This window comes from Haliotis rufescens, unplaced genomic scaffold (assembly GCF_023055435.1).
Source record: "Haliotis rufescens isolate VD_foot unplaced genomic scaffold, xgHalRufe1.0.p SCAF_2, whole genome shotgun sequence".
NCBI classification, from domain to species: Eukaryota; Metazoa; Mollusca; class Gastropoda; order Lepetellida; family Haliotidae; genus Haliotis; species Haliotis rufescens.
In genome coordinates, this window is record NW_025963890.1 from 79,055,106 (window position 1) to 79,336,156 (window position 281,051).

General features: G+C 43.4%; 4 protein-coding genes across 8 annotated transcripts; 2 read left to right on the forward strand and 2 right to left on the reverse strand.

Annotated features, from left to right (window-relative positions):
- Nucleotides 1-52,466: 52,466 nt before the first annotated feature.
- LOC124123596 (transmembrane protein 244-like) lies at nt 52,467-73,328 on the reverse strand. Its single transcript, XM_046486800.2, has 6 exons — nt 73,135-73,328; nt 69,633-69,718; nt 69,049-69,140; nt 62,385-62,510; nt 57,195-57,239; nt 52,467-55,196 (listed from the first exon to the last, which is right to left on the reverse strand). The coding sequence occupies exons 1-6, from the start codon at nt 73,192-73,194 to the stop codon at nt 55,069-55,071; spliced, it is 537 nt and encodes a 178-aa protein (XP_046342756.2). The 5' UTR covers nt 73,195-73,328; the 3' UTR covers nt 52,467-55,068.
- LOC124123592 (ATPase family AAA domain-containing protein 2-like) lies at nt 73,304-135,965 on the forward strand. 5 transcript variants are annotated; one of them, XR_006859322.2, is made up of 27 exons: nt 73,304-73,442; nt 73,607-73,782; nt 84,342-84,463; nt 85,192-85,235; nt 86,228-86,580; nt 92,822-92,918; nt 93,415-93,525; nt 95,993-96,107; nt 96,337-96,450; nt 97,214-97,325; nt 98,180-98,321; nt 103,650-103,798; nt 105,329-105,668; nt 117,256-117,570; nt 118,478-118,646; nt 119,387-119,573; nt 120,195-120,380; nt 121,266-121,401; nt 121,790-121,867; nt 122,590-122,786; nt 123,252-123,411; nt 125,021-125,143; nt 129,322-130,076; nt 130,408-130,471; nt 130,952-131,199; nt 131,530-131,668; nt 131,838-131,976. XR_006859322.2 is itself a non-coding variant. In XM_046486794.2 (26 exons), the coding sequence occupies exons 2-26, from the start codon at nt 73,669-73,671 to the stop codon at nt 131,889-131,891; spliced, it is 4,485 nt and encodes a 1,494-aa protein (XP_046342750.1). In that variant the 5' UTR covers nt 73,304-73,442; nt 73,607-73,668; the 3' UTR covers nt 131,892-135,965. The 5 variants fall into 5 exon arrangements, 4 of the variants coding, with proteins under 4 accessions (XP_046342750.1, XP_046342751.1, XP_046342752.1 ...); XM_046486794.2 differs by lacking the exon at nt 131,530-131,668 and having other exon boundaries at nt 131,838-135,965; XM_046486795.2 differs by lacking the exon at nt 131,530-131,668 and having other exon boundaries at nt 86,249-86,580; nt 131,838-135,965.
- A 2,826-nt stretch (nt 135,966-138,791) lies between these two features.
- Nucleotides 138,792-171,161, reverse strand: LOC124123594 (trifunctional enzyme subunit beta, mitochondrial-like). Its single transcript, XM_046486799.2, has 14 exons — nt 171,013-171,161; nt 170,484-170,537; nt 168,567-168,702; nt 168,200-168,231; nt 163,271-163,338; nt 161,537-161,815; nt 160,953-161,045; nt 158,264-158,351; nt 152,262-152,386; nt 150,304-150,431; nt 149,169-149,256; nt 144,336-144,410; nt 143,908-144,072; nt 138,792-139,224 (listed from the first exon to the last, which is right to left on the reverse strand). The coding sequence occupies exons 1-14, from the start codon at nt 171,065-171,067 to the stop codon at nt 139,186-139,188; spliced, it is 1,425 nt and encodes a 474-aa protein (XP_046342755.1). The 5' UTR covers nt 171,068-171,161; the 3' UTR covers nt 138,792-139,185.
- Nucleotides 171,162-171,227: 66 nt separating this feature from the next.
- Nucleotides 171,228-235,301, forward strand: LOC124123593 (trifunctional enzyme subunit alpha, mitochondrial-like). The gene is made up of 22 exons (XM_046486798.2): nt 171,228-171,380; nt 178,059-178,103; nt 178,902-178,972; nt 198,978-199,111; nt 202,562-202,700; nt 205,379-205,498; nt 206,519-206,621; nt 208,932-209,001; nt 213,381-213,436; nt 214,668-214,786; nt 214,934-214,990; nt 216,141-216,250; nt 220,057-220,227; nt 222,661-222,796; nt 223,104-223,190; nt 223,328-223,415; nt 228,912-229,033; nt 229,432-229,627; nt 229,807-229,918; nt 231,232-231,322; nt 234,347-234,401; nt 234,924-235,301. Exons 1-22 carry the CDS (start codon nt 171,314-171,316, stop codon nt 235,067-235,069), a joined length of 2,295 nt encoding a protein of 764 aa, XP_046342754.1. The 5' UTR covers nt 171,228-171,313; the 3' UTR covers nt 235,070-235,301.
- The last annotated feature ends 45,750 nt before the right edge of the window (nt 235,302-281,051 follow it).

A 281,051-nucleotide genomic window follows, 5' to 3' on the forward strand; every position in this document is an offset into this window, starting at 1 on the left:
TTTATTATACTGGGCAGAGACACCGTTGTCTTTATCATACAGGACAGAGACACTTGTCTTTATTATACTGGGCAGATACACCGTTGTCTTTATCATACAGGGCAGAGACACCGTTGTCTTTATCATACAGGACAGATACACTTGTCTTCATTATACAGGGCAGAGACACCGTTGTCTTTATCATACAGGGCAGATACACTTGTCTTTATCATACAGGGCAGAGACACCGTTGTCTTTATCATACAGGGCAGAGACACCGTTGTATTTATCATACAGGACGGATACACTTGTCTTTATTATACAGGGGATAGACACCGTTGTCTTTATCATACAGGGCAGAGACACTTGTCTTTATTATACAGGACAGAGACACCGTTGTCTTTATTATACAGGACAGAGACACCGTTGTATTTATCATACAGGACGGATACACTTGTCTTTATTATACAGGGCAGAGACACCGTTGTCTTTATTATACAGGGCAGAGACACAGTTGTCTTTATTATACAGGACAGAGACACCGTTGTATTTATTAAACTGGGCAGAGACACCGTTGTATTTATCATACTTGGTAGAGACACCGTTGTATTTATCATACAGGACAGATACACTTGTCTTTATTATATTGGGCAGAGACACTGTTGTCTTTATTATACAGGACAGAGACACCGTTGTATTTATTATACCGGGCAGAGACACCGTTGTATTTATCATACTTGGTAGAGACACCGTTGTATTTATCATACAGGACAGATACACTTGTCTTTATTATATTGGGCAGAGACACTGTTGTCTTTATCATAAGGACAGATACACCTGTCTTTATTATACAGGGTAGATACACTGTTGTCTTTATTATACAGGACAGATACACTGTTGTCTTTATTATACAGGACAGAGACACCGTTGTCTTAATCATACAGGGCAGAGACACCGTTGTCTTTATTATACAGGGCAGAGACACCGTTGTCTTTATCATACAGGGTAGATACACTGTTGTCTTTATCATACTGGGCAGAGACAATGTTGTTTTTATTATACTGGGCAGAGACACCGTTGTCTTTATTATACAGGGCAGATACACTTGACTTTATCATACAGGACAGAGACACTTGTCTTTATCATACAGGACAGAGACACCGTTGTCTTTATCATACAGGGCAGAGACACCGTTGTATTTATCATACAGGACAGATACACTTGTCTTTATCATACAGGGCAGAGACACCGTTGTCTTTATTATACTGGACAGAGACACCGTTGTATTTATCATAAGGACAGATACACTTGTCTTTATTATACTGGGCAGAGACACCGTTGTCTTTATCATACAGGACAGAGACACTTGTCTTTATTATACTGGGCAGATACACCGTTGTCTTTATCATACAGGGCAGAGACACCGTTGTATTTATCATACAGGACAGATACACTTGTCTTTATTATACAGGACAGAGACACCGTTGTATTTATCATACAGGGCAGATACACTTGTCTTTACTATACAGGGCAGAGACACCGTTGTCTTTATCATACAGGGTAGATACACTGCTGTCTTTATTATACAGGGCAGAGACACCGTTGTATTTTATCACACAGGAGAGATACACTTGTCTTTATCATACAGGGCAGAGACACCGATGTATTTATTATAAGGACAGATACACTTGTCTTTATTATACTGGGCAGAGACACTTGTCTTTATTATACAGGGCAGAGACACCGTTGTCTTTATCATACAGGGTAGATACACTGTTGTCTTTATCATACAGGGCAGAGACACTTGTCTTTATTATACTGGGCAGAGACACTTGTCTTTATTATACAGGGCAGAGACACCGTTGTCTTTATCATACAGGGTAGATACACTGTTGTCTTTATCATACAGGACAGATACACTTGTCTTTATTATATTGGGCAGAGACACTGTTGTCTTTATTATACAGGACAGAGACACCGTTGTATTTATTATACTGGGCAGAGACACCGTTGTATTTATCATACTTGGTAGAGACACCGTTGTATTTATCATACAGGACAGATACACTTGTCTTTATTATATTGGGCAGAGACACTGTTGTCTTTATCATAAGGACAGATACACCTGTCTTTATTATACAGGGTAGATACACTGTTGTCTTTATTATACAGGACAGATACACTGTTGTCTTTATTATACAGGACAGAGACACCGTTGTCTTTATCATACAGGGCAGAGACACCGTTGTCTTTATTATACAGGGCAGAGACACCGTTGTCTTTATCATACAGGGTAGATACACTGTTGTCTTTATCATACTGGGCAGAGACAATGTTGTTTTTATTATACTGGGCAGAGACACCGTTGTCTTTATTATACAGGGCAGATACACTTGACTTTATCATACAGGACAGAGACACTTGTCTTTATCATACAGGACAGAGACACCGTTGTCTTTATCATACAGGGCAGAGACACCGTTGTATTTATCATACAGGACAGATACACTTGTCTTTATCATACAGGGCAGAGACACCGTTGTCTTTATTATACTGGACAGAGACACCGTTGTATTTATCATAAGGACAGATACACTTGTCTTTATTATACTGGGCAGAGACACCGTTGTCTTTATCATACAGGACAGAGACACTTGTCTTTATTATACTGGGCAGATACACCGTTGTCTTTATCATGCAGGGCAGAGACACCGTTGTATTTATCATACAGGACAGATACACTTGTCTTTATTATACAGGACAGAGACACCGTTGTATTTATCATACAGGGCAGATACACTTGTCTTTACTATACAGGGCAGAGACACCGTTGTCTTTATCATACAGGGTAGATACACTGCTGTCTTTATTATACAGGGCAGAGACACCGTTGTATTTTATCACACAGGAGAGATACACTTGTCTTTATCATACAGGGCAGAGACACCGATGTATTTATTATAAGGACAGATACACTTGTCTTTATTATACTGGGCAGAGACACTTGTCTTTATTATACAGGGCAGAGACACCGTTGTCTTTATCATACAGGGTAGATACACTGTTGTCTTTATCATACAGGGCAGAGACACTTGTCTTTATTATACAGGGCAGAGACACCGTTGTCTTTATCATAAGGACAGATACACTTGTCTTTATTATACTGGGCAGAGACACTGTTGTCTTTATCATACAGGGTAGATACACTGTTGTCTTTATCATACAGGACAGAAACACTTGTCTTTATTATACAGGGCAGAGACACCGTTGTCTTTATCATAAGGACAGATACACTTGTCTTTATTATACTGGGCAGAGACACTGTTGTCTTTATCATACAGGGTAGATACACTGTTGTCTTTATCATACAGGACAGAAACACTTGTCTTTATTATACAGGGCAGAGACACCGTTGTCTTTATCATACAGGGTAGATACACTGTTGTCTTTATCATACAGGGTAGAGACACCGTTGTATTTATCATACAGAGTAGATACACTGTTGTCTTTATCATACAGGGCAGAGACACCGTTGTCTTTATCATAAGGACAGATTCACTTGTCTTGATTATACTGGGCAGAGACACCGTTGTCTTTATTATACAGGGCAGAGACACCGTTGTCTTTATCATACAGGACAGAGACACTTGTCTTTATTATACTGGGCAGATACACCGTTGTCTTTATCATACAGGGCAGAGACACCGTTTGTATTTATCATACAGGACAGATACACTTGTTTTTATTATACAGGACAGAGACACCGTTGTATTTATCATACTTGGTAGAGACACCGTTGTATTTATCATACAGGACAGATACACTTGTCTTTATTATACTGGTCAGAGACACTGTTGTCTTTATCATACAGGACAGATACACTTGTCTTTATTATACAGGGCAGAGACACCGTTGTATTTATCATATAGGACAGATACACTTGTCTTTATTATACAGGGCAAAGACACCGTTGTATTTATCATACAGGGTAGATACACTGTTGTCTTTATCATACAGGGCAGAGACACCGTTGTATTTATCATAAGGACAGATACACTTGTCTTTATTATACAGGGCAGAGACACCGTTGTATTTATCATACAGGACAGATACACTTGTCTTTATTATACAGGGCAGAGACACCGTTGTATTTATCATACAGGGCAGATACACTTGTCTTTATTATACAGGGCAGAGACACCGTTGTCTTTATCATACAGGACAGATACACTTGTCTTTATCATACAGGACAGATACACTTGTCTTTATTATACAGGACAGAGACACCGTTGTATTTATCATACAGGGCAGATACACTTGTCTTTATTATATTGGGCAGAGACACTGTTGTCTTTATTATACAGGACAGAGACACCGTTGTATTTATTATACTGGGCAGAGACACCGTTGTATTTATCATACTTGGTAGAGACACCGTTGTATTTATCATACAGGACAGATACACTTGTCTTTATTATATTGGGCAGAGACACTGTTGTCTTTATCATAAGGACAGATACACCTGTCTTTATTATACAGGGTAGATACACTGTTGTCTTTATTATACAGGACAGATACACTGTTGTCTTTATTATACAGGACAGAGACACCGTTGTCTTTATCATACAGGGCAGAGACACCGTTGTCTTTATTATACAGGGCAGAGACACCGTTGTCTTTATCATACAGGGTAGATACACTGTTGTCTTTATCATACTGGGCAGAGACAATGTTGTTTTTATTATACTGGGCAGAGACACCGTTGTCTTTATTATACAGGGCAGATACACTTGACTTTATCATACAGGACAGAGACACTTGTCTTTATCATACAGGACAGAGACACCGTTGTCTTTATCATACAGGGCAGAGACACCGTTGTATTTATCATACAGGACAGATACACTTGTCTTTATCATACAGGGCAGAGACACCGTTGTCTTTATTATACTGGACAGAGACACCGTTGTATTTATCATAAGGACAGATACACTTGTCTTTATTATACAGGGCAGAGACACCGTTGTCTTTATCATACAGGACAGAGACACTTGTCTTTATTATACTGGGCAGATACACCGTTGTCTTTATCATACAGGGCAGAGACACCGTTGTATTTATCATACAGGACAGATACACTTGTCTTTATTATACAGGACAGAGACACCGTTGTATTTATCATACAGGGCAGATACACTTGTCTTTACTATACAGGGCAGAGACACCGTTGTCTTTATCATACAGGGTAGATACACTGCTGTCTTTATTATACAGGGCAGAGACACCGTTGTATTTTATCACACAGGAGAGATACACTTGTCTTTATCATACAGGGCAGAGACACCGATGTATTTATTATAAGGACAGATACACTTGTCTTTATTATACTGGGCAGAGACACTTGTCTTTATTATACAGGGCAGAGACACCGTTGTCTTTATCATACAGGGTAGATACACTGTTGTCTTTATCATACAGGGCAGAGACACTTGTCTTTATTATACTGGGCAGAGACACTTGTCTTTATTATACAGGGCAGAGACACCGTTGTCTTTATCATACAGGGTAGATACACTGTTGTCTTTATCATACAGGACAGATACACTTGTCTTTATTATATTGGGCAGAGACACTGTTGTCTTTATTATACAGGACAGAGACACCGTTGTATTTATTATACTGGGCAGAGACACCGTTGTATTTATCATACTTGGTAGAGACACCGTTGTATTTATCATACAGGACAGATACACTTGTCTTTATTATATTGGGCAGAGACACTGTTGTCTTTATCATAAGGACAGATACACCTGTCTTTATTATACAGGGTAGATACACTGTTGTCTTTATTATACAGGACAGATACACTGTTGTCTTTATTATACAGGACAGAGACACCGTTGTCTTTATCATACAGGGCAGAGACACCGTTGTCTTTATTATACAGGGCAGAGACACCGTTGTCTTTATCATACAGGGTAGATACACTGTTGTCTTTATCATACTGGGCAGAGACAATGTTGTTTTTATTATACTGGGCAGAGACACCGTTGTCTTTATTATACAGGGCAGATACACTTGACTTTATCATACAGGACAGAGACACTTGTCTTTATCATACAGGACAGAGACACCGTTGTCTTTATCATACAGGGCAGAGACACCGTTGTATTTATCATACAGGACAGATACACTTGTCTTTATCATACAGGGCAGAGACACCGTTGTCTTTATTATACTGGACAGAGACACCGTTGTATTTATCATAAGGACAGATACACTTGTCTTTATTATACTGGGCAGAGACACCGTTGTCTTTATCATACAGGACAGAGACACTTGTCTTTATTATACTGGGCAGATACACCGTTGTCTTTATCATACAGGGCAGAGACACCGTTGTATTTATCATACAGGACAGATACACTTGTCTTTATTATACAGGACAGAGACACCGTTGTATTTATCATACAGGGCAGATACACTTGTCTTTACTATACAGGGCAGAGACACCGTTGTCTTTATCATACAGGGTAGATACACTGCTGTCTTTATTATACAGGGCAGAGACACCGTTGTATTTTATCACACAGGAGAGATACACTTGTCTTTATCATACAGGGCAGAGACACCGATGTATTTATTATAAGGACAGATACACTTGTCTTTATTATACTGGGCAGAGACACTTGTCTTTATTATACAGGGCAGAGACACCGTTGTCTTTATCATACAGGGTAGATACACTGTTGTCTTTATCATACAGGGCAGAGACACTTGTCTTTATTATACAGGGCAGAGACACCGTTGTCTTTATCATAAGGACAGATACACTTGTCTTTATTATACTGGGCAGAGACACTGTTGTCTTTATCATACAGGGTAGATACACTGTTGTCTTTATCATACAGGACAGAAACACTTGTCTTTATTATACAGGGCAGAGACACCGTTGTCTTTATCATAAGGACAGATACACTTGTCTTTATTATACTGGGCAGAGACACTGTTGTCTTTATCATACAGGGTAGATACACTGTTGTCTTTATCATACAGGACAGAAACACTTGTCTTTATTATACAGGGCAGAGACACCGTTGTCTTTATCATACAGGGTAGATACACTGTTGTCTTTATCATACAGGGTAGAGACACCGTTGTATTTATCATACAGAGTAGATACACTGTTGTCTTTATCATACAGGGCAGAGACACCGTTGTCTTTATCATAAGGACAGATTCACTTGTCTTGATTATACTGGGCAGAGACACCGTTGTCTTTATTATACAGGGCAGAGACACCGTTGTCTTTATCATACAGGACAGAGACACTTGTCTTTATTATACTGGGCAGATACACCGTTGTCTTTATCATACAGGGCAGAGACACCGTTTGTATTTATCATACAGGACAGATACACTTGTTTTTATTATACAGGACAGAGACACCGTTGTATTTATCATACTTGGTAGAGACACCGTTGTATTTATCATACAGGACAGATACACTTGTCTTTATTATACTGGTCAGAGACACTGTTGTCTTTATCATACAGGACAGATACACTTGTCTTTATTATACAGGGCAGAGACACCGTTGTATTTATCATATAGGACAGATACACTTGTCTTTATTATACAGGGCAAAGACACCGTTGTATTTATCATACAGGGTAGATACACTGTTGTCTTTATCATACAGGGCAGAGACACCGTTGTATTTATCATAAGGACAGATACACTTGTCTTTATTATACAGGGCAGAGACACCGTTGTATTTATCATACAGGACAGATACACTTGTCTTTATTATACAGGGCAGAGACACCGTTGTATTTATCATACAGGGCAGATACACTTGTCTTTATTATACAGGGCAGAGACACCGTTGTCTTTATCATACAGGACAGATACACTTGTCTTTATCATACAGGACAGATACACTTGTCTTTATTATACAGGACAGAGACACCGTTGTATTTATCATACAGGGCAGATACACTTGTCTTTACTATACAGGGCAGAGACACCGTTGTCTTTATCATACAGGGTAGATACACTGCTGTCTTTATTATACAGGGCAGAGACACCGTTGTATTTTATCATACAGGAGAGATACACTTGTCTTTATCATACAGGGCAGAGACACCGATGTATTTATTATAAGGACAGATACACTTGTCTTTATTATACAGGGCAGAGACACCGTTGTCTTTATCATAAGGACAGATACACTTGTCTTTATTATACTGGGCAGAGACACTGTTGTCTTTATCATACAGGGTAGATACACTGTTGTCTTTATCATACAGGGCAGAGACACTTGTCTTTATTATACAGGGCAGAGACACCGTTGTCTTTATCATAAGGACAGATACACTTGTCTTTATTATACTGGGCAGAGACACTGTTGTCTTTATCATACAGGGTAGATACACTGTTGTCTTTATCATACAGGACAGAAACACTTGTCTTTATTATACAGGGCAGAGACACCGTTGTCTTTATCATAAGGACAGATACACTTGTCTTTATTATACTGGGCAGAGACACTGTTGTCTTTATCATACAGGGTAGATACACTGTTGTCTTTATCATACAGGACAGAAACACTTGTCTTTATTATACAGGGCAGAGACACCGTTGTCTTTATCATACAGGGTAGATACACTGTTGTCTTTATCATACAGGGTAGAGACACCGTTGTATTTATCATACAGAGTAGATACACTGTTGTCTTTATCATACAGGGCAGAGACACCGTTGTCTTTATCATAAGGACAGATTCACTTGTCTTTATTATACTGGGCAGAGACACCGTTGTCTTTATTATACAGGGCAGAGACACCGTTGTCTTTATCATACAGGACAGAGACACTTGTCTTTATTATACTGGGCAGATACACCGTTGTCTTTATCATACAGGGCAGAGACACCGTTTGTATTTATCATACAGGACAGATACACTTGTTTTTATTATACAGGACAGAGACACCGTTGTATTTATCATACTTGGTAGAGACACCGTTGTATTTATCATACAGGACAGATACACTTGTCTTTATTATACTGGTCAGAGACACTGTTGTCTTTATCATACAGGACAGATACACTTGTCTTTATTATACAGGGCAGAGACACCGTTGTATTTATCATATAGGACAGATACACTTGTCTTTATTATACAGGGCAAAGACACCGTTGTATTTATCATACAGGGTAGATACACTGTTGTCTTTATCATACAGGGCAGAGACACCGTTGTATTTATCATAAGGACAGATACACTTGTCTTTATTATACAGGGCAGAGACACCGTTGTATTTATCATACAGGACAGATACACTTGTCTTTATTATACAGGGCAGAGACACCGTTGTATTTATCATACAGGGCAGATACACTTGTCTTTATTATACAGGGCAGAGACACCGTTGTCTTTATCATACAGGGCAGATACACTTGTCTTTATCATACAGGACAGATACACTTGTCTTTATTATACAGGACAGAGACACCGTTGTATTTATCATACAGGGCAGATACACTTGTCTTTACTATACAGGGCAGAGACACCGTTGTCTTTATCATACAGGGTAGATACACTGCTGTCTTTATTATACAGGGCAGAGACACCGTTGTATTTTATCATACAGGAGAGATACACTTGTCTTTATCATACAGGGCAGAGACACCGATGTATTTATTATAAGGACAGATACACTTGTCTTTATTATACAGGGCAGAGACACCGTTGTCTTTATCATAAGGACAGATACACTTGTCTTTATTATACTGGGCAGAGACACTGTTGTCTTTATCATACAGGGTAGATACACTGTTGTCTTTATCATACAGGGCAGAGACACTTGTCTTTATTATACAGGGCAGAGACACCGTTGTCTTTATCATAAGGACAGATACACTTGTCTTTATTATACTGGGCAGAGACACTGTTGTCTTTATCATACAGGGTAGATACACTGTTGTCTTTATCATACAGGACAGAAACACTTGTCTTTATTATACAGGGCAGAGACACCGTTGTCTTTATCATAAGGACAGATACACTTGTCTTTATTATACTGGGCAGAGACACTGTTGTCTTTATCATACAGGGTAGATACACTGTTGTCTTTATCATACAGGACAGAAACACTTGTCTTTATTATACAGGGCAGAGACACCGTTGTCTTTAACATACAGGGTAGATACACTGTTGTCTTTATCATACAGGGTAGAGACACCGTTGTATTTATCATACAGAGTAGATACACTGTTGTCTTTATCATACAGGGCAGAGACACCGTTGTCTTTATCATAAGGACAGATTCACTTGTCTTTATTATACTGGGCAGAGACACCGTTGTCTTTATTATACAGGGCAGAGACACCGTTGTCTTTATCATACAGGACAGAGACACTTGTCTTTATTATACTGGGCAGATACACCGTTGTCTTTATCATACAGGGCAGAGACACCGTTTGTATTTATCATACAGGACAGATACACTTGTTTTTATTATACAGGACAGAGACACCGTTGTATTTATCATACTTGGTAGAGACACCGTTGTATTTATCATACAGGGCAGATACACTTGTCTTTATTATACAGGGCAGAGACACCGTTGTCTTTATCATACAGGACAGATACACTTGTCTTTATTATACAGGGCAGAGACACCGTTGTATTTATCATACAGGACAGATACACTGGTCTTTATTATACAGGGCAGAGACACCGTTGTCTTTATCATACAGGACAGATACACTTATCTTTATTGTACAGGGCAGAGACACCGTTGTCTTTATCATACAGGACAGATACACTTGTCTCTATTATACAGGGCAGAGACACCGTTGTCTTTATCATACAGGGCAGATACACTTGTCTTTATTATACAGGGCAGAGACACTGTTGTCTTTATCATAAGGACAGATACACCTGTCTTTATTATACAGGGTAGATACACTGTTGTCTTTATTATACAGGACAGATACACTGTTGTCTTTATTATACAGGACAGAGACACCGTTGTCTTTATCATACAGGGCAGAGACACCGTTGTCTTTATTATACAGGGCAGAGACACCGTTGTCTTTATCATACAGGGTAGATACACTGTTGTCTTTATCATTCTGGGCAGAGACAATGTTGTTTTTATTATACTGGGCAAAGACACCGTTGTCTTTATCATACAGGGCAGATACATTTGACTTTATCATACAGGACAGAGACACTTTTCTTTATCATACAGGACAGAGACACCGTTGTCTTTATCATACAGGGCAGAGACACCGTTGTATTTATCACACAGGACAGATACACTTGTCTTTATCATACAGGGCAGAGACACCGTTGTCTTTATCATACAGGGCAGAGACACCGTTGTCTTTATTATACAGGGCAGAGACACCGTTGTCTTTATCATACAGGGTAGATACACTGTTGTCTTTATCATACTGGGCAGAGACAATGTTGTTTTTATTATACTGGGCAGAGACACCGTTGTCTTTATTATACAGGGCAGATACACTTGACTTTATCATACAGGACAGAGACACTTGTCTTTATCATACAGGACAGAGACACCGTTGTCTTTATCATACAGGGCAGAGACACCGTTGTATTTATCATACAGGACAGATACACTTGTCTTTATCATACAGGGCAGAGACACCGTTGTCCTAATTATACAGGACAGAGACACCGTTGTATTTATCATAAGGACAGATACACTTGTCTTTATTATACTGGGCAGAGACACCGTTGTCTTTATCATACAGGACAGAGACACTTGTCTTTATTATACTGGGCAGATACACCGTTGTCTTTATCATACAGGGCAGAGACACCGTTGTATTTATCATACAGGACAGATACACTTGTCTTTATTATACACGACAGAGACACCGTTGTATTTATCATACAGGGCAGATACACTTGTCTTTACTATACAGGGCAGAGACACCGTTGTCTTTATCATACAGGGTAGATACACTGCTGTCTTTATTATACAGGGCAGAGACACCGTTGTATTTTATCATACAGGAGAGATACACTTGTCTTTATCATACAGGGCAGAGACACCGATGTATTTATTATAAGGACAGATACACTTGTCTTTATTATACAGGGCAGAGACACCGTTGTCTTTATCATAAGGACAGATACACTTGTCTTTATTATACTGGGCAGAGACTCCGTTGTCTTTATTATACAGGGCAGATACACTTGACTTTATCATACAGGACAGAGACACTTGTCTTTATCATACAGGACAGAGACACCGTTGTCTTTATCATACAGGGCAGAGACACCGTTGTATTTATCATACAGGACAGATACACTTGTCTTTATCATACAGGGCAGAGACACCGTTGTCCTAATTATACAGGACAGAGACACCGTTGTATTTATCATAAGGACAGATACACTTGTCTTTATTATACTGGGCAGAGACACCGTTGTCTTTATCATACAGGACAGAGACACTTGTCTTTATTATACTGGGCAGATACACCGTTGTCTTTATCATACAGGGCAGAGACACCGTTGTCTTTATCATAAGGACAGATACACTTGTCTTTATTATACTGGGCAGAGACACTGTTGTCTTTATCATACAGGGTAGATACACTGTTGTCTTTATCATACAGGACAGAAACACTTGTCTTTATTATACAGGGCAGAGACACCGTTGTCTTTATCATACAGGGTAGATACACTGTTGTCTTTATCATACAGGGTAGAGACACCGTTGTATTTATCATACAGAGTAGATACACTGTTGTCTTTATCATACAGGGCAGAGACACCGTTGTCTTTATCATAAGGACAGATTCACTTGTCTTTATTATACTGGGCAGAGACACCGTTGTCTTTATCATACAGGGCAGAGACACCGTTGTATTTATCATACAGGACAGATACACTTGTCTTTATCATACAGGGCAGAGACACCGTTGTCCTAATTATACAGGACAGAGACACCGTTGTATTTATCATAAGGACAGATACACTTGTCTTTATTATACTGGGCAGAGACACCGTTGTCTTTATCATACAGGACAGAGACACTTGTCTTTATTATACTGGGCAGATACACCGTTGTCTTTATCATACAGGGCAGAGACACCGTTGTATTTATCATACAGGACAGATACACTTGTCTTTATTATACACGACAGAGACACCGTTGTATTTATCATACAGGGCAGATACACTTGTCTTTACTATACAGGGCAGAGACACCGTTGTCTTTATCATACAGGGTAGATACACTGCTGTCTTTATTATACAGGGCAGAGACACCGTTGTATTTTATCATACAGGAGAGATACACTTGTCTTTATCATACAGGGCAGAGACACCGATGTATTTATTATAAGGACAGATACACTTGTCTTTATTATACAGGGCAGAGACACCGTTGTCTTTATCATAAGGACAGATACACTTGTCTTTATTATACTGGGCAGAGACTCCGTTGTCTTTATTATACAGGGCAGATACACTTGACTTTATCATACAGGACAGAGACACTTGTCTTTATCATACAGGACAGAGACACCGTTGTCTTTATCATACAGGGCAGAGACACCGTTGTATTTATCATACAGGACAGATACACTTGTCTTTATCATACAGGGCAGAGACACCGTTGTCCTAATTATACAGGACAGAGACACCGTTGTATTTATCATAAGGACAGATACACTTGTCTTTATTATACTGGGCAGAGACACCGTTGTCTTTATCATACAGGACAGAGACACTTGTCTTTATTATACTGGGCAGATACACCGTTGTCTTTATCATACAGGGCAGAGACACCGTTGTATTTATCATACAGGACAGAAACACTTCTCTTTATTATACAGGGCGGACACCGTTGTCTTTATTATACAGGGTAGATACACTGTTGTCTTTATCATACAGGGTAGAGACACCGTTGTATTTATCATACAGAGTAGATACACTGTTGTCTTTATCATACAGGGCAGAGACACCGTTGTCTTTATCATAAGGACAGAGTCACTTGTCTTTATTATACTGGGCAGAGACACCGTTGTCTTTATTATACAGGGCAGAGACACCGTTGTCTTTATCATACAGGACAGAGACACTTGTCTTTATTATACTGGGCAGAGACACTGTTGTCTTTATCATACAGGGTAGATACACTGTTGTCTTTATCATACAGGGCAGACACACTTGTCTTTATTATACAGGGCAGAGACACCGTTGTCTTTATCATAAGGACAGATACACTTGTCTTTATTATACTGGGCAGAGACACTGTTGTCTTTATCATACAGGGTAGATACACTGTTGTCTTTATCATACAGGACAGAAACACTTGTCTTTATTATACAGGGCAGAGACACCGTTGTCTTTATCATAAGGACAGATACACTTGTCTTTATTATATTGGGCAGAGACACTGTTGTCTTTATCATACAGGGTAGATACACCGTTGTCTTTATTATACAGGGCAGATACACTTGTCTTTATTATACAGGACAGAGACACCGTTGTATTTATCATACAGGGTAGATACACTGTTGTCTTTATCATACAGGGCAGACACACTTGTCTTTATTATACAGGGCAGAGACACCGTTGTCTTTATCATAAGGACAGATACACTTGTCTTTATTATATTGGGCAGAGACACTGTTGTCTTTATCATACAGGGTAGATACACCGTTGTCTTTATCATACAGGACAGAAACACTTGTCTTTATTATACAGGGCGGACACCGTTGTCTTTATTATACAGGGTAGATACACTGTTGTCTTTATCATACAGGGTAGAGACACCGTTGTATTTATCATACAGAGTAGATACACTGTTGTCTTTATCATACAGGGCAGAGACACCGTTGTCTTTATCATAAGGACAGATTCACTTGTCTTTATTATACTGGGCAGAGACACCGTTGTCTTTATTATACAGGGCAGAGACACCGTTGTCTTTATCATACAGGACAGAGACACTTGTCTTTATTATACTGGGCAGATACACCGTTGTCTTTATCATACAGGGCAGAGACACCGTTTGTATTTATCATACAGGACAGATACACTTGTCTTTATTATACAGGACAGAGACACCGTTGTATTTATCATACTTGGTAGAGACACCGTTGTATTTATCATACAGGACAGATACACTTGTCTTTATTATACTGGTCAGAGACACTGTTGTCTTTATCATACAGGACAGATACACTTGTCTTTATTATACAGGGCAGAGACACTGTTGTCTTTGTCATACAGGGTAAATACACTGTTGTCTTTATCATACAGGGCAGAGACACCGTTGTATTTATCATACAGGGCAGAGACACTTGTCTTTATCATACAGGGCAGAGACACCGTTGTATTTATTATACTGGGCAGAGACACCGTTGTCTATCATACAGGGCAGATACACTTGTCTTTATTATACAGGACAGAGACACCGTTGTATTTATCATACAGGGCAGATACACTTGTCTTTACTATACAGGGCAGAGACACTGTTGTCTTTATCATACAGGGTAGATACACTGCTGTCTTTATCATACAGGGCAGAGACACCGTTGTATTTTATCATACAGGACAGATACACTTGTCTTTATCATACAGGGCAGAGACACCGATGTATTTATTATAAGGACAGATACACTTGTCTTTATTATACAGGGCAGAGACACCGTTGTCTTTATCATAAGGACAGATACACTTGTCTTTATTATACTGGGCAGAGACACTGTTGTCTTTATCATACAGGGTAGATACACTGTTGTCTTTATCATACAGGGCAGACACACTTGTCTTTATTATACAGGGCAGAGACACCGTTGTCTTTATCATAAGGACAGATACACTTGTCTTTATTATACTGGGCAGAGACACTGTTGTCTTTATCATACAGGGTAGATACACTGTTGTCTTTATCATACAGGACAGAAACACTTGTCTTTATTATACAGGGCAGAGACACCGTTGTCTTTATCATAAGGACAGATACACTTGTCTTTATTATATTGGGCAGAGACGCTGTTGTCTTTATCATACAGGGTAGATACACCGTTGTCTTTATCATACAGGACAGAAACACTTGTCTTTATTATACAGGGCGGACACCGTTGTCTTTATTATACAGGGTAGATACACTGTTGTCTTTATCATACAGGGTAGAGACACCGTTGTATTTATCATACAGAGTAGATACACTGTTGTCTTTATCATACAGGGCAGAGACACCGTTGTCTTTATCATAAGGACAGATTCACTTGTCTTTATTATACTGGGCAGAGACACCGTTGTCTTTATTATACAGGGCAGAGACACCGTTGTCTTTATCATACAGGACAGAGACACTTGTCTTTATTATACTGGGCAGATACACCGTTGTCTTTATCATACAGGGCAGAGACACCGTTTGTATTGATCATACAGCACAGATACACTTGTCTTTATTATACAGGACAGAGACACCGTTGTATTTATCATACTTGGTAGAGACACCGTTGTATTTATCATACAGGACAGATACACTTGTCTTTATTATACTGGCCAGAGACACTGTTGTCTTTATCATACAGGACAGATACACTTGTCTTTATTATACAGGGCAGAGACACCGTTGTATTTATCATATAGGACAGATACACTTGTCTTTATTATACAGGGCAGAGACACCGTTGTATTTATCATACAGGGTAGATACACTGTTGTCTTTATCATACAGGGCAGAGACACCGTTGTATTTATCATAAGGTCAGATACACTTGTCTTTATTATACAGGGCAGAGACACCGTTGTATTTATCATACAGGACAGATACACTTGTCTTTATTATACAGGGCAGTGACACCGTTGTCTTTATCATACAGGACAGATACACTTGTCTTTATTATACAGGGCAGAGACACCGTTGTCTTTATCATACAGGACAGATACATTTGTCTTTATTATAGAGGGCAGAGACACCGTTGTCTTTATCATACAGGACAGATACACTTGTCTTTATTATACAGGGCAGAGACACCGGTGTCTTTATCATACAGGACAGATACACTTGTCTTCATTATACAGGGCAGAGACACCGTTGTCTTTATCATACAGGGCAGATACACTTGTCTTTATCATACAGGGCAGAGACACCGTTGTCTTTATCATACAGGGCAGAGACACCGTTGTATTTATCATACAGGAGGGATACACTTGTCTTTATTATACAGGGGAGAGACACCGTTGTCTTTATCATACAGGGCAGAGACACTTGTCTTTATTATACAGGACAGAGACACCGTTGTCTTTATTATACAGGACAGAGACACCGTTGTATTTATCATACAGGACGGATACACTTGTCTTTATTATACAGGGCAGAGACACCGTTGTCTTTATTATACAGGGCAGAGACACAGTTGTCTTTATTATACAGGACAGAGACACCGTTGTATTTATTATACTGGGCAGAGACACCGTTGTATTTATCATACTTGGTAGAGACACCGTTGTATTTATCATACAGGACAGATACACTTGTCTTTATTATATTGGGCAGAGACACTGTTGTCTTTATTATACAGGACAGAGACACCGTTGTATTTATTATACTGGGCAGAGACACCGTTGTATTTATCATACTTGGTAGAGACACCGTTGTATTTATCATACAGGACAGATACACTTGTCTTTATTATATTGGGCAGAGACACTGTTGTCTTTATCATAAGGACAGATACACCTGTCTTTATTATACAGGGTAGATACACTGTTGTCTTTATTATACAGGACAGATACACTGTTGTCTTTATTATACAGGACAGAGACACCGTTGTCTTTATCATACAGGGCAGAGACACCGTTGTCTTTATTATACAGGGCAGAGACACCGTTGTCTTTATCATACAGGGTAGATACACTGTTGTCTTTATCATACTGGGCAGAGACAATGTTGTTTTTATTATACTGGGCAGAGACACCGTTGTCTTTATTATACAGGGCAGATACACTTGACTTTATCATACAGGACAGAGACACTTGTCTTTATCATACAGGACAGAGACACCGTTGTCTTTATCATACAGGGCAGAGACACCGTTGTATTTATCATACAGGACAGATACACTTGTCTTTATCATACAGGGCAGAGACACCGTTGTCCTAATTATACAGGACAGAGACACCGTTGTATTTATCATAAGGACAGATACACTTGTCTTTATTATACTGGGCAGAGACACCGTTGTCTTTATCATACAGGACAGAGACACTTGTCTTTATTATACTGGGCAGATACACCGTTGTCTTTATCATACAGGGCAGAGACACCGTTGTATTTATCATACAGGACAGATACACTTGTCTTTATTATACAGGACAGAGACACCGTTGTATTTATCATACAGGGCAGATACACTTGTCTTTACTATACAGGGCAGAGACACCGTTGTCTTTATCATACAGGGTAGATACACTGCTGTCTTTATTATACAGGGCAGAGACACCGTTGTATTTTATCATACAGGAGAGATACACTTGTCTTTATCATACAGGGCAGAGACACCGATGTATTTATTATAAGGACAGATACACTTGTCTTTATTATACAGGGCAGAGACACCGTTGTCTTTATCATAAGGACAGATACACTTGTCTTTATTATATTGGGCAGAGACACTGTTGTCTTTATCATACAGGGTAGATACACCGTTGTCTTTATCATACAGGACAGAAACACTTCTCTTTATTATACAGGGCGGACACCGTTGTCTTTATTATACAGGGTAGATACACTGTTGTCTTTATCATACAGGGTAGAGACACCGTTGTATTTATCATACAGAGTAGATACACTGTTGTCTTTATCATACAGGGCAGAGACACCGTTGTCTTTATCATAAGGACAGATTCACTTGTCTTTATTATACTGGGCAGAGACACCGTTGTCTTTATTATACAGGGCAGAGACACCGTTGTCTTTATCATACAGGACAGAGACACTTGTCTTTATTATACTGGGCAGATACACCGTTGTCTTTATCATACAGGGCAGAGACACCGTTTGTATTGATCATACAGCACAGATACACTTGTCTTTATTATACAGGACAGAGACACCGTTGTATTTATCATACTTGGTAGAGACACCGTTGTATTTATCATACAGGACAGATACACTTGTCTTTATTATACTGGCCAGAGACACTGTTGTCTTTATCATACAGGACAGATACACTTGTCTTTATTATACAGGGCAGAGACACCGTTGTATTTATCATATAGGACAGATACACTTGTCTTTATTATACAGGGCAGAGACACCGTTGTATTTATCATACAGGGTAGATACACTGTTGTCTTTATCATACAGGGCAGAGACACCGTTGTATTTATCATAAGGACAGATACACTTGTCTTTATTATACAGGGCAGAGACACCGTTGTATTTATCATACAGGACAGATACACTTGTCTTTATTATACAGGGCAGTGACACCGTTGTCTTTATCATACAGGACAGATACACTTGTCTTTATTATACAGGGCAGAGACACCGTTGTCTTTATCATACAGGACAGATACATTTGTCTTTATTATACAGGGCAGAGACACCGTTGTCTTTATCATACAGGACAGATACACTTGTCTTTATTATACAGGGCAGAGACACCGTTGTCTTTATCATACAGGAGAGATACACTTGTCTTCATTATACAGGGCAGAGACACCGTTGTCTTTATCATACAGGGCAGATACACTTGTCTTTATCATACAGGGCAGAGACACCGTTGTCTTTATCATACAGGGCAGAGACACCGTTGTATTTATCATACAGGACGGATACACTTGTCTTTATTATACAGGGGAGAGACACCGTTGTCTTTATCATACAGGGCAGAGACACTTGTCTTTATTATACAGGACAGAGACACCGTTGTCTTTATTATACAGGACAGAGACACCGTTGTATTTATCATACAGGACGGATACACTTGTCTTTATTATACTGGGCAGAGACACCGTTGTCTTTATCATACATTACAGAGACACTTGTCTTTATTATACTGGGCAGATACACCGTTGTCTTTATCATACAGGGCAGAGACACCGTTGTATTTATCATACAGGACAGATACACTTGTCTTTATTATACAGGACAGAGACACCGTTGTATTTATCATACAGGGCAGATACACTTGTCTTTACTATACAGGGCAGAGACACCGTTGTCTTTATCATACAGGGTAGATACACTGCTGTCTTTATTATACAGGGCAGAGACACCGTTGTATTTTATCATACAGGAGAGATACACTTGTCTTTATCATACAGGGCAGAGACACCGATGTATTTATTATAAGGACAGATACACTTGTCTTTATTATACAGGGCAGAGACACCGTTGTCTTTATCATAAGGACAGATACACTTGTCTTTATTATACTGGGCAGAGACACTGTTGTCTTAATCATACAGGGTAGATACACTGTTGTCTTTATCATACAGGGCAGAGACACTTGTCTTTATTATACAGGGCAGAGACACCGTTGTCTTTATCATAAGGACAGATACACTTGTCTTTATTATACTGGGCAGAGACACTGTTGTCTTTATCATACAGGGTAGATACACTGTTGTCTTTATCATACAGGACAGAAATACTTGTCTTTATTATACAGGGCAGAGACACCGTTGTCTTTATCATAAGGACAGATACACTTGTCTTTATTATACTGGGCAGAGACACTGTTGTCTTTATCATACAGGGTAGATACACTGTTGTCTTTATCATACAGGACAGAAACACTTGTCTTTATTATACAGGGCAGAGACACCGTTGTCTTTATCATACAGGGTAGATACACTGTTGTCTTTATCATACAGGGTAGAGACACCGTTGTATTTATCATACAGAGTAGATACACTGTTGTCTTTATCATACAGGGCAGAGACACCGTTGTCTTTATCATAAGGACAGATTCACTTGTCTTTATTATACTGGGCAGAGACACCGTTGTCTTTATTATACAGGGCAGAGACACCGTTGTCTTTATCATACAGGACAGAGACACTTGTCGTTATTATACTGGGCAGATACACCGTTGTCTTTATCATACAGGGCAGAGACACCGTTTGTATTTATCATACAGGACAGATACACTTGTTTTTATTATACAGGACAGAGACACCGTTGTATTTATCATACTTGGTAGAGACACCGTTGTATTTATCATACAGGACAGATACACTTGTCTTTATTATACTGGTCAGAGACACTGTTGTCTTTATCATACAGGACAGATACACTTGTCTTTATTATACAGGGCAGAGACACCGTTGTATTTATCATATAGGACAGATACACTTGTTTTTATTATACAGGGCAAAGACACCGTTGTATTTATCATACAGGGTAGATACACTGTTGTCTTTATCATACAGGGCAGAGACACCGTTGTATTTATCATAAGGACAGATACACTTGTCTTTATTATACAGGGCAGAGACACCGTTGTATTTATCATACAGGACAGATACACTTGTCTTTATTATACAGGGCAGAGACACCGTTGTATTTATCATACAGGGCAGATACACTTGTCTTTATTATACAGGGCAGAGACACCGTTGTCTTTATCATACAGGACAGATACACTTGTCTTTATTATACAGGGCAGAGACACCGTTGTATTTATCATACAGGACAGATACACTTGTCTTTATTATACAGGGCAGTGACACCGTTGTCTTTATCATACAGGACAGATACACTGGTCTTTATTATACAGGGCAGAGACACCGTTGTCTTTATCATACAGGACAGATACACTTATCTTTATTGTACAGGGCAGTGACACCGTTGTCTTTATCATACAGGACAGTTACACTTGTCTTTATTATACAGGGCAGAGACACCGTTGTCTTTATCATACAGGGCAGATACTCTTGTCTTTATTATACAGGACAGAGACACCGTTGTCTTTATGATACAGGGCAGAGACACCGTTGTATTTATCATACAGGACGGATACACTTGTCTTTATTATACAGGGGAGAGACACCGTTGTCTTTATCATACAGGGCAGAGACACTTGTCTTTATTATACTTGGCAGAGACACTTGTCTTTATTATACAGGGCAGAGACACTGTTGTCTTTATCATACAGGGCAGATACACTTGTCTTTATTATACAGGGCAGATACACCGTTGTCTTTATTATACAGGACAGAGACACCGTTGTATTTATCATACAGGACGGATACACTTGTCTTTATTATACAGGGCAGAGACACAGTTGTCTTTATTATACAGGACAGAGACACCGTTGTATTTATTATACTGGGCAGAGACACCGTTGTATTTATCATACTTGGTAGAGACACCGTTGTATTTATCATACAGGACAGATACACTTGTCTTTATTATACAGGGCAGAGACACCGTTGTCTTTATCATACAGGAGAGATACACTTGTCTTCATTATACAGGGCAGAGACACCGTTGTCTTTATCATACAGGGCAGATACACTTGTCTTTATCATACAGGGCAGAGACACCGTTGTCTTTATCATACAGGGCAGAGACACCGTTGTATTTATCATACAGGACGGATACACTTGTCTTTATTATAGAGGGGAGAGACACCGTTGTCTTTATCATACAGGGCAGAGACACTTGTCTTTATTATACAGGACAGAGACACCGTTGTATTTATCATACAGGACAGATACACTTGTCTTTATTATACAGGACAGAGACACCGTTGTATTTATCATACAGGGCAGATACACTTGTCTTTACTATACAGGGCAGAGACACCGTTGTCTTTATCATACAGGGTAGATACACTGCTGTCTTTATTATACAGGGCAGAGACACCGTTGTATTTTATCATACAGGAGAGATACACTTGTCTTTATCATACAGGGCAGAGACACCGATGTATTTATTATAAGGACAGATACACTTGTCTTTATTATACAGGGCAGAGACACCGTTGTCTTTATCATAAGGACAGATACACTTGTCTTTATTATACTGGGCAGAGACACTGTTGTCTTAATCATACAGGGTAGATACACTGTTGTCTTTATCATACAGGGCAGAGACACTTGTCTTTATTATACAGGGCAGAGACACCGTTGTCTTTATCATAAGGACAGATACACTTGTCTTTATTATACTGGGCAGAGACACTGTTGTCTTTATCATACAGGGTAGATACACTGTTGTCTTTATCATACAGGACAGAAACACTTGTCTTTATTATACAGGGCAGAGACACCGTTGTCTTTATCATAAGGACAGATACACTTGTCTTTATTATACTGGGCAGAGACACTGTTGTCTTTATCATACAGGGTAGATACACTGTTGTCTTTATCATACAGGACAGAAACACTTGTCTTTATTATACAGGGCAGAGACACCGTTGTCTTTATCATACAGGGTAGATACACTGTTGTCTTTATCATACAGGGTAGAGACACCGTTGTATTTATCATACAGAGTAGATACACTGTTGTCTTTATCATACAGGGCAGAGACACCGTTGTCTTTATCATAAGGACAGATTCACTTGTCTTTATTATACTGGGCAGAGACACCGTTGTCTTTATTATACAGGGCAGAGACCGTTGTCTTTATCATACAGGACAGAGACACTTGTCGTTATTATACTGGGCAGATACACCGTTGTCTTTATCATACAGGGCAGAGACACCGTTTGTATTTATCATACAGGACAGATACACTTGTTTTTATTATACAGGACAGAGACACCGTTGTATTTATCATACTTGGTAGAGACACCGTTGTATTTATCATACAGGACAGATACACTTGTCTTTATTATACTGGTCAGAGACACTGTTGTCTTTATCATACAGGACAGATACACTTGTCTTTATTATACAGGGCAGAGACACCGTTGTATTTATCATATAGGACAGATACACTTGTTTTTATTATACAGGGCAAAGACACCGTTGTATTTATCATACAGGGTAGATACACTGTTGTCTTTATCATACAGGGCAGAGACACCGTTGTATTTATCATAAGGACAGATACACTTGTCTTTATTATACAGGGCAGAGACACCGTTGTATTTATCATACAGGACAGATACACTTGTCTTTATTATACAGGGCAGAGACACCGTTGTATTTATCATACAGGGCAGATACACTTGTCTTTATTATACAGGGCAGAGACACCGTTGTCTTTATCATACAGGACAGATACACTTGTCTTTATTATACAGGGCAGAGACACCGTTGTATTTATCATACAGGACAGATACACTTGTCTTTATTATACAGGGCAGTGACACCGTTGTCTTTATCATACAGGACAGATACACTGGTCTTTATTATACAGGGCAGAGACACCGTTGTCTTTATCATACAGGACAGATACACTTATCTTTATTGTACAGGGCAGAGACACCGTTGTCTTTATCATACAGGACAGTTACACTTGTCTTTATTATACAGGGCAGACACACCGTTGTCTTTATCATACAGGGCAGATACTCTTGTCTTTATTATACAGGACAGAGACACCGTTGTCTTTATGATACAGGGCAGAGACACCGTTGTATTTATCATACAGGACGGATACACTTGTCTTTATTATACAGGGGAGAGACACCGTTGTCTTTATCATACAGGGCAGAGACACTTGCCTTTATTATACTTGGCAGAGACACTTGTCTTTATTATACAGGGCAGAGACACTGTTGTCTTTATCATACAGGGCAGATACACTTGTCTTTATTATACAGGGCAGATACACCGTTGTCTTTATTATACAGGACAGAGACACCGTTGTATTTATCATACAGGACGGATACACTTGTCTTTATTATACAGGGCAGAGACACAGTTGTCTTTATCATACAGGGTAGATACACTGTTGTCTTTATCATACAGGGTAGAGACACCGTTGTATTTATCATACAGAGTAGATACACTGTTGTCTTTATCATACAGGGCAGAGACACCGTTGTCTTTATCATAAGGACAGATTCACTTGTCTTTATTATACTGGGCAGAGACACCGTTGTCTTTATTATACAGGGCAGAGACCGTTGTCTTTATCATACAGGACAGAGACACTTGTCGTTATTATACTGGGCAGATACACCGTTGTCTTTATCATACAGGGCAGAGACACCGTTTGTATTTATCATACAGGACAGATACACTTGTTTTTATTATACAGGACAGAGACACCGTTGTATTTATCATACTTGGTGGAGACACCGTTGTATTTATCATACAGGACAGATACACTTGTCTTTATTATACTGGTCAGAGACACTGTTGTCTTTATCATACAGGACAGATACACTTGTCTTTATTATACAGGGCAGAGACACCGTTGTATTTATCATATAGGACAGATACACTTGTTTTTATTATACAGGGCAAAGACACCGTTGTATTTATCATAGAGGGTAGATACACTGTTGTCTTTATCATACAGGGCAGAGACACCGTTGTATTTATCATAAGGACAGATACACTTGTCTTTATTATACAGGGCAGAGACACCGTTGTATTTATCATACAGGACAGATACACTTGTCTTTATTATACAGGGCAGAGACACCGTTGTATTTATCATACAGGGCAGATACACTTGTCTTTATTATACAGGGCAGAGACACCGTTGTCTTTATCATACAGGACAGATACACTTGTCTTTATTATACAGGGCAGAGACACCGTTGTATTTATCATACAGGACAGATACACTTGTCTTTATTATACAGGGCAGTGACACCGTTGTCTTTATCATACAGGACAGATACACTGGTCTTTATTATACAGGGCAGAGACACCGTTGTCTTTATCATACAGGACAGATACACTTATCTTTATTGTACAGGGCAGAGACACCGTTGTCTTTATCATACAGGACAGTTACACTTGTCTTTATTATACAGGGCAGAGACACCGTTGTCTTTATCATACAGGGCAGATACTCTTGTCTTTATTATACAGGACAGAGACACCGTTGTCTTTATGATACAGGGCAGAGACACCGTTGTATTTATCATACAGGACGGATACACTTGTCTTTATTATACAGGGGAGAGACACCGTTGTCTTTATCATACAGGGCAGAGACACTTGTCTTTATTATACTTGGCAGAGACACTTGTCTTTATTATACAGGGCAGAGACACTGTTGTCTTTATCATACAGGGCAGATACACTTGTCTTTATTATACAGGGCAGATACACCGTTGTCTTTATTATACAGGACAGAGACACCGTTGTATTTATCATACAGGACGGATACACTTGTCTTTATTATACAGGGCAGAGACACAGTTGACTTTATTATACAGGACAGAGACACCGTTGTATTTATTATACTGGGCAGAGACACCGTTGTATTTATCATACTTGGTAGAGACACCGTTGTATTTATCATACAGGACAGATACACTTGTCTTTATTATACAGGGCAGAGACACCGTTGTCTTTATCATACAGGAGAGATACACTTGTCTTCATTATACAGGGCAGAGACACCGTTGTCTTTATCATACAGGGCAGATACACTTGTCTTTATCATACAGGGCAGAGACACCGTTGTCTTTATCATACAGGGCAGAGACACCGTTGTATTTATCATACAGGACGGATACACTTGTCTTTATTATACAGGGGAGAGACACCGTTGTCTTTATCATACAGGGCAGAGACACTTGTCTTTATTATACAGGACAGAGACACCGTTGTCTTTATTATACAGGACAGAGACACCGTTGTATTTATCATACAGGACGGATACACTTGTCTTTATTATACAGGGCAGAGACACCGTTGTCTTTATTATATTGGGCAGAGACACAGTTGTCTTTATTATACAGGACAGAGACACCGTTGTATTTATTAAACTGGGCAGAGACACCGTTGTATTTATCATACTTGGTAGAGACACCGTTGTATTTATCATACAGGACAGATACACTTGTCTTTATTATATTGGGCAGAGACACTGTTGTCTTTATTATACAGGACAGAGACACCGTTGTATTTATTATACTGGGCAGAGACACCGTTGTATTTATCATACTTGGTAGAGACACCGTTGTATTTATCATACAGGACAGATACACTTGTCTTTATTATATTGGGCAGAGACACTGTTGTCTTTATCATAAGGACAGATACACCTGTCTTTATTATACAGGGTAGATACACTGTTGTCTTTATTATACAGGACAGATACACTGTTGTCTTTATTATACAGGACAGAGACACCGTTGTCTTTATCATACAGGGCAGAGACACCGTTGTCTTTATTATACAGGGCAGAGACACCGTTGTCTTTATCATACAGGGTAGATACACTGTTGTCTTTATCATACTGGGCAGAGACAATGTTGTTTTTATTATACTGGGCAGAGACACCGTTGTCTTTATTATACAGGGCAGATACACTTGACTTTATCATACAGGACAGAGACACTTGTCTTTATCATACAGGACAGAGACACCGTTGTCTTTATCATACAGGGCAGAGACACCGTTGTATTTATCATACAGGACAGATACACTTGTCTTTATCATACAGGGCAGAGACACCGTTGTCCTAATTATACAGGACAGAGACACCGTTGTATTTATCATAAGGACAGATACACTTGTCTTTATTATACTGGGCAGAGACACCGTTGTCTTTATCATACAGGGCAGAGACACCGTTGTCTTTATTATACAGGGCAGAGACACCGTTGTCTTTATCATACAGGGTAGATACACTGTTGTCTTTATCATTCTGGGCAGAGACAATGTTGTTTTTATTATACTGGGCAGAGACACCGTTGTCTTTATCATACAGGGCAGATACATTTGACTTTATCATACAGGACAGAGACACTTTTCTTTATCATACAGGACAGAGACACCGTTGTCTTTATCATACAGGGCAGAGACACCGTTGTATTTATCATACAGGACAGATACACTTGTCTTTATCATACAGGGCAGAGACACCGTTGTCTTTATCATACAGGGCAGAGACACCGTTGTCTTTATTATACAGGGCAGAGACACCGTTGTCTTTATCATACAGGGTAGATACACTGTTGTCTTTATCATACTGGGCAGAGACAATGTTGTTTTTATTATACTGGGCAGAGACACCGTTGTCTTTATTATACAGGGCAGATACACTTGACTTTATCATACAGGACAGAGACACTTGTCTTTATCATACAGGACAGAGACACCGTTGTCTTTATCATACAGGGCAGAGACACCGTTGTATTTATCATACAGGACAGATACACTTGTCTTTATCATACAGGGCAGAGACACCGTTGTCCTAATTATACAGGACAGAGACACCGTTGTATTTATCATAAGGACAGATACACTTGTCTTTATTATACTGGGCAGAGACACCGTTGTCTTTATCATACAGGACAGAGACACTTGTCTTTATTATACTGGGCAGATACACCGTTGTCTTTATCATACAGGGCAGAGACACCGTTGTATTTATCATACAGGACAGATACACTTGTCTTTATTATACAGGACAGAGACACCGTTGTATTTATCATACAGGGCAGATACACTTGTCTTTACTATACAGGGCAGAGACACCGTTGTCTTTATCATACAGGGTAGATACACTGCTGTCTTTATTATACAGGGCAGAGACAACGTTGTATTTTATCATACAGGAGAGATACACTTGTCTTTATCATACAGGGCAGAGACACCGATGTATTTATTATAAGGACAGATACACTTGTCTTTATTATACAGGGCAGAGACACCGTTGTCTTTATCATAAGGACAGATACACTTGTCTTTATTATACTGGGCAGAGACACTGTTGTCTTAATCATACAGGGTAGATACACTGTTGTCTTTATCATACAGGGCAGAGACACTTGTCTTTATTATACATGGCAGAGACACCGTTGTCTTTATCATAAGGACAGATACACTTGTCTTTATTATACTGGGCAGAGACACTGTTGTCTTTATCATACAGGGTAGATACACTGTTGTCTTTATCATACAGGACAGAAACACTTGTCTTTATTATACAGGGCAGAGACACCGTTGTCTTTATCATAAGGACAGATACACTTGTCTTTATTATACTGGGCAGAGACACTGTTGTCTTTATCATACAGGGTAGATACACTGTTGTCTTTATCATACAGGACAGAAACACTTGTCTTTATTATACAGGGCAGAGACACCGTTGTCTTTATCATACTGGGTAGATACACTGTTGTCTTTATCATACAGGGTAGAGACACCGTTGTATTTATCATACAGAGTAGATACACTGTTGTCTTTATCATACAGGGCAGAGACACCGTTGTCTTTATCATAAGGACAGATTCACTTGTCTTTATTATACTGGGCAGAGACACCGTTGTCTTTATTATACAGGGCAGAGACACCGTTGTCTTTATCATACAGGACAGAGACACTTGTCTTTATTATACTGGGCAGATACACCGTTGTCTTTATCATACAGGGCAGAGACACCGTTTGTATTTATCATACAGGACAGATACACTTGTTTTTATTATACAGGACAGAGACACCGTTGTATTTATCATACTTGGTAGAGACACCGTTGTATTTATCATACAGGACAGATACACTTGTCTTTATTATACTGGTCAGAGACACTGTTGTCTTTATCATACAGGACAGATACACTTGTCTTTATTATACAGGGCAGAGACACCGTTGTATTTATCATATAGGACAGATACACTTGTCTTTATTATACAGGGCAAAGACACCGTTGTATTTATCATACAGGGTAGATACACTGTTGTCTTTATCATACAGGGCAGAGACACTTGTCTTTATTATACAGGGCAGAGACACCGTTGTATTTATCATACAGGACAGATACACTTGTCTTTATTATACAGGGCAGAGACACCGTTGTATTTATCATACAGGGCAGATACACTTGTCTTTATTATACAGGGCAGAGACACCGTTGTCTTTATCATACAGGACAGATACACTTGTCTTTATTATACAGGGCAGAGACACCGTTGTATTTATCATACAGGACAGATACACTTGTCTTTATTATACAGGGCAGTGACACCGTTGTCTTTATCATACAGGACAGGTACACTGGTCTTTATTATACAGGGCAGAGACACCGTTGTCTTTATCATACAGGACAGATACACTTATCTTTATTGTACAGGGCAGAGACACCGTTGTCTTTATCATACAGGACAGTTACACTTGTCTTTATTATACAGGGCAGAGACACCGTTGTCTTTATCATACAGGGCAGATACTCTTGTCTTTATTATACAGGACAGAGACACCGTTGTCTTTATGATACAGGGCAGAGACACCGTTGTATTTATCATACAGGACGGATACACTTGTCTTTATTATACAGGGGAGAGACACCGTTGTCTTTATCATACAGGGCAGAGACACTTGTCTTTATTATACTTGGCAGAGACACTTGTCTTTATTATACAGGGCAGAGACACTGTTGTCTTTATCATACAGGGCAGATACACTTGTCTTTATTATACAGGGCAGATACACCGTTGTCTTTATTATACAGGACAGAGACACCGTTGTATTTATCATACAGGACGGATACACTTGTCTTTATTATACAGGGCAGAGACACAGTTGTCTTTATTATACAGGACAGAGACACCGTTGTATTTATTATACTGGGCAGAGACACCGTTGTATTTATCATACTTGGTAGAGACACCGTTGTATTTATCATACAGGACAGATACACTTGTCTTTATTATATTGGGCAGAGACACTGTTGTCTTTATTATACAGGACAGAGACACCGTTGTATTTATTATACTGGGCAGAGACACCGTTGTATTTATCATACTTGGTAGAGACACCGTTGTATTTATCATACAGGACAGATACACTTGTCTTTATTATATTGGGCAGAGACACTGTTGTCTTTATCATAAGGACAGATACACCTGTCTTTATTATACAGGGTAGATACACTGTTGTCTTTATTATACAGGACAGATACACTGTTGTCTTTATTATACAGGACAGAGACACCGTTGTCTTTATCATACAGGGCAGAGACACCGTTGTCTTTATTATACAGGGCAGAGACACCGTTGTCTTTATCATACAGGGTAGATACACTGTTGTCTTTATCATTCTGGGCAGAGACAATGTTGTTTTTATTATACTGGGCAGAGACACCGTTGTCTTTATCATACAGGGCAGATACATTTGACTTTATCATACAGGACAGAGACACTTTTCTTTATCATACAGGACAGAGACACCGTTGTCTTTATCATACAGGGCAGAGACACCGTTGTATTTATCATACAGGACAGATACACTTGTCTTTATCATACAGGGCAGAGACACCGTTGTCTTTATCATACAGGGTAGATACACTGTTGTCTTTATCATACAGGGTAGAGACACCGTTGTATTTATCATACAGAGTAGATACACTGTTGTCTTTATCATACAGGGCAGAGACACCGTTGTCTTTATCATAAGGACAGATTCACTTGTCTTTATTATACTGGGCAGAGACACCGTTGTCTTTATTATACAGGGCAGAGACACCGTTGTCTTTATCATACAGGACAGATACACTTGTCTTTATTATACTGGGCAGAGACACCGTTGTCTTTATCATACAGGACAGAGACACTTGTCTTTATTATACTGGGCAGATACACCGTTGTCTTTATCATACAGGGCAGAGACACCGTTGTATTTATCATACAGGACAGATACACTTGTCTTTATTATACAGGACAGAGACACCGTTGTATTTATCATACAGGGCAGATACACTTGTCTTTACTATACAGGGCAGAGACACCGTTGTCTTTATCATACAGGGTAGATACACTGCTGTCTTTATTATACAGGGCAGAGACACCGTTGTATTTTATCATACAGGAGAGATACACTTGTCTTTATCATACAGGGCAGAGACACCGATGTATTTATTATAAGGACAGATACACTTGTCTTTATTATACAGGGCAGAGACACCGTTGTCTTTATCATAAGGACAGATACACTTGTCTTTATTATATTGGGCAGAGACACTGTTGTCTTTATCATACGGGGTAGATACACCGTTGTCTTTATCATACAGGACAGAAACACTTCTCTTTATTATACAGGGCGGACACCGTTGTCTTTATTATACAGGGTAGATACACTGTTGTCTTTATCATACAGGGTAGAGACACCGTTGTATTTATCATACAGAGTAGATACACTGTTGTCTTTATCATACAGGGCAGAGACACCGTTGTCTTTATTATACAGGACAGAGACACCGTTGTATTTATCATACTTGGTAGAGACACCGTTGTATTTATCATACAGGACAGATACACTTGTCTTTATTATACTGGCCAGAGACACTGTTGTCTTTATCATACAGGACAGATACACTTGTCTTTATTATACAGGGCAGAGACACCGTTGTATTTATCATATAGGACAGATACACTTGTCTTTATTATACAGGGCAGAGACACCGTTGTATTTATCATACAGGGTAGATACACTGTTGTCTTTATCATACAGGGCAGAGACACCGTTGTATTTATCATAAGGACAGATACACTTGTCTTTATTATACAGGGCAGAGACACCGTTGTATTTATCATACAGGACAGATACACTTGTCTTTATTATACAGGGCAGTGACACCGTTGTCTTTATCATACAGGACAGATACACTTGTCTTTATTATACAGGGCAGAGACACCGTTGTCTTTATCATACAGGACAGATACATTTGTCTTTATTATACAGGGCAGAGACACCGTTGTCTTTATCATACAGGACAGATACACTTGTCTTTATTATACAGGACAGAGACACCGTTGTATTTATCATACTTGGTAGAGACACCGTTGTATTTATCATACAGGACAGATACACTTGTCTTTATTATACTGGTCAGAGACACTGTTGTCTTTATCATACAGGACAGATACACTTGTCTTTATTATACAGGGCAGAGACACCGTTGTATTTATCATATAGGACAGATACACTTGTCTTTATTATACAGGGCAAAGACACCGTTGTATTTATCATACAGGGTAGATACACTGTTGTCTTTATCATACAGGGCAGAGACACTTGTCTTTATTATACAGGGCAGAGACACCGTTGTATTTATCATACAGGACAGATACACTTGTCTTTATTATACAGGGCAGAGACACCGTTGTATTTATCATACAGGGCAGATACACTTGTCTTTATTATACAGGGCAGAGACACCGTTGTCTTTATCATACAGGACAGATACACTTGTCTTTATTATACAGGGCAGAGACACCGTTGTATTTATCATACAGGACAGATACACTTGTCTTTATTATACAGGGCAGTGACACCGTTGTCTTTATCATACAGGACAGGTACACTGGTCTTTATTATACAGGGCAGAGACACCGTTGTCTTTATCATACAGGACAGATACACTTATCTTTATTGTACAGGGCAGAGACACCGTTGTCTTTATCATACAGGACAGTTACACTTGTCTTTATTATACAGGGCAGAGACACCGTTGTCTTTATCATACAGGGCAGATACTCTTGTCTTTATTATACAGGACAGAGACACCGTTGTCTTTATGATACAGGGCAGAGACACCGTTGTATTTATCATACAGGACGGATACACTTGTCTTTATTATACAGGGGAGAGACACCGTTGTCTTTATCATACAGGGCAGAGACACTTGTCTTTATTATACTTGGCAGAGACACTTGTCTTTATTATACAGGGCAGAGACACTGTTGTCTTTATCATACAGGGCAGATACACTTGTCTTTATTATACAGGGCAGATACACCGTTGTCTTTATTATACAGGACAGAGACACCGTTGTATTTATCATACAGGACGGATACACTTGTCTTTATTATACAGGGCAGAGACACAGTTGTCTTTATTATACAGGACAGAGACACCGTTGTATTTATTATACTGGGCAGAGACACCGTTGTATTTATCATACTTGGTAGAGACACCGTTGTATTTATCATACAGGACAGATACACTTGTCTTTATTATATTGGGCAGAGACACTGTTGTCTTTATTATACAGGACAGAGACACCGTTGTATTTATTATACTGGGCAGAGACACCGTTGTATTTATCATACTTGGTAGAGACACCGTTGTATTTATCATACAGGACAGATACACTTGTCTTTATTATATTGGGCAGAGACACTGTTGTCTTTATCATAAGGACAGATACACCTGTCTTTATTATACAGGGTAGATACACTGTTGTCTTTATTATACAGGACAGATACACTGTTGTCTTTATTATACAGGACAGAGACACCGTTGTCTTTATCATACAGGGCAGAGACACCGTTGTCTTTATTATACAGGGCAGAGACACCGTTGTCTTTATCATACAGGGTAGATACACTGTTGTCTTTATCATTCTGGGCAGAGACAATGTTGTTTTTATTATACTGGGCAGAGACACCGTTGTCTTTATCATACAGGGCAGATACATTTGACTTTATCATACAGGACAGAGACACTTTTCTTTATCATACAGGACAGAGACACCGTTGTCTTTATCATACAGGGCAGAGACACCGTTGTATTTATCATACAGGACAGATACACTTGTCTTTATCATACAGGGCAGAGACACCGTTGTCTTTATCATACAGGGTAGATACACTGTTGTCTTTATCATACAGGGTAGAGACACCGTTGTATTTATCATACAGAGTAGATACACTGTTGTCTTTATCATACAGGGCAGAGACACCGTTGTCTTTATCATAAGGACAGATTCACTTGTCTTTATTATACTGGGCAGAGACACCGTTGTCTTTATTATACAGGGCAGAGACACCGTTGTCTTTATCATACAGGACAGATACACTTGTCTTTATTATACTGGGCAGAGACACCGTTGTCTTTATCATACAGGACAGAGACACTTGTCTTTATTATACTGGGCAGATACACCGTTGTCTTTATCATACAGGGCAGAGACACCGTTGTATTTATCATACAGGACAGATACACTTGTCTTTATTATACAGGACAGAGACACCGTTGTATTTATCATACAGGGCAGATACACTTGTCTTTACTATACAGGGCAGAGACACCGTTGTCTTTATCATACAGGGTAGATACACTGCTGTCTTTATTATACAGGGCAGAGACACCGTTGTATTTTATCATACAGGAGAGATACACTTGTCTTTATCATACAGGGCAGAGACACCGATGTATTTATTATAAGGACAGATACACTTGTCTTTATTATACAGGGCAGAGACACCGTTGTCTTTATCATAAGGACAGATACACTTGTCTTTATTATATTGGGCAGAGACACTGTTGTCTTTATCATACGGGGTAGATACACCGTTGTCTTTATCATACAGGACAGAAACACTTCTCTTTATTATACAGGGCGGACACCGTTGTCTTTATTATACAGGGTAGATACACTGTTGTCTTTATCATACAGGGTAGAGACACCGTTGTATTTATCATACAGAGTAGATACACTGTTGTCTTTATCATACAGGGCAGAGACACCGTTGTCTTTATTATACAGGACAGAGACACCGTTGTATTTATCATACTTGGTAGAGACACCGTTGTATTTATCATACAGGACAGATACACTTGTCTTTATTATACTGGCCAGAGACACTGTTGTCTTTATCATACAGGACAGATACACTTGTCTTTATTATACAGGGCAGAGACACCGTTGTATTTATCATAAGGACAGATACACTTGTCTTTATTATACAGGGCAGAGACACCGTTGTATTTATCATACAGGACAGATACACTTGTCTTTATTATACAGGGCAGTGACACCGTTGTCTTTATCATACAGGACAGATACACTTGTCTTTATTATACAGGGCAGAGACACCGTTGTCTTTATCATACAGGACAGATACATTTGTCTTTATTATACAGGGCAGAGACACCGTTGTCTTTATCATACAGGACAGATACACTTGTCTTTATTATACAGGGCAGAGACACCGTTGTCTTTATCATACAGGAGAGATACACTTGTCTTCATTATACAGGGCAGAGACACCGTTGTCTTTATCATACAGGGCAGATACACTTGTCTTTATCATACAGGGCAGAGACACCGTTGTCTTTATCATACAGGGCAGAGACACCGTTGTATTTATCATACAGGACGGATACACTTGTCTTTATTATACAGGGGAGAGACACCGTTGTCTTTATCATACAGGGCAGAGACACTTGTCTTTATTATACAGGACAGAGACACCGTTGTCTTTATTATACAGGACAGAGACACCGTTGTATTTATCATACAGGACGGATACACTTGTCTTTATTATACAGGGCAGAGACACCGTTGTCTTTATTATACAGGGCAGAGACACAGTTGTCTTTATTATACAGGACAGAGACACCGTTGTATTTATTAAACTGGGCAGAGACACCGTTGTATTTATCATACTTGGTAGAGACACCGTTGTATTTATCATACAGGACAGATACACTTGTCTTTATTATATTGGGCAGAGACACTGTTGTCTTTATTATACAGGACAGAGACACCGTTGTATTTATTATACTGGGCAGAGACACCGTTGTATTTATCATACTTGGTAGAGACACCGTTGTATTTATCATACAGGACAGATACACTTGTCTTTATTATATTGGGCAGAGACACTGTTGTCTTTATCATAAGGACAGATACACCTGTCTTTATTATACAGGGTAGATACACTGTTGTCTTTATTATACAGGACAGATACACTGTTGTCTTTATTATACAGGACAGAGACACCGTTGTCTTTATCATACAGGGCAGAGACACCGTTGTCTTTATTATACAGGGCAGAGACACCGTTGTCTTTATCATACAGGGTAGATACACTGTTGTCTTTATCATACTGGGCAGAGACAATGTTGTTTTTATTATACTGGGCAGAGACACCGTTGTCTTTATTATACAGGGCAGATACACTTGACTTTATCATACAGGACAGAGACACTTGTCTTTATCATACAGGACAGAGACACCGTTGTCTTTATCATACAGGGCAGAGACACCGTTGTATTTATCATACAGGACAGATACACTTGTCTTTATCATACAGGGCAGAGACACCGTTGTCCTAATTATACAGGACAGAGACACCGTTGTATTTATCATAAGGACAGATACACTTGTCTTTATTATACTGGGCAGAGACACCGTTGTCTTTATCATACAGGACAGAGACACTTGTCTTTATTATACAGGACAGAGACACCGTTGTATTTATCATACAGGGCAGATACACTTGTCTTTACTATACAGGGCAGAGACACCGTTGTCTTTATCATACAGGGTAGATACACTGCTGTCTTTATTATACAGGGCAGAGACACCGTTGTATTTTATCATACAGGAGAGATACACTTGTCTTTATCATACAGGGCAGAGACACCGATGTATTTATTATAAGGACAGATACACTTGTCTTTATTATACAGGGCAGAGACACCGTTGTCTTTATCATAAGGACAGATACACTTGTCTTTATTATACTGGGCAGATACACCGTTGTCTTAATCATACAGGGTAGATACACTGTTGTCTTTATCATACAGGGCAGAGACACTTGTCTTTATTATACAGGGCAGAGACACCGTTGTCTTTATCATAAGGACAGATACACTTGTCTTTATTATACTGGGCAGAGACACTGTTGTCTTTATCATACAGGGTAGATACACTGTTGTCTTTATCATACAGGACAGAAACACTTGTCTTTATTATACAGGGCAGAGACACCGTTGTCTTTATCATAAGGACAGATACACTTGTCTTTATTATACTGGGCAGAGACACTGTTGTCTTTATCATACAGGGTAGATACACTGTTGTCTTTATCATACAGGACAGAAACACTTGTCTTTATTATACAGGGCAGAGACACCGTTGTCTTTATCATACAGGGTAGATACACTGTTGTCTTTATCATACAGGGTAGAGACACCGTTGTATTTATCATACAGAGTAGATACACTGTTGTCTTTATCATACAGGGCAGAGACACCGTTGTCTTTATCATAAGGACAGATTCACTTGTCTTTATTATACTGGGCAGAGACACCGTTGTCTTTATTATACAGGGCAGAGACACCGTTGTCTTTATCATACAGGACAGAGACACTTGTCTTTATTATACTGGGCAGATACACCGTTGTCTTTATCATACAGGGCAGAGACACCGTTTGTATTTATCATACAGGACAGATACACTTGTTTTTATTATACAGGACAGAGACACCGTTGTATTTATCATACTTGGTAGAGACACCGTTGTATTTATCATACAGGACAGATACACTTGTCTTTATTATACTGGTCAGAGACACTGTTGTCTTTATCATACAGGACAGATACACTTGTCTTTATTATACAGGGCAGAGACACCGTTGTATTTATCATATAGGACAGATACACTTGTCTTTATTATACAGGGCAAAGACACCGTTGTATTTATCATACAGGGTAGATACACTGTTGTCTTTATCATACAGGGCAGAGACACCGTTGTATTTATCATACAGGACAGATACACTTGTCTTTATTATACAGGGCAGAGACACCGTTGTATTTATCATACAGGACAGATACACTTGTCTTTATTATACAGGGCAGAGACACCGTTGTATTTATCATACAGGGCAGATACACTTGTCTTTATTATACAGGGCAGAGACACCGTTGTCTTTATCATACAGGACAGATACACTTGTCTTTATTATACAGGGCAGAGACACCGTTGTATTTATCATACAGGACAGATACACTTGTCTTTATTATACAGGGCAGTGACACCGTTGTCTTTATCATACAGGACAGATACACTGGTCTTTATTATACAGGGCAGAGACACCGTTGTCTTTATCATACAGGACAGATACACTTATCTTTATTGTACAGGGCAGAGACACCGTTGTCTTTATCATACAGGACAGATACACTTGTCTTTATTATACAGGGCAGAGACACCGTTGTCTTTATCATACAGGGCAGATACTCTTGTCTTTATTATACAGGACAGAGACACCGTTGTCTTTATGATACAGGGCAGAGACACCGTTGTATTTATCATACAGGACGGATACACTTGTCTTTATTATACAGGGGAGAGACACCGTTGTCTTTATCATACAGGGCAGAGACACTTGTCTTTATTATACTTGGCAGAGACACTTGTCTTTATTATACAGGGCAGAGACACTGTTGTCTTTATCATACAGGGCAGATACACTTGTCTTTATTATACAGGGCAGATACACCGTTGTCTTTATTATACAGGACAGAGACACCGTTGTATTTATCATACAGGACGGATACACTTGTCTTTATTATACAGGGCAGAGACACAGTTGTCTTTATTATACAGGACAGAGACACCGTTGTATTTATTATACTGGGCAGAGACACCGTTGTATTTATCATACTTGGTAGAGACACCGTTGTATTTATCATACAGGACAGATACACTTGTCTTTATTATATTGGGCAGAGACACTGTTGTCTTTATTATACAGGACAGAGACACCGTTGTATTTATTATACTGGGCAGAGACACCGTTGTATTTATCATACTTGGTAGAGACACCGTTGTATTTATCATACAGGACAGATACACTTGTCTTTATTATATTGGGCAGAGACACTGTTGTCTTTATCATAAGGACAGATACACCTGTCTTTATTATACAGGGTAGATACACTGTTGTCTTTATTATACAGGACAGATACACTGTTGTCTTTATTATACAGGACAGAGACACCGTTGTCTTTATCATACAGGGCAGAGACACCGTTGTCTTTATTATACAGGGCAGAGACACCGTTGTCTTTATCATACAGGGTAGATACACTGTTGTCTTTATCATTCTGGGCAGAGACAATGTTGTTTTTATTATACTGGGCAGAGACACCGTTGTCTTTATCATACAGGGCAGATACATTTGACTTTATCATACAGGACAGAGACACTTTTCTTTATCATACAGGACAGAGACACCGTTGTCTTTATCATACAGGGCAGAGACACCGTTGTATTTATCATACAGGACAGATACACTTGTCTTTATCATACAGGGCAGAGACACCGTTGTCTTTATCATACAGGGTAGATACACTGTTGTCTTTATCATACAGGGTAGAGACACCGTTGTATTTATCATACAGAGTAGATACACTGTTGTCTTTATCATACAGGGCAGAGACACCGTTGTCTTTATCATAAGGACAGATTCACTTGTCTTTATTATACTGGGCAGAGACACCGTTGTCTTTATTATACAGGGCAGAGACACCGTTGTCTTTATCATACAGGACAGAGACACTTGTCTTTATTATACTGGGCAGATACACCGTTGTCTTTATCATACAGGGCAGAGACACCGTTGTATTTATCATACTTGGTAGAGACACCGTTGTATTTATCATACAGGACAGATACACTTGTCTTTATTATACTGGTCAGAGACACTGTTGTCTTTATCATACAGGACAGATACACTTGTCTTTATTATACAGGGCAGAGACACCGTTGTATTTATCATATAGGACAGATACACTTGTCTTTATTATACAGGGCAAAGACACCGTTGTATTTATCATACAGGGTAGATACACTGTTGTCTTTATCATACAGGGCAGAGACACCGTTGTATTTATCATAAGGACAGATACACTTGTCTTTATTATACAGGGCAGAGACACCGTTGTATTTATCATACAGGACAGATACACTTGTCTTTATTATACAGGGCAGAGACACCGTTGTATTTATCATACAGGGCAGATACACTTGTCTTTATTATACAGGGCAGAGACACCGTTGTCTTTATCATACAGGACAGATACACTTGTCTTTATTATACAGGGCAGAGACACCGTTGTATTTATCATACAGGACAGATACACTTGTCTTTATTATACAGGGCAGTGACACCGTTGTCTTTATCATACAGGACAGATACACTGGTCTTAATTATACAGGGCAGAGACACCGTTGTCTTTATCATAGAGGACAGATACACTTATCTTTATTGTACAGGGCAGAGACACCGTTGTCTTTATCATACAGGACAGATACACTTGTCTTTATTATACAGGGCAGAGACACCGTTGTCTTTATCATACAGGACAGATACACTTGTCTTTATTATACAGGACAGAGACACCGTTGTCTTTATGATACAGGGCAGAGACACCGTTGTATTTATCATACAGGACGGATACACTTGTCTTTATTATACAGGGGAGAGACACCGTTGTCTTTATCATACAGCGCAGAGACACTTGTCTTTATTATACTTGGCAGAGACACCGTTGTCTTTATTATACAGGGCAGAGACACCGTTGTCTTTATCATACAGGACAGAGACACTTGTCTTTATTATACTGGGCAGATACACCGTTGTCTTTATCATACTGGGCAGAGACACCGTTTGTATTTATCATACAGGACAGATACACTTGTTTTTATTATACAGGACAGAGACACCGTTGTATTTATCATACTTGGTAGAGACACCGTTGTATTTATCATACAGGACAGATACACTTGTCTTTATTATACTGGTCAGAGACACTGTTGTCTTTATCATACAGGACAGATACACTTGTCTTTATTATACAGGGCAGAGACACCGTTGTATTTATCATATAGGACAGATACACTTGTCTTTATTATACAGGGCAAAGACACCGTTGTATTTATCATACAGGGTAGATACACTGTTGTCTTTATCATACAGGGCAGAGACACCGTTGTATTTATCATAAGGACAGATACACTTGTCTTTATTATACAGGGCAGAGACACCGTTGTATTTATCATACAGGACAGATACACTTGTCTTTATTATACAGGGCAGAGACACCGTTGTATTTATCATACAGGGCAGATACACTTGTCTTTATTATACAGGGCAGAGACACCGTTGTCTTTATCATACAGGACAGATACACTTGTCTTTATTATACAGGGCAGAGACACCGTTGTATTTATCATACAGGACAGAGACACCGTTGTCTTTATTATACAGGGCAGTGACACCGTTGTCTTTATCATACAGGACAGAGACACTGGTCTTAATTATACAGGGCAGAGACACCGTTGTCTTTATCATAGAGGACAGATACACTTATCTTTATTGTACAGGGCAGAGACACCGTTGTCTTTATCATACAGGACAGATACACTTGTCTTTATTATACAGGGCAGAGACACCGTTGTCTTTATCATACAGGGCAGATACACTTGTCTTTATTATACAGGACAGAGACACCGTTGTCTTTATGATACAGGGCAGAGACACCGTTGTATTTATCATACAGGACGGATACACTTGTCTTTATTATACAGGGGAGAGACACCGTTGTCTTTATCATACAGGGCAGAGACACTTGTCTTTATTATACTTGGCAGAGACACTTGTCTTTATTATACAGGGCAGAGACACTGTTGTCTTTATCATACAGGGCAGATACACTTGTCTTTATTATACAGGGCAGATACACCGTTGTCTTTATTATACAGGACAGAGACACCGTTGTATTTATCATACAGGACGGATACACTTGTCTTTATTATACAGGGCAGAGACACAGTTGTCTTTATTATACAGGACAGAGACACCGTTGTATTTGTTATACTGGGCAGAGACACTGTTGTATTTATCATACTTGGTAGAGACACCGTTGTATTTATCATACAGGACAGATACACTTGTCTTTATTATATTGGGCAGAGACACTGTTGTCTTTATTATACAGGACAGAGACACCGTTGTATTTATTATACTGGGCAGAGACACCGTTGTATTTATCATACTTGGTAGAGACACCGTTGTATTTATCATACAGGACAGATACACTTGTCTTTATTATATTGGGCAGAGACACTGTTGTCTTTATCATAAGGACAGATACACCTGTCTTTATTATACAGGGTAGATACACTGTTGTCTTTATTATACAGGACAGATACACTGTTGTCTTTATTATACAGGACAGAGACACCGTTGTCTTTATCATACAGGGCAGAGACACCGTTGTCTTTATTATACAGGGCAGAGACACCGTTGTCTTTATCATACAGGGTAGATACACTGTTGTCTTTATCATTCTGGGCAGAGACAATGTTGTTTTTATTATACTGGGCAGAGACACCGTTGTCTTTATCATACCGGGCAGATACATTTGACTTTATCATACAGGACAGAGACACTTTTCTTTATCATACAGGACAGAGACACCGTTGTCTTTATCATACAGGACAGAGACACCGTTGTATTTATCATACAGGACAGATACACTTGTCTTTATCATACAGGGCAGAGACACCGTTGTCTTTATTATACAGGACAGAGACACCGTTGTATTTATCATAAGGACAGATACACTTGTCTTTATTATACAGGGCAGAGACACCATTGTCTTTATCATACAGGGCAGAGACACAGTTGTCTTTATTATACAGGGCAGATACACTTGTCTTTATTATACAGGACAGAGACACCGTTGTATTTATCATACTGGACAGATACACCGTTGTCTTTATCATCAGGACAGATACACTTGTCTTTATTATACTGGGCAGAGACACCGTTGTCTTTATCATACAGGACAGAGACACTTGTCTTTATTATACTGGGCAGATACACCGTTGTCTTTATCATACAGGGCAGAGACACCGTTGTATTTATCATACAGGACAGATACACTTGTCTTTATTATACAGGACAGAGACACCGTTGTCTTTATTATACAGGGCAGAGACACCGTTGTATTTATCATACAGGACAGATACACTTGTCTTTATTATATTGGGCAGAGACACTGTTGTCTTTATCATAAGGACAGATACACCTGTCTTTATTATACAGGGTAGATACACTGTTGTCTTTATTATACAGGACAGATACACTGTTGTCTTTATTATACAGGACAGAGACACCGTTGTCTTTATCATACAGGGCAGAGACACCGTTGTCTTTATTATACAGGGCAGAGACACCGTTGTCTTTATCATACAGGGTAGATACACTGTTGTCTTTATCATTCTGGGCAGAGACAATGTTGTTTTTATTATACTGGGCAGAGACACCGTTGTCTTTATCATACCGGGCAGATACATTTGACTTTATCATACAGGACAGAGACACTTTTCTTTATCATACAGGACAGAGACACCGTTGTCTTTATCATACAGGACAGAGACACCGTTGTATTTATCATACAGGACAGATACACTTGTCTTTATCATACAGGGCAGAGACACCGTTGTCTTTATTATACAGGACAGAGACACCGTTGTATTTATCATAAGGACAGATACACTTGTCTTTATTATACAGGGCAGAGACACCATTGTCTTTATCATACAGGGCAGAGACACAGTTGTCTTTATTATACAGGGCAGATACACTTGTCTTTATTATACAGGACAGAGACACCGTTGTATTTATCATACTGGACAGATACACCGTTGTCTTTATCATAAGGACAGATACACTTGTCTTTATTATACTGGGCAGAGACACCGTTGTCTTTATCATACAGGACAGAGACACTTGTCTTTATTATACTGGGCAGATACACCGTTGTCTTTATCATACAGGGCAGAGACACCGTTGTATTTATCATACAGGACAGATACACTTGTCTTTATTATACAGGACAGAGACACCGTTGTCTTTATTATACAGGGCAGAGACACCGTTGTATTTATCATAAGGACAGATACACTTGTCTTTATCATACTGGGCAGAGACACCGTTGTCTTTATTATACAGGGCAGAGACACCATTGTCTTTATCATACAGGGCAGAGACACCGTTGTCTTTATCATAAGGACAGATACACTTGTCTTTATTATACTGGGCAGAGATACTGTTGTCTTTATCATAAGGACAGATACTCTTGTCTTTAGCATACTGGGCAGAGACACTGTTGTCTTTATCATACAGGGCAGAGACACCGTTGTATTTATCATACAGGGCAGAGACACTTGTCTTTATCATACAGGGCAGAGACACCGTTGTATTTATTATACTGGGCAGAGACACCGTTGTCTATCATACAGGGCAGATACACTTGTCTTTACTATACAGGGCAGAGACACTGTTGTCTTTATCATACAGGGTAGATACACTGCTGTCTTTATCATACAGGGCAGAGACACCGTTGTATTTTATCATACAGGACAGATACACTTGTCTTTATCATACAGGGCAGAGACACCGATGTATTTATTATAAGGACAGATACACTTGTCTTTATTATACAGGGCAGAGACACCGTTGTCTTTATCATAAGGACAGATACACTTGTCTTTATTATACTGGGCAGAGACACTGTTGTCTTTATCATACAGGGTAGATACACTGTTGTCTTTATCATACAGGGCAGAGACACTTGTCTTTATTATACTGGGCAGAGACACTGTTGTCTTTATCATACAGGGTAGATACACTGTTGTCTTTATCATACAGGACAGAAACACTTGTCTTTATTATACAGGGCAGAGACACCGTTGTCTTTATCATACAGGGTAGATACACTGTTGTCTTTATCATACAGGGTAGAGACACCGTTGTATTTATCATACAGAGTAGATACACTGTTGTCTTTATCATACAGGGCAGAGACACCGTTGTCTTTATCATAAGGACAGATTCACTTGTCTTTATTATACAGGGCAGAGACACCGTTGTCTTTATCATAAGGACAGATACACTTGTCTTTATCATACAGGGCAGAGACACCGTTGTCTTTATCATAAGGACAGATACACTTGTCTTTATTATACTGGGCAGAGACACTGTTGTCTTTATCATACAGGGTAGATACACCGTTGTCTTTATTATATTGGGAAGAGACACTGTTGTCTTTATCATACAGGGTAGATACACCGATGTCGTTATTATACTGGGCAGAGACACAGTTGTCTTTATTGTACAGGGCAGAGGAAATGTTGTCTTTATTATTACTTGTGGTGGTGGAGGGGGTCATGTTAATCTCGAGGCAAAGGTCATGTTTTACTTGTGGTGGTGGGGTCATGTAAACCTTAAAGCCAGGGTCATGTATTACATGTGGTGGAGGGGGTCATGTAAACCTCGAGGCCAGGGTCATGTTTTACTTGTGGTTGTGGAGGGGTCATGTAAACCTCGAGGCCATGGTCATGTTTTACTTGTGGTTGTGAAGGGGTCGTGTAAACCATGAGGCCAGGGTCATGTATTACTCGTGGTGGTGGAGGGGTTCATATAAACCTCGAGGCCATGGTCATGTATTACTTGTGGTGGAGGGGGTCATGTAAACCTCGAGGCCAGGGTCATGTATTACTTGTGGTGGTGGAGTGGGTCATGTAAACCTCGAGGCCAGGGTCATGTATTACTTGTGGTGGTGGAGGGGTCATGTAAACCTCAAGGCAGGGGCGATGTATTACTTGTAGTGGAGGGGGTTATGTAAACCTCGAGGCCAGGGACATGTTTAACTTGTGGTTGTGGAGGGGTCATGTAAACCTTAAAGGCAGGGTAATGTATTACTCGTGGTGGTGGAGGGGTCATGTTAACCTCGAGGCAGGGGCCATGTATTACTCGTGGTGGTGGAGGAGGGGGTCATATAAACCTCGTGGCAGGGGCCATGTTATTCTCGTGGCAGGGGCCATGTTATTCTCATAGCAGGGGCCATGTTATTCTCGTGGCAGGGGCCATGTTATTCTCGTGGCAGGGGCCATGTTATTCTCGTGGCAGGGGCCATGTTATTCTCGTGGCAGGGGCCATGTTATTCTCGTGGCAGGGGCAATGTTATTCTCGTGGCAGGGGCCATGTTATTCTCGTGGCAGGGGCCATGTTATTCTCACCGCAGAGGTCATGTGAGCCTCATGGCTACCATCCTACCCTTCAAAGACAAATAAAACATGGAGGCATAAAACTGTTTATAACTTGAAGGCAAAAACAGGATCCTGTACAGTTCTAATAAAGAAAAGTACTTCAACAAGAAAATATATCAAATAACAGACACTTGCTGCTGACAAACATATGACACTGGACATTGAGTAATGTGAGAATTGTGATAAGAAAATTGTGCTGACTTCTAAACAATGTTATCACCAAGTTCATAACACAAGTTCTCAGAGAACAAAGTTACCATTAAACAACACATTTCTAAAATTCTGAAACAACAATAGACTTTTCAACCCCAAATCAGTAACTGGCATCGTCTGTAAAACACCAGCGTCACACTCGGCCTGAGCCAGGAAGCCAACCACTACCCCGATAGTTCCTAAATGGTCAGTCGGATGCCTGACGATGTACAGCTGTCGTACCGATCTGGTCACTGATGTGGCATCGATGTGACGTACTGATCTGGTCACTGATGAGGGATCGATGTGACGTACCAATGTGGTTACTGATGTGGCATTGATGTGATGTACTGATCTGGTCACTGATGTGGCATCGATGTGACCTACCAATGTGGTTACTGATGTGGCATTGATGTGATGTACTGATCTGGTCACTGATGAGGGATCGATGTGACCTACCGATCTGGTCACTGATGTGGCATCGATGTGACCTACCAATCTGGTCACTGATGTGGCATCGATGTGACCTACCAATCTGGTCACTGATGAGGGATCGATGTGACCTACCAATGTGGTCACTGATGTGGCATTGATGTGATGTACTGATATGGTCACTGATGTGGCATTGATGTGACCTACCGATCTGGTCACTGATGTGGCATCGATGTGACGTACCGATCTGGTCACTGATGTGGCATCGATGTGACCTACCAATGTGGTCACTGATGAGGGATCGATGTGACGTACCAATGTGGTCACTGATGTGGCATGGATGTGACATACCGATCTGGTCACTGATGTGGCATCGATGTGACGTACTGATCTGGTCACTGATGTGGCATTGATGTGACGTACTGATCTGGTCACTGATGAGGCATTGATGTGACGTACCAATCTGGTCACTGATGTGGCATTGATGTGACGTACCAATCTGGTCACTGATGTGGCATCGATGTGACGTACTGATCTGGTCACTGATGTGGCATCAGTGTGACGTACTGATGTGATCACTGATGCTGCATCTATGTGACCTACCAATCTGGTCACTGATGTTACATCGATGTGACCTACCAATCTGGTCACTGATGTTGCATCGATGTGACCTACCAATCTGGTCACTGATGTGTCATCGATGTGATGTACTGATCTGGTCACTGATAATGGATAGATGTGACGTACTGATCTGGTCACTGATGTGGCATTGATGTGACGTACTGATCTGGTCACTGATAATGGATAGATGTGACCTACCAATCTGGTCACTGATGTGTCATCGATGTGACGTACTGATCTGGTCACTGATAATGGATAGATGTGACGTACTGATCTGGTCACTGATGTGGCATTGATGTGACGTACTGATCTGGTCACTGATGTGGCATTGATGTGACCTACCAATCTGGTCACTGATGTGGCATCGATGTGACCTACCAATCTGGTCACTGATGTTGCATTGATGTGACGTACTGATCTGGTCACTGATGTGGGATCGATGTGACCTGCCAATCTAGTCACTGATGTTGCATTGATGTGACGTACTGATCTGGTCACTGATGTGGCATCGATGTGACCTGCCAATCTAGTCACTGATGTTGCATTGATGTGACGTACTGATCTGGTCACTGATGTTGCATCGATGTGACCTACCAATCTGGTCACTGATGTTGCATCGATGTGACCTGCCAATCTAGTCACTGATGTGGCATTGGTGTGACCTACCAATCTGGTCACTGATGTTGCATCGATGTGATGTACCAATCTGGTCACTGATGTGGCATCGATGTGACGTACTGATCTGGTCACTGATGTTGCATCGATGTGACCTACCAATCTGGTCACTGATGTTGCATTGATGTGACGTACTGATCTGGTCACTGATGTGGCATCGATGTGACCTACCGATCTGACAGCTTATTCACGAAGCGGTCTTAGCAAAACAAGACAAAACTAAATGCCTTACTATAAAAACAAGAGTTTGCCATTAACGTGGCGATATCCCCCGCCCCTGTTGCAGAATTTATGACATAATTAAATCTAAACAAACCGCAACCTTTTTTAACCGAGGTGGAACTTGTCATGGAAATTGTAAAAAAAGAAGAGTTTGAAACCTATGTCCATCTTGCTGCCATGGAAACGTAAAAAATAAAAAATGTCTAAAATTTCTATATAGCAAAAGGCACCAGTTCAGCATGTACCTGACAAACCTGCAAAGTTTCATGAAAAAATATTGAACGGTTTGAGTTATGCTCCGGAAACGAACCCTACCCTCACAGAACCTAAGTCCATCTTGCTGCCATGGAAACATTAAAAATAAAAAATTCTAAAATTTCGAAATAGCAAAAGGCACAAGTTCAGCATGTACCTGACAGACCTGCAAAGTTTGATGAAGAAAAAAAATATTGAACGGTTTCTGAGTTATGCTCTGGAAACGAAACGTGACGGACGGATGGATGTACGGACGGACAGAGCCCATTTCTATAACCCCGCCAACTTTGTTGGGCGGGGGATAATTATGACTGCCCTATGAGCCAGAAGTGGTCTTAAATCTTTCACATTATCTTACTCACGACACAAGTCACATTATCTTACTCACGACACAAGTCACATTATCTTACTCACGACACAAGTCACAAATCTTACTCACGACACAAGTCACAAATCTTACTCACGACACAAGTCACAAATCTTACCTCTTTTGTGATGGAGGCAAAATAAGCTTGGTGTTTCCCAATGACGTCATCAATTTATTCAGGAAATTCCCAAGATTGAAATTTTATAACTATTATTTATTAAATGTAATGTAAGTTTAAAAGATAAAACAATTTAACTGCTTTTAAAGATCAATGTTGATGTTATGATCAATGATGTAGCCTCATGTTACTGTGATGCACAATTGATCAGTGAAGGATATTACAGTAAAGCTGTTGTCCTTTATAGACAGATGTAGCAAGTATTGAAGACTACTGTAAGAATTTGAAAGGAAGATGCCAAAGGAAAAACGAAAATGAGATAAAGAAATATGCGTAAATACAGTTGCAATGATCGCAAACTTGCGACACGTGCAACAACGATTTTGCTTTCAGGGAATGTTGCATTAGCCATGTCGCAGTTGCAGGATGTTGCAAATATGTCATATTTTTGCGAAATATACGGGGACTAACATTTCACATTCTTTCATTCAGTTTAAAAACACACCTGCAACCAAAATAATTTGAAAACAAATCTTGGACAATAGCCGCGCACTGCTTCACCTAGAAACAACAATGCTCAACTAGGGCATTAAGTACTGTGAATGCTCCACAGGGAAATGATTCAACTGATATTGTTTACGATATTATTTCTGACTGCAGTGTGAGTGAGTGAGTGAGTTTATTTAGATTTATAGTCACATGGACAATATTTAAGCCCTATTATGACTAAGACTGCAGTGTGAGATAACCATTCTACCACTGGGGCTAGTGAACAATCACAAGGACAAGTAAAAGCCTTTGGACACTTTGCCAGTTGATTAAATATTCGTATTGATACTGATTTTATTTAACATAGACTTAGGCTATTTGCGCAAGTCTTCTGAGTGTCTTAATTAAAACCAATCTTCAACGCCTTTTCACAAGATGAAAATGACTGATACCCATTACATCCTTGAAACTCATGCAAGACTTAGCTTAGATTCTTTTGCCAGACACCATTAAGCCAATATTAGCGCTAAGACAGCTTCAAGAATAGACTTAGCTTAGATTCTTTTGCCAGACACCATTAAGCCAATATTAGCGCTAAGACCGCTTCAAGAATAGACTTTGCTTAGATTCTTTTGCTATGACACCATTATGCCAATATTAGCACTAAGACTGCTTCGTGAATAGGCCGCCTGGTCGCTGATATTTTACAGACATCGATAGTTTCATCCATCATGGCCACCAGGCAAGTGTCTCAGTCAAACACTGTGAACAGGACAATTATACAGGTTATGAATAAAACATGTATTAATTCTGGATAATCAAAGTTCTATTAACAGCAAGAATAATAAATGTGATAAGTAAAACATAAGTATTGTGCCATGTTATTATGTATCAAAAAATATCCAATGGACAAAAACTGATAAGAAATGTTGATGTTTGTAAACACATGGACGGAATAGCAGCAAACACTTCAGTAAACACATATCGGCAGTTTGACGGACGATGAGGACACAGCATGATGAAGGATAGCTCCAGGAAATGAGCAAGGCCACAAAGGTCAATAGTGCATCTTGGTCTTTGGATTAAGACTGGTCACAACCACTGCCAGTGTATCACATCAGCTTAGAGACTATTGCTCGACACTTCCTAGAGGGAGGGGACACACATCAGTCAGTAGTTTCAGAAGCCTCAATGAGAGTATGAATAATGCTTCATGTTGACTGGCTACTTCAATCCTATAGTTGTAATCGTGAAGCTTATCAACATGAACATGCATCAGTACCCTGTGCTTGGTAATCTCAGATAGCTTTCGCTTTACACACAATAATTGATGACTCTTATGTTGAGACAAACAATATAATCTAATTTTTCTTACTCTGGGAAACATAGAATGACCTTATTGCAACTGAAAGTTTCGGATCATCTGTCGGACATGAAATAGTGTTGGCAGTCCACGACCATGGCTGATGTAAGTTGTACTGGCAACATGAAGTACACCTCTCAAACACAAGCAGATACACAAGCAAGGAACCCTGTTCAGTTCTTTTCTACTCACACAAACAACACGACAAATACCTACTTCATAAGGTCAATGTTTGTGTGTGAGGTGTGTGGTGTATGTGAGTGTGTATGAGTGTGTGTGTGGTGTATGTGTGTGTATGTGGTGTGTGTGTATATGTGGTGGTGTTTGTGTATATGTGGTGTGTGTGTGTGTGTGTGTGTGAGGTGTATGTCAGTGTGTATGAGTGTGTGTGTGTATGTGTGTGGTGTATGTGTGTGGTGTGTGTGTATATGTGGTGGTGTGTGTGTATATGTGGTGTGTGTGTGTGTATATGTATGTGGTGTGCGTGTGTGCGTGTTTGTGTATATGTGTATGGTGGTGTGTGTGTATATGTGGTGTGTGTGTGTGTGTGTGGTGTGCGTGTGTGTGTGTGATGTGCATGCGTGTGTGTGTGTGATGTGCGTGTGGTGTGATTGGGTGTGGTGGTGTGTGTGTATATGTGGTGTGTGTGTGTGTGTGTATGTGGTGTGCGTGCGTGTGTGTGTATGGTGTGTGTGTGTGTGTATATGTGGTGTGTGTGCATGCGTGTGTGTGTGTGTGTGGTGTGCGTGTGGTGTGATTGGGTGTGGTGGTGTGTGTGTATGTGTGGTGTGTGTGTGTGTGTGTGTGTATGTGGTGTGCGTGTGTGTGTGTGTGTGAGAGGTGAACACAGAAGTCTCTACCCTGATCAGTTGTCACACTCCTTCAGTCCATGCGGCCCCAGGATCACACGACTTGCTGAACGTGGAGCCACTCTGCCTTCCAATACACATCCAATTATCATACATATAACACTGACCATTTGTGTTTACTACTGCATCACAAGTCTCTGTAGAATACATGATGCATCACCTATCTTGACAAGTATCACACTGTGGGTCAAACATCTAGACAAGTACTATGTCCTGGACATACAAGGCAGAGAACTGTCCTTTTCTCAAGTACATGTATGTACATATTACAGCAAAATATCAATTTAACATTGTAGAAAAATAAATAAGCATATACAATTCTTGCAGGCACATGGTTGGAAAGACGATGAAATCCATCTACTCATTGTTAATCTCATTGTTAATGTCCGTCATGTCTGTCATGCTTCACTGCCCATTTAGGTAAAATGTCTCCACAAGTATATATTCAGTGAAACCCTAACAAAACAAGATCAGCTTTTACCACCTGCCATTCTACTCTGCATATAACATGTTGTAGAATATCATCAAAGATTTACACACACTGAGGCTGAAACAATTCACTACAATAACAATTCAATGATACAATTCATTGTAAGGTTCATTCTGTATCACTATGTATTGTTTGACAAATCAGTGATGTATATCACTGACGTATCTGCTAGTGAACACACTGATGTATATCACTGACATATCTGCTAGTGAACACACTGATGTATATCACTGACGTATCTGTCGGTGAACACACTGATGTATATCACTGACATATCTGCCAGTGAACACACTGATATATATCACTGATGTATCTGCTAGTGAACACACTGATGTATATCACTGACGTATCTGCCGGTGAACACACTGATGTATATCACTGACGTATCTGCTAGTGAACACACTGATGTATATCACTGACATATCTGCTGGTGAACGCACTGATATATATCACTGACATATCTGCTAGTGAACACACTGATGTATATCACTGACATATCTGCCAGTGAACACACTGATATATATCACTGACGTATCTGCTAGTGAACACACTGATATATATCACTGACATATCTGCTAGTGAACACACTGATGTATATCACTGACGTATCTGCTAGTGAACACACTGATATATATCACTGACGTATCTGCTAGTGAATGCACTGATATATATCACTGACATATCTGCTAGTGAACACAGATGTATATCACTGATGTATCTGCTAGTGAACACTGATATATATCACTGATGTATCTGCTAGTGAACACACTGATATATATCACTGATGTATCTGCTAGTGAACACACTGATGTATATCACTGACGTATCTGCTAGTGAACACACTGATGTATATCACTGACGTATCTGCTAGTGAACACACTGATATATATCACTGATGTATCTGCTAGTGAACACACTGATATATATAACTGACGTATCTGCTAGTGAACACACTGATGTATATCACTGACATATCTGCTAGTGAACGCACTGATGTATATCACTGACGTATCTGCTAGTGAACGCACTGATGTATATCACTGACGTATCTGCTAGTGAACGCACTGATGTATATCACTGACGTATCTGCTAGTGAACGCACTGATGTATATCACTGACGTATCTGCTAGTGAACGCACTGATGTATATCACTGACGTATCTGCTAGTGAACGCACTGATGTATATCACTGACGTATCTGCTAGTGAACGCACTGATGTATATCACTGACGTATCTGCTAGTGAACGCACTGATGTATATCACTGACGTATCTGCTAGTGAACGCACTGATGTATATCACTGACGTATCTGCTAGTGAACGCACTGATGTATATCACTGACGTATCTGCTAGTGAACGCACTGATGTATATCACTGACGTATCTGCTAGTGAACACACTGATGTATATCACTGACGTATCTGCTAGTGAACGCACTGATGTATATCACTGACGTATCTGCTAGTGAACGCACTGATGTATATCACTGACGTATCTGCTAGTGAACGCACTGATGTATATCACTGACGTATCTGCTAGTGAACACACTGATGTATATCACTGACGTATCTGCTAGTGAACACACTGATATATATCACTGACGTATCTGCTAGTGAACACACTGATGTATATCACTGACGTATCTGCTAGTGAACGCACTGATGTATACTGATAGACATTTGATCTTTGAAGTCTGATCATGTGAGGCTGTATCAAATACTGCATTCCCATGACCTGACTCCAGACCAGCATGGTGGGTTACATACTACAGGGAGCTGGCTCTACAGTTCTCACATCATGGCAGCCTTGCAAGGCAGACAAGGCCGAAGTGATGCGGGTCTTACATGTTTACCCCTTTAATGAAACACAGTATCACAGACATATCCTCTAGTGGCCTCAGTGAATTGTTTCAGCCGACAGATACAGGGACATTCTACAGTGCAGAGTTGTGTCCCTTGCTTATGCCAGGATCACAGTCTTCTGTAGAGGAAGTTCATAGGTTCCTGTTCAGGTGACAGTGTAACACGAGCCAGCTTCTTCCGTTGTCTCACCAGCGCCACCAGTTCCCCGAGGCCAATCTGCATCAGCAGTCCACACCCTGACAACAGATGGGGAACTGGTCAACAATCACAGTACCAAATACACTGAAGCTTTCAATTCTATATCATTTCATATCTAATCAAAAACATGTTATTAACACATGGCCGGTGTGTGCCAAGTTTCAGCTTTATTGGAACAAAGTTTCAGAGCAAAATGATGACAACGCCCCAGACAAATGATACGGCGGTCTGTAAATAATCAAGCCTGGACCAGACAATCCAGTGATCCATGCCCTCAGGGTGCGATGACACACATTACATCAAGTCACTGAGTCTGACCACTTGACTCCTTTTGTCGCCTTCTACGACCAGCATCCCCAAACCCCACGGGGACACGTTGTCAAGACAAAGTTACAGATAACATTAGCAACAGGGCACCATGAGGTAATATACTGAATAGAATTATGACAACTTGATATGTCCTCACTTATAATAGCAATAAACATTACTGCAGTCAGTAACTTATTCAATGTAAACAACAAAGCATATATAGTGAACAACAAAAGTTCCTGTGACATTGAATAAGATTTAAAGAAAAGTTATGATTTTTCCCAAATCTGAAACAATTTTGGTTTGCAACAGATAAAAGACTCCTGTAAGTGTTCAAATGGTTTAATTTGCCATACTGACTTCAGAAAATGCGTGATTTCATAAAAAACATGAACATGCCAAAATGTCAATTTACAAATCAATAGTGTGTGTGTCCACCTCTGGTTGCAATGCAAGCAACAAATCTTCGTTTCATGGAATGGACCAGGCGTCGCACAAAGTCCTGTGGGATATCTGTCCGTATCTGCTGGAGCATGTTTCGAAGTCCCTGGAGTGTCTGTGGAACACGTGGTTGACGTCGAAGGCGCTGATCCATCTCATCCCACATGTGCTCGATTGGTGAGAAATCAGGGGATGACATTCACGTTGTTTTGTTGAAGAGAATCCTGAACAAGTCGAGCCATATGAGGCCGGGCGTTGTCATGTTGAAAGGTAATGCCTGGGCCATGACGATGCAAAATCAGTAGAACAACAGGGCCGATAATCTCGTCGCAGTAGCGCTGTCCATTGAGATTTCCCTCTACCACTATCAAATGGGTCCCCTTGCTGTAATCCCACACCATACCATAACACTGCCACCCCCGAACTGATCTTCTTCCATGACACAATGATTGACGTAACGTTCACCTCGACGTCGGTACACACGAATCCGTCCATCGCTGTGGCTGAGGTGAAAACGAGACTCGTCAGTGAATAGAACTTGTCCCCATTGCATGGCTGTCCAGCGTAGACGCTGTCTGCACCACTGTAGACGTGCTTGACGGTGGTTTCCTGTCAAAATGGGTCGTCTGGTGGGTCTTCTGGCGACAATCCCTGCACATCTGAGGCGACGACGTACGGTTTGTGAAGATATTCGTCGAAGGCCAGGGATGCTTCTTGCAGTCACTGTTGCTGGCTGGAATCGATTTCGTAGGTGTGTTGTTCGAATCCAGTTGTCTTGTCGATTATTGGTTACGCGTGGCCTGCCACTCCGAGGATGGTCTCTGACTGCATTCGTCTGTTGCTAACGTTGCCATAAACACCAAATCGTGTTTCTGTGGACGTTAAATTGTCTTGCAACATCACTTTGACTCGATCCTGCTTCAAGCATACAAATGGCTCGCAGACGCTTATTTTCGGACAGGCGTTGCATTTCGTATTGTTGAATAATTGCATAATTTTGTGGGTTTTCTGAGTGGTTGTTGTCAGCACAATGCTAAACAATGCATATGAAATCCAGTTAACGCACATATTTTCATACCCATTCTTGGATAGTGAAATGCATGGGGCTTGCATAAAAGTCGACTTTTGCATGGAATGCATGTTTTTCTGTAGCAGTTGCGTTTTTGTGACTTGATTCCATACATGTACTACAATATTGAAAACCAAACTTTAATTGTTTGAAAAATACACTAAAATATTGGTGTCACAGGAACTATTGTTGTTGAGTATATGTAAAATACTCTCACCTAAACAGATCCACCATGACCAGTTCACCGGGAAGTTCAGCATCACTGACAAAAGCAAAACATATTGTTATGTGGCAGATCACTGTATTGCGATATCTTATGATTGTTAGCAGAAGCAATTACATAAACCACTTGTACAATATCTGGTGGCCAACCTGCACCTGGAGTGTGATTGAGTTACCTCCCTTTGTTGTTGAAAACACCAGACAGACTACATCATTCTGGAAGTTTCATGAGGGGATGTTCTTGAATGCTGGAATTACGAGCAAGGTGTGGGCAGTTGAAGCCTTCTCCTCTCTGACTTGTGTCTCATGGACAGGACGAGAGAGAGAGGGATACCAAGGGATGAAACAATACATCGGTACACCCGTGCATCCTGAGTGTTCATGTGACAATACAATACAAGATGATACACTTGCTAAAAGAAATCTCTTACCCAGTATTACTTTATTACTCCCCAGTGTTTTTGTCAGTCAGATATTGCAAAATGTGTTGTAATTAGAGTTTCAAGTTCACTATTACAAAGAGCCACTGCACACATGAGTCTACAACTAGCTTTTGAACCTGCTCTGAAATATTTATAGTCAAGAAGTTTAGACATGATTTGATGTAAATACGTGTACCGCGATACGTATGTGTGGCCACTTTGAAGACATGCGACAGTGACAGATTTTGGACATTCGTGAGTGCATGGACGTATGTGACACATACATTGTGCTGCATTTTATACAACATCAGCACATTGTGTGAATTATGGAACAACACAGACATGCACAGGTTCACAGTTACACAGTTTATTCCTACTGAAATGCATCTGATACTGCTGAAACAGTTACAAAATTGTTTATCATAAGATAAATTGCTCTTAACAATGTTTCAAAGCTTAACCCCCTGAATGCCACAGGGACATATATGTCCCTCCTCTACAACCCTAACTTTGAAGTCGAATAAATTTCAAAATACATCACTCACACAAATACACTTCACAGTTTTGCATAAGGTGGGAAATTCCCTATTCAGTGATATCATCCACTGGCATTTTAGGCCAAGCAAAAGTACTGAAAATGACCTCAGAAAATTAGGTACATCTTAAATGTCACCATTTTTTACACATTACTAAATCACCACTCACGGCGTTATTTACAGCATGTTTTGAAAGTTTTAGATATTTACTCGGAGAAATGAATTTCAAAAATAGCATATTAGTGATCACGGGTATCTGTCTTTTATGAAATCACCAATGATCATTCCAAAACGTCTCCGATAACCCTAGAATCGTTTAGAATGTTTTGGAAAATACACAAACACGAACACCGAAGTGAACTTTCCGCCATATTGGATAGTGTTTACAAAATCACGTTTCAGGTACACCGGTTATGAGACGTCTGTAACATCCCGTATATTTCAAACTTAGATGCGATACATACATCCTTGAATTCCTCATACATTTTAGAATCAATTGACCAATGGTCTTTGTCACCAATACAAAGTGGCTGGATAAAATCAAGCAAAATAAGTTAGGTGTGAAAACGAATGCTGTGCTCGAAAAACTGCACTTGTTTGATATGTAAACAAAGCAACATACAAATTTTACAGTGTAGCATTTTCTCCTATTTTGAGCTATCCATTCGTCTATTCGTTCAAGATAATGGCTCAACATTTTCAGAATATGCATGGGATGAGAATCGTAGGAAGAATTAAGGAATTTAAAAATAGATATATTTCAATGATTTGATATTTTCAACAGAAATTGTCAAAGTTACCGTCCTGTGTGACGCCATGACTGACGCAAAATCACGCACAACGACAACAGTATTTATCAGAATTTCTGACTATTTCCGTTTGTTTCAATGCAAATTATAACAACAAATAACAGTACATACATTGTCAGAATGTTTCTGATTTCTTTCATGTCACATTTATGTATATACGATCCCTGAATCAACAAAAGTCCCCTTTTAAAATTCTGCGTACTGTTGACAGTGAACACGCCATTTTGTCGGTCACAGTTAGTGATGTCATACGTCAACATTGTTGTACATATTTGGTCATTTCTCTCAGGTGAAGGTCCTTGAATGAGTGCACACGATCACTGTATGATGCTGTTTACAGTTTCAGGTATGATGTAGATTTTGCATATCTTTTATAAATTTTTTCACACAATTAATTTCACTTTGGATATTTGTCAATGTTCAAAATGATATTTTTTATGCTGTTTGATACACAGAACAGTGATATCTAACGATTCGCCAGGTGCGCGTTAGTCACAAACAATTCACGAATTATTCCTCTCGTTTTTCATAATCAATGGGTTCATTCTTTTTTCAATATTGTGATCACAGGATATTAAACTGTTTACTCTATTTCTCCAGGAATTATCCTGATAATTCTATAGGAATAGAGCTTCTTCTCATCTTTTATTGTGTAATTCTGAGACGAGATGAAGAGAAATAATAACATAATAATGAACAGATATATCCAATATTGAATATAATTTTGGTTGTTTTGAAATATTGTTTTGGGTATTTCATTATGTACATTGATGCCAAACAGCTGCGTGTCTTGTCCAATAAGATACACGATAAACTATCTAAATGTTTACATATTCAAGACATTATTTACTTGGTGAAAGCAGTCATTTTATGTCGTGTCGAAAAAGCTTCAAATACCGTTTTACACATTGAGATTTTCCATACCATGAACGAAAATTAGGGGAGATTTATATTAATCAAAATACCAGTGTCGTCTTTCTCTGACGTTATCAAAGACATAAAACCAGCCATGACGTCAAATAGAATGGTGTTATGTTTTTGGTATTTCATTACATTTGACGGTAAGGCTAGTGCTCCATTAATAATGATGCAACATTAGTCAAATTACACTTACACAATCAGGAGAATGTTGGAATCTAAGGACTAAGTTATAGCTTAGATAGGGCCATCCATTTCTCTATTACCTCTTTTTTATGAAGTACGATTTCATCATTTCTTGTGCGTTTTTTTTAATAACTAAATGTAAATAGTTTCAATATCGATATTTTTGTAGAAATAGTTTGGTTTCCTCGTGAACAAAACACCACGAAAATATATTGTCCTTACCCACAGCTAATTCTCACCAAGTGACCTGAGTTACAATTAACTGGTGCTGAGCATAGCAGAGTTATGCCCCCTTTTCTTTGTATGTGTGTAACCTCTCTGTCGCCTTTTGACGTTATAAGAGAAAAATCAGTTTTTTGTCATTTATGGCATGCTATTTTTGTCATTGAATGTATGTCGTTATGCATACACATATAACTCCATTTGATATGTAGTTATGTCGTTCAGATATAAGGCAGTATTTTGTTTGCTCACAATTTCCGTAACGATTCTAAATAAAAAAATCGTCACACAGTACTTTTATCGGTGTACAATAAAAAGCGGAGAAATTTACTGTTTTTCCTGGTAGAATAAATTCTCGGTCAACACTTAGAAGTGTCTTTTTTTAAAACCGTTGTAATGTTTGCAGTTAAGGAAATTTAATATACATATAGTATAGTAATTTTATAGCCAGAGGTAGATCCAGTGCCACGTGAGCGCAATTCTCGCTCAACCTTCACTTTTCCGATCTCAGGAAAATGTGAGTCAGAAAAAAACCTCGGCATCCAAAGGGTTAAACAGCAGAAAGCACAAAAAGGGTTTATAATATCAGAAACAAAACAATACCAAGCACGTCTCCTGGTGAACCTGTCAGACACAAAACAATAGCAAGCACGTCTTCTGGTGAACCTGTCAGACACAAAACAATAGCAAGCACGTCTCCTGGTGAACCTGTCAGACACAAAACAATAGCAAGCACGTCTCCTGGTGAACCTGTCAGACACAAAACAATACCAAGCACGTCTCCTGGTGAACCTGTCAGACACAAAACAATACCAAGCACGTCTCCTGGTGAACCTGTCAGACACAAAACAATACCAAGCACGTCTCCTGGTGAACCTGTCAGACACAAAACAATACCAAGCACGTCTTCTGGTGAACCTGTCAGACACAAAACAATACCAAGCACGTCTTCTGGTGAACCTGTCAGACACAAAACAATAGCAAGCACGTCTCCTGGTGAACCTGTCAGACACAAAACAATACCAAGCACGTCTTCTGGTGAACCTGTCTGAAACTACTCCAGTCATATCGAGCTGTGATGATAAATGTTTCATGCTCTATCGCTGCAGGTGCAAATTCAGAGTTACCTCCCTTTTACACAAGTTGCAAGCCCCTTCCCAGCGCGTGACACCTTCGTTACACTCTCGGTAACATCGCTGCCACCTGTGTGGGCACAGCCATTACAAGAATCTTGAAATTTGCCCTCCAACCCCATATGTAGTAACGTTTATACTTTTGTTTATGTCTTTGGGAATGCCATCATATTTCAATTTGAAAAGGTTTACGACTGACCATGTTTTCCAGATGAATTTACTTTGTTGTTTTGATAATCAAATTGGTTCTAGATTGCAGACTAACGGAAAATCCACCAACTTCTCCCTTACATTCTTACTGTATCTATAACACGATAGTTTTAATGAAACAGAAATTCAAATTGACAAACGAAGAAAGTAATTTAGCAGCGATAAGTGTATTAGGCGTCACGACAGTCGTCACTTGTTTGTAAACATGACAGTCATTCGGTTGCGAGTTCAACTCCAAGCATGGTTGTGGCCACCTATTCACAGTCGGGAGTTTTGACTGGTGGCAGCGATAGTATAGAGAGCTCTGGGAACGTACTATCGATGTGAGGAGCTTGCACCCATTTGGTGTGCCATAGTTCTGGTGAATTGGCACATATTACTGTTCTTTATGTTGATTTCAATACCTAAACGTTTTATCTGACTAATTTCCATAGTCAGAAGTTCAGTGAAAAGAATGATTTTTTAAACTTATATTTGTCTGCATAACTTTTGGCCACTGATTTTTTATGTCTTATGGATGAGTTAAAATTTTGCAAACTTTTTATAAATTATTTACATAGATGCTGAAATCCTTATGTTTACATTTCTAGGGATTTAACCTTGAATCAACTCCTGTCTCGCGGACAGTACATCTGTTTCTCTTACAACAGGTCTGCCATTGAATTGCCATGTCTTCACACATATCTCCCCATGATTAAGGCCAAAGAATGTCTTCTACATTCAAACAGCAGTGAATGTTATGGACTCACCCGCGCTGCAGAGGAGGATGTGAATGATGATGGTGGTGACGGAGTAGTCCCACACCCAGTGGTAGCTGACACAGCTGTACCCCAGGCCACTCACAGCGTACGTCACCTCCATCGAGATCAGGTTCACTAGAAACACAGCAGTAAGGTAACTTCACAACACAGATGGAAGATGAGTCCCCTTGCCTCTTTCAATGATCCTCATGTTATACCTTCCTAGTCTGAACAACATGTTATACCTTCCTAGTCTGAACAACATGTTATACCTTCCTAGTCTGAACAACATGTTATACCTTCCTAGTCTGAACAACAACATGTTATACCTTCCTAGTCTGAACAACAACATGTTATACCTTCCTAGTCTGAACAACAACATGTTATACCTTCCTAGTCTGAACAACAACATGTTATACCTTCCTAGTCTGAACAACAACATGTTATACCTTCCTAGTCTGAACAACAAAATGTTATACCTTCCTAGTCTGAAGAACAACATGTTATACCTTCCTAGTCTGAACAACAAAATGTTATACCTTCCTAGTCTGAACAACAACATGTTATACCTTCCTAGTCTGAACAACAACATGTTATACCTTCCTAGTCTGAACAACATGTTATACCTTCCTAGTCTGAACAACAACATGTTATACCTTCCAAGTCTGAACACAACATGTTATACCTTCCTAGTCTGAACAACAACGTGTTTTACCTTCCTAGTCTGAACAACATGTTATACCTTCCTAGTCTGAACAACAACATGTTATACCTTCCTAGTATGAACAACAAAATGTTATACCTTCCTAGTCTGAACAACAAAATGTTATTAAAAACAACAACAATATGTTATAACCTTCCTAGTCTGAACAACATGTTATACCTTCCTAGTCTGAACAACACGTTATACCTTCCTAGTCTGAACAACAACATGTTATACCTTCCTAGTCTGAACAACAACATGTTATACCTTCCTAGTCTGAACAACATGTTATACCTTCCTAGTCTGAACAACATGTTATACCTTCCTAGTCTGAACAACAACATGTTATACCTTCCTAGTCTGAACAACAACATGTTATACCTTCCAAGTCTGAACACAACATGTTATACCTTTGTAGTCTGAACAACAACATGTTTTACCTTCCTAGTCTGAACAACAAAATGTTATTAAAAACAACAACAATATGTTATAACCTTCCTAGTCTGAACAACATGTTATACCTTCCTAGTCTGAACAACACGTTATACCTTCCTATTCTGAACAACAACATGTTATACCTTCCTAGTCTGAACAACATGTTATACCTTCCTAGTCTGAACAACAACATGTTATACCTTCCTTGTCTGAACAACATGTTATACCTTCCTAGTCTGAACAACAACATGTTATACCTTCCTCGTCTGAACAACAACATGTTATACCTCCCTAGTCTGAACAACAACTTGTTATACCTTCCTAGTCTGAACAACAAAATGTTATACCTTCCTAGTCTGAACAACAACATGTTATACCTTTCTAGTCTGAAGAACAACATGTAATACCTCCCTAGTCTGAACAACATGTTATACCTCCTTAGTCTGAACAACAACATGTTATACCTTCCTAGTCTGAACAACAACATGTTATACCTTCCTAGTCTGAACAACAACATGTTATACCTTCCTAGTCTGAAGAACAACATGTAATACCTCCCTAGTCTGAACAACATGTTATACCTCCTTAGTCTGAACAACAACATGTTATACCTTCCTAGTCTGAACAACAACATGTTATACCTTCCTAGTCTGAACACCAATATGTTATACCTTCCTAGTCTGAACAACAACATGTTATACCTTCCCAGTCTGAACAACAAAATGTTATACCTTCCTAGTCTGAACAACAAAATGTTATTAAAAACAACAACAATATGTTATAACCTTCCTAGTCTGAACAACATGTTATACCTTCCTAGTCTGAACAACACGTTATACCTTCCTTGTCTGAACAACAACATGTTATACCTTCCTAGTCTGAACAACATGTTATACCTTCCTAGTCTGAACAACAACATGTTATACCTTCCTTGTCTGAACAACATGTTATACCTTCCTAGTCTGAACAACAACATGTTATACCTTCCTAGTCTGAACAACAACATGTTATACTTTCCTAGTCTGAACAACAACTTGTTATACCTTCCTAGTCTGAACAACAAAATGTTATACCTTCCTAGTCTGAAGAGTGAGTGAGTGAATGAGTTGGGTTTTACGCCGCTTTTAACAGTATTCCAGTTATATCGCGGCGTGTCAGCTTAATGTGGGAGGAAAGCCCGGAGTGATGCAGGTCTCAGACGTTTACCACTTCGGTGAAACCCACGAGCACGGGTATGGTGCTGACAAACCTAGAAACATAATCGGGGCGAACCGGGATTCGAACCCACAATCATAGGTTTCTGGCGTGCCCAAGGGACGCAACTCTGCACAGCGAATCGCGGCGCCTTAGACGACTGGGCCACCCGTGCCCCCCCTAGTCTGAAGAACAACATGTTATACCTTCCTAGTCTGAAGAACAACATGTTATACCTCCCTAGTCTGAACAACATGTTATACCTCCTTAGTCTGAACAACAACATGTTATACCTTCCTAGTCTGAACACCAACATGTTATACCTTCCAAGTCTGAACAACAACATGTTATACCTTCCTAGTCTGAACAACATGTTATACCTTCCTAGTCTGAACAACAACATGTTATACCTTCCTAGTCTGAACAACAACATGTTATACCTTCCTAGTCTGAACAACAACATGTTATACCTTCCTAGTCTGAACAACAAAATGTTATACCTTCCTAGTCTTATCAACATTATAACACCAACCCAACTTTCACAAACCAACTTTTATCTTTGACATGTACCAAGTGATTTGAGCTAAGACAACTTTGACATGGAAACGTCAAAGATCACAGCTGGATAAACAATCAGAACATGCCCCGAAACACATTATTCTGCATGCTACAAAATTACTGTTGTGTATGCCAAGCTCTCTGCTTACCCATCTGTTGTGTAGGTCAAGCTCCCTGCTTACCTATCTGTTGTGTAGGTCAAGCTCTCTGCTTGCCTATCTGTTGTGTAGGTCAAGCTCCCTGCTTACCTATCTGTTGTGTAGGTCAAGCTCTCTGCTTGCCTATCTGTTGTGTAGGTCAAGCTCTCTGCTTACCTATCTGTTGTGTAGGTCAAGCTCTCTGCTTACCTATCTGTTGTGTAGGTCAAGCTCTCTGCTTACTTTTCTATTGTGTAGGTCAAACTCTCTGCTTACCCATCTGTTGTGTAGGTCAAGCTCTCTGTTTACCCATCTGTTGTGTAGGTCAAGCTCTCTGCTTACCTATCTGTTGTGTGTAATGATATCTGCTTACCTATCTGTTGTGTAGGTCAAGCTCTCTGTTTACCCATCTGTTGTGTGTAATGAAATCTGCTTACCTATCTGTTGTGTAGGTCAAGCTCTCTGCTTACCCATCTGTTGTGTAGGTCAAGCTCTCTGCTTACCCATCTGTTGTGTAGGTCAAGCTCTCTGCTTACCTATCTGTTGTGTAGGTCAAGCTCTCTGCTTACCTATCTGTTGTGTAGGTCAAGCTCTCTGCTTACCCATCTGTTGTGTAGGTCAAGCTCTCTGCTTACCTATCTGTTGTGTAGTTCAAGCTCTCTGCTTACCTATCTGTTGTGTAGGTCAAGCTCTCTGCTTACCTATCTGTTGTGTAGGTCAAGCTCTCTGCTTACCCATCTGTTGTGTAGGTCAAGCTCTCTGCTAACCCATCTGTTGTGTAGGTCAAGCTCTCTGCTTACCCATCTGTTGTGTAGGTCAAGCTCTCTGCTTACCTATCTTTTGTGTAGGTCAAGCTCTCTGCTTACCTATCTGTTGTGTAGGTCAAGCTCTCTGCTTACCCATCTGTTGTGTAGGTCAAGCTCTCTGCTTACCTATCTGTTGTGTAGGTCAAGCTCTCTGCTTACCTATCTGTTGTGTAGGTCAAGCTCTCTGTTTACCCATCTGTTGTGTGTAATGATATCTGCTTACCTATCTGCTGTGTAGGTCAAGCTCTATGCTTACCTATCTGTTGTGTAGGTCAAGCTCTCTGTTTACCCATCTGTTGTGAGTAATGATATCTGCTTACCTATCTGTTGTGTAGGTCAAGCTCTCTGCTTACCTATCTGTTGTGTAGGTCAAGCTCTCTGCTTACCCATCTGTTGTATATGTAATAATATATGCTTACCTATCTGTTGTGTAGGTCAAGCTCTCTGCTTACCTATCTGTTGTGTAGGTCAAGCTCTCTGCTTATCTATCTGTTGTGTAGGTCAAGCTCTCTGCTTACCTATCTGTTGTGTAGGTCAAGGTCTCTGCTTACCCATATGTTGTATATGTAATAATATATGCTTACCTATCTATTGTGTGGGTCAAGCTCTCTGCTTACCTATCTGTTGTATATGTAATGATCTCTGCTTACCTCTCTGTTGTGTAGGTCAAGCTCTTTGCTTACCCATCTGTTGTATATGTAATAATATATGCTTACCTATCTGTTGTGTAGGTCAAGCTCTCTGCTTACCTATCTGTTGTGTAGTTCAAGCTTCCTGCTTACCTATCTGTTGTGTAGGTCAAGCTCTCTGCTAACCCATCTGTTGTGTAGGTCAAGCTCTCTGCTTACCCATCTGTTGTGTAGGTCAAGCTCTCTGCTTACCTATCTTCTGTGTAGGTCAAGCTCTCTGCTTACCTATCTGTTGTGTAGGTCAAGCTCTCTGCTTACCTATCTGTTGTGTAGGTCAAGCTCTCTGCTTACCTATCTGTTGTGTAGGTCAAGCTCTCTGCTTACCCATCTGTTGTGTAGGTCAAGCTCTCTGCTTACCTATCTGTTGTGTAGGTCAAGCTCTCTGCTTACCTATCTGTTGTGTAGGTCAAGCTCTCTGTTTACCCATCTGTTGTGTGTAATGATATCTGCTTACCTATCTGCTGTGTAGGTCAAGCTCTCTGCTTACCTATCTGTTGTGTAGGTCAAGCTCTCTGTTTACCCATCTGTTGTGAGTAATGATATCTGCTTACCTATCTGTTGTGTAGGTCAAGCTCTCTGCTTACCTATCTGTTGTGTAGGTCAAGCTCTCTGCTTACCCATCTGTTGTATATGTAATAATATATGCTTACCTATCTGTTGTGTAGGTCAAGCTCTCTGCTTACCTATCTGTTGTGTAGGTCAAGCTCTCTGCTTATCTATCTGTTGTGTAGGTCAAGCTCTCTGCTTACCTATCTGTTGTGTAGGTCAAGGTCTCTGCTTACCCATATGTTGTATATGTAATAATATATGCTTACCTATCTATTGTGTGGGTCAAGCTCTCTGCTTACCCATCTGTTGTATATGTAATGATCTCTGCTTACCTCTCTGTTGTGTAGGTCAAGCTCTTTGCTTACCCATCTGTTGTATATGTGATAATATATGCTTACCTATCTGTTGTGTAGGTCAAGCTCTCTGCTTACCTATCTGTTGTGTAGGTCAAACACTCTGCTTACCCATCTGTTGTATATGTAATGATCTCTGCTTACCTATCTGTTGTGTAGGTCAAGCTCTCTGCTTACCCATCTGTTGTATATGTAATGATCTCTGCTTACCGATCTGTTGTGTAAGTCAAGCTCTCTGCTTACCCATCTGTTGTATATGTAATGATATCTGCTTACCTATCTGTTGTGTAGGTCAAGCTCTCTGCTTACCCATCTGTTGTGTGTAATTCTCTCTGCTTACCCATCTGTTGTGTGTAATGCTCTCTGCTTACCCATCTGTTGTGTGTAATGCTCTCTGCTAACCCATCTGTTGTGTGTGATGCTCTCTGCTTACCCATCTGTTGTATATTTAATGATCTCTGATTACCTATCTGTTGTGTGTAATTCTCTCTGCTTACCCATCTGTTGTGTGTAATGCTCTCTGCTTTCCCATCTAATGTGTATAATGCTCTCTGCTTACCCATCTGTTGTGTGTAATGCTCTCTGCTTACCCATCTGTTGTGTGTAATGCTCTCTGCTTACCCATCTGTTGTGTATGTCAAGCTCTCTGCTTACCTATATGTTGTGTGTAATGCCCTCTGCTTACCTATCTGTTGTGTGTAGTGCTCTCTGCTCACCTATCTGTTGTGTGTAATGCTCTCTGCTTACCCATCTAATGTGTGTAATGCTCTCTGCTTACCCATCTGTTGTGTATGTCAGGCTCTCTGCTTACCTATATGTTGTGTGTAATGCTCTCTGCTTACCTATCTGTTGTGTGTAGTGCTCTCTGCTTACCCATCTAATGTGTGTAATGCTCTCTGCTTACCTATCTGTTGTGTATGTCAAGCTCTCTGCTTACCTATATGTTGTGTGTAATGCTCTCTGCTTACCTATCTGTTGTGTGTAGTGCTCTCTGCTCACCTATCTGTTGTGTGTAATGCTCTCTGCTTACCCATCTAATGTGTGTAATGCTCTCTGCTTACCCATCTGTTGTGTATGTCAATCTCTCTGCTTACCTATATGTTGTGTGTAATGCCCTCTGCTTACCTATATGTTGTGTGTAGTGCTCTCTGCTCACCTATCTGTTGTGTGTAATGCCCTCTGCTTACCTATCTGTTGTGTGTAGTGCTCTCTGCTTACCCATCTAATGTGTGTAATGCTCTCTGCTTACCCATCTGTTTTGATGTGTAGTTATTGCAGCATTGGGTCAGGTCTATCCAGGTGTGGAAATCGAATGGGATCTTGCCATCGAATGTGTCCAGTCTGTGGACGACCACAAAACAGAAACAGATAATTGCATACAAATGACAGAAACAGCATGTGTGAAATATTTATAAGTCATAACAAAACAGTCATCATGTCTTCATCCCTAACGGTGTATTCAGTCCTCTATTCTATATATACACAATGAGTGAGCGAGTGAGTGAGTGAGTTTGAGTCATGAGAACGCTGTGAAAACATGAGGTGGTGCAGGTCTTAAACATGAAACCCACAAGCATGGTCTTGGTGCTGACAAACCTCGAAGCACAAGCATGGTAATCCTGGGATTCAAACCCAGAATAACTGGTTTCTGACAAACCCGTCACAGTGAATCATAGCGTTTGGGGTGATGAGACCAGAGACTACCAGTAGGCCAGCAGTGCCCCTCTACAACTACAGACGACTAAAGGCAATGAGGCCCCCTCTAATGTATCCTGCATCCCTAAGAATGACATCAAGAAACTCAGAATATTTTCTGTGGCTGATATGTCCTACCTGTAGGCTGCGAAGCAGATACTGCTGACAACATAGTAAAGTGAATAGAAAATTACTAAACACTTCAGTACATTCAGCAAGACCTCCTGCAATGAAAACATAAAGCATGAAACTATGAACACCATGGACTTGTTACACCAAAACATAATGCCACTTGTTATCTTGGTGTATGTAACTTGTTATCATGGTATATGTAACTTATCACGATGTATGTAACTTGTGATCATAGTGTATGTAATTTGTTATCATGGTGTATGTAACTTGTGATCATGGTGTATGGAGCTTGTTATCACGATGAATGTAACTTGTTATCATGGTGTATGTAATTTGTTACCATGGTGTATGGAACTTATTATCATGGTGTATGTAACTTATGGTGTATGTACCTAGTTATCATGGTGTATGTGACTTGTTATCATTGTGTATGTAACTTGTTATCATGGTGTATGTAACTTATCATGGAGTATGTAACTTGTTATCATGGTATATGTAACTTATCACGATGTATGTAACTTGTGATCATAGTGTATGGAGCTTGTTATCACGATGAATGTAACTTGTTATCATTGTGTATGTAACTTGTTATCATGGTGTATGTAACTTGTTATCATGGTGTATGTAACTTGTTATCATGATGTATGTAACTTGTTACTTCCATTTGTGTTTGTATTCTCTCTGTTCGGCCATCAAAGCCCAACAGCGAGCTAGCTATATACGGTCAGTTTGATGTGTCAAACTACATGGTCATACACCTCACTGGCACAGTTGTATATCTACACAATTATCCAAAATAATATGTAAAGCGCACTGAAAGGCTTGCTTAGGCCTGTCAGTTCTTATTTCAGAATAAGTGTGGTCTGGTCATGTGATAGGCCTACACCCACGGTGTGGTCACTGGAGCAGAAACTTCTCTCGCTTTATTTGGTGAGCAGAGCAGAGTAAGCTTGGCGGTTATCAGCTATTGTTTACAAACAAAGCTTCAGAATGGTTGACGTCCTGCCTCTAACTGAATGTTGTTTTCCCAATTTAGAGTTAGTTAAAAGTTTTACTTTTGAGACAAGATTTTCATGTTGTCACCATATGTATTCAGAACATTCTTGAAAATAAGTACGCTGACCATAGTTTGATCATGGGACATAGATACATTGTTGGATCATGGGACGTAGGTACATGGTTTGATCTGGGACAAAGGTACATGGTTTGATCTTGGGACAAAGGTACATGGTTTGATCTTGGGACAAAGGTACATGGTTTGATCATGGGACAAAGATACATGGTTTGATCATGGCAAAAAGGTACATGGTTTGATCATGGGACAAGATACATGGTTTGATCATGGCAAAAAGGTACATGGTTTGATCATGGGACAAAGGTACATGGTTTGATCTTGGGACAAAGGTACATGGTTTGATCATGGGACAAAGATACATGGTTTGATCTTGGGACAAAGGTACATGGTTTGATCATGGGACAAAGATACATGGTTTGATCATGGGACAAAGATACATGGTTCGATCATGGCAAAAAAGTACATGGTTTGATCATGGGACAAAGATATATTGTTGGATCTTGGGCCAAAGGTACATGGTTTGATCTTGGGACAAAGGTACATGGTTTGATCTTGGGACAAAGGTACATGGTTTGATCTGGGACAAAGGTACATGGTTTGATCTTGGGACAAAGGTACATGGTTTGATCATGGGACAAAGATACATGGTTTGATCTCGGGACAAAGGTACATGGTTTGATCATGGGACAAAGATACGTGGTTTGATCATGGCAAAAAGGTACATGGTTTGATCATGGGACAAAGGTACATGGTTTGATCATTACCTTAGGTATGTGTTGATCTGAATAGGTATATTGTACGATACTTGGATGGGATGAAGAAAACTAAAATTCCTTGGTGAATTTATAGCCACAGGAAATAAGAATACATATCACACATATCATTTGTACATAACAGAAGTAAGACGAGTTCTATGGATGAACAACTTCTTTATTACAATTAGTGTGACGTTTCGGTGTAGATCCTAACACCTTTATCAAGCAACAGAAGTTTGACAAAAAAATGTAATAGTGATTTAGTGAGTTTAGTTTGGTCTTACTGTCAGCTCAATCAGTACACAATAAATACAAAATATATCTTAGCTAAAATGTTGCTAAGATGCTTTGTGCATTTCATATTCACATGAAGAGGTTTCAGTAATAACATTCCCAAATGTCAAAGTATTCCATCAACATAGAAGGTGATCTATGATCAACAGAAATGACACACACGGAAATGTCAGGACAGAAATGATCCAATAAAGCATCTTGCAGAGCAGCCATAGCTTCCTGTAACAGTAAGGATGAGGTAGTAAAAGAGTTGTTTTGTCCCACTGGAAATGTCAAATTGGATGGTGACTAAGCTTTGAAATATCACCATGAAATTATCAAACGTGATAAAATGACCGAAAACTAGCCTTTTTTGTGTTTATTACATTAGTAAGATCAGGTTAGTACATCCTTGTGGCTCGAATGAGTGAAAAAAGACAATTTGTCTCACTTCAAGAGAAAAATCAGACTGTGAGCAAGTCCTTATCCCATGATGAAGTTTTTACCACATGTTTGTACTGTCTTTATCTACATCGAAGAAAATTAGCTTGGGTCAAAGATTTGCTCATGGTCAAATGTCCTATAAACCTCTAAATCAGCTTTTCCAACATATCTAAGCTGCAAGTATACATTTAGAGTTCTTACAAATGGAAACATGCATGTGTAGAAATGAAAAAAGACTGAAATTCCCAAACAAAAAAGTTCATAAATAAACTATCATGTAAATTAGCATTTCTGTAAAATCTTACCTCTTGCACTTGCACTATACAGGTCAAGATGTTTAACACATTTACCAGACTCTGTGTCTAATTAATATATCAGTAAATTTTCACTATTGCAGTGGTTTGAATTCTGCATAAGGCACACATTTATTTATTTATTTGTTTACACTTACAATTGTTAAAACTAGAGAGAAATTGACAAAATGCAATATTAATATTTACTTTCATCTGGGTCAATCAATTGAAATCGAGTTTTAAAATATATGTTTTGACAGCTGGATGTCATGGCCACTTCGTAATAATTAGGCCGAACCAGCTGTTATTAGGCCTAAACGTATTTGCTATTTACCCATGTATCCTACCATGGACATTTAATACTTATTTAGGGTCCACGATCCTACGAGGTCGAAGGACACATGGGTCAACATAAACTATGTTCATTTGCATTCAGCTACTAATTCCCAAGGGTCTCGGAAATACATGGCTCAAGAAAAAATATGTTTATTTGTGTACAGCTACGAATTCCTGTGGTACAACCAAAAAATCCACTTTACAATAACCAATGAACATTGACAAACTATCCTATTTTAGGCAACAATACTGTGTAAAATATCTTTCTTTAGAACAGTTCACGAAAATAGCAGTAGATCCCCCAAATATAAGAAAAGATAAGAGTTCAAGACCTTTGTTGACAATCTTGCACCCATAACACAGGATGTACCGGCTGCCCATGCGCAATCCATGTTTCCGCTATATCGACAAAGTATGGACAAAGAAACATAATGCAGAATATATTTGTCCTACTTATGCAAATTGGTGACATGCAATTTTATCAATATCACTTCTGAGAGCAATAAAATACATTGTTTTTAAATGTAATGCACTAGCTGTTCAGTCCCCAGAAAAATTTTCCGCAATAATTTTTCGAACAGACTTCCCGCCATCACCTAAGACTATTTGCAGCATCATAATCGTCACCCTCATGCAGATGGTACGTAGAGTGATTTGTTCTACAAGACGAATTTAATATTAACATTTAATATCTAACAACCGTCACACCATCAGAGTTATGCAAATGTCATTAATAAGGAATTTATTCATTGTCAAGGACACGTTTTTGTGTACTATTTGACCTCGCGCTTTGTCGATTGACAGGGCGTTACGCGGTTTTGCAAGATGGAGTCCAGTGAATGAGCTGAACAGAAATTTTGTGAAATATGGTGCGAACACGACATCACCCTGGAGAGTACAAGGATAATGGCGACTCTCCGGTTGACTTTTTGTGTTTGGAAAGCAAAGCCGGTCGAAGAACACAAAAAACATCGAGAGATGTAAGTTAAAACCGAGTTGTGAATCGCGCAAACCCAACGGTTATTTCCTCGTCTCAACCGTCAAAGGAAAATTCTAACAAATGTTTATGTTGTTCCAAATACCATTACTTGATGGAAACGATGCACCAACATTAATGATCATTTAGAGGTGTATTGATGGGTTATTTGAATTTGACGCAATTTGTGTATGAAGAGGGATAAAATCCACAGGGAATCCGGTGGTAACTAAGTGCAAGTTCAGTTTCATCTCCGTGTATACTTTGTTGAGCATGTAACAAAACATTATTGCACTGTCGTAATAACTGCCCGTTGGTTAATGACACCCGAGCGACAAATATAGAAGCAGGTGTGTCCATACTCTTTGTTTGTTATAACTATTGTTATAATGCAATGGCTTTTTCGAGGTAATCGTAAGTTAATCCCAAGTTTGATACTGTTACAGACTTAATTTGGTGTTTGTAAATAAATGATAAGTCAGAAGGTAAATATCTGGTGACACCGTAAAACGTGTCTGATTCAACAATGTACACAGACACAGTTGATAGATGTCTGCATTTCTATGCACAGTCACTGATCATTGGGGGGATTGGTGCTGTCTTTTCTCAGTGCTGATTGTTGTTTATGCTTGTGACGCAACTACAATCCAATATCTATATAGACCGTAGGCTAGACATGTGATATGAATATGGGAGCTCACAGTATAGAATAATGATTAACCGGTTATGGTCATACCCTTCAGACTGCTACAGCTGTTGAACAGTGTTTTGAACTCCATATATTTGTTCCATGAAATGGAAGGGGGATATTGGGATGGGTGCTGTTGTTCAGTCCATAACATTTCATTTACTGAGCTCAACTTGATTAGAGTTTAATATTTAATTGTGAAACTTTGCATATGTATCAATCACAAGCTGAACTGGTGCCTTTACATGTATGGTAATTCTAGAAAAAAAAGTTTTTAGGTTTCCTTGTTTTATTTTGTGTATGTTGTGTCTGCAGTGGGAACAAGTTTTCTCAGAAACTGCCAGAGCTCAACATAACTTTTTTGAGCAATTGAGTTTTTACTCTAGGGTTTCTATTTTAATGGGGTCATTACATTTTCCATTGGGTAACCAATATTTTTTTCACTCATCAATTTATTGATCACTCTATTGGGTTTTCCCCCAAATTAGTGAACATTTTAAGATTAAAAAAAAATAATAATATAATGTTTTAGATGTATATAACTGTTCTAAATATATAGGCTTGACTCAGAAAGTAAATTAGCTCATAATTGTGTTTTGGAAATCAGCTCCATTGTACACATGCTGAAAAAGATTCATTGGGTATACATACCCTGCTGTATATATACACATGCTGTTTTTATAAATTTGAGTTTTTCATTTAATACATGCGTTTCTGTACGCAAGTTAATTGAAAGTAATTTGGTATTTGAATATTTTTGGGGAGTATTTTGCGCAAATACGCAGCTTATCTGTAGCTCTGAACTACTGAAATTACATGCACTTTGCAGGATTATCTAAGACATATTTATCAAAACTGAGTTCAAAAATTGGTGCTATGAATATAAGTGATGTAGTAGCAAGTCATTATTACATGATGTCAACTCTCAGTCATTAAGTGACATTGACCTTAATGTAAACATAGCCCATGTGGCTGCCTATCTTTAGAATACAGTACCACAAAATTTTCAAACACGTGACAATACCCTATGACGTAAATTGTAGTATTTTGTTGCCAGTCACACACGTGGAACTATGCCCTGTGACGTCAGTGGTCATTGAGTGTGCATAAGCGCCTCCCAGTGATCTATCATCTCTGTACGCAATGTCATGGAATATGCCCAGCGATGTTGAGAGTTTTTAATATTTGTTTACTAAATATAGACCGGCACTTTTTATAGCAAGTGCTAGTTTATGAAAGCACTTTTATTTTCAATATCTTTTTTATTTTGTCTTTTTTCGTAATTCAATCGGCTAAAATGATTATAAATGGGAACTAATATACATATATTATTTTTTCGGTTTATTAATTTTCATTATTATGCACAAGAAGGCAGTTTATTAGGTATATTATATTGGCGCTGAACACATCCAAATGTTGCTGGTGTTGGGGTAGGTACCTGTTTAGTGGCTATTATAGATTCTATAGCAGCTCCTAATATTCTTCAAGCAAAAAACGTTGAATACAAAGGATGAAACGATTAAGTGTCAAATATTTTGGCTACTGGAAACTGTCCTGGAACATTCACACAAGCCACTTTCACCCTCTACATTTACTCAGTACTGATTCAAAAGCGAACTCACCCTTGTGTCGTCACTAGCCATGCTCATGCCTCCCTTTTTCCTTACGATGATCCAGACCGCCTCCGTGGTCTACTGGTAGAGCCTCCGCCCGGAGAGCGGAAGGTTCGGGGTTTGATCCCCGGCTGCGTCATACCAAAAGACGTTAAAATATGGTACTTGTTGTTACCCTGTCTCGCTGGGCATTAAGGGGCTGAAACAAGGACTTGTCGGCTTGGAGTCAGTATACTGTGTCTGAGTGGGGTATTCATGTTAAACTGCGGCATGGTATCTCAGTGAGTTAGCACTATAAATCAACATCAGTCCGGACTAGTACAAGCAGCCACACAAACACACACACACGTACATGCACGTCGCTATATAAGTGCAATAATCTTGTTGTGGTACTGTATTCTGTATTCTAAATGTGCTGCCATGTGGCTTATCAGTAAAGTGGGACTAACATATAACAACACCCAGTGTATCAGGGCTGAGATGATACACCAACTGTGAGATCCGATATATATCACATTACCTTCCTCACGATCTGAAACATATTACAATACTTGCATGTGCTCCGCTCGTCACTCCGAAGACTCGGGTTTGATTCCTGGCATGGGTACAATGTGGTAAGCTCATTTCTGGTGTCCCCCGCCGTTGTATTGGTGGATTATTGCTAAAAGCAGCATAAAACCATACTCACTTACTCACTCACTCTTATCTGTGGTGTGTAAGCCATCTATTTGTTAGAGACCGCCTCCGTGGTCTTGTGGTAGAGTGTCCGCCCGGAGAGCGAAAGGTCCGGGGTTCGATCCCCGGCCGCGTCATACAAAAAGATGTTAAAAGATTGTACTTGCTGTTACCCTGTCTGGCGCTCGACATTAAGGGGCTAAAACAAGGACTGGTTGGCTCGGAGTCAGTATTCATGTTTAACTGCGGCATGGTATCTCAGTGAGCTAGCGCTATAAATCGGCATCAGTCCGGACTAGTACAAGCAGCTACACACACACATACACGTGCATGCACGTTGCTATATAAGTGCAATAATCTTGGACGCGACGTTAAACCCAATTTCACCTCACCTCACCTCTATTTGTTAGACAGGATGGCCAAATACCTGGCACACTGATGATTTACAGTTGGCAGTGTCTAGTATGGTGCAATGGTTGAAAATATTTACATTAACACAACTAATTAGTAATTCTTTAACAATTATTAAGGCAAACATTTAAGGTAACAAGAAATATTTTTTTACTTCTTTACTTAGTGTGTGACTCTGATCGATACTTGTATCAAGAAGTAAACAAATCACGATGCATCGTCTGTCCCACTGCTACGATGTATTCTCTTTGACTTGCGTTCCTGTATTTCTTTGAAGATCTATATCAACAGGCAACATATCACACATAAATGAACTCTTCTTCAGTGAATAATGCATGAAAATAGATGCTAGGCCACGATAATTGGTAATTAGACATGTATATCATCAAGAGTTTATGCGACATGTCACACACTTGTGGCCGCAAACAGATACAAATCAGAAGTCCCATGAAACGGCCATTCACACAGACTTTTGTAAAAGAAGTCTTCTCACTGGCCAGAAGACGCCCAATGGACTATATTGAATACCAAATGAAAACTATCAATACCCAATGTGAATGATAACATTTGAGTAAAGATTCAATAGTGAACAAATTATCTGGAACCTTGATACAAGTTAAACACAAATTGATTGTCAAGAATATCTTGTTAGCTGGCCACATGAAACATAGAGAATTTCATACAAATACTGGCGTATGTCTATACACGTATTATGACGTATCTACATGAAATGTCTCAACACATGAGGTAAGCATAAATATCTTAATGCCTTAATGGTATTGTTTCATGTTTCACAATAATGATAATAAGTATCAAGTGTAATTGAAATAACTACTGGGACATTCATGTGGGGTTAACTAGTGACTGTCTTCTGGGATTCTATGCAGAAAGTCAAGTTATCGTGTTTTATTTTGTAACCCAATACTGTCTCCTCAGACATTATTAAGATTGATAGGTGTCCTTTCTACTGTGGCCATCTGTCTTACTATAGGGAATAATCACCTAGACCCATCACATTACCATGAAATCTGCTGGATTCTGTACAATTCTATAGATAAAAAAATGCCTAATCAAGAAAACTGGTTTCACTGTTGGTGGCTACTCACGGGCAGGCATCATTGGTCAAATCCAGCTCATTTCGGGCTAGTGCTTTATGTAAAATAGCCAGATTTTGGAAGAATCAGAAACTAGTCCCTCTGGATGTTCGCTATTCTTGGACTAACCAGGATTCACCTCGACCTGCTCATAGGCTGACACTCGGCCACAAGTCAGAAGCAAATGTCAGTAAATATTCTTAAATTGGAATAACAAATTTCCCAATTCATGTTATGCAACAATAACTAATGTTATGACTTTGTTGAGGCGATTTGTGTTTCAGTGACCAATGTTCTTAGCAGATAGAATAGTCAGTTCACAAAACAAGCAAGACTGTAGGCTGTAAGTTTATATATCTTTTCAACATGCTTGTTTGTCAGTTGCATGTACATGATATCAGAGTTCAGTTCAGTTCATGTTCTATAGAGTTTGCAGTTGAAGTAACGCTTGTGTTAGATTGACTGGAAATTGACAAAGTCTACATTTTTGAAATACTAGAGAATTGAACCATGTCACAGTCAGCTCATATAACCAAGATTTCTATAAATAAGCTTTTATGGTTAACTAATAAGTTTGAAAAGCCCTCAAAACAAATGTGTTGTATTAATCTAGTTTTACTCCTGGTGCAAAGTGAGTGAGTTCTGATAACTTTTGACTGCAGCAAACTTCGAAAGCCAGTGAAAATAAAGACTATATAACATGACAGAATACTACAGAAAGTGCTGCTGATAAGTTAATTGTGTTAGACACAATATCAGAGCTCCAGATAAGCTGCGTATCTGCATGAAATACGCATCAGAAATGCAGAAATACGCAGTAAAATATAATCCAAGCGTATCAAATAAGCAACGAACATTACGGATACACTACAAAAATAAAATTTGTGCATACATGTATCATCAAAATATTGTGAAGTAACCCTGCGTATTCGATGAGCAAATCAGCAACTTATTTTGAAATTATAAACGGGCATTCCGTCAACCTTGCCAAACTCCACGATGACAGTCACATCATGATCATTTGCCATCACACTTTCGTGTGGAAGTATCGTGGTATTTTTGAGTCCTATAAAGCTCTCAAACCCACACGACACCAGTTTGCAGGGACTAGATGAATAGTGTTTTTAAATATTTAACTTAAATACCCACATGTGTAAAAACTAGTGGGTAACAGAAATTTGAATACGCAGATAGAATTACTGATACCCAATGATTTTAAAATGCATGGGTAAAATACCCACAACACCAAAAGCTTATCTGGAGCTCAGCAATATGCTTCCAGAACTCAGCCATATTCCAACTATATGACAGCGGTCTATAAATAATCGAATCTGGACCAGATAATCCAGTGATTGAAATCATGAGCATCGCTCTACGCATTTGAGATACGATGACATGCCTCAACCAAGTCAGCGAGTCTGACCATCTGATCCCTATAGTCGCCTAACAAGCATGGGTAGCTGAAGACCAATTCTAAACCGGAATCTTCACGGGCTGCCAGTAATGTAATTCATACCGTTTGTAGACCATCTGCTCTTCCAAATAAATACAACCCATATGATTTGCAGGCGACATACTTCTAGAATAAAACATTCCTCATCCCAGAAGTTTTCCCCCTTGTAACCACTATAACCTGCTTAAAACTTGACAACAAATCACCGCTATGTGTTACTGGGTTAACCATAGCAATTCTCGGACAATCTTACAAGAACACGTGAATACCAAATAAATATACCATATTTTTGGCTGTAACAACCAATTTAAGCAAAATAACTATTTTCTCCCCAATTGCCTACAAATGGCACTCGGTTAGGAGTCCTGGATAAGCCCATGCCAACAGACTAGGGGCCCTGCTATTTAGTAAATATAACTACGCCGAGACAAACATCAACAGGGCTGTCAATGGATTACATAAGCTCCACCACTATGGGACATGTGGAAGTCTCCTCCACAATAAACAAACAAATCCCTATCAATGTTAGGAGGCATTTTGCAGGTGCAATAGTCATATGACATGGGGTGTAAATATCCGACCTATATTATGTCTGCTTGTGGCTGGAAGACCTACCCCTCACACTTGGAATCGTATCCTCCTTGGCGTGATTATCTTTAAGCTTCGCCCTATCCTGACGTCCGCTCCCGCACTGATTGTACCGCTCTCATCGGGATCAACGCTTTGATCGTCTTCGTCACGAAGAGCCTCGACGTCCCTCTCCTTCCTGTAGATGTTTGTCTCTGTTGGTTGCTCCTGTGGTTCGCCATTCACCGAGCCGCACCTGAACATCATCTCCGTTTCTGTTCTGCCCCCACCTGTGATGCTGCCTTCATCCACACAGCCGCTACCAACGTCATGGGACCATCTAGACCAGGCTAACGATCCATCCCCAAACCTATAATGGTTCCTGCAGGAAGTGACCTCAGCCCCCTAGAATCGTCCAGGGCTACGGTGGTGCCCCATCTTATTAATTCAACTTTCGCTCTTGCTCCTGCACAGAACGTTACTCTTAGTTCAGCTGTTCCTCCCGAAGGGAAGCAATGTTGACACCCCTCTCCTCGGGGTAACATCATCATCGATGTCAAGGCACATGTTTTATCCATAAATGATTTCAGTAATGTTGCCAGCTCTCCGAGACGGATTTATAACCTGTCTTCGCTATTGTGAAGCGGTCGGTTGATCAGTGTTTTAAGCCTTCATTGAAGAATTCTGTACTATCATAAACCAAGAAACCTTACTGGGCAGGCTTCTTTTTTTTAAGACCATGTCATCAACCATCTCTTCCCTATCAATGAAGGAAACGCTCCCAGCCTACAGCTATTCAGATCGTTAGCGTCATCGGGATTGCTCCTGGTCCTACGACTCCAACCTCGCTGCGCCCAGATTTCCTGTCTTCATCTGGTATACCAACAAGTCATTGTCCCTGTTGTCCCTGATGCTTGATTTCCGGATTGATTGATTTTTAACCATTCAGATCATATTAACCATAGCACATTCCCAGGATCCACAATGTCTCTGCTGACTCCCTTTCCTGACCAGACCAATTGTCACACATGGGATGGCGCCTCCAGGATCAATGCTCAGCACCCAAGGTTCGTCTCACCCAACCCTGATCCACTGGCATGGGACCACGACGCTCTGGCCATCTCGTGGGAGAACTTTACCCCCTACACTTTTTCCCCCGAGTAGCCAAGACCATCACGGAGGCTCACTGTTCCTCTACTAAGACCCTCTACGAGCACAAGTAGAAGGCGTTTGAGGCCTATTGTCTCGCTTGTGATATCTCCACTACCACCTTCTTCTTTTTTCTGCTACAGATCACTGATTATCTCCATCATTTAAGATCTACGTGAAAGCTTTAGGCATCTACTTTGGTCGCTTATGTTTCTGCGATCAACTCCGTCATTGCTGTTACCAAGGGATTGAAGGTTTCTACTGTTGCTGAACTCCAGCCCCTCATCCGGATCCTACAAGTTGGCGGACTATTCCTCCTGTTTTCCAACCTCCCACCTGTGATCTAAACGTCATCCTTCTGGCTCCGCCATCATCCTATGGGTGTTTCCACCTTTGCTGTATGGCCTCCACCTGTTATGTCCAATTCTAAAGTTCTGAGCTTCTACCATGGACCTTCATAGCAACTGTTCTCTCTCTGCCATAAAGGAATGGCGTTATTGGATGTCAGACAGTCTTTGCTTCCCACTATCTCTGTGACATCTTCGTCACTGACGTCCAGGGCTTACATCAATTTGGTCCCTAGGTCCTTGCACGGCAGCTGATGATTGCACACTAGTGCAGATAACTGATGCGTGTTCCTGCTCCTGCTCTCTCGTACTATGCTTGTGTATATACAGTATAAATCTTGGAACTTTAGCACCTGTGCTTATTGTTCTTTGAATGTTCGGGTTCCCAAAACGAGTACCCAGTTGGAGTGGCAATTCACTTGTCTGTAGAGGCAAGATGGTCTTCTGTCTTGTACATCTTTGTTGACGGGTATTGGATCGAAGATCTTCTTGCTGATGTTGTCCATCTTCCACTTCTCTCATCCTGGCTCGCTTTCTTTCACTCAGGTGTGTCTGATAGCCTTGACAAAGCGCGAAAAGAGATGCCGAGTTTGTGCATGCTGTTGTTCTTGGGAGATAGTGGTGTGCCCGTCTGTAGAATCAATTGGCTGGAGTCCCATTCCAGATCTATGATAAGTCGTATACTGTATTGATTGCTCTTTAGAAGCAGTTTCCCCGTGTTACCTCCCAGTTGTAGTCGCAAGAGCCAGGGTATCTGCTCCCACCTTCCAACCGTAGGATGAATGCATAGTGAGGGATAGGATAAGTTTTTAAATTTGGAAATTTTTCTATGAATTGTATATTTATATACTTGTCCTATCTGACACGCTCTATACCCACCAGAACGTCCCCGCATTGCAGTTCCTGGGATAGATAAACATGTGGTCATGTTGTGTAGGGTCGCTGTGCACAGGATAATGTACATGGTCCAGTTGTTGAATGGTAACCATGCTGTTGCTGGGATGTGTTTCGGTGAATTGTTTATTAGAAGCTGTAAACTTTGTTCAAGCGCGTTTCCACAAAAGATCGAAGAAGAAAGAGGAAAGAGATGATGAGTGTGAGATAGGATAAGTATATAAATATACAATGAACAGGAAAATTAGCAATTTTGTCATTTCCATGTGTTGGCTAGTATGGTTTGGGGACAATTTTGGTGGTACATCCTCACTTCTTACATTTATTATCATGTAATAAGGTGAGCTTCTGTACCTCTGTGACTGTGGTGGTTTATGATCAACACAGAATGGTGTCAGTGGTGTTGCATGTCATTAAGTCTGTCATTGTTTGGTGCACTTCAATACATGATGAAACATGACACATACTGTATAATTAGCGGCTGTGTTGATGCAAAACTACGGACACATCCTTTTTATCATTAGGTCTGGAAAATGTTTATTTTCGTACTTTGGTCACATTTCATATATGCTAGTGTGCTCTTATTTTTGTTTAACAATCTGTTGCAGAAACATGATGTGAAACTGTCAGTCAGTACTTTGTTGTGTTTTTTACAATACTGAAAGTTATTTCTTTGAATAATGAATCCTTGTTCCAAGAATAAGTAATTAGTGTTTTGAATGTGAGTTTAGTTGAGTTTTTGGAATTATTCGACTTAAAGTCAAGGTCATATATGTATTGTTTATGAAGTTTATTTAAGAACATGATGTCGAATCAGAAGAGTTCTAGTCTTTATGAAATAAATAATTTATTTCTACTAATATGAAACTATAACACATCAGTGTCAGATCCTTGGGATAGCTTGGATACCCAGCAAGCTATGCTGGTCTTCCGGGCAACTGCATAGATGGGGTAGTTGGTCTCACTGACTTAGTTGATTGTGTAACACATCGTTCGCTGATGGTGTGGGACGTTGCTCATTTTAAGTATCTATCATTGCTTTGTCTGGTCCAGACTCAGTTTTTCAAAACGGGGATATAGTGATCAGCATGTCCATCTGTGTGTCCATCAGCCGTCAGTTTTCCGTTTCCAGAGCAGAACTCCTAAACCGTTAAGTTTTCTTGTGGAACATGCTATACAGATCAGTCTTGTGGTTAACTGGTGCCTTTCGTTGATTTGGGATTTATGTTTATTTATTTTTTTCATGACAACAACATGGACTCAAAACGATGTTTGTGCTCATTTCCAGAGCAGAACACCAAAAACCTCTGAATATTTGTAGATGAAACTTGCTATGCAGATCACTAGTGTTGAACTGGTGCCTTTTGATGATTTTGGATGTTGAAAAATACTGAACAGCCTTATGTGTTTCTTCACTGAACCGAACGTATCCAAAGGCAATAAACCAAAAGTGGGGTATAAGTAGCCAAACTCCATGTCTGAATTGCACGAGACTGGGGGATATGTCATCCCCTGATGACTCTTGTTTATAGACTGATGTCATATAGATGGAATATTGTTCAATAATGACTTTGTGTTTTTCTTACCAAGTGTTATCTTTTGAAGATTTTGAATCATTTCCAAAAAGGAATTTGTCCTTTTTCTACCACTGTAACCCTGAGTTTTGTTGTAGGACTACAACAGTGATGACAGTGGAGTAGTTCACAACTCTCGCAGCGCTGGAAGAGGGAAGCAGACATCGGAGCATGTTCAGAGGTCCTTCCAGTCCAGGCTCCGGCCAAAGATACGATCGAGGTAGACATGAATTTAGAATGACTTGATTTGATGGCATGATTGACTAGTAATACGAAAGATTGAAAAAATGTCATTAAGTACTATGTGTTACATTGGGTCCAGAAATCTGAAGATTTCAAAGTGAACCAATATTATTAGATGTCAGCATCTTGTCTGGGGATTGTGGGTCAGAATAAGTCCCAAGTATTTCAAGCTTGGGGCAGAGCAAACTTCCTGCTATGAGTGGCAATCACTAGTTAACCTTGAGCAGCAAACTCCAATATATACATGCCCTTGTCATAATGCTGGAATATTGAAATTGTGGATTACAACAGTTAACAAACAGAGAAACAAGTCTAATCTTTGTAAATCATGAAAATAAAGCAAGTATATTTTTATTGTCGCAAGTTACTTTGTTGATGTACAACTGTTTTTCTCTAAAGAATGCTAAGTTTATAAATCTTTTAAAGTTATCATGAGTCGTTGACTCATTGATAGAGTAGAAACATATGTTAGGACCCAAGAAAGGTATTCTATACAGTGGTTGAAATTCTGAACACTGCCAGATTTGATACAGATTGTTTAGTTCAAACTCAGTGGTCTACATGTACCCAATGGCACACGTGCCATTGATAATCTTGAAGGCGATGTTAAACCCCATTTCACGACACCTCACTTCCAAACTAAATCTTGCAAGTTGTCAATCATTTCTGTCTTCATATATAATACTTGTTGCTTGTTTGTTACAGTGGGGCATACTTCATTGGAGAAGGAATGTCAAGTGATGAAGAAGGTTGGTTTAAATGTTTTCTTGATGTCTGTGGATGAAACAAAGTTATTGTAGTTATTATATAACAAATATTATATTTGGGGTATTGGAATATTGCTGAGTGTGGCGTTAAACAACAACAACCAACCAACCCATCCAGGATTTGCGTATTGTATTGTATTGTATTGTATTGTATTGTATTGTATTGTATTGTTGTCAATTGTATTGTTGTCAATTGTATTGTATTGTTGTCAAATGTATTGTTAGTGGTATCTTTTTAATGTTGTCAGTAGAACACGGGTATGTTTTGAGTTTTAGTTCTAGCTCATGAAAATCACATAAATAAAATTTATAATGTGATGATAGGGTATTTTAATTTTTTTTCAGTTTTATTTAATTCTCTTTTGTGCGATGGGTGAGCTTAGTTGTTAATGCATTTGCAGATTATGTCATAGGGACCCACGGGTGTAAGAGTAAATCTGCAGTAGTGACCTTGATCTTGTGATCATGGGTTTGAATCCCAGACCCTGATTATGATCCTTGGCCTGTCAGCACCGCTCCTGTTGCCAGTTTCTATGACCTGCCTAACTTTGAGCTCTTCTCCCACATCAAGTTGATCTGTGATGAGTACATGGAAGTCCCGTTAGTGATCAAGCCTGGGTAAACTGGGAGCTGGGGGTGCTATCAAGTTGATCTGTGATGAGTACATGGAAGTCCCGTTAGTGATCAAGCCTGGGTAAACTGGGAGCTGGGGGTGCTATCAAGTTGATCTGTGATGAGTACATGGAAGTCCCGTTAGTGATCAAGCCTGGGTAAACTGGGAGCTGGGGGTGCTATCAAGTTGATCTGTGATGAGTACATGGAAGACCCGTTAGTGATCAAGCCTGGGTAAACTGGGAGCTGGGGGTGCTGCTATGTCCTACTCACAGACTTGCAACCCTGCTCACTCTGATTTGTAGTTGATTGTGTTTGTAATGGTAGTCTGCATTCAAAGCTGGTTGCTGTTATTTGTTCAGAATTTCCCTGTGTCTCTACAGATTCCCCATCCCGAGGTCGGCGAGTTGGGCGCCCCAGTAAGCCAAGGAGGAAACGAAATTCTAGTGGTGGTCGTAGAGACAGCAAAGCAAGCACAGACAACTCTCCTATCACAATAGAGGGACATGATGGTGATGAGGATGAACCTGGGTATGATCATGACGATGATGGTGGGCGGCGACGCAGCACACGGCAGAAGAAGAATACATTTGATACATTGAACCAGAATTTCTTGGATAAGGCCGTTGTAAGTGCGAAAGATAATGACAATGAGGATGGGAGAGGGAAGAAGAGGAGGAAAGCAAACTTTATGAAACCAACTGAAAAGGAAGAGGTATGGTATATATGTATTTCAAAATTCAGGGGAATCCTGCTGACAGTGCTTTTACTATGAATGAATTCATTTTATACCTGTTATGAACCTGTAAAAAGCATTATCATACCTCCATGTCAGAATGGTGAAATCTGATTGGTCCAAGTGATCTTGATAAAATACTATGTAACCTGCATTGGAGGGGAATAATCCCTTACACCCCGCTTCAAAGCAAAAAGCCGCACACTTTTTCCGAGCCAATGGGTGTCACGTGACATAGCCCCAGCTAATCTCAGCTCAATCAAGCAGCTGTTTCCTATCAATTTGGAATTTATTTGAATTATTTTACATTGTCATATCAAAACATGTCAGTAAGATAAATTTGTTGTCGCAAGATCAATCGGGATAGATGGGGTTTTATGCTTGCCTCGTTAGATTTTATACCACTTGTCTCCGGCTCATGGTATAAAAGCGTATGTGTGACGCATAAAACCCCATGTACCCCTCGTGATCCTGCTACAACTTGTAATATAGACTTAGCTTTAACTCCCATACTTTCACATCGATGTTCGACCGGTGTAGGGTGACTCGGTGACTTGTTAAACCAGTTCCCCAGATTGGATTATTAGCCAATTGTGATTTATTATCTTAAAAATTAGGAATAAAAATTGTAGAAGGCAAACATTTTTTTCCCCTAATATATTTTTTTTTCTAAGCTAATGATCACTTTATTATGTGTTATCTTTACATTTTTTACTTATCCTGCATTACTCCTTAATGCATATTACTGCTTGTTCTTGACAGAGAAAAGAGCTGTGTGAAGGTCTTTGCTTGAAGAAGTTGTTCCAACTTGCTGAGAGGCCCGCCCATCACGCAGCTCCCACATGACCAAAGGAAGTGACGTCACACATCCTCACATTACTCTTGTCACTTGCTGAGAGAAGACCTGTTTTTGATCTGAAGCATAAACTTGTTCATACCCTTACGTGTTTTGCTTCTTGAGTTAATGTTCATTGTGCTTGTGTTGTGCACACGGTTTTTATCTTGTGAAACATTGTATGTTTTAACATAACTTTTGTACACCTGCTGGCATTTCTTAAGAAAGAAAACAATGGTAAACCCAGGTGTCTTGTTACAAGTAGCCATCTTGAATATTTTACGTGGCCAGTTATTAACTGGCTTGCGTTCTATATTCTTCTTGCTTTGTACCCCACCATTGGCGTACCCTCGCAAGTATTTTGTCTTCATTTTGTATGTTGTCTTTCGTTTGTCGTAATAATTGTTTCATAAACCAACACAATGGGATAAACAAATTATAGCATACATAATCAGGCAGGGACGCAATGTGATTTTACACTGCTTCATTGCAGATATCATGCCCTCCTGCTCAAAGTGCCGACGTAGTATGTCGGGTTGGGATCCCCACTCCCTGTGCCTTAATTGTACATCTCAATGCCCCCAGGGTCATAGATGTACAGACTGTCTCCGCTTTCCCCCACAGCTTTCAGACGGTATCTCCTTATGTCCAGGAACCGGAGAACGCAACAGGCCAGGAAAACAGCGGCGCCAGATATCTGACTAATCCGAGTATTCGCCGACAACTCCCCGACCTTCATTACTACCATGATGTCGGGCCCTATGGTCTCAGTCTCTACCCAGAGCTCCCAGACGACCACTACTGTGTCTTCTTAACGGCGCCTATCCAGTCCACCAGACAGACACATGGCGCCAAACAGGCACCCCGCCTACGGCCCAGTCGCCTATGATGGATGCCCCTCTCCCCCAGTACATCCAGTACTTGCGAGCCATGCAACAGACGCCGACGCCTATTGCCCCAGCCTCTACAAGCGCCGTCCACAGAGCCTCTACTAGCGCCTATACAGATAGCGAACGATTGGAGAAAGCGAACATACTCTCAAAGATTTCCCTACCTATGGCGTCTGGTAGATATTATCTGCACCACAGTTGACGATCACAACCCCATGACCAATTCGTCATTCAACAGAATTGTCATATGCTCCCGGGTACCCCAACTGGGTCATCGTTCACAACACCAGACCAGTCGTCACTCTTATCATGGGGAACAACTTGCCCCTACACCGGCAACGTCACAGTTCCTACTCTGTCTGTTTACAGAGGTTCACAGAGGATTGGCCGTGTGTGGAGCTTGAACTAGTCCACTCAGCATACGGGGTTACAGTTTACTGCGCTGGACCACATACATGTCACGTTTCAAGAACTATGACTGTAAACATCGTCAACCGTTGTCATGTCAACTGGCCTTATGGGATCCGTGCAGTGTATTTGTACAGACTGGCTTGCATGATCGTTTATCCGTAACACTGCAACCACTCGACCAGACGCCTGTCGCTGTACATTAATGACTCAATCCCGAGTCTCAGCCTTCGCCCAAGACGAGACAGCTCTCAAGACCCTGGCTAGGGTGTCACAGCCAGCCTTCACTGAGGCGTCCCAGTCTGGCTCATACCAGCCGCAACGCAACACCCTCCAGCCCCAGTGGCGAGGCACCACCTCAACCTCTCTATGCAGAGGCAGAGGAAAAGTCAAGGCATCGGGCGCATCACAGTCCCGCCACGGCCACTCCAAGGGAGGTAACGCCGACCGCAGGGACTTCAAGGGAATAGCCAGACAAGCACGACTGGGACTTCCACCCCCAGCTGTCCAAGTTGTCAACACTCCAGTACACGGGAGGCTGGGTCGTTTCTGGCAGAATTGTGAGATCCTGCGGGACCCATATGTCACCAACATCATCCGACATGGGTACAACCTGGCGCTTATAGACGACCCGCCGCTCACATCGTCGCCCAAAGCCACCTACACCCCTACTCAACAGCAGCTACCAAGCCAGTACTAAGCCAGTACATCTCGGCGCTGCTGGACAAGAAAGTGATAGAGGTTATACACGCCCCAGCCATAACACCGGGCTTCTATTCACCTGTCTCCTTGTCCCCAAGAAGGACTCAAACACAGGATGATCCACAACCTTGCCGCTTTCAACAAACGCTACCTGGCGCGTCCACCTTATTTCAGGATGACCACGTCAAGCTGCTGCGATCCCGGATCCAGGCACAGGATGTTTTCATCAGCCTAGGTATCGAGGATGCCTATCAACATGTCCCTATACCAATGGGTGGTTCCCCCATTTGGATTTTCTTCGGCACCATGGCTACACGATAGCCTCGTACCTCCATCTCCGGGACATTCAGTTCGAGGCATACATAGACGACTGTCTCCTGAATCATTGGGACACCGTCACTCTACTTCGCCACAGGGACTTCACCTCCTGGCTCCTGTACCTGTTGGGGTGGAAGATTAACCTCAGGAGGTCAGAGTTGACACCCTCAAATCGCCTTCAGTTCCTCTCGGCCTCTCTCAGACGGACCTTGATATCTTCTCTGTACCCAGAGTCCGGTGGGAGGGCATGCAAGCACCTAACTCCAGCTCTCCACCTACCACGCACTCTGCGCCAATGGCAAGTCCTCCCTGGCCTCCCAACCTCAGCGCAGGACTTGACCTACAGAGGAAGGCTCCAACTGCACCCAGTTCAGATGTTCCATCGTCCTCCCAGATCATCTCAAGCAGCATCTCAGGTGGTGGACGGTGGAATCGAATGTCTTAGGCGGCGTCTCCTTGACAGGGCTTTTGACTCCTCTGCGCCTATTCATAGACGCGTCCCCGCAGTGATGGGGCACACAGCTGGAGGGAAGGGTTGCCTCGGGGCTGTGGTCTGTCGATCAGCGCCTATAGCACAACATCAACCTTGAACTAGAGGCGCTTATCTTGGCCATCACTCACTGGAAGCAGGCCCTCGGACACGCCCGTCTCTCCATCTCGACAGACAACATAACCATCGTATGGTGCCTACAGAACCAAGTAACAACTCATTTGACCTCGCTCCTTCAACAGACTTTTCGATTGTTTCACCTGGTGGATCATCTTGGGATTCAGTTCCAGGTTCAACACATTTCGGGCTGCCGAAACAGGCCAGGCAAAGTCGCTCCCACAGAGTGGAAGCTTCACCCAGACGCCTAGCTCTTGTTTGTCGAGACCACAGTCTCCCCAACATAGACCAGAACTACCAGATCCCGTCCTACATATCTCCGGTCCCGGATCCACTGGCTTGGGCAGTCGACACTTTCAGTGTCCCCGGGGAAGGACTAAAAGCACACGCTTTTCTGCCACCTGTATTCCTTCCCAAAGTCGTCCAGAAGAGGAGATTGACACAGAACCTCGATCTGTCTTTGGTCACGCCCTGGTGGCCAGCGAGGGCTTGGGTCGTCGACCCAGAGAGCTGTCCGACGCCAACCCACTGCCACTTCCAGATTGGCCAAATCTTCTGATCCACCCTCACAGCAGACAGCCACACCAAGGACCAGACAAGCTATGTCTTCACGTCTTATCCATTTACAGGGAGCACTGAACGCCAAAGGTTACTCGGCCAGAGCAGCAAAGGCCATCACGATGGCACATCGCCCAACCACCTGGAGCCTCTATGATGACTTGTGGCAATCCTTCGGGAGCTTTTGCAGGGGCAAGCAACAAGACCCTACATCTCCATCTCCTCAATTCCTGGCCAAGTTCATGCTCCATCTATGTCACAAGCGTAAGCTCAAGGGCAGTACCATCATGACCTACCTTGTGGCGCTCAACTCCGTCCTTGCAGTTCCCGGAAGATCGGCGCATGATGTAAATCCCGGAACTACAGGCTCTGCTCCGCTCATTCAGGCTGGAAGACCAAAAGGCGAAATCTCGTACACCAGCTTGGGGCTAGAATGTCATTCACGTGCGGAAGATGAACTAGAGCTCCGTCTATATCCGGTTAGAGTGCTCCGTTGCTATATCAGACGATCCAAGGAACGCCATAGACAACGACAACGCCTCTTCATTCCGGTATAGAGCTGCGACCTCGCAAGCGGAAGGTAGCCGCAACACGATCGCCCTCTGGCTACGAGCCTTCATTCTCCAGGTCTACAAGGCCGCAGGATTGGACCCCCAGGCTCCAACAACCCACATGAGACCCGGGCGTTCAAACACATTCGTCGCCAGTCACCATATGCGAGATGTCGCATTGGAGGATGTGCTAGGCACGCACAACTTTGTCTGTTAGTAGTGCCCAACAGGCTCCCCTACTACATGTCACTGACCTTGCCCCCAAGCCCAGAGCCGGCCTATCGACCTCCTCTGACGTAAGCCCTGGACTAGAAGGTTCATGCCCCACTTGCATACGGCTCGGTACTCCAGTCTCGACCTAACCGAGAGTTATTGTCAGGCTGTGCAGTACCAGGGTGCCATTGTACAAAGCGACCTTAGCGCTAAGGTGATCTTAACTCCCATACCTTAACATAGACTTACGATAGTCGTAGCGCTAAGGTTGTTTTGTACAACGACACCCAGGACACAACGCATACCTGACTCTTCCCTTCCATGTAATGGTCATCCAGGCCGACCATACAATCGAAGATGGGCTGAGGGAATCAGAATTTTCCCGCCTCCAGTGCTGTCCGATAAAGATGCATTAAGGAGTAATGCAGGATAAGTAAAGAATCTAGTAAAATCCTAGATATTTTTTATATTTGTATACTTATCCTGCATTACTGCGTCTAAAGGGACCCCCCCATCGCAGATCTACCTCCCCACGATGCCTTCCGATGTCTGGACTCCAGAGTAATGTGAGGATCCGTGACGTCACTTCCTTTGGTCACGTGGGAGCTGTGTGACAGGGTTGGCCTCTCAGCGAGTTGGAACAACTTCTTCAAGCAAAGACCTTCACACAGCTCTTTTCTCTGTCAAGAACAAGCAGTAATATGCATTAAGGAGTAATGCAGGATAAATATATAAATATAAAAAATATCTAGGATTTTACTAGAATTATCAAAGATGAAGCCGTATTTTCACTCATTAAGTAACTTCAGCCACAGATTTGGCTCAGCAACTTTCTTTGCTTAAACACTCACATCGGGAAATTCTTCCTAAATGTTTTTGGAGTGTTAGGAAATAGTTTTGTAAGCAAATAAGCGTGACATGTAATTATGGGACTTACCTGCATATTTATTGGATTGTGATATGACTTCAGTGACACTGATGATGAAGTTAACAGTGTATTTTGTAGGATTCAGTTTAGGATTGTTTCAGTCATATGGTTAGCCTCCACTGCACTCCTCCTCATCAAAGTGATTGTAGTACATAAGTGATTTTTGTACACCTCTACAACATGTAAAGTTCGTCTCTTACTTCCCTACAGTTTTCTGACATGTACAGCCGAGTCAAAAGGCAGCGGAAGCAGGTGGAGCGGGATATGTATGGCGTCCCAATACAGGGCTCGGACTCCGAGTCTGGAGGTTAGTGGAGTTTGAGACTAATTTCAAAGTATTGGAAACTTTTCGAAAATCATTTTGGTTTTTTCCTTTGAGAAAATTACAGATGAATTGTTTGATAGGCATATCTTAGAAGTTGACGAATGACAAAGTAGAGATAATTTATGGATGACAACGTCTTCATTTACTGTAAAGGCGTCATTTCGGTATAGATCCTTACACCGTTGTCAAGCAAGGCCTCCTTGACAATACTATAAAGATCTATACCGAAATGATGGCTTTACAGTAAATGAAGAAGTTGTCATCGATAATTTATCTCTACTTTGACAAAATTACAGACATTAGGTTAAAATACAGTATAATGTTTGAGTGGGGAAAATCAGAGTAGAAATGACGAGCTGTGAGGAATCGTGAATTATCTTGTATTTAAAAACTAGGGAAGACATTGTCCTTGTCCGATCTCCATGAATTATGTGACAGCACATGACCTTGTATGTCTCATGTTGATCCTGCTCCTCAGACTCCAATGATGAACAGGAAGGAGATGGAACACCCGTGCAGCCACAGAAGAGATCATACTTCCTCCGGGAACACAAGCCTCGTACACAACTGTTTGAGGCACCGCCTATAGGTCAGTTTGTGGTCATCAGTTGCTGTCATTACATGGTATGGGGCCCGACAGTACTGATATGCAGAGGGCACATGAATTGTTTTTACCCAACTGATTCATATACTTGCTGTTGATCCAATAATGATGATAGGATAAGTTTAAACATTTAACTTTTCAATCTCACACTATGCATTTCTTCTTCCTTCTTCGATTGCATCCCTTGGGCATGCCAGAAACCTATGATTGTGGGTATGAATCCCGGTTCACCCCGATTATGTTTCTAGGTTTGTCAGCACCATACCCGTGCTCATGGGTTTCACTGAACGTTTGAGACCTGCATCACTTAATGCTTTCCTCCCACATTAAGCTGACAGATGTTTCCAGCTTATTCAACAAAATACTTCACCCGAACACACCCCAACATCCCTCTGTCATCCCCTCCATCTTTGGTCAGTCTAAAGACTGTCAGACTGCATCGCCGGGAACAGAAAAGACAGGCGCCTGTCCGAGTGAGCGAGAGGACGAGATGTGACTTCTTAGCTGACATCGTCTTCTTGTGAGAGTCTTTAGATTTGGACGGCCGGCCGACGGCCCATCCGTTGGGGACACTTATTGAGGGAAAGGACTCAGCGCACGGCGATTAGAGAATGAGTTGGCAGAGAGACAGATGTGACAGAGCATGTAATTGACCCAGTTATTGGTCAGAAACCAGATGAATGCTGGGGTGTGTTCGGGTCAAGTATTTTGTTTAAGAAGCTGTAAACTTGGTTCAAGCACGTTTCCACATAGGATCGATGAAGAAAGAGGAAATGCATAATGTGAGATAGCATATGTACAATGACATACAATTTATAATAAAATTTTCAATTTTATCAGATATACTGGAGACTGCATTCTCCTATATGTATGATGGTTAGCTTTGTTCCTCTGCTATATGTATGATGGTTAGGTTTGTTGCTCTCCTATATGTATGATGGTAAGCTTTGTTCCTATCCTATTTGTATGATGGTTAGCTTTGTTCCTCTCCTATTTGTATGATGGTTAGCTTTGTTCCTCTCCTATATGTATGATGGTTAGCTTTGTTCCTCTCCTATATGTATGATGGTTAGCTTTGTTCCTCTCCAATTTGTATGATGGTTAGCTTTGCTCCTCTCCTATTTGTATGATGGTTAGCTTTGTTCTTCTCCTATATGTATGATGGTTAGCTTTGTTCTTCTCCTATATGTATGATGGTTAGCTTTGTTCCTCTCCTATTTGTATGATGGTTAGCTTTGTTCCTCTCCTATATGTATGATGGTTAGCTTTGTTCCTCTCCTATATGTATGATGGTTAGCTTTGTTCCTCTCCTATATGTATGATGGTTAGCTTTGCTCCTCTCCTATTTGTATGATGGTTAGCTTTGCTCCTCTCCTATTTGTATGATGGTTAGCTTTGTTCCTCTCCTATTTGTATGATGGTTAGCTTTGTTCTTCTCCTATATGTATGATGGTTAGCTTTGTTCCTCTCCTATATGTATGATGGTTAGCTTTGCTCCTCTCCTATTTGTATGATGGTTAGCTTTGCTCCTCTCCTATTTGTATGATGGTAAGCTTTGTTCCTCTCCTATATGTATGATGGTTAGCTTTGTTCCACTCCTATTTGTATGATGGTTAGCTTTGTTCCTCTCCTATTTGTATGATGGTTAGCTTTGCTCCTCTCCTATTTGTATGATGGTTAGCTTTGTTCCTCTCCTATTTGTATGATGGTAAGCTTTGTTCCTCTCCTATTTGTATGATGGTTAGCTTTGTTCCACTCCTATATGTATGATGGTTAGCTTTGTTCCTCTCCTATATGTATGATGGTTAGCTTTGTTCTTCTCCTATATGTATGATGGTTAGCTTTGTTCCTCTCCTATTTGTATGATGGTTAGCTTTGTTCCTCTCCTATTTGTATGATGGTTAGCTTTGCTCCTCTCCTATATGTATGATGGTTAGCTTTGTTCTTCTCCTATATGTATGATGGTTAGCTTTGTTCCTCTCCTATATGTATGATGGTTAGCTTTGTTCTTCTCCTATATGTATGATGGTTAGCTTTGTTCCTCTCCTATTTGTATGATGGTTAGCTTTGTTCCTCTCCTATTTGTATGATGGTTAGCTTTGTTCCACTCCTATATGTATGATGGTTAGCTTTGTTCCTCTCCTATATGTATGATGGTTAGCTTTGTTCCTCTCCTATTTGTATGATGGTTAGCTTTGTTCCTCTCCTATTTGTATGATGGTTAGCTTTGTTCCACTCCTATATGTATGATGGTTAGCTTTGCTCCTCTTTGTTTAAGGTAAAGAACAACATGCCATGGATAACTTTTGTTCTTAACAGCTATTTAAAGAATGTTTTTGGAAACACTATCAGTTGTCTTGGTATAATAATTTGCAGTGATTAGTATGTGATTTCAATAAATATGTTTCTTTTAAATGCTTAAGTTAGTCATGATAGTACATATTTGTTTCAGAGAGTCAAAAAAAGAAACAACAGTCATTGTTCCGAGAAACACCGCCAAGGTCAATACGAAGACTTGAGAGTCACCAAACATATCAATCTCCAGCACACAGGAAGAAAATTGTCAGGTACAAGAAATGTTTACAACCATGGAGTCCTTTTAGTTTGAAACCTCATTGATGTATTGCTTCTAATTGTGTAAGATTTGAAAAAAGAAAAACCATAAATTGGCAACATGCATATATTGTTGGAAGGCTGTTGATACTTCTGATGTTGAACAATACAGGAGTATAACGTCCCACTGTTTTCCCAGTTTGTGTGTAAACCTTATTGAATAATCCTCTATATACATTCCAGAAAACGACAAGCATTCCATGTTTCTAGTTCGACTTCTTCATCAGAAAGCATATCCAGTGATGAGGAGAGATTTCAGAGACGTAAAGCCAAGAGCATGGCCCGCTCAAGGAACAGGTATCACAATACTATCTTCATGATATGTCTATCCTTTATGATATGATAGGTATCACAATACTGTGTTCATGATATGATAGGTATCACAGTATTATGTTCATGATATGATAGGTATCACAGTGCTGTGATCATGACATGATAGGTATCACAATACTGTGTTCATGATTTCATAGGTATTACAGTACTGTGTTCATGATATCATAGGTATGACAATACTGTGTTCATGATATGATGGTATCAGTACTGTGTTGATATGATAGGTATCACAATACTGTGTTCATGATATGATATGTTCCACTGTACTGTGTTCATGATTTGATAGGTATCACAGTACTGTGATCATGACATGATAGGTATGACAATACTGATCAGACTGAATTTTGGACTCTTTAGAATGAATGTCCATCAAACTCTGTCAGTCTGTACACTTCCTGTACACAAACAGAATGCAAACTGACTTGTGAATTTTTTCAAACAGTTTGCCACAAAGAGAATTGGTCTCTATTCTCACCCAGACTTTGGCTGACATTTTAGTGTTTTCAAACACATGTTGATCACTTACAATCAATCAGATCATATGTCACTTTTTGCTTACATCTGCTGAAAAATGTTAGAGTTTTGAAAAGGAACTAAGAAACAGCACATATTTGTTGTGTAACAACTGCAACAACTCGTGTTGTGACGCACCTAAAGCTTGTCATGAGGAGCTACTTTTATTGTTGATTGGACGAGTCAGTTTGATGAGGAATTTTTGCCCACCTAGGTGTCTGCCTATGAACTTGAATCAAGAAGATCTACAATCTGGGGTTGTCAAGGAGAGGTCAAAGATTGGAGCAAGTTTAGCAGACGTAGACCCAATGAATATAGATAGATCAGTAAGTAGCACCGTGAGCTGTGTGTGTTGCCCCTACTGATGACATGACAGAGTTGATTGTACCTGACATGAAAGTAGGGAGGCTTTCAAGACACCATCGCTAATGGTTGAAGTAGCTGTAGACAAATGTTAACCCATAGGATAATGGAGAATGCAAGAGGATTATCAAGGACTGTGCCGTAGAGTGAAAACAATGGCAGCGCAGACAATGGAAAACTGGACTACTTCCATTTATACTCCATTTATACTTCCATGATTTATACGAACACACTGAGCATGTGTACAAAATGTAAACATTAAAAAAATAAAAAGTAGAAATGCAGTACAAATGGGAAAAGAATGATAAGTAGTGGAAGTTATTGCTGCACAAACCACAATGTGACAAGTTGCATAATATTTCTTTGTATGGCACTAAACTAAGAAACAAATCTGTCAAGGAAATGTATATTTGAAGGTGCATCCTGAGCCTCTGAAATGTTTACTCAGAGTCAAGGAAAATCAGTTGCTCACAACTCTAATAAACACAATTCTAATGATCTCATAACTGTTTATGACCTGTGAAGATGCAGGGTAGGATAGGTCTTCCGCAACTCGTGTTTGCCGTAAACAGTGACTATGCTTGTCGTAAGAGGTGACTAACTTGATCGGATGGTCAGACTCGCTGACTTGGTTGATGCATGTCATCATATCTCAATTGCGAGGATCGATGCTCATGATGTCAATCACTGGATTTTCTGGTCCAGAATCAATTATTTACAGACCACCATCATATAGCTGGAATATTGCTAAGTGCGGCTTTAAACAACAAACAAAAAAAAACAAACTCATAACTGTTTCTCTTTTGTCTTTCTACAGGTAACCTTTGAAAGCATAGGGGGCTTGGGCAAGCATATACGAGCCCTAAAAGAAATGATTGTGTTTCCTATCATGTATCCCGAGATATTTGAAAGGTTCAAGATTGCCCCACCAAGAGGAGTACTTTTTCATGGGCCTCCAGGTCAGTATACCCTATCTGCTACACCCTCTCTACTACACTCCTCACACTGGACCTGTGAAGATTTGGATTAGAATAGATCTTCAGCAACCAGTGCTTGTCGTAAGAGGCCTCTAATGGGATCGGTGGTCAGGCTCAGTGACTTGGTTGATGCATGTCATGGTATCCCAATTGCGTGGATCGTTGCTCATGAAGTCAATCACTGGATTGTCTGGTCCAGAATGGATATTTACAGACTGCTTTCATTATAGTTGTAATATTGCTGAGTGCAGCTGGAATATTGCAAACAAAACACACTTCCTGCAACACCCTCCCTGTCACACCCTCCCTGTCACACCCTCCCTGCTACACCCTCAGTCACACTCTCCCTGTCACACCCTCACTGCCACACCCTCACCGCCAAGACCTCACCCCTACACCCTCATCGCCACACCCTCACCGGTACACCCTCATCGCCACACCCTCACCGGTACACCCTCACCGCTACAACCTCACCGGTACACCCTCATCGCCACACCCTCACCGGTACACCCTCACTGCCACACCCTCACCGCCACACCCTCACCGCCACACCCTCACCGCTACACCCTCACCGCCACACCCTCACCGCCACACCCTCACTGCCACACCCTCACTGGTACACCCTCACTGCCACACCCTCACTGCCACGACCTCACCGCCACACCCCCACCGCCACACCCTCTCCGCCACACCCGCACCGGTACACCCTCACCGGTACACCCTCACTGCCACACCCTCACCGCCACACCCTCACCGCTACACCTTCACTGCCACGACCTCACCGCCACACCCTCACAGCCACACCCTCACCGCCACACCCTCACTGCCACACCCTCACCGCCACACCCTCACTTCTACACCCTCACCGCTAGACCCTCACTGGTACACCCTGACTGCCACGACCTCGCCGCTACACCCTCACCGCCACGACCTCACCGCTACACCCTCACCGGTACACCCTCACTTGTAGACCCTCACTGCCACACCCTCACTGCCACACCCTCACCACCACACCCTCACTACCACACCCTCACTACCACACCCTCACTTCTACACCCTCACCGCTACACCTCACTGCTACACCCTCATCGCCACACCCTCACCGCCACACCCTCACTGCCACATCCTCACTGGTACGCCCTCACTGCCACACCCTCACTGGTACACCCTCACTGCCACGACCTCACTACCACACCCTCACTTCTACACCCTCACCGCTACACCTCACTGCTACACCCTCATCGCCACACCCTCACCGCCACACCCTCACTGCCACATCCTCACTGGTACACCCTCACTGCCACACCCTCACTGGTACACCCTCACTGCCACGACCTCACCGCCACACCCTCACCGCCACACCCTCACCGCCACACCCTCACCTCCACAACCTCACCACTACACCCTCACCGCTACACCCTCACTTGTAGACCCTCACTGCCACACCCTCACTGCCACACCCTCACCACCACACCCTCACTACCACACCCTCACTACCACACCCTCACTTCTACACCCTCACTTCTACACCCTCACTTCTACACCCTCACCGCCACACCCTCACCGCTACACCCTCACCGCTACACCCTCACCGGTACACCCTCACCGCCACAACCTCACCGCTACACCCTCACCGCTACACCCTCACCGCTACACCCTCACCGCTACACCCTCACCGCCACAACCTCACCGCTACACCCTCACCGCCACAACCTCACTGCCACACCCTCACCACCACACCCTCACCACCACACCCTCACTACCACACCCTCACTACCACACCCTCACCGCCACACCCTCACTGCCACACCCTCACCGCCACACCCTCACTTCTACACCCTCACCGCTAGACCCTCACTGGTACACCCTGACTGCCACGACCTCGCCGCTACACCCTCACCGCCACGACCTCACCGCTACACCCTCACCGGTACACCCTCACTGCCACATCCTCACTGGTACACCCTCACTGCCACACCCTCACCGCCACACCCTCACCGCCACACCCTCACCGTCACACCCTCACTGTCACATCCTCACTGCTACACCCTCACTGCCACACCCTCACCGCCACACCCTCACTGCTACACCCTCACTGCTACACCCTCACTGCCACACCCTCACTGGTACACCCTCACTGCCACACCCTCACTGTCAAATCCTCACTGCTATACCCTCCCTGCCACACCCTTCCTGCCACACGACCACCTCGGTGGTCTAATGGTAGAGCGTCCGCCCGGAGAGCGGAAGGTTCGGGGTTTGATCCCCGGACGCGTTATAGCAAAAGACGTTAAAAGATTGTACTTGTTGTTACCCTGTCTGGCGCTTGGCATTAAGGGGCTAAAACAAGGACTGGTCGGCTCGGAGTCAGTATACTGTGTCTGAGTGGGGTATTCATGTTAAACTGCGGCATGGTATCTCAGTGAGCTAGCACTATAAATTGGCATCAGTCCGGACTAGTACAAGCAGCCACACACACGTGCATGCACGTCGCTATATAAGTGCAATAATCTTGGACGCAACGTTAAACCCAATTTCACCTCACCTCACCTTCCTGCCTCACCCTCACTGCGAAACCCTCCCCGCCACACCCTGACCGCCACACCCTCATTGCTACACCCTCCCTGCTACACCCTCACTGTCACACCCTCGCTGTCACACCCTCGCTGTCACACCCTCACTGCTACACCCTCACCGCCACAACCTCACCGCTACACCCTCACCGGTACACCCTCACTTGTAGACCCTCACTGCCACACCCTCACTGCCACACCCTCACCACCACACCCTCACCACCACACCCTCACTACCACACCCTCACTACCACACCCTCACCGCTACACCTCACTGCTACACCTTCACCACCACACCCTCACCGCCACACCCTCACCGCCACACCCTCACCGCCACATCCTCACCGCCACACCCTCACCGCCACACCCTCACTGCCACATCCTCACTGGTAAATCCTCACTGCCACACCCTCACTGGTACACCCTCACCGCCACATCTTCACCGCCACAACCTCACCGCCACACCCTCACCGCCACACCCTCACCGCCACACCCTCACTGCCACACCTTCACCGCCACACCCTCACCGCCACAACCTCACCGCCACACCCTCACCGCCACACCCTCACTGCCACACCCTCACCGCCACACCCTCACTGCCACATCCTCACTGGTACACCCTCACTGCCACACCCTCACCGCCACACCCTCACCGCCACACCCTCACCGTCACACCCTCACTGTCACATCCTCACTGCTACACCCTCACTGCCACACCTTCACCGCCACACCCTCACTGCTACACCCTCACTGCTACACCCTCACTGCCACACCCTCACTGGTACACCCTCACTGCCACACCCTCACTGTCAAATCCTCACTGCTATACCCTCCCTGCCACACCCTTCCTGCCACACGACCACCTCGGTGGTCTAATGGTAGAGCGTCCGCCCGGAGAGCGGAAGGTTTGGGGTTTGATCCCCGGACGCGTTATAACAAAAGACGTTAAAAGATTGTACTTGTTGTTACCCTGTCTGGCGCTTGGCATTAAGGGGCTAAAACAAGGACTGGTCGGCTCGGAGTCAGTATACTGTGTCTGAGTGGGGTATTCATGTTAAACTGCGGCATGGTATCTCAGTGAGCTAGCACTATAAATTGGCATCAGTCCGGACTAGTACAAGCAGCCACACACACGTGCATGCACGTCGCTATATAAGTGCAATAATCTTGGACGCAACGTTAAACCCAATTTCACCTCACCTCACCTTCCTGCCTCACCCTCACTGCGAAACCCTCCCCGCCACACCCTGACCGCCACACCCTCATTGCTACACCCTCCCTGCTACACCCTCACTGTCACACCCTCACTGTCACACCCTCGCTGTCACACCCTCATTGCTACACCCTCCCTGCTACACCCTCACTGTCACACCCTCACTGTCACACCCTCGCTGTCACACCCTCGCTGTCACACCCTCGCTGTCACACCCTCACTGCTACACCCTCCCTCTCACACCTTCCCTGTCACACCCTCCCTGTCACACCCTCCCTGCTGACCATGTGAAGATGCAGGGTAGGATAGGCCTTCAGCACCCTTCGTAAGAGGCGACTAACGGGATTGGGTGGTCAGGCTCGCTGACTTGGTTGCTGCAGGTCATCGATCCCAATTGCATGGATCTTTGTCCATGATGTCAATCACTTGATTGTCGGGTCCAGACTCTTTATTTACATACTGCCGTCATATAACTGGAATATTGCTGAGTGCGGCATTAAACAACAAACAAACACCCTCCCTGCTACACCCTCACTGTGTGACCCTCACTGCTACACCCACCCTGCTACACCCTCACAGTGTGACCCTCACTGCTACACCCACCCTGCTACACCCTCACTGCTACACCCACCCTGTCACACCCTCCCTGTCACACCCTCCCTGTCACACCCTCTCTGCTACACCCACACTGCTACGCCCTCCCTGCTACGCCATCCCTGCTACGCCCTCCCTGTCACACCTTCCCTGTCACACCCTCCCTGCTACACCCTCCCTGTCACACCCACCCTGTCACACCCACCCTGTTACACCCTCCCTGTCACACCTTCCCTGTCACACCCTCCCTGCTACACCCTCCCTGTCACACCCACCCTGTCACACCCACCCTGTCATGCCCTCCCTGCTACACCCACCCTGCCACACCCATCCCTGCTACGCCCTTCCTGTCACACCCACCCTATCACACCCTCCCTGCTACACCCACCCTGTCACACCCACCCTGTCACACCCACCCTGTCACACCCTCCCTGTCACACCCTCCCTGCTACACCTACACTGCTACGCGCTCCCTGCTACACCCTCACTGCTACACCCACCCTGCTACACCCACCCTGTCACACCCTCCCTGTCACACCCACACTGCTACACCCACCCTGCTACACCCACCCTGTCACACCCACCCTGTCACACCCACCCTGTCACACCCTCCCTGTCACACCCTCCCTGTCACACCCATCCTGTCACACCCTCCCTGTCACACCCATCCTGTCACTACCTCCCTGTCACACCCTCCCTGCTACAATATGGGGCCTCGGGGTAACCTAATGGTTAAAGCATTCGCTCGTCAAGCTCAAGACCAAGGTTCGATTCCCAAAGTGTGTACAATGTGTGAAGCCCTTTACTGGTGTCCCTCGCCATGATATTGCTGGAATATAGCTAAAAGAAGAAAAACCATACTCACACTCCCTGTTACACTGCTACAGACGTATAGATACAGAATATTGTAGTTGTGTCTTCCTATTACAGGAACGGGAAAAACCTTGATCGCAAGAGCTCTGGCTAACGAATGTAGCTCCTCCGACAGAAGAGTGGCTTTCTTCATGAGAAAAGGTGCTGACTGCCTCAGTAAATGGGTTGGAGAATCAGAAAGACAGCTCCGTCTGCTGTTTGATCAGGTAAATCTTCTTGAATTTACGGGATCAGTTCTTGTCTGTATCAAGATGAGTTGCCACACAGACAGAATGCACAACTGATGAAGCTTGTGTTAGACCATGTCCCCAGCTTCTTCTCTTCTACATAACTTAAAAATTTTCAGTTGTGTGTAAGAAATTTGTTTAATTCTCGTATTATGACTAACAACATTACCGACATTTGTGCAAACATTTTGATATGGTGTGTCAGGAATTTCAGTGATGTTTCTGAAACGTGACAATCAGATTGTAGTTAGATGTCACAACTTTTTTTTATGCAGAAGGTTTATTTGAAGATATGGCAAAATCTTCTGTGGGTTTGATAACATCCTGCTCCCTTGCTGTTTCATCTTGACAGAATCACACACAATAGAACTTAGAGTAACTTAGAGGAACTTAGACACCGGTGACTTGAAACCTGGAATTATGGAAGTTTTTCAGTATGATTTGACAATCGTGAATGGTTTTACTAAATTAGTCAGGATTTTGCTAGGTGTTCTGTTCTGTTCTGACATTTTGGAAGCTGTCTTCATATGACCCATTCATACATTTTTGACTAATTAATTATACCCCATTCCTAAAAACAGCGTTCCCGTTTATCGGTTATTACCAGTTTTTTTACAGTTAAAATTAGACTTGGACCGGTAATAAAGTACCTTATAAATCTTTGTTGTTGAACAAAACATTGGTGATATTCATATAAGTCCCTTTTTCGAACCAAGTCAGCTTGTCTGTTACCATCAGGGTTTCCCCTTGTCTATTTCTAGGTTAAAAGCGGCGTAAAAGCACACCCACTCACTCACTCACTCCGACTAGAAAGGGACTTTGGGTGATAATTACTTAAAAGATTATCAAAATCCCCATCCTATATACCCATGCTCATCTTCATTAGACAATACATTTTTTGCTACCAGGACTGGCCCTTCTGTTCATCAGTCTGGCACTCCCAAAGGAGTTAGAACCTTGACCATAGCATGCAAACCGATATTATCCCCACCCTATAATAAACAGATACATTGTTTTCATTTGTTTGTTATGAAGAGAATAATACATTTATGCCATTAGGATTCACCCTGGGGTCCAGTTTGCCTCTGGAAACTTAGATGCTGGATCATAACATGGAATCGGTTCAGATCAGTATTATATGCATGTACAATGCAAATGTATATTTTGTCATGATTGCGTAAATATCCAGGTGGGTGATAACGGCCCTATGGGCCTCATGTTTTACTTGAACATTTGTGTGACCTATAACTTGAGACCTACTGTATATAGTTGCTATTCCAATAGGAGAGGAGCAGTTCAAAGTTTGCTTTCAATACTTGGATTTTCTGAAAAAATATTGCTTTTTTTATGTTTTGAACTTAGAAATGTGTTAGTGAGCCACTTTTTTCCTTGTTGCCAAAGATTGCAATACTATAAGACCGCACTGATTTGCCCTCAATACTCTACAATAATGTTCCTATAACAAATGACAGCATCCCAACATTCTGTATGAGTCTGTTTTCTTCCTAGGCATACCAGATGCGTCCTTCCATAATTTTCTTTGATGAGATTGATGGTCTTGCCCCTGTACGCTCAAGTCGCCAGGACCAGATTCACAGCTCAATTGTTTCCACTCTGCTTGCTCTCATGGACGGCCTTGATAGCAGAGGAGAAATAGTTGTCATTGGCGCCACCAACAGGATCGACTCGATCGACCCAGCGCTGAGGAGACCTGGCAGATTTGACAGGGAGTTCCTCTTCCCATTGCCTTCACATTCGGCAAGGAAGCAGATACTGAAAATTCACACCAAGGCATGGAGTCCCAAGTTGGCTGACGGCTTTGTCACAGAACTAGCCCAGAGATGTGTTGGTAAGATCCTAAAGATCGTGTTAAAGTTCACGAGGATGTGTGGTGTGCATTATGCACTCTTACTTTAGTTTCTACTGATTTGTTCAGTGCCAAGTGTACAGCAGACAAATTGAGGGGTATTACTCATCAGGAACATATTTGCATTCAAAGATTCTTAATAGGATTTCATATGTTTAGATATGTTTAGGCTAAAAAAAAAGTATTCTTGGTTCTCAGGCACCGCTGCATCATCAGAAAGTCTGCCTCACATTTCATTTTTATTTCCATTTTCAAAATTAAAAAAAAAAATCTTTAATTATTCTGTATCTCGAACAGACGACCCCAACAGTGGAATGCTTCAATACTTAAAAACAGTGTGATCCAATATAGCGTGCAGTTACTTCCCTTTTCATGGGCACTGCTTTATTGGGAAGCTCATGTGTTATGGTCATGGCAGCAATATGGAGTCTGTGTGCTTGTTTTGCCGTTTGCAAATTTGGTCAATGAAAATATGAAATTTGCGATAAAACATCACTAGACATGATGATTTACGAATTCAATGGTATCAGTGTACTGTATGCTGAACAATGTTTTATACGCAGAGGTTAAGATTTACATAATATTTGTCTCATAAAATAAGCGGGAAATAGATGCTAATTTATATACCCTGTCTTTAAAGTGAATCGGTATGAAGCATGTCACCAGCGCATACACAATCCCTACATTTGCAATAAAAATGTATGTGTCTTCCGCAATAAAAAATTTCATCCTATCCCTTCTGCGAATTTGGGGAAATTAACAGATTATAACAATTAAACTTGGTCAATACAAATTTGAATATAAATTTGAGATAAAACATTTCAAGACAGGATGTCAATTAAATTGTATATCCTGTTCTGATTGGCATTGTTTTATATGCAGAGATTAAGATTACCGTGCGTCTTTTTACAAAAACTAAGCGGGAAGTGGCAATCAGCTGTACACACTTTTCTCGGAATCTACCGGTGATTCGGTAAAAAATTACCCATTATTATATAACTTTGAAGAATTTTGATACATTGAGTGGAAGAATTGTATCTAAAACGATTATGTTATCAGGAATAATTTTTTCAAACATCATGTAATTTTATTATATACATGTATGTAAAATAAATGAATAACCATAAACATAGCACTTTGGTACAGCTGATCACTAGTGATGGATATCTTTTCGTATGGAAGAATTTGACCAATCACAGTCGATGCTCCTGCACCCGCTATTGCGAAAACTTTTTGTTGACATATAATAGTCAAACTACAACAAATATGACTTTCAGCGAGTCAGTGTATGGCATTAATGATATATATATTTACTCTCTCTATCCACCAAAGTTTGTTTCAAGGCGTCAATAGCGATAATATGACCGTGGTTGCTGTAAATAACCGTGAGTTGTGCGATCTTCCGATCACTTCACATACGATTCCGCTGAAATGAATTGAAACAATATTGAATGTTATTTTAAATAAAATTAATAAAATAGATTACAAACATATGTTCATATATATAAAGAACTCTTTTTACAACCAGACAGTGTAATTACATGATTAATGTTTCACTTATCCTGCAATACTCCTTCATGCATTCACTGCTTTCCTTGCGACAAACAATGGGACAGCGTAACGGTGATGGTCCTGGGTGAAGAAATAAAATGCTGTAGTTCGCAGTCCACATTTCAAGACCTGGGGTCACCTCTTCACATCACTGCCTGTGGCGCTACAGCACGGACGTGTACCAGCGGAGCTCTCGTTTTGGATTAATTTAGACCTTCAGTTTTCGTCTACAATTATTCTAAAATTGATCTGCGACGGGTGGTGCATTTTTTTCATATTACTCTCACCATGTTGTGCAGTTTTATATGATTTATTTAGGTGTAAAAAAGACTTTGTCTTTTTTCCTGCCACGTGCTTATTGTTCACCACCATTTTGAATTGTGTTACAATTGTTTGCCTGCCAGGGTCGTCAATTTGTTTACAGTTCTCAGCTACATATGTGTTCTTACTAGCTTTGGTGTTACATTGAGTTGCGTATATACAAATTATTGAATACACTTTCAACTTGCTACAATATTTTTACTGATAATTAATTAAATTCTACGGCACTCTTCCGCTTCATCAAGAAGTCTTTATTTGCGTACCTTCTGCTTGCACGTTGTACCAATTGTCATGGAAACCAATCTCCCATGGATCCTCATACATGTTGTTTGGCATACATGCAAATTTGTGGACCGAACTCTAAATGTGTCTTTTGAGTAAATCTCTCTCCAACAAGTTTTACAACTTATAGGCAGGTCACTCACAAACGTATTTTGCAGCAATCCCGTCCTGAGACTAGGAAGATGTCGCAATCGCTGAATAGCGAGGGACAGGGTTCGGTCATTACTACGCAACCATTATCTTTGGCGGGTAATATGTCGGCCGTTACTGTCACCGCTGAAGTGTACATTCTGTCGAAAACATTTTGTGAGTATCATAACCGACCCTAATTTTCAGCCGCCTGAGACATCTCAAGATGCTTTGATGGGGGAAGCGCAAACCCAAGCCACGATCCAGCCAACACCATTGAGCATTGCATCTCAGTTACCTGCGCCGAGGGCAGCCCCAGCAGGCAGTGCATGATAAGCATAGCGCTGTACCAACATATCCACCGCAGCAGATACACGCTCAGGCGCCAACACTGTTACGGAACACTAATTAGATGCAAGTCCATTTGGCAGCAGTCCATGACGCAATTGTATCCTGCGCCCACGCCTACGCCTATGTATCAGACGCCTGCATCAGTTACATCTACGGCACAGATCTTAGCACCTACGCCGGCGCCTAAAGTATACATTGCACCTTTTGTATGTTATAATACAGCGCATTCATCGTTGAGTAGTGCCAGTATGCCTGCACGTACTTGGACATCAATGCATGACTCCTATTCACCAGGCGGATCATCTAAACCCTCGGTCAGAGGTAGCACTACACATTGGAGTAGAAGTCCTTCACCATCTAGACATTCACATCTACAGTCCGTTTGACTCCAAAGGAGAACGATGAATTGCAAAATAACTCGAAATCCAGAAAAGTGTATGAAACATCAATATGGTACTTGACCATGAATACCCTGTACCCAACAAAATCTGAATTTTGTTTATTGTAAGACCCATGACGGATGAAGTTCTTTAAGAAACTATCATGTAATTTTGTATAGAAATGTGTACATGACACGTAGGGGGGACAAACCGTGGAAGGCACAGCGCAAGCACGGTCTGCACGTGCTACACAGTGACCGTGTTCATTCAATGACAAGATGCGCTACTCAACAGATGTTAAACAGTTGATGTTGAATGTGTATGATTTCTTTAGAAGTGAAGCAGAAAGAGCAAAGCCTTTTTATGCAATTAATAAATACCTGTTTGCAACTTGCCAAAATTACCACCTTTGACGTATATCTCCCCGTTACCGGATCCGCAGGCTTGGGCAGTGGACGCGTTCAGCATTCCTTGGGAAGGACTAAAAGCGTACGCTTTTCCGCCACCTGTTTTACTTCCCAGGGTAATGCAAAAGATGAAGGAGACAAGGATACTTGCTCTGACTTTGGTCGCGACCTGATGGCCCGCGTGAGGGTGCTTCATCGAGCTCAGGAATTTGTGAGGACCCCCCTTCGAGTCCCTGTATGCATCCTTATTTTTTTACCTGACCAAGAAAACAGTGTTTCTCTTGGCATTAGCCTCGGCGGCACGGGTTTTTGGCCCAGCAGGTTACAACCCCCCGGTGCAAATAATGAACTGGCCCTATACAGAGCCATTCCATTTCCGATTTCCGATTTCGCCAGTGGAAGAATATTAGACAATTGATTATGTACAAGGGCTCTATGTCGTACTAAGTAAGACTTAGCTGGTAAGATAATTTGATCTTTATTGCTATGGTGTACAGGGAGCTACTCTTTAATTCCTATGTTCAATTGTTATTTTACATTGAAATATCCTGACCGTAATGGCCACACTCCGTCGCAGTGGTGACTCAGCATAACACCACTGCCACAGGCTAATATGCATATCACGTGACCGGACTTTTCTCTTGTTTGTAAACAAACACGCTTTTTCAGTATAGAACGGACTAATGCAAGTATTTGGGGGCGCTTTACATATTGTTTTGCATAACTATATAGATATGCTACTACAACTGCGACAGTGAGTTGCATGACAATATATATTTATGCATCAAAGTGACCGTGTCGCTAGCTCTCCGTTGGGCTTCGATGACAGCACGTGGAGCCGTACAACCAATGTAAACATAGGATAACTACGCAAAAACAAGTAGATTTTTACGTATTTGCATACTTTCTCAATGAAAGTTAACCATTCTTTGACATTTGTTTATGAAAATGTGTAGACTTGTCAAACATGAAACGGATGAAAAGCATATGCAATATCTTGAATGGACTGTGAAAGATGTGATGAATCGTCACATGGCGCTGGCCTGTGGCAGAGGTACTATGCTAGCTGGCTGCCGGCCGCATGGAACTCTGGGTAGGAGAGTGCGTAATGGCGTTTTTCCGCTTCACGGTTTATGACTGGTGATGTCGTTTCTTCAGGGTGTGAATTATTGAGGTTTCTGTAATTTGAAGGTTTCCCACCTCCAAACTGTCCGATACAGATGCATTAAGGAGTAATGCAGGATAAGTAAAACATTTAGTAAAATCTAAATATTTTTTACATTTGTATACTTATCCTGCATTACTACGTTTAAGGCCCACGATTCACAGACTTGCCTCCCCACTTTGGCTTCAGAAACCTCAAAAGTGTGTTTTTGTAAAAGCTAGCGGCGAAGTCTTGGAAAGTGGGAATACAATCTACAGCATTTTATTTCTTCACCCGACCGCCTCCGTGGTCTTGTGGTAGAGCGTCCGCCCGGAGAGCGAAAGGTCCGGGGTTCGATCCCCGGACGCGTCATACAAAAAGACGTTAAAAGATGGTACTTGTTGTTACCCTGTCTGGCGCTTGGCATTAAGGGGCTAAAACAAGGACTGGTCGGCTCGGAGTCAGTATGCTGTGTCTGAGTGGGGTATTCATGTTAAACTGCGGCATGGTATCTCAGTGAGCTAGCACTATAAATCAGCATCAGTCCGGACTAGTACAAGCATACACACACACACACGTGCATGCACGTCACTATTTAAGTGCAATAATCTTGGAAGCAACGTTTAACCCAATTTCACCTCACCTCACCTATTTCTTCACCCAGGACCATCACCGTTACACTGTCCTGCTTTTTGTCACAAGGGAAGCAGTGAATGCATTAAGGAGTAATGCAGGATAAGTATACAAATGTAAAAACTATTTACATTTTAAACATTTGCACACTTCAGAACGGATTTGTTGACATGGTATGGTATTTCCGGTGTTACATGCTCACACTAATGTCATTGTGTTGGGGGGAAAAACATAGAAAACTCTTCAACCCCGTGTATTTGACGATCCCTCCCTCTTGAAAGTTCCCTAATTCTAGTTATGAAAAACTAGCATTCTGTGCAGCAGTATACCGATTGGATTCCTACTAGTTTGTAATTAACAAAAAAACAAACAATATTTTTCAAAGCCATTGCCTGAGAACCAAATTTTTTAACTTATCCTGCATTACTCCGTATTGCATTTACTGCTATGTTTGACAGAGAGACGAACTGTGTGAGATCCAGCTGCTGAAGAAAGTTGTCCCAACCAGCCCAGGAGGCAGCGCCCTCTCACAGTCGGCACGTGACCCGGAAGTCATGACGTCACACCAAAAGACATAACTGCTTTGTCACCTCCACGGACGGACGTACTTTGTATCCCTTGTGGAAATTAAAGCTTATTATTTGTTTTTTATATTTTGCCTGTTTCTACATTCATTATATGCTGCTGCATTGTTACCTGTTATGGGCCGTGACCTTAGGGTCTTCCCATTCGTAAATTGTAACGTTTATCGCTCGTCTGTGGCTCACGTCACAGTAATTTACGGGCGCAATGTTGTTCCCGCCATTTTGTTTTCTTTCCCGCCATTTTGGCCATTCACCACGTGGCCACGTAATGTCGTGTTCTGCGTTTTGAATTCTCTCTTTGGCTTGGGTAATACATTACATTTATGTATGTTGTTTTGGTGTGCTTAAAGCCTTGCCTTTTCGCTACCTCTCAGCGTAATTGTTTCTTCTCATAAACTTCAATATAATACGAAGTTTATGAGTTACATTATGTCTCCCGTACTCTGTGGTTTTGCCACATGGTTACGTGTTTGCTTAAGGCTTTGCCTTTTCGCTCCCTTTTAGCGTACTTGTTTATCTCATAAACTTTAATAAAATATACTGTTTTTGAGTTACTTTATGCTTCCCATACTTTGTGCTTGGCCACACATTATGCTTCCCGCACTTTGTGGCTTTGCCACATAGTTATGTTTTGCTTAAATTCCAGATTTTCTGCCTCGCTGCACTTGTTTCCGCGGGAACAAATCTGGTCGGGGCCGCCCCTTTCTGCCGTGATTGTACGACGCCCTGTACTTTCACAAGGCAGTGCCGATGTTGCAGTCATTCGTCGCTGTGATCCTTCAGCTCATGCGAGTATCCAGGACACACCTCGCTCAACGTGCTCGTCGACCCCCACCTACGTTGACGGCAGCAGCGCTCAGCGGAGCTTCACGGCGGCTCCCAACGTAGAGTCTGCCTCCCATGGCACGACATACGACCGTTCACGGTCTCCAACACCGTCAACGCTGATGTCTCCGGCGCCCCCGGCGATGACTCGGCGCCTCCGGCGCCTCTGATGACACGGCGCTCCCGGCGCCTCTGATGACGCGGCGCCTCTGATGACACGGCGCCTCCGGCGCCTCTGATGACGCGGCGCCTCTGATGACGCGGCGCCTCTGATGACACGGCGCCTCTGATGACGCGGCGCTCTCGGCGCCTCAGGCGCTTCCGGCACTCCCGGCGCCTCTGATGACACGGCGCCTCCGATGTCTCGGCGCTCCCGGCGCTCCCGGCGCTGCTGATGTCTCGGCGCTCAACAAGCTTCATGACTTGTTCATGACAAGCTGATGACTCGGCGCCACCGGCGCCTCTGATGACTTGGCGCCGCTTATGTCTCGGCGCCTCCGGCGCCTCTGATGTCTCTGCGCTCCGGCGCCTCCACATCCTCTGATGTCTTCGGCGCTCAACAAGCTTCAGATCAACAAGCTTTATCAAGCTCAGATCAACGAGCCGACCATCCGATCTTCTACTGCGGCTTAAGGGGCACCATCGACAATCGCCTCCCCGGCGCCACTGCCCTCTTCTCTTGCTGCCGTCTCATAACTCGTCACACGGAGAAGCATGGTGAAACAACTGTCGCCGCTCCTTTCGCTACTCTCCCGTCGGTCTTCGGGATCGTGACTATCGTTCTACTTCCTGGGTGGAATCATTTCAACCAATAGACAGTTGGTCTGATTCAACTTGCCCACTGAGACGTTATCCATAATCCCGTCGTTTAAAGCGCTATGATTCCGGAGAGATGACCTGCGGGTTTCCATCGAAACAGAGCGTCATGTGAACAGCGTCTGTATCAGATTCGACGACGACATCCACTTACAAAGAGTTTACTTCGTCGACATCGCAGACATCAACGCTGTTCTACCCTACCCTAGCGCCAGCGTTCCTGTGAGAGACTCTTCCTCGGCGCTCCCCGGGTTTTCCACGACGCCCATGGGGTTCCGTGTTTTATCGCAAAACTCGGGTACACCACTTGATCGTCTCTCACACAGTTCATTGAGGATTGTCTGTGTGTGGAGTTTGCACCTCAGTTCCGACTCCAAGGCGGTTTTCTCGGCTACTGCGCAGAGTGATTTACATGTCACGTGTCAAGTACTCGGACTGTCAACAACTCCGACCGGATTTAGGTCAACTTACCATGGCAAGGGGTGCCATGTATTTCTACAGATTGGTTTCCATGTCTACCTGTACGCTTGGTGATACCACTCAACCAGGCGCCTGTCGCAGTCCATCCATGCACGGATGTTGGAAACAATAGACCTCCTCTACTAACACGGCTGTCACGAGGAACCTTGTTTCATCAACCCTTCGCTATAAGAACGATAGCGCCTATAGGCGTTCAAGGGATGGAAAAGATCGCCTTCCTTCGTCCGGTTTGATCTTTTCGACTACGACACCTTCCTATCTTCCGCCTTGACTACCGGACACAGTGTCGATTTGATACTTAAAGTCCCTCGGCCGTCCCACTGACCCCTGTTGCATACCTGCCTCGTATCGTGTTGTCGTCCTCCATCGTCACCTCGATATAAGAACAGGAGTACTTATACGCCGCTTCAGGGATGAAAACGTTCTCATTACTTCGTGCAATGGCCATATTGCCTCGACTTCCTACTACCCGGTTACGTCGATGCCCCGGCGGTCGATTGTGAAGCTGGTTTCCTTCGTCTACTTGAGGTTGGCTCGCAGGCGATCACACCTTTTTCCGAATCGTACCGACGGTACGCAATCGCAGACCCCTGTTGCTGACTACCTCCCCTGCCACCTTGTCAGTGGCTAGTGGCCCACGCCAGCCCACATTGTGACCACCTGTGATCCAGAGATCAACACCATTGGCACAGCAACAGCCTCGAGATAAATGCTTATCCAGGACGGCACTTGCTGACAGTGCATTCTCGGTCACGCCCTGTTGATCGTGTCCACTGACGACGTCACCGTAGTGTGGTGTTTGCGGACCCAGAGTTCTCGCCCCTCTCCCGGTGCCACAAACTCGACCGGCGCCCCCGAGAATCACCATCTTCGGCGTTCCAGGCGCCTCAAGCTCTCCGACGCCTCACGCTCTCCGGCGCCTCGGGCCAGACTATGTGAAACGGTCGACACCCCAACCCTAGATCTGTTTGCCTCATATCTGAATGTGGCCAGCTGTCGTCTTCCATTCCACCTGTGCCGGATACGACCGCTGTGGCAGTCGAAGCCTTCCATCGTTCCTGAGAAGGATTACGCGCGTACGCTTTTCCGACTCCGGTTCTCCCTCCCACGGTTCTTCAGAGATCCAGGCCACTCGACCCCTGCCATTGACTTTGGTCTCGCCTTATTGGTCAGCCAGAAGTTGGGTTATCGACCTCCGAAACATAGCCAGAGACAACCCCTGGAACTTCCGGTGTGGTCCAACCTTCTGCTCCATCCACACGGTCTGTTGGAATGAGAAGCCACACCCTCATACCCGCATGTTATCGTCTGCACGCCTGACACACATGCAGAAAGCCAAGGGCTATTCGGCTAGAGCGACCAAGGCTATTGCTTCAGCCCACCGTCCATCTACAGGGGGACTGTATGCTGATAAATGATGCTTGTTCCAGGCATTTTGTTCTGACAAACACCAGGATCCGATGACAGCGTCACCGCAGATCCTGGATCAGTTCCTTCTGTACTTGTGTAGCACCCATCGGTTGAAGGGCTTACCACCCCCACATACCTGGTCGCCATCTACTCCGTTCTGGCCATCCCGGACGATCGGAGAAAGACGAAAATTCCCGACCTACGGGCCTGGCTGCGCTCGTTCAGTCTTGAAGACCTGAAGACCAAGTTCGGACCGCCTGCGTTGGATCTGAATGTGGTCTTCAACGCCCTTCGAACCACTCCCCTCGTCTTCCTTCTACGACCTTAAGTAGAAGACGGGTGTTTCTACTGGTTTTGACTACTGCCGCTCGAGTCCATGTACAGCACGCCCTCGACGTCTCCCATGCCCGGTTCGAATGCGGTACCCAGGGCGCCGTTCATCATGGACCGTACTGGGACGTCAGCGTAAAGACTCAACTCCCAGGACAGCCTGATAGATCATTCCTTGTCCCCTCCGCTCTCGTCCAGTGTGGGTGCCGAGGATGAGGATGAGCGTCATTATGCCCAGTAAGGGCACTGAAGGTTATTCTACGATCTAAAGACTGCCGCAAGTCTAGGAAACACCTTTTTCTGCCGGTCTCCCCTTCGTCGCTGTCGTTGGTCAGCCGGAATACTTTTCCCTGTGGCTCCGGGCGGTCATCCTTAAAGCGTATGAGCCGCCGGATTGGACCCTCCCCCCAAAGGCTATTACCTGAAATAAAATGAGATCAGGGCGATCGTATTTACACTGGTTCTTCACGGTATACTGTTCCATCCCGTCGTTCAGGGAAGCCTGTTCGTGGCGATCGGACACCGCCTTCACCAACCACTACTTCCGTGATGTAGCCTTGAAAGTTGTCGCCGGCGTTCACAGTTTTGGTCCCTGGTTGTAGCCCAACAGGTCATCTATCTCCGACGCCACTGATTCTCCGATACCCTGAGCGGGGCCCGTCGACCTCTCTGGTGTTTATCACCCCAGACGAGACGGCTCTCTTGCGTTCCGCATTCGCTCTTAGGTCAGTTTTAGTTTTGGGTTACCCGACTCATTCTATTGCTGTCACCTATCCGGGTTTTACTTTTTACATCAACTCTCGTTTCCTGACGACAGGAATGGTAGTAGATGTGGACACCGGCGCCGACGCCAACGCCGCTGCTTCTCTGGTACCTGAGCGGTGCCCGTCGACCTCACCGGTGTTCCTTGCCTCCAGCCTAGAGGGCTCTCCTGCGTTTCGCATTCGCTCTTGGGATTGGTCGTAGATTTTGCCGCCGACGCCGCTGATTCTTCGATTCCCCGAGCGGGGCCCGTCGAACTCTCTGGTGTTTATCACCTCAGATTAGCTCTAGGTTCTACTGCGTTTCGCTTTCGCTCTTCGGTAAGTTATATATTTTGGCTACACGCCTCATTGTATTTCGGTTACCTATTCGGGCGTTTCGTTTTTGCATCGACTCTTGTTTCCCGAAGACAGGAATGGTCGTAGATGTTCCGGTCATCACTTGTATGCGGTGCGGATTCATCGGACCTTGACGAGGGTTTAATATGGTTCACATCTGCAAGTATGCCCACCGGCCAAGCCGTCTGATAAAGATGCAATACGGAGTAATGCAGGATAAGTTAAAAAATTTAGTAAAATCTAAATATTTTTTACATTTGTATACTTATCCTGCATTACGAAGTCTAAGTTCCCTCCCTTTCGCTACGCTACCTCCCCACGAAGTTTCAGATGTTATGTTTAAAGCAGTTATGTCTTTTGGTGTGACGTCATGACTTCCGGGTCACGTGCCGACTGTGAGAGGGCGCTGCCTCCTGGGCTGGTTGGGACAACTTTCTTCAGCAGCTGGATCTCACACAGTTCGTCTCTCTGTCAAACATAGCAGTAAATGCAATACGGAGTAATGCAGGATAAGTATACAAATGTAAAAAATATTTAGATTTTACTAATTCTTTTATTTTTCTAAGCCTTAGATATGTTGACTACATATGGATTAAAACTTGTGTCAAGCATGATTTCCATATGGCAAGAAAATTATCAAAACTTGGAAATAATTCTCAATGTCAACTTGAGATTTGACTGATAACATTTTAATTACTATCAGATAAATCTCAACCTCCCAAAAGAGGGTTTGTCAGATCAGTGATGTCATTGTTGGACAAGGTCTAGACCACTGATAGATGGGGTTTCAATGATGTGTTAATGTGCCTTTGTTGATGTCTTGTAGGTTACTGTGGTGCTGACTTGAAGGCGCTGTGTACTGAGGCTGCCCTACATGCTTCACGGCGGCGTTACCCACAGATTTACACCAGCAATGAGAAGCTGCAACTCAACGTCTCTTCCATACATATCTCGGCCAAGGACTTCTTCAAAGGCATGCAGGCTATAGTCCCAACTGCACAACGATCTGTCTCATCACCGTCCCGATCTTTGACCTTTGCTGTGGAGCCGCTGTTAAAACGCCAGTTCCAGAAATCGCTTAGCTTACTACAGGATGTGTTTCCAAGCGTTCTTTCTACTCTTGCTTCTTTAGACATCCCTGGTAAGTTGTCTTATATACTGGGGCAGTTGGGTAGCCTAGTGGTTAAAGCGTTCACTCGTCACACCGAAGACCCGGGTTCGATTCCCGACATGGGTCCAATGTGTGAAGCCCATTTCTGGTGTCCCCCGCCGTGATATTGCTGGAATATTGCTAAAAGCAGCAAAATAGCATTACCGTTATTATAGCTAAAATGGATGGAATTTATTATCAAATAAAAATAAACAATATCGGTTTTGAAACATTTAGTGCAATCAACACGAATGTCACTGACCCACTTTTACAAATATTTAAACGTCATAGAACAAACCAGATGACGGCACTATTGAGCGTGACGTCACCCATCCCTATCCTATGACGTCACCTAACAAAGGGCGTGATAATGGCCCATCGTCAATATGAGGGCATTATCAAGTCACAGTGGCCCGCTCATTTCTGATAACATGCGGGCGGTTTAATGATAATTCTATCCATTTTAGCTATAAAATCTTTTAACGTCTATTGATGTGTGAAGATCTGAAAGTCAAACCATGCCCCACACTATACATAGATTGTTTTCCACGGACAATTAGCTGAGTTTACTATCCGGGGCCCCATTCCACAAAGCCATGAAGCACTAAGACGATCGTAACTCCATACTTTATATAGATTTACGGCAGTCTTAGAGCTAAGATCGCTTTGTGAAACGGGGCGCTGGAGTACATTCGACTAGATTTGGGCTTCAGACTACTGTCTTGACTGCTTTATTGACTTTAGCCATGTTTACTTCTCAGTTTCCCTGATTATGTTATCCTCTTCTGATTATCCTCATCCTCATCATCTTGTGTCAGCATCTTGACATGAATATATGTCTTGTATAAAGTGTCGGCCTGATTGGTCATAAGATTGGTATTAACTTGATATTTTGCAGCTACCAATTCTCAGGCGGAGAACCAAAAAGGGGAGGTAACCCTGGATGAGTTGGCCAGTGATGATGATGAGGAGATGCCATCAATCTACGAGAAATGTCGTAATCGAAAGCGGTCGAGTCTGGAACCTCCCATCCCTGATCATGCTCCAGCCTATCTCAACTTTGGCAGGTTAGCTATTAAAGATGGGCTACTATACACCTATGATATTCACCTTTTTAAAACTCTCTGCAGCGACAGAAACTAACATTTTTGGTCCACTAGTCTTTATGATGATAACATAAGTCGAAATGTACAATGGATCTATAAAAGATGAATGTAGTTTTAGGGATTATTTTTCCCCCAAACCACTGGACAAGGAAGCGGAGTGTTACAGTGTTCATTTGTGACAGCTAAAACCAAAGTCGAGTCCTGTCATAGATGGCAATGTGGAGCCACTCTGACCACCGCTGCTGACCGGTCTAGTGGTAGAGTGTATGCCATGAGATCACAACAAAAGATGTTAAAAGATAGTACTTGTTGTTACCCTGCCAGGCGCTTGGCATTAAGGAGCTAAAACAAGGACTGGTCGGCTCTGAGTATACTGTGTCTGAATGGGGTATTCATGTTAAACTGCGTCATGGTAGTACCACGTTTCACCTCACCTGAGCACCCCTGCCATGGAGGGAAACCAGACAGAAAACCTACACACCATTTTGCCCAATCTCACATAACAGAAACTAAAATAATAACTAGTACAAAATAATTTGGATGGTCAAAGAACATTACTTTTTTTCAAAATTCATGTGAAAAACATGAGGATTCTTCAAATTTGAAATTTCCGCATTTATTAAATCTGCAATAACACATACAAAATTTAACAATGCATAATCTATTAGTGTGTTATAATCTAATGTGGGTATTTTTCTAAGACAATCGTACCAGGTTCCAACAACGTATCGGCCACGACTGTTACTGTGTGGGAGTCGTGGGCAGGGCCAGACGTCTCATCTGGGACCAGCTATTCTCCATCATCTGGAACAGTTGCCGGTGCAAGTGCTTGACCTTCCTACAGTGTATGCAGCCTCTGCCAAGACGCCAGAGGAGTCATGTGCTCAGGTATTTCCAGCAGCTGATTTCAGTTCATAAAGAAGCAAAACTTAACCTTGAATTACCATTCCTTGACCTTGACCTTGACCTCAAAGAACATTCCCAAGGCCTGTACAGCATACAAACCACATATCACGTCTCTGAACGTAGAATTCAGTGTAACAACAAGAATGTAGATCACAGATCCACTCCCAGGATGACATGTACCATGTTTCATTTGTCGACAGTAAATTTTCTTGAGTTATATTTTTTTCAATATCTTACCCTTGATGATGATCTTGACTTTTGACATGACTGATCAATGACTGTAAATAATTCTGTAAGGCTGTGAATGACATGTCCATGTGTGGCAGTAGTTTCAGCACTCAAATTCTGACGAGACCCTGAGGCATCTCCATTTACATGAGCTGCTTCATACTTGGGTGTTAACCTGAGTCTTTCATTTATTTCAGAATTCTAGGTCACAGTAAATCAGTTTCATGGTTATGCTTTTACAGCAGAATTTTGTAATTTATGCCGCAGAACTTTTTACCTTTTACCACAGAATTCATTTTGTGAGGAGACTACAATTCCAGCATCAGTTAACACCAATTCCAATTGTGTTCCAATTGTGTTCCAATTGTGTTGCAGGTGTTCCGCGAAGCACGCCGGTGTTCGCCCAGCATTGTGTACATGCCGTACGTTGACCAGTGGTGGGAGGTGCTCAGCGAGACACTGCGAGCCACATTCCTCACCATGATCCAGGACCTGGACCCGACCACACCCATCCTCATCCTGGCCACCAGTGAGGTCCCTTACCCACAGATAGACTGCCTGGTTAGTTTACCTGCTCTTGTTCTTGTGTACTCGCGCTTTGGGATGTTGAAGTGAAGTACTGTGACAAGTGTCTGTATTTTCATGTGTAATTGTTGTCATCTTCCCGAGGCAGGAGTGTCCACTTGCCTGTACCAAAGCCTAGTTTTCACCCTTGCCCTTTCAAACCAACTTTTTTTGTGCTAAAACAACTCCCACGAGTCATTTCTTTCTTTTATGAGATATCAACATTATGTAAAGCCTTAGAAATTATTACCCATATTTTAATAATGATGACTCCCTCAATAGAATCCGACCTCGGCAATGTCGGACAAGTCCAAGTTATGCACAGGTGGGTATTTCTCTCATATTCTCAGGAAGATTACCTGTACCTTTTCTCCCAATACCAACTGTCGTATCTCTCCCAATATTGGATGCTATTGTTCGGCCATCAAGTTGATCTGCGTTGCCAAGCTACATCTATAGGAAACAACTCACAAGGTCATCCAGTATACAACGTCATCAAGTTGCGAGCGTATGTTCGAATCTTCAGAATTGACGTCATGATAGAACAATGCTTTATCGTGAAATAAACCACACTTAGTTTTTCACTGTTCTTTGCAATTTATCGCATAGATATCTTATTTAAGTATTTAAACCGCTGTAAGATATCAACCACAAATACATTGAATGACCTGAAAACAATAGATGACGTTTTATTCTTACATGGCGACCAAACAATGATGGTAAATGTTTCCACCAGATGTTTAGGAAACTGAATGTAACATTAATGAATAACATATTTAGGTCGTTTGGCGGAAGTCCACGCTGTTTCTGGGCTGCGAGTCCCATTTAACAGCTTATCAGTCAGTCAGCTGATGTTGCATCCACACATTTGTTTCACTGCAGCTACAGCTTTTGTTTGACTCTCATGCTGGGGAGGTCCTGGAGATGCGAGACCCCCAGGCTGATGAACGAAGAGAATACTTCCAGGATCTTCTGCTCAATCAAGCCATCAAACCTCCACCTCTCAAGAAGCAGGCAGGTATGTTCATCAGAGGCTGACAACATGGCTGACTTCCACCAGCTCATGCTGCAGAAGCTTGTATCTCATTACCTTCACCATCCTAACAGCGTAACGGTAGTGTAAGATGCACTAATTGAACAATCAGTTCTTTCTGATCTAGAACTGAATTGATCCCCATTTGAACCTCTCATTAATGCATGCTTAATGGCTGCTAGTTCCTTTCTTGTATAGAACTGAACCAAGCCTTGCTACTGCTACACTCACCGCCTTCTTGTCCCCCTGCTGTACTTGACGCATGTTCCTTCTGATGTGTGTCTCACCCTTGTCTTGCATGTGTCTCACCCTGTCTCACCCTGTATCACAGTCTCACCCTCTCTCACTGTGTATGTGTTTGTTTGTGTGGTAGGGAATGAGAATCTGCGAAAGTTACAACTTAAGCTCAGAGCAAAGTCACCATTGTTGAAACCCTCTGAGGTGGAGGACGGTATGTACAAGAGGATATAAAGAAACCTTGAGTTGACTTGAGTTTGCAAGTGGTTATGTCTACGGTTGACATGTTTGCCTAATGCACTTTCCTCTGTGATCACTGGACCATGAAAAGGAAGAAAATGTTTCTCATCAGTTTGCAGGTCATTGAGACTGCAGCATGTGAGCTGGAAGCTTGTATTTCTGTTAATCTGGAGACTTTTTGGACGAGTTATTTTCCCTTGACTTAAATATCATGCATTGGTTGCAAAAGAGTTCATGTCTTCACTGAAAAGCCAAATAATTGGTCATTTTGAAAACAATCTTCTGATGAGAAACATTATTTATCTTTGATGGAAGTATTGATCAGCAGGTAATTCAGTATTTTGATTTTGATTTCTTTCTCCAAGTGACATCTTTTTGCCCAATTAATACCTGACTATCAAATATTGAGCTCCTTTAATCTGTTGTATCAGTATCACTATTAATATTTTCCTTGTTCTATGTAGAGCTTGGCGGTAAAGAAACCAAGTCAATCCCCGACATGGCTCAAGTGTAGGAAGTCCATTCTTTGTGTCCTGTCCTAACCCTAACCCTAACCACAATTTTGCTGACTGTGACGTAATATCAAATAATCACATATCTGTCTTTACATGTCACGACACAAGTCACTTGCTGGAATTTCTTGTTATGTTTTCCAATTCGATGATATATTAAATGATGTATTCTGTGGGTGTTTAGCACTGCGAATGTTGGAGGTCCTACCCAAGGCACCTCCTCCGGTCCCGGCCAAACTGACAGAGGCTGAGTCCAAGAAACTCAAGCAGCAAGAGGAGGCCACGTTTCGGGAGCTGCGCATCTTCCTCCGCGACGTCCTCAACAAACTGGGCAGAGACAGAAAGTTCTCCATATTCACCAAGCCAGTGGATGTGGAGGATGTACGTACCTTGGTAGAGTAGAAAATCTAAACCAACTGATGAAGAAAGATGCTCATCATCTTTTTTGTGATAGTACATGTATGTGACATTTTCTAAATGATCATGGGGGGCACGGGTGGCCCAGGCGTCTAAGGCGTCTAAGGCGCTGTGCATAGTTGCGTCCCTTGGGCACGCCAGAAACCTATGATTGTGGGTTCGAATCCTGGTTTGCCCCGATTATCTTTCTAGGCTTGTCAGCACCATACCCATGCTCCTGGGTTTCACTTTGGGCTTTCCTCCCACATTAAGCTGACATGCCGTGATATAACTGGAATACTGTTAAAAGTGGCGTCAAACTTAACCCACTCACTCTAAATTATCCTGACCACATGCAATTATAACTTGTCACACGTGTAGCCTGCTTTCAATTGGGATATTTACTTTCCTCTGTAGCTGCTTTAGAGTACCATTTAATTATCTTGTCAGGTGCCGGACTACTATGAAATCATTCAGAGTCCAATGGACCTGTCGACCATGATGTCAAAGATTGATCTACATGCATACCAGACAGTCGCTGATTTCCTGGGTGACATCAATCAGATCAGTCTCAACGCTCTGGAGTACAACCCGGACAGAGACCCTTCAGGTAGAGATCCTACTCCGTCAGGCAATGTCCTCTAATCCCATGAGATGGCACCACTGATTCCAGCAGATACTGGTGTATTGTGAGATTTCTTGTCATCATTGTAACAACAGGATCTGCATATATTTGAACAGCAGGTGTATTCTGAATTCAATAGAAAATGTTTTGTGTGGCGTGGGCGTTGAAGATAATAATCACACTCCCTGTAAAGAGCTTGCGTATCAATTAAAGTTCAGGGCCCCGTTCCGCAGAGCAATCTTAGCTCTAAGACTTTTAAGTCTATGTCAAAGCTATGATTGTCTCTGGCTATGACTGTTGTAAGTCAATGTTAAAGTATGGTGATGATCGTCTAAGCTCTGACTGTCTAAGTCTATGTCAAGGTATGATTGTCTCTGGCTATGACTGTTGTAAGTCAATATTAAAGTATGGTGATGATCGTCTAAGCTCTGACTGTCTAAGTCTATGTCAAGCTATGATTGTCTCTGGCTATGACTGTTGTAAGTCAATGTTAAAGTATGGTGATGATCGTCTAAGCTCTGACTGTCTAAGTCTATGTCAAAGCTATGATTGTCTCTGGCTATGACTGTTTTAAGTCAATATTAAAGTATGGTGATGATCGTCTAAGCTCTGACTGTCTAAGTCTATGTCAAAGCTATGATTGTCTCTGGCTATGACTGTTGTAAGTCAATGTTAAAGTATGGTGATGATCGTCTAAGCTCTGACTGTCTAAGTCTATGTCAAAGCTATGATTGTCTCTGGCTATGACTGTTGTAAGTCAATGTTAAAGTATGGTGATGATCGTCTAAGCTCTGACTGTCTAAGTCTATGTCAAAGCTATGATTGTCTCTGGCTATGACTGTTTTAAGTCAATATTAAAGTATGGTGATGATCGTCTAAGCTCTGACTGTCTAAGTCTATGTCAAAGCTATGATTGTCTCTGGCTATGACTGTTTTAAGTCAATATTAAAGTATGGTGATGATCGTCTAAGCTCTGACTGTCTAAGTCTATGTCAAAGCTATGATTGTCTCTGGCTATGACTGTTGTAAGTCAATGTTAAAGTGTGGTGATGATCGTCTTAGCGGGCCAAGATCCATGAGATCATCAGTTCATTGAAATGTCGTAAGATGTAACTTACAGGATGGTGTGTGGTCAGGCTCAATGTTTTAGTTGATACTCGTCATCGTATCCCAATTACGTGTATCGATGCTCATGATATCAATCACTGGATTGTCTGGTCCAGACTTGATTATTTACAGATCGCCGATATATAGCTGGAATATTGCTGTGTGCAGTGTTAAACAACAAACAGTTAATGAAGCAAACAGGTTTTGATGTTGATCTCTACCATGTTCTGTAAAGCTATTGGATGTCAGTTTACTCCTGTGGCATTCTTATGCTGAACACTTTCCCTGGCCCTCCAAGAACGTGTCCTTACTTCAGTCAGACACAGTTTGCTTCGTTTACTGGTTGTAAATCCTTTTCGATCACTGCTTCAAGACATGCAGTCTCTGAAGGAAGAGTCAAACACACTCGCTGTCCCAACTCTTCACTTGTGTTGCTTGAGCAGATTTAAACATTGTTGATCTGAATTTGTGTCAAATGTGCTTCCAGATAAAGCAATTCGTCACAGAGCGTGTGCCTTGAGAGACACAGCCCAGGCAATAATTGAAGCTGAACTTGATCCAGAGTTTGAAAAACTCTGTCACAGTATAGCTCAGAGTCAAAAGAGGAGAGGTGAGTGTGAAACTTTTTCCTAAACTGATGAGCGAGATATGGTGTTGAGCACAAATATCAACCATAAACTATTATGAAAAACAATATCTCTACAGCATGCATACTGGGAATGGAATCCTGGAAAAGTCATGGAAAAATAACAAAAGTAATGTAAGTATAGAAAAGAACATGAAAGAATATGACTTTAATGATTGTGATCAACATTTTATGGGACCAAATAAATTCTGACAAAAACAACATTTACAGTCTTGATAGTTTTGTTTTGCACAGTACAGAATGGGTATTATTGCCATCGTTCTTTGTCAGTTTATGATATATGTTTCCATATATAACACAGAGGTTGACCCAGTTTGAAACTGGTTTGGTTGACATGAACATGTTGATGAGTGGGAGTTTGTTAATGTCCTCCCAAGTTGTTAATGACGTTTTTGATGATGCTACCAGCATCTGTACCTAAACATTGTGTGGAAAGGAGAAAGAGCAAAAATTCCCAAATCAACTGTTTTCTAAAATGCCACTTAAAGATCATTTTTTAACTTATCCTGCATTACTCTGTATTAACTGCTGCCTTTCGACAGAGAGACGAACTGTGTGAGTTCCAGCTGCTGAAGAAAGTTGTTCCAACCAGTACAGGAGGCAGCACCTTGCACAGTCGGCACGTGACCCGGCAGTCATGACGTCACATCATAACACATAACTGCGTAGTCAGCCACCACCGACAGACATATCTGTATCCCTTGTGGAAATATAAAGCTTTATGATCCAAACTTTGCGTGGTTTCCTCAACAAAAATCTGCTGTATTGTTTATTTTTTATGGTTTGTTACCTTTGGGTTCATCCTATTCATAATTGGTAGCCTTAATCGCTCGTCGTTATCGGCGTCGTTACTCTCGCTTGGCTTCATCAGAGGGATCTTTTTTACCCGATTTTGATCCTCCATCTCCCGAGATTGACACACACATGGGCCCATCCATTGTCCTCCTTCTCCCGAGATTGACACACACATGGGCCCATCCATTGGTCCTCCTTCGCTCCAAGGGCTCCTATGTCGACAAATAGTCTACGATCTGGTCTAACCGCTACCACCTGACTCTATGTTGACAGATCTTGTTAAGGCGTTGGATGAGGACTTAGCTAGGCTGTCCCTCACGCCGTCGTTCAAGGCTCCTCGCTTTCGGCGTGATGATTTCCCTGTCCACTCCTTCGATGTGGCTGACGGTGTGCACTTCCTAGATGAGGACCTACATCGAATGACCGGGTCATCCCAGTCTGCCACCGCCCGTATGCCGGACTCCCATTTGCTTTCGTAGAAAAGGAACTTCGGCATTCGTTAAAACTATTGTCTTCTCTCGCCTCCTCTGCTAGAGCCATTGACGAAGATCTCTCGGAGTCCATTCCTAGTAGTAGTAGGATCGACCACCTACAGAACTTTCAGTTGACCATCTGCAAAATCAAAATCATGGCTACTTGACACTCACGGAATGGGATTCCGAGTTGAAGCGTTCCTTACTACGTCAACCTTGGTCGGGACCTACCCTCTTTGGCACCTACCAGCCCCTGCGTGATCGTCACCCTGGCAAGGGTGCTGATTCGAACTCCAAGCGTTGCCCGGCTGGACCTCAACGACTGGGACCTCCAACACCCAGTTGTTTCGGTCACCGACACACCTGTGGGTGGGAGACTAGGCCGGTTTGGGAGAAATTGGTGCATACAAGAGGACCCGTTCGTGACAATGTCCTCCGTCAGGGGTACCAGCTCCCGTTGGCACTACATCCTCCCCTGACGTCCACTCCGACGGCAGCTGCGTATTCACCACACCAATATCAGCTCCTTCATGACAGAGTCGACACTTTGGTCGGAAAGAGGCCATAGAGGTTGTACACAACCCAGCTCGAAAACTCAGGATTTTACTCCCCAGTGTTTTTGGTTCCAAGGCAACCACCAAATTGCGCATGATCCACAACCTCTCCATTTTTAACCGGCACTACCGGGTACGTCCTCCTTACTTCTGAATGGCGACGTTGCGGCTGCTCAGAACAACAATCACAGCAGACAATTCCCTGATCAGCCTTGACATCCAGGACACCTATCTTCATGTGACGATCCACCCAAATGACCGGCGCTTCCTCAGGTCCTTTTTCAATGGTACCCATTACCAGTTGGTGGTCCTACCATTTGGGATTTTCGACGGCCTTGTAGCTTTTCCGTTGGCTGCCTACCTACACCTGAGGAACATCAACTTCGATCCCTACATTGACGACTGTCTCCTCAACAACCAGGACTCAGATTTTACCCAGCGGCTCTTCAATCAGTTTGATATGATTGTGGTTCGCCCCGATTATGTTTCTAGGTTTGTCAGCACCACACCCTCGTGTGTGCTCGTGGGTTTCACCGAAGAGGTAAACGTCTGAAACCTGCATCACTTCGGGCTTTCCTCCCACATTAAGCTGACACGCCGCGATATGACTGGAATACTGTTAAAAGCGGCGTTAAACCCAACTCACTCATTCACTCAATCAGTTTGGAGTGGATTGTCGATCAGACGAAGTCGGAGCTGACCCCATTGTTCTGTCTGCAGTTCATCGGGGCCCTGTTTCTCACGGACCAAGACCTCCTTCAAGTTCCCAGGGACAGGTGGTTGAAAATCCTCGCCAGCAGGTTCGAACCCTCCGCCAATGGGTCTCCTGGGTCTCCTCACCTCGGCTCAAGATCTGACTGCCAGGGGTCGCCTCTAACTCTGTCCCATTCAACGGTTTCTCGCTCCCTTCATTCGGCGGCAGGATCCGGAATCCTTCATCATCATCCCGGTTCACCTACACCCCTTCCTGGTGGAAGGTGGAATCAAACGTCTGCGGCGGTGTCTCCTTGACCGCGCTACAGCCCACCCTCCACCTGTTCTTTGCCGCATCCAAACAGGGTTGGGGGGCTCACCTGGGGACTCAAACAATTGCAGCGGGTACTCTCAGGGTACTCTCCACTCTCAGTCCCTGCTAAACCAGACCTTCCAATTCTTAGACATGGTGGACTGATTAGACATGCAATTCCTAGTTAAACACATTTCAGGTTGCAAGAATGTTCTGGCAGACGCCCTGTCCAGGCCGGACAAGGTGGCTCCCACCGAATGGAAGCTCCACCCAGAGGTCTTCACCGGACTTTGTCAGACGTTCGACACCCCAGACAACCATCTGTTTGCCATATCTCAGAATTGCTAGCTGTCGACTTACATCTCACAGGATCCAGCTGCTGTGGCAGTTGACGCCTTCAGTGTTCCCTGGGAAGGATTAAGCACTTTTGCTTTTCCGCCTCCGGTTCTCCTTCCCAGGGTTCTTCAAAAGATCCAGGCCACTCAGCACCTGACACTGATTTTGGTTGCACCTTGGTGGCCGTCTAGTTTTTGGCTACCCGCCTCATTCTATTTCTGTCACCAATTTTGGGTTCCCTCTTTTTGCATCAACTCTCATTTCCTTCAACAGAAATGGTCGTAGATGTTCCGGTCAGCACTTGGATTCATCGGACTTTGACAAGGGTTTCTTATGGATCGCATCTGAAGGTATGCCCACCGGCTGTGCGATCTGATAAAGATGCAATACGGAGTAATGCAGGATAAGTTAAAAAATTTACTTATCCTGCATTATGAAGTGCCCTCCCTTCGCTACGCTGCCTCCCCATGAAGTTTCAGATGTTATGTTTAAAGCAGTTGTGTGTTTTGATGTGACGTCATGACTTCCGGGTCACGTGCCGACTGTGCGAGGGGGCTGCCTCCTGTACTGGCTGGAACAACTTTTCTTCACTCAGTTCGTCTCTCTGTCAAAAGAAATCAGTAAATGCAATACGGGGTAATGCAGGATAAGTATACAATGTTACAAATATTTAGATTTACACTAATTTTCACTGGAAAGTAAGTAAATGTAATACTTAATCTTCTTTCAGACGTGGGGCGGTCGGGTAGCCTAACGGTTAAAGCGTTCCCTCGTCACGCCGAAGACCCGGGTTCGATTCCCGACATGGGTACAATGTGTGAAGCCCATTTCTGGTGTCCCCCGCCGTGATATTGCTGGAATATTGCTAAAAGTGGCGTAAAACCATACTCACTCACTCACTCTTTCAGACGTTCATGTTTCTTATCCATTGAAAGTGCTACCAGTGTCTCTTCCTAACACTTCCATCCTATGTTGTAGGTGTAGTGAAAGAGCCTGTCACACCAGCTTTCTACTTTACCAGACCTTTGCACAAGCAGGGTGAACAACAGCAACATCAGCAGCATCCATCCAACTCAACCCCCCATGACCCAGCAGCTCCTGGTGTGCGACACAGTCGTAGGGTGAAGGGTTTGGTAGCTGAAGATCTTCCTGCCCTAGAATTAGTTGAAAAACAGTGGCAGGTAGACAAACGTGTCAGTAGGACTTCACAGAAGGAATCTCCATCCCACTCATCTCCCAAATACAAAAAGAACAGTCCCAGTTCAAGGCAGCATCAAGATACACACAATAGTGCAGCACCTAACTCACCTACAAAGACTCCATCTTCAGGGAAAAAAGCGAAGCCTAAAAAGAAGTGTATTTGGGCAGTAACCAAGCGACGGAAAAAGCGAGGTGCTGCAGCGAAGAAACAGAAGACTTCGGATGTGACAAATGATGCTACAAGTCTGTATGTGGACATTGAGGAAGAGGTCAGTGATGATTCGGACAGTGAGATTATCATTGCTGAGAGCCCTTGTAGGAGAGAAATTGACTCTGGGTCTAAACACTCACCGTGCCAACCATCCTCCTCAGGGAAAGATACACCTGCATCTAATTTTATGTCATGCAAAAAATCACCTACCTCAAGATGTCTGGAACTGATGCCTGGTCATGACAGTGGAGTTGGCAGCTCTGTTGACTCAAATGGAGACTCGGTAGACAGTATTGATCATGCTAAGGAAAAAGACCGAAAGGTATATTAGCTATTATTTTAAATTCAAATACAACCTTATATCTCTACAAGCTGTTCCTTTACATGTCTCAGTAGCAGATATTTGATACCACATGTTTCACATTGCAGGAATCAGTTTGAGGTGACATATCTGCTGGCTTCTTCCACTTATATTGATTTTGATTTGTAAAATATTTTGTAGCAGGAAACCCTTCCTGACTGGTATCTCTTGTTCCTCTTGCATTTCTCCTGTATAGTATCGAAGCTCTAAGATTGAGTAGGCCTCATCTTGAAACCTAAACCCATCTCTTCTTTGTTGTTTCCCTCTTCTGTACCTGATTCTTGTGTTTCAGCTGTTAGAACATTCCTCTGGGGCAACAGACATGGTCGGAAATGAAGAAGAATCTCAGGATCTAGGTCAGTAGATGCCACCAAGTTGTAAATGCCACTGGGAGAAGCCTGAATATTGCCGACTGTGGTGTAAAACAACATTCACTCACACACTGAGGACACTTCTTTAATGGTGGTGGTTATCACTCAATGTCGATTTCATATCAATCATTAATTGGTTAGAATTATTTCATTTCACTACACATTACGTGGCTACTTACATAACAGATGCGGTTTCTTGACACTACTATCCACTGCTATTCTCTGCTTCTGCTGACGTAGACAGAGCCCAGTTTTCTAAGGTGATGCATCAATACCAGCATGGTCTTGAATGACAACTAGTTAATTATATCTGTCTGCTACTCATGCTGCTGAATGTTACTTATTAAGAAGAAATTAAAGCAGATTGATGTTTGCCTTGACAGTCAACTCACTGACCACTAATGTGATCAATCTGAGCACTTGCTGCCATTGTTAATGAGCATGTCTTGTGTTTTGCTGGAACAGAATCACAGAAGAAGTTCCGCTCAACAAAATCGCGCCTTCAGACACAGCAGCAACAACGAGCACTGGAGCTCCTGGAGGAAAGTTTACCACCGCTTGTCTTTGATCTTCCTCGCCTACAACGATTACTGGACAAAGTAGTGATTGTTACAGACAATTACTGTCTAGAACGACTGGAAAAGCTGTACAGTGTCTTCAGTCAGTGCATTTACAGACACAGGAAAGATTATGACAAGACAGAGCTATCTGAGGTATGCCATGTTTTACTCCTTGTGCCAAGTAGAAATGACCTCGTGGGAATTACAGGGTAGAAGAGCTCTCCATGTGAGCCTTTAGGCAGACATGCATTATGTTTATGTTTATGTTGTCAATGTGTCATGTTTACAGCAGCCAAAACACTCCAGGGCCTCATTCCTCAAAGCGATCTTAGCGCTACAGTGATCGTAAGCCTATGTTAAAGTATGGGACTTACGATCACCTTAGCGCTACGATTGCCTTGAGGAACGGGGCCCAGGGTAATATAATCTATGATGTCATTCTTAAAATAATGGCAGTTTAAGACATGTTTTCGTTTCATTAAGGAAACATTGGGAACTGAGTATACACACACTGCCTGACTAAACCACCCCACATATTAGATAGTGGCAAATGTTGTGCAGCCATGGTTACAGAAGTGCTCACATATATGGAAACTCGTTCTGAACTTATTGGGAACATTAGGTAAGTTTGTTGAAGTGGGCATCACATCGAGGTGCGAGGATAATTAAACCTGTTGGGTGACCTCATTTGCATATTTCTCAGATCACAATTAATGTCACTGTCCATTATATGATACATGTACTGTAAGTGCACTGCATATATATAGATGTGTGTTTCTTTTTCTTTTAAGGAACTTGAGACCAAGTTGGACCACCACTCCAAGCAATGGCCCTCAAGTGTGTAAACATCAGAGCAGGATCCTGTGTGGGTGTGTGGGCGTGTGTGTGTGTAGGCGTGTGTGTGTGTGTGTGTGGGCGGGCGTGTGTGTGTGGGTGGGTGGTTGGGCATGTGTGTGGGTGTGTTTGTGCGTGGGTGTGTTTGTGCGTGTGTGTATGTGTTTGTATGTATGGAGACATAATGTGTGAATGAGAATACAAGTGTGAGAGAGTTGTATGTTTGTTTTGTGCTCAAATATGCAAGTGCCTCAAACCCAGGTAAAAATCAGGTCAACTTTACAAAGTCGAGAATACTTTCAGGAGAGGTTTTTACACATTTCAATTCCATACTGACTTTATATGAATGCAGCTCAACCGTGCCAATACCACCGACCATTTGAAGTATATATACCTCATATCAGGTCAAGGACATAATAAGTGCAGCATAATCATCATTCATCTGCACCATGTGGACCATCCTCCCTCGGCTGCACGGCCTCGTCTCCAGTAACATCATGGAGAGTCTTACTACCTGTTTGTATCATAGCATCATATTTATTAGGTCATATTTATTGTGTACAGTGTAAGTAGGCTATTATGTGTGTGATAGACTCTCTAGGGCAATTGATTGTTGGCATAGATGTTTCAATCTGAATATTGCAATCATGTTTTTATTAGACTCTTCTAAAATGTCGCGAAAAAATACTGTACTTGAATCATGTATTGTTAAATGTATGATGTTTTAGTAATGAACATGTATGTATCTAGTATTGTAATGAAACATGCTGATTTCATGGGAAAACAATCTGATTGAATATGAAAATTTTGTTTTCAAGCCTACATTTGGAACAGACCCCTGTCAGTATTAAATTTGTGCTGATTTACTGTTAAGAGTTATTGTTTAAGGAGCTTCAGAAGAAGTAAGATTGTGAAATGTTACTAATAATGATGTACATGCACTTTAAATTATTTAGATCTAGCTTAGTTGAGAGCTACCATGCTGCCCTGTGAGTTAACTATGCTGTCACCATGGGCACCGGGGGGTTGGACAGTGCTAGGATTAACTTTGTGGCTGTGTTCAGCAGTTGTCTGTCTGTCTGTCTGTCTGTGTGCTGAACAGGCTCTTCTCCATGTCTTCAGAAAACTTGTTGACTGAACCCCAAACTGCTGTGTACAGGAAATTTTACTTTAATATTTCTCAGGCTTAAAAGGTAAATTTATATTTATTTTGGCTGTTTTCATAATTTATTGTAGACATCGTATAATGATTATCTTATACTGAATATTGTGATCTCATCTCTGTTCCCGTGTTCGTCTTCGTCTCTAATAAACTTGATTGCACATGTGTATTACTTCATGAAAGAAGTGGTTTCAGTTGTTGATAATGTGTAAAAGTTTGAAAATGTGTAACATTGTCACCAAAAATCACATTTAGGGGGAAAACTTTTTTATGAATCTTTGAAGATTGGGAGTTTAGATTAATGGTATTTTTTAATCAAAATCAAGATTAATTGCAGTTGATGAATATGCCAAAGCATATTGTTTGTATTTTTGGTATGTTGATTTCTTATGGTCACTATGAAGAATGAAGTTCCATTGCTTTGTCAGTAAAATGCTCAGATAGGCACAATGGTAAATATATATACATATATGTAGGTTATTAAGACAATCACTCCCCTTATTTTTGAATGTCTATTTTTGAACTGTGGAATGTTTTTTGATGTATATATTGATATATTTAACATATTGATCAAACTATCTTGTACTGGCCTGAAATTCGTTCTGCATTACTTTGATATGAGAGTTAGCAGTTTTCTGCATTTCTGTGTGTGACATGATGATAGGTGAAATGTTTATGAAAGGTTTGTTTCATTATCACTTTAGGTAATTCAATAAAACTTGCTGATTTGTGCATTTGTGATTCAGAAAGTTCCATTCCGTAGTTTTGAGAAGGTAACATGAAATAGTTGGTCACCCTCACTTTTGGAACCTTTTCTGGTAAATATAACTTGCAAATATGATAACATCAATGGATTTAGGAATATAATGTCAACAAGTGTACAGCCAGTGTTAATGCATGCTACTGCAAAGATGTTAAGGAACATCGAATTCTTCCTATTTCTATAGTTACTATATCTAATGCAATGACAGTTTGACTATATTGATGTGAAAGAATCGGGTGTTGTTTAATTTCTTTGTAGTAGTGTACATTAACTTGTTTTGAGTAGTATAGCTGGCTTTTCCTTCCTAATCTGTCTGCACATTGATGTGGGGTGTAAGAACAACGGATGGTTGAACCCAGGACAGTCAACATGGTCCATCACACTTGCTGTCTTATGTTCTGAAGTGACTTAATCTCAGGATTTTCAGATGGCAGGAAAATGATCCAACATTCCATCTTCATGTATGACAGTTCACTGTAGTGAGTCCGCCCCACTTCACATGTACATAACCGATGCTTGAGAAAATGATGAAACATCACAACATGCTCATGTCCGACAATCACACCACTGAATGTGTTCATCAACATAGGTGAGGAGTTGTATCTTCAACACATTTGCAAGGGAAGAAAGTGGCCTCTAGAAGCTTATACTGGGTATTGCCCCTGTTGAGGGTAATTGCAAAGTCTAGTCCATATCTGTTTCAACATCATTCTCAAGTAACTTTTTTTCATTTTTAGATGGTAATTCTCCTCACAATGCAAATTCCATTAATATCAACTACTTGTTCAAACACTGCCAGACTTACCCATTGATATTTCATAACTGAATACATGCACTAAAGTGAAAAACATGTATGTGTCTGTATGATGTTGTGTAATGATGATCACCACTTAGTTAGTGGTCAGGAACCTTGTAGATGACTTACAGACACTGACCATCATGTGATATGAAATTCTTTCTGACATTTACCTATACTTCACTTTACAAAGTGTTTAGTATGTAAATTAATGTAGCCTTTGAAGTTCTGGTTACTTAGTTAAAGCGTTAAATCAAATGTATGTGTTTCGACAGGTTTTATTCTTTTTACTTACACTCTTGTGACTTATGATTTGTAGAGATGACTTTTTGGCCTTTTCTACTTTTGTATGTACATTGTCAGTACTGAGAAATGAATTGGAAGAAAAATGTAACAATTAAAAATAGCACTAGAATGAGTTTCTGTTGTAATCCTTGAATTGTCCTACCTGATGTTATTTTGTGTAATGTTGGTTTGTGAATAATGCAATGTTAGTGTAGGATGTTTGTGTATTACATTGGTGTGAGACGCAATGCTAACGTCAGGTGACTCAAAGTGTAGGTTGTTGCTACCATTTATTCCAGTTGCAGCAGGAGGCTATCAGATTGCCGTGCATGATACTTACATAGACAAGGATCTACTCGCTTGGTTTCCAAGGTGTTCTTGCGTCAACATGTTGAAAATGTGGATGAGGAAATATTGGATCATGACTGCCAATTTGTGTTATATTGTGAGCGGACATTTGCTACAAGTGAAGTGAGCTGGATGTCACTAATGTTGGTGTAAATGTGACCACACTGAACTTTTCAATACTGCAATCAGGGTCTTGCACTGGGCAGCCTGCAGTAACCAAATGGCTCCTACTTTTCTCAGGCAATAACAGTGTTACATCTGTTGATGTACAGCTACGTGGCAAACTTACATGTGATATTTGTCATTGGACTCATCATATTCATGTCAACACCAGAGCTTGTAGGATGAAACCAACTGCCAGTCAGTAGCATCATCATCTCACGGCTGTTTGTCTTCCACACCATGCACACATCACGATGTATAGGGCAAATACTCATGGACAAAACTACTCCTCTCATACACTCCATGTCATCATTGAAAAGAAAGCCGATGGGCAGAAGACAGAAAGTCTATGTTGCCCTATTTCCTCATGACCCTTTATCCACTGCAAGTCACAGCCATGGTTAACAACGTACGATTGCTGACTCTTGTTGACCTTTCAGTGAAAACACTTGCATACTATGCAAATGTTTTCATTTATTTTAGAGTAAGAACATTTTCAGATGTTCAATATATTTATTGTTGCATTTTGTACATACTTGTATTTGTATATTAAACTATTTTACCAACCAGTAGTGTTGAGCTTGGTCTTGCATGTAAGGCTTTATTCTGCTCTTCCTTAAAGAATCTAAACAAGAGTCATCAGAAGACAACATACCCTCCCAATCTGGAGCAATTTGGAATTGGAGTTTGGCTACTTATACCCCACGTTTGGCTCATTGCCTTTGTTCAACATGTCCTTGATAAAGTTTGGGTATACAAAGCAGCATAACCCAGCTTGAAGACACCATACACATTATTGTGAGGGCAATGAAATGGTTATCTAAAGGATTACAGAATAGTTATTTAATTACAATTTTCTTATCCCTGCCACAATTATAGTACCGGTACCTATATGCTCACATTACTGTCTCAGCTTATTGTGGGATTAACCATTCTGCTTTTGAAGTTCCAAACTTATCTGTAGAGAAAATATATACTACTCAAAAGAAGTTAAAGAACACCAGATATATAATACACGATTTAGCAAATTGGTCATGGCATTATGTGTTATAACATTACTATCATCTAATGTTTGGCAACATGTTGCACCACGTCTGGGGTATTGCTGATCCTCCTGACACTTTCTGGAAACACTTCTGGTAGTCATGCAAATGAATTGAAAACATGAGCAAAACACAGGAATATTGTCGCCCAAACTCAACGCTGCAACTGTCCTTCGCAACAACCAACACAATTTTCATGCTCAGCATATGAAAGTGGTGATGTTCATTGTGCACGTGCATGCTTTCCCTTTAAGAAGGCGATGATGATGATCGTGTTATCACACTTTCCAAAACCATGCCACAGAGACGACATCTGACTGATGTTGATAGAGGACGAGCTATTGGTTGGCTCCAGGATTGCCTTTCTTTACCTGAAGTGGGCAGAAGATTGCAGGTGTCCCCCTCTGTCATTCACACCTTTGGCATCGTTTTGCTGCCACTGGCGGAGTGCAAGAGCGACATCGTTCTGGACGGCCAAGGTGTACCTCACAACGTGATGACCGATACCTGGTTCTCCAAGCACTCAGGCAGCGTACATCAACAGCAAACAACCTCAGGTTACAGTTAAGGGCTGTCAATAACACTGTCGTTAGTGATCAGTCGGTGCGAAACCGTTTACGAGCTGCGCACTTGAGAAGTCGACGACAAGCAGTGAGACCACCTTTACGTCCAGTTCACAGAACAGCACGTCTGGCTTGGTGTCGACAACATGTGCGTTGGAACAGACAGCAATGGTCTCGTGTACTGTTTACAGACGAGTCGCGATTCTGTTTGCAGCTCAATGATGGAAGAATACGGGTGTGGCGTCGTACTGGAGAGAGATTCACTGATGCCACAGTACGTGAACGTGTCGCTTTTGGTGGGGGATCAGTGATGGTATGGGAAGGATTCAGTTGGAATCATAGGACTCCTCTGTACCATATTGTCGGGAATCTGAATGCTGCCAGGTACCGTGATGAGATTCTTGAACCCCTGGTATTGCCCACACTTCGTCAGATTGGTCAAGGTGCTATCCTTCAGGACGACAATGCAAGACCCCATCGAGCTCGGATTATCACTGACTATCACAGACAAAGGCAGATTACCGTTATGCAATGGCCTGCTTATTCGCCAGATCTGGCGCCCATTGAACATCTTTGGGATGCCTTGGGAAGAGCCGTTCAAGCTAACCACCCAACTCCTGTTAATCTCCAGCAACTGTTAGGATTTCTTCATCAGGAATAGCAAGCAATTCCACAGACAACACTGCGGCAGCTTGTTCGATCTATGCGTAGAAGATGTCAGAACTGTATTGCTTCCAGGGGTGGGCCTACCCGATATTGAAGGAACAGGATTATCCTGAACTGTAGTGTGTGACTTTTGATTTATAGGGTACATGCAATGCATATTGATTTGCTCTGGTCAGCTGTATGCCAGCGTTTCTTTCGTCAATGAAATGTCATGATTAAATACTTATCTTTCCCAATCAGTGTTGTTCCTGTGGCCACAAAACTGATCTGTATAGCAGGTTTCATCAAGAAATATTCAACGGTTTTGTAGTTTGTTCTTGAAACAAGCACTACCCTCAAAAGTCCATCTTATCATGAAAATGTACCCTTTTGAAGGATACTAAACAACATTAATACACTCTAAGGTAAAGGAGTATACAAAGTGTTAGTCTTTTTCAACACATTTTATGAAACCGTGCCCCCCCCCCCCATAAATCTCAGCCCTGAGAAAGGAAAGTTCCTCTATAGAATGATTTTTAAATTAAACCTTATACATAACTCTATTTTGGGGACGTCAACACTACCTTAGAATTGAGTGGAGATGACTGTCAATCTCAGTGGTAAGTTCTTCAAGAACATTCGAAAGGACTATCCAGCATAGAAATATGTCTCTTGGACAAAGTAACAACAAACAGCATATGCGACTCATGAAAGTAGGTCTCAGTGACCTACCACTAATATTGTGATTACATAATATAACAACTACATGCATGAGACTTTGAAATATCTTCAGAAAAAGGCCTATACGTCAAAATGGCAAACATATTTTCAGAATGACCTTTACATAGGTCACTCACCCTAGCATGACACAAAGTAAATCATTGAGTTATCCAATATACAAGTTTTCAAAGATAACCTTGGCCCTAGACAGATCAGTGTGTCAAAACCATTTCCCAGGAGGAAAAAGGAGTGACATGGGATATCCCTGGGATGTCAAGAGGAACATGTTTCAAAAACGTGGTAGAGGCAGTGAAATTCTGACAAAACCTTAAAGTATCAACATTGGTTTAATGACTTGATATTTCACATGCCGGCCATGTACGAGAAAGTGCTTACGTTTATAAGAGAAAGGAAAGAAACAGTCAACGTGGCATAAATACTTTATTACCATATAACACACTCCAACAGAAACAATTTTTTAATGTAAACTGATAACCGAGTTATTGACGTCCCATTCCTTACAACTGTTACTATGTAAGACTGCAGCAGAAGTATCACACCCTTGGCATGTCTCCAGTGTAGCATAATGGTCTTCTGGTAGCACTTTCCATGCAACTCAGCAGACAATATCAAAATAAATCCAAGTCAACAAGCTTCCAATGGTCACAGTTGTACAGAGGGCCGTGTATATATGTACAGCATGTATTCACAGTATGTACACCGCAGTAGTCCATGGAGGGGCTGCAGTCACTGACGTCATGTGTGATGAAGTGTGCTAGCTAGGCCAGCTGTAGTGTGTACAGAAACATGCTGCTGCCTTATTTACTTGGGTATCTCTCAACGATCATGGCGTGACCCTGAAATAAAAAGGACAAGTCAAGTTAAGTAAGTAGCCATACTTGAGTCTACTAACCTGAATATGTATTTTGGCATTATCTTTAGCAGATTCTAGTTTTACCATATGGACCAGACTGAGCTGAGCTGATCTGACCAGACGCAGTCTCGCTAGCCTTGGGCTTTGGACCAGTGGCAAAAGCCATTGGCTGAAATTCTACAATGTTCAACGTCAAAATTTATTCCAATAAGTATGAACAACAAACTTTGAATCATGTCATGTGCTCTCAACATCTTCCAACAATCCACAACAGCAGAAAATCAGCAAATGGCCTATGAGGATGTTCAGGATGACTCATAAGGAATCTGTCTCTCTCACCAGGAATGTCAAATTCTAAGGATTTAGAAAGCAGGGTAGGGTATGTGGTGTCTCCACAGGTGTCCCCGGGGGTAACAGCTAGGTACAAGGCTGTACATGGTGTCCCCGGGGGCAACAGCTAGGTATGAGGCTGTACATGGCGTCCCCAGGGGTAACAGCTAGGTATGAGGCTGTACATGGTGTCCCCGGGGGTAACAGCTAGGTACAAGGCTGTACATGGTGTCCCTCGGGGCAACAGCTAGGTACAAGGCTGTACATGGTGTCCCCGGGGGTAACAGCTAGGTATGAGGTTGTACATGGTGTCCCCGGGGGTAACAGCTAGGTACAAGGCTGTACATGGTGTCCCTGGGGGCAACAGCTAGGTATGAGGTTGTACGTGGTGTCCTCAGGGGTAACAGCTAGGTGCAAGGCTGTAGATGGTGTCCCCGGGGGGTAACAGCTAGGTATGAGGTTGTACGTGGGGTCCCCAGGGGTAACTGCTAGGTATGAGGTTGTACGTGGGGTCCCCAGGGGTAACTGCTAGGTATGAGGTTGTACGTGGTGTCCCCGGGGGGTAACAGCTAGGTATGAGGCTGTACATGGTGTCCCCGGGGGTAACAGCTAGGTATGAGGCTGTACATGGTGTCCCCGGGGGCAACAGCTAGGTATGAGGTTGTACGTGGCGTCCCCAGGGGTAACAGCTAGGTGCAAGGCTGTAGATGGTGTCCCTGGGGGGTAACAGCTAGGTATGAGGTTGTACATGGTGTCCCCGGGGGTAACAGCTAGGTATGAGGTTGTACATGGTGTCCCCGGGGGCTAACAGCTAGGTACAAGGCTGTACATGGTGTCCCCGGGGGGTAACAGCTAGGAATGAGGTTGTACGTGGTGTCCCCAGGGGTAACAGCTAGGTGCAAGGCTGTAGATGGTGTCCCTGGGGGGTAACAGCTAGGTATGAGGTTGTACGTGGCATCCCCAGGGGTAACAGCTAGGTATGAGGTTGTACGTGGTGTCCCCGGGGGGTAACAGCTAGGTATGAGGTTGTACATGGTGTCCCCGGGGGCTAACAGCTAGGTACAAGGCTGTACATGGTGTCCCCGGGGGGTAACAGCTAGGTATGAGGCTGTACATGGTGTCCCCGGGGGGTAACAGCTAGGAATGAGGTTGTACGTGGTGTCCCCAGGGGTAACAGCTAGGTATGAGGTTGTACATGGTGTCCCCGGGGGGTAACAGCTAGGTATGAGGTTGTACGTGGTGTCCCTGGGGGCAACAGCTAAGTATGAGGTTGTACGTGGTGTCCCCAGGGGTAACAGCTAGGTACGAGGTTGTACATGGTGTCCCCCGGGGGTAACAGCTAGGTACAAGGCTGTACATGGTGTCCCCAGGGGTAACAGCTAGGTATGAGGTTGTACATGGTGTCCCCAGGGGTAACAGCTAGGTGCAAGGCTGTACATGGTGTCCCCGGGGGGTAACAGCTAGGTATGAGGCTGTACATGGTGTCCCTGGGGGTAACAGCTAGGTATGAGGTTGTACATGGTGTCCCCGGGGGGTAACAGCTAGGTATGAGGTTGTACGTGGTGTCCCCAGGGGTAACAGCTAGGTGCAAGGCTGTACATGGTGTCCCCGGGGGGTAACAGCTAGGTATGAGGCTGTACATGGTGTCCCCGGGGGGTAACAGCTAGGTATGAGGCTGTACATGGTGTCCCCGGGGGCAACAGCTAGGTATGAGGTTGTACGTGGCGTCCCCAGGGGTAACAGCTAGGTGCAAGGCTGTAGATGGTGTCCCTGGGGGGTAACAGCTAGGTATGAGGTTGTACGTGGCATCCCCAGGGGTAACAGCTAGGTATGAGGTTGTACGTGGTGTCCCCGGGGGGTAACAGCTAGGTATGAGGTTGTACATGGTGTCCCCGGGGGATAACAGCTAGGTACAAGGCTGTACATGGTGTCCCCGGGGGGTAACAGCTAGGTATGAGGCTGTACAGGGTGTCCCCGGGGGGTAACAGCTAGGAATGAGGTTGTACGTGGTGTCCCTGGGGGCAACAGCTAAGTATGAGGTTGTACGTGGTGTCCCCAGGGGTAACAGCTAGGTATGAGGTTGTACATGGTGTCCCTCGGGGGTAACAGCTAGGTACAAGGCTGTACATGGTGTCCCCAGGGGTAACAGCTAGGTATGAGGTTGTACATGGTGTCCCCAGGGGTAACAGCTAGGTATGAGGTTGTACATGGTGTCCCCAGGGGTAACAGCTAGGTGCAAGGCTGTACATGGTGTCCCCGGGGGGTAACAGCTAGGTATGAGGCTGTACATGGTGTCCCCGGGGGGTAACAGCTAGGTATGAGGTTGTACGTGGTGTCCCCAGGGGTAACAGCTAGGTGCAAGGCTGTACATGGTGTCCCCGGGGGGTAACAGCTAGGTATGAGGCTGTACATGGTGTCCCCGGGGGGTAACAGCTAGGTATGAGGCTGTACATGGTGTCCCCGGGGGCAACAGCTAGGTATGAGGTTGTACGTGGCGTCCCCAGGGGTAACAGCTAGGTGCAAGGCTGTAGATGGTGTCCCTGGGGGGTAACAGCTAGGTATGAGGTTGTACGTGGCATCCCCAGGGGTAACAGCTAGGTATGAGGTTGTACGTGGTGTCCCCGGGGGGTAACAGCTAGGTATGAGGTTGTACATGGTGTCCCCGGGGGATAACAGCTAGGTACAAGGCTGTACATGGTGTCCCCGGGGGGTAACAGCTAGGTATGAGGCTGTACAGGGTGTCCCCGGGGGGTAACAGCTAGGAATGAGGTTGTACGTGGTGTCCCTGGGGGCAACAGCTAAGTATGAGGTTGTACGTGGTGTCCCCAGGGGTAACAGCTAGGTATGAGGTTGTACATGGTGTCCCTCGGGGGTAACAGCTAGGTACAAGGCTGTACATGGTGTCCCCAGGGGTAACAGCTAGGTATGAGGTTGTACATGGTGTCCCCAGGGGTAACAGCTAGGTATGAGGTTGTACATGGTGTCCCCAGGGGTAACAGCTAGGTGCAAGGCTGTACATGGTGTCCCCGGGGGGTAACAGCTAGGTATGAGGCTGTACATGGTGTCCCTGGGGGTAACAGCTAGGTATGAGGTTGTACATGGTGTCCCCGGGGGGTAACAGCTAGGTATGAGGTTGTACGTGGTGTCCCAGGGAGCAACAGCTAGGTATGAGGTTGTACATGGTGTCCCCGGGTGCAACAGCTAGGTATGAGGTTGTACGTAGTGTCCCTGGGGGGTAACAGCTAGGTGCAAGGCTGTACATGGTGTCCCCGGGGGGTAACAGCTAGGTATGAGGCTGTACATGGTGTCCCCGGGGGGTAACAGCTAGGTATGAGGCTGTACATGGTGTCCCCGGGGGGTAACAGCTAGGTATGAGGTTGTACATGGTGTCCCCAGGGGGTAACAGCTAGGTATGAGGTTGTACGTGGTGTCCCCGGGGGTAACAGCTAGGTATGAGGTTGTACGTGGTGTCCCCGGGGGGTAACAGCTAGGTTTGAGGTTGTACATGGTGTCCCGGGGGTAACAGCTAGGTATGAGGTTGTACGTGGTGTCCCCGGGGGTAACAGCTAGGTACAAGGCTGTACATGGTGTCCCCGGGGGTAACAGCTAGGTATGAGGTTGTACATGGTGTCCCCGGGGGGGTAACAGCTAGGTATGAGGTTGTACATGGTGTCCCTGGGGGGGTAACAGCTAGGTATGAGGTTGTACATGGTGTCCCCGGGGGGTAACAGCTAGGTATGAGGTTGTACATGGTGTCCCCGGGGGGGGGGTAACAGATAGGTATGAGGCTGTACGTGGTGTCCCCAGGGGGTAACAGCTAGGTATGAGGTTGTACGTGGTGTCCCCGGGGGGTAACAGCTAGGTATAAGGCTGTACGTGGTGTCCCCAGGGGGTAACAGCTAGGTATGAGGTTGTACATGGTGTCCCCGGGGGGTAACAGCTAGGTACAAGGCCGTACGTGGTGTCCCCAGGGGGTAACAGCTAGGTATGAGGTTGTACATGGTGTCCCCGGGGGGTAACAGCTAGGTATGAGGTTGTACATGGTGTCCCCGGGGGGTAACAGCTAGGTATGAGGTTGTACATGGTGTCCCCTGGGGGTAACAGCTAGGTACGAGGCTGTACGTGGTGTCCCCAGGGGGTAACAGATATGTAGGAGGCTGTATGTGGTTGCCTGGGGGGTAACAGCGAGGTATGAGGCTGTATGTGGTGTCCCCAGGGAGTAACAGATATGTAGGAGGCTGTATGTGGTTGCCTGGGGGGTAACAGGTAGTTAAAAGGTTGACATGGTGTCCTCAGGGGGGTGAGAAATGAATGTGGCGACCGTATGCATACTGACCAGTCCTCCTGCTGCACATGCTGCAACGACTGCGTACTGTCCGTCCTCCGCCTCCAGACGATTGGCTGCTGTTGTGACCAGCCTTACCCCAGTCGCTCCGAACGGATGTCCCAGGGACAGCGAACCACCCCACAGATTCAGCTTCTCCATGGGCGGGGCTCCATACTGCACACATCACAAGCAGTGTCAACTACAAGCTCATGGTCGGAAACAATAATCAACTGAGAACTGATATCTGGCCCTTAACATTGCAACGCTCCACTTTACCTGTGAAACAATCGTATCGACATGGTGGAGGAAATGAGTAAATAAATTCATAAATGTTCTCAACAGCAGCCAACCAGAAAACCCGACTTGACATGTTTAACAAGCTTCAATCTATATAAAAACATTACTTGCTGCATCCTGACTCACAACCAATTGTTCACCTTTGCTGATCTGTTCATGTACGACTTGCAGAAGAAGTCCGAGTCCAGAGCCTTGAGGTTTGCCATAATCTGGCCCTGGAAGTAGGGTGCAACTCATATAGGAAGGTACAACTCATATAGGGAGGTACAACTCATATAGAGAGGTACAACTCATATAGGGAGGTACAACTCATATAGGGAGGTACAACTCATATAGGGAGGAACTACTCATATAGAGAGGTACAACTGGTATAGGGAGGTACAACTCATATAGGGAGGTACAACTCATATAGGGAGGGACTACTCATATAGGGAGGTACAACTCATATAGGGAGGGACTACTCATATAGGAAGGTACAACTCATATAGGGAGGTACAACTCATATAGGGAGGGACTACTCATATAGGGAGGTACAACTCATATAGGGAGGGACTACTCATATAGGGAGGTACTACTCATATAGGGAGGTACAACTCATATAGGGAGGTGCAACTCATATAGGAAGGTACAACTCATATAGGGAGGTACAACTCATATAGGGAGGTGCAACTCATATAGGGAGGTACAACTCATATAGGGAGGTACAACTCATATAGGGAGGTACAACTCATATAGGGAGGTGCAACTCATATAGGAAGGTACAACTCATATAGGGAGGTACAACTCATACAGGGAGGTGCAACTCATACAGGGAGGTACAACTCATATAGGGAGGTACAACTCATATAGGGAGGTACTACTCATATAGGGAGGTACAACTCATATAGGGAGGTGCAACTCATATAGGAAGGTACAACTGGTATAGGGAGGTACAACTCATATAGGGAGGTACAACTCATACAGGGAGGTACAACTCATACAGGGAGGTACAACTCATATAGGGAGGTACAACTCATATAGGGAGGTACTACTCATATAGGGAGGTACAACTCATATAGGGAGGTGCAACTCATATAGGAAGGTACAACTGGTATAGGGAGGTACAACTCATATAGGGAGGTACAACTCATATAGGGAGGTGCAACTCATATAGGAAGGTACAACTCATATAGGGAGGTACAACTCATATAGGGAGGTGCAACTCATATAGGAAGGTACAACTCATATAGGGAGGTACAACTCATATAGGGAGGTACAACTCATATAGGGAGGTACAACTCATATAGGAAGGTACAACTCATATAGTAAGGTACAACTCATATAGGAAGGTACAACTCATATAGGGAGGTACAACTCATATAGGGAGGTACAACTCATATAGGGAGGTAAAACTCATATAGGGAGGGACTACTCATATAGAGAGGTACAACTCATATAGAGAGGTACAACTCATATAGGGAGGTACAACTCATATAGGGAGGAACTACTCATATAGAGAGGTACAACTCATATAGAGAGGTACAACTCATATAGGAAGGTACAACTCATATAGGAAGGTACAACTCATATAGGGAGGTACAACTCATATAGGGAGGTACAACTCATATAGGGAGGGACTACTCATATAGAGAGGTACAACTCATATAGCGAGGTACAACTCATATAGGGAGGTACAACTCATATAGGGAGGTACAACTCATATAGGGAGGTACAACTCATACAGGGAGGTACAACTCATATAGGGAGGTACAACTCATATAGAGAGGTACAACTCATATAGAGAGGTACAACTCATATAGGGAGGTACAACTCATATAGGGAGGTACAACTCATACAGGGAGGTACAACTCATATAGAGAGGTACAACTCATATAGAGAGGTACAACTCATATAGAGAGGTACAACTCATATAGGGAGGTACAACTCATATAGGGAGGTACAACTCATATAGAGAGGTACAACTCATACAGGGAGGTACAACTCATATAGGGAGGTACAACTCATATAGGGACGGACTACTCATATAGGGAGGTACAACTCATATAGGGACGGACTACTCATATAGAGGTACAACTCATATAGGGAGGTACAACTCATATAGGAAGGTACAACTCATATAGGGAGGTACAACTCATATAGAGAGGTACAACTGGTATAGGGAGGTACAACTCATATAGGGAGGTACAACTCATATAGGGAGGTACAACTCATACAGGGAGGTACAACTCATATAGGAAGGTACAACTGATATAGGAAGGTACAACTCATATAGGGAGGTACAACTCATATAGGGAGGTACAACTCATATAGGAAGGTACAACTCATATAGGGAGGTACAACTCATACAGGGAGGTACAACTCATATAGGGAGGTACAACTCATACAGGGAGGTACAACTCATACAGGGAGGTACAACTCATATAGGGAGGGACTACTCATATAGAGAGGTACAACTCATATAGAGAGGTACAACTCATATAGGGAGGTACAACTCATATAGGGAGGTACAACTCATATAGAGAGGTACAACTCATACAGGGAGGTACAACTCATATAGGGAGGTACAACTCATACAGGGAGGTACAACTCATATAGGGAGGTACAACTCATATAGGGAGGGACTACTCATATAGAGAGGTACAACTCATACAGGGAGGTACAACTCATATAGGGAGGTACAACTCATATAGGGAGGTACAACTAATTTGGAGAGGTAAAACTCATACAGGGAGGTACAACTCATATAGGGAGGTACAACTCATACAGGGAGGTACAACTCATATAGGGAGGTACAACTCATATAGGGAGGGACTACTCATATAGAGAGGTACAACTCATACAGGGAGGTACAACTCATATAGGGAGGTACAACTCATACAGGGAGGTACAACTCATATAGGGAGGTACAACTGATATAGAGAGGTACAACTGGTATAGGGAGGTACAACTCATATAGGAAGGTACAACTCATATAGGGAGGTACAACTCATATAGGGAGGTACTACTCATATAGGGAGGTACAACTCATATAGAGAGGTACAACTGGTATAGGGAGGTACAACTCATATATGGAGGTACAACTCATATAGGGAGGTACAACTGGTATAGGGAGGTACAACTCCCTCCATATGAGTGGTGACATGCAAGTGGCCTCCATGTGAGTGGTGACATGCAAGTGGCCTCCATGTGAGTGGCAGCATGTGAGTGGCCTCCATGTGAGTGGTGACATGCAAGTGGCCTCCATGTGAGTGGCAGCATGTGAGTGGCCTCCATATGAGTGGTGACATGCAAGAGGCCTCCATGTGAGTGGTAGCATGCAAGTGGCCTCCATGTGAGTGGTAGCATGCAAGAGGCCTCCATGTGAGTGGCCTCCATGTGAGTGGTAGCATGCAAGTGGCCTCCATGTGAGTGGTAGCATGCAAGAGGCCTCCATGTGAGTGGCCTCCATGTGAGTGGTAGCATGCAAGTGGCCTCCATGTGAGTGGTTACATGCAAGTGGCCTCCATGTGAGTTGCCTCCATATGAGTGGTGACATGCAAGTGGCCTCCATGTGAGTGGCCTCAGTATGAGTGGTGACATGCAAGTGGCCTCCATGTGAGTGGCCTCAGTATGAGTTGTGACATGCAAGTGGCCTCCATGTGAGTGGCCTCAGTATGAGTTGTGACATGCAAGTGGCCTCCATGTGACTGGCCTCAGTATGAGTGGTGACATGCAAGTGGCCTCCATGTGAGTGGCCTCAGTATGAGTTGTGACATGCAAGTGGCCTCCATGTGAGTGGCGGAATGTGAGTGGCCTCAGTATGAGTGGTGACAAGCAAGTGGCAGCATGTGAGTGGCCCCCATATGAGTTGTGACATGCAAGTGGCCTCAATGTGAGTGGTGACATGCAAGTGGCCTCAATGTGAGTGGCATCATGTGAGTGGCCTCAATGTGAATAGTGGCATGTATGTGGCGGCATGTGAATTGTGACATGTATGTGGCCTCCATATGAGTGATGACATGCGAGTGGTGATGTGAGTCATGACATGTGAGTGTGACGTTAGTGATGACATGTCAGTGGTGATGTGAATGATGACATGTAAGTGTGACGTGAGTCATGACATGTCAGTGGTGATGTGAGTCATGACATGTCAGTGTGATGTTAGTGATGACATGTAAGTGGTGATGTGAGTGATGACATGTAAGAGGTGATATGAGTCAAGACATGTGAGTGTGACTTGAGTGATGACATGTCAGTGGTGATGTGAGTCATGACATGTGAGTGTGACGTTAGTGATGACATGTAAGTGGTGATGTGAGCGATGACATGTAAGAGGTGATATGAGTCATGACATGTGAGTGTGACTTGAGTGATGACATGTCAGTGGTGATGTGAGTCATGACATGTGAGTGTGACGTTAGTGATGACATGTAAGTGGTGATGTGAGTGATGACATGTAAGAGGTGATGTGAGTCATGACATGTGAGTGTGACGTTAGTGATGACATGTAAGTGGTGATGTGAGTGATGACATGTAAGAGGTGATATGAGTCATGACATGTCAGTGTGACGTGAGTGATGACATGTGAGTGTGATATGAGTGATGACATGTGAGTGTGACGTGAGTGATGACATGTAAGAGGTGATGTGAGTCATGACATGTGAGTGTGATATGAGTGATGACATGTGAGTGTGACGTGAGTGATGACATGTAAGAGGTGATATGAGTCATGACATGTGAGTGTGACGTGAGTGATGACATGTGAGTGGTGATGTGAGTCATGACATGTAAGTGTGACGTGAGTCATGACATGTGAGTGGTCATGTGAGTCATGACATGTGAGTGGTGATGTGAGTGATGACATGTGAGTGGTGATTTGTGTGATGACATGTGAGTGGTGATTTGTGTGATGACATGTAAGTGTGACGTGAGTGTGACATGAGTGATGACATGAGAGTGCCCTCTATGGCTGTTTGTGACTTTAGGAGACATACTGCGAATGCTTCATGGTACTCGAACACACTGATGTCAGACATGGCGAGGCCAGCCTTCTCCACAATTCTTGGTGTGGCATATGCTGGACTGTGAAGAAAGGAAACACAGAGGTTCAACAAGGACCCCAACATACAAGACGACAACGAGTGACTGTGCTGTCATGGTCCAATCCTTGAAACTTGTGACAAAAGTCTGTCATGCATGAGTGAGGACGGAAACAAGTGCTTATCAAATTCAATGGAAGCATCATATAGTTACCTACACACTTCAATTTCTTTAGCTTAATGAAACAAATGACATGACCAGCACATACTAACAGACCTATACAAACAACACGTGTGACCTACCCTGTCAACACATGTGACCTACCCTGACAACACATGTGACCTACCCTGACAACACATGTGACCTACCCTGACAACACATGACTTACCCTGGCATCATGTGACCTACCCCAGCACCATGTGACCTATCCCAGCAGCATGTGTGTGACCTATCCCAGCAGCGTGTGTGACCTATCCTAGCGGCATGTGACCTACCCCAGCACCATGTGACCTATCCCAGCAGCGAGTGTGGGACCTATCCCAGCAACGAGTGTGTGACATATCCGAGCAGCGTGTGACCTACCCCAGAGTGTGTGACCTATCCCAGCAGCGAGTGTGTGACCTATCCCAGCAGTGTGTGTGACCTATCCTTGCAGACTGTGACCTACCCCAGCAGCAGGTGACCTACCCCAGAGTGTGTGACCTATCCCAGCAGCATGTGTGACCTATCCCAGCAGCGTGTGTGTAACCTATCCCAGCAGCGTGTGTGTGACCTATCCCAGCAGCGTGTGTGTGACCTATCCCAGCAGTGTGTGTGACCTACCCCAGCAGCAGGTGACCTACGCCAGAGTGTGTGACCTATCCCAGCAGCGTGTGTGACCTATCCCTGCAGCATGTGACCTACCCCAGCAGCAGGTAACCTACCCCAGAGTGTGTGACCTATCCCAGCAGCGTGTGTGACCTATCCCAGCAGCGTGTGTGACCTATCCCAGCAGCGTGTGTGACCTATCCCTGCAGCGTGTGTGTCCTATCCGAGCAGCGTGTGACCTACCCCAGAGTGTGTGACCTACCCCTGCAGCGTGTGACCTACCCCAGCAGCAGTTGGTCCTTGGGGTCCTGTGCCACATACAGGTAGTCGCGGAGGTATGCCTTGGGCTTTAGGCCCAGCTCCAGGGCCTTCTCCTCGGACATGATGAGACAGGCAGAGGCTCCGTCAGTCTGTGGGGCAGAGAAGGTCATCATTATCAGCCTCCTTCTTTGAGCGGCATTTCAGACGTTGGTGCCGGAACAACTATGTGTGTATCAACTTCTAAAGACAGTGGGTGCATGTTGTTTATGTCACAGTCATATAAACAAGCTGACCTGAGGTTGCTGGCGTGACCAACAATCTGCAGTTGGGGTACAATGGCATGTGTCAGCTGAAACACTGATCCTCAGCCCTGCATAGGAGACAGGGTTAGCTTGAGCTGAATCCCCATAAGAGACAGGGTTAGCTTTAGCTAAATCCCCATAGGAGACAGGGTTAGCTTTAGCTGAATCCCCATAAGAGACAGGGTTAGCTTTAGCCGAATTCCCATAGGAGACAGGGTTAGCTTTAGCCGAATCCCCATAGGAGACAGGTTATCTTCACCCGAATCCCCATGGGGTACTGGGGTTATTTTTATCTGAATCCACATTGGGAACTTGGGGTATCTTCAGCTGAATCCCCATGGAGTACTGGGGTTATCTTTATCTGAATCCCTATCCCTATGGGGTACTGGGGTTTATCTTTAGCATGTTTAGCTGAATCCCCATGGGGTACTGGGATTATCTTTATCTGAATCCCTATCCCTATGGGGTACTGGGGTTTATCTTTAGCATGTTTAGCTGAATCCCCATTGAGTACTGGGGTTTATCTTTAGCATGTTTAGCTGAATCCCCATGGGGTACTGGGGTTATCTTTATCTGAATCCCTATCCCTATGGGGTACTGGGGTTTATATTTAGCATGCTTAGCTGAATCCCCATGGGGTACTGGGGTTATCTTTATCTGAATCCCTATCCCTATGGGGTACTGGGGTTTATCTTTAGCATGTTTAGCTGAATCCCCATGGGGTACTGGGGTTATCTTTATCCCTATCCCTATGGGGTACTGGGGTTTATCTTTAGCATGTTTAGCTGAATCCCCATTGAGTACTGGGGTTTATATTTAGCATGTTTAGCTGAATCCCCATGGGGTACTGGGGTTATCTTTATCTTTATCCCTATCCCTATGGGGTACTGGGGTTTATCTTCAGCATGTTTAGCTGAATCCCCATTGAGTACTGGGGTTTATCTTTAGCATGTTTAGCTGAATCCCCATGGGGTACTGGGGTTATCTTTATCTGAATCCCTATCCCTATGGGGTACTGGGGTTTATCTTTAGCATGTTTAGCTGAATCCCCATGGGGTACTGGGGTTATCTTTATCCCTATCCCTATGGGGTACTGGGGTTTATCTTTAGCATGTTTAGCTGAATCCCCATTGAGTACTGGGGTTTATCTTTAGCATGTTTAGCTGAATCCCCATGGGGTACTGGGGTTATCTTTATCTGAATCCCTATCCCTATGGGGTACTGGGGTTTATCTTCAGCATGTTTAGCTGAATCCCCATTGAGTACTGGGGTTTATCTTTAGCATGTTTAGCTGAATCCCCATGGGGTACTGGGGTTATCTTTATCTGAATCCCTATCCCTATGGGGTACTGGGGTTTATCTTTAGCATGTTTAGCTGAATCCCCATGGGGTATTGGGCTTATCTTTAGGATGCTTAGCTAAAACCCCACGGGGTACTTGAGTTATTTATAGCCAAATCCCAAAGGGATACTGGGGTTATCAGTCTAACATACTTTTTGATCTATTCATTTCCTCCTCTATTCTGTAGCGCGTGGATGACATGAACTTGAGGCTTAATTTGATATGACCATATTTCTGCAACTATAAGGGTAATAGTGATAGCAAGTCCTCTTGATGTCAGATCATTTCTAGATAAAGTGTACTTATTTATGACCACATAGGACACAGACAGCTTACCAGAAACGAAGCGTTGGCGGCCGTGATCGTGCCATGTGGCTTGACGAAGGCGGCCCGGAGTTTCCCCATGGCCTGCATGGACGACGGACGGATGCCATTGTCCTTGTCTACCGGAGCAGCAACACCTGCGTGGGGACACAGCATAATGTTTACAAACCCCAACATCATCAGCAATCCCTGGCCAGGCCTCAATTTTGCAACTGATTTGGTCCCTATAGCAATCTACTTTTGTTTTCTGTGATCAGTATTTTCATGTCAGTCGCCAGTATGTACCTGGTCATAACTCAAGTTTGCGATTAAAATAGTTTTGGTAATAAAATCAACAATGTGATCGAAGCGACAGTACAAATTATCTATATTTTGTAACAATCTCGTCTGGTAAAATGAGCTTCACATATTGATCGAAGGAAGTGCTGATAGGTTATTAGTCACAGTGCTAGTAATGTCAGGTGTTCACCAGGCTGTGGGAAGTGTAGGTTCATGCATGTGGTGTACCTATCTTCTGGAAAGGAAAATAAAACACGGTGGCCGATACAGGGAAAGTGTTTTTCAACTTTGCCCACCTGAAACACCAACAAAGTGCCCAAGAGAATCAGATAATGAATCAGATTGCCTGCCCCACCTATTCAAGGTTTCATGACTCGCAGGGGAAAGGATGGTTTGGCTGAGTACATTAACAAAAATTTCGTCTGCTAGTTCTGAATGTGCTCCGTCGTCTGCTAGTTCTGAATGTGCTCCGTCGTCAGCTAGTTCTGAATGTGCTCCGTCGTCTGCTAGTTCTGAATGTGCTCCGTCGTCTGCTAGTTCTGAATGTGCTCCGTCGTCTGCTAGTTCTGAATGTGCTCTGTCGTCTGCTAGTTCTGAATGTGCTCCGTCGTCTGCTACCGTATTTTCTTGAGTATAGAGTGCACTTTTTTTCGAAAAAAACACAGCTGTGTAGAAGGGGGTGCGCATTATACACGAATTATGAGTTTGGATGTTTTTTTCCCCCATGGAAAGACATTACCGTGAGCACGAAACACCATGTCAACAAATCCATACACTACGCAAAATAATTATGTAATTACACTGTCTGGCTATAAAAAGTGTTCTTTGTATATCTGGACTTATGTTTGTAACTTATTTCATTGATTTTATTCAAAATTCCTTATAATATTGTTTTTATTAATTTCGGCGAAATCGTGTGTGAAGCGATCGGAAGATCGCACAACTCACCGTTATTAACAGCAACCACGGTCAGAATACCGCTATTGACGCCTTGAAACAAACTTTAGTTGACAGAGAATGGATACATATATCATAAATGACATACTTTGACTCGTTAAAAGTCATATTTGTTTTTGTTTGACGATTCTATGTCAACATGAAATTCTCGCGATCACGTGATCATGTGCGCGTGAGCCTTGACGGTGACTGGTCAGACATGTTCTATGTAAAAAATAATACCTGGGAATAGCGATCAGCTGCTTCGCTTAGGGTTATTATTATTTTAAATATGTTTATTATAGGTTGCATATAATTAAGAAAATAATGGAATATATTATTCCTGATAAATAAAATAGTTTCAGATACAATTGTTGCCGATCCTTGCATTAAAAATCTTATAAAGTTATATCATTGGGTGTGTCTTGACCGAATCACCGGTCGATTCCAAGAAAACGTGTGTACAGCTGATTGCTGTTTCCAGCTTAGTTTACGAGAAAAAACGCAAGGTAATCTTAATCCCTAAATATAAAACAATGCCTAGCCGAACAATAAATACTATTTAAACGGTAAATAAACATGTCTGGTGATTTTTTATCTCAAATTTCGAATTTGTACTGACGAAGTTTCTCAGCACCCGTTCGTTTGCCGGACTTCGCTGAAAGGGTACGGTGTAAAAGAATTCTGCGCATAATATTCAAATTTCTTTTTTTTCCAAAATATTGAACCCGCTAGAGGGGGGTGCGCATTATACATGGGTGCGCACTATACTCAAGAAAATACGGTAGTTCTGAATGTGCTCCGTCGTCTGCTAGTTCTGAATGTGCTCCATCGTCTGCTAGTTCTGAATGTGCTCCATCGTCTGCTAGTTCTGAATGTGCTCCGTCGTCTGCTAGTTCTGAATGTGCTCCGTTGTCTGCTAGTTCTGAATGTGCTCCGTCGTCTGCTTAATTAAACTGGTTTCACTGTTGGTATTACTGATCTGAGTACTAAGTGAACTTCCGGACCATAAATACATGAATATCACAACCAAATTCTCTCATAACGTTTCATTCTGAGAATGTACAGTGACAAATATCATTGTCATTGTTTTCAGCGTCATGCCTCTCTTATTGTTCATAAGACGGTAAGTGCATGGTAAGGCTTTTTTTCAATATGCTTAAACATAGGGAAAGGGTCAGACATTGCACGCTATGCTTAATGCATATTACTGCTTGTTCTTGACAGAAAAGAGCTGTGTGAAGGTCTTTCCTTGAAGAAGTTGTTCCAACTAGCTGAGAGGCCAACCCTGTCACACAGCTCCCACGTGACCAAAGGAAGTGATGTCACGGATCCTCACATTACTCTGGAGTCCGGACATCGGAAGGCATCGTGGGGAGGTAGATCTGCGATGGGTGGGTCACTTTAGACGCAGTAATGCAGGATAAGTATACAAATATAAAAAATATCTAGGATTTTACTAGATTTTTTACTTATCCTGCATTACTCCTTAATGAATCTTTATCCGACAGAATCGGTGGAGGACATACCTTCAGATGTGGACTTTCATATCAGATCTCTGTTTCCTCAGCCAGTCCTTGGCTGTGTCACAGGTCAACTTCGAGTGACCAATCCATGTATGGGAACCTCCGTTCCCCTCAGCCCGTCCTCGGCTGTATGGTCGGCATCAATGACCATTTCATGGATGGGAACCAAGAGTCAGGTATGCGGTGTGTCCAGGTACTACGCAGCCATAGACGTTAACCATCTCAAGTTAAAGCTGTAGTCTGGTGTACCGAGCCGTATGCAAGTGGGGCATGAACCTTCTAGTCAAGAGCATTTAAGCCAGGGGAGGTCGAGAGGCCAGATCTGGACTGGAGGCAAGGTCAGTGGCGTTTAGTAGTGGTGACCTGTTCAGCCACTACTAATGGACCAAAACTGTGTGTTCCTTGCACATCCTCCAGTGCAACATCTCTCAGGTAGTGACTGGCGAGGATTGTGTTTGATCGTCAGAAACACCCCTCCATGATGGTACGTAGAGAGCAGTTGCTGTGTAGCGCCATGGTGGAGGCGACTGCCCGGATCTCATGCAGGATGTTGGAGCGTGGCGGGTCCAATCCCGCTGCCTTGTAGGCCTGGAGAATGATGGCTCGCAGCAAGAGGACGATTGTGTTGCAGCTGATTTCCGCTCGCTAGGTCATATATACTGGTATGAAGAGGCGTCGTCGTTGTCTGCGGCATTCCTCGGATTGTCTGATGGGCAACAGAGTGCTCTAACAAGACATAGATGAAGGTCCTGTTCATCTTCCTAGCCCACAGTCAAAATTAGAGGAGGGATGAGGAACAATCTATCTGGCTGTCCTGGGAGTTGATTCTTGGCAATGAAGTCGCAGCATAGTCCCAGATACAAGGCTCCATGTGCTCCATGCTCAAAGCGGACATGCAAGATGTCCAATTGTAGTGGGGGAATTCTTGGAGAGGCCAGACATCTTAAGATAGCCTGTTGTGATCTCCGTTTTCTGGACACACAGAGGTACTGTCTGAAAGCTTTGGGGGAAAGCGGGGGACAGTCTTTACAGTGTGAACCCTGGAGGCATTGGGATGTACACTTAAGGCACAGGGAGTGGGGATCCCATGCCGGCACTTTGAGCAGGAGGGCATGATATCTGCAATGAAGCAGTGTAAAATCACAATGCGTCCTTGCCCGATCATGTATGCTATAGTACCAATAGTAGATTAAAATGTATCAATAGAACTGATTATATTCCAGTAAACCTTTGTGTTGTTTGGTGAATCAGGACTTCATTTCATTTATCAATTATAAAGTTGGCTCCCTACACATTTTCTTGGCTCCTTAAAATACTACTTTGCTCCTTTAAAAAAATCTTAAGGCGCCAAGTGGCTCTCTGGAAAACAAATTAACATCATCAGCAGCCCCAGGGGGTACGGAGACACAGCATGATAAAAAAGAGGACAAAATCATCAATATCCTTGATGCACCACCTACCCTGAACCTTGTAGGCCAGCTTGTCAGTGTCACCTAGCTGGAACCTTGTAGGCCAGCTTGTCAGTGTCACCTAGCTGGAACCTTGTAAGCCAGCATGTCAGTGTCACCTACCTGGAACCTTGTAGGCCAGCTTGTCAGTGTCACCTAGCTGGAACCTTGTAGGCCAGCATGTCAGTGTCACCTAGCTGGAACCTTGTAGGCCAGCTTGTCAGTGTCACCTAGCTGGAACCTTGTAGGCCAGCTTGTCAGTGTCACCTAGCTGGAACCTTGTAGGCCAGCTTGTCAGTGTCACCTAGCTGGAACCTTGTTGGCCAGCATGTCAGTGTCACCTAGCTGGAACCTTGTAGGCCAGCTTGTCAGTGTCACCTAGCTGGAACCTTGTAAGCCAGCTTGTCAGTGTCACCTTCCTGGAACCTTGTAGGCCAGCATGTCAGTGTCACCTACCTGGAACCTTGTAGGCCAGCTTGTCAGTGTCACCTACCTGGAACCTTGTAGGCCAGCTTGTCAGTGTCACCTACCTGGAACCTTGTAGGCCAGCTTGTCAGTGTCACCTAAGTGGAACTTTGTAGGCCAGCTTGTCAGTGTCACCTAGCTGGAACCTTGTAGGCCAGCATGTCAGTGTCACCTAGCTGGAACCTTGTAGGCCAGCATGTCAGTGTCACCTAGCTGAAACCTTGTAGGCCAGCATGTCAGTGTCACCTAAGTGGAACCTTGTAGGCCAGCTTGTCTGTGTCACCTAGCTGGAACCTTGTAGGCCAGCTTGTCAGTGTCACCTAAGTGGAACCTTGCAGGCCAGCTTGTCAGTGTCACCTAAGTGGAACCTTGTAGGCCAGCTTGTCAGTGTCACCTAAGTGGAACCGTGTAGGCCAGCTTGTCAGTGTCACCTAAGTGGAACCTTGTAGGCCAGCTTGTCTGTGTCACCTAAGTGGAACCTTGTAGGCCAGCTTTTCAGTGTCACCTAGCTGGAACCTTGTAGGCCAGCATGTCAGTGTCACCTAGCTGGAACCTTGTAGGCCAGCATGTCAGTGTCACCTAGCTGAAACCTTGTAGGCCAGCATGTCAGTGTCACCTAAGTGGAACCTTGTAGGACAGCTTGTCTGTGTCACCTAGCTGGAACCTTGTAGGCCAGCTTGTCAGTGTCACCTAAGTGGAACCTTGTAGGCCAGCTTGTCTGTGTCACCTAGCTGGAACCTTGTAGGCCAGCTTGTCAGTGTCACCTAAGTGGAACCTTGTAGGCCAGCTTGTCAGTGTCACCTAAGTGGAACCTTGTAGGCCAGCTTGTCTGTGTCACCTAGCTGGAACCTTGTAGGCCAGCTTGTCAGTGTCACCTAAGTGGAACCTTGTAGGCCAGCTTGTCAGTGTCACCTAAGTGGAACCTTGTAGGCCAGCTTGTCAGTGTCACCTAAGTGGAACCTTGTAGGCCAGCTTGTCTGTGTCACCTAAGTGGAACCTTGTAGGCCAGCTTTTCAGTGTCACCTAGCTGGAACCTTGTAGGCCAGCATGTCAGTGTCACCTAAGTGGAACCTTGTAGGCCAGCTTGTCAGTGTCACCTAAGTGGAACCTTGTAGGCCAGCTTGTCAGTGTCACCTAGCTGGAACCTTGTAGGCCAGCTTGTCAGTGTCACCTAAGTGGAACCTTGTAGGCCAGCATGTCAGTGTCACCTAAGTGGAACCTTGTAGGCCAGCTTGTCAGTGTCACCTAAGTGGAACCTTGTAGGCCAGCATGTCAGTGTCACCTAAGTGGAACCTTGTAGGCCAGCTTGTCAGTGTCACCTACCTGGAACCTTGTAGGCCAGCTTGTCTGTGTCACCTACCTGGAACCTTGTAGGCCAGCTTGTCAGTAAGCAGACCCTTGTCACTTGCAGTCTTGGCTAAAGTGTGAGACCTCACAGCAAACTCATCCTGAAAAGATGAATCAAACACATTTACATATGCTGATGTTGAACACCTAATGTTGATCTTTAAACAAGAGATGTGGGAACATACATTGATGCTGAACACCAGATGGGGGACATACGTTGATGCTAAACACCAGATGAGGGGGACGTATGTTGATGCTGAATACCAGATGGGGGGGACATACGTTGATGTTGAACACCAGATTTTGGAGGGAGGGAGGGGGGGAAAAGACATATGTCGATTCTGAACACCAGATGAGGGGGACATAAGGGGGACGCATGTTGATGTTGAACACCAGATGGGGGACATATGTTGATGTTGAACATGGGGTACCTGATAGGGGGACCTGTGTTGATCACCACACAGGAGACATACATTGATGCTTAACACCAGGTGACGGGGACGTATGTTGATGCTGAACACTAGATGGGGGGTCATACATTGATGCTGAACACCAGATGGGGGGGGGGGACATACATTGATGCTGAACACCAGATGGGGGGAAATACATTGAGGCTGAACACCAGATGAGGGGGACGTATGTTGATACTGAACACCACATGGGGGACATACATTGATGCTGAACACCACATGGGGGGGACATACATTGATGCCGAACACCAGATGGGGGGGACATACATTGATGCTGAACACCAGACGGGGGGAAATACATTGATGCTGAACACAAGATGGGGGGACATACATTGATGCTGAACACCAGATGGGGGGACGTATGTTGATGCTGAACACCACATGGGGGACGTATGTTGATGCTGAACACCAGATGGGGGGACATACATTGATGCTGAACACCAGATGGGGGGGACATACATTGATGCTGAACGCCAGATGGGGGGAAATACATTGATGCTGAACACCACATGGGGGGGGCGAACATTGATGCTGAACACCAGATGGGGGGGGCATACATTGATGCTGAACACCAGAAGGGGGGATATACATTGATGCTGAACACCAGATGGGGGGACATACATTGATGCTGAACACCAGATGGGGGATATACATTGATGCTGAACACCAGAAGGGGGGACATACATTGATGCTGAACACCAGATGGGGGGGACATACATTGATGCTGAACGCCAGATGGGGGGACATACATTGATGCAGAACACCAGATGGGGGGGTGTATGTTGATGCTGAACACCACATGGGGGACATACATTGATGCTGAACACCAGATGGGGGGACATACATTGATGCTGAACACCAGATGGGGCAAATACATTGATGCTGAACACCAGAAGGGGGGACGTACATTGATGCTGAACACCAGATGGGGGAACATACATTGATGCTGAACACCAGATGAAGAGGACATACATTGATGCTGAACACCACATAGGGGACATACATTGATGCTGAACACAAGATGGGGGGAAAAAAATTGCTGCTGCACCAGATGGGGGGGGGGGGGGGAAACATACATTGATGCTGAACACCAGATGGGGGGGGGGGGGGGGGACATACATTGATGCTGAACACCAGATGGGGGAACATACATTGATGCTGAACACCACATGGGGGACATACATTGATGCTGAACACCAGATAGGGGGACATACATTGATGCTGAACACCACATGGGGGGACATACATTGATACTGAACACCACATAGGGGACATACATTGATGCTGAACACCAGATGGGGGACATACATTGATGCTGAACACCAGATGGGGGGACATACATTGATGCTGAACACCAGATGGGGCAAATACATTGATGCTGAACACCAGATGGGGGGACAAACATTGATGCTGAACACCAGATGGGGGGGGGGGGGGGACATACATTGATGCTGAACACCAGATAGGGGGACATACATTGATGCTGAACACCAGATGGGGCAAATACATTGATGCTGAACACCAGATGGGGGGACGTACGTTGATGCTAAACACCAGATGGGGGGGGGGGGGGGACATACATTGATGCTGAACACCAGATGGGGGACACTACCCACTTCCAACACTACCCACTTCCAGCACTACCCACTTACAGCACTACCCACTTCCAGCACTACCCACTTCCAAAAATACCCACTTCCAAAAGTACCCATTTCCAGCACTACATACTTCCAACACTACCCACTTCCAACACTACCCACTTCCAGCACTACCCACTTCCAGCACTACCCACTTCCAGCACTACCCACTTCCAGCACTACATACTTCCAGCACTACACACTTCCAGCACTACCCACTTCCAACACTACACACTTCCAGCACTACACACTTCCAGCACTACCCACTTCCAGCACTACCCACTTCCAGCACTACCCACTTCCTGCACTACCCACTTCCAACACTACCCACTTCCAACACTACCCACTTCCAGCACTACCCACTTACAGCACTACCCACTTCCAACACTACCCACTTCCAAAACTACCTACTTCCAACACTACCCACTTCCAGCACTACCCACTTCCAAAACTACCCACTTCCAAAACTACCCACTTCCAAAACTACCTATTTCCAGCACTACCCACTTCCAGCACTACCCACTTCCAGCACTACCCACTTCCAGCACTACACACTTCCAGCACTACCCACTTCCACACTTCCAGCACTACGCACCTGTTCTTGTCTGGTGATTCCGAAGGCTGCACACAGTCTGTCTGCCGAGTGACCCATGGTCTCCCCTGTGGAGAATTCTGCTACTGCCGGCAACTGCAACATCAATCTCAATAAGTACTGTGTGCATACAACCTGTACAATGGGATAAACTCAGGATACAGTTCACTGCTGGTAACTACTGGTCTTAGGATGATGCTTTAGATACAAGCACCCACCTTCACTTGCAGTACCTACCTCTGGAGTGAGAGCTAAAGAGCTATGGTGCCTACCTCTGGTGTGAGAGCTAAAGAGTTGTGGTGCCTACCTCTGGTGTGAGAGCTAAAGAGCTGTGGTGCCTACCTCTGGTGTGAGAGCTAAAGAGCTGTGGTGCCTACCTCTGGTGTGAGAGCTAAAGAGCTGTGGTGCCTACCTCTGGTGTGAGAGCTAAAGAGCTGTGGTGCCTACCTCTGGTGTGAGAGCTAAAGAGCTGTGGTGCCTACCTCTGGTGTGAGAGCTAAAGAGTTGTGGTGCCTACCTCTGGTGTGAGAGCTAAAGAGTTGTGGTGCCTACCTCTGGTGTGAGAGCTAAAGAGCTGTGGTACCTACCTCTGGAGTGAGGGCTGATGCAGACAGCATCTGACTGACGAGCTGTAGTCGGGCTGGCAAAGTCTTGGCCTTGTTCATAGACAACATGAGCTTGCGCATCTTGCGGCTGTGTCTTATGGGTACGTCGGACATAAACTCCACCCCGCCAGCCACGACGGAGTCACAACCACCGGATGCGATCATCCCGATGCCGGTAGTGATGGCCTGGTTGGAGGAGATGCAGGCCTGGGTGACGGTGTGGGAGGGGATCCTGTTGGAGAAGCCGGCACCCAGAGCTGCCTGCAGAAACACAAGACAACATCAAAATTCAGCCTCAAGTTGGCAACAAATGTCAGTAAACATTCCCAAAATGGAACTGAAAACTTCCCAACTCATTATTTATGAAATATTATGGCTTTGTAGAGGTGTCTTGTATTTCACTGTGAAGGGACAAGTGAGGTAAAGTCTTTTGTGCTTAGTTTTACATTACTGCAAATCTCCCCCATTTGCCTCGCAAGGGCCCTTAGTCTGGACTTCTACACACATCCCTGGCCTTGGTGTGTGCATCCCACTGCAATCCAACAAGGGATATCAAAACCCTACAGTCCTCAATCTGTACAAAACATGTTGTATTAATATATGAAAGAAGTGCATCTTGATACTGTCGGGCAGGATGCAACATTTACGCACAGAAACTGACAGGGGTGGACATCGTGAGTACAACTGTAGTTCATTAGGACATTGTGAGTTCAACTGTAGTTCATTAGGACATCGTGAGTACATCTGTAGTTCATTAGGACATCGTGAGTACAACTGTAGTTCATTAGGACATTGTGAGTTCAACTGTAGTTCATTAGGACATTGTGTGTTCAACTGTAGTTCATTAGGACATCATGAGTTCAACTGTAGTTCATTAGGACATCGTTAGTACAACTGTAGTTCACTAGGACATCGTGATTTCAACTGTAGTTCATTAGGACATCATGATTTCAACTTTTGTTCATTAGGACATCGTGAGTTCAACTGTAGTTCATTAGGACATCGTGAGTACAACTGTAGTTCATTAGGACATTGTAAGTTCAACTGTAGTTCATTAGGACATTGTGAGTTCAACTGTAGTTCATTAGGACATCGTGAGTACAACTGTAGTTCAAAAGATCATCATGAGTTCAACTGTAATTCATTAGGACATCGTGAGTACAACTGTAGTTCAAAAGATCATCATGAGTTCAACTGTAGTTCATTAGGACATTGTGAGTTCAACTGTAGTTCATTACAACATCATGAGTTCAACTGTAGTTCATGAGGCCATTGTGAGTTCAAATGTAGTTCATTAGGACATTGTGTGTTCAACTGTAGTTCATTAGGACATCATGATTTCAACTTTTGTTCATTAGGACATCGTGAGTTCAACTGTAGTTCATTAGGACATCGTGAGTACAACTGTAGTTCATTAGGACATTGTGAGTACAACTGTAGTTCATTAGGACATCATGAATTCAACTGTAGTTCATTAGGACATTCTGAGTTCAACTGTAGTTCATTAGGACTGTGGTCTACAAAACATGACTTGATGTTTGGAGAAAACAATGAGAACTCTAGATTTTCACAAGTTTCAGTCGAGTGGTCAATGATAGCACAAGTCTTATGCTTGTAAAGATAAAGATCTGACAGCACCTTCACTTTCCTTCTCCAAATAGAGAACGAGATATACCTAACCAGAAGTGCCCATAATCCAACTAAAACAATACCCACCTCACGTGCAATATTACTGGTCTTCACCTCTTGGATCACAGTTCCATAGACAATATAGTCAACCATATCTGTAGACAAACATTCAATGAACAGTGTAGTCAACCATATCTGTAGACAAACATTCAATGAACAGTGTAGTCAACCATATCTGTGGACAGACATTCAATGAACAGTGTAGTCAACCATATCTGTAGACAAACATTCAATGGACAGTGTAGTCAACCATATCTGTGGACAGACATTCAATGAACAGTGTAGTCAAGCATTTCTGTAGACAAACATTCAAAGGACAGTGTAGTCAACCATATCTGTGGACAGACATTCAATGAACAGTGTAGTCAACCATATCTGTAGACAAACATTCAATGAACAGTGTAGTCAACCATATCTGTGGACAAACATTCAATGGACAGTGTAGTCAACCATATCTGTAGACAAATATTCAATGGACAGTGCAGTCAACCATATCTGTGGACAAACATTCAATGGACAGTGCAGTCAATCATATCTGTGGACAAACATTCAATGGACAGTGTAGTCAACCATATCTGTGGACAAACATTCAATGAACAGTGTAGTCAACCATATCTGTGGACAAACATTCAATGGACAGTGTAGTCAACCATATCTGTGGACAAACATTCAATGGACAGTGTAGTCAACCACATCTGTAGACAAACATTCAATGAACAGTGTAGTCAACCATATCTGTAGACAAACATTCAATGGACAGTGTAGTCAACCATATCTGTAGACAAACATTCAATGAACAGTGTAGTCAACCATATCTGTGGACAAACATTCAATGAACAGTGTAGTCAACCATATCTGTAGACAAACATTCAATGGACAGTGTAGTCAACCATATCTGTAGACAAATATTCAATGGACAGTGCTGTCAACCATATCTGTGGACAAACATTCAATGGACAGTGCAGTCAATCATATCTGTGGACAAACATTCAATGGACAGTGTAGTCAACCATATCTGTGGACAAACATTCAATGAACAGTGTAGTCAACCATATCTGTGGACAAACATTCAATGGACAGTGCAGTCAACCATATCTGTGGACAAACATTCAATGGACAGTGTAGTCAACCATATCTGTAGACAAACATTCAATGAACAGTGTAGTCAACCATATCTGTAGACAAACATTCAATGGACAGTGTAGTCAACCATATCTGTAGACAAACATTCAATGGACAGTGTAGTCAACCATATCTGTGGACAAACATTCAATGAACAGTGTAGTCAACCATATCTGTAGACAAACATTCAATGGACAGTGTAGTCAACCATATCTGTAGACAAACATTCAATGGACAGTGCAGTCAACCATATCTGTGGACAAACATTCAATGGACAGTGCAGTCAATCATATCTGTGGACAAACATTCAATGGACAGTGTAGTCAACCATATCTGTGGACAAACATTCAATGAACAGTGTAGTCAACCATATCTGTGGACAAACATTCAATGGACAGTGCAGTCAACCATATCTGTGGACAAACATTCAATGGACAGTGTAGTCAACCATATCTGTAGACAAACATTCAATGAACAGTGTAGTCAACCATATCTGTAGACAAACATTCAATGGACAGTGTAGTCAACCATATCTGTAGACAAACATTCAATGGACAGTGTAGTCAACCATATCTGTGGACAAACATTCAATGGACAGTGCTGTCAACCATATCTGTGGACAAACATTCAATGGACAGTGCTGTCAACCATATCTGTAGACAAACATTCAATGGACAGTGCAGTCAACCACATGTGCACAAACATTCAATGGACAGTGTAGTCAACCATATATGTGGACAAATATTCAATGGACAGTGTAGTCAACCATATCTGTAGACAAACATTCAATGGACAGTGTAGTCAACCATATCTGTGGACAGACATTCAATGGACAGTGCTGTCAACCATATCTGTGGACAAACATTCAATGGACAGTGCTGTCAACCATATCTGTGGACAAACATTCAATGGACAGTGCTGTCAACCATATCTGTGGACAAACATTCAATGGACAGTGCTGTCAACCATATCTGTGGACAAACATTCAATGGACAGTGTAGTCAACCATATCTGTGGACAAATATTCAATGGACAGTGTAGTCAACCATATCTGTGGACAAACATTCAATGGACAGTGTAGTCAACCATATCTGTGGACAAACATTCAATGGACAGTGCAGTCAACCATATCCGTGGACAAACATTCAATGAACAGTGTAGTCAACCATATCTGTAGACAAACATTCAATGGACAGTGTAGTCAACCATATCTGTAGACAAACATTCAATGGACAGTGTAGTCAACCATATCTGTGGACAAACATTCAATGGACAGTGCTGTCAACCATATCTGTGGACAAACATTCAATGGACAGTGCTGTCAACCATATCTGTAGACAAACATTCAATGGACAGTGCAGTCAACCACATGTGCACAAACATTCAATGGACAGTGTAGTCAACCATATATGTGGACAAATATTCAATGGACAGTGTAGTCAACCATATCTGTAGACAAACATTCAATGGACAGTGTAGTCAACCATATCTGTGGACAGACATTCAATGGACAGTGCTGTCAACCATATCTGTGGACAAACATTCAATGGACAGTGCTGTCAACCATATCTGTGGACAGACATTCAATGGACAGTGCTGTCAACCATATCTGTGGACAAACATTCAATGGACAGTGCTGTCAACCATATCTGTGGACAAACATTCAATGGACAGTGTAGTCAACCATATCTGTGGACAAATATTCAATGGACAGTGTAGTCAACCATATCTGTGGACAAACATTCAATGGACAGTGTAGTCAACCATATCTGTGGACAAACATTCAATGGACAGTGCAGTCAACCATATCCGTGGACAAACATTCAATGGACAGTGTAGTCAACCATATCTGTAGACAAACATTCAATAGCTGTCAGTTTATGACAGTCAAAGGACAACACAATGTCAACTTGTTTGCATATTTAGGTACTCCAAAAATCAAAGTTGAGTGTCATTCAGTCTCTGACAAGAGAAACATGTACAGTTCAACATTTTCAAAATGTTCAAAGATTTTAATATAGCTTCAGTGTCTTTAACAGAACATGTTCCTATCTACAGCCTCCACTGTTATGGTATGACACACAATCAGTCAGGTCAACTATAAACAACCTCTACTGTTGTGATACGACACACAACTAGTCAGGTCAACTATCAACAGCCTCCACTGTTATGGTATGACACACAACCAGTCAGGTCAACTATCAACAACCTCCACTATAATGGTATGACACACAACCAGTCAGGTCAACTATTAACAGCCTCCACTGTTGTGGTATGACACACAACCGGTCAGGTCAACTATCAACAACCTCCACTGTTATGGTATGACACACAACCAGTCAGGTCAACTATCAACAACCTCCACTGTAATGGTATGACACACAACCAGTCAGGTCAACTATCAACAATCTCCACTATAATGGTATGACACACAACCAGTCAGGTCAACTATTAACAGCCTCCACTGTTGTGGTATGACACACAACCGGTCAGGTCAACTATCAACAACCTCCACTGTTATGGTATGACACACAACCAGTCAGGTCAACTATCAACAACCTCCACTGTTATGGTATGACACACAACCAGTCATGTCAACATATTAACAGCCTCCACTATTGTGGTATGACACACAATCAGACAGGTCAACTGTCAACAGCCTCCACTGTAATGGTATGACACACAACCAGTCAGGTCAACTATTAACAGCCTCCACTGTTGTGGTATGACACACAACCGGTCAGGTCAACTATCAACAACCGCCACTGTTATGGTATGACACACAACCAGTCAGGTCAACTATCAACAACCTCCACTGTTATGGTATGACACACAACCAGTCATGTCAACATATTAACAGCCTCCACTATTGTGGTATGACACACAATCAGACAGGTCAACTGTCAACAGCCTCCACTGTAATGGTATGACACACAACCAGTCAGGTCAACTATTAACAGCCTCCACTATTGTGGTATGACACACAATCAGACAGGTCAACTGTCAACAGCCTCCACTGTAATGGTATGACACACAACCAGTCAGGTCAACTATTAACAGCCTCCACTATTGTGGTATGACACACAATCAGACAGGTCAACTATCAACAACCTCCACTGTTATGGTATGACACACAACCAGTCATGTCAACATATTAACAGCCTCCACTATTGTGGTATGACACACAATCAGACAGGTCAACTGTCAACAGCCTCCACTGTAATGGTATGACACATGATCAGACAGGTCAACTATTAACAGCCTCCACTGTTGTGGTATGACACACAATCAGACAGGTCAACTATTAACAGCCTCCACTGTTGTGGTATGACACACAATCAGACAGGTCAACTATTAACAGCCTCCACTGTTGTGGTATGACACACAATCAGACAGGTCAACTGTTAACAGCCTCCACTGTTGTGGTATGACACACAATCAGACAGGTCAACTGTTAACAGCCTCCACTGTTGTGGTATGACACACAATCAGACAGGTCAACTATTAACAGCCTCCACTGTTGTGGTATGACACCTAACCAGTCAGGTCAACTGTTTACCTCCACTGTTATGGTATGACACACAATCAGCCTGGTCGTACATTGTTACCACTCTGTCTGTATTTGAATGAATGTTTACATCAAACAAGGAGTCATGGGGAACCTATTCCACACAGGACTCTCTGCAGGGATATGCAATTTCAATTCAACATCACAAGAAGTGATATGATTTCATTTAAAAATCTTACAAATTAGCAACGATACTGCCCTTTTAAGATTAGTCAATAAATTTATTTACCAAATGTCAAAGTGATAAAAATATTGACTCATCATACCATTGCTGATGCCTGTCTTCCTCAGCAAACCCCTGAAAAAAGTAATAGAACTTCAGACACACTTGACAAAACATTTAATAATTGTTTTACACAACAGTAATCAAGAACATTCGTACAAACAAACAATCGTACAAAGATATATATTAATATGATATCAAACTTTAGTGGGTGTTAAGTAAAAAACTCATATTCAGTGATGTATCACTGTTGAAAGTGAATACTGGTACTTGCCACACTGGAATGTTTAATAGTTCTACACAAAGTCAGTGCTGCATGGACTGAAAAGTTTTACACAGTCAGTGCATAATGAAGAAAATATATTGCTGATTTCATCCTTTGGAAATTGATGAGAATATTAGGTACTGACTGGAGTGCTGTGCGAGCGAGGTCGTGTGGCATAAGGTTCTTGTAGGATGTCCCCGACATGAGAAACGGAGTCCTCACCCCCTCCACCAGCACGATGTTTCGGACCCCTGGTTTGGCCAGTGTCTTCTTGCTGACACCTGAAACATGCAAACAGCTGAGTCAGCCATACGGCTGTGAGTGAGTGAGTGAGTGAGTGAGTGAGTGAGTGAGTGAGTGAGTGAGTGAGTGAGTGAGTGAGTGAGTGAGTGAGTGAGTGAGTGAGTGAGTGAGTGAGTATGGTTTTACACCGCTTTATTCCAGCAATATCACAGCGGGGTACACCAGAAATGGGCTTTACACATTGTACCCATGTCAGGATTCGAAAGTGGGTCCTCGGCATGACGGGCAAACGCTTTAACCACTAGGCTACCTGACCGCCCCGCAATACAGCTGAGAGTGCAAAGTAGGAAAACAAAGTGTTAGAAACAGGGTTAGAAACTAACAGTTTTCGTCCACTAGTCCTTATAATGATAACATAAAGCAAACCCTTAAAGGGGAAGTGTACACGCAAAAATCACTTTCTTTCTTTTTCTAAACAAAACGCAATTTTAGAATTAGTTAGTATCTGTGTTTGAAAATATACACTCATTTTTTTCACAGTGAAAGTAGGAAGCTCACAATAGTGTGAAAATGATATGCCGTTATGAGGCCTTCGTTTTTCGAGCTAAACAGGCCTGAGTTATCCCCCTTAGATTATGACGTAATTGGTGCCAATTCAACTGGGTCCCTGTCTATTCTCAACGCAAAAGATATCCAGTACCAGTTTGCGGTAAAACAACATGGCCTACGACACACTCCGGCGCAGTGGTGACTCAGCATAACACTATGCTGGCTGGCATCTGAGACGCTAGAATCACACACCTAGACCTACACCACGTGAAGCGGCTCTAACAAAGCATGATGACGTCATAATGTTTATCAATTGGCACCAATGACGTCATATTGCAAGGGGCATAAGCCATGGTGTTTTGTTGTGGAAATAGAACACTTGGTAAATGTGAAAAATATTAATCGTATTAATGCGAAAAATATGTTAATTAATTGTGATATTTTTATATTTTTGTCTATGACACTTCTAGGTTAACACTTTTAATGTGGAAAAAGTACAAGAAAAATAGGTTAATTTCCGTGTGAACTTGCCCTTTAACAATGGCAAATTTCTAGTAGTCCTTATGATACCATTACCATTGAGCAGTTTGGCAAGGACTACAGGACTACAGGACTAGTGCCAATTTCAAACGCTGAATAATCCACATCGAAAGTCACGTCACAAAGGAGAGATGTGGAGGGGGTGGGAATGGGGGCGAGTGGGGGGATCACATCAATTTAATTACATTGAATATTCAGCAGCCATTGTGACCAACATCCTTGAAAGGAGCTCTTAGTGCTCGCTTCCGCTAACCAAAGCTCCGAGGACATCCCATCTCAGAGTTGATATTAATGAGATTGTCCTTGTGACTTGTGTCTAACGTCAATGCATTAGAGTTCAAGTGGACCTGTTCTCTCCTAACAGCACCACTGGCACTGGGCACTGGGAGAGTGTACTGACAATTTTAGAAATTGTATTTTTTAAGACTAGTCCAGATGACTGGTGGACAGTAGTGTCTGTTGCAATATCGAGTAATGACTGCTCCCTATATATCACAATAATCCAGTACAATAACTGATCCCTGTACATCCCGGCTTTTAAGATAATGGCCTCCGAGAGTAAAGTGTCAAGTCAGACGTGCTTCTTGTTGTCTCTATAATTAGTGTTTGGATAACACGGGACATTGAAACAGTGTCAACAGCAGTGGGATATTCTCTGTCCACTCAGGCTCCAACCTCTCTCAAATAGGCTCTAAATTTCTAATCCTCTCATTTCAATGCCAACACCTACCTGCTTTTGCAGTGGCATATTGTGATGTTGATGTTCCAAGACAACGAACAGCACCTGAGACGAGAAAAGGGTAAGTCACATTGCTTAGAGCTTAGATAATAAAATACATGTACAACATAAAATAAAATATTCATGACACACCAAACTCTATGTCATAGCAATCTACTGACCCCCCCCTCTCTCCCAATATGATGAATTTATCCCAAATAGTATAGATAAAGGCTTACATCTTATTGAGTTTATCTTCACAAATCAAACCATTCGATTTCTTGCATAAGAATTACCTTTGTATATGGTCAGGAGAAATTGGAAGTAACTCAAAATAATACTTTGAAAACAGATACCGAAAGTAAACTTTCTTCTGTCATGTCTGTTGATCACCAAACATGAAACAGACGCCTTGTAATTCACCTTTGAACATTTGACTAAAATTACGCATTTGTCATGGACACATACTCGTGTGCGTTCTTTAACTTGTCCTAAAAGTATCTTTGTAAAAAAATGACAAAGCACCATTTGAAAAACCTACAAGAACTGCCACAAGACTTCGTCAAAGAAAACGCTTTCTGCATTGCTGCCGCCATGCTGGAACCGTGGACTTTGTACGGTCACGTGACCTTGTGTTTATAGACCATCATACTCGTTTGATCAATGAAAACGAACATTTTGAGTAGATTCTATGTATCGGTATTTGAATTAAGGTAGCGCATGATAAAGATCAGATCATGACAAGTGCAAATAATACTTTAATTGCGAAAAACCGAAACGTGACTTTGCGTTGATAGACGAGGAAATACGGGAGTACAAAGTTCAGCCGGCTTCTTTGGAAAATGGCCGGCATGAGAGTTGTTGGTGCAGGGAGGCAGCTAATCCGTGCTGGAGGCCTAGCGTTTCGGGGTAACTGTTCTCTTACAACACAAACAGACGTATTAACTCTTTATCTCTGAGATGCTGTGCGTATTTTGTCATTTTGTAGAACAACCACTCCAATTTCCAACCTCGTTGACTTTGCATTGTTGCAGACGATGCTTTTGAGTCAACCCTGGCAGGTCTTGGGTGACTTGTTTTACAGTCGTAACTAGTCTAGTTTATGCCTATTGTGTTTGTCGTCACTTTATTTCATTTACCTAAAAAAAGTGACACATTTATTTTGAAGTCGCACTTTCACTTCATGATAAAGGTAGGTCGGGGGCAAGGTGAACGTCTGACAGGTGAGCATGTGGACTTTGAACTATGGAGGAGGTTTTGTCAGTGAGGAGTCAAAAGGTGAAGAAGGCGATTTGGCAACATCACATATAAATGTTGTAACCATTAATATGTGCATATGTATCCCCAAAACATAATGACACAGGCTAGGGTGTGTGCACAGGCCCCTGAAGCAGGATAGTGATATAACTGAAACCCTATATATGGGTCCAGTGTTTCAGTTATATCACTGAAGACAGTTTAATGGATTAAAAGGCAGATGACATTATTGTATTTTTTAAATGTTATGGGCTTACACAGTTTTGGGTCAATACCCAAAATGTCAGTCAATACCTGGTGTGACCACCATTAGCATTGATACTGCCACACATCTCCTGTACATTGAGTGGATCAGACGATTTGTGAAGGCCCTAGGGATCCTCCTGCACACATCCAGAGCAACTGTGCGTAGTTCATCGGCAGTTGTAGGGACTGGGCGCACATTGTGCAGACGCCTTTGAATCTCATCCCACAAGTGTTCGATGGGGTTCAGATCAGGGCTGAGGGCTGGCCACGGTAGAACACGGATGTTGTGTTGTTGCAGAAAGGCCATGGTAGCTCTGGCAACATGGGGACGAGCGTTGTCCTGCTGGAAAATGTGCTGTTGATGTTGCGCAAAAAATGGAACAACGTGGGATCTGACCACTTGGTCGATATACCGCTGAGCAGTGACACCGTGTCCCCGACCTTGACCAACATTCAGAAAGCGCATGGGTCCAAGTCTCGATTAAGTCCAGTCCCTGCCCATATCATGACGCTAGGTCCACCCCATGGATCCTTTTCCACAACGTTTCTGTCAGCGAAACGATCACCTCAACGCCGCCAAATTATGACTCTTTCATCTGCATGGGAGACACAAAAGCGACTTTCATCAGAGAAGATGACACGCCTCCACTCACGATGACGCCAATTGCGATGACCCTTTGCCCACTGAAGTCGTGCTTGTCGATGCCGTGGTTGGAGAACAGGACGACGTGCTGGTCGGTGACATCTGAGGTTGTTGGAACGGAGACGTCCGATCACAGTGTCCCGGCTAATGTGTCGATTATGTATTCCTGTGGTCTGTCGAGCACTTTCACTTGCAGTTAGGAACGGATGTCGCTGGTGTTGACGGGTAATCTGCTGATCTTGTCGAGGTGTTGTGACCCTAGGACGACCGCTCTGAGGAAGGTCATCTGTGGTCTGTGTTGCATTGTACCGATGCAGGAGATGATAAATTGTGGTTATGTGAACGTTGAAATGACGGGCAACATCTTGGACAGACTCTCGAGCTTCCAAACGTCCGATAGCCTGGTTTCTCTGTATTTGTGTTAGGCGTGGCATTGTTGACCAAGGAGTGGTAGGTCCAAGAATCAGCCACAGTTTTATACCCACTACAGTTTGTGACAGTTCGTGCATTTTCGATTTCGCGAGAAATGGGTGCATGATACCAACATTCATTGAAATGGTGCGTTTTGGCGATTCGTTATTTTATGTTGCGTTTATGCAACCAAAAATATTGATAACACCATCAGGCTTTCACTACATGCTAAAACTCGTATCAATTTATGGTTCCGTGTTTGTTACCTATTTGCTTAAAACCACTTGCGTTTCTTTTGCTTGTGAGTATATATACCTGGTGAATCCCACTGGGGTGTATTTGGGTGGTCACAATCCCTCGTAAACAAGATAAATCCCTCTTGATAACCTGTTCATGATATAAAATACATCATGAAGACCTGTTTATTTACACATATGAACATTGCATGTAAACTATTATCAAATTATTAATACACAATACAAGTTACTGAATAAACAAATGTCCTAGATTAACACACACACATAGTGAAAAGAAATTTATCTAGTACATGTATACATGCACTCACCATGCACACACTAATACTAGTAAATGTGACATGTTTAAATATAATTAAGGATCTATATAAACATTTATTAAACTAAAGTGATTTGCATAATTATACTGGCATAAAATACAATAAAAACTCTAAAGGGGCACTGATGTAAAGCAATTCCCTGGGACTGGTTCTTGCCTTTGTTATTGTTTTTTCCCGTGCGTACCCGGGTGATACAGTAGAAATCTAGACTAAAGTACTCACGGAAATGAAAAAAAACTTTTTTTGATCTCAGATTTTAAATAAATGCAGTTAATATACAAAATTGTTATTGTTTTTTCCCGTGAGTACCCGGGTGATACAGTAGAAATCTAGACTAAAGTACTCACGGAAATGAAAAAAAACTTTTTTTGATCTCAGATTTTAAATAAATGCAGTTAATATACAAAATATATAAATATTCAAACAACTCAATTAATACTAATTGGGCCTTGGCACAAATACAGCATATCAAAGGTTTTTATGTCTTTTTACACGTAAAAGTGTGTAAAAATATGAACAAAACAGACTATTGTGAAACTGAGCATAACCAGATGTTAGTAGATCAAGGTGAATGTCCATGACATATGACACCTTGACGACAGGTGAAAACAGGTGCTTGAAACCCACGTGCATGTGATTTGTCAGTGGTTAGTGATTTGTCAGTGGCATTGTGGGATAGTGAATCATCGTCAAAATATCAGAACGTAAAAGTAACATATTCCCTTCTCAAACAACAACTTACATGTCATTTTTATTATGTACATAAACATAGCTGTTATTTGTATTGTTGTTTTGATAACTTTTTTCCAGGCTTATTTGCATAATGGCTATAGCCTGTTTCTGCCATGTCAATTTGGACTTAGTTTTATTTTTGAATGTTGAAAGTGCCTACAAATTACCTCCTGTAAAGTACATTTTGTATTGAGCACTGAGATAAAACTAGCAAATCCAGACTAGTACTTTTCCAGTTGTTTTGCTATTTCGTATTTACATGTACGTAATGCTTTGTGTCGATTTTTAAATCCAGCAAAACAGTGTTTTTTTCATTTCCGTGAGTACTTTTAGTTGGCGACCTGTGCTGCGCAATTCGTAAGCGCATTTGTCACTTTTATTGATAGTATAACGGCGTAAAGTCACATTGATCAATAAAATGAAATACAGTTTTGGAAATAATAAGGAAATGTAGGTTTCTTTGTGGGTAGCATAGGTAATGGTGACAAAGTTTTGATAAGTCACTTGCTTGGTAATTGTGCGATTTTCGTTTACACTATTTTGACTTGCAACACAAAGTAAATATTTCTCCTGAGTATTGCTTTTTTTATCGTGTTTGTAAAAATAGTCAAAATGTGCAAAATTTTCACTTAGGAAATTTATTAAACGCCTAAATATTCAGTTATTTTACAAATTGACTGAAAAATATGTCCATCTGTATTATGAAAAAAAGACTTTCCAAAGATTTTTAAGTTTAATATCATCACCAAGAGACTGTAAATGTTACGATGAAAAGTACATTTCTATATTGTTTGGCTTCTAATCCAACCTACATTATAATCTATTGTGATGTTTTTAGGCCCTTTTGATCGTCTTAATCAATTTTAGTCAATCTGTTAAAGAAAAGGACAGATTTTTCAGTCAAAATGACTAAAATATTTACACATTTTTATAAATTGCCTGAGAGAATCACATTTTGCAAATTGACTGTAATAAATACACGCTTACAAAAAAAAAGACTTGTGAAAACAACGTCTATCGCGCATCGAAGAATTTCCCAACCAAGACGTAGAGGAACAAGAATGAATTTGTTCAATGCTACAGCAAATGAAGGAAAACAAAAGGCAAATATCATAATTATAACCTACCAAATTTATGTGTATAATTTTAGGCAGCGTCCTTGTTTAAGGAATGTATCTGTGAATATCCACACAAAGGAACAATATCCCACACGTCTGCAGCTGTACAATGAAACTTATTCGATGTCACGTGTCTCTGTAACAATCAAATAGTTTAAAATATATATATATATCGGTTCGGGATATTATAACCCGTGTTCGGTCCTCAACTGATCACTTTGATTGTTTCAGGTGTTTCACACAGGTGTCAAGTCTCAAAGGTCGGCTAAGAACGCCCACGTGACAACTATTTTCCTAAAAAATCCATTGAGTTAGATAACAATGAGCAATCAATGTATTATCAGTTAACCCTTTAAACAAATTATGTTGTTTTTACATCGGCACTTCACGCCATGATATGAGTGTATGCCCTTGTTTTAGTAAACCTAGACATGCAAACACTCATCACTCACTTTTGACATATCCACTGTGCAAGATAACAGTGATTGATCAATCAACATATTTTCTGTTAATCCTTTGATGACAAGGAACGATCCGTTGATTCACAAAAAAGTAAATCAACTGACCATTCATCTCTTGCTGGGCTGCCACGTGCATATTATATAACACACATTTCACCTCACTTCAAACCTGTATTTACTATTTAGAATGAATAATTACCCCAGACACAATAAATGCCAAATGGGAACCTTTGTCAGGTAATCTGAGTGGTGCTACCACTAATTATACCTGTAATAAATTCATTATCTGAGCATCAAGTGAATGACGACAAATACACAAGTGTAGGGTTAAACTAGAAAACGTGGATGACAACAAGGGAGTAGTAATCGTATTATCGACGCAATCCAAAATCCGAAAATGCTTTCACTGCATGGATGCTTTTGTTATGATTAAACTATAACCAACTGGGGTATTTCCAAATGACGACATCCGATGAGCTCCGCCGTTCTTTTTGTCTGTTTGTTTAAGCTGAAAACATGTGCCCTTTTTCGAAATCTTTATAGATCCCGGTTAACCAATCAGTGATCCAAAATGCGTAAAACAAATATTGCCTCCAAGTTTATTTAGCTGTCCTTGCGGACGGTCGCCCTGTCTCTTGTCACACGCAGTTGCGGTGCGTATCGTCCGGGTTCTCACGGGGAAAAAACAATAACAAAGGCAACAACCAGTCCAGGGGAATTGCTTTAGATCAGTGCCCGTTCAACTACTAACCTTTATATAAGTATTATCCTTTCTCTCAGTCCAGTGCACAGTGAAGTGTTAATGCAAAGAGCAGGGTGAAAACAAAGGGTTTTGAAAGTGGGACGCAGAGATTTAAAACTAGCCAATCCAGAGGATGCCTGGGCTTTCACTCTGATTGACCACCAAGAAGTTGACTGACCCACTAAATAAAACATGACATTAGAATAGGGCTTTAATGATGATACTTGACTTAAAACTACTTAAGTATGCAGCCTGAAATGAGAAATACAATAAATAATTCTTAATTACTGCAATATCTGAAATATACAAAATACCATTATTGACAACATACATAAGTAAATTAAAACCTAATTAATAAAACATCAATATATACAGAACTAGTATCTACTACATAAACATGATTGAATACAAGCTTGAAAAGATTAATATACTTATTTCTTTATCTGACACTAATGACATACAATCTGTTCAGACCTGCTAGATCCTAAGTGGAAAAGTAACATTTATACACCTGAGGACAAATATGGTAGCCCTATCCTTATTATTGACCATCATACAGTCAGTATGAATCTATGAAGTTTACCTTTAGCGCTGCAAACAAATTGCTTTCTGCTGTAACCATGGTAACATGTTGAAAGAAAACAAATATAAGCGATATCTTATATTACATAATCATTTAGACATCCTTGTAGCTGTGATTGATATATTGTGGCATCTTTGAAGTATTTTTAATCATTAAAATTATTAAGTTAACAGATGACCACATTAGTGACAATGATGCACTCAAAATCAATCAAGCCCTATTTCATATCATGGTAAGGAGCAACATCCAAATATGTCTTGAGTAGTTTCCATCAATCTACATATGACAGTTTGATATTATGTTATGTACAGAGTTTATTGCCCCTTAACTTGAAACCTGATTTTGTAACGTGAATGGTGAAACCAATATACAAATTAAAGGATGCTATTCTGGTCTATTGAGCCAGGGCTACTGCCTGTTTGCATCCCTGCCCTTGTGACCATGTTAAGAGTGTCCTGTTCTGTCTCCCCTGTTTCCCAACTCTTGACATATTTGGAGAGATGTAGGGGTATCCTATAAGGTGTAAGGGATTAATGGAATCCTCCAAGACCACGTGACAGCTGTACCAATTACATTGCCTTGTTCGGTGCTGTTCAAGGCTTGAGTGGTATTCTGGCAGTTGGTGAGTAAAGAGGAAAATGTTTAACTTTATGGATAACAACTTCTGGTTTATTGCATTAGCAATGTTTTGATGAAGATGCTTATACTGTTGACTTGCTACTCATCGATGGCTGTACTAATCATGTAGATAATACTGTAACTACTGTTACAGATTGAGCATGTTGATTGCACTTTTTCTAGAGTCAAGTTCACTTTTCAGGAGACAAAGAATGCAGGCTGCTGTCCACTTCAGCTGCGATGTGTGGTAAGCCATTAGTGACTGAATATCAAAGAATAATGACAAAAAGATATTTGTAGTTGATTTGAGTTACACCAGACAAAATGTTGCATCCTATGTGCATCCAATTTGAAAGCCTGTTTTGAATGCAGTTTGGAATAGTGCCCCAGCATGTCATGTCGGTCATGAGAGTTGTAAGAGGTCACCAAATCAGTAGTCAGGCCCAGTGTCTTGGTTTATTGAGTGTCTTCGAACCCAGATGGTGTGGATTGTTCCTCACAATATCAATCACTAGATTGTCTGGTTGAGACTTGAATAATGCAGGCTACCCTTATACACCTGGAATACTGCTAAGGCTGAGTGACGTGTAAAAACAAACAAACAAATGTAGATTGAGAATGACCGCAGATGTTACATAGAAAGTTCATTGTGTTAGTAGTGGATTTTCTTCAATCTAACATTGAAGTCCCCCTCTCTTATAGGTGTAAGGCTGATGCAATGATATCAGTAAAGTTCTTGAAAATCAAGTTTAGGAATCAAATTAGGTTGCATCCCAAGGAGACCCCAGGATCAGTTATTACTTAACAAACCTTGTAAATTCCTTGGTTGATGTAGGAAGTTATCATCATCATCATCTGAAATAGCTGACACTGGTGAAAGAAAGAGCTTGCCTCTGTTTCATGCATGTATCAACAAACTTAATTTTATGTGAAGGTAAAAAATTGCTTGCCCTCAATTCTTTAGCTTGAAATATTTTACCCAACATATGCTGAGTAACTTATTTGAAATTCACAACATTGTATCTTTATTTGTTTTTTGTTTTAGCAAGGAACCACTTCAAAATTGATGTGAAGAGAGATGTGGCTGTTGTACGGATTGACAGTCCAAACTCCAAGGTAACCATGTACTGCGAGTGTTCACATTTAGTGTGTCACTTACTCAAACCTGTCAACCCCTCATCATGACAATGTGGGAGATTTGACTTCAAAATGGGGGAGATTTGCCTCCAAAGGGGGAGATTTTTAAGATAGTGAAGATAAGATAATGTCCAACTTTTATTTTTAATAATGTTACAAAGAAAACCAAATATTTTGAAACAATAAATAATCAATAAGTTTCTTATACGTACAGCTTGCTTAATTTCCGTTTGCATTTTCCACCTCCAAAAATAAACCCAGCACAATCTACCCATATAACTTTCGTTCAAAGATCATCTCAGATAAACGCAAACAGATATTGAAATTTCACAATCGGTAGCTTGACCAGTTGACGACGTGTTCAATCTGACCAGTTGTCAGGCTTCGTTACGATGCAGGTTTTCTGAGTATTTGTCGCGATGTTGGTTACAAAATTCGCCAAAGAAATATCAAATGCATTTATCCTGACGCAACATCATCGCCCTTAGTTTCAATAAGATATACTGGTTTTCTTCTGTCTGCGGTAGTCTGTTGACAGTCCCATTACTTCGCTTCTTAAATTTCCTAGAAATGTTCACGTTATTCCATTCCAAGAAATGTATGCCATATTTGGAAGTACTATTACGTTTTACTACAATTTATGAATGAAATGAGTCTCGTTGTCGTTGTTGACCTTTCTGACCTTGACGTGTATTAATCTCATTGGTTGACTAGTACTGTTGTATGCAAATTAGATTGCAGATCTGGGACGCAAGCAAACTATTAGCCAATCAAATCGTGTAAAATAATCACATGATACATTCTCGCAAAATTTGATAAAATTCTGTTTTGATATTTTCTGTGCACACACGTCACGATGTCAGTCAAAAGGAAATTTATAAGTTTCACTTTAAACTTTGACTTTGAAATCCTAGCTGTGAGGAAGCCTGATCGTGTACCTCATTGTTATTTCGACTACCGAATCAACCAATCACGCATAGTGTTGTTTCTGAAGACGGCGCTTGCAGGACATATTTTGTTTTCATTTCCAAGATTTCAATGACGTAACTTTGAGGTATGTTGATGTTTTAACAAAGTTTCTGACAAATCTGATAACCAATAAAGTCATGTATAACTAGACAGGCCATATGTATCTACGTTCTTAAATTATGGAAGAATAAACACGCTAAGAACATGAAGACAACAGTTCATTTCATGAAGTGATGAATACTTGGCTGATTTTTCATTTCAAGTTCAACCCTTCAGGCACCTGTTAGGACTATCCGAGTTTTCTTAACAGTTTACATTGTTCAATCGTTCACCATATGAATTAAATTACCATTTGATTACTGGACAAAGGCCCATCTGGGTCCCCCTGCGGGTGGCTGTGATAAGGGTCGCTAATCCGGGAGCCTACCGGACAGATCAGGACGTAAACTTCCCGTTCATTGTTTTCACTCACGGGACAATGAGGCGATTTTTTTTAAATAATGAAGAATTCTGTTTTGCGGGAGAAATAGTCCATCTTGCGGGAGACTGGGAGATTTCATCAAATTGCGGGAGTCTCCCGCAAAATGTGGGAGGGTTGACAGGTCTGCTTACTGAGGCTGCACATGCTGACAATGCATGAGTGTAGTAAAATTATTAAAATCCTATTGTTACTCATTTTCTCTCATTTTCTCCCTTAAAACAGTGTGAAAAATGGTTCTAATTTAATTTGAAATCCCTTTATCCTGCACTGAACGGATATGCATAAACATCAACTCGTTCTGGTGCCCTTTGATTGTGAAGTCACAGATGAATGGTCGGCCATTTTGTCAGTGAGCATTGTTCCTGGTCACAAGATAGAGTTTTCACTCTTATCCTTGTATATTTAGTTCATTGTCAAAAATGTTGCAAACACTGCAGGGTTAGAAATTGGCACTAGTCCTGTAGTCCTTGCCAAACTGCCCAATAGTTAAGGTATCATAAGTGTAGTAACGGGCAAGGCTCCGGTGAAGACAGCAAACACAGAACAGGCTACTGGTGTGTGAGATGACAGCTGACTTTATTTGCAACTAAGCTAGTTGTTTCTGAACTCTGCAAATATGTATAAAAATACAATGAAAATATCTAATAGATGAAATAAAACAAACATATCACATAGTATCAACACACCAATGCATAATCAGCTCATCCAATTTAATATGCTATGCATACTATAAACATTATTTATACTTGATATTTTACATTAATGTATCAAACATGCTGAGCAGTAGTTACACTTACCCTTGTGGTTTTAAGCCAAATTACATCTAAAAATACTTAAGACGGTTACATAAATACCGCCTCTACAAATTGCCATGATATAAACATAATAATAACACAATATACTCAAAATATACACATAACTTACCACTGTGTGGCAATGAGCTGGCAACTATGTTACCGTTGGCAGATCACAGATATTGTAACATCGATTGCCATATTCTAGAAAAATCTAAACAATAAGGCCGCATAAGAAAAAAGGAAATGGCCAATAAAATTAAGAATATGTAAAATGTCCTTTTCATATGTATCCATTCAATCATAATCTACATACATACATTACATACTGCATTCACACATGCAGTTAGATGGTATTTAAGTAATGATTAATAGTTAAATTTTTTACTTATCCTGCATTACTCCTTAATGCATTCATTGCTTACCTTGCGACAATAAAACTGGGACAGCTAACCGGCGATGGTCCTTGGGTGAATGGCTCTGTTCCGTAATCCCACTTTTACATCCCGCCGTCGCTGTCCCTGTGACCTCACGTGACCAAAGGTCAACTCTTCACATCACTGCCTGTCGCGACATAGCTAGGACGTTTCCAGCGGAGCTCTCGTTTTTTGGATTTATTTAGACCTTCCAATTCGTATACCATTCCAAAATTCTTCTGCGATGGTTGATGTATTCTTTTCATATTACTTTCAACATGTTGTGAAGTTGTATTTGATGTTTTGAGGCGGAAAAAAAGACGTGTCTCTTTTTTTCCCGCCACGTGCTATCTGTTCCCCGCCATGTTGAATTGTGTTACAATTGTTTGCTTGGCAAAGGTAGTCAATTGTTTACAATTATCGGCTAGGTATGTATGACATATTTCATATGTTGTTTTCAATACTACTAGCTTTGGCTGTTCATTGGGTTGCGTATATTCAGGCATTTATACACTTTCAACTCGTTCCAAAATTTGCCGAGAAATTATCTACGGCAGTAAATTCCAGTCCCGTTTTCTTCTAGTATATTATTGCGTAACTTATGCTTGCGTGTTGTACTAATTGTCGTGGAAAAAAATCTATTCAAGATCCTCACCCACGTTGTTTGTCGTGAACACAAATTTGTGCACCAAATTCTAAATGTGTTTTTTGTATAAACCTCTATCCAACGAGTTTCGCGAGGTATAGGCAAGTTACTCACAAACGTATTTTGCAGCAATCACGTCGTGAGAAAAGGAAAATGTCTCTATCGCTATCGCGAATGAGCGAGGGACAGGATTCGATCATTACGACGCAACCTTTATCTTTGAAGGATAATAGGTCGGCCGTTACTGTCACCGCGGAGGTGCACATGCCACCGGAATCTTCTCTCCCGGAGAATGTTGGGCGTATTATAATTGCACCTAATTTGCAGTCTTTGGAGAATTCTACATCTGTTACGTCTGCAGACAGTGCGCCAGCGTCTCAAGATGCGTTGTTGGGGGTAGCGCCAAGCCAAGCTAGACTCAAGTCTACTCCATTGAGCATTGCGTCTCATATGCCTGCGCCGAGCGCAGCCAAGCCCTACTACCCAAGCGCTTCTACAATGACATCAGCCTAAGGGCTATCAGCGTATGATATTACGCAAGCAGCGCACGATCAGCTTAGCGCTGTACCAACGTATCCAGCGCAGCAGATGCAAGCACAGGCGCCTATGCCAATTCCAAACACTAATTGGATGCAAAATGTTCTATAATCAATGTCAATTTAACTGTATCCTGCGCCTACGCCTACGCCTACGCCTATGCCTACGCCTATGTCTATGTATCAGACACCTGCATCAACTACATCTACGGCACATATTTTACCGCCTACTCCAGTGACTAATGTGTATAACACTCCTATTATGAGTCATAATACAGTACATTCTTCGTTGTGTAGTACCAGTACACCTGCTCGTACTTGGACATCAACTCATGATTCCTTGTCACCAGGCAGTTCATCTAAGCCCTCGGTCAGAGGTAATATTGCACATCGGAGTAGAAGTCGTTCACCATCAAGACGTACATCGTTTTGATTCATCAGATGGTTCTAATGGTGAGGAGGGAGATTCTGCGAACGAATGGAATACTCACCTTAGCCTGGCTCAAGTACCTGATTGGGTAGCTGACCGCCTCATTTCAGTACCTTCCCCGGGTAGTGGGGTAGATAAAAAAGATACTATTTGGACACATCCTACGTCGATTCCGATTGACCCTATGATGTCAGATATGATTAGATCTTTGGATGAGGACTTCTCCAGGCTCACACTTACGCTGTCATTCAGACCTCCCAGGTTTAGGAAAGATGAATTTCCTATTCATGGCTTTGAGGCAGCAAACCAGGCACATAGTTTGGATGAGGATATACAGAGAATGACAGGCTCGTCAAGGCCTACCACTCTTAAGGTTCAGGATACCAGAGTTGCGTTTATTGAAACAGAAATCCGAAGGGTATTCAAACCTTTATCAGCATTAGCATCGTCTACTCGGGTGGTAGAGCAGGATCTGTCAGAGGATAATCCTAACCGACTAGATCACCTCCAAACTATAGTTGATTTTCAACAGCGTCAGATTGACCATATGAGGAATCATCTTAAAGCTGCGTTGGCAGAAATAACTGTCACTCGGAGATTGGGTTATTTAGCCTTATCTACTTGGGACTCAGAGTTTAAACGCAGATTGCTACGTCAACCTTGGTCTTCCTCATCTCGGTTCAACGAACAGATTTCAGACACGCATGCCAAGGTTTCCAGTTTCGCTAGGGATGAAACAGCACTCAAGGCTTTGGAGCATGTTTCTCAAACTTTTTCCCAGCGATCAGGCAAGTCAGGCAACTACAGGCCTAGACAGGTGCAAGATTCTTTTCGTGGCAGAGGAAAACCCCCGGGTTCTTATCAATCCCGACGTGGTAAATACCACAGTAAGGGAGGTGATAGGAGGGGCAAACATTGAAATGTTAGACAGTCACGACTGGGATCTCCTACCCCCAGTCGTCCCAATTGTCGATACCCCCGTAGGCGGGAGACTGAATCGGTTTTGGAAGAACTGGAGCATCCTCAGGGACGATTATGTTCTCAACATTCTAAGCCACGATTACCAACTAGACATAGAGGTTTTTCCTCCGTTGACCACGGCACCCATTCCAGGGAATTATCCAAGGAAGCAACATGTCCTTTTAAAAGCCAACATAGACTTACTATTGGAGAAAAGAGCCGTAGAGATTATACACACCCCAGCACTAACTCCGGGATTTTATTCTCACATCTTCCTGGTACCCAAGAAGGGCTCAGACAAGATGAGAATGATACACAATCTCTCTGTTTTCAACGAGCTCTATCTGAAGCGTCCACCCTATTTCCGCCTCATTACATTGAGAGTACTCAGAACCAGCATAAAAGCGTTCGATTCGTTGATCAGTATCGATCTACAGGATGCACATCTGCACATACCGATTCATCCCAAAGATCGCAGATTCCTCAGGTCCCAGTTCAATGGGGTCCACTACCAGTGGGCAGTACTCCCATTTGGCATTTCAGTGGCCCCGTGGCTATTTACACGAATAATGAAGCCCATAACTTTGTTTCAGACCGCCTCCGTGCTCTTGTGGTAGAGCGTCCGCCCGGAGAGCGGAAGGTCCAGGGTTCGATCCCGGGCCGCGTCATACAAAAAGACGTTAAAAGATTGTACTTGTTGTTACCCTGTCTGGCGCTCGGCATTAAGGGGCTAAAATAAGGACTGGTCGGCTCGGAGTCAGTATACTGTGTCTGAGTGGGGTATTCATGTTAAACTGCGGCATGGTATCTCAGTGAGCTAGCACTATAAATCGGCATCAGTCCAGACTAGTACAAGCAGCCACACACACACATACACGTGCATGCACGTCGCTATATAAGTGCAATAATCTTGGACGCGACGTTAAACCCAATTTCACCTCACCTCATAACTGTGTTTCTACAGCTGAGGAACATTTGGTTCCAGTCGTACATAGACGACTGTCTCCTGTGTCATCAACACACACCGACCTTAGTATGCCACCGGGAATTCACCAGAAGACTGCTATATCAACTGGGTTGGATAGTCAACGAGGCGAAATCAGAGTTAACTCCATCATCTAGACTCCAGTTCATAGGAGGACTATTTCAAACAGATCAGAACCTCCTGTCGGTCCCCAGGGACAGATGGCACAAGATTTTACGCCTCCTGTCACCTGCTCTTTGTCAACCACGCACACTTCACCAATGGCAAGTGTTGCTAGGGTTACTCACCTCAGCCCAGGACCTAACCAACAGAGGCCGATTACAGTTACGCCCAATACAACAATTCCTGAATCCCTACATCAGGAGTCAGGATCCACTCAGGGCCATCATGCTACCAACGCGTTTGAGACCTTATCTCCGTTGGTGGACGATAGAGTCGAATGTCTTAGGAGGAATCTCTTTATCAGGGTTGTCCCGAATCTACACCTATTCGCAGACGCCTCCCTTCAGGGTGGGGTGCTCACTTACAAGACCAGACAGTCTCAGGGCTATGGTCAAGCGCTCATCGGAAATGGCACATAAACAATCTGGAGTTGAAAGCTGTAATTCTAGCCATATCCCATTGGCAGAATCAACTACAATCAACCCAACACTCCATATCCACAGACAACAGCACTGTGGTGTGGTGCCTGCGCAATCAGGGAACAACACACTCCAACTCGCTACTTCAACAGACATTCAGGTTTTTCCATCTAGTGGATCGGCTGCAACTACAGTTCATAGTTCAGCACATCCCCGGATGTCGAAACATTCTGGCCGATGCTCTATCACGCCCAGACAGGGTAGCACCCACCGAGTGGAAACTTCACACAGAAGCACTCCAATTATTGGTAAGGAAGTTCGGGCAACCAAACATCGACCTGTTTGCAACTTGCCAAAACCACCAACTTTTGACATATGTCTCCCCGTTACCAGATCCGAGGGCTTGGGCGGTGGACGCATTCAGCATTGCTTGGGAAGGAATAAAGGCGTATGCATTTCCGCCACCAGTTCTACTTCCCAGGGTAATACAAAAGATCCAAGAGACAAGAACACTTGCTCTGACTTTGGTCGCTCCCTGGTTGCCAGCGAGAGGGTGGTTCATCGAGCTCAGGAAGCTAGCAGGAAACGATCCACTACCCCTTCCAAAGTGGTCCAACCTACTTATCCACCCTCACAGCAAATTGCCTCATCCAACACCGAACAAATTTCGTCTGCACGGTTGGTTCGTCTTAAAAGGCATTAAGTGCAAAAGGCTATTCGGCTCGGGCAGCAAAAGCTATAACCTTAGCTCATCGTCCCTCTACTAGAGGCCTTTACGATGATAAGTGGGGATCGTTTGCAAGGCAAAAGGTCAAGATCCTACTACGGCGTCACCTCAGTTTTTAGCTGAATACCTCCTACATCTGCGTACCCAGAGACACTTGAAAGGTAGCACCATTACCACGTACTTGGTTGCACTTAACTCAGTGTTGGCCGTTCCGGATAATCGTAAGATTACTAAGATCCCGGAACTACAGGCCTTATTACGCTCATTCAGGCTTGAGGATCAGAAGACCAAGTTCCGCCCGCCTGCGTGGGATCTGAACGTGGTACTTCGAGGTTTGCGAGGACCCCCATTTGAGCCCCTCAATGCATCCTCCTTTTATGACCTCACCAAGAAAACAATGTTTCTCTTGGCATTAGCCACAGCGGCACGGGTGAGCGAATTACATGCAATCGACACCACCCGGGTTCGTTTTGAGCATGGGACGCACAGAGCGGTACATCTAGGGTTGTGCTGGGATTTTATTGCCAAAAATCAATTACCAGGCCAACCTGATCGTTCCTTCACCATTCCACCACGATTGTGGGCAGTGAGGATGAGGGTGAACTTCTATTATGTCCGGTACGGGTACTGCGAATTTTCATCCGCCGTTCCAAGACTAGGCGGGGCGGATGGGTAGCCTAGTGGTTAAAGCGTTCGCTCGTCATGCCGAAGACCCGGGTTCGATTCCCGACATGGGTACAATGTGTGAAGCCTTTTTCTGGTGACCCCCGCCGTGATATTGCTGGAATATTGCTAAAAGCGGCGTAAAACCATACTCACTCACTCACTCCAAGACTAGGCGTGGTTCGAGGAAGCGGTTATTTATACCCGTATCTACTACATCCACGTCCGAGGTCAGTCGCAACACCATATCCTTATGGTTACGCGCAGTCATCTTTCAGGCCTATTCGATCGCCAATTTGGATCCACCAAGAACGAATAATCCTGATGAGATCAGGGCATTAGCCTCTACCATGGCCTTACACAGCAGTTGTACTATCAAGACAATCATGGAAGGATGTTTTTGGAGGTCTGACACAGTTTTCGCTAGTCATTATCTTCGCGATGTGACTCTCGAGGACATTGAAGGTGTATGGAGTTTTGGGCCGTTAGCTCAGCAAGTTACCAACCCTCGACGCAAATAATGTACGCACCCTATACAGAGCCTTTTCCTGTTCGGTGTAATCGATCAGATTTCGCCAGGGGAAGACAAGTTATTGTCATCAGAGCTATAATTATATAGTAAGTAAAGATTTGGCTGAGCAGCTCGTTGTCTTTATTACTAAAATGTATAGGGAACTATTCTTTAATTCCCATGTGCAATTGTTTGCCACATTGTAATACCCTACCTTATTAGCATTTTCTCTCAACTTTTCCGCTTAACGGTTTACTGACCAATCTGTGTCATGTTGTCAGGGTGTGAATTATTGAGGTTTCTGTATTGTGAGGATTTCCCACCTCCATACCGTCCGATACAGATGCATTAAGGAGTAATGCAGGATAAGTAAAGAATTTAGTAAAATCTAAATATTTTTTACATTTGTATACTTATCCTGCATTACTACGTTTAAGGCCCACCCGTCGCAGACTTGCCTCCCCACTTTGGCTTCAGAAACCTCAAAAGTATGTTTTTTAAGCTCGGGCGACAGGCAGTGATGTGAAGAGTTGACCTTTGGTCACGTGAGGTCACAGGGACAGCGACGGCAGGATGTCAAAGTGGGATTACGGAACAGAGCCATTCACCCAAGGACCATCGCCGGTTAGCTGTCCCAGTTTTTATGTCGCAAGGTTAGCAGTGAATGCATTAAGAAGTAATGCAGGATAAGTATACAAATGTAAAAAATATTTTGATTTTACTAAATTTGATTATAGATTTAGTTTATATTTAACTAAAGTGTTAAACAAATTAAGAGGGAAGGTATAGAATATCTGCAGATATCGAGATAACATGTATACTTATTATGAAGTACTAGTTTAGGTTTTAAACTATTTTCAGTTTGACATACTATAGATAGCTGTATAAAATATATATAATACCGTATTCGACCCATTAAGCGCCCAGGGCGCTTAAAAAAAGACAGAAGGGGTGGGCGCTTATTGGGACCAATTCAGAGTCAAATTGGCGTAAATTCATCAGTAAGCCTTACCGCATTTTCTTGAGAATAGTGCACACTTTTTTTCCAAAAAACACAGCTGTGTAGAAGGGGGTGCGCATTATACACGAATTAATGAGTTTTGATGTTTTTTCCCCCATGGGAAAGACATTACTGTGAGCACGTAACACCGGAAATACCATGTCAACAAATCCATACTGAAGTTCGCAAATTATTCATGTAATTACACTGTCTGGCTATAAAAAGTGTTCATTGTATATCTGGACTTTTGTTTGTAACTTATTTCTTTAATTTTATTCAAAATTCCTTTTAATATTGTTTTAATCAATTTCGGCGAAATCGTGTGTGAAGCTATCGGAAGATCGCACAACTCACCGTTATTAACAGCAACCACGGTCAGATTACCGCTATTGATGCCTTGAAACGAACTTAAGTTGACAGAGAATGGATACATTTATCATAAATGCCATACTTTTTATTCGTTAAAAGTCATATTTGTTTTTGTTGGACGATTCTATGTCAACACGTAATTCTCGCGATCACGTGCACGGGAGCCTTGACGGTGACTGGTCAGACTGGTTCCATGTAAAAAATAATACCTGGCAATAGCGATCAGCTGCTTCACTTAGGGTTATTATTATTTTAAATATGTTTATTAAAAGCTGCATCTAAATTAACAAGATATTGGAATGTATTATTCCTGATAAAAAAATAGTTTCAGATACAACTTTTGCTGATCCTTGCATTTAAAATCCTGTAAAGTTATATCATTGGGTGTGTCTTGACCTAATCACCGGTAGATTCCAAGAAAACGTGTGTACAGCTGATTGCTGTGTCCGGCTTCGTTTACGAGAAAATGCACATGGTAATCTTAATCCCTGGATATAAAACAATGCCTAGCTGAACAAAAAATACAATTTAAACGGTAAATCAACATAATTCTTGTGAATACCTCACCTCTATCACATCATTGCCATAAATTCCTGTTTATGCTGAGAACCACACTATAAATTTTTATAAATTTTCAACAGACGTCCACTACACTGCCAACATATCCATAGTTGTGAGGGAAACCCTATCCCTTGCCAGAGCGTAACTGCGCATGCGCAAGGCGGGAACCTAGTCATTTCTTTCCTGTGTGTCCTGATGACAACAAGGAAAACACGTGATTGAGTTCCACATACAAGATAGATCGTCTCAAGCTTTATAGACTACAAGCAGAGAGCAGTTCTACTAGCAGAACGGGGGTATAGAAGATCGGAGTCTCTAGTAAGTAATTAGTTAAGAAAAGTGTTGTGGGATGAGATCTTCATCTCATAAGCAGACACCTGTCTGTTCGGGCTGTGGACAACACCAAGCTCCTGGGGATCCTCACTCTAGATGTCTCGCATGCAAGAAAAGCAGCTGTACACAGAAGTCAAGGTGCAGTTATTGCGAGCATCTGTCAAAAGAAAAATTTGACAAGCTCTCCAAGACATGGATCAAAAATCCCGATTTTAAAACGGTCACTAGAGCATCTACATCAAGAAAACAAGTGATTAAGCCCGTGGCGGCCAAAATTAATCACGGGGGTGACAAGCGAGTGTCGCACGAGGGCGCCGTCTCACCTTATGAAGAGAAGAGACCCCGTGGCTCATCCCACTCTCCCAATAATGTTGAGGAGCAGATGCATGTTACCGGTCAAACAGAAAGTGCCTCTAACTTGCATCCGGCAACGTCTGGTACGGTCGATCGTCGAGTTTGGACAGAAACTAACGATTTTCACCCTCTGTCGCGTTCCCCCTTTAACGTAAATGAGTTCACGGAAAGAATAACAAATTCAGATCTAAAAGAATCAGTTAATCAAACCCGGCCTGGCCAATCAGGGATTGATCACGAGAGTAAACAGAGATCTAAGGCTGAATATGGCAGTACACCCTCATACTGCAGACATGTACAAGGTTACGCTGAATCAGACTATGAGGACAGTAGGAGAATTATACTAAGAGAGCAAGAATCTCATAGATCTTCTCCCTACCACGCACATCACAGGGCTCATCGTGAATCACGGTCTTCACACCGCAGTATGCACAGAAATACGCACCAATCACCGTCAAGCCACTATGACATCACCATACAGTTAGGGACCCCATGATTCCCGCACAGCTTGACGACCGGGATTACGATACCCTCAGCCATACGACCCACTCCCAGCCCAGCCAGAGTAGGGGGTGCCGATCTACACCTGAGTATTTAGGCTATGGGGACACTGCTATAGAGGAGGATTATAGATCAAACAATTACTCCCTTAGAGACATCATAGCAGAACTTTATGAACTAATGCCCACCTTAAAACCAGACCAGGACAGTACACCCGTTAAACCCTTGATTGAACGTGCAGGATATGAGGGACCCGATAAGGGGACCGAACCATTCCATACGCTTCCCCCTACGTCATATTTGGATGACGCCATCAAGAGAACTGAAAATCAGTTGAACTTTTCAGTGGGTCCTAGTGCTAAACTGAAGCCTATCTATATTAGATCTGCTTACAAACACATGATGATCCGTTCACACTACAGCCTAGCATTGACGAAGATTACTTCGATCTGGTTAAGAAACCTAACCCCAATATGCGCATTGATATGTCCCAGATCAAGAGCTTAGATAAGGTCAATAAACAAATGATTAATACCAGTTCTTACATCAACTGGTTAGCAGCTGGTATTCGCCATGTCATACCCCCCTACAACCAGAGCGATGATCTTCCCTTAGACACTTCCACGGAGATGACTAGTCAGAAGACGGGATTTATCCACAGCTCATTAGACCACATACTGAAGATGCAGGAAGACCTCCTATCATCTCAAGTATGGATGTCAGCGCAGTTTCTGCTCATGCAAAGAAGACACTTACTACAGCAAGTTCGTCATGTGATGCCAGACCCTTTAAAGAGATCCATGATGTCACAGCCCATTACGTCATCGCAGATTTTCAACGGTAGACTGAAGTCGGTGAAGGAAGCCATTATCTCGTCAACTAACCAGAAATTTCAGGAATCCACCATCTTGTTAGCATCCAAGTTACAGAGACAACCGGCAGTTACTCGACCCCAGCGACAGAGTCCTGGACCCCGACGCGAACAGTCCAATCGGAATTCTTTTCGAGCCTCTACTCAGAGAAACAGATCGTATCAACCCAGGTACAAGAACTCCAGAGTTGATCTTCCCACTTCACAGAGAGGACTTGGCAGATGAAGAGGCAGTTCCCGTAGGGGCCCCCCTCGGAAATGACTCCACCATAAATCTACAGACCCATCCAGATCCTACCGACTTCGCCTGCCCTACGGACAACGAGTTAGTATTAGGGAAGACCAAGGACACGTCTACTCCAAATCCAGTCGAACTAGCCAATCTTACAAACATCGACCCAAGACTACCCAAGTTCAAATCTCATCCTATTCCGGGACCAGTCGGAGGCCGTCTTATGCAGTACGCAGACAACTGGGAGACCATCACAGACGACTCGTGGTTACTCGAAGTAATAAGAAGAGGCTACAAACTTCACTTCTTAAAACGACCAAAACTAGTCATTCATCCTTCTGGACCCCGATTCCAGCTATCAGGACCGAAGCTAGTCGCAGCAGAAGTAGCCATACAAAAATTACTTACAAAAGGAGCTATCAACACCCTAAAGGAGTCAAACACCTCCCTCGGATTCTACTCCCCAGTTTTCCTGGTACCGAAGAAGAATTCTTCAGAGATGAGATTAATAATAGACCTAAAAACTCTGAACAAAGATTACCTGGAAAAACCACCCACATTTCAGATGGAATCTATAAAGAAGTTGAAGAATTCCCTAAGACAAGCAGATTGGATGATAAGCATAGATCTCCAAGACGCATATCTTCACGTCCCGATCCATCCAAGTCATCGTTGATACCTACGATTCGCTGTCAATGGTCAGAGATACCAGTTCAGGGTACTACCATTCAGCATATCCATCGCCCCATGGTTATTCACCAGGATCACCAATCCCGTCATTGGTTTCGCTCATCTAAATCTCATAAGGCTTCATGGATATATCGGCGATTTCCTATCGGTTGATCAGGACAAATCACAAATCAGTCTAAACACAGTGTGTCTCATCCAACTTCTCACAAACTTAGGTTTCCTGGTTCACGCTCAAAAATCAGAGCTAGCACCCACACAGGTCATCACCTACATAGGCGCAAGATTTATCCTCGACAAGGGCATAGTAGCACCCCCAGAGGACAGATATGCAAGAGTACAGAGCATGATTACAAGCGCACTCGATCAGCCCGTCAAGTCGAGACGCTGGTGGATGTCTTGCCTAGGCACGCTCACATCTATCCAAGACCTAACCTACAGAGGCAGGCTACAATTACGGCCATTGCAGATTTGGATGAACACCACCAAGAATCTAGAGCTGGAAGCACTAATCCAACCCCCACAAGTTCGAATCTCAGAACTCCTTTGGTGGCTAAATCGTCAAAATGTCATGCCAGGTATTCCACTAAACTACCCCACCCCCCTACATCAACTCTACACAGATGCATCAGGAGAGGGTTGGGGTGCCCATATGGACGATGCCACCATTCAAGGGAAATGGTCCTCCCAAGACAAAGAGCTACACATCAATTGTCTAGAAATGAGAGCGATATATCTAGCATTAACAGCTTGGCTAAATCGTCTACACCACTCGTCAGTGAAGATCGCTACAGACAACTCAACCGTGGTCGCTTACATACAGCACCAAGGGGGCACAAGATCTCAGCCTTTTCTGAAGGAGGTTACAAGTTTATATGCCTTGGTAAACTCAGTGAGTTGCAAGATCGAAGTAAGACACATTCCGGGCAAGCTAAATATACTAGCAGATTACCTATCCAGGAAAAACAAAATAGTACCCACAGAATGGTCACTACATCCCGAGGTGTTCAAGTGGATAACCCAGATATGGGACACTCCAAACATAGATCTATTCGCCACATGTCTCAACAACAAACTACCAGTCTACGTCAGCCCAGTACCAGACCCACTAGCACTCCAAGTCGATGCACTCTCCATGGAATGGAAGGGAATGTTTGCTTACGCGTTTCCCCCATGGGCTCTCCTAGACAGAGTACTGAAGAAAATAGAGGAAACGGATTGTGTCATAATCCTCATAGCCCCGGCTTGGCCCAAAAGGGCTTGGTTTCCGAGACTTCTACAACTCCTGCTAGAAGTACCTCTGAAACTCCCAGTACGTCACAACCTATTGAGACAACTAAAGACGGACATATTTTACGGCCGCCTCGACAACCTCCATCTTCACGCTTGGAAATTATCTCGGATAAGATGCAAGCCGCCGGTTACTCTAAATCAGCTGCACGAAGAGTGGCTAGCTCATGGAGACCAGCCTCATCTGCCTTATATAATAACAGATGGGACAAGTTCGTCGAATGGAGAAGAGGAAAACAGTTACATGGAGATATAACGATACCTATAGTAGCCGAATTCTTGATCCATCTCAGAAACGACAAGAAATTACGACACGGCACTATCGAAGGATATAGATCAGCCCTGTCATCAGTATTACAACACGATGACCTATCTATAGGTACCCATCCAGTACTAAATCGACTTATGAAGTCTTTTGTCCTGGAAGATATAAAAGTACCACGTACCTTCCCTAAATAGGATCTATCTAAAGTATTGTCGGCATTGATGAAAGCACCATATGAACCCATGAGTACTGTGACATTACTATCAGTCTCCAAGAAAACTGCTTTTCTCCTAGCCATGGCTACGGCGGCTCGCGTGTCAGAACTACACGCTATTGACATCTCCACTGTAACTAATACCCAAGAATGGAAAGCAGTGTCGTTCAGATCACTCCCTGAATTTATTGCCAAAAACCAGTCGTCAACCTTTTGGCCCACTCGGACACAGGCAATACACAATACCAGCCCTAAGTAAAAGTGTGGACTTCCCGGACAGATTGCTTTGCCCCATAAAAGCCTTGAGATATTTTATTACAGCAACTCAACCCCACAGAAGGCAGAGAAAACGTCTATTTATCTCTTGCAAGCCCTCGTCAGAAAAGGACATCACAAAGGGCACTGTAGCGGGATGGCTAAAAACAGTTATCACAGATAGCTATAAAACGGCACAAATCTCCACTCCGATTTGGGGTAGCTGCAGACCTCACGAAATCAGAGCACTGGCAACAAGCCTAGCCACATGGAATACTGCATCCATCGAACAAATCGTGTCCCACAACACATTTTCAAACTTTTACTTACGAGACATACAGACCGATCTAAATGGACTATACACTCTGGGGCCCTTGGTGGCTGCCCAGGTTATAGTCACCAAGTAACCTGTTCCCTCCCTCTTCCAGGAAGGGAAAAAAGAGGGGGGGGGGGTGAAGATTTCAGAAGTACCTCATGAACTCAGGGTCAGTTGTATTTTGTTACTGGATTGCGCTATTGAGTTAGTAAAACAGGGCAAATGACAACACTGAAATCAGAGATCGAAGGATTAAGTGATATACGGTAATCTACATGATAGGACCATCAATGTACTACCACCGGAAGTGATGTCATAGGAGTCATCACACCGGAATAACGTTAAGATACGTTAAATATCACTATCCAAAAAGGGCATAACGGTAAACTACGTCATAAGTGATACGGGAGAATAGTGACACCGGAAGTGACGTCACATATAACATCAACACCGGAAGTGACGTCACAGATGACGTCATCACAGGAAGTGACGTCACTAAATGTCTAAGTATCACAAGGGAATATACATATACCCTTCACATGACGTCTTGAAAATTCTATATGTTTAAGTCTTGTAAGTAGACTATTAGACACATCCGTTTTAAGACCCTTTTTGGCATATAATCCTTGGTTTTACTACTCCACTAGCCAAATATCTATGGGATGCTAGATACCAGAACCCGCCGGTCCCTCTGGTGTATACTGGCACTGATGTGATAGAGGTGAGGTATTCACAAGAATTATCAAACAATAGTTATCATTGTGAATAATTCTAAGAATACCACCTCTATCACATCAGGAATTAATCCCTCCCACCTCCCCAAATATCTGCATCTAGTTGATGAGAGTAATGGGTTGAAAGAAGTGACTAGATTCCCGCCTTGCGCATGCGCAGTGGCGCCTCTGGCAAGGGATAGGGTTTCCCTCACAACTATGGATATGTTGGCAGTGTAGTGGACGTCTGTTGAAAATTTATAAAAATTTATAGTGTGGTTCTCAGCATAAACAGGAATTTATGGCACTGATGTGATAGAGGTATTCTTAGAATTATTCACAATGATAACTATTGTTTGATGTCTGGTGGTTTTTTTATCTCAAATTTCGAATTTGTACTGACGAAGTACTGCGCATAAAATTCAAAGTCACAAATATCTAAAATAAACAGAATACAGTCATGCCCCGCTTATACGGACTTCAAATATCCGGAAACCTCGGTTCCCGGACGATTTTCATTTAAAACGAAATAATTACTATATAAATTTTCGGAACGGGGGGGGGGGGGGCTTATTGGGGGAGGGGCGTTTAATGGGTCGAATACGGTAAGTAATCAATGCATTACCTTAATGCATCTAATTCATAAAACTAAATACACAGACATATCTACAAGATACATAAATATGAACCAAACACAAACTTCAAACCTTATAGAGATCCTGCACACAACAAATATATCGCCCACTGATTTGAATGCAATCCACAGAACCACTGATTTCTTTCAAGTTTAAGTGACCAACTAATTCAGCAAAGTCAGCTAAAAACATAAGAAACCTTTTACTTACATAATACAGAAGCTGGAAGGAAAACAAAGCAAGACACTTGTGCTGTTGGTGACTATATAGGTGAAAGTGGCTATTGTTATGTTAGTAGTTATGTAAGTACTGGAGCTAGTCTAATTGTTGTTTTTATACTGCTCAAGTAAAACAGGCTAAAACAGAAACAAGACAGTTAAAAGACTTTACTAAAATATTTACAAAATAGCAATAAAATCAACTCAGCCACATAACATGCATAAGGACTAGTAGAAATTTGCCATTTTTAAGGGTTTTGCTATATATTATCATTATAAGGACGAGTGGACCAAAAATATTAGTTTCTACCGCTGCAATGGAATCAAGGGTAATTCCTTCCAGTTCTCTGACGAAAAAACTAATGCAGCATGAGGAGAAGGGTGGGTTACGCGATATCAGCGCAGATCAACAGGATCCACATCAGGCTATATTTTAGCCATTGTGGAAGTCCATCTGAATAAAATTGAGAACACACTTATCGATTTTATTATGTTTTTATACACTGACCAGTTTCCAGTTTGTGTTTACATAGAAAAATGTTGCAGGAACGGTAGAAGGATTAATTTAACTTGTCCAAAGTATAACATACACAACTCAGATCCATGAGGTTAGGAATATAACTTTATGGCCCCAGTTTTCTGAATTTATAGGGTGGAAACTCACTACCCCTTTGAGCACTAACTGTGCAAGCACTTACACATATATGTACACTGAAAGACAGCTCAGTATATGCTATGAACTATTTTAGGCCCACCATCTCAGAACATACAGTTATGTCACTCTCAATGTCAACATATTTTATATGTTGGTGTCCTAGTGTAAGGGAAAAGAAGTTTCCAAACATAAAGTTACCATCACTTGACAATGTGACAGTCAGGCTAGTATGTGCTATTTAAATCCTATCAAGGGTGCTACATAATAATGATACTTTCTTCATATCCTTAAAAATGTCACCAATCTGTGTTTGTGTGTCAGTCTTGTATGGTGTTAGTCCACAACTTGTGCTATTTATAGATTCTGTCTTCCTGTATTAATACCTTAGAAATTAGGTTTTGTTGCTTCAGTACTTTCAAGATGCTCCCTAACAACATTTGGATATTTTGCTCAGATTAGTAGTTAGTGTTAATGAGAAACCTTTCTTTGAGTCAGAAAATCATCAGAAAATCATCGGATCTAGGGGTCAAGGGTCACCTCAAGTATTAAGGAGCACTTTTGTCATGTTGGTTTATACTTTTGTCATAATTATGGTGTTAGACAAGTCAGATAACAATACTTTAGGTGCTGTTTCAACTTCATATGTGATACTTGGTATGGGTAAACTATCAGTAATAGATGCCCCGTGAAATAGCAAGGGAAATCCATGTGTACTGTATTGGTTTGTCACCAGATTTTCTTGACATCAAAGGACGATTTCTTTGTCTCCAATGCCTTTACAAAACAAATTGTGTGCTATACTAAAACATCATTTGTAATGACCATAGTAGGCCATGACATCTACATGTTAACCTTACCGTAGATACTTGCATCAAAGTAAGGCTGAAGCAAAATAACGTAACTTCATAATTGAGGTGAGCAACAAAACCTTGTTGCTCTAGTTTTACTTTTAGAACATCATGTTGGAATGATACGTATGTATAGGATAAAACATGCCTCCATGGTTTTGGTTCTAAATGTAAACCCGCCAGCGAGGGAAAAGCCCAAGGGCTGTAGACCCGAAGGCTTTTCCCGCGTCAAGGTTTTACATTTTCAACAAAAACCGAGGAGGCATGTTTTATCCAACTTATGAACCATCTAAATGCCAGAAATACTTGAAAAAATAAGAAAACATTGAGATGTATTAAAGTGAAACAATACAGTGTGTTGCGATTTAAAAGGAATTCGATCAAAGTGTGAGAGAGAAAAAACACGTGCTGCATGGACCAGCTGGAGTCATGACATGTAAAATTGAACAACTTCTCATCACCTGCCCTGGTGTCTCGGTGGGAAAACAGTGTATTACAAAACCTAAGTTTAGAAGATGAGCTAGTTGCTAGGCTTACCCGAGGTTGTCAGCAACAAAGTAATTTAGAGTAACACAGTGAGAGGTTTTAAAGCGGAATATGCTATGAGTTAATCTAAGTTTGTGTCCAAAAGTATTTTTATAGTGTTTGTCTTTGTACAGTATCCCCTGAGAGATAAACACAGATACTTATGATGATTGGTAGCATGACTATGGAATTAATTGATATTTCAGTTGAATCAATATTTTAGCTATGTAAAGCAATCTGACCCAGTGTAGCCAAGACAATAAACTTTGTTCGCTGATCTTGCCACAGTCCAAGGTTTTGTTCTTGGCACCAATCATTCTTACTTCTTTGAATTACGTTTGGAACATTGAAAAAGTTCTGTGAAACCATATTAACGCCCACTTTTTTTGGGGAGGTGCAGGGTAAAAGTAATAAAGTTGTTCGCAATGTGTTGGATGTTTTAGGTGAATACCTTGTCAGCGGAGGTCCAGTCCGAGTTCTTGGAGGTCCTGAATGAGGTCCAGAATAACAGTAGTGTGCGGGGCGTCGTCCTCATATCCAGCAAGCCGGGATGTTTCATTGCAGGCGCAGATATTGGGTAAATATGTTGTAGATTGCATTTGGATGTTCATAGTTCATAGGCAAATGTTGCTGTTAAGGATTCATATTGCACTACAGAAGACTTGTGTATGTCATAGTAGTAGGATGATACACTGATGTAATGGTGGAATGCAATTTTTGCTTCTCCGATACAAGTATCGATCACAGTCACACACTAAGTAAAAAATGTAAAAAATATCGATACTTAGCTTAAATATTTCCTTTAATAATAGTTGCATTATACACTGAGTAGTAGTGAAAATTAGTAGTGAAAATATAAATATTTTCATCCATTGCCCCTTACTCATCAGTGTGCAAGGTATTTGACTTGACCATCCTGTCTATGAACGCGATGGCTTACACACCACAGATCAGTGTTTCTGTGAGCTTTTTTGTCAGCCGGTCATAGTAATGACTGACTAAAACTATATCAGTCTTTATCATTTTCGGGCGCCCCCCCCCCCCCCCCCCCAAGTTACTGTGTAAAAACATACCTTTCGATTAGTTTTCTCTTTTTATTTCTGAACTGTAGATTTGCTGCAGGAAGGTGTTTTTCACCACAATACATTTTCCAAATCAAAAGATTGTTCAATCTACGCTGGCAAAGTTGGTTAGGACTTGCCATATGTATGCGGTTTGGTGGATTGCGTTCGGCTCGTACGCTGCTGATAGGTATCGTCATGGCTACAGCTGCCCAAACAGAAATGTCTGGAAAAATATCCTGATAATCAGCCATGATAACCCGACAATTCTGTTGAAGTGTGTTAGTACCAAGTCCCACAACTGTAGTTTTGTAGCTGGCGAAATCACGGTTGGCCGGTCGCCATCTATTATATATGTGACGTCATTATTTATTGAACCAATCACAGGACTGAAATGGGTAATCAGCTGATTTAGGGAATCCCTGCCATAGTTATTAGATTCTTCGCGTGAATCTGGGATGGGTGAGATGGGTTCAGTACTTTGTCAAGACATGTAAGGATAGACAGACTGTCTTCGGGAAATTTGGCATGCAATGTACTGCACAGTTCATCGATGAAGCCTGCAGGTGAATTTTGAAAAGCCTGCACCAAACGTGCATCTGCATATGTAACTTTCACAACACGAAACACGCCGTTTGTGATGTTGTCAATAAACGATTGCTCATTTTCTCCTGGTGTTTTTAGCAATCTTTACAATGAGTCGCAGGTTGAGTTCAAAATTGGCATTATCATGCCGAGATTCAGATTGTCTTTCTGAAATATTGTGACAAGCTTGTCCATATACAAAACATCTGATAGCATGTAGGTTGTCGCAATAATTGAGTAGGTTTTGATTTTTTACTGGATGTTGACTGCTGCACCATTATTTTGCTCTGCTTCTCCTTCTATTTCCATGACAAGTGCTGGCCAGTTATCTTTCGTCCCCTTAACAGCCCTCCCTATGGGCAGTCAACGCACACTGCAGGGCTGTTTCACACTTGAAAAATCGGAATCAGAAAGATCCTCAGACAGTTCGTAACAGCATGGTGATGTGCCACGCTATCGCGATGCTCTTTCAATGCCAGTTACTTCATATTAATGCAACCTTTTGTAAATCTGGCACAGTGGTGACTTAGCATAGCTCCACTGCCACAGGCTAATTTGCATATCACATCACCAGACATTTCTCTTCTTTGTAAACAAACACACTTTTTCAGAAATCAGGAAAGAAGAGACTAATGCAAGTATTTGGGGGCGCTTTACTTATTGTAGTATTGTACGCTACTACAACTGCGACAGTGAGTTGCATGACTATACATATTTACACATTAAAGTGACTGTATCGCAATAGCTCTCTGTAGGTTTCGATGACAGCACGTGGAGCCCAAAAATATTTTGTCATGCACCTTTCTCAATTTGTTGTAGCATATCTAGATCTATATTATTTTGAAAAAAAATATCTAAAGAACACCAAAGGCTTGCATTAGGCCAGTCTGTTCTGTATTCAGAATAAACGCGTTGTTTACAAACATGCGAAAAGTTCAGTCATGTGATTGTGAAATGCAAATTAGCCAATCATGCCAATGGCAGTGGTGCAATGCGAAGTCATCACTGCGCATGAGCGTGCACGTGGTTCTGAACTCATTACTATAGCTCTATTGTGGTCTAGATACCAAAGATATAAAGATGCAATCTGAATGAATAGAAACGAGTCGAGTCAAGTTTACTTTTAGAAAACTGGGATTTCCTTTCTGTGTGGAAGAGAAACACGGACTGATTTCAAAATTGAGTTAACAAAGTTTTAAAACCACGTTGCAGACAGAAACTCAGTTGAAGTTAAAGTTTTCAAACATTATTTCTACCAGACACAGGGACCGTCACACTAAACATTTACCGGTCTTTGCCATTTTTTACCGGCCAAAATCCAGTAACACTGCAGATAAGAGAAGATGCAAGTATCGTGATACTAATATGATCACACAGTTTGTGTATCTTCCCAGCCCTAGCATATCAGCACCACTAGGGTTTGTGCTCGTTGGCTGTTGTTTCGTCATGTTCTTTAAGTCACATGGTGTTGAGGCTTTTGTGTCCTGGAACCTGTCTACAGACACATATTTTTGTTTTGATTGTTCTCAAGCCCATACCACCAAGAAGGTTTAAACAATAATTTGAGAATTTACTGTAGGTGAGGGCATTTCAACCATAACCTTTAGAATGGACTGAAGTTAATACACTTACATGTGACCGGTGTCAGATCAAGGTTACTGTAAATTGTAAATTCTACAATTGTTGTCTTCAGCATTCTTGTTACATCATCATCACTCATTGTTCTAAATTTCCAGACCATGAGTGATGTCTTCCTGTTGCCCTGTTTCCAGTAATTCCCCTGCTTCTTTGTGTAATTATTGCTATCCCCGTCTTGCAGTGTTGTCTCCAGTAATTCCCCTGCTTCTTTGTGTAATTGTTGGTATCCCCGTCTTGGAGTGTTGTCTCCAGTAATTCCCCTGCTTCTTTGTGTAATTATTGCTATCCCCGTCTTGGAGTGTTGTCTCCAGTAATTCCCCTGCTTCTTTGTGTAATTGTTGGTATCCCCGTCTTGGAGTGTTGTCTCCAGTAATTCCCCTGCTTCTTTGTGTAATTATTGCTATCCACGTCTTGGAGTGTTGTCTCCAGTAATTCCCCTGCTTCTTTGTGTAATTATTGCTATCCCCGTCTTGCAATGTTGTCTCCAGTAATTCCCCTGCTTCTTTGTGTAATTGTTGCTATCCCCGTCTTGCAGTGTTGTCTCCAGTAATTCCCCTGCTTCTTTGTGTAATTGTTGCTATCCCCGTCTTGGAGTGTTGTCTCCAGTAATTCCCCTGCTTCTTTGTGTAATTGTTGCTATCCCCGTCTTGGAGTGTTGTCTCCAGTAATTCCCCTGCTTCTTTGTGTAATTGTTGCTATCCTTGTCTTGGAGTGTTGTCTCAGTGTAGATGTTACTGTTCCAGAATGATTGAGTCCTGCAAGACGGAGGAGGAAGTAATGGGCATATCCCGGGCTGGACAAAAGGCTTTCCAGTCAATGGAGGACAGTCCCAAGCCCATCGTAGCTGCCATCATGGGGTCCTGCCTTGGTGGCGGCCTGGAGGTGGGTGACCAGGGCACACCAGGGACTGGCCCACTTCTTTTGTAGTTATGAATTTGCACCTAAAGTACGAAAATACAATCACTTTCTTTATTCAGTACAGTACGACAATTTACGAAAAATAATCGCAGGGAGTAAATTGTCAAAAACTGGTATGAAGTCTATTTATGGGGTTGCATCTGTCCAATTGAGACACTCCAGTCGTATTTTCGGAAGTGACTGTTTCCAAATAGAAATTATATTATAATATTATCAACTGAGTTTTGGAATCGCATTGCTGTATTGTACTGTAGACAATTCATATTGTCGGGCTTTGATCTTCGACCAGAAGATCGCAACCAAATACTAATTTAAGCTGTGAAAGTTGGCAGCTATGCATTGTGTGATGTTGCGATATGCATCTGGACCTTAACTCTTTCAACACCAGTCAACCAGAAGTGTTTACTGCTGGGACACCGAGTTCCCAGAGACTCTTGGGTGATAGATGAAGCCAACATTTATCAAAGAAAATACCTGCTTGTAAAATATATTTGCTACTACATGTTATACACCATTTGAAAGGTCTGATCCTATGGTTTATAAATATGAAAGTTATATTTTCAAATTATTTAAAATAATGCATTTACAACTTAATTAAATTCGTTGTAAATAAAAAATGTACGCTAACACGTTGTTAACATCCAGATTAAGGACCAAGGAAGAAAAAAAATGACGATTTTCGGCAAATATATGATTTCATAATATCCACGTACCTATTTCTGTTTTATTTTCATTGTTTACGTAATTGGAAAATCATTTTAAAAAGAATTATAAATAGTTTCTGTCATCACCCATTTCCCGATAACAGCGACTGTCCGCTCAGTAAAATGAAGAAATACCCCCGTTTTCTAGGTTTCGTATGAATAACACGTTCGTCGAAGAATGGCATGTGACACATCGCTGGAAAGCTTATTCCTTCATCTACACGCTCGTAGCATCGACTGGTTTTTTTTCGTAGTTATAACAAGCGATTTCATTGGATTAAAATTGGTTTCTAATGACGCTTTCTTGCTGAAATCTGCTACAAGTTTCGTGATTGGTCAATTTTGAGCACGTGACCTAAGGCAGCCAATCAAATTACAGCTGTGATACGAAGCTCGTGTTCGATAAATTACAGAAGTTTGCGAAAGAATTTTGTTAAATCGTGTTATTCTGAACGTTTTGAGCAGGAAATCACGATATATATTAAAAATATGGAACTTCGTGAATGTATCGTGCTAGGTTACGAGCTGTGACAAAGATTTTTCATGCATATATTTTTGCATTAAACATCGTGTCCGAGCCGAGAATTCAAGGCGACGAAAGCCGAGATGTCATTTGACTTACATTACACGCGATCGCACGAAAAGATGGAAATAATAACTTAGATGTAAGTTTGATTACTTTTAGATATATTTTTGTTGATTTTATTTATTACTTTGTATAATATATTTAAAGATTTGTTTAAAACGTCTTTATTTTCCTCTTTGACGTGTTCGATGTGGACCCGTTGTCGAAGTGTGTGTCCGAGAATTTTATTTTCAATAACATCGCGAGAAATAGTGAATAATTTTTTAATTTAACGATAAAAAATGTTAAATTGAAATGGAATATGTATTTCAGACATTGTGAAATGTGATAGATTTAATAAATGAATGACATTACAGGTAGGTCCATAAAAATATATACTATTTTGACGTGACTACGGCTTGGCCGGATAACCGGCCTGCGGTGTCTGGGGACTCGATGCTTCTTGGCCGGATAACCGGCCTACGGTGTTGAAAGAGTTAAAGTGGTGATCTGATACAATGTAGAATACATGAAAACTTGTTATGGGAGTCACCAGAAAAGATTCATTTGGCTTTAGAGCTGTGTTGATACAGCTGCATTCAGTCTATTGCTAATGCTCTGAACTCTACCAGAGGAAGCATGTCTTTTGTTCATCAATGACAGCATGTCTGCCTGAAAGACAGAGGGGAGTACAAGAAGCTGTACCACATAATAACTGTGGACATATAGTTATGACTCTATCATGCCTGTAGAATTCATGTTATGATATAGATCTTGTGATACTTATTACAAATAGTTTTGAAGTTATAAAACACTTACCGTATTCGACGTAATAAGCGCCCAGGGCGCTCTCAAAATTAGAAATAGGGGGCTCTTATTAGAATATTATTTTGGTGAAAAAAAAACATAGATGAAAGATAAATTTCGTGGTTTATGCTGACAGCCTAAGTGTTTATATGCGACAGATATATTTTTCCAGAATTTAATTGCCCATAATTAAGGGTGTATATAACACACGAGTGCGTATTATACGCGAATAAATAAGTCCTTTGTACATTGATCAATCGGAAGGGATGCAAATTGGGCTTCTTCACTAGCCAATATATCAGCAAATATCGCCGTGGGCGCTTACTAGAGCGGGGCGCTTATTACGTCGAATACGGTATGTTTGTCATGATAGACGACTAACTAGGAAATGATTTACAGGCTGCTCACGTGTTTAGGCACCAGTCAGATTTAGGGGTATCCTTACATTGGTTTTGCAATGAAGAAGTGAACATTAAACTTCATTTCCTGTGTAAGTGGAAACTGTTAACACATAGTTTAGTTTATCTTGGATGGAATGAAATGACAAAATGGTTGATCTGTTGCAGGTAGCCCTTGCCTGTCAGTACCGGCTGGCAGTGAAAGATCGCAAGACTGGGCTGGGTGTGCCGGAAGTGATGCTCGGCCTTCTCCCCGGGGCAGGAGGCACCCAGAGACTTCCCCGACTTGTCAGTACATTGTGCTCGTTTTTCTATTTTCATGAAATTTAGACAATTTCAAGACACTAAGCACTAAAAAATACCAAAGTGTTGGTTGTTTGTTTGTTTTGGCCTAATGATCAATTAGTCCATAAGATCACCCTTAATGAACAATTAGTCCATGAGATCACCATCATTCAGGGTTTTGTCCACTAGTCCTTATAATGATAACATATAGCAAAACCCTTAAAATGGGCCAATTTCTACTAGTCCTTATGATACCTTAACTATTGGGCAGTTTGGTAAGGACTACAGGACTAGTGCCAATTTCTAACGCTACATTATTGATAATTTAGTCAATAAGATCACCCTAAATGAACAATTAGTCCATGAGATCACCCTTAATAAACAATTAGTTGATGAGATCACTCTTAATGAACAATTAGTCAATGAGATCACCCTAAATGAACAATTAGTTAATGAGATCACCCTAAATGAACAATTAGTCAATAAGATCACCCTAAATGAACAATTAGTTCATGAGATCACCCTTAATGAACAATTAGTTCATGAGATCACCCTTAATGGACAATTAGTCAATGAAATCACTCTAATGAACAATTAGTTCATGAGATCACCCTTTATGGACAATTTGTCAATGAGATCACCCTTAATGAACAATTAGTTGATGAAATCACCCTTAATGAACAATTAGTCAATGAGATCACCTTTCATGTACAATTACTCCATGAGATCACCCTTAATGAACAATTAGTCAGTGATCACCTTTAATGGACAATTACTTCATGAGATCACTCTTATGGACAATTAGTCAGTGATCACCTTTAATGGACAATTAGTCGATGAGATCACCCTTAATGGAAAATAACTCCATGAGATCACCCTTAATGAACAATTGGTCCGTGAAATCACCCTTTATTATCAATTAGTAGATATAATGCCCTTAAGGTTAACCAAATTCAGTTTTCTGTGGCAGCCTTGAGGCATGTAGATGGAATACTAGTTGCCGTGTTCAATGTGTTATTTCAGATAAGTGTCCCAAATGCCCTTGACATGATGCTGACTGGAAAAACTATTCGTCCAGACAAAGCCAAGAAGATGGGCCTTGTTGATAGCGTGATTGATCCTCTAGGTATGTTTGAGGGACATTCAGTGTGGCTGGACAAACTGGCTGTACCTCAATAGTAATCAGAAGTCCAGATCCCACAATGACATTTGAAAACCGTGGGGGTAGCGATGTGACAGACACCAGCACTAGGGGCCAGCAGCGTGGGGGTAGCAATGTGACAGACACCAGCACTAGGGGCCAGCGATGTGACAGACAGCAGCACTAGGGGCCAGCAGTGTGGGGGTAGCAATGTGACAGACAGCAGCACTAGGGGCCAGCAGCGTGAGGGTAGCGATGTGACAGACACCAGCACTAGGGGCCAGCAACATGGGGGTAGTGATGTGACAGACACCAGCACTAGGGGCCAGCAGCGTGGGGGTAGCGATGTGACAGACACCAGCACTAGGGGCCAGCAGCGTGGGGGTACTGATGTGACCGACACTAGCACTAGGGGCCAGCAGCACTAGGGGCCTGCGATGTGACAGACAGCAGCACTAGGGGCCTGCGATGTGACAGACAGCAGCACTAGGGGCCAGTAGCGTGGGGGTAGCGATGTGACAGACAGCAGCACTAGGGGCCAGCAGCGTGGGGGTAGCGATGTGACAGACAGCAGCACTAGGGGCCAGCAGCGTGGGGGTACTGATGTGACCGACACTAGCACTAGGGGCCAGCAGCACTAGGGGCCAGCAGCGTGGGGGTAGTGATGTGACAGACAGCAGCACTAGGGGCCAGCAGCGTGGGGGTACTGATGTGACCGACACTAGCACTAGGGGCCAGCAGCACTAGGGGCCAGCAGCACTAGGGGCCAGCAGCACTAGGGGCCAGCAGCGTGGGGGTAGCGATGTGACAGACAGCAGCACTAGGGGCCAGTAGCGTGGGGGTAGTGATGTGACAGACAGCAGCACTAGGGGCCAGCAGCGTGGGGGTAGCGATGTGACAGACAGCAGCACTAGGGGCCAGCAGCGTGGGGGTAGCGGTGTGACAGACAGCAGCACTAGGGGCCAGCAGCGTGGGGGTAGCGATGTGACAGACAGCAGCACTAGGGGCCAGCGATGTGACAGACAGCAGCACTAGGGGCCAGCAGCGTGGGGGTAGCGGTGTGACAGACAGCAGCACCAGGGGCCAGCAGCGTGGGGGTAGCGGTGTGACAGACACCAGCACTAGGGGCCAGCGATGTGACAGACAGCAGCACTAGGGGCCAGCAGCGTAGGGGTAGCGATGTGACAGACAGCAGCACTAGGGGCCAGCAGCGTGGGGGTAGCGGTGTGACAGACACCAGCACTAGGGGCCAGCGATGTGACAGACACCAGCACTAGGGGCCAGCAGCGTGGAGGTAGTGATGTGACAGACAGCAGCACTTGGGGCCAGCAGCGTGGGGTACTGATATGACCGACACTAGCACTAGGGGCCAGCAGCACTAGGGGCCAGCGATGTGACAGACAGCAGCACTAGGGGCCAGCGATGTGACAGACAGCAGCACTAGGGGCCAGCAGCGTGGGGGTAGCGATGTGACAGACAGCAGCACTAGGGGCCAGCAGCGTGGGGGTAGCGATGTGACAGACAGCAGCACTAGGGGCCAGCAGCGTGGGGGTAGCGGTGTGACAGACACCAGCACTAGGGGCCAGCGATGTGACAGACACCAGCACTAGGGGCCAGCGGCGTGGAGGTAGTGATGTGACAGACAGCAGCACTAGGGGCCAGCAGCTCGGGGGTAGCGACCCGAGTGTGGTCCTGCCTGCTGCAGCTGTTATTGCTGTTTTGTCTGTCATCAGAAGGGTGCATGTAGCACAGCAAGCCAGCCTGCCATGTTTGTTCCCTTAGGCCTTATATATGTTTTTAGTTTGTTTCTGAGACCTACCAAAAAACCCTGAAATTAGTGAAAAAATAAATAGACTTTTGATACAATTTCTTTTGTCCCATCCTTGTGTTTCAATTGGGTGAAATGAAAAAAACCTCAATACTATTTGTTGATGATGATGAATAATACGTATAAAAATCTTGATTCTATTATTGTTTTATGAAGTTAGTATTTTTCAAGACTATTTTCTGACCCGATTCTGTGAAGGGAGACAAGTGTTTACATTACACCCACATTTCAGATTCATCAATATGATGATGCAGTTCAAGCTGCTGCAAGTGTAACCCCACATTTCAGATTTATCAATATGATGATGCAGTTCAAGCTGCTGCAAGTGTAACCCCACATTTCAGATTTATCAATATGATGATGCAGTTCAAGCTGCTGCAAGTGTAACCCCACATTTCAGATTTATCAATATGATGATGCAGTTCAAGCTGCTGCAAGTGTAACGACATTGAGCCTGTGTTCTGTAGGTCCTGGCCTGGCTCCACCCGAGGAGAGAACTCTTCAGTACTTGGAGGATGTGGCCATTGAAACAGCGAGGTAATGTCCCATTATATCACAGCCGTCCTATTTCAGTTGTGTGTCTGTCTGTGTCTGTGTCTGTGTCTGTGTCTGTGTCTGCCTAGTGCTTAAAGCATTATTTTGCACATCATGGGTACAGTGTGAGAATCCATTTCTACACACTTGGTATTGCTGGAAAACTGTTGAAATACGCCTTGCTCGAAGGGGTGAAAAAGGCTTTGGCAGAACTCCTGTTGAAGAACTTGTAGGGAGTTGAGTTATGAATGCTTTAGGCAGACTTAATTATCATGCTCTTTCCCATCTTGGTGGGGATACGTTTATCTTCAATTAATTTGGGGGGCGGTCGGGTCAGCCGAGTGGTTAAAGCATTAGCTCATCATGCCGAAGACCCGGGTTCGATTCCCGACATGGGTACAATGTGTGAAGCCCATTTCTGGTGTCCCCCGCCGTGATATTGCTGGAATATTGCTAAAAGCGGCGTAAAACCATACTCACTTCACTTCAATTAATTTGGCCAAACTTGTAAATTTTGAAAAACACTTAAATTTTACAATGTGTGATTGTATCACAATGTATGTTTTCAGTTCAGGGATTGCAGAGGTTTGGGAGTATAAGACAAACATGCTTCAATGCAACCTATATTTTTTACTTATCCTGCATTTCTCGTTATTGCATATGACTACTTTTCCTTGACTGAGAAAAGAGCTGTGTGAAGGTCTTTGCTTGAAGACGTTGTTCCAACTCGCTGAGAGGCAAACCCTGTCACACAGCTCCCATGTGACCAAAGGAAGTGACGTCAGGGATCCTCACATTACTCTTGTCACTTGCTGAGTGAAGACCTGTTTTTCATCTGTAGCATAAACTTGTTCAAACCCTCATGTGTTTGCTCCTTGAGTTAATGTTTATTGTCTTTGTGTTGTGCATACGGTTTGTATCTTGTGCATTCTATGCTTGATAACATGAGCATACCATTGTTTGACACCTGCTGGTATTTTCTTTAAAGAAAACAATGAATAATCCCAGGTGTCTTGTTTCAAGTAGCCATCTTGAATATTTTACGTGGCCAGCGAGTTATGAACTGGCTTACGTTTTTGCTTGGTTCCTCACCATTGTCGTACCCTTGCAAGTATTTTGTCTTCGTTTTGTATGTTGTCTTATGTTTGTCGTAATAATTGTTTCATAAACCAACACAGTGGGATAAACAAATTATAGCATACATAATCAGGCAGGGACGCAATGTGATTTTACACTGCTTCATTGCAGATATCATGCCCTCCTGCTCAAAGTGCCGACGTAGTATGTCGGGTTGGGATCCCCATCCCCTGTGCCTTAATTGTACATCTCAATGCCCCCAGGGTTCTCGATGTAAAGTCTCCTGTACCTCCGTGTGTCGAGAAAACGGAGATCACAACAGGCCAGGAAACACAGGCGCAAGATGTCTGACTTTTCCGAGAATTTGCCCATTACTATATAGGCTATCTCGGACAACAACTCCCCGGCCTCCACAATTACCATGATGTCGGGCCCCACAGTCTCGGTCTCTTCTCAGAGCACCCTGACGACCCCTACTACATCTATCTTTACGGCGGCAGCCACCATAATGATGCCTAGCGTGGAGCTCTCCTACCAAACAGCGCCTATACAGTCCACCGGACAGACGCACGGCTTCCAATCGGCGCCCCCGCCTATGGCACAGATGCCCGTGATAGACGCCTTTCTCCTCCAGTACATCCAGTACTTACAGGCCATGCAGACGCTATTGCCCCAGCACCTATACAGACGCCTCTACAAGAGCCACCCATAGCACCTATCCATCAAACAGAGCCGTTACAGACGCCAACGCCCTTGCAAGAGCCTTGTTGGACGCTTATCCTGACGTCATCTCTGTCATCGGACATTGATGTCCCATCTATTTAAATGAGGCGACTACCCGTCCACACTCTCCAGGTCACGGACCACACTCATGCTTTAGATGAGAATCTGCACGGCATGATTTCGTCCAACCGCTCCACCTCAGTACGAGTTTCTCACAATAAACACCTACGTGGAGACTGAGATTCGCCACACTCTCAAGCCACTGTCACTTGTAGCATTGTCCTCCAGAGCCATAGACCACCTTACTACAGTCGTATTCTACCTCCAACAACAAGTCAAGCATATGCACGCCGGCTTGACTCAAGAGTTCAAGAGAGATCTCCTTCGTCAACCGTGGTCCACCCCTGACCTATTTAACGGACAGATTTCCAAGACTCACTCCCAAGTCTCACCCTTTGCCTGAGATGAGATTGCTCTCAAGGCCCTGGCTAGGGTGTCACAGCCAGCCTCCTTTAAGGAGTCCCAGTCTGGCTCCTACCAGCCACGATGTAACACCCTCCAGCCCCGGGGGCGGGGCTCCACCTCAGCCTCTCAGGGCTGAGGTAAAGGCAACTCCTCGGGCTCATACCAGTTCCGGCGCGGCCACTCCAAGGGAGGAAGCGCCGACCGCAGGGACTTCAAGTGAACCACCAGACCAGACATCCAAATTGTCAACACTCCAGTAGGTGGAAGACTGGGTTGATTCTGGCAGAATTGGGAGATCCTGGGGGACCCATATGTCACCAACATCATCTGACATGGGTACAAGCTGGTGCCTCTCACGCCGTCCCCTATAGTGGAGACCTACCCCTCTACTCAACAGCAGCTACTAAGCCAGAACATCTCGGCGCTGCAGGACAAGAAAGTGATAGAGGTTACGCACGCTCGGCCCGGCTAGGTCGCCCCCCACAGAGTGGAAGCTCCAACCAGATGCCTTCGCTCTTTCTTATCGAGACCACAGTCTCCCCAACAAAGACCTATTCGCCACCAGCCAGAACTACCAGATAGCGACCTACATATCACCAGTTCCGGATTATGCCCTGGAAGGGCTTGGTTTGTCGACCTCAGAGAGCTAGCCGAATCCAGCCCACTGCCGCTCCCAGATTGGCCAAACCTGCTGATCCACCCTCACAGCAGACAGCCAAACCCTGGACCAGACAAGTTATGTCTTCACGTCTGGTCCTTTTACAGAGAGCACTTAATGGCAAAGGTTACTCAGCCAGAGCAGCAAAGACCATCACCATGGCGCATTGGCCAACCACCAGGAGCCTCTATGACGACAAGTGACAATCCTTCGAGAGCTTTTGCAGGGGTAAAGAACAAGACCCCACTACTGCATCACCTCAATTCCTGGCTGTGTTCATGCTCTATCTTTGCCACAAGCGTAGACACATGGGTAGTACCATAACAATCTACCTTGTGGCACCCAACTCCATCCTGGCAGTTCGGAAAATCGGCGTGTGACGAAAATCCTGGAACTACAGGCTCTGCTCCGCTCACTCAGGTCAGAACACCAGGAGGCTTGGAACTTGAACGTCATTCTCACCTTGCTGAGAGACACACCCTTACAGCCACTTGACACGTCACGCGCGTCCGCCTTGCGCTTGGAGTGCATGGAACCGTCCATCTTGGACTGCTGGGACTTCATGGCCAAAAACCAGCTCCCAGGACAGCCCAATAGATTGTTCCTCATCCCTCCCCTATCCTCGATTGCGTGGAAGACGAACAAGAGCTCCGTCAGTGTCCGGTTAGAGCGCTCCGTTGCTACATCAGTCGTTTCAAGGAACGCCGTAGACAACAACGATGCCTCTTCATATCGGTATCTGCGATCTCGCGAGCGGAAGTCAATCGCTTCATGACCGCCCTCTGGCTACGAGCCATCTTTCTCCAGGCCTACGAGGCCATGTGACAGGATTGACAGCTAGTTGGAACAACTACTTCAAGCAAAGACCTTCACACAGCTCTTTTCTCTGTCAAGAACAAGCAGTAATATGCATTAAGGAGTAATGCAGGATAAGTATACAAATATAAAAAATATCTAGGATTTTACTAGTTTTTATAAATGCAACCTAATATTCATGTTTACTTGTATCTTTGAACACTCTCAATACCTGTATACCTTGACAACGGTATAAGGATCTATACCGAAACGTCGCTTTTCACAGTATTAAAGAAGTTGTTATCCATAAAATTGTGTCTATCTTGTCACCTGTAACCTTTATTTACCACACTACATCACAAATCGCTGTGTTATGTGTAATTCATGTCACAGTAATCAGACATCGGGGATTCTACTATTTTAGACTAGTTTGTACATCTATGTTTCAACTTTGATGAATTTATGGGACGAGGGTTCAATCTGGTCTGTTGCAACTAGATTTTCATGTCCAACATGCACCTGGTGCAAGTTAAATCAAGTACCTTAAATCGGGCCCTGTAAGTTGAACATGAAGTTTTCACTGTTGTAAACAATGTAACCTTACATCTTCAAGACTTGTTGGACACATCTAAGATCTAAGTCAAACACTGTTCTGTTTGAATAGGGGTCTAGCAAATGGGACACTCAAGAAGACACCTAGGAAAAAAGGTTTACCAGACAGTAAGTATTTAGTGAATTACCCTCAAGCTACATCTGTCCCAGGTGAATGAAGGGTGTAAGCCTCCATCCATGGTGTTACATAGACCGGTATTTGCCAGTACATGACCTGACCAGCAAGTGTAAGACCGGTATTTGCCAGTACAAGACCTCCTGACCAGCAGGTGTAGGCCTCCATCCATGGTGTTACATAGGCCGGTATTTGCCAGTACAAGACCTCCTGACCAGCAGGTGTAGGCCTCCATCCATGGTGTTATACACGCCGGTATTTGCCAGTACAAGACCTCCTGACCAGCAGGTGTAGGCCTCCATCCATGGTGTTATACACGCCGGTATTTGCCAGTACAAGACCTCCTGACCAGCAGGTGTAGGCCTCCATCCATGGTGTTATACACGCCGGTATTTGCCAGTACAAGACCTCCTGACCAGCAGGTGTAGGCCTCCATCCATGGTGTTATACACGCCGGTATTTGCCAGTACAAGACCTCCTGACCAGCAGGTGTAGGCCTCCATCCATGGTGTTATACACGCCGGTATTTGCCAGTACAAGACCTACTGACCGACAGGCGTAGGCCTCCATCCATGGTGTTACATAGGCCGGTATTTACCAGTACAAGACCTCCTGACCAGCAGGTGTAGGCCTCCATCCATGGTGTTACATAGGCTGGTATTTGCCAGTACAAGACCTCCTGACCAGCAGGTGTAGGCCTCCATCCATGGTGTTATACACGCCGGTATTTGCCAGTACAAGACCTCCTGACCAGCAGGCGTAGGCCTCCATCCATGGTGTTACATAGGCTGGTATTTGCCAGTACAAGACCTCCTGACCAGCAGGTGTAGGCCTCCATCCATGGTGTTACATAGGCTGGTATTTGCCAGTACAAGACCTCCTGACCAGCAGGTGTAGGCCTCCATCCATGGTGTTACATAGGCTGGTATTTGCCAGTACAAGACCTCCTGACCGGCAGGCGTAGGCCTCCATCCATGGTGTTACATAGGCTGGTATTTGCCAGTACAAGACCTCCTGACCAGCAGGTGTAGGCCTCCATCCATGGTGTTACATAGGCCGGTATTTGCCAGTACAAGACCTCCTGACCGGCAGGCGTAGGCCTCCATCCATGGTGTTACATAGGCTGGTATTTGCCAGTAAATGTCTTTAAACTGTGAACCAGGAACACATATTCAATCAGACTAATCTGACTTAGATGTGTTCTGTTCATTTTCTCCCACACAGAAATCATGGACACCCTACTGCAGTATGACTTTGGCAAGAACTTTGTTTTCAAGAAAGCGCGAGGACAGGTGATGAAATTGTCACAGGGGCTTTATCCAGCACCACTTAAGATATTGGAGGTAAGAACTGCATCACTAGCTGTAACTTTGGAAATAAACCAGTGTTCTCTCTCTTTCTCTCTCATTATTGCAACTATCTATAGTCTGTGGTATGAAGCTTTTTACTTTTTGTACATGTAGAATTGTAATTTTTTGTGTTGTCTCCAGGTGGTGAGGACAGGTCTGGACGAAGGGAAGGAAGCAGGTTACAATGCGGAGGCAAAGGTAGGTCAGTTCCCCTTGAGTATGTCCTCAGTGCCAGCACCTGTGTCTCTTCTCTTCACCACAGTCCCGGACAAGCCAAATAGCGACTCGTGCCCATCTCGTGGCCATTTTTGCGACAGGATTCTGTCTTAGCGCAAACGGGCGTACCTAAAACAGTTGTCAACTCGTTGCATAATGGTTCACATATATTTCCCATGTATTACATATGTTTCAGATGCAATTTAAAGCACATCGGGATATGCGGAATTATACAGTATGATTCAACACATTTAATTGTGTCTTGGGTATATTTTTAGGTGCAAGACGTATGTAAAACTAAAATTATTTCTGAGGGATTCTTTGACGAAGCACTTGAAATCATACGCGCATTCTGATTGGTTTGTCGTATTTTCGCCCATAACATTCATCGATAGGGGGACGAGTCTTCTTGCAGGTTACGGAAAGGGGCGAGTGGTGACGAATGCACCACAGTGGCACACATGTGAGGATTGTTGTAGGAAACACCTGAAAGAATTTCAATTTTTTGGTCTCAGTTCCTGGTGGTGTCGGCATTCCCATCCTATTCCGAGGCATGACTTGACAACCATTCAATGTTTTTCTACAAAACTTGGCATGTGCATAACTGGTGCATGATTGGTGCCTTTTGCTATTTCAAAATGTTTCAAAATTATATTTTTTATGTTTCCCTTGAACATTTTGACTTAATCTCAAACAAGAGTAGGGTTAGTTTCAGACCATAACCATTCAACATATTTCAACGAAACTTAAAATGTACATTTCTCATCAGTTTAACTGGTGCCTTTTTATTTTGAAATCTTTCTTACTTTTATTCTGTTCATTTACATGGAAACAATTTGGTCTCAAACCACTCAAGGTTTCCTTTCCATATTTTTCAATTTTATTTTTTGTTGTTGCTTGTTTCTCGCCAAATCTCTACAGCTAAATAATGTATCTGCATGAAACAATTATCTTTCCAGTAAATTTGCTAGTATTGTTTATTGGATTTGCAAACACATTTACAGTAGCAACTGTAACTAATGTATAAAAAAATAGGAAGGGGGAGACATGATTTGAGAATGCATTCTAGTTGTTCATGTGCCACTTTTGTTCTGGAGAAAAAGCAAGTAATCAGGAAGTGTTTTATTTGCAGGGATTTGCTCAGCTGGGCATTACACCTCAGTCTAAGGGCCTGATAGGGCTCTACTACGGACAGACAGCTTGCAAGAAGAATGCATTCGGAGAGCCTAAGAAGGAAGTAAAGTAGGTTTGAGGTTATATATTAGCTTTGACTGTGGGATATATGTTTGGATAGGAGAGCCTTTTCCAACCTGTAGTGAGGTCTGTCTGCCTTGGTCCGCCTGTAGTGAGGTATGTCTACCTTGTTCCACCTGTAGTGTGATCTGTCTGCCTTGGTCCACCTGTAGTGACATCTGTCTGTCTTGTTCCACCTGTAGTGACATCTGTCTGACTTGTTCCACCTGTAGTGACATCTGTCTGCCTTGGTCCACCTGTAGTGACATCTGTCTGCCTTGGTCCACCTGTAGTGACATCTGTCTGCCTTGTTCCACCTGTAGTGACATCTGTCTGCCTTGGTCCACCTGTAGTGACATCTGTCTGTCTTGGTCCACCTGTAGTGACATCTGTCTGTCTTGTTCCACCTGTAGTGACATCTGTCTGCCTTGTTCCACCTGTAGTGACATCTGTCTGCCTTGGTCCACCTGTAGTGACATCTGTCTGCCTTGTTCCACCTGTAGTGACATCTGTTGGCCTTGTTCCACCTGTAGTGAGGTCTGTCAGCCTTGTTCCACCTGTAGTGACATCTGTCTGTCTTGTTCCACCTGTAGTGACATCTGTTGGCCTTGTTCCACCTGTAGTGAGGTCTGTCAGCCTTGGTCCACCTGTAGTGAGTTCTGACTGCCTTGGTCCACCTGTAGTGACATCTGTCTGCCTTGTTCCACCTGTAGTGACATCTGTCTGCCTTGGTCCACCTGTAGTGACATCTGTCTGCCTTGTTCCACCTGTAGTGACATCTGTCTGCCTTGTTCCACCTGTAGTGACATCTGTCTGCCTTGGTCCACCTGTAGTGACATCTGTCTGTCTTGGTCCACCTGTAGTGACATCTGTCTGTCTTGTTCCACCTGTAGTGACATCTGTCTGCCTTGTTCCACCTGTAGTGACATCTGTCTGCCTTGGTCCACCTGTAGTGACATCTGTCTGCCTTGTTCCACCTGTAGTGACATCTGTCTGCCTTGTTCCACCTGTAGTGACATCTGTCTGTCTTGGTCCACCTGTAATGAGGTCTGTCTGCCTTGGTCCACCTGTAGTGAGGTCTGTCTGTCTTGTTCCACATGTAGTGAGGTCTGTCTGCCTTGGTCCACCTGAAGTGACATCTGTCTGTCTGCCTTGGTCCACCTGAAGTGACATCTGTCTGTCTGCCTTGGTCCACCTGTAGTGAGGTCTGTCAGCCTTGGTCCACCTGTAGTGAGGTCTGGCTACCTTGGTCCACCTGTAGTGACATCTGTTGGCCTTGTTCCACCTGTAGTGACATCTGTCTGCCTTGTTCCACCTGTAGTGACATCTGTTGGCCTTGGTCCACCTGTAATGAGGTCTGTCTGCCTTGGTCCACCTGTAGTGAGGTCTGTCTGTCTTGTTCCACATGTAGTGAGGTCTGTCTGCCTTGGTCCACCTGAAGTGACATCTGTCTGTCTGCCTTGGTCCACCTGAAGTGACATCTGTCTGTCTGCCTTGGTCCATCTGTAGTGAGGTCTGTCAGCCTTGGTCCACCTGTAGTGAGGTCTGGCTACCATGGTCCACCTGTAGTGACATCTGTTGGCCTTGGTCCACCTGTAATGAGGTCCGTGTTCCTTGGTCCACCTGTAATGAGTTCTGACTGCCTTGGTCCACCTGTAGTGAGTTCTGACTGCCTTGGTCCACCTGTAGTGAGGTCCGTGTTCCTTGGTCCATCTGTAGTGAGGTCTGTCAGCCTTGGTCCACCTGTAGTGAGGTCTGGCTACCTTGGTCCACCTGTAGTGACATCTGTTGGCCTTGGTCCACCTGTAATGAGGTCCGTGTTCCTTGGTCCACCTGTAATGAGTTCTGACTGCCTTGGTCCACCTGTAGTGAGTTCTGACTGCCTTGGTCCACCTGTAGTGAGGTCCGTGTTCCTTGGTCCATCTGTAGTGAGGTCTGTCAGCCTTGGTCCACATGTAGTGAGGTCTGTCTGCCTTGGTCCACCTGAAGTGACATCTGTCTGTCTGCCTTGGTCCACCTGAAGTGACATCTGTCTGTCTGCCTTGGTCCACCTGTAGTGAGGTCTGTCAGCCTTGGTCCACCTGTAGTGACATCTGTCTGCCTTGTTCCACCTGTAGTGACATCTGTTGGCCTTGGTCCACCTGTAATGAGGTCTGTCTGCCTTGGTCCACCTGAAGTGACATCTGTCTGTCTGCCTTGGTCCACCTGAAGTGACATCTGTCTGTCTGCCTTGGTCCACCTGTAGTGAGGTCTGTCAGCCTTGGTCCACCTGTAGTGAGGTCTGTCAGCCTTGGTCCACCTGTAGTGAGGTCTGTCAGCCTTGTTCCACCTGTAGTGACATCTGTCTGTCTTGTTCCACCTGTAGTGACATCTGTTGGCCTTGTTCCACCTGTAGTGAGGTCTGTCAGCCTTGGTCCACCTGTAGTGAGTTCTGACTGCCTTGGTCCACCTGTAGTGAGGTCCGTGTTCCTTGGTCCATCTGTAGTGAGGTCTGTCAGCCTTGGTCCACATGTAGTGAGGTCTGTCTGCCTTGGTCCACCTGAAGTGACATCTGTCTGTCTGCCTTGGTCCACCTGAAGTGACATCTGTCTGTCTGCCTTGGTCCACCTGTAGTGAGGTCTGTCAGCCTTGGTCCACCTGTAGTGACATCTGTCTGCCTTGTTCCACCTGTAGTGACATCTGTTGGCCTTGGTCCACCTGTAATGAGGTCTGTCTGCCTTGGTCCACCTGAAGTGACATCTGTCTGTCTGCCTTGGTCCACCTGAAGTGACATCTGTCTGTCTGCCTTGGTCCACCTGTAGTGAGGTCTGTCAGCCTTGGTCCACCTGTAGTGAGGTCTGTCAGCCTTGGTCCACCTGTAGTGAGGTCTGTCAGCCTTGTTCCACCTGTAGTGACATCTGTCTGTCTTGTTCCACCTGTAGTGACATCTGTTGGCCTTGTTCCACCTGTAGTGAGGTCTGTCAGCCTTGGTCCACCTGTAGTGAGTTCTGACTGCCTTGGTCCACCTGTAGTGACATCTGTTGGCCTTGGTCCACCTGTAATGAGGTCCGTGTTCCTTGGTCCACCTGTAGTGAGTTCTGACTGCCTTGGTCCACCTGTAGTGAGTTCTGACTGCCTTGGTCCACCTGTAGTGAGGTCCGTGTTCCTTGGTCCATCTGTAGTGAGGTCCGTCAGCCTTGGTCCACCTGTAGTGAGTTCTGACTGCCTTGGTCCACCTGTAGTGAGTTCTGACTGCCTTGGTCCACCTGTAGTGAGTTCTGACTTCCTTGGTCCACCTGTAGTGAGGTCTGACTTCCTTGGTCCACCTGTAGTGAGTTCTGACTGCCTTGGTCCACCTGTAGTGAGTTCTGACTGCCTTGGTCCACCTGAAGTGAGGTCTGACTTCCTTGGTCCACCTGTAGTGAGTTCTGACTGCCTTGGTCCACCTGTAGTGAGTTCTGACTGCCTTGGTCCACCTGTAGTGAGGTCTGACTGCCTTGGTCCACCTGTAGTGAGTTCTGACTGCCTTGGTCCACCTGTAGTGAGTTCTGACTGCCTTGGTCCACCTGAAGTGAGGTCTGCCTTCCTTGGTCCACCTGTTGTGAGGCCATTCACTGACGTGACTGATGCACTGCTGATGGGATGTAAGTTGTACCTCACTTCAGTCAGTTAAATATCACTTATGTTCTGATTTGCCGTAGGCAGGATCCATGTTTAGTTTCTTAGATTTGCAACGCCTGTACATTTTTTTTTAAGCACATTAGATTCTTGGTTCATCCTTGTCTAACATATAGCTAAATATGCAGATTGTTATTTGATTGTTTACTTGTTGCCAGGACGCTGGCTGTGCTTGGTGCCGGTCTGATGGGTGCTGGTGTTGCCCAAGTGAGCATCGACAAGGGCATGAAGGTAATCCTCAAGGACATGTCCTCCCAGGGGCTGGCTCGGGGACAAGACCAGGTACAGAAGGGCTTCGACACTCAGGCCAAGAAGAGGAAGATCACAACGTGGGTTTTCTGTGCAGTCATGTTTTAGGGGTGAAATGATACAGCAAGGTCAGGATACGAGACATATCTTGATACATTGCAATACACATATTTATGTAATCTCATGGGAATATCTTACTATGAATATTTCAGAGCAGATTCAAAAGAAAAAGCTAGGTGTAAAATACATGTTCATAGCAGCTATTTTTAGTTGAAACTTGAAACACTTATTACAACACATTTATTTTTGACTGACAAAAACGCAGCTGTCATTAAACGAGTTGTATTTTTGGAAGTGTATCCTCTTGTATCGATACAGAAAAAAACATATTGAATATTGTATCATCGTATGAAAACTCATGATGCATCTGTGCACCGATGTATCGTTTTACCCTGTTCATGTTGTAGGGGGGGATATGTTTGTGCTGACTGAGGACTATTGCTGTGGATCAGTGACACAACTGGTGGATGAGTTGTTGTGTCTGTTAATGTGCTTGGATTGGTGAAATCTAAGAATGTAGGATCCACGTAATCAAATCAATCTACTGTCAAACTGCAGATGGGTGACTCTGATCCCTTTTCCCACATAGGCAGACTTTAATGATTTTGAAATGGTAGGGTGTTTGAATACGAATTTGATATTCTGTGCAAGTTTTCACCTTCAACAGTGTGTACCCAAAACTTCAAAGTCTGGTCGCCTGAATGTGAGGCTCAGTAGATTTTGATCTGACCAAATGGAAAAGACCGCGTTCGGCAGAGTGATTCCTGAGAGTTTCTTGGGCTTCAGTCCTGCCCCACACTGAAGCACATGTAGCACTTTTAGTGTCTCCTGAGGCAAGTGACTTTGTTTGAAATGTGCCTCTGTTCACCCAGCAGTAAAAATGGATACCCGGTGGGATGAGATGGAACGTTAACCTTCTGGTGCCTGACAAGACTGCTTGGGTTGTATACTCACCAGGGTGTTGAGAATGAAAATCAAGTGCACACTGATCCAATGACCTCGGTAATGTTAGCGCTTTGAGCATGCACTGAGTGTATGGAGGCTAGCGCAATACATGTATAAGTACCCTACATTATTATACTCCAAACGTAAAGGGCAGGGGTATATAGTTATACCAAGGTATTCCATCCGTCCGCCCGTCTGTCCAGAGGACATTTTTTTGTGAGACCTATAACTTGAATACTGCTGCAAAAATTCTTTTTGAACTTGGTGGACACTTTCTATACCAACAGGAGAGGTGCAGTGCAAGGTTTGATTTCAATATTTGGATTTTCTGTAAAAATACAGATGTTTTTCGTTTTCTTAGAATATGTTTACTTCAACATTTGTGCGACCTATAACTTGACATTGATTCTTCTGAGATTTAAAGAACACTTCTATACTAAATAGAGAGGTGCAGTGCAAAGTTTGATTGTGATATGTGTATTTTCTATTTTCATGTTTTGAACTTAGAAATGGTTTTTGCTTCAACATTTGTGGGACCTATCACTTGAAAACACCTTCATGGAAACCAATTGGACATACAGTTTCTATACCAATATATAAGAGAGGTGCAGTTTAAAGTTGGATTTTGATAAGTGGATTTAATTATACCAGTTTACGAAGTAAATCGGGGGTATATTGCGTTCCGTCTGTCCGTCCGAGCTTTTGTACGCCCATAACTTTTTAACCATGCACCATAGCTTCACCAAACTTGCTACACACATTTACCACAATGAGTACTTCTGCCTTTTGCTAGTTTGGAGATTGTGAATTTTTTAATTTTTGCCGTTTCCATGGAAATATTAGGAACTTAATCTTTTAGGGTGGGTGTTTTGTACGGCCCATATCTTTTTAACCATGCACCCTAGCTTCACCAAACATGCTACACCCATTTACCACAATGAGTACTTGTGCCTTTTGCTAGTTTGAAGATTGTGAATTTTTTAATTTTTGCCGTTTCCATGGAATCATGGTGAAACATAAATTTTGGGTAGAGTTTTTGTACGATCCATGTTTACAATATTATGTATCCCAGCTTCAGCAAACTTGCTACATTAACCACTATTTTTTATCTCTATAAGATTCTGAAAGTTTTCTCTTTTGCTGTTTTCATGGAAACATGATGGAATTTCGAAATTTTGATGACTGGTTTTGTATAGCTCATGGGTTACAAAGGAAAGGGCAGTTCCTCTGACTTAAAGCAACAGGTATATTTCATTAATTAACAAACTATTTACTATTTGTTGTTGACCAGCGGAGATAACGGGGGATAAGTTTTTGTTTTTCATGTTATGAACTTATAACTATGTTGGAGTCTAGGCTGGGCTTGGGGTTATTTTATCAGATTCAGATAGTCTCATTAAACTTTGGGTTTAAGTTAAGCATGAAAATCTAGGGACTGAGGGTGTCAGTGTGTGTGTGTGAAACTATCTGCAGGCACACGTAAAGGCTATTTGTTTTGATTATTCCAGTTCTGAGAGAGATTTGATCATGTCTAATCTTGACCCAACCTTGACATATGAGAACTTCAAGAATTGTGACATGGTGATTGAAGCGGTGTTTGAAGACATTGGCATCAAACACAAAGTGGTCAAGGAAGTAGAGCAGGTGAGTGTGATGGGTCCGGATGAAGATGTCTCTCACCTGTTGAACACCTGGACACTCGGTAAACTCACATTTTAGTGCTTGCTCCAGCTACACAAACATCTGACAACATTCCTTTACAGGTCATGTCAGAACACCCTATCATGAACTTTGACAAACCAATGAAGTTCCCATCTTGGACTTTTTGCAAAGTAAACAGTTCTATATGACCATTATTTTTCAATAACCGTAGATATTGAAGATTGTCAATTGAATACGTGCCAAATTATTTAACACTAGTTGTAATGTTGAAGTGTGGTTATTGTTTCAGCACCTCCCTGAACACTGTATCTTTGCCTCCAACACCTCCGCCCTCCCCATCACCAAAATCGCAGAGGCCAGCTCCCGACCAGACAGGGTAAGATAAGTCCATAACAGTGTGTAGATGACGGTGTTACATAACAGTGTGTAGATGACGGTGTTACATAACAGTGTTTATGTTGTGAGGTATCATGTGATGAGATGAGTGGTGTTACTTGTTCCTTGTCTTTACAGTTCATTGGAATGCACTATTTCTCACCAGTGGACAAGATGCAGCTGCTGGAGATTATAACCACAGACAAGACGTCAAAGGATACCACAGGTATCAAAGACATATTCATGTGTGTCTCTTTGTGACTGAACATAGGTTCACTTTGCCCCAGTCAGCTGCGGCGCTCAGTTTCTCTGGAGTTGTGTTTCTTAGTCCTGCAAGTACCTTTCGCTCCCTGGTTCTAATCCCAGACTTGACCTGAATACGATCCCTGGTTCTAATCCCAGACTTGACCTGAATACGATCCCTGGTTCTAATCCCAGACTTGACCTGAATACGATCCCTGGTTCCAATCCTAGACTTGACCTGAATACGATCCCTGGTTCCATTCCCAGACTTGACCTGAATACGATCCCTGGTTCCATTCCCAGACTTGACCTGAATACGATCCCTGGTTCTAATCCCAGACTTGACCTGAATACGATCCCTGGTTCCAATCCCAGACTTGACCTGAATACGATCCCTGGTTCTAATCCCAGACTTGACCTGAATACGATCCCTGGTTCTAATCCCAGACTTGACCTGAATACGATCCCTGGTTCCAATCCCAGACTTGACCTGAATACGATCCCTGGTTCCAATCCCAGAGGGGGCACAGGTGGCCCAGTCGTCTAAGGCGCCGCGATTCGCTGTGCAGAGTTGCGTCCCCTGGGCATGCCAGAAACCTATGATTGTAGGTTCGAATCCTGGTTCGCCCTGATTATGTTTCTAGGTTTGTCAGCACCATACCCGTGCTCGTGGGTTTCACCGAAGTGGTAAACGTCTGAGACCTGCATCACTTCGGGCTCTCCTCCCACATTAAGCTGACACGCCGCGATATACCTGGAATACTGTTAAAAGCGGCGTTAAACCCAACTCACTCACTCACTCACTCCAATCCCAGACTTGACCTGAATATGATCCCTGGTTCCAATCCCAGACTTGACCTGAATATGATCCCTGGTTCCATTCCCAGACTTGACCTGAATACGATCCCTGGTTCCAATCCCAGACTTGACCTGAATACGATCCCTGGTTCCAATCCCAGACTTGACCTGAATATGATCCCTGGTTCCAATCCCAGACTTGACCTGAATACGATCCCTGGTTCCATTCCCAGACTTGACCTGAATACGATCCCTGGTTCCATTCCCAGACTTGACCTGAATACGATCCCTGGTTCTAATCCTAGACTTGACCTGAATACCATCCCTGGTTCCAATCCCAGACTTGACCTGAATACGATCCCTGGTTCCATTCCCAGACTTGACCTGAATACGATCCCTGGTTCCAATCCTCAGACTTAACCTGAATACGATCCCTGGTTCCCTTCCCAGACTTGACCTGAATATGATCCCTGGTTCCAATCCTCAGACTTAACCTGAATACAATCCCTGGTTCCATTCCCAGACTTGACCTGAATATGATCCCTGGTTCCAATCCCAGACTTGACCTGAATATGATCCCTGGTTCCAATCCCAGACTTGACCTGAATACGATCCCTGGTTCTAATCCCAGACTTGACCTGAATACGATCCCTGGTTCCAATCCCAGACTTGACCTGAATACGATCCCTGGTTCTAATCCCAGACTTGACCTGAATACGATCCCTGGTTCTAATCCCAGACTTGACCTGAATACGATCCCTGGTTCCAATCCCAGACTTGACCTGAATACGATCCCTGGTTCCAATCCCAGAGGGGGCACAGGTGGCCCAGTCGTCTAAGGCGCCGCGATTCGCTGTGCAGAGTTGCGTCCCCTGGGCATGCCAGAAACCTATGATTGTAGGTTCGAATCCTGGTTCGCCCTGATTATGTTTCTAGGTTTGTCAGCACCATACCCGTGCTCGTGGGTTTCACCGAAGTGGTAAACGTCTGAGACCTGCATCACTTCGGGCTCTCCTCCCACATTAAGCTGACACGCCGCGATATACCTGGAATACTGTTAAAAGCGGCGTTAAACCCAACTCACTCACTCACTCACTCCAATCCCAGACTTGACCTGAATATGATCCCTGGTTCCAATCCCAGACTTGACCTGAATATGATCCCTGGTTCCATTCCCAGACTTGACCTGAATACGATCCCTGGTTCCAATCCCAGACTTGACCTGAATACGATCCCTGGTTCCAATCCCAGACTTGACCTGAATATGATCCCTGGTTCCAATCCCAGACTTGACCTGAATACGATCCCTGGTTCCATTCCCAGACTTGACCTGAATACGATCCCTGGTTCCATTCCCAGACTTGACCTGAATACGATCCCTGGTTCTAATCCTAGACTTGACCTGAATACCATCCCTGGTTCCAATCCCAGACTTGACCTGAATACGATCCCTGGTTCCATTCCCAGACTTGACCTGAATACGATCCCTGGTTCCAATCCTCAGACTTAACCTGAATACGATCCCTGGTTCCCTTCCCAGACTTGACCTGAATATGATCCCTGGTTCCAATCCTCAGACTTAACCTGAATACAATCCCTGGTTCCATTCCCAGACTTGACCTGAATATGATCCCTGGTTCCAATCCCAGACTTGACCTGAATATGATCCCTGGTTCCAATCCCAGACTTGACCTGAATATGATCCCTGGTTTCAATCCCAGACTTAACCTGAATACGATCCCTGGTTCCAATCCCAGACTTGACCTGAATATGATCCCTGGTTCCAATCCTCAGACTTAACCTGAATACGATCCCTGGTTCCATTCCCAGACTTGACCTGAATATGATCCCTGGTTTCAATCCCAGACTTAACCTGAATACGATCCCTGGTTCCAATCCCAGACTTGACCTGAATACGATCCCTTGTTCCATTCCCAGACTTGACCTGAATATGATCCTTGGTTTGTCAGCACCATCATACCCATGCTTGTGGGTTTCAAAGTAAATGTCTTAGATTCGCATCCATTTAGAAGTTGACTTCCTGTTGAAATTGGAAGGGTACTATAAACATTGTTGACATATTTGAAAAGTGTGTTCGATTCACATAAAAATTGACTGTTAAAATATTTCCATGCACCAAGTTATGCTTGAAAAACTGAAGAGGCAACTTTAAAACTGTGTAGATTACAGACGTTTGCGCTTTGGTTTTTCGATTCATAGATACAGTCAATCTTCATAACTAATGAAGGCAACAACACAAAATATAATTAAACAAATGTAATGTCTTCACATGTTATGCAAACACGAAGAACAGAGTGAAGAGCACCTATTGTTTATGTAGCAGGGCAGTGAATGACTGATAAGCAAACACACGCTACGGGTGAGAGACGTTTATTCAGCCAATGGATTTGTATAGTATCTATCTAGTATCTACACCCTGAAACATATTAAAGGAATGATAAGTAATATTAACAATATACATAATGCAGTCATCGACATCAAAGTATTACAAACCGTTTTACATTACAAACACATCTTATTTATATATTAGTTGTTACACTGTACAATGATCTGCTAACTGATGTAAGAACCAAGTAGAATAATTATTCATATATTATATTATCTAAGTGTAAAGCGATTATAAATCTCTTTAAAAATACATACATATACATGACTTTACGGGTGTGACACACTTCTGTGTTTACACTTGTCAACTCTTCTGTGCAGGAAATGTGTGCGGACTGAGAACATGCAGTGAGACAAAGGGTCAACTTTGAGGGTTAGCTTGGTGAATCAGTTGAGCACGTCATGGCTTGGGTTTGTTCAGGCTTACAACATGAAGGACACATTAACTACATTTAATCTATCTTAACTAATGATTAAACATAAAAGTTGAACACTTAAAAGCAGACACTGAAGGTGAATAAAATAAATATGTACAATGTTGTATCTGTCACATTTACATCAATCAATCAATGACTGTCAACATGGAAAAAATACATCGCTCCAAAACAATCAGAGGGCAGAAGCCAGTATACCAGTTTGTTCTTTGCAAGCTTGTCACCAGTTTAGTTATTGCTGAGGCCACTTGAACCTGTAAATTGGAAAACACAACTTGTGAACGAAGACTTGGATATGATTTCAGATGACATGAAATTTGTAGAATTCAGCTATGTCCCTGAAGGAAAAACAGATTGACTGAGCCGGTTGCATATTATAAAATGTGATGTGAGAGCAGGTCCTCACTGCAAGGCATGTGGGATGGCAAGTCCAGATGTTGTTTAACTGAATTTTGATTTTTGAGCTGTGGAACTCCTAATCAAACTTTAATTTTTGTGGTCAATTATGAACATGTGTCTCATCTCAAAACCTGCATCCTTAATTGACTGAATACTTGTCTGTATGTCGTGGAATTTTGTTTATTGTCTACATATTCAAACAGGGTGGTCAGATAGCATAGTGGTTTAAGCGTTCGCTCGTCGCTCCAAAGACCCGGGTTCGAATCCCAATACTGGTACAATATGTGAAGCCCAATTCTGGTGTCCCCCTGCCGTGATATTGCTGGAAAATTGCTAAAAACGCCATAAAACCAAACTCACTCACTCACATATCCAAACACCCTTAAGAAAGTCATAACCTGAAAAAATAGTTTTGAAATATGTGGATGACTTTTGCTCCAGTTTTTGTTTCTCTGTCTGTTGTTTAACGGCGCTGTTGTGGCCCAGTCGTCTAAGGAGCCGCGATTCGCTGTGCAGAGTTGCGTCCCTTGGACACGCCAGAAACCTATGATTGTGGGTTCGAATCCCGGTTCGCCCCGATTATGTTTCTAGGTTTGTCAGCACCATACCCGTGCTCGTGGGTTTCACCGAAGTGGTAAACGTCTAAGACCTGCATCACTTCGGGCTTTCCTCCCACATTAAGCTGACACGCCGCGATATAACTGGAATACTGTTAAAAGCGGCGTTAAACCCAACTCACTCATTCACTCACTGGACCAGACAATCCAGCGATTGATATCATGAACATCAATCCACGGAATTGGGATACGATGACATGCATCAACCAAGTCAGCGAGCCTGACCCCCTGATTCCGTTAGTCGCCTCTTTCGACAAGCATAGTCGCCCTTGACAGGAAGCATGAGTTGCTGAAGACCTATTCTACCTGGGATCTTCACATGTCTTTAGTTCCAGTAACAGAAGGAAGTAGCCACATGCAAACAGCTCGTTGAGGACAGAATCCTTCTGAGGGTTCTCATGACTATGTAGCTATATTTAGATGGCTGGAAGGCGTTCAGTGGGCTTGGCCTACTTTTCGTTTCAATTCATTGAGTGATATAGCCACATATCCTGTAAACTTCACGCTACAAAATTATTATGTTGTGCTTGGATATTAGCATATGTTAATTGTTTTAGACAGTATGCACACTGTATTTTATGTATATAACTACATATTATTATAAAGCGTAAAAACATTGACATCAATTCATATAAATAAGTCAACAATAATAACTTCAAGGAGTGCTTATTTAATCATTAACACACATAAGAATGTAGACAACAGTGACTTCATTCAGCACATTAATGCCCTGCCAATTCTATTATCAGCCAATCAGGAAACAGTATGTCCTTTGATGTGGCCAAAGTTTTTGACTTGCAATTTATGTGACGTTTTGTGTTTCAGCCTCTGCTGTGAAGGTCGGCCTGAGACAGGGGAAGGTGGTGATCACGGTCAAAGACGGGCCTGGGTTCTACACAACCAGAATACTGGCACCCATGTTGTCCGAGGCAATCAGGCTGTTGCAGGTACACCATTTCCTTAGACATTATTGATATCCTTATATTCACGGTAAGATAGATCCCAGCATTTCCTCAACTCCTAGGGTATAACCAGTGGGCCAAGGAACCCTTGTTGGCGGGGGATGGAATGAAGGTTCATACTGAGGTTGGAACAAGTTAGATGGTTTATTATCACTACTGGCAGGCTCCATTTTTGTTGAGTTTCGAGGTCAGGTCATTCTCAAATCTTGTAGTCGGTCATGTTTGTAGTGACCTAGTAGGACAGGGCAGTGGTGAATTCCTGTATTTTGTTAAAATGTTGTAAAACATACTTTGACAACATCCGAAACTGAATGTTTACCTGGAAACTATTCACCCGAAGAAACTTCTGTGTTTGAAATGGTTGTGGTTTGTTGTGTTTCCAGGAAGGTGTTAGTCCAACAGACCTTGACAGACTCACTAAAAAGTTTGGTTTCCCTGTGGGAGCTGCAACACTTGCAGATGAAGTGGGTGTTGATGTCGCTGCCCATGTAGCAGAAGATCTAGGGAAGGCTTTTGGAGAGAGATTTGGAGGAGGAAGCCCCGAGGTGCTGAAGGACATGGTTGCGAGTGGCTTCCTGGGTACGTGTATTGGTGCAACTCAACTCCATCGCATGCTCACCATAAAGAAGTTAACGTTTCACACACCTCCATTAATTATTTGCAAGTATTAACACTTTTGAAGATTTGCAAGTGGATGGGAGTTTGATGTCCAGTGAAATCTACATATTTAACCCACTTTGGATATCTTTGTTTCCCAGGCCGTAAGAGTGGAAAGGGCTGCTATGTGTATGAGAAGGGGAGCAAGGAAAGACCAGAAAATGAAGAAGCAAAGAAGATCGTTCAGAAGTACCATCTTGAACCTAAACTAGTGTAGGTGAACATTGATGTCCCTGGTTGTAGTCTGTGTGTCCCAGTGGTGTGTGGGGCTTGACTCAGTTGCCATGACACCCTGGCTGTAGTCTGTGTGTCCCAGTGGTATGTGGGGCTTGACTCAGTTGCCATGACACCCTGGTTGTAGTCTGTGTGTCCCAGTGGTGTGTGGGGCTTGACTCAGTTGCCATGACACCCTGGTTGTAGTCTGTGGGGTCCGGTGGTGTGTGGGTCTTGACTCAGTTGCCATGACACCCTGGCTGTAGTCTGTGTGTCCCAGTGGTGTGTGGGTCTTCACTCTGTTGCCATGACGCCCTGGTTGTAGTCTGTAGGGTCCCAGTGGTGTGTGGGGCTTGACTCAGTTGCCATGACACCCTGGTTGTAGTCTGTAGGGTCCCAGTGGTACGTGGGGCTTGACTCAGTTGCCATGACACCCTGGTTGTAGTCTGTGGGGTCCGGTGGTGTGTGGGTCTTGATTCAGTTGCCATGACACCCTGGTTGTAGTCTGTAGGGTCCCAGTGGTGTGTGGGGCTTGACTCAGTTGCCATGACACCCTGGTTGTAGTCTGTGTGTCCCAGTGGTGTGTGGGTCTTCACTCTGTTGCCATGACACCCTGGTTGTATTCTGTGTGTCCCACTGGTGTGTGGGGCTTGACTCAGTTGCCATGACACCCTGGTTGTAGTCTGTGGGGTCCGGTGGTGTGTGGCTCTTCACTCTGTTGCCATGGCACCCTGGTTGTAGTCTGTGTGTCCCAGTGGTGTGTGGCTCTTCACTCTGTTGCCATGACACCCTGGTTGTAGTCTGTGTGTCCCAGTGGTGTGTGGGTCTTCACTCTGTTGCCATGACACCCTGGTTGTAGTCTGTGTGTCCCAGTGGTGTGTGGGGCTTGACTCAGTTGCCATGACACCCTGACTAGTCTGTGTGCCCAAGTGGTGTGTGCATCTTCACTCTGTTGCCATGACGCCCTGGTTGTACAACTTGTAGTCTGTGGGGTCTGGTGGTGTGTAGGGCTTGACTCAGTTGCCATGATACCCTGGCTGTAGTCTGTGGTATGCCAAGGATGCCATGACATCCTTGAAGGAGGTTCAGATTGGATATGTGTCTTGACCTGACCTTAAATCTCTCTCACCTGTAAAGTTATTCATTATGTGAGAAGAATACTGGTGTTTGTCAGAAGGTTGGTGGTGAACGTCTCCCATGTTAACTGGAGCACGTTCCCACATTTCCCCAAGTATACATAATGCCTGGTTGCCTTAAGGCCTTAAAAAGTCCATCACGTCAATAGAAAGATATACTGTTGTTTCTATTTTCAGGAACACAGATGAAGATGTGCAGCTCCGGCTTGTGTCCAGATTTGTCAACGAGGCAGTGATGTGTCTCGAAGAAGGAATTCTAAGAAATCCTGTGAGTTCATTGATATCATAAGCTGTTACAATGATTCTTCCAGAATGTACCATCAAGCTATGTTGATACTAGTAGTGATAGTAGTAGATAGTCCTGGTAGTAGTAGATATCAGTAGTAGTAGATAGTCATAGTAGTGGATGAATCGATATCAAAACGTGCACATATTCTTGTCCCCAAGCAATACAATCTTGAAGATTACATACTGCCCCAAACTTTCTTTTGTGTCTGTCTCTACATCTGTACATAACATTGATGTACATATGCAGTTATCATTTTTTCGTTTTGTTTATTAACTTTGCTTGTCCCTCACTCTTAAACGATGACTTAAAGTTAAAGTGATAGAAGTTCTACCAAAACAAGTAATTTCTAAGACACTTAATGTTAAACTAAGTCTGAAATTGATGATGCAAGTATGTTTCACAGGGGATGTCTTCTGACATTTTCCTATTAAAGTAAATATCCCAGTCCCTGAATGTGATGTGACTCCAGTAATAGTCCAGTTAAAATGGCAAAAACTAACTGGTCCCCTGAGCTACTGGAATCAACTACCTGTCAGGTCTGGAAGATTCGTCCTTGCAGTGAGCTAGTCACTGTGTGATGCTATTCTTACTTACACTTAAAGCAATATAACTAATTTTCTGTTGAGTATACATGAGGTATAGTTTGAATATGTCTTTCCTGTAACGGCTGGAATGAGATTGCATGATAGATATTTTGTTCAAATGCTTTTAGAGCAAACATGCGATGGTGGACTGATGATTGAACTGAAAGCAGTTTTCTTTGAGAGAGCATTCATTTAGCAGAAAGTGTAATTTAAAAAAAAATGCCTTCTGGGACTAGTTACTCACGTAATGGGTCAAAGAAGATTTGAGTCAATAAAAGCCACTCCTGTAACAGAAAAGTGTACAGGCCTTGGCAAGTAGTAGTTGTAGACAGTAATAGTAGTAGTAGACAGTGGTAGAAGTAGTAGTAGACAATGGTAGTAGCAGTAGTAGTAGTTGACAGTGATAGTAGTAGTAGTAGTAGTAGTAGTAGTAGTAGACAGTGGTAGTAGTAGTAGTAGTAGTAGACAGTGGGAGTAGTAGTAGTAGACAGTGGGAGTAGTAGTAGTAGTAGACAGTGGTAGTAGTAGTAGACAGTGGTAGTAGTAGACAGTGATAGTAGTAGTAGTAGACAGTGATAGCAGTAATAGACAGTGGTAGTAGTAGTAGTAGTTGACAGAGGTAGTAGTAGTAGTAGTAGTAATAGTTGACAGTGATAGTAGTAGGAGTAGACAGTGAAAGTAGTAGTAGTAGATGACAGTGATAGTAGTAGGAGTAGTAGTAGACAGTGATAGTAGTAGTAGTAGTAGACAGTGATAGTTGAAGTAGACAGTGAAAGTGGTAGTAGTAGTAGACAGTGAAAGTAGTAGTAGAAAACAGTGATAGTAGTAGTAGACAGTGATAGTAGTAGTAGACAGTGATAGTAGTAGTAGTAGACAGTGATAGTAGAAGTAGGCAGTGGTAGTCGTAGTAGTAGACGGGGGCACGGGTGGCCAAGTCGTCTAAGGCGCCGCGGTTCGCTGTGCAGAGTTGCGTCCCTTGGACACGCCAGAAACCTATGATTGTGGGTTCGAATCCCGGTTCGCCCCAATTATGTTTCTCGGTTTGTCAGCACCATACCCGTGCTCGTGGGTTTCACCAAAGTGGTAAACGTCTAAGACCTGCATCACTTCGGGCTTTCCTCCCACATCAAGCTGACACGCCGCGATATAACTGAAATACTGTTAAAAGCGGCGTTAAACCCAACTCACTCACTCACTCACGTAGTAGTAGACAGTGGTAGAAATAGCAGTAGTAGTAGACAGTGATAGTAGTAGACAGTAGTAGTAGTAGTAGAGAGTGATAGTTGAAGTAGACAGTGATAGTGGTAGCAGTAGTAGTAGACAGTGAAAGTAGTAGTAGAAAACAGTGATAGTAGTAGTAGACAGTGATAGTAGAAATAGACAGTGGTAGTAGTAGTAGTAGGCAGTGGTAGTAGTAGACAGTGATAGTAGTAGTATTAGACAGTGATAGTAGTAGTAGTAGACAGTTATAGTAGAAGTAGACAGTTATAGTAGAAGTAGAGAGAGATAGTGGTAGTAGTAGTAGACAGTGAAACTAGTAGTAGAAAACAGTGATAGTAGTAGTAGACAGTTATAGTAGTAGTAGTAGACCGTGGTAGTAGTAGTAGTAGACAGTGGTAGTAGTATTGGTAGACAGTGGTAGTAGCAGTAGTAGTAGTAGACAGTAGTAGTAGTAGACAGTGGTAGTAGTAGTAGTAGACAGTGGTAGTAGCAGGAGTAGTAGAACTAGTAGTTGACAGTGGTAGTGGTAGTAGTAGTAGTAGTAGTAGTAGTAGTAGACAGTGGTAGTAGCAGTAGTAGTAGAAGTAGTAGTTGACAGTGGTAGTAGTAGTAGTAGACAGTGATAGTAGTAGACAGTGATAGTAGTAGTAGTAGACAGTGATAGTAGAGGTAGTAGTAGTAGACAGTGATATTAGAGGTAGACAGTGATAGTGGTAGTAGTAGTAGTAGACAGTGAAAGTAGTAGTAGAAAACAGTGATAGTAGTAGTAGACAGTGTTATTATTATTAGTAGTAGACAGTGATAGTAGTAGTTGTAGACAGTGATAGTAGTATTTGTAGTAGTAGACAGTGATAGTAGTAGTAGACAGTGATAGATGGTAGTACAATGGGTAATATAGCATTAGTATCTCTGCATACAGAAGACAGTTACCGAGTAAAGAAATGACTATAACAGTTCCTGTGGTGGCTCGTGCAGATATTAGGATGCCCCTGCAGGGTTAGAAACTAACAGTGTTCGCCCACTAGTCGTTATAATGATAACATATAGCAAACCCTTAAAAAGGGCAAATTTCTACTAGTCCTTATGATACCTTTACCATTGGGCAGTTGGCAAAGACTATAGGACTAGTGCCAATTTCTAACACTGCCCCTGTTGTGTCCTATGGTTTGATGATGTGAATAATTGTATGTACTTACAGCTGGAAGGAGACATTGGTGCTGTGTTTGGTCTTGGGTTTCCTCCATTCCTTGGCGGTGAGTGTTTTTCTTATGGTTGTGCTCATGTCTCTGGCAGCAGTGCAAGCACAGGGGCCCAGTTGTGCTATAAGTCGCTGTGCAGAGTATGAATCCCTGATTGGTTATGTTCCTTGGTTTTCTCCTGCCTACACCCCGTGATGGATACACTTCCTCAGCAACCAAATTGGCAGCTCAGTCATAAGTGTATTATGCATATATACATCCAAATACATTTGTTTCAAATGAAATATCTGATACTTATTGTGAACATGAAAAGTGATAAGTGACTGTTTCACCCATACAATTCATCACATTGTGTCATGAACTCTGTGGGGCTGTTGGGTAGGCTAGTGGTTAAAGTGTTCGCCCATCACGCCGAAGACTCGGGTTTCGATTCCCGACATGGGTACAATGTGTTGGCCCATTTGTGGTGTCCCCCGCCGTTATATTGCTGGAATACTGCTAAATGTGGCGTAAAACCATACTCACTCACTCACTTGAACTGTGTAATGAGGAAGTGTTACTATGGTGATGTTGTAGGCCCCTTCCGCTACATGGACCTGCATGGAGCCAAGCCCCTGGTGGACCGCATGCTCAAGTACAGAGACTTGTATGGAGTCCAGTTCCAGCCCTGCCAGTTGCTCCTGGACCATGCTAACGATCCATCCAAGAAGTTCCACTCTTGAACATACGAACAAAATGGACATTAAGATTATGTTTTAGACTGTGATGTCATCCATGACATAAGCGGTTGCCTCCCTCGTGGAGTAGTGTCAGATTTTTTCATCATGTGCTATGCAGGTTGAGTGAGTCATGTACATGTTTCATGCACACAAAGTGCTACATCTATTGTACATATTATTGTATGAATGAATATTGAAGTTTTCCAATAAAACTAATATGCCTTGTGTAACAGTATATGTGTTTTTTTGGTCTGTATATGCACAAGAAAATGTTATTGCGAAGAGTTACAGTATTATTAAAGGTATTTTTATACCCACAACCTGACAGAACATCCAGTGAGCATATGATGTGGTCTGTTTGTCCAAAGGCCATCATGCTTTTTAAAGGGGAAGTGTACACGCAAAAATCACTTTCTTTCTTTTTCTAAACAAAACGCAATTTTAGAATTAATTAGTATCTGTGTTTGAAAATATACACTCAATGTTTTCACAGTGAACGTAGGAAGCTCACAATAGTGTGAAAATGATATGCCGTTATGAGGCCTTCGTTTTTCGAGCTAAACAGGCCTGAGTTATCCCCCTTAGATTATGACGTAATTGGTGCCAATTCAACTGGGTCCCTGTCTATTCTCAACGCAAAAGATATCAAGTACCAGTTTGCGGTAAAACAACATGGCCTACGACACACTCCGGCGCAGTGGTGACTCAGCATAACACTATGCTGGCTGGCATCTGAGACACTAGAATCACACACCTGGACCTACACCATGTGAAGCGGCTCCAAATAAGCATGATGAGGTCATAATGATTATCAATTGGCACCAATGACGTCATATTGCAAGGGGCATAAGCCATGGTGTTTTTGTTGTGGAAATAGAACACTTGGTAAATGTGAAAAATATAAATCGTTTAATGCGAAAAATATGTTAATTAATTGTGATATTTTTATATTTTTGTCTATGACACTTCTATGTTAACACTTTTAATGTGGAAAAAGTACAAGAAAAATAGGTTCATTTCCGTGTGAACTTGCCCTTTAAGTCATAAACATCTTCTCAGAAACTGCTAAACCAAAGAAGCTGTAACTTCACATGCTTGTTCCCACCATGACACCCAGATAGGTTCAGGATGTCCAAACTCGATGTTTAAAGTAGTCAGTGCCACTTCTGCCATTTTGAAAATGCAATGTATGGCCTTTCATCTGTTCACTGTCTGTCTCAAACACTTTTTAATATTTTGAATTTGAGTTAACCATAGTCTTTAATAATCTTAATTACCAGCATGAAGGAGCTGAACTTTGACATGTATGCTTCTCCTTGTGATGAGGTTATATTGTTTAGGAATTATTCGACTGTAGCATCAGCATTTAGTCCTATGCAGAATATCAATGCTGACAGCAACCCTTTTTTAGGGTGTCTGACTTTTCAAAAGCAGAGGTTTTGAGAAATTAGGCTAAATCAATTAATACTAAAATGCACACATAGTGTGAAGATATGAAAGTTTGAAGATGAAAGCATTGGCTCATCACATCACCCAGGTTGATCCAGACCACGGAGACAACCTACTTCTTGTCTCCTGGAACATTGTTTAAATTAGTATAAAAAAGTATGAACTCACAAACAAAAATGGATGTAATTTCCCAATGTGCGATGGATTGAAGCTACCTTTAATCTATTTGTCAGCAAATGCTTTTTCAACTCTTCAAGAACATAAATCCATACAGTCAATACCATGTTTACACAACTTGTTTACAAGATGAAATATTTTTCAAAAGCATGTGTTAATGTGCAAATGCACTGTAGTGAACACAAGTTTACATGAATTTGAAATCTGATATTTCTGATCAAAACTCTTTTTGAATATGCAACATTTTCATATCCTAGAATAACGGTTTCTAAAATATGCAGTTTTATTACAATAATTACCATCAATATTTCATAAGTAGATGAACTATCATGACCCCATCCAGATTTGGTATTGGTGAGTGTTGGGGTGGCAGCTGCCTTGTCCAGCTTGTCCAGCCAAGTTGAAGGGGCGGGACAGGAAGGAGAGTTGGAGTGGTGTCTACATTTGGGATCCCTTGCCACATTCCTTAAGGTCAAAGTACTAAGTACCCATCTTGGCCATTAGACCCGGTCATGACCATCATAAAAGATGGAAAGCGAAGGGTTATGCAAAGCCTGCTCCCATCTCTACTAGCCACGTTTCTGCAGTGTATGGGATTTAGCAATAACTACTGGCATGATTGAGGAGAGGAAGTGAAAGACTGCATACAATCACTGACCAGGTTAAAGTTCACGCCATGAATGTGTGATTTGGCTTTTCCAGTTTGTTCGGAACGCGCCTACATTTGTACCCCAGTTTATACTGTGCAAGAAGCAAGTATTGTATCCTTTACATGACATTATTATGGTTGTCCGGGGCTGAAAAAGACACAATTGTGTTTCACCTTTTCCCTGAGTCTCGCTGATGCCTGGAAGTAAATCCCGAAAAATAGTTGAATATGTAGATAGGATAAGATATAATATGAAATGAATATGTGGGAACAATGTTTGGTTACAGACCACAGACAGCTGACTAGTGCTAGCCTATCTCAGGAAAACTAATGTGGAGAGTATAAGACTATAAAATTCTTTAAATGATGCAGCCTTGCCATCATCAACGTCAGTAGTAAAGACAAAGTCAACTACACATTTATGGCATACAATGGTACTGACAATGCAATAACTACAGGTCATAGGTTAGATGAAAAGGTAAACTCATTCACTGCATGAAGAATGATGCTGTATTCCTGGGCAAAATAAACCCTGCTTCTTGTTGAAAAAATCCTTGGAAATGTTCTTTATTCCTAGACCAAGGAAACCCTTCTTCCTGTTGAATGAGTGAGCCAGTGAGTTGGGTTTAACAGTATTGCAGTTATTTCAAGGTGTGTCAGCTTAATGTGGGAGGAAAGCAAGAAGTGATGCAGGTCTCGGACGTTTACTACTTAGGTGAAACCCACGAGCATGAGTATGTTGCTGACAAACATAGAAACATATTTGGGGCGAACCGATTGAAACCCACAGTCATAGGTTTCTGGCGTGCCCAAGGGATGCAACTCTGCACAGCGGATTGTGGCGCCTTAGACGACTGGGCCACCCGTGCCCTCTCTTCCTGTTTAACAAGACCTTCTAAATGTTCCTTATTCCTAGACCAAGGAAACCCTTCTTCCTTTTGAACTAGTCCTTCTAAATGTTCCTTATTCCTAGACCAAGGAAACCCTTCTTCCTGTTGTACTAGTCCTTCTACATATTCCTTATTCCTAGACCAAGGAAACACTTATTCCTGTTGTACTAGTCCTTCTACATATTCCTTATTCCTAGACCAAGGAAACACTTCTTCCTGTTGTACTAGTCCTTCTACATATTCCTTATTCCTAGACCAAGGAAACACTTCTTCCTGTTGTACTAGTCCTACATATTCCTTATTCCTAGACCAAGGAAACACTTCTTCCTGTTGTACTAGTCCTTCTACATATTCCTTATTCCTAGACCAGGGAAACCCTTCTTCCTTTTGAACTAGTCCTTCTAAATGTTCATTATTCCTAGACCAAGGAAACACTTCTTCCTGTTGTACTAGTCCTTCTGAATGTTCCTTATTCCTAAACCAAGAAAACCCTTCTTCCTTTTGAACTAGTCCTTCTAAATGTTCATTGAAATTCTTGTTGAACTAGTGTCCTTTTGACTATTCCTTCTCCCTATCCTCCTTCCTTAATTCTGACAAGAAACAGGTGGATAGACATAGGCTAGGTTCAGAACATTATCTGACAGTGGATAGACATAGGCTAGGTTCCAAACATTATCTGACAGTGGATCGACATAGGCTAGGTTCCAAACACTATCTGACAGTGAATCGACATAGGCCAGGTTCCAAACACTATCTGACATCGACATAGGCTAGGTTCCCAACACTATCTGACAGTGGGTCGACATAGGCTAGGTTCCCAACACTATCTGACAGTTGATAGACATAGGCTAGGTTCCCAACACTATCTGACAGTGGATCGACATAGGCTAGGTTCCCAACACAATCTGACAGTTGACGACATTGGCTAGGTTCCCAACACTATCTCTGTTGGTCGACGTAGGCTAGGTTCCCAACACTATCTGACAGTGGATCGACATAGGCTAGGTTCCCAACACTATCTGACAGTGGATCGACATAGGCTAGGTTCCCAACACTATCTGACAGTGGATCGACATAGGCTACGTTCCCAACACTATCTGACAGTGGATCGACATAGGCTAGGTTCCCAACACTATCTGACAGTGGGTCGACATAGGCTAGGTTCCCAACACTATCTCTGTGGATCGACATAGGCTAGGTTCCCAACACTTTCTGACATTTGATTGACATTGGCTAGGTTCCTAACACTATCTCTGTTGGTCGACGTAGGCTAGGTTCCCAACACTATCTGACAGTTGATCGACATAGGCTAGGTTCCTAACACTATCTGACAGTTGATCGACATAGGCTAGGTTCCCAACACTATCTGACAGTGGATCGACATAGGCTAGGTTCCCCAACACTATCTGACAGTGGATCGACATCGGCTAGGTTCCCAACACTATCTCTGTGGGTGGACATAGGCTAGGTTCCCAACACTATCTGACAGGTGGGTCGACATAGGCTAGGTTCCCAACACTATCTGACTGTTGATTGACATAGGCTAGGTTCCCAACACTTTCTGACAGTTGATCGACATAGGCTAGGTTCCCAACACTATCTGACAGTGGATCGACATAGGCTACGTTCCCAACACTATCTCTGTGGGTCGACATAGGCTACGTTCCTAAAACTATCTCTGTGGATCGACATAGGCTAGGTTCCCAACACTATCTGACAGTGGATCGACATAGGCTACGTTCCCAAAACTATCTCTGTGGGTCGACATAGGCTAGGTTCCCAACACTATCTGACAGTTGATCGACATAGGCTACGTTCCCAACACTATCTGACAGTGGGTCGACATAGGCTACGTTCCCAACACTATCTCTGTGGATCGACATAGGCTAGGTTCCCAACACTATCTGACAGTGGATCGACATAGGCTACGTTCCCAACACTATCTGACAGTGCGTCAACATAGGCTAGGTTCCCAACACTATCTCTGTGGATCGACGTAGGCTAGGTTCCCAACACTATCTGACAGTGGATCGACATAGGCTAGGTTCCGAACACTACCTGACAGTGGATCGACATAGGCTAGGTTCCCAACACTATCTGACAGTGGGTCGACATAGGCTAGGTTCCCAACACTATCTCTGTGGATCGACATAGGCTAGGTTCCCAACAGTATCTGACATTTGATTGACATTGGCTAGGTTCCTAACACTATCTGACAGTGCGTCAACATAGGCTAGGTTCCCAACACTATCTCTGTGGATCGACGTAGGCTAGGTTCCCAACACTATCTGACAGTGGATCGACATAGGCTAGGTTCCGAACACTACCTGACAGTGGATCGACATAGGCTAGGTTCCCAACACTATCTGACAGTGGGTCGACATAGGCTAGGTTCCCAACACTATCTCTGTGGATCGACATAGGCTAGGTTCCCAACAGTATCTGACATTTGATTGACATTGGCTAGGTTCCTAACACTATCTGACAGTGGATCGACATAGGCTAGGTTCCCAACCCTATCTCTGTGGGTCGACATAGGCTAGGTTCCCAACACTATCTGACAGTTGATCGACATAGGCTACGTTCCCAACACTATCTGACAGTTGATAGACATAGGCTAGGTTCCCAACACTATCTGACAGTGGATCGACATAGGCTAGGTTCCCAACACTATCTGACAGTGGATCGACATAGGCTAGGTTCCCAACACAATCTGACAGTTGACGACATTGGCTAGGTTCCTAACACTATCTCTGTTGGTCGACATAGGCTAGGTTCCGAACACTATCTGACAGTGGATCGACATAGGCTAGGTTCCCAACACTATCTGACAGTTGATCGATATAGGCTAGGTTCCCTACACTATCTGACAGTGGATCGACATAGGCTACGTTCCCAACACTATCTGACAGTTGATCGACATAGGCTACGTTCCCAACACTATCTGACAGAGGGTCGACATAGGCTAGGTTCCCAACACTATCTCTGTGGATCGACATAGGCTAGGTTCCTAACACTATCTCTGTGGGTCGACATAAGCTAGGTTCCCAACACTATCTGACAGTTGATCGACATAGGCTAGGTTCCTAACACTATCTGACAGTGGATTGACATAGGCTAGGTTCCCAACACTATCTGACAGTGGGTCAACATAGGCTAGGTTCCCAACACTATCTCTGTGGATCGACGTAGGCTAGGTTCCCAACACTATCTGACAGTTGATCGACATAGGCTAGGTTCCCAACACTATCTGACAGTTGATCGACATAGGCTAGGTTCCCAACACATTCTGACAGTGGATCGACATAGGCTAGGTTCCCAACACTATCTCTGTGGATCGACATAGGCTAGGTTCCCAACACTTTCTGACATTTGATTGACATTGGCTGGGTTCCCAACACTATCTCTGTTGGTCGACGTAGGCTAGGTTCCCAACAGTATCTAACAGTGGATCGACATAGGCTAGGTTCCCAACACTATCTGACAGTTGATCGACATAGGCTAGGTTCCCAACACTAACTGACAGTGGATCGACATAGGCTAGGTTCCCAACACTATCTGACAGTGGATCGACATAGGCTAGGTTCCCAACACTATCTGACAGTTGATAGACATAGGCTAGGTTCCCAACACTATCTGACAGTGGATCGACATAGGCTACTCAACACTATCTCTGTGGGTCGACATAGGCTAGGTTCCCAACACTATCTGACAGGTGGGTCGACATAGGCTAGGTTCCCAACACTATCTGACTGTTGATTGACAGAGGCTAGGTTCCCAACACTTTCTGACAGTTGATCGACATAGGCTAGGTTCCGAACACTATCTGACAGTGGATCGACATAGGCTACGTTCCCAAAACTATCTCTGTGAGTCGACATAGGCTAGGTTCCCAACACTAACTGACAGTGGATCGACATAGGCTAGGTTCCCAACACTATCTGACAGTGGATCGACATAGGCTACTCAACACTATCTCTGTGGGTGGACATAGGCTAGGTTCCCAACACTATCTGACAGGTGGATCGACATAGGCTAGGTTCCCAACACTATCTGACTGTTGATTGACATAGGCTAGGTTCCCAACACTTTCTGACAGTTGATCGACATAGGCTAGGTTCCCAAAACTATCTCTGTGAGTCGACATAGGCTAGGTTCCCAACACTATCTGACAGTTGATCGACATAGGCTAGGTTCCCAACACTATCTGACAGTGGGTCGACATAGGCTAGGTTCCCAACACTATCTCTGTGGGTCGACATAGGCTACGTTCCTAAAACTATCTCTGTGGATCGACATAGGCTAGGTTCCCAACACTATCTGACAGTGGATCGACATAGGCTAGGTTCCCAAAACTATCTCTGTGGGTCGACATAGGCTAGGTTCCCAACACTATCTGACAGTTGATCGACATAGGCTACGTTCCCAACACTATCTGACAGTGGATCGACATAGGCTAGGTTCCCAACACTATCTCTGTGGATCGACATAGGCTAGGTTCCCAACACTATCTGACTGTGGATCGACATAGGCTAGGTTCCCAACACTATCTGACAGTGGGTCAACATAGGCTAGGTTCCCAACACTATCTCTGTGGATCGACATAGGCTACGTTCCCAACACTATCTGACAGTGGATCGACATAGGCTAGGTTCCGAACACTATCTGACAGTGGATCGACATAGGCTAGGTTCCCAACACTATCTGACAGTGGGTCGACATAGGCTAGGTTCCCAACACTATCTCTGTGGATCGACATAGGCTAGGTTCCCAACACTTTCTGACATTTGATTGACATTGGCTAGGTTCCTAACATTATCTCTGTTGGTCGACAAAGGCTAGGTTCCCAACACTATCTGACAGTGGATCGACATAGGCTAGGTTCCTAACACTATCTGACAGTTGATCGACATAGGCTAGGTTCCCAACACTATCTGACAGTGGATCGACATAGGCTACGTTCCTAAAACTATCTCTGTGGATCGACATAGGCTAGGTTCCCAACACTATCTGACAGTGGATCGACATCGGCTAGGTTCCCAACACTATCTGACAGTGGATCGACATAGGCTACGTTCCCAAAACTATCTCTGTGGGTCGACATAGGCTAGGTTCCCAACACTATCTGACAGTTGATCGACATAGGCTACGTTCCCAACACTATCTGACAGTTGATAGACATAGGCTAGGTTCCCAACACCATCTGACAGTGGATCGACATAGGCTAGGTTCCCAACACTATCTGACAGTGGATCGACATAGGCTAGGTTCCCAACACAATCTGACAGTTGACGACATTGGCTAGGTTCCTAACACTATCTCTGTTGGTCGACGTAGGCTAGGTTCCGAACACTATCTGACAGTGGATCGACATAGGCTACGTTCCCAACACTATCTGTCAGTGGATCGACAGAGGCTAGGTTCCCTACACTATCTGACAGTGGATCGACATAGGCTACGTTCCCAACACTATCTGACAGAGGGTCGACATAGGCTAGGTTCCCAACACTATCTCTGTGGATGGACATAGGCTAGGTTCCTAACACTATCTCTGTGGGTCGACATAAGCTAGGTTCCCAACACTATCTGACAGTTGATCGACATAGGCTAGGTTCCTAACACTATCTGACTGTGGATTGACATAGGCTAGGTTCCCAACACTATCTGACAGTGGGTCAACATAGGCTAGGTTCCCAACACTATCTCTGTGGATCGACGTAGGCTAGGTTCCCAACACTATCTGACAGTTGATCGACATAGGCTAGGTTCCCAACACTATCTGACAGTTGATCGACATAGGCTAGGTTCCCAACACATTCTGACAGTGGATCGACATAGGCTAGGTTCCCAACACTATCTGACAGTTGATCGACATAGGCTAGGTTCCCAACACTATCTGACAGTGGATTGACATAGGCTAGGTTCCGAACACTATCTGACAGTGGATCGACATAGGCTAGGTTCCCAACACTATCTGACAGTGGGTCGACATAGGCTAGGTTCCCAACACTATCTCTGTGGATCGACATAGGCTAGGTTCCCAACACTTTCTGACATTTGATTGACATTGGCTAGGTTCCTAACACTATCTCTATAGGTCGACGTAGGCTAGGTTCCCAACAGTATTTAACAGTGGATCGACATAGGCTAGGTTCCCAACACTATCTGACAGTTGATCGACATAGGCTAGGTTCCCAACACTAACTGACAGTGGATCGACATAGGCTAGGTTCCGAACACTATCTGACAGTGGATCGACATAGGCTAGGTTCCGAACACTATCTGACAGTTGATAGACATAGGCTAGGTTCCCAACACTATCTGACAGTGGATCGACATAGGCTACTCAACACTATCTCTGTGGGTCGACATAGGCTAGGTTCCCAACACTATCTGACAGGTGGGTCGACATAGGCTAGGTTCCCAACACTATCTGACTGTTGATTGACAGAGGCTAGGTTCCCAACACTTTCTGACAGTTGATCGACATAGGCTAGGTTCCCAACACTAACTGACAGTGGATCGACATAGGCTACGTTCCCAAAACTATCTCTGTGGATCGACATAGGCTAGGTTCCCAACACTATCTGACAGTTGATCGACAGAGGCTAGGTTCCCAACACTATCTGACAGTGGGTCGACATAGGCTAGGTTCCCAACACTATCTCTGTGGGTCGACATAGGCTACGTTCCTAAAACTATCTCTGTGGATCGACATAGGCTAGGTTCCCAACACTATCTGACAGTGGATCGACATAGGCTACGTTCCCAAAACTATCTCTGTGGGTCGACATAGGCTAGGTTCCCAACACCATCTGACAGTTGATCGACATAGGCTACGTTCCCAACACTATCTGACAGTGGGTCGACATAGGCTAGGTTCCCAACACTATCTCTGTGGATCGACATAGGCTAGGTTCCTAACACTATCTCTGTGGGTCGACATAAGCTAGGTTCCCAACACTATCTGACAGTTGATCGACATAGGCTAGGTTCCCAACACTATCTGACTGTGGATTGACATAGGCTAGGTTCCCAACACTATCTGACAGTGGGTCAACATGGGCTAGGTTCCCAACACTATCTCTGTGGATCGACGTAGGCTAGGTTCCCAACACTATCTGACAGTGGATCGACATCGGCTAGGTTCCCAACACTATCTGACAGTGGATCGACATAGGCTACGTTCCCAAAACTATCTCTGTGGGTCGACATAGGCTAGGTTCCCAACACTATCTGACAGTGGATCGACATCGGCTAGGTTCCCAACACTATCTGACAGTGGATCGACATAGGCTACGTTCCCAAAACTATCTCTGTGGGTCGACATAGGCTAGGTTCCCAACACTATCTGACAGTTGATCGACATAGGCTAGGTTCCCAACACTATCTGACAGTTGATAGACATAGGCTAGGTTCCCAACACTATCGAACAGTGGATCGACATAGGCTAGGTTCGAAACACTATCTCTGTGGATCGACGTAGGCTAGGTTCCCAACACTATCTGACAGTGGATCGACATAGGCTAGGTTCCGAACACTACCTGACAGTGGATCGACATAGGCTAGGTTCCCAACACTATCTGACAGTGGGTCGACATAGGCTAGGTTCCCAACACTATCTCTGTGGATCGACATAGGCTAGGTTCCCAACAGTATCTGACATTTGATTGACATTGGCTAGGTTCCTAACACTATCTGACAGTGGATCGACATAGGCTAGGTTCCCAACCCTATCTCTGTGGGTCGACATAGGCTAGGTTCCCAACACTATCTGACAGTTGATCGACATAGGCTACGTTCCCAACACTATCTGACAGTTGATAGACATAGGCTAGGTTCCCAACACTATCTGACAGTGGATCGACATAGGCTAGGTTCCCAACACTATCTGACAGTGGATCGACATAGGCTAGGTTCCCAACACAATCTGACAGTTGACGACATTGGCTAGGTTCCTAACACTATCTCTGTTGGTCGACGTAGGCTAGGTTCCGAACACTATCTGACAGTGGATCGACATAGGCTACGTTCCCAACACTATCTGACAGTGGATCGATATAGGCTAGGTTCCCTACACTATCTGACAGTGGATCGACATAGGCTACGTTCCCAACACTATCTGACAGTTGATCGACATAGGCTACGTTCCCAACACTATCTGACAGAGGGTCGACATAGGCTAGGTTCCCAACACTATCTCTGTGGATCGACATAGGCTAGGTTCCTAACACTATCTCTGTGGGTCGACATAAGCTAGGTTCCCAACACTATCTGACAGTTGATCGACATAGGCTAGGTTCCTAACACTATCTGACAGTGGATTGACATAGGCTAGGTTCCCAACACTATCTGACAGTGGGTCAACATAGGCTAGGTTCCCAACACTATCTCTGTGGATCGACGTAGGCTAGGTTCCCAACACTATCTGACAGTTGATCGACATAGGCTAGGTTCCCAACACTATCTGACAGTTGATCGACATAGGCTAGGTTCCCAACACATTCTGACAGTGGATCGACATAGGCTAGGTTCCCAACACTATCTCTGTGGATCGACATAGGCTAGGTTCCCAACACTTTCTGACATTTGATTGACATTGGCTGGGTTCCCAACACTATCTCTGTGGGTCGACATAGGCTACGTTCCTAAAACTATCTCTGTGGATCGACATAGGCTAGGTTCCCAACACTATCTGACAGTGGATCGACATAGGCTACGTTCCCAAAACTATCTCTGTGGGTCGACATAGGCTAGGTTCCCAACACCATCTGACAGTTGATCGACATAGGCTACGTTCCCAACACTATCTGACAGTGGGTCGACATAGGCTAGGTTCCCAACACTATCTCTGTGGATCGACATAGGCTAGGTTCCTAACACTATCTCTGTGGGTCGACATAAGCTAGGTTCCCAACACTATCTGACAGTTGATCGACATAGGCTAGGTTCCCAACACTATCTGACTGTGGATTGACATAGGCTAGGTTCCCAACACTATCTGACAGTGGGTCAACATAGGCTAGGTTCCCAACACTATCTCTGTGGATCGACGTAGGCTAGGTTCCCAACACTATCTGACAGTGGATCGACATCGGCTAGGTTCCCAACACTATCTGACAGTGGATCGACATAGGCTACGTTCCCAAAACTATCTCTGTGGGTCGACATAGGCTAGGTTCCCAACACTATCTGACAGTGGATCGACATCGGCTAGGTTCCCAACACTATCTGACAGTGGATCGACATAGGCTACGTTCCCAAAACTATCTCTGTGGGTCGACATAGGCTAGGTTCCCAACACTATCTGACAGTTGATCGACATAGGCTAGGTTCCCAACACTATCTGACAGTTGATAGACATAGGCTAGGTTCCCAACACTATCGAACAGTGGATCGACATAGGCTAGGTTCGAAACACTATCTCTGTGGATCGACGTAGGCTAGGTTCCCAACACTATCTGACAGTGGATCGACATAGGCTAGGTTCCGAACACTACCTGACAGTGGATCGACATAGGCTAGGTTCCCAACACTATCTGACAGTGGGTCGACATAGGCTAGGTTCCCAACACTATCTCTGTGGATCGACATAGGCTAGGTTCCCAACAGTATCTGACATTTGATTGACATTGGCTAGGTTCCTAACACTATCTGACAGTGGATAGACATAGGCTAGGTTCCCAACCCTATCTCTGTGGGTCGACATAGGCTAGGTTCCCAACACTATCTGACAGTTGATCGACATAGGCTACGTTCCCAACACTATCTGACAGTTGATAGACATAGGCTAGGTTCCCAACACTATCTGACAGTGGATCGACATAGGCTAGGTTCCCAACACTATCTGACAGTGGATCGACATAGGCTAGGTTCCCAACACAATCTGACAGTTGACGACATTGGCTAGGTTCCTAACACTATCCCTGTTGGTCGACGTAGGCTAGGTTCCGAACACTATCTGACAGTGGATCGACATAGGCTACGTTCCCAACACTATCTGACAGTGGATCGATATAGGCTAGGTTCCCTACACTATCTGACAGTGGATCGACATAGGCTACGTTCCCAACACTATCTGACAGTTGATCGACATAGGCTACGTTCCCAACACTATCTGACAGAGGGTCGACATAGGCTAGGTTCCCAACACTATCTCTGTGGATCGACATAGGCTAGGTTCCTAACACTATCTCTGTGGGTCGACATAAGCTAGGTTCCCAACACTATCTGACAGTTGATCGACATAGGCTAGGTTCCTAACACTATCTGACAGTGGATTGACATAGGCTAGGTTCCCAACACTATCTGACAGTGGGTCAACATAGGCTAGGTTCCCAACACTATCTCTGTGGATCGACGTAGGCTAGGTTCCCAACACTATCTGACAGTTGATCGACATAGGCTACGTTCCCAACACTATCTGACAGTTGATAGACATAGGCTAGGTTCCCAACACTATCTGACAGTGGATCGACATAGGCTAGGTTCCCAACACTATCTGACAGTGGATCGACATAGGCTAGGTTCCCAACACAATCTGACAGTTGACGACATTGGCTAGGTTCCTAACACTATCCCTGTTGGTCGACGTAGGCTAGGTTCCGAACACTATCTGACAGTGGATCGACATAGGCTACGTTCCCAACACTATCTGACAGTGGATCGATATAGGCTAGGTTCCCTACACTATCTGACAGTGGATCGACATAGGCTACGTTCCCAACACTATCTGACAGTTGATCGACATAGGCTACGTTCCCAACACTATCTGACAGAGGGTCGACATAGGCTAGGTTCCCAACACTATCTCTGTGGATCGACATAGGCTAGGTTCCTAACACTATCTCTGTGGGTCGACATAAGCTAGGTTCCCAACACTATCTGACAGTTGATCGACATAGGCTAGGTTCCTAACACTATCTGACAGTGGATTGACATAGGCTAGGTTCCCAACACTATCTGACAGTGGGTCAACATAGGCTAGGTTCCCAACACTATCTCTGTGGATCGACGTAGGCTAGGTTCCCAACACTATCTGACAGTTGATCGACATAGGCTAGGTTCCCAACACTATCTGACAGTTGATCGACATAGGCTAGGTTCCCAACACATTCTGACAGTGGATCGACATAGGCTAGGTTCCCAACACTATCTCTGTGGATCGACATAGGCTAGGTTCCCAACACTTTCTGACATTTGATTGACATTGGCTGGGTTCCCAACACTATCTCTGTTGGTCGACGTAGGCTAGGTTCCCAACACTATCTGACAGTGGTTCGACATAGGCTAGGTTCCCAACACTATCTGACAGTTGATCGACATAGGCTAGGTTCCCAACACTAACTGACAGTGGATCGACATAGGCTAGGTTCCCAACACTATCTGACAGTGGATCGACATAGGCTAGGTTCCCAACACTATCTGACAGTTGATAGACATAGGCTAGGTTCCCAACACTATCTGACAGTGGATCGACATATGCTACTCAACACTATCTCTGTGGGTCGACATAGGCTAGGTTCCCAACACTATCTGACAGGTGGGTCGACATAGGCTAGGTTCCCAACACTATCTGACTGTTGATTGACAGAGGCTAGGTTCCCAACACTTTCTGACAGTTGATCGACATAGGCTAGGTTCCGAACACTATCTGACAGTGGATCGACATAGGCTACGTTCCCAAAACTATCTCTGTGAGTCGACATAGGCTAGGTTCCCAACACTAACTGACAGTGGATCGACATAGGCTAGGTTCCCAACACTATCTGACAGTGGATCGACATAGGCTACTCAACACTATCTCTGTGGGTGGACATAGGCTAGGTTCCCAACACTATCTGACAGGTGGATCGACATAGGCTAGGTTCCCAACACTATCTGACTGTTGATTGACATAGGCTAGGTTCCCAACACTTTCTGACAGTTGATCGACATAGGCTAGGTTCCCAAAACTATCTCTGTGAGTCGACATAGGCTAGGTTCCCAACACTATCTGACAGTTGATCGACATAGGCTAGGTTCCCAACACTATCTGACAGTGGGTCGACATAGGCTAGGTTCCCAACACTATCTCTGTGGGTCGACATAGGCTACGTTCCTAAAACTATCTCTGTGGATCGACATAGGCTAGGTTCCCAACACTATCTGACAGTGGATCGACATAGGCTAGGTTCCCAAAACTATCTCTGTGGGTCGACATAGGCTAGGTTCCCAACACTATCTGACAGTTGATCGACATAGGCTACGTTCCCAACACTATCTGACAGTGGATCGACATAGGCTAGGTTCCCAACACTATCTCTGTGGATCGACATAGGCTAGGTTCCCAACACTATCTGACTGTGGATCGACATAGGCTAGGTTCCCAACACTATCTGACAGTGGGTCAACATAGGCTAGGTTCCCAACACTATCTCTGTGGATCGACATAGGCTACGTTCCCAACACTATCTGACAGTGGATCGACATAGGCTAGGTTCCGAACACTATCTGACAGTGGATCGACATAGGCTAGGTTCCCAACACTATCTGACAGTGGGTCGACATAGGCTAGGTTCCCAACACTATCTCTGTGGATCGACATAGGCTAGGTTCCCAACACTTTCTGACATTTGATTGACATTGGCTAGGTTCCTAACATTATCCCTGTTGGTCGACAAAGGCTAGGTTCCCAACACTATCTGACAGTGGATCGACATAGGCTAGGTTCCTAACACTATCTGACAGTTGATCGACATAGGCTAGGTTCCCAACACTATCTGACAGTGGATCGACATAGGCTACGTTCCTAAAACTATCTCTGTGGATCGACATAGGCTAGGTTCCCAACACTATCTGACAGTGGATCGACATCGGCTAGGTTCCCAACACTATCTGACAGTGGATCGACATAGGCTACGTTCCCAAAACTATCTCTGTGGGTCGACATAGGCTAGGTTCCCAACACTATCTGACAGTTGATCGACATAGGCTACGTTCCCAACACTATCTGACAGTTGATAGACATAGGCTAGGTTCCCAACACCATCTGACAGTGGATCGACATAGGCTAGGTTCCCAACACTATCTGACAGTGGATCGACATAGGCTAGGTTCCCAACACAATCTGACAGTTGACGACATTGGCTAGGTTCCTAACACTATCTCTGTTGGTCGACGTAGGCTAGGTTCCGAACACTATCTGACAGTGGATCGACATAGGCTACGTTCCCAACACTATCTGTCAGTGGATCGACAGAGGCTAGGTTCCCTACACTATCTGACAGTGGATCGACATAGGCTACGTTCCCAACACTATCTGACAGTTGATCGACATAGGCTACGTTCCCAACACTATCTGACAGAGGGTCGACATAGGCTAGGTTCCCAACACTATCTCTGTGGATGGACATAGGCTAGGTTCCTAACACTATCTCTGTGGGTCGACATAAGCTAGGTTCCCAACACTATCTGACAGTTGATCGACATAGGCTAGGTTCCTAACACTATCTGACTGTGGATTGACATAGGCTAGGTTCCCAACACTATCTGACAGTGGGTCAACATAGGCTAGGTTCCCAACACTATCTCTGTGGATCGACGTAGGCTAGGTTCCCAACACTATCTGACAGTTGATCGACATAGGCTAGGTTCCCAACACTATCTGACAGTTGATCGACATAGGCTAGGTTCCCAACACATTCTGACAGTGGATCGACATAGGCTAGGTTCCCAACACTATCTGACAGTTGATCGACATAGGCTAGGTTCCCAACACTATCTGACAGTGGATTGACATAGGCTAGGTTCCGAACACTATCTGACAGTGGATCGACATAGGCTAGGTTCCCAACACTATCTGACAGTGGGTCGACATAGGCTAGGTTCCCAACACTATCTCTGTGGATCGACATAGGCTAGGTTCCCAACACTTTCTGACATTTGATTGACATTGGCTAGGTTCCTAACACTATCTCCATAGGTCGACGTAGGCTAGGTTCCCAACAGTATTTAACAGTGGATCGACATAGGCTAGGTTCCCAACACTATCTGACAGTTGATCGACATAGGCTAGGTTCCCAACACTAACTGACAGTGGATCGACATAGGCTAGGTTCCGAACACTATCTGACAGTGGATCGACATAGGCTAGGTTCCGAACACTATCTGACAGTTGATAGACATAGGCTAGGTTCCCAACACTATCTGACAGTGGATCGACATAGGCTACTCAACACTATCTCTGTGGGTCGACATAGGCTAGGTTCCCAACACTATCTGACAGGTGGGTCGACATAGGCTAGGTTCCCAACACTATCTGACTGTTGATTGACAGAGGCTAGGTTCCCAACACTTTCTGACAGTTGATCGACATAGGCTAGGTTCCCAACACTAACTGACAGTGGATCGACATAGGCTACGTTCCCAAAACTATCTCTGTGGATCGACATAGGCTAGGTTCCCAACACTATCTGACAGTTGATCGACATAGGCTAGGTTCCCAACACTATCTGACAGTGGGTCGACATAGGCTAGGTTCCCAACACTATCTCTGTGGGTCGACATAGGCTACGTTCCTAAAACTATCTCTGTGGATCGACATAGGCTAGGTTCCCAACACTATCTGACAGTGGATCGACATAGGCTACGTTCCCAAAACTATCTCTGTGGGTCGACATAGGCTAGGTTCCCAACACTATCTGACAGTTGATCGACATAGGCTACGTTCCCAACACTATCTGACAGTGGGTCGACATAGGCTAGGTTCCCAACACTATCTCTGTGGATCGACATAGGCTAGGTTCCTAACACTATCTCTGTGGGTCGACATAAGCTAGGTTCCCAACACTATCTGACAGTTGATCGACATAGGCTAGGTTCCCAACACTATCTGACTGTGGATTGACATAGGCTAGGTTCCCAACACTATCTGACAGTGGGTCAACATAGGCTAGGTTCCCAACACTATCTCTGTGGATCGACGTAGGCTAGGTTCCCAACACTATCTGACAGTGGATCGACATCGGCTAGGTTCCCAACACTATCTGACAGTGGATCGACATAGGCTACGTTCCCAAAACTATCTCTGTGGGTCGACATAGGCTAGGTTCCCAACACTATCTGACAGTGGATCGACATCGGCTAGGTTCCCAACACTATCTGACAGTGGATCGACATAGGCTACGTTCCCAAAACTATCTCTGTGGGTCGACATAGGCTAGGTTCCCAACACTATCTGACAGTTGATCGACATAGGCTAGGTTCCCAACACTATCTGACAGTTGATAGACATAGGCTAGGTTCCCAACACTATCGAACAGTGGATCGACATAGGCTAGGTTCGAAACACTATCTCTGTGGATCGACATAGGCTAGGTTCCCAACACTATCTGACAGTTGATAGACATAGGCTAGGTTCCCAACACTATCTGACAGTGGATCGACATAGGCTAGGTTCGAAACACTATCTCTGTGGGTCGACATAGGCTAGGCCACCGCTAGGTTCCTAACACTATCTGACAGTTGATCGACATAGGCTACGTTCCCAAAACTATCTCTGTGGGTCGACATAGGCTAGGTTGCCAACACTATCTGACAGTTGAATGACATAGGCTAGGTTCCCAACACTATCTGACAGTTGATAGACATAGGCTAGGTTCCCAACACTATCTGACAGTGGATCGACATAGGCTACGTTCCCAACACTATCTGACAGTTGATAGACATAGGCTAGGTTCCGAACACTATCTGACAGTGGATCGACGTAGGCTAGGTTCCCAACACTATCTGACAGTGGATCGACATAGGCTAGGTTCCCAACACTATCTGTCAGTGGATCGACATAGGCTAGGTTCCCAACACTATCTGACAGTGGATCGACATAGGCTAGGTTCCCAACACTATCTGACAGTTGATCGACATAGGCTACGTTCCCAAAACTATCTCTGTGGATCGACATCGGCTAGGTTCCCAACACTATCTCTGTGGGTCGACATAGGCTACGTTGCCAAAACTATCTCTGTGGGTCGACATAGGCTAGGTTCCCAACACTATCTGACAGTTGATCGACATAGGCTACGTTCCCAAAACTATCTCTGTGGATAGACATCGGCTAGATCTCAACACTATCTGACAGTGGATCGACATAGGCTACGTTGCCAAAACTATCTGTGTGGGTCTACATAGGCTAGGTTCCCAACACTATCTCTGTGGATCGACATAGGCTAGGTTCCCAACACTTTCTGACATTTGATTGACATTGGCTAGGTTCCTAACACTATCTCTATAGGTCGACGTAGGCTAGGTTCCCAACAGTATTTAACAGTGGATCGACATAGGCTAGGTTCCCAACACTATCTGACAGTTGATCGACATAGGCTAGGTTCCCAACACTAACTGACAGTGGATCGACATAGGCTAGGTTCCGAACACTATCTGACAGTGGATCGACATAGGCTAGGTTCCGAACACTATCTGACAGTTGATAGACATAGGCTAGGTTCCCAACACTATCTGACAGTGGATCGACATAGGCTACTCAACACTATCTCTGTGGGTCGACATAGGCTAGGTTCCCAACACTATCTGACAGGTGGGTCGACATAGGCTAGGTTCCCAACACTATCTGACTGTTGATTGACAGAGGCTAGGTTCCCAACACTTTCTGACAGTTGATCGACATAGGCTAGGTTCCCAACACTAACTGACAGTGGATCGACATAGGCTACGTTCCCAAAACTATCTCTGTGGATCGACATAGGCTAGGTTCCCAACACTATCTGACAGTTGATCGACATAGGCTAGGTTCCCAACACTATCTGACAGTGGGTCGACATAGGCTAGGTTCCCAACACTATCTCTGTGGGTCGACATAGGCTACGTTCCTAAAACTATCTCTGTGGATCGACATAGGCTAGGTTCCCAACACTATCTGACAGTGGATCGACATAGGCTACGTTCCCAAAACTATCTCTGTGGGTCGACATAGGCTAGGTTCCCAACACTATCTGACAGTTGATCGACATAGGCTACGTTCCCAACACTATCTGACAGTGGGTCGACATAGGCTAGGTTCCCAACACTATCTCTGTGGATCGACATAGGCTAGGTTCCTAACACTATCTCTGTGGGTCGACATAAGCTAGGTTCCCAACACTATCTGACAGTTGATCGACATAGGCTAGGTTCCCAACACTATCTGACTGTGGATTGACATAGGCTAGGTTCCCAACACTATCTGACAGTGGGTCAACATAGGCTAGGTTCCCAACACTATCTCTGTGGATCGACGTAGGCTAGGTTCCCAACACTATCTGACAGTGGATCGACATCGGCTAGGTTCCCAACACTATCTGACAGTGGATCGACATAGGCTACGTTCCCAAAACTATCTCTGTGGGTCGACATAGGCTAGGTTCCCAACACTATCTGACAGTGGATCGACATCGGCTAGGTTCCCAACACTATCTGACAGTGGATCGACATAGGCTACGTTCCCAAAACTATCTCTGTGGGTCGACATAGGCTAGGTTCCCAACACTATCTGACAGTTGATCGACATAGGCTAGGTTCCCAACACTATCTGACAGTTGATAGACATAGGCTAGGTTCCCAACACTATCGAACAGTGGATCGACATAGGCTAGGTTCGAAACACTATCTCTGTGGATCGACATAGGCTAGGTTCCCAACACTATCTGACAGTTGATAGACATAGGCTAGGTTCCCAACACTATCTGACAGTGGATCGACATAGGCTAGGTTCGAAACACTATCTCTGTGGGTCGACATAGGCTAGGCCACCGCTAGGTTCCCAACACTATCTGACAGTTGATCGACATAGGCTACGTTCCCAAAACTATCTCTGTGGGTCGACATAGGCTAGGTTCCCAACACTATCTGACAGTTGAATGACATAGGCTAGGTTCCCAACACTATCTGACAGTTGATAGACATAGGCTAGGTTCCCAACACTATCTGACAGTGGATCGACATAGGCTACGTTCCCAACACTATCTGACAGTTGATAGACATAGGCTAGGTTCCCAACACTATCTGACAGTGGATCGACGTAGGCTAGGTTCCCAACACTATCTGACAGTGGATCGACATAGGCTAGGTTCCCAACACTATCTGTCAGTGGATCGACATAGGCTAGGTTCCCAACACTATCTGACAGTGGATCGACATAGGCTAGGTTCCCAACACTATCTGACAGTTGATCGACATAGGCTACGTTCCCAAAACTATCTCTGTGGATCGACATCGGCTAGGTTCCCAACACTATCTGACAGTGGATCGACATAGGCTACGTTGCCAAAACTATCTCTGTGGGTCGACATAGGCTAGGTTCCCAACACTATCTGACAGTTGATCGACATAGGCTACGTTCCCAACACTATCTGACAGTGGGTCGACATAGGCTAGGTTCCCAACACTATCTCTGTGGATCGACATAGGCTAGGTTCCTAACACTATCTCTGTGGGTCGACATAAGCTAGGTTCCCAACACTATCTGACAGTTGATCGACATAGGCTAGGTTCCCAACACTATCTGACAGTGGATTGACATAGGCTAGGTTCCCAACACTATCTGACAGTGGGTCAACATAGGCTAGGTTCCCAACACTATCTCTGTGGATCGACGTAGGCTAGGTTCCCAACACTATCTGACAGTGGATCGACATCGGCTAGGTTCCCAACACTATCTGACAGTGGATCGACATAGGCTACGTTCCCAAAACTATCTCTGTGGGTCGACATAGGCTAGGTTCCCAACACTATCTGACAGTGGATCGACATCGGCTAGGTTCCCAACACTATCTGACAGTGGATCGACATAGGCTACGTTCCCAAAACTATCTCTGTGGGTCGACATAGGCTAGGTTCCCAACACTATCTGACAGTTGATCGACATAGGCTAGGTTCCCAACACTATCTGACAGTTGATAGACATAGGCTAGGTTCCCAACACTATCGAACAGTGGATCGACATAGGCTAGGTTCGAAACACTATCTCTGTGGATCGACATAGGCTAGGTTCCCAACACTATCTGACAGTTGATAGACATAGGCTAGGTTCCCAACACTATCTGACAGTGGATCGACATAGGCTAGGTTCGAAACACTATCTCTGTGGGTCGACATAGGCTAGGCCACCGCTAGGTTCCCAACACTATCTGACAGTTGATCGACATAGGCTACGTTCCCAAAACTATCTCTGTGGGTCGACATAGGCTAGGTTCCCAACACTATCTGACAGTTGAATGACATAGGCTAGGTTCCCAACACTATCTGACAGTTGATAGACATAGGCTAGGTTCCCAACACTATCTGACAGTGGATCGACATAGGCTACGTTCCCAACACTATCTGACAGTTGATAGACATAGGCTAGGTTCCCAACACTATCTGACAGTGGATCGACGTAGGCTAGGTTCCCAACACTATCTGACAGTGGATCGACATAGGCTAGGTTCCCAACACTATCTGTCAGTGGATCGACATAGGCTAGGTTCCCAACACTATCTGACAGTGGATCGACATAGGCTAGGTTCCCAACACTATCTGACAGTTGATCGACATAGGCTACGTTCCCAAAACTATCTCTGTGGATCGACATCGGCTAGGTTCCCAACACTATCTGAAAGTGGATCGACATAGGCTACGTTGCCAAAACTATCTCTGTGGGTCGACATAGGCTAGGTTCCCAACACTATCTGACAGTTGATCGACATAGGCTACGTTCCCAAAACTATCTCTGTGGATAGACATCGGCTAGATCTCAACACTATCTGACAGTGGATCGACATAGGCTACGTTGCCAAAACTATCTGTTTGGGTCTACATAGGCTAGGTTCCCAACACTATCTCTGTGGATCGACATAGGCTAGGTTCCCAACACTTTCTGACATTTGATTGACATTGGCTACGTTCCCAACACTATCTCTGTTGGTCGACGTAGGCTAGGTTCCCAACAGTATCTAACAGTGGATCGACATAGGCTAGGTTCCCAACACTATCTGACAGTTGATCGACATAGGCTAGGTTCCCAACACTAACTGACAGTGGATCGACATAGGCTAGGTTCCCAACACTATCTGACAGTGGATCGACATAGGCTAGGTTCCCAACACTATCTGACAGTTGATAGACATAGGCTAGGTTCCCAACACTATCTGACAGTGGATCGACATAGGCTACTCAACACTATCTCTGTGGGTCGACATAGGCTAGGTTCCCAACACTATCTGACAGGTGGGTCGACATAGGCTAGGTTCCCAACACTATCTGACTGTTGATTGACAGAGGCTAGGTTCCCAACACTTTCTGACAGTTGATCGACATAGGCTAGGTTCCCAACACTATCTGACAGTGGATCGACATAGGCTACGTTCCCAAAACTATCTCTGTGAGTCGACATAGGCTAGGTTCCCAACACTAACTGACAGTGGATCGACATAGGCTAGGTTCCCAACACTATCTGACAGTGGATCGACATAGGCTACTCAACACTATCTCTGTGGGTGGACATAGGCTAGGTTCCCAACACTATCTGACAGGTGGGTCGACATAGGCTAGGTTCCCAACACTATCTGACTGTTGATTGACATAGGCTAGGTTCCCAACACTTTCTGACAGTTGATCGACATAGGCTAGGTTCCCAACACTATCTGACAGTGGATCGACATAGGCTAGGTTCCCAAAACTATCTCTGTGAGTCGACATAGGCTAGGTTCCCAACACTATCTGACAGTTGATCGACATAGGCTAGGTTCCCAACACTATCTGACAGTGGGTCGACATAGGCTAGGTTCCCAACACTATCTCTGTGGGTCGACATAGGCTACGTTCCTAAAACTATCTCTGTGGATCGACATAGGCTAGGTTCCCAACACTATCTGACAGTGGATCGACATAGGCTAGGTTCCCAAAACTATCTCTGTGGGTCGACATAGGCTAGGTTCCCAACACTATCTGACAGTTGATCGACATAGGCTACGTTCCCAACACTATCTGACAGTGCGTCGACATAGGCTAGGTTCCCAACACTATCTCTGTGGATCGACATAGGCTAGGTTCCCAACACTATCTGAGTGTGGATCGACATAGGCTAGGTTCCCAACACTATCTGACAGTGGGTCAACATAGGCTAGGTTCCCAACACTATCTCTGTGGATCTACATAGGCTAGGTTCCCAACACTATCTGACAGTGGATCGACATAGGCTAGGTTCCGAACACTATCTGACAGTGGATCGACATAGGCTAGGTTCCCAACACTATCTGACAGTGGGTCGACATAGGCTAGGTTCCCAACACTATCTCTGTGGATCGACATAGGCTAGGTTCCCAACACTTTCTGACATTTGATTGACATTGGCTAGGTTCCCAACACTATCTCTGTTGGTCGACATAGGCTAGGTTCCCAACACTATCTGACAGTGGATCGACATAGGCTAGGTTCCGAACACTATCTGACAGTGGATCGACATAGGCTAGGTTCCCAACACTATCTGACAGTGGATCGACATAGGCTACGTTCCTAAAACTATCTCTGTGGATCGACATAGGCTAGGTTCCCAACACTATCTGACAGTGCATCGACATCGGCTAGGTTCCCAACACTATCTGACAGTGGATCGACATAGGCTACGTTCCCAAAACTATCTCTGTGGGTCGACATAGGCTAGGTTCCCAACACTATCTGACAGTTGATCGACATAGGCTACGTTCCCAACACTATCTGACAGTTGATAGACATAGGCTAGGTTCCCAACACTATCTGACAGTGGGTCGACATAGGCTAGGTTCCCAACACTATCTGACAGTGGATCGACATAGGCTACGTTCCCAACACAATCTGACAGTTGACGACATTGGCTAGGTTCCTAACACTATCTCTGTTGGTCGACGTAGGCTAGGTTCCGAACACTATCTGACAGTGGATCGACATAGGCTAGGTTCCCAACACTATCTGACAGTGGATCGACATAGGCTAGGTTCCCTACACTATCTGACAGTGGATCGACATAGGCTAGGTTCCCAACACTATCTGACAGTTGATCGACATAGGCTACGTTCCCAACACTATCTGACAGAGGGTCGACATAGGCTAGGTTCCCAACACTATCTCTGTGCATGGACATAAGCTAGGTTCCCAACACTATCTGACAGTTGATCGACATAGGCTAGGTTCCCAACACTATCTGACAGTGGGTCAACATAGGCTAGGTTCCCAACACTATCTCTGTGGATCGACATAGGCTAGGTTCCCAACACTATCTGACAGTTGATCGACATAGGCTAGGTTCCCAACACATTCTGACAGTGGATCGACATAGGCTAGGTTCCCAACACTATCTGACAGTTGATCGACATAGGCTACGTTCCCAACACTATCTGACAGTGGATCGACATAGGCTAGGTTCCGAACACTATCTGACAGTGGATCGACATAGCCTAGGTTCCCAACACTATCTGAGTGTGGATCGACATAGGCTAGGTTCCCAACACTATCTGACAGTGGGTCAACATAGGCTAGGTTCCCAACACTATCTCTGTGGATCTACATAGGCTAGGTTCCCAACACTATCTGACAGTGGATCGACATAGGCTAGGTTCCGAACACTATCTGACAGTGGATCGACATAGGCTAGGTTCCCAACACTATCTGACAGTGGGTCGACATAGGCTAGGTTCCCAACACTATCTCTGTGGATCGACATAGGCTAGGTTCCCAACACTTTCTGACATTTGATTGACATTGGCTAGGTTCCCAACACTATCTCTGTTGGTCGACATAGGCTAGGTTCCCAACACTATCTGACAGTGGATCGACATAGGCTAGGTTCCTAACACTATCTGACAGTGGATCGACATAGGCTAGGTTCCCAACACTATCTGACAGTGGGTCGACATAGGCTACGTTCCTAAAACTATCTCTGTGGATCGACATAGGCTAGGTTCCCAACACTATCTGACAGTGGATCGACATAGGCTACGTTCCCAAAACTATCTCTGTGGGTCGACATAGGCTAGGTTCCCAACACTATCTGACAGTTGATCGACATAGGCTACGTTCCCAACACTATCTGACAGTGGGTCGACATAGGCTAGGTTCCCAACACTATCTCTGTGGATCGACATAGGCTAGGTTCCTAACACTATCTCTGTGGGTCGACATAAGCTAGGTTCCCAACACTATCTGACAGTTGATCGACATAGGCTAGGTTCCCAACACTATCTGACTGTGGATTGACATAGGCTAGGTTCCCAACACTATCTGACAGTGGGTCAACATAGGCTAGGTTCCCAACACTATCTCTGTGGATCGACGTAGGCTAGGTTCCCAACACTATCTGACAGTGGATCGACATCGGCTAGGTTCCCAACACTATCTGACAGTGGATCGACATAGGCTACGTTCCCAAAACTATCTCTGTGGGTCGACATAGGCTAGGTTCCCAACACTATCTGACAGTGGATCGACATCGGCTAGGTTCCCAACACTATCTGACAGTGGATCGACATAGGCTACGTTCCCAAAACTATCTCTGTGGGTCGACATAGGCTAGGTTCCCAACACTATCTGACAGTTGATAGACATAGTCTAGGTTCCCAACACTATCGAACAGTGGATCGACATAGGCTAGGTTCGAAACACTATCTCTGTGGATCGACATAGGCTAGGTTCCCAACACTATCTGACAGTTGATAGACATAGGCTAGGTTCCCAACACTATCTGACAGTGGATCGACATAGGCTAGGTTCGAAACACTATCTCTGTGGGTCGACATAGGCTAGGCCACCGCTAGGTTCCCAACACTATCTGACAGTTGATCGACATAGGCTACGTTCCCAAAACTATCTCTGTGGGTCGACATAGGCTAGGTTCCCAACACTATCTGACAGTTGAATGACATAGGCTAGGTTCCCAACACTATCTGACAGTTGATAGACATAGGCTAGGTTCCCAACACTATCTGACAGTGGATCGACATAGGCTACGTTCCCAACACTATCTGACAGTTGATAGACATAGGCTAGGTTCCCAACACTATCTGACAGTGGATCGACGTAGGCTAGGTTCCCAACACTATCTGACAGTGGATCGACATAGGCTAGGTTCCCAACACTATCTGTCAGTGGATCGACATAGGCTAGGTTCCCAACACTATCTGACAGTGGATCGACATAGGCTAGGTTCCCAACACTATCTGACAGTTGATCGACATAGGCTACGTTCCCAAAACTATCTCTGTGGATCGACATCGGCTAGGTTCCCAACACTATCTGAAAGTGGATCGACATAGGCTACGTTGCCAAAACTATCTCTGTGGGTCGACATAGGCTAGGTTCCCAACACTATCTGACAGTTGATCGACATAGGCTACGTTCCCAAAACTATCTCTGTGGATAGACATCGGCTAGATCTCAACACTATCTGACAGTGGATCGACATAGGCTACGTTGCCAAAACTATCTGTGTGGGTCTACATAGGCTAGGTTCCCAACACTATCTCTGTGGATCGACATAGGCTAGGTTCCCAACACTTTCTGACATTTGATTGACATTGGCTAGGTTCCCAACACTATCTCTGTTGGTCGACGTAGGCTAGGTTCCCAACAGTATCTAACAGTGGATCGACATAGGCTAGGTTCCCAACACTATCTGACAGTTGATCGACATAGGCTAGGTTCCCAACACTAACTGACAGTGGATCGACATAGGCTAGGTTCCCAACACTATCTGACAGTGGATCGACATAGGCTAGGTTCCCAACACTATCTGACAGTTGATAGACATAGGCTAGGTTCCCAACACTATCTGACAGTGGATCGACATAGGCTACTCAACACTATCTCTGTGGGTCGACATAGGCTAGGTTCCCAACACTATCTGACAGGTGGGTCGACATAGGCTAGGTTCCCAACACTATCTGACTGTTGATTGACATAGGCTAGGTTCCCAACACTTTCTGACAGTTGATCGACATAGGCTAGGTTCCCAACACTATCTGACAGTGGATCGACATAGGCTACGTTCCCAAAACTATCTCTGTGAGTCGACATAGGCTAGGTTCCCAACACTAACTGACAGTGGATCGACATAGGCTAGGTTCCCAACACTATCTGACAGTGGATCGACATAGGCTACTCAACACTATCTCTGTGGGTGGACATAGGCTAGGTTCCCAACACTATCTGACAGTTGGGTCGACATAGGCTAGGTTCCCAACACTATCTGACTGTTGATTGACATAGGCTAGGTTCCCAACACTTTCTGACAGTTGATCGACATAGGCTAGGTTCCCAACACTATCTGACAGTGGATCGACATAGGCTAGGTTCCCAAAACTATCTCTGTGAGTCGACATAGGCTAGGTTCCCAACACTATCTGACAGTTGATCGACATAGGCTAGGTTCCCAACACTATCTGACAGTGGGTCGACATAGGCTAGGTTCCCAACACTATCTCTGTGGGTCGACATAGGCTACGTTCCTAAAACTATCTCTGTGGATCGACATAGGCTAGGTTCCCAACACTATCTGACAGTGGATCGACATAGGCTAGGTTCCCAAAACTATCTCTGTGGGTCGACATAGGCTAGGTTCCCAACACTATCTGACAGTTGATCGACATAGGCTACGTTCCCAACACTATCTGACAGTGCGTCGACATAGGCTAGGTTCCCAACACTATCTCTGTGGATCGACATAGGCTAGGTTCCCAACACTATCTGAGTGTGGATCGACATAGGCTAGGTTCCCAACACTATCTGACAGTGGGTCAACATAGGCTAGGTTCCCAACACTATCTCTGTGGATCTACATAGGCTAGGTTCCCAACACTATCTGACAGTGGATCGACATAGGCTAGGTTCCGAACACTATCTGACAGTGGATCGACATAGGCTAGGTTCCCAACACTATCTGACAGTGGGTCGACATAGGCTAGGTTCCCAACACTATCTCTGTGGATCGACATAGGCTAGGTTCCCAACACTTTCTGACATTTGATTGACATTGGCTAGGTTCCCAACACTATCTCTGTTGGTCCACATAGGCTAGGTTCCCAACACTATCTGACAGTGGATCGACATAGGCTAGGTTCCGAACACTATCTGACAGTGGATCGACATAGGCTAGGTTCCCAACACTATCTGACAGTGGATCGACATAGGCTACGTTCCTAAAACTATCTCTGTGGATCGACATAGGCTAGGTTCCCAACACTATCTGACAGTGCATCGACATCGGCTAGGTTCCCAACACTATCTGACAGTGGATCGACATAGGCTACGTTCCCAAAACTATCTCTGTGGGTCGACATAGGCTAGGTTCCCAACACTATCTGACAGTTGATCGACATAGGCTACGTTCCCAACACTATCTGACAGTTGATAGACATAGGCTAGGTTCCCAACACTATCTGACAGTGGATCGACATAGGCTAGGTTCCCAACACTATCTGACAGTGGATCGACATAGGCTAGGTTCCCAACACAATCTGACAGTTGACGACATTGGCTAGGTTCCTAACACTATCTCTGTTGGTCGACGTAGGCTAGGTTCCGAACACTATCTGACAGTGGATCGACATAGGCTAGGTTCCCAACACTATCTGACAGTGGATCGACATAGGCTAGGTTCCCTACACTATCTGACAGTGGATCGACATAGGCTAGGTTCCCAACACTATCTGACAGTTGATCGACATAGGCTACGTTCCCAACACTATCTGACAGAGGGTCGACATAGGCTACATTCCCAACACTATCTCTGTGGATGGACATAAGCTAGGTTCCCAACACTATCTGACAGTTGATCGACATAGGCTAGGTTCCCAACACTATCTGACAGTGGGTCAACATAGGCTAGGTTCCCAACACTATCTCTGTGGATCGACATAGGCTAGGTTCCCAACACTATCTGACAGTTGATCGACATAGGCTAGGTTCCCAACACATTCTGACAGTGGATCGACATAGGCTAGGTTCCCAACACTATCTGACAGTTGATCGACATAGGCTACGTTCCCAACACTATCTGACAGTGGATCGACATAGGCTAGGTTCCCAACACTATCTGACAGTGGATCGACATAGCCTAGGTTCCCAACACTATCTGAGTGTGGATCGACATAGGCTAGGTTCCCAACACTATCTGACAGTGGGTCAACATAGGCTAGGTTCCCAACACTATCTCTGTGGATCTACATAGGCTAGGTTCCCAACACTATCTGACAGTGGATCGACATAGGCTAGGTTCCGAACACTATCTGACAGTGGATCGACATAGGCTAGGTTCCCAACACTATCTCTGTGGATCGACATAGGCTAGGTTCCCAACACTTTCTGACATTTGATTGACATTGGCTAGGTTCCCAACACTATCTCTGTTGGTCGACATAGGCTAGGTTCCCAACACTATCTGACAGTGGATCGACATAGGCTAGGTTCCGAACACTATCTGACAGTGGATCGACATAGGCTAGGTTCCCAACACTATCTGACAGTGGATCGACATAGGCTACGTTCCCAAAACTATCTCTGTGGATCGACATAGGCTAGGTTCCCAACACTATCTGACAGTGCATCGACATCGGCTAGGTTCCCAACACTATCTGACAGTGGATCGACATAGGCTACGTTCCCAAAACTATCTCTGTGGGTCGACATAGGCTAGGTTCCCAACACTATCTGACAGTTGATCGACATAGGCTACGTTCCCAACACTATCTGACAGTTGATAGACATAGGCTAGGTTCCCAACACTATCTGACAGTGGATCGACATAGGCTAGGTTCCCAACACTATCTGACAGTGGATCGACATAGGCTAGGTTCCCAACACAATCTGACAGTTGACGACATTGGCTAGGTTCCTAACACTATCTCTGTTGGTCGACGTAGGCTAGGTTCCGAACACTATCTGACAGTGGATCGACATAGGCTAGGTTCCCAACACTATCTGACAGTGGATCGACATAGGCTAGGTTCCCTACACTATCTGACAGTGGATCGACATAGGCTAGGTTCCCAAAACTATCTCTGTGGGTCGACATAGGCTAGGTTCCCAACACTATCTGACAGTTGATCGACATAGGCTACGTTCCCAACACTATCTGACAGTTGATAGACATAGGCTAGGTTCCCAACACTATCTGACAGTGGATCGACATAGGCTAGGTTCCCAACACTATCTGACAGTGGATCGACATAGGCTAGGTTCCCAACACAATCTGACAGTTGACAACATTGGCTAGGTTCCTAACACTATCTCTGTTGGTCGACGTAGGCTAGGTTCCGAACACTATCTGACAGTGGATCGACATAGGCTAGGTTCCCAACACTATCTGACAGTGGATCGACATAGGCTAGGTTCCCTACACTATCTGACAGTGGATCGACATAGGCTAGGTTCCCAACACTATCTGACAGTTGATCGACATAGGCTACGTTCCCAACACTATCTGACAGAGGGTCGACATAGGCTAGGTTCCCAACACTATCTCTGTGGATGGACATAAGCTAGGTTCCCAACACTATCTGACAGTTGATCGACATAGGCTAGGTTCCCAACACTATCTGACAGTGGGTCAACATAGGCTAGGTTCCCAACACTATCTCTGTGGATCGACATAGGCTAGGTTCCCAACACTATCTGAGAGTTGATCGACATAGGCTAGGTTCCCAACACATTCTGACAGTGGATCGACATAGGCTAGGTTCCCAACACTATCTGACAGTGGATCGACATAGGCTACGTTCCCAACACTATCTCACAGTGGATCGACATAGGCTAGGTTCCGAACACTATCTGACAGTGGATCGACATAGGCTAGGTTCCCAACACTATCTGACAGTGGATCGACATAGGCTAGGTTCCCAACACTATCTCTGTGGATCGACATAGGCTAGGTTCCCAACACTTTCTGACATTTGATTGACATTGGCTAGGTTCCTAACACTATCTCTATAGGTCGACGTAGGCTAGGTTCCCAACAGTATCTAACAGTGGATCGACATAGGCTAGGTTCCCAACACTATCTGACAGTTGATCGACATAGGCTAGGTTCCCAACACTAACTGACAGTGGATCCACATAGGCTAGGTTCCCAACACTATCTGACAGTTGATCGACTTAGGCTAGGTTCCCAACACTATCTGACAGTGGATCCACATAGGCTAGGTTCCCAACACTATCTGACAGTTGATCGACTTAGGCTAGGTTCCCAACACTATCTGACAGTGGATCGACATAGGCTAGGTTACCAACAATATCTGACAGTGGATCGACATAGGCTAGGTTCCGAACACTATCTGACAGTTGAAAGACATAGGCTAGGTTCCCAACACTATCTGACAGTGGATCGACATAGGCTGCTCAACACTATCTCTGTGGGTGGATATAGGCTAGGTTCCCAACACTATCTGACAGGTGGGTCGACATAGGCTAGGTTCCCAACACTATCTGACTGTGGATTGACATAGGCTAGGTTCCCAACACTTTCTGACAGTTGATCGAGATAGGCTAGGTTCCCAACACTATCTGACAGTGGATCGACATAGGCTAGGTTCCCAAAACTATCTCTGTGAGTCGACATAGGCTAGGTTCCCAACACTATCTGACAGTTGATCAACATAGGCTACGTTCCCAACACTATCTGACAGTGGGTCGACATAGGCTACGTTCCAAACACTATCTGACTGTGGATCGACATAGGCTAGGTTCCCAACACTATCTGACAGTGGGTCAACATAGGCTAGGTTCCCAACACTATCTCTGTGGATCGACATAGGCTAGGTTCCCAACACTATCTGACAGTTGATCGACATAGGCTAGGTTCCCAACACATTCTGACAGTGGATCGACATAGGCTAGGTTCCCAACACTATCTGACAGTTGATCGACATAGGCTACGTTCCCAACACTATCTGACAGTGGATCGACATAGGCTAGGTTCCGAACACTATCTGACAGTGGATCGACATAGCCTAGGTTCCCAACACTATCTGAGTGTGGATCGACATAGGCTAGGTTCCCAACACTATCTGACAGTGGGTCAACATAGGCTAGGTTCCCAACACTATCTCTGTGGATCTACATAGGCTAGGTTCCCAACACTATCTGACAGTGGATCGACATAGGCTAGGTTCCGAACACTATCTGACAGTGGATCGACATAGGCTAGGTTCCCAACACTATCTGACAGTGGGTCGACATAGGCTAGGTTCCCAACACTATCTCTGTGGATCGACATAGGCTAGGTTCCCAACACTTTCTGACATTTGATTGACATTGGCTAGGTTCCCAACACTATCTCTGTTGGTCGACATAGGCTAGGTTCCCAACACTATCTGACAGTGGATCGACATAGGCTAGGTTCCCAACACATTCTGACAGTGGATCGACATAGGCTAGGTTCCCAACACTATCTGACAGTTGATCGACATAGGCTACGTTCCCAACACTATCTGACAGTGGATCGACATAGGCTAGGTTCCGAACACTATCTGACAGTGGATCGACATAGCCTAGGTTCCCAACACTATCTGAGTGTGGATCGACATAGGCTAGGTTCCCAACACTATCTGACAGTGGGTCAACATAGGCTAGGTTCCCAACACTATCTCTGTGGATCTACATAGGCTAGGTTCCCAACACTATCTGACAGTGGATCGACATAGGCTAGGTTCCGAACACTATCTGACAGTGGATCGACATAGGCTAGGTTCCCAACACTATCTGACAGTGGGTCGACATAGGCTAGGTTCCCAACACTATCTCTGTGGATCGACATAGGCTAGGTTCCCAACACTTTCTGACATTTGATTGACATTGGCTAGGTTCCCAACACTATCTCTGTTGGTCGACATAGGCTAGGTTCCCAACACTATCTGACAGTGGATCGACATAGGCTAGGTTCCTAACACTATCTGACAGTGGATCGACATAGGCTAGGTTCCCAACACTATCTGACAGTGGGTCGACATAGGCTACGTTCCTAAAACTATCTCTGTGGATCGACATAGGCTAGGTTCCCAACACTATCTGACAGTGGATCGACATAGGCTACGTTCCCAAAACTATCTCTGTGGGTCGACATAGGCTAGGTTCCCAACACTATCTGACAGTTGATCGACATAGGCTACGTTCCCAACACTATCTGACAGTGGGTCGACATCGGCTAGGTTCCCAACACTATCTCTGTGGATCGACATAGGCTAGGTTCCTAACACTATCTCTGTGGGTCGACATAAGCTAGGTTCCCAACACTATCTGACAGTTGATCGACATAGGCTAGGTTCCCAACACTATCTGACTGTGGATTGACATAGGCTAGGTTCCCAACACTATCTGACAGTGGGTCAACATAGGCTAGGTTCCCAACACTATCTCTGTGGATCGACGTAGGCTAGGTTCCCAACACTATCTGACAGTGGATCGACATCGGCTAGGTTCCCAACACTATCTGACAGTGGATCGACATAGGCTACGTTCCCAAAACTATCTCTGTGGGTCGACATAGGCTAGGTTCCCAACACTATCTGACAGTGGATCGACATCGGCTAGGTTCCCAACACTATCTGACAGTGGATCGACATAGGCTACGTTCCCAAAACTATCTCTGTGGGTCGACATAGGCTAGGTTCCCAACACTATCTGACAGTTGATAGACATAGGCTAGGTTCCCAACACTATCGAACAGTGGATCGACATAGGCTAGGTTCGAAACACTATCTCTGTGGATCGACATAGGCTAGGTTCCCAACACTATCTGACAGTTGATAGACATAGGCTAGGTTCCCAACACTATCTGACAGTGGATCGACATAGGCTAGGTTCGAAACACTATCTCTGTGGGTCGACATAGGCTAGGCCACCGCTAGGTTCCCAACACTATCTGACAGTTGATCGACATAGGCTACGTTCCCAAAACTATCTCTGTGGGTCGACATAGGCTAGGTTCCCAACACTATCTGACAGTTGAATGACATAGGCTAGGTTCCCAACACTATCTGACAGTTGATAGACATAGGCTAGGTTCCCAACACTATCTGACAGTGGATCGACATAGGCTACGTTCCCAACACTATCTGACAGTTGATAGACATAGGCTAGGTTCCCAACACTATCTGACAGTGGATCGACGTAGGCTAGGTTCCCAACACTATCTGACAGTGGATCGACATAGGCTAGGTTCCCAACACTATCTGTCAGTGGATCGACATAGGCTAGGTTCCCAACACTATCTGACAGTGGATCGACATAGGCTAGGTTCCCAACACTATCTGACAGTTGATCGACATAGGCTACGTTCCCAAAACTATCTCTGTGGATCGACATCGGCTAGGTTCCCAACACTATCTGAAAGTGGATCGACATAGGCTACGTTGCCAAAACTATCTCTGTGGGTCGACATAGGCTAGGTTCCCAACACTATCTGACAGTTGATCGACATAGGCTACGTTCCCAAAACTATCTCTGTGGATAGACATCGGCTAGATCTCAACACTATCTGACAGTGGATCGACATAGGCTACGTTGCCAAAACTATCTGTGTGGGTCTACATAGGCTAGGTTCCCAACACTATCTCTGTGGATCGACATAGGCTAGGTTCCCAACACTTTCTGACATTTGATTGACATTGGCTAGGTTCCCAACACTATCTCTGTTGGTCGACGTAGGCTAGGTTCCCAACAGTATCTAACAGTGGATCGACATAGGCTAGGTTCCCAACACTATCTGACAGTTGATCGACATAGGCTAGGTTCCCAACACTAACTGACAGTGGATCGACATAGGCTAGGTTCCCAACACTATCTGACAGTGGATCGACATAGGCTAGGTTCCCAACACTATCTGACAGTTGATAGACATAGGCTAGGTTCCCAACACTATCTGACAGTGGATCGACATAGGCTACTCAACACTATCTCTGTGGGTCGACATAGGCTAGGTTCCCAACACTATCTGACAGGTGGGTCGACATAGGCTAGGTTCCCAACACTATCTGACTGTTGATTGACATAGGCTAGGTTCCCAACACTTTCTGACAGTTGATCGACATAGGCTAGGTTCCCAACACTATCTGACAGTGGATCGACATAGGCTACGTTCCCAAAACTATCTCTGTGAGTCGACATAGGCTAGGTTCCCAACACTAACTGACAGTGGATCGACATAGGCTAGGTTCCCAACACTATCTGACAGTGGATCGACATAGGCTAGGTTCCCAAAACTATCTCTGTGAGTCGACATAGGCTAGGTTCCCAACACTATCTGACAGTTGATCGACATAGGCTAGGTTCCCAACACTATCTGACAGTGGATCGACATAGGCTAGGTTCCCAAAACTATCTCTGTGAGTCGACATAGGCTAGGTTCCCAACACTATCTGACAGTTGATCGACATAGGCTAGGTTCCCAACACTATCTGACAGTGGGTCGACATAGGCTAGGTTCCCAACACTATCTCTGTGGGTCGACATAGGCTACGTTCCTAAAACTATCTCTGTGGATCGACATAGGCTAGGTTCCCAACACTATCTGACAGTGGATCGACATAGGCTAGGTTCCCAAAACTATCTCTGTGGGTCGACATAGGCTAGGTTCCCAACACTATCTGACAGTTGATCGACATAGGCTACGTTCCCAACACTATCTGACAGTGCGTCGACATAGGCTAGGTTCCCAACACTATCTCTGTGGATCGACATAGGCTAGGTTCCCAACACTATCTGAGTGTGGATCGACATAGGCTAGGTTCCCAACACTATCTGACAGTGGGTCAACATAGGCTAGGTTCCCAACACTATCTCTGTGGATCTACATAGGCTAGGTTCCCAACACTATCTGACAGTGGATCGACATAGGCTAGGTTCCGAACACTATCTGACAGTGGATCGACATAGGCTAGGTTCCCAACACTATCTGACAGTGGGTCGACATAGGCTAGGTTCCCAACACTATCTCTGTGGATCGACATAGGCTAGGTTCCCAACACTTTCTGACATTTGATTGACATTGGCTAGGTTCCCAACACTATCTCTGTTGGTCCACATAGGCTAGGTTCCCAACACTATCTGACAGTGGATCGACATAGGCTAGGTTCCGAACACTATCTGACAGTGGATCGACATAGGCTAGGTTCCCAACACTATCTGACAGTGGATCGACATAGGCTACGTTCCTAAAACTATCTCTGTGGATCGACATAGGCTAGGTTCCCAACACTATCTGACAGTGCATCGACATCGGCTAGGTTCCCAACACTATCTGACAGTGGATCGACATAGGCTACGTTCCCAAAACTATCTCTGTGGGTCGACATAGGCTAGGTTCCCAACACTATCTGACAGTTGATCGACATAGGCTACGTTCCCAACACTATCTGACAGTTGATAGACATAGGCTAGGTTCCCAACACTATCTGACAGTGGATCGACATAGGCTAGGTTCCCAACACTATCTGACAGTGGATCGACATAGGCTAGGTTCCCAACACAATCTGACAGTTGACGACATTGGCTAGGTTCCTAACACTATCTCTGTTGGTCGACGTAGGCTAGGTTCCGAACACTATCTGACAGTGGATCGACATAGGCTAGGTTCCCAACACTATCTGACAGTGGATCGACATAGGCTAGGTTCCCTACACTATCTGACAGTGGATCGACATAGGCTAGGTTCCCAACACTATCTGACAGTTGATCGACATAGGCTACGTTCCCAACACTATCTGACAGAGGGTCGACATAGGCTACATTCCCAACACTATCTCTGTGGATGGACATAAGCTAGGTTCCCAACACTATCTGACAGTTGATCGACATAGGCTAGGTTCCCAACACTATCTGACAGTGGGTCAACATAGGCTAGGTTCCCAACACTATCTCTGTGGATCGACATAGGCTAGGTTCCCAACACTATCTGACAGTTGATCGACATAGGCTAGGTTCCCAACACATTCTGACAGTGGATCGACATAGGCTAGGTTCCCAACACTATCTGACAGTTGATCGACATAGGCTACGTTCCCAACACTATCTGACAGTGGATCGACATAGGCTAGGTTCCCAACACTATCTGACAGTGGATCGACATAGCCTAGGTTCCCAACACTATCTGAGTGTGGATCGACATAGGCTAGGTTCCCAACACTATCTGACAGTGGGTCAACATAGGCTAGGTTCCCAACACTATCTCTGTGGATCTACATAGGCTAGGTTCCCAACACTATCTGACAGTGGATCGACATAGGCTAGGTTCCGAACACTATCTGACAGTGGATCGACATAGGCTAGGTTCCCAACACTATCTGACAGTGGGTCGACATAGGCTAGGTTCCCAACACTATCTCTGTGGATCGACATAGGCTAGGTTCCCAACACTTTCTGACATTTGATTGACATTGGCTAGGTTCCCAACACTATCTCTGTTGGTCGACATAGGCTAGGTTCCCAACACTATCTGACAGTGGATCGACATAGGCTAGGTTCCGAACACTATCTGACAGTGGATCGACATAGGCTAGGTTCCCAACACTATCTGACAGTGGATCGACATAGGCTACGTTCCCAAAACTATCTCTGTGGATCGACATAGGCTAGGTTCCCAACACTATCTGACAGTGCATCGACATCGGCTAGGTTCCCAACACTATCTGACAGTGGATCGACATAGGCTACGTTCCCAAAACTATCTCTGTGGGTCGACATAGGCTAGGTTCCCAACACTATCTGACAGTTGATCGACATAGGCTACGTTCCCAACACTATCTGACAGTTGATAGACATAGGCTAGGTTCCCAACACTATCTGACAGTGGATCGACATAGGCTAGGTTCCCAACACTATCTGACAGTGGATCGACATAGGCTAGGTTCCCAACACAATCTGACAGTTGACGACATTGGCTAGGTTCCTAACACTATCTCTGTTGGTCGACGTAGGCTAGGTTCCGAACACTATCTGACAGTGGATCGACATAGGCTAGGTTCCCAACACTATCTGACAGTGGATCGACATAGGCTAGGTTCCCTACACTATCTGACAGTGGATCGACATAGGCTAGGTTCCCAACACTATCTGACAGTTGATCGACATAGGCTACGTTCCCAACACTATCTGACAGAGGGTCGACATAGGCTAGGTTCCCAACACTATCTCTGTGGATGGACATAAGCTAGGTTCCCAACACTATCTGACAGTTGATCGACATAGGCTAGGTTCCCAACACTATCTGACAGTGGGTCAACATAGGCTAGGTTCCCAACACTATCTCTGTGGATCGACATAGGCTAGGTTCCCAACACTATCTGAGAGTTGATCGACATAGGCTAGGTTCCCAACACATTCTGACAGTGGATCGACATAGGCTAGGTTCCCAACACTATCTGACAGTGGATCGACATAGGCTAGGTTCCCAACACTATCTGACAGTGGATCGACATAGGCTAGGTTCCGAACACTATCTGACAGTGGATCGACATAGGCTAGGTTCCCAACACTATCTGACAGTGGATCGACATAGGCTAGGTTCCCAACACTATCTCTGTGGATCGACATAGGCTAGGTTCCCAACACTTTCTGACATTTGATTGACATTGGCTAGGTTCCTAACACTATCTCTATAGGTCGACGTAGGCTAGGTTCCCAACAGTATCTAACAGTGGATCGACATAGGCTAGGTTCCCAACACTATCTGACAGTTGATCGACATAGGCTAGGTTCCCAACACTGACTGACAGTGGATCCACATAGGCTAGGTTCCCAACACTATCTGACAGTTGATCGACTTAGGCTAGGTTCCCAACACTATCTGACAGTGGATCCACATAGGCTAGGTTCCCAACACTATCTGACAGTTGATCGACTTAGGCTAGGTTCCCAACACTATCTGACAGTGGATCGACATAGGCTAGGTTACCAACAATATCTGACAGTGGATCGACATAGGCTAGGTTCCGAACACTATCTGACAATTGAAAGACATAGGCTAGGTTCCCAACACTATCTGACAGTGGATCGACATAGGCTGCTCAACACTATCTCTGTGGGTGGATATAGGCTAGGTTCCCAACACTATCTGACAGGTGGGTCGACATAGGCTAGGTTCCCAACACTATCTGACTGTGGATTGACATAGGCTAGGTTCCCAACACTTTCTGACAGTTGATCGAGATAGGCTAGGTTCCCAACACTATCTGACAGTGGATCGACATAGGCTAGGTTCCCAAAACTATCTCTGTGAGTCGACATAGGCTAGGTTCCCAACACTATCTGACAGTTGATCAACATAGGCTACGTTCCCAACACTATCTGACAGTGGGTCGACATAGGCTACGTTCCAAACACTATCTGACTGTGGATCGACATAGGCTAGGTTCCCAACACTATCTGACAGTGGGTCAACATAGGCTAGGTTCCCAACACTATCTCTGTGGATCGACATAGGCTAGGTTCCCAACACTATCTGACAGTTGATCGACATAGGCTAGGTTCCCAACACATTCTGACAGTGGATCGACATAGGCTAGGTTCCCAACACTATCTGACAGTTGATCGACATAGGCTACGTTCCCAACACTATCTGACAGTGGATCGACATAGGCTAGGTTCCGAACACTATCTGACAGTGGATCGACATAGCCTAGGTTCCCAACACTATCTGAGTGTGGATCGACATAGGCTAGGTTCCCAACACTATCTGACAGTGGGTCAACATAGGCTAGGTTCCCAACACTATCTCTGTGGATCTACATAGGCTAGGTTCCCAACACTATCTGACAGTGGATCGACATAGGCTAGGTTCCGAACACTATCTGACAGTGGATCGACATAGGCTAGGTTCCCAACACTATCTGACAGTGGGTCGACATAGGCTAGGTTCCCAACACTATCTCTGTGGATCGACATAGGCTAGGTTCCCAACACTTTCTGACATTTGATTGACATTGGCTAAGTTCCCAACACTATCTCTGTTGGTCGACATAGGCTAGGTTCCCAACACTATCTGACAGTGGATCGACATAGGCTAGGTTCCGAACACTATCTGACAGTGGATCGACATAGGCTAGGTTCCCAACACTATCTGACAGTGGATCGACATAGGCTACGTTCCTAAAACTATCTCTGTGGATCGACATAGGCTAGGTTCCCAACACTATCTGACAGTGCATCGACATCGGCTAGGTTCCCAACACTATCTGACAGTGGATCGACATAGGCTACGTTCCCAAAACTATCTCTGTGGGTCGACATAGGCTAGGTTCCCAACACTATCTGACAGTTGATCGACATAGGCTACGTTCCCAACACTATCTGACAGTTGATAGACATAGGCTAGGTTCCCAACACTATCTGACAGTGGATCGACATAGGCTAGGTTCCCAACACTATCTGACAGTGGATCGACATAGGCTAGGTTCCCAACACAATCTGACAGTTGACGACATTGGCTAGGTTCCTAACACTATCTCTGTTGGTCGACGTAGGCTAGGTTCCGAACACTATCTGACAGTGGATCGACATAGGCTAGGTTCCCAACACTATCTGACAGTGGATCGACATAGGCTAGGTTCCCTACACTATCTGACAGTGGATCGACATAGGCTAGGTTCCCAACACTATCTGACAGTTGATCGACATAGGCTACGTTCCCAACACTATCTGACAGAGGGTCGACATAGGCTAGGTTCCCAACACTATCTCTGTGGATGGACATAAGCTAGGTTCCCAACACTATCTGACAGTTGATCGACATAGGCTAGGTTCCCAACACTATCTGACAGTGGGTCAACATAGGCTAGGTTCCCAACACTATCTCTGTGGATCGACATAGGCTAGGTTCCCAACACTATCTGAGAGTTGATCGACATAGGCTAGGTTCCCAACACATTCTGACAGTGGATCGACATAGGCTAGGTTCCCAACACTATCTGACAGTGGATCGACATAGGCTACGTTCCCAACACTATCTGACAGTGGATCGACATAGGCTAGGTTCCGAACACTATCTGACAGTGGATCGACATAGGCAAGGTTCCCAACACTATCTGACAGTGGATCGACATAGGCTAGGTTCCCAACACTATCTCTGTGGATCGACATAGGCTAGGTTCCCAACACTTTCTGACATTTGATTGACATTGGCTAGGTTCCTAACACTATCTCTATAGGTCGACGTAGGCTAGGTTCCCAACAGTATCTAACAGTGGATCGACATAGGCTAGGTTCCCAACACTATCTGACAGTTGATCGACATAGGCTAGGTTCCCAACACTAACTGACAGTGGATCCACATAGGCTAGGTTCCCAACACTATCTGACAGTTGATCGAGTTAGGCTAGGTTCCCAACACTATCTGACAGTGGATCCACATAGGCTAGGTTCCCAACACTATCTGACAGTTGATCGACTTAGGCTAGGTTCCCAACACTATCTGACAGTGGATCGACATAGGCTAGGTTCCCAACAATATCTGACAGTGGATCGACATAGGCTAGGTTCCCAACACTTTCTGACAGTTGATCGAGATAGGCTAGGTTCCCAACACTATCTGACAGTGGATCGACATAGGCTAGGTTCCCAAAACTATCTCTGTGAGTCGACATAGGCTAGGTTCCCAACACTATCTGACAGTTGATCAACATAGGCTACGTTCCCAACACTATCTGACAGTGGGTCGACATAGGCTACGTTCCAAACACTATCTGACTGTGGGTCGACATAAGCTAGGTTCCCAACACTATCTGACAGTTCATCGACATAGGCTAGGTTCCCAACACAATCTGACAGTGGATCGACATAGGCTAGGTTGCCAACACTATCTGACAGTAGATCGACATAGGCTAGGTTCCGAACACTATCTGACAGTGGATCGACATAGGCTAGGTTCCCAACACTATCTGACAGTGGATCGACATAGGCTAGGTTCCTAACACTATCTGACAGTTGATCGACATAGGCTAGGTTCCCAACACTATCTGACAGTGGATCGACATAGGCTACGTTCCCAACACAATCTGACAGGTGTGTCGACATAGGCTAGGTTCCCAACACTATCTGACAGTGGATTGACATAGGCTAGGTTCCCAACACTTTCTGACAGTTGATCGACATAGTCTAGGTTCCAAACACTATCTGACAGTGGATCGACATAGGCTAGGTTCCCAACACAATCTGACAGTTGATCGACATAGGCTAGGTTCCCAACACTATCTGACGGTTGATCGACATAGGCTAGGTTCCCAACACTATCTGACAGTGGTTCGACATAGGCTAAGTTCCGAACACTATCTGACAGTGGATCGACATAGGCTAGGTTCCGAACACTATCTGACAGGTGGGTCGACATAGGCTAGGTTCCCAACACTATCTCTGTGGATCGACATAGGCTAGGTTCCCAACACTATCTGACATTTGATTGACATTGGCTAGGTTCCTAACACATTCTCTGTTGGTCGACGTAGGCTAGGTTCCCAACACTATCTGACAGTGGATCGACATAGGCTAGGTTCCCAACACTATCTGACAGTTGATCAACATAGGCTAGGTTCCCAACACTATCTGACAGTGGATCGATATAGGCTACGTTCCCAACACAATCTGACAGGTGGGTCGACATAGGCTAGGTTCCCAACACTATCTGACTGTGGATTGACATAGGCTAGGTTCCCAACACTTTCTGACAGTTGATCGAGATAGGCTAGGTTCCCAACACAATCTGACAGTGGATCGACATAGGCTAGGTTCCGAACACTATCTGACAGTGGATCGACATAGGCTAGGTTCCCAACACTATCTGACAGTGGATCGACATAGGCTAGGTTGCCAACACTATCTGACAGTAGATCGACATAGGCTAGGTTCCGAACACTATCTGACAGTGGATCGACATAGGCTAGGTTCCCAACACTATCTGACAGTGGATCGACATAGGCTAGGTTCCTAACACTATCTGACAGTTGATCGACATAGGCTAGGTTCCCAACACTATCTGACAGTGGATCGACATAGGCTACGTTCCCAACACAATCTGACAGGTGTGTCGACATAGGCTAGGTTCCCAACACTATCTGACAGTGGATTGACATAGGCTAGGTTCCCAACACTTTCTGACAGTTGATCGACATAGTCTAGGTTCCAAACACTATCTGACAGTGGATCGACATAGGCTAGGTTCCCAACACAATCTGACAGTTGATCGACATAGGCTAGGTTCCCAACACTATCTGACGGTTGATCGACATAGGCTAGGTTCCCAACACTATCTGACAGTGGTTCGACATAGGCTAAGTTCCGAACACTATCTGACAGTGGATCGACATAGGCTAGGTTCCCAACACTATCTGACAGGTGGGTCGACATAGGCTAGGTTCCCAACACTATCTCTGTGGATCGACATAGGCTAGGTTCCCAACACTATCTGACATTTGATTGACATTGGCTAGGTTCCTAACACATTCTCTGTTGGTCGACGTAGGCTAGGTTCCCAACACTATCTGACAGTGGATCGACATAGGCTAGGTTCCCAACACTATCTGACAGTTGATCAACATAGGCTAGGTTCCCAACACTATCTGACAGTGGATCGATATAGGCTACGTTCCCAACACAATCTGACAGGTGGGTCGACATAGGCTAGGTTCCCAACACTATCTGACTGTGGATTGACATAGGCTAGGTTCCCAACACTTTCTGACAGTTGATCGAGATAGGCTAGGTTCCCAACACAATCTGACAGTGGATCGACATAGGCTAGGTTCCGAACACTATCTGACAGTGGATCGACATAGGCTAGGTTCCCAACACTATCTGACAGTTGATCAACATAGGCTAGGTTCCCAACACTATCTGTCAGTGGATCGACATAGGCTAGGTTCCGAACACCATCTGACAGTGGATCGACATAGGCTAGGTTACCAACACTATCTGACAGTGGGTCGACATAGGCTAGGTTCCCAACACTATCTCTTTGGATCGATATAGGCTAGGTTCCCAACACTATCTGACAGTGGATCGACATCGGCTATGTTCCCAACACTATCTGACAGTTGATCGACATAGGCTACGTTCCCAAAACTATCTCTGTGGATCGACATAGGCTAGGTTCCCAACACTATCTGACAGTGGATTGACATAGGCTAGGTTCCCAACACTTTCTGACAGTTGATCGACATAGTCTAGGTTCCAAACACTATCTGACAGTGGATCGACATAGGCTAGGTTCCCAACACAATCTGACAGTTGATCGACATAGGCTAGGTTCGCAACACTATCTGACGGTTGATCGACATAGGCTAGGTTCCAAACACTATCTGACAGTGGTTCGACATAGGCTAAGTTCCGAACACTATCTGACAGTGGATCGACATAGGCTAGGTTCCGAACACTATCTGACAGGTGGGTCGACATAGGCTAGGTTCCCAACACTATCTGACATTTGATTGACATTGGCTAGGTTCCTAACACATTCTCTGTTGGTCGACGTAGGCTAGGTTCCCAACACTATCTGACAGTGGATCGACATAGGCTAGGTTCCGAACACTATCTGACAGTTGATCGACATAGGCTAGGTTCCCAACACTATCTGACAGTGGATCGACATAGGCTACGTTCCCAACACAATCTGACAGGTGGGTCGACATAGGCTAGGTTCCCAACACTATCTGACTGTGGATTGACATAGGCTAGGTTCCCAACACTTTCTGACAGTTGATCGAGATAGGCTAGGTTCCCAACACAATCTGACAGTGGATCGACATAGGCTAGGTTCCGAACACTATCTGACAGTGGATCGACATAGGCTAGGTTCCCAACGCTA

Excerpts from the sequence above, each read along its gene's own strand:
- LOC124123593 (XM_046486798.2), top strand. The coding sequence starts at position 171,314 with ATGGCCGGCATGAGAGTTGTTGGTGCAGGGAGGCAGCTAATCCGTGCT. Across the intron at positions 223,191-223,327 it reads CCAGCTCCCGACCAGACAGG|TTCATTGGAATGCACTATTT; the intron begins GTAAGATAAGTC and ends TTGTCTTTACAG. Across the intron at positions 223,416-228,911 it reads GACGTCAAAGGATACCACAG|CCTCTGCTGTGAAGGTCGGC; the intron begins GTATCAAAGACA and ends TTTGTGTTTCAG.
- LOC124123594 (XM_046486799.2), bottom strand. The coding sequence starts at position 171,067 with ATGGCGGCAGCAATGCAGAAAGCGTTTTCTTTGACGAAGTCTTGTGGC. Across the intron at positions 150,432-152,261 it reads CCGCCAACGCTTCGTTTCTG|ACTGACGGAGCCTCTGCCTG; the intron begins GTAAGCTGTCTG and ends TCTGCCCCACAG. Across the intron at positions 144,073-144,335 it reads ACATGAACAGATCAGCAAAG|TATGGAGCCCCGCCCATGGA; the intron begins GTGAACAATTGG and ends TGATGTGTGCAG.
- LOC124123592 (XM_046486794.2), top strand. The coding sequence starts at position 73,669 with ATGGTGCGAACACGACATCACCCTGGAGAGTACAAGGATAATGGCGAC. Across the intron at positions 93,526-95,992 it reads GTTTGAGGCACCGCCTATAG|AGAGTCAAAAAAAGAAACAA; the intron begins GTCAGTTTGTGG and ends TATTTGTTTCAG. Across the intron at positions 118,647-119,386 it reads GCCTATCTCAACTTTGGCAG|ACAATCGTACCAGGTTCCAA; the intron begins GTTAGCTATTAA and ends TATTTTTCTAAG.
- LOC124123596 (XM_046486800.2), bottom strand. The coding sequence starts at position 73,194 with ATGGATTGCGCATGGGCAGCCGGTACATCCTGTGTTATGGGTGCAAGA. Across the intron at positions 69,719-73,134 it reads GTGCAAGATTGTCAACAAAG|GAGGTCTTGCTGAATGTACT; the intron begins GTCTTGAACTCT and ends TTTTCATTGCAG. Across the intron at positions 69,141-69,632 it reads ATCTGCTTCGCAGCCTACAG|ACTGGACACATTCGATGGCA; the intron begins GTAGGACATATC and ends GGTCGTCCACAG.